The 288,358-nt window shown below is 39.4% G+C and overlaps 2 protein-coding genes, 1 long non-coding RNA gene and 1 pseudogene across 56 annotated transcripts; 3 read left to right on the forward strand and 1 right to left on the reverse strand.

Moving 5' to 3' along the window:
* Positions 1 to 55,279: 55,279 nt before the first annotated feature.
* On the forward strand, positions 55,280 to 118,305 carry ST3GAL6 (ST3 beta-galactoside alpha-2,3-sialyltransferase 6). 50 transcript variants are annotated; one of them, XM_078352206.1, is made up of 16 exons: positions 55,697 to 56,021; positions 57,207 to 57,291; positions 79,472 to 79,641; positions 81,998 to 82,207; positions 91,678 to 91,777; positions 92,903 to 93,119; positions 94,247 to 94,324; positions 94,490 to 94,559; positions 96,446 to 96,549; positions 97,872 to 97,935; positions 108,201 to 108,296; positions 111,184 to 111,370; positions 111,471 to 111,608; positions 114,994 to 115,146; positions 116,815 to 116,932; positions 117,173 to 118,305. In XM_078352206.1, the coding sequence occupies exons 9-15, from the start codon at positions 96,537 to 96,539 to the stop codon at positions 116,899 to 116,901; spliced, it is 738 nt and encodes a 245-aa protein (XP_078208332.1). In that variant the 5' UTR covers positions 55,697 to 56,021; positions 57,207 to 57,291; positions 79,472 to 79,641; positions 81,998 to 82,207; positions 91,678 to 91,777; positions 92,903 to 93,119; positions 94,247 to 94,324; positions 94,490 to 94,559; positions 96,446 to 96,536; the 3' UTR covers positions 116,902 to 116,932; positions 117,173 to 118,305. The 50 variants fall into 50 exon arrangements, with proteins under 50 accessions (XP_078208291.1, XP_078208326.1, XP_078208331.1 ...); XM_078352201.1 differs by lacking the exon at positions 57,207 to 57,291; XM_078352165.1 differs by lacking the exons at positions 55,697 to 56,021; positions 57,207 to 57,291; positions 92,903 to 93,119; positions 94,490 to 94,559 and adding exons at positions 55,280 to 55,544; positions 85,674 to 85,818.
* Positions 118,306 to 119,076: 771 nt separating this feature from the next.
* DCBLD2 (discoidin, CUB and LCCL domain containing 2) lies at positions 119,077 to 223,238 on the reverse strand. Of its 5 annotated transcripts, XM_035274192.3 has the most exons (17): positions 222,675 to 223,238; positions 222,152 to 222,267; positions 205,460 to 205,687; positions 174,193 to 174,330; positions 144,990 to 145,041; positions 142,079 to 142,151; positions 141,664 to 141,797; positions 139,983 to 140,023; positions 138,954 to 139,169; positions 137,540 to 137,664; positions 131,221 to 131,371; positions 130,364 to 130,450; positions 130,090 to 130,215; positions 126,974 to 127,067; positions 124,577 to 124,626; positions 123,563 to 123,700; positions 119,077 to 122,835 (listed from the first exon to the last, which is right to left on the reverse strand). In XM_035274192.3, exons 3-17 carry the CDS (start codon positions 205,572 to 205,574, stop codon positions 122,366 to 122,368), a joined length of 2,010 nt encoding a protein of 669 aa, XP_035130083.1. In that variant the 5' UTR covers positions 205,575 to 205,687; positions 222,152 to 222,267; positions 222,675 to 223,238; the 3' UTR covers positions 119,077 to 122,365. The 5 variants fall into 5 exon arrangements, with proteins under 5 accessions (XP_035130083.1, XP_002758915.3, XP_078208289.1 ...); XM_002758869.7 differs by lacking the exon at positions 222,152 to 222,267; XM_078352163.1 differs by lacking the exon at positions 174,193 to 174,330.
* LOC103788427 (uncharacterized) lies at positions 129,183 to 140,393 on the forward strand. Its single transcript, XR_001907484.5, has 3 exons — positions 129,183 to 129,389; positions 132,311 to 132,443; positions 138,979 to 140,393. It is a non-coding gene; the product is annotated as an uncharacterized LOC103788427 (long non-coding RNA).
* A 6,423-nt stretch (positions 223,239 to 229,661) lies between the features above and the next one.
* Positions 229,662 to 229,775, forward strand: LOC118148119 (U6 spliceosomal RNA; annotated as a pseudogene).
* The last annotated feature ends 58,583 nt before the right edge of the window (positions 229,776 to 288,358 follow it).

Genomic DNA, 288,358 nt, shown 5'->3' on the forward strand with positions numbered 1-288,358 from the left:
AGAATTAGAAGAAACTATTTTAAATATCATATGGAACCAAAAAAGAGCCCATATAGTTAAGACAATTCTAAGCAAAAAGCACAAAGCTGGAGGCATCACGCTACCTGATTTCAAAGTGTACTACAAGGCCACGGTAACAAAATAGCATGATACTAGTGTCAAAACAGCATGGTACTGGTACCAAAACAGAGATATAGACCAGTGGAACAGAACAGAGTAGTTGGGATTACAGTCATGCACCACCACACCCAGCTTTGTGTGTGTGTGTGTGTATGTTTTGTTTTGTTTGTTTGTTTGTATTTTTAGTAGAGATGGCATTTCACCATGTTGGCCAGGCTGGTCTCGAACTCCTGACCTCAGGTGATCCACCCACCTTGGCCTCCCAAATTGCTGGGATTACAGGCGTGAGCCACCATATTTCGTCTCAACTCTCATTTTAAATGGTGATATGTATTGCATACCAAAAAAAAAGAAAAAGAGAAAAAAGAAAGAAAAAGAATAAGAAGGGCCTGGTACAGTGGCTCATGCTCATAATCCCAGCCCTTTGGTTGGCGGAAGTTGGCAGATCACCTAAGGTCAGGAGTTCGAGACCAGCCTGACCAACATAGTGAAACCCTGCCTCTAATAAAAAACACAAAAATTAGCTGGGCATGGTGGCAGGTGCCTGTAATTTCAGCTACTCGGGAGGCTGAGGCAGAAGAATCACTTGAACCCAGAAGGTGGAGGTTACGGTAAGCCAAGATTGTGTCACTGCATTTCAGACTGGTGACAGAGTAAGACTCCATTTCAAAAAACAAAAAAGAAAGAAGGAAAAAACATACACATCCTATAACTGGACAGACCGCTGGCTCATGCCTGTAATCCAAGCATTTTGGAGGCCAAGACAGGAGGATCACTTAAGTCCAGGAGTTACCAGCTTGAGCAACATAGAGAGACCTGGTATCTACTAAAAATAAAAGTAGGCTAGCATGGTGATGCATGCCTGTAGTCCCAGCTTAGGCTGGGACTGGGAGACTGAGGCACGAGAGGATAGTTTGAGCCCAGGAGTTTGAGGTTTCAATGAGCTATGTTTACCCCATTGCACTCCAGCCTGGGCAGCAGAGCGAGACCTTGTCTTAAAAACCAAAAACTATAATTGACTGGACTTGTAATAAACAGCATTCCTTTCATTTATGGAATACCTGGGAATTAAGAAATACATGCAAAATATGTTACACAAACACCTCTAATCCTTAAAACAATCTTGCAAGGTAGCTATTACCATTTGGACTTTACAAATAAGAAAACTGAAACTCTGGAGCTTAAAAGTAATCTGATAGTATTGCTAGCAAGTTGCCGAACAGGGAATTTGAGCCCAGACGTATCTGATTCTCAAACCAGCAGTCATAATTATGTTTATTTAACAACGTCATGGGGGAAGGGTGGGGGTGGGACGGGAGCGGAAATCAAAGCCCAAAGGAATAGGCAAATTGATAATTCATAAACATAGAATTAGCTGTTTATTACTGAAAAAAGAAAAACCCAAATTCCTGAATTTTTGTAAGAAGCCAGCAAATGGCTACAAAGCTATGGTGGCTATTCAGATCTATGTATAACCTACAGTTCACCACTGCACTTTTAGGAGACAGTAATCAATTAATCAGTTTGCACCAGTAGCTTATGTTGAGCTTACTCTGACATCCTGTTTTCTGTAAGTGTCGATCAGGTGCACTGGCATTTTGTTCTTTATAATTCTTTGTCAGCACTTCCTACAGTTGTCCAGCACTATCTGGCACATACAATAGTCACATTTGTCAACATTCCTCAGTAAGGTTACATTAAGTTTAATTTCTCACGGTACCCATATAAAAAGCTCCTCATTTGACTCTCCTATAGCACAATAAATTTCACTAGCCAATAGAAAATTCTGTGAAATATGTGCAAATGCATATATATATATATATATATATATATATATATGAGTGTGGCACTTCTTGTGGTAGGTTTGGTCTGTATTCTCAAACAGGTGACAGTCAATTTTTTTGTTCTAAAGGAATCAAGATAGAGAGGGCAGGCATGGTGGTTCACACATGTAAACCTAGCACTTTGAGAGGCCAATGCAGGCGGATCACTTGAGGTGAAGAATTTGAGACTAGTCTGGTCAACGTGGCAAAAACCCATCTCTATAAAAATACAAAAATTAGCCAGCAATGGTGGTGCATGCCTATAGTCCCAGCTACGCTGGGGGCCAAGGCAGGAGATCACTTGAACCCAGGAGGTGGAGGTTGCAGTGAGCCGAGATCTCACTGCTGCACTCCAGCCTGGGTGACAGAGTAAGATTCTGTCTCCAGACAAAATAAACAGAAAAGAAGGCTATACAGCATCTATGGGTGTTAGCAGTTAAATGGAATACATGGATAACAAAGAAAAAATAAGAAGGAGGGAAGCAGTGAAAGAAGGAAGAAAGAACTATATATCATAGGGCAAGGGAAGGGGGCAGACAGTACTATCACTGCTGTCAATTCTGCTGTGACAGAATACATTCTAGAACAGACTGGGAAACAGCACAGGGCAAATGTTTCTGTCCCGCCAGCAGGACTACCAGAGACAAAGCAAAACTGCTGTCACTGATTGCATCACTATGATTTCTCTTCTTGGAGGACACTTTTTTCGTTCCTCTCCACCCAGGGACTTGGACACTTGATTACAAATTCTGAACAGTTTCAGGCACTTTAGATCCAGTCTCACTTATTTTCCTACCCACTTCCAGGACGTGCTCCAAAGGGCTTTCCCAATATACCCCTCATGTCAATGACCAGTCCCATCTCTTGCTTTCCCTTCTCCCCATGTCATTCCTGCCCATGGCGTGGGTGGTTCTGTGAGAAAGGTGACATAAACAGGTTCCTTCTGGATTCAACGCAGCAGAGCCAAATAGGAAATGATGTCGGCAGCTTTCCTTGTGAGTTTAGTCACTGAAAAGTGCTGACAGTCTAGCAGATCGGAAATCAGAGTTCCTCAGAGAGCAGGAAACACTGAGCTTCTCAGCCTTTTTTTTTTTTTTTTTTTGCCTTCTACTATAGCTATCTGAAGCTGTACTAGGGTCAGTGAACAGGAAAGTTCTCCCCAGTTTGTCTGGCCAAACCAAAGTAATGTTTTGGATTAAGCTTCATGATGTTTTTTTGTCCCATCCTGATACAACCCTCTGGAAGGGAGAGGGGAATTCCTAAATTTACTTTAGTTTGATTTTTGTGACTAACAGGAAAATGTGGTTTTACTCTTTTTAAATTCTAGATTGCTAATGTTCTCAATCTTAGCACCTTGTTAAGAATATATCAGATTTATTTACCCCATCTTCCTTTACTCATCATCTTTCTCCTGTCTTAAATAAACTGCACACTTGGAGCACATACATTTACCCAGTTTATTTGAAAGAACAGTCTTTGAAGAGCTGCAGATCTGGGTTTTATACTGGCTCCCACGTGTCTTAGCAGAGTGACATTGGACAAGCTGGTCAACTTCAAGAATCACTTAATTGTGTCATCACCAAAATGAAGGCAATGATGTTTACCTTAGAGGGTTTTTCAGATTTAAAGGAAAGAATGTCCATCAGATCAAAGGCATGGAGTGACTGAGTAGAAATCTCCATTCCCTTTCTCCTCTCTTTAACCTATCAGACTAAAAGAATATACAATTTCTTCTGTTTTTCAACAAGTTTTGAACACAGAAAATCTGAGACAGGTCTCAGGTTATTTAGAAAGTTTATTTTGCCAAGGTTGAGGACACACCCATGACACAACCTCAGGAAGTCCTAACGACATGTGCCAAGGCAGTCCGGGCACAGCTTGGTTTTTATATTTAGGGAGACATGAGACATCAATCACTATATGTAAGAAGTACATTGGTTCCATCTGGAAAGGCGGGGCAACTTGAAGAAAAAGGCAGGAAGACTGGAAGCAGGGAAGGAGCTTCCAGGTCACAGATGGGTGATACACAAATGGTTACATTCTGCTGAGTTTCTGATTAGTCTTTCCAAAGGAGATATGCATCTATCTCAGTGAGCAGAGGAGTCACTTTGAATAGAATGGGAGGCAGGTTTGCCCTAAGCAGTTCCAAGCTCAAGTTTTGCTTTGGGAACCCAAGATATTCTCCTTTCATATTTCCCCTTTCTTTTTTTATAATTTTTTTGGAGGAAGTATTTGACAAGAAAATGGTCTCCAGTCTCAGGTTTCATCTAATCTCTCATGGCTAGGAAGGTTTATTCCTAGAAAGGTAGGTCCCAAAATCTCACTTTTTAGCAAGTTGTGAAGTCTTTAGTCCTGTGAAGAGAAAATAGCAGGAAGGGAGTAAAAAACCACAACAAACAAAAGAACAATCCTGGAAAACTGGAAACGTAAATCCTGGAAATGTATAGGCCACATTACCCTCATGTCTGTACATTAGTTGGCAGGTATGCAAGTGGCTTAAATGTAAATAGATCGCTGTTATTTTCTTCTGAAGTTTAAATTGTCTGGCGTCAGTTCGCAGAGCTTTAGAAAAGCACAGCTTAGTTTTCAGTGACTCCAAATTAGGGAAATAGAAAAAAGATGGAAAAAAATTGAAAACATAATTATGAAGACTTGTAGCAAGGAAAAATTAGAATTTGGTCCAAACTGTAGAAAATGATAAAAATTGGAAAAAAAGTTAGCCAGACTTGAATCTCACAACAGGTCTGCTACAGTTTTGAAATATAATTATTCTCTCTAGTTTCCCATTTTTACTAAAGACAAGTCATGCTAGAACTAGTTAGCTTTATTATACGTGGGCTAATTATTTGTATACAGTGCAGCAAAAATAATTAGTTTTTACATGGGCTTTTAAATTGGCTTTGAAGGAACTTTGTTCCTCAGGAGGAATCTCAGATGTTTTAAAAGCCAAGCCCAGCCATGGATTTGTGCGATCAAATATCTATGAGTTGGGTGAAATTTCCTTTTTTCTTGAGGTTCCAAGATAAACCTGGGGCTTCTGCACCTGTCAGGAAGTGACATTCTTTACTTTCCACAGGTCAGCAACCCTATACAGGGACCATGCACACAAAATATGAAGCCAGTTTTTCAATGGCTTTATTGGCTGCATAAGTCATTTGAGTCCTTAAAGGAAAGCACACCATTCCAGTCAAAGCCCTCGTTAAGTAACCAGTTTCTCCAATTGTGCGCTGTTGTAAAAGAAAACAGATTCTGTTGCACTAATGCAAATAACTAAAGTCACATTTGATTGAGCATACTCATAGTTTCCAAACTCTGGTGTAGGTAGAGAGAAACAAATATGCTCCAAATTTTGTTCACAAGAGTGTACTTTATGCAATTTTTAAAAGCTGCAAATTGCTTAAAAGTTTTCTTAACTCTGAACAACAAAACAAAGTATTAGCAATCTTTTAAGCAAGAAGTCAAAAAGATTACTTCGGTTATCTATGGGTTCAGCTAATTCAGTTAACTCTTGTTTTGTTTGAGAGTCATGAACATTTCAACTCTGCATGAGAGTTCTGAAAGGTTTTCCCTTTATTTCAGTGTCACAATTTCCAAAGTCATCAGTAAACCTGCATTTAAGGGCACCTGTAAGAGTCCTATAGATGATTATAAACTCACCTTTTAAAGACGGTTTATACCGAAAAAAGACGGTTTAAAACAACACAACCGTCTGTTGATGGAAAAAAAGTTTTCAGTGGCCATAGTTAAAAGACACAATTGGCTGGAGCAGGGGCTCACGCCTGTAATCCCAGCGCTTTGGGAGGCCAAGACAGGTGGGTCACCTGAGGTCAGGAGTTTGAGATCAGCCTGGCCAACGTGGCAAAACATCATCTCTAATAAAAATACAAAAATTAGCCAGGCACAGTGGTGGGCACCTGTAATCCCAGCTACTAGGGAGGCTGAGGCAGGAGAACTGCTTGAATCCGGGAGGCAGAGGTTGCAGTGAGTCAAAATAGCACGACTGCACTCCAGCCTGGGCAATAGAGCAAGATTATCTCAAACACACACACACACACACACACACACACACACACACACACAATTTATAATTTGACTTTTAAAAGTTTGTCAAATATAAAAGTTTTAAAACGTTTGATGATATAAAATAGGATTACAGGTCATTGTAAAGTCATTTATTTAAGTGATAATTCAAGCATTTCCAAAAAAAGGCAAAAACCTTCATTCTTTGAATGAGGAGACTTAATTTTCTGAACAAGAAATCCTAATAAAAACAGCATGAAGCCAATTACATTTGTTTTTCAAAAATTTGTAAACAATGTATAAAATTTAATCTTGATTATAAAATATAACTTCCATAAGCCTTTTATAACGTTTGTAATCTTTATTAAGAGAAGTTGGTTAATACTTCAAGAAAAACTTGTTAATCTGATACGGGGGTCTACATACTGTTTTTACATCAGTGTGCCTTTGACGTTAATTTATAGAGAAACTAAACTTATTTTATCTTTCAAAATCAGCTCTTACAATGTTCCACGCTCACCTCTTTCTGTGCTCACCTCTTCTGTGATAGTCCCTGGGTCCTGAAAAGTTGAATGGCTTTAATTTCTTGCCCTGTGTCTCAGGAATGCAGTTTGTTTTGATTGGCATCTTTTTTGGGGCCTGAAGATGAAGCTTTAACTGTTGTCAGGGTTTAAGATTTAGCAGGAGTTGATATCCCTTTTAGACTCAGGAGTTAAAGCCCTCTAACTCAATGAATGTTACAAGGACTTTAAAAGCACATACAGGAAAATACATTGATGTAATAACCTTAATTTACAAAAAAATTATCTGTTTTTTTCCTAAACAAACCAAAACTTAATAATAACATGACAACTTGATTTTTTTTTTTTTTTGAGACAGAGTTTTGCTCTTGTTACCCAGGCTGGAGTGCAATGGTGCGATCTCGGCTCACCGCAACCTCTGCTTCCTGGGTTCAGGCAATTCTTCTGTCTCAGCCTCCTGAGTAGCTGGGATTACAGGCACGCGCCACCGTGCACAGCTAATTTTTTGTATTTTTTAGTAGAGACGGGGTTTCACCATGTTGACCAGGATGGTCTCAATCTCTTGACCTTGTGATCCACCCGCCTCGGCCTCCCGACGTGCTGGGATTACAGGCTTGAGCCACCGCCCCCGGTGACAACTTGATTATATAACATTTTTGCTTTGTTTTAATACATAAATCCTCTTATTGTGACTTACACTGACTGTTCATGAAATGGTCAGACTTTCTGAGTTCTTTTGAACATCACTCCTTTTTAAACAATAGTTATTTTTTTTCACAACTAAATTTACCATAAGAGATTCTTTTTTTTTTTTTTTATAAATTTTTTATTGCATTTTAGGTTTGGGGGTACATGTGCAGAACATGCAAGACAGTTGCATAGGTACATACATGGCAGTGTGTTTTGCTTCCTTTCTCCACTTCACCCACATTTGGCATTTCTCCCCAGGCTATCCCTCCCTGCCTCCCCCTCCCGCTGGCCCTCCCCTTTTCCCCCCAATAGACCCCAGTGTTTAATACTCCCCTCCCTGTGTCCATGTGTTCTCATTTTTCATCACCCGCCTATGAGTGAGAATATGCGGTGTTTCATTTTCTGTTCTTGTGTCAGTTTGCTGAGAATGATGTTCTCCAGATTCATCCATGTCCCTACAAACGACACAAACTCATCATTTCTGATCGCTGCATAATATTCCATGGTGTATATGTGCCACATTTTCCCAATCCAGTCTATCATCGATGGGCATTTAGGTTGATTCCAGGTCTTTGCTATTGTAAACAGTGCTGCAATGAACATTCGTGTGCATGTGTCCTTATAGTAGAACGATTTATAGTCCTTTGGATATATACCCAGTAATGGGATTGCTGGGTCAAATGGAATTTCTATTTCTAAGGCCTTGAGGAATCGCCACACTGTCTTCCACAATGGTTGAACTAATTTACACTCCCACCAACAGTGCAAAAGTGTTCCTTTTTCTCCACATCCTCTCCAGCATCTGTTGTCTCCAGATTTTTTAATGATCGCCATTCTAACTGGCGTGAGATGGTATCTCAATGTGGTTTTGATTTGCATCTCTCTGATGACCAGTGACGATGAGCATTTTTTCATATAATTGTTGGCCTCATATATGTCTTCTTTTGTAAAGTGTCTGTTCATATCCTTTGCCCAATTTTGAATGGGCTTGTTTGTTTTTTTCCTGTAAATCTGTTTCAGTTCTTTGTAAATTCTGGCTATCAGCCCTTTGTCAGATGGGTAAACTGCAAAAATTTTTTCGCATTCTGTTGGTTGCCGATTCACTCTAGTGACTGTTTCTTTTGCTGTGCAGAAGCTGTGGAGTTTGATTAGGTTCCATTTGTCTATTTTGGCCTTTGCTGCCATTGCTTTTGGTGTTTTGTTCATGAAGTCCTTGCCTACTCCTATGTCCTGGATGGTTTTGCCTAGATTTTCCTCTAGGGTTTTTATGGTGCCAGGTCTTATGTTTAAGTCTTTAATACATCTGGAGTTAATTTTAGTGTAAGGTGTCAGGAAGGGGTCCAGTTTCTGCTTTCTGCACATAGCTAGCCAGTTTTCCCAACACCATTTGTTAAACAGGGAATCCTTTCCCCATTGTTTGTTTGTTTTTGTCAGGTTTATCAAAGATTGTATGGTTGTAGATATGTTGTGTTGCCTCCGATGCCTCTGTTCTGTTCCATTGGTCTATATCTCTGTTGTGGTACCAGTACCATGCTGTTTTGATTACTGTAGCCTTGTAGTATAGTTTGAAATCCGGTGGTGTGATGCCCCCCGCTGTGTTCTTTTTGCTTAGAATTGACTTGGCTATGGGGGCTTTCTTTTGGTTCCATATGAAGTTCATGGTGGTTTTTTCCAGTTGTGTGAAGAAAGTCAATGGTAGATTGATGGGGATAGCGTTGATTCTGTAAATTACTTTGGGCAGTATAGCCATTTTCACGATATTAATTCTTCCTAACTATGAACATGGAATGTTTCTCCATCTGTTTGTGTCCTCTCTGATTTCATTGAGCAGTGGTTTGTAGTTTTCCTTGAAGAGGTCCCTTACGTTCCTTGTATTCCAAGGTATTTTATTCTTTTTGTAGCAATTGTGAATGGCAGTTCATTTTTGATTTGGCTTTCTTTAAGTCTGTTATTGGTGTAGAGGAAGGCTTGTGATTTTTGCACATTGATTTTATATCCTGAGACTTTGCTGAAGTTGCTTATCAGTTTCAGGAGTTTTTGGACTGAGGCTATGGGGTCTTCTAGGTATACTATCATGTCGTCTGCAAATAGAGACAATTTGGCTTCCACCTTTCCTATTTGAATACCCTTTATTTCTTTTTCTTGCCTGATTGCTCTGGCTAGAACTTCCAGTACTATATTGAATAGGAGTGGTGAAAGAGGGCATCCTTGTCTAGTGCCGGATTTCAAAGGGAATGCTGCCAGTTTTTGCCCATTCGGTATGATATTGGCTGTTGGTTTGTCATAAATAGCTTTTATTACTTTGAGATACGTTCCATCGATACCGAGTTTATTGAGGGTTTTTAGCATAAAGGGCTGTTGAATTTTGTCAAATGCCTTCTCTGCATCAATTGAGATAATCATGTGGTTTTTGTTTTTGGTTCTGTTTATGTGGTGAATTACGTTTATAGACTTGCGTATGTTGAACCAGCCTTGCATCCCCGGGATGAATCCTACTTGATCATGATGAATAAGTTTTTTGATTTGCTGTTGCAATCAGCTTGCCAATATTTTATTGAAGATTTTTGCATCTATGTTCATCATGGATATTGGCCTGAAGTTTTCTTTTCTCATTGGGTCTCTGCCGGGTTTTGGTATCAGGATGATATTGGTCTCATAAAATGATTTGGGAAGGATTCCTTCTTTTTGGATTATTTGGAATAGTTTCAGAAGGAATGGTACCAGCTCCTCTTTGTGTGTCTGGTAGAATTCAGCTGTGAACCCGTCTGGGCCTGGGCTTTTTTTGTGTGGTAGGCTCTTAATTGCTGCCTCGACTTCTGCCCTTGTTATTGGTCTATTCATAGTTTCAGCTTCCTCCTGGTTTAGGCTTGGGAGGACACAGGAGTCCAGGAATTTATCCATTTCTTCCAGGTTTACTAGTTTATGTGCATAGAGTTGTTTATAATATTCTCTGATGATGGTTTGAATTTCTGTGGAATCTGTGGTGATTTCCCCTTTATCATTTTTTATTGCATCTATTTGTTTGTTCTCTCTTTTATTTTTAATCAATCTGGCTAGTGGTCTGTCTATTTTGTTGATCTTTTCAAAAAACCAGCTCTTGGATTTATTGATTTTTAGAAGGGTTTTCGTGTCTCAATCTCCTTCAGTTCAGCTCTGATCTTAGTTATTTCTTGTCTTCTGCTGGGTTTTGAGTTTTTTGATCTTGCTCCTCTAGCTCTTTCAATTTTGATGATAGGGTGTCAATTTTGGATCTCTCCATTCTCCTCATATGGGCACTTATTGCTATATACTTTCCTCTAGAGACTGCTTTAAATGTGTCCCAGAGATTCTGGCATGTTGTGTCTTCGTTCTCATTGGTTTCGAAGAACTTCTTTATTTCTGCCTTCATTTCATTGTTTATCCAGTCAACATTCAAGAGCCAGTTGTTCCGTTTCCATGAAGCTGTGCGGTTCTGGGTTGGTTTCTGAATTCTGAGTTCTAACTTGATTGCACTATGGTCTGAGAGGCTGTTTGTTATGATTTCAGTTGTTTTGCATTTGCTGAGCAGTGCTTTACTTCCAATTATGTGGTCAATTTTAGAGTAGGTGTGATGTGGTACTGAGAAGAATGTATATTCTGTGGATTTGGGGTGGAGAGTTCTGTAAATGTCTATCAGGTTTGCTTGCTCCAGGTCTGAGTTCAAGCCCTGGATATCCTTGTTGATTTTCTGTCTGGTTGATCTGTCTAATATTGACAGTGGGGTGTTAAAGTCTCCCACTATTATTGTGTGGGAGTCTAAGTCTCTTTGTAAGTCATTAAGAACTTGCCTTATGTATCCGGGTGCTCCTGTACTGGGTCCATATATGTTTAGGATCGTTAGCTCTTCTTGTTGTATCGATCCTTTTACCATTATGTAATGGCCTTCTTTGTCTCTTTTGATCTTTGTTGCTTTAAAGTCTATTTTATCAGTGATGAGAATTGCAACTCCTGCTTTTTTTTTGCTCTCCATTAGCTTGGTAAATCTTCCTCCATCCCTTTATTTTGAGCCTTTGTGTATCCTTGCATGTGAGATGGGTTTCCTGGATACAGCACACTGATGGGTTTTGGATTTTTATCCAATTTGCCAGTCTGTGTCTTTTGATTGGTGCATTTAGTCCATTTACATTTAGGGTTAATATTGTTATGTGTGAATCTGATACTGCCATTTTGATGCTAGCTGGCTGTTTTGCCTGTTAGTTGTTGTAGATTCTTCATTATGTTGATGCTCTTTAGCATTTAGTGTGATTTTGGAATGGCTGGTATTGGTTGTTCCTTTCTATGTGTAGTGCCTCTTTCAGGAGCTCTTGTAAAGCAGGCCTGGTGGTGACAAAATCTCTGAGTACTTGCCTGTTCGCCAAGTATTTTATTTTTCCTTCACTTCTGAAGCTCAGTTTGGCTGGATATGAAATTCTGGGTTGAAAGTTCTTTTCTTTAAGGATGTTGAATATTGGCCCCCACTCTCTTCTGGCTTGTAGTGTTTCTGCTGAGAGATCTGCTGTGAGTCTGATGGGCTTTCCTTTGTGGGTGACCTGACCTTTCTCTCTGGCTGCCCTTAGTATTTTCTCCTTTATTTCAACCTTGTTGAATCTGATGATTATGTGCCTTGGGGTTGCTCTTCTTGTGGAATATCTTTGTGGTGTTCTCTGTATTTCCTGCAATTGAGTGTTGGCCTGTCTTGCTAGGTGGGGGAAATTTTCCTGGATAACGTCCTGAAGAGTATTTTCCAGCTTGGATTCATTCTCTTCGTTACATTCTGGTACACCTATCAAACGTAGGCTAGGTCTCTTCACATAGTCCCACATTTCTTGGAGACTTTGTTCATTCCTTTTTGCGCTTTTTTCTCTGATCTTGGTTTCTTGTTTTATTTCATTGAGTTGATCTTGGACTTCTGATATTCTTTCTTCTGCTTGGTCAATTCGGCTATTGAAACTTGTGCATGCTTCACAAAGTTCTCATATTGTGTTTTTTAGCTCCTTTAATTCATTCATATTCCTCTCTAAGTTATCCATTCTTGTTATCATTTCCTCGAATCTTTTTTCATATCTTTTTTTAAGGTTCTTAGTTTCTTTGCATTGATTTAAAACATGTTCTTTTAGCTCACAAAAGTTTCTCATTATCCACCTTCTGAAGTCTAATTCCATCATTTCATCACACTCATTCTCCATCCAGCTTTGTTCCCTTGCTGGTGAGGAGTTTTGGTCCTTTCTAGGAGGTGAGGTGTTCTGGTTTCGGGTGTTTTCCTCCTTTTTGTGCTGGTTTCTTCCCATCTTTGTGGATTTATCCACCTGTCGTCTGTGTAGTTGCTGACTTTTTGATTGGGTCTCTTAGTGGACACCCAGATTGTTGGTGATGAAGTATTTCTGTTACTTGGTTTTCCTTCTACCAGTCTAGCCCCTTCACTGTACGACTGCTGAGGTCCACTCCAGGCCCTGCTTGTCTGGGGTGCACCTATAGCAGCTGCGGAACAGTGAGGGATGCTACCAGTTTCTTTTTCTGCTATCTTTGTCCCAGAATGATGCCTGCCAAATGTCAATCTTTTGGATATAGAGGGGTCAGGGAGCTGCTTGAGGAGACAGTCTGTACTTTATAGGAGCTCAATTGCTGAGCTGTGAGCTCTGTTGTTCATTCAGGGCTGTTAGGTTGCTATGTTTAATTCTGCTGCAACATAACTCATAAAAAAACCCTTTTTTTCTTAGATGCTCTGTCTGGGGGGGTTGGGGCTTCCCTCGTGAGTGTCCGTTGCACTGTCCTTCCCAGCTAGGAGGCAGTCTAGTCACTATTTGCCTGCCGAGGCTCTGCCCTGCTGGTGTGAGGTTCATCCTGTTGCTGCAGGCTCTGACCTTCCGCTGCAGTCTCCGCCCTGCTGCCACGGGCTATGCCCTGTGGCGGAGTCTCTCTGTTGTAGCGGGTTGCCTCAGCAACAGCAGGCTGCGTCAGCAATGGGCGTGTACCTCAGTAGGGGCGGTTTGCCTCGGTAATGGCGTCCCCCCCCCCCACGGAGCTGCGGTCTCAGGGGACCTCTCCACTGGGAGTGTTTGGAATCACCATTTTGTTTGTCCCACTGCGCTACCCCAAACTGTGTCCCTGGAATCTTTTGGGCTGGCCCACTCTCCAAGTCCCGTCAGTCTCAAGTTCAGCCCTCTCAAGTCTCAGGTTGCTGGTTCAACAGGGCACCCAGACCAGTGCGCTTTGTGTGGAGCTGTAGCGCCACTACGGCACGGGCCGCCGCTGCACTGGCTGCCGGCTGCACCAGTCAAAACCTCTGCCTGGTGTCCCGCGTCTCTTTTATACCTAGGAATTTCCCTGTTCTGTGGGAAACAAAGATCCGTCTGGAAATGCTGACTCACCCTCTCCATGCATTAACCATGAGCTTCAATCCCGGGTTGTTCTCACAGCACCATCTTGAGTCCTCGGATCGAGATTCTTTTTTATATAAAATTATTTCTCTTTAAGCTTGTTCACCTAAAAAAATTAAGTGTCTTCATTTTTATAACTTTCTTTACATCTATTGCTAGTTCCTTTGCCTTGTTTTATATATAATCTTTAAATAAGCTTTGAATTAGACAAAACTGGTTCACCTTTTTTTTTCTTTTTAAAAGGGCACACTTCTTTTTATGATGATCATTTTTCATATGTTTGTTGGTTGCATAAATGTCTTCTTTTGAGAACTATCTGTTCATATCCTTTGCCCACTTTTTTATTTTTTTTGTAAATTTGTTTTAGTTCTTTGTAGATTCTGGATATTAGGCTTTTATCAGATGGGTAGATTGTAAAAAATATTTTCCCATTCTGTTGGTTGCTGGTTCACTCTAATGATAGTTTCTTTTGCTGTACAGAAGGTCTGGAGTTTAATTAGATCCCAATTATCCATTTTGTTTTTGTTGCCATTGCTTTTGGTGTTTTTAGTCATAAAGTCCTTGCCTATGCCTATATCCTGAATGGTATTGCCTAGGTTTTCTTCTAGGGTTTTTATGGTGTTAGGTCATATGTTTAAATCTTTAATTCATCTGGAGTTAATTTTGGTATAAGGTGTAAGGAATGGGTCCAGTTTCTGCTTTCTGTGCATGACTAACCAGTTTTCCCAACACCATTTATTAAAAAGGGAATCCTTTCCCCATTGCTTGTTTTTGTCAGGTTTGTCAAAGATCAGATGGTTGTGGATGTGTGGTGTTACTTTGGAGGCCTTTGTTCTGTTCCACTGGTCTATGTCTCTGTTTTGGTACCAGTACCATGCTGTTTTGATTACTGTAGCCTTGTAGTATAGTTTGAAGTCAGGAAGCATGATGCCTCCAGCTTTGTTGTTTATGCTTAGTATTGTCTTGGCTATGTGGGCTCTTTTTTTGGTTCCATATGAAGTTTAAGGTGGTTTTTTCTAGTTCTGTGAAGAAAGTCAATGGTAGCCTTATGGGGATTGCATTGAATCTATAAATTACTTTGGGCAGTATGGCCATTTTCACAATATTGATTCTTCCTAACCATGAGCATGGAATGATTTTCTATCTGTTTGTGTCCTTTCTTATTTCCTCGAGCAATGGTTTATAGTTCTCCTTGAAGATGTCCCTCATGTCCCTTGTTAGTTTGTATTCCTAGATATTTGATTATCTTTGTAGCAACTGTGAATGGGTGTTCGCTCTTGATTTGGCTCTCTGTTTGTCTATTATGGGTGTATAGGAATGCCTGTGATTTTTGCACATTGATTTTGTATCCTGTGACTTTGCTGAAGTTGCTTATCAGTTTAAAGAGATTCTGGGCTGAGACAATGGGTCTTCTAAATATATAACCATGTCATCTGCAAATAGACAAAATTTGACTTCCTCTTTTCCTAACTGAATACCCTTTATTTCTTTTTCTTGCCTGATTGCTCTGGCTAGAACTTCCAGTACTATATTGAATAGGAGTGGTGAGAGAGGACATCCTTGTCTAGTGCTAGTTTTCAAAGGGAATTCTTCCAGTTTTTGCCCATTCAGTATGATACTGGCTGTGGGTTTGTCATACATAGCTTTTAGTATTTTGAGACATGTTCCATCAATACCTAGTTTATTGAGAATTTTTAGCATAAAGGGCTGTTAAATTTTGTCAAAGGCCTTCTCTGCATCTATTGAGATAATCATGTGGTTTTTGTCTTTGGTTCTGTTTATGTGATGGATTATGTTTATAGATTTGCATATGTTGAACCAGCCTCGCATCCCCAGGATGAAGCCTATATGATCAGGATGTAGTTTAGTCATAGAAGGGTATAAGGCTGGGTGCGGTGGCTCACGCCTATAATCCTAGCACTTTGGGAGCCCGAGGTGGGTGGATCACGAGGTCAAGAGATCGAGACCATCCTGGTCAACAAGGTGAAACCCAGTCTCTACTAAAAATACAAAAATTAGCTGGGCATGGTGGTGTGTGCCTGTAGTCCCAGCTACTCAGGAGGCTGAGGCAGGAGAATTGCTTGAACCCAGAAGGAGGAGGTTGTGGTGAGCCAAGATCGTGCCATTGCACTCCAAAAAAAAAAAAAAAAAAAAGATGTGTGTTAATGTATAAGAATTTATCCATTTCTTCTAGATTTCTGGTTTATGTGCATAGAGATGTTTATAATAATCTCTGATGTCAGTTTGTATTTCTGTGGCATCTATGGTGATATCCCCTTTATCATTTTCTATTGCATCTATACACTCTTCTTTAAAAACCCAAGAGGAGGGACAGGTGCGGTGGCTCACACCTGTAATCCCAGCACTTTGGGAGGCCAAGGTAGGTGGATCAGGAAATCAGGAGTGGAGACCAGTCTGATCAACATGGTAAAACCCATTTTTACTAAAAATACAAAAATTAGCTAGGCATGGTGGCGTGCATCTGTAATCTCAGCTATTCATGAGGCTGAGGCAGGAGAATCTCTTGAACCAGGGAGGTGGAGGTTGCAGTCTGGGTGACAGAGCAAGACTCCATTTCAAACAAAACCTAACCAAAACATAAGCCCCATGAGTAGCCTCTGTTGCAATAACTATTTTAGTTAAAAAAAAAAAAAATTAGGCAAAAACAGAATTCAGTCAACTGAGAAGAAAAAAAAAAACTATGGCTCCGAAAAAAAACAAAAACAAAAACAAAAAAAAAACCGACAAGGTCTTAGGAGAGAAAAACAAATGAAACCCAAAACCATGAAGGCCTTTCAAACACAAACATGCACACATGCATATGTACCCACACGTCTTGGATATTAGCTTTTTAATTAAGCTGACTTTTAACCATTGAGCTTTTTATAAAAAAAATTGTTTAACTTTTATTACATTTCAGCTAGGATAATATGCTGCTAAACTTACAACGATAGCACAAATTACATGATTTCTGAGCATTCTAGGTGTGTGCAGAAATTAACACCAGTCGGTTGTTAAATGCTAAGGTTACTCATTTAAAAGAAATTTCCAAGACAGAATCCCAAACCAGTTTCTTATCTAGTGATGGGTCTCAGGCTGTAGACTGCTCTCTACCATCCTAAACGCAAGAAAGAAACTTGCTTTCCCTGTTGGAAGCAAGTTCAAACTCCATCAAGGAGTGACCTGCCTTCCATTATCATGGAAGCAGGAAAACTCGGGCTGGACGTGGTGGATCATGCCTATAATACCAGTGCTTTGGGAGGCCGAGGCTGGTGGATCATGAGGTCAGGAGATTGAGACCATCCTGGCTACTTAATTTAAAAAAAAATAAAAATAAAAATAAATAAATAAAAAATAAAAAGGAAAACTTGCCTTCCTGTTGGAAGCAAGTAAAACTCCAAGAAAAAGAGAAGTTGTAAAGCAAAATACACTTAAGATCTCAACCAAATTTTGGGACATCAGGGATTGTCTGGAGACAGTGCTCTCAGACCTCAGCAAATTGTCCTATTGGTTTGGGCCATAAAGTTAGCTCATGTTAGTACCAGTCACTGATAGGAGATTTGTCAAAGGTCAGGGGCATCTCCATACAGAATCCACTGTGGTTACCACAATGTGAACCCAGAAAATCTGAGACAGGTCTCAGGTTATTTAGAAAGTTTATTTTGCCAAGGTTGAGGACACACCCATGACACAGCCTCAGGAAGTCCTAACGACATGTGCCAAGGCAGTCCGGGCACAGCTTGGTTTTTATATTTAGGGAGACATGAGACAGCAATCACTATATGTAAGAAGTACATTGGTTCCATCTGGAAAGGCGGGGCAACTTGAGGAAAAAGGCAGCAGGAAGACTGGAAGCAGGGAAGGAGCTTCCAGGTCACAGATGGGTGATACACAAATGGTTACATTCTGCTGAGTTTCTGACTAGCCTTTCCAAAGGAGATAAGCATCTGTCTCAGTGAGCAGAGGAATCACTTTGTTTCTTTTCAATTTTGTTTTGTTTTTCTCTTTTTTTTTTTTTTTGAGACGGAGTTTCACTCTTGTTACCCAGCCTGGAGTGCAATGGCACGATCTCGGCTCACCGCAACCTCCACCTCCTGGGTTCAGGCAATTCTCCTGCCTCAGCCTCCTGAGTAGCTGGGATTACAGGTACTCACCACCATGCCCAGCTAATTTTTTGTATTTTTAGTAGAGACAGGGTTTCACCGTGTTGACCATGATGGTCTCGATCTCTTGACCTTGTAATCCATCTGCCTCAGCCTCCCAAAGTGCTGGGAATACAGGCTTGAGCCACTGCTCCCGGTGGGGATATAATGTTAAGTCACTCCAACAGTAAAAGAACAATTCAAGAGTGGTTATTAAGTAATCAGTTGTATAATGTGTGATTTAGATTAATTAAAATTAAATAAGGAAAGAAAAAAAAAGACTAGTTTTCTGTCAATTAGGCTTTCCTCTTCTACAATCTTTTAGGCATTATGTGAAGTAAGAAATAAGTCTAGGTTGAGGTTAATTAGATGAACATATTAATTTGTAGTTTTCCTTATTAAACATAGACTGACATATTTGGTGACAAAATCTCACAAATCCTTTAAGGACTAGCCCAAACAAACTCTCAAAAAAATACTCTAAAAATCCATGTTAGAGGCTGGGTGCTATGGCTTATGCCTGTAATCCAAGCACTTTGGGATGCCAAGGTGGGCAGATCACCTGAGGTCAGAAGTTCAAGACCAGCCTGGCCAACATGGCACAGGTCTGTACTTCTGTAATCTCAGCTACTCAGAAGGCCAAGGCAGGAGAATCACTTGAACCCGGGAGACAGAGGTTTCAGTGGGCCAAGATCTCGCCACTGTACTCCAGCCTGACAGATAAAACAAAAAACTCCTTTGCCCTCAGGAGATCTAAATTCTACAGTGTGTGTGTGTGGGGGGGGGAGGGAACAGAACATACCAGAGCTTTGAAACAGTTAATGAGAAATATTTGCATTTTTGAAAGAATTTTCATGAGTCATGTTCCTCTTTTGCCACGTAATACAAATTCAAGATATTTGTTATCTCTGTAAAAACTATTTTTCCATATATTTCTGGACAATTATTTTGCCACAACCTAAGTGGTTATGATGATTTTCCTCTCAAGAATCAAAGTACTAACTGCGGCAAAAAGACAAGTATCCTCTGCACAAAAACCAAATAAGCTGACTCAGAATTAAAGAAGAGAATAAAAGGACTGTCATGTACTTAGCTTACTATGCGCCAGGTACTGTTCAAAACGTCTCATAATTAACTCATTCAGTCCTCACAACTGTCCTAGGCATAGGGTAGATATAAATGGTCTCATTTTATAGATGAGAAAAATGGGGTGAGAGAGATGAAGTTATTTACCCAAGGTCACAGTGCATGAAAATGGCAGAACCAGGATTCTCACAGGCAGTAAGACTCAAAACCTAAATGAGTGTCACCAGACCAGAATTTCATAAGCACTGGTGAATTCTGAGCAAGCACAGGAGAATCCCTACTTAGTATATTAAAGAATGGCGTATTCTGTTAGGCCAGAGATTCCTTTCTATGATAATCTATTGCTGTAAACCTCTCTTTAAACTCATCTACTTCTTTTCCTTATAAAGTTCATATGTATGTTTACATACAAATTATATATAAACTGATACAACATGATGTGTATGTGTGCATGTATATGTATGTAGGTATGTAGGTATGTAGGTAGGTAGACAGGCAGACAGGTAGACAGACAGAAGAATTGGCTCACTGGAATTTGGAGGTTGGCAAATCCAAAATCTGCGGGTTGGGCCAGCAGGCTGGAGACCGGGAGAGTTAATGGTGCAGTTCACTACGAAGGCCATCTGCTGAAAAACGGCTCCCTTCTCTGGAGAAACTATTGTTTTGTTCTATTGATAATAGGATGAGGTCTACTCACATTATGGAGAGCAAGCTGCTGTACTCAAAGTCCACTAATTTAAATGCTAATTTCATTTATTACCCCCCAAAATACCCAGTATAATCTTCGATCACATAGCTGAACAGTGTGACCCAGCCAAGTTAACACGTAAAATTAACTATCATAGATATATGCACACACATGTATCATATATATAACTTCTCTATATATTAACTTTTTATAAAGGAAAGGTGATATTTTTGTAGTACCTTAGGAATTATTAATAGGAACATTTGAAATCACTGTTGAAGGGCTAAAGACCTAGAAACATTGGGTCAAATTCTGTATTGACCACAAGACATAACTAGGAATTTAGTTTCATGAATAACTTCTGACTGTTAGCTTTTATTGTGATCAATTTCATTCTCCTAAAGCTTGAGGGCAAACAAAACAAAAATCAGGTTAATCAAGATTTCCAAATAAAATGATACATTTCTGCATATGAATTATCTAATTTATCTATTTGTCTGTGTGTTCATCTATCTATTGAGCCTTAAAAGTAGATCTACGTTCAACCTCAGCCAGAACTTAAAATAGGGCAGACTGGATAATACATGCCGTCTTGTTTGCTTTCCAAAAAGAGAATGACCAGAGCTCTCATTACCACCCTTAAAAATTATGTAAAAACTGGGCCGGGCGCGGTGGCTCACGTCTGTAATTCCAGCACTTTGGGAGGCCAAGGCTGGTGGATCACGAGGTCAAGAAATCGAGACCATCCTGGTCAACATGGTGAAAGCCTGTCTCTACTAAAAATACAAAAAATTAGCTGGGCATGGTGGCGTGTGCCTGTAATCCCAGCTACTCAGGAGGCTGAGGCAGGAGAATTGTCTGAACCCAGGAGGCGGAGGTTGCAGTGAGCCAAGATCGCACCATTGCACTCCAGCCTGGGTAACAAGAGTGAAACGCCATCTCAAAAAAAATAAAATAAAAAATGTAAAAATGACTTAGTTAAAGTGATGCAGTTATACCCAAAGTGTTGTGGGTAGCCTTGGTGAAGAAATTATCTAAAGCGCTGGTGCAAACAATCTCTAGAGAGTATATCAGACAATAAATTTGGGTGGAAGTGGAATATACTGTATTAAGATATATACATTCTCTTTATATGTAGTTTTAGTTTAAAATATTTTAAGAAGTTATATTGACACCTCCCCTTATGATTGTCAGCCAACCACTTGTCATGTACAATGTGAAAAAGAGCCTAAGGGACAAGTAGAAGATACACAGTGACAATGGGTTGACAACAGCACCATTGCTCATTGGATTGCTACATATTGCAGACCACATGTGCCTGATTAAATGAATTTACATATTCCAGCTCTGATTTTAACCTAACCAGCCTCAAAAATGGGCAGGTGACTAAAAATATTCCAGCAAAGAGTTGAAGGTGCTAATAATGCATGTTTAAGGGAATAATTAGAAAACGGCAGAGCTGACACTTTTATTTCTGTCACAGCTCTTGTCAGACACACTACCAATTACCAAGAATATTATTTGAAATATCTATGTGCATTATCATTATGATAGATGGTTAATATACAAAATAATATCTATTTTTTGAGATGGAGTTTCATTTCGTTGTCCAGGCTGGAGTGCAGTGACGTGGTCTCAGCTCACTGCAACTTCCACCTCCTGGGTTCAAGTGATTCTCCTCCTCAGCCTCCTAAGTAGCTGGGATTACAGGCAACTGCCACCACACCTGGCTTATTTTTGTATTTTTAGTAGAGACAGGGGCTCACCATGTTGACTAGGCTGGTCTTGAACTCTTGACCTCATGATCCAGCCGCCTCAGCCTCCCAAAGTGCTAGGATTACAGACATGAGCCACCAGATCTGACTACAAAATCAATTTTAAAACTACTACTTTAAAATATTTCATGTTATTGTCCGGGCATGGTAGCTCATGCCTGTGATCCCAACACTTTGGGAGGTCGAGGCAGGTGGATCACTTGAGGTCAGGAGTTCAAGACTAGCCTGATCTACATGGTGAGACCCCTTCTCTACTAAAAATACAGAAATTAGCCACATGGTGCCTGGTGCCCATAATCCCAGCTACTTGGGAGGCTGAGGCAGGAGTATCAGTTGAACCCAGGAGGCAGAGTTTGCAGTGAACGGAGACCATGCCATTGCACTCCAGCCTCACTGTTGACCAGGCTGATCTCAAACTCTTGGACCCAAGAGGTCCAGTCTCCTTACAGGCATGAGATACCATGCCCCTGCCAAGATTTTTTATGTAGACAATAATCTAGAGAAAATAGCTTTTTCTCTCTCTCTCTTCCCATTACACTTGATAATGGATGAATCCAACGTAACAGCTGCAAATACAAGAGGAAGCAGAAGGAAAAGAAATGAAGCCCAAGTGCCCTTTTCTTCCACTATAAATTTGCTCATCTGAAGCAGACTGAGAAAGGGAAAAGGAGTAGTTACTTGGGTAAGAGTTTCAGTTTTGATATTACAACTGCAGGGAATAGAGGTAAATTTTATCAGACAAGACCAAACTTGTATTTTCTGAGAACAATTATAAAATCTCTGGCACAATGGGACATTACTCTCTTACATGTTTCAATCAATAAAAATAAATTAAGCTTTACAAAAAGAAGTATAACACATATTTAATGTTTCTTTGACATGGCAAGCAAACTGAGGTAGCCATAAAAGCCAAAATATCAAAGTAAAAGTGGGAAATCTAAGAGGTAACCAAAAAACAAAGCCAGCATTTGCCTGAGGACACATTCAAACCCCCTCCCACACCCAATCAATGACTTTGAATTTCTGCTTTCATGAATGCTCGATTCTGGTGACATAAAGCCCAGTTATGGTGACATAAAGGTTCCAGCAACATTGGAGGTCTAGTTGGAACACTCTTGCATAAAGCTGGCAGATAAATAATGACCTCCAAAAATGTCCATGTCTGCCAGGGGCAGTGGCGCATGCCTGTAATCCCAGCACTTTGGGAGGCCAAGGTGGGCGGATCACAAGGTCAAGAGATGGAGACCATCCTGGCCAACATGGTGAAACCCTGTCTCTACTAAAAATACAAAAATTAGCTGGGCGTGATGGCGCGCGCCTGTAGTCCTAGCTACTTGGGAGGCTGAGGCAGGAGAATTGCTTGAGCCTGGGAGGCGGAGGTTGCAGTAAACTGAGATTGTGCCACTGTACTCGAGCCTGGCGCCTGGTGATGGAGCGAGACTCTGTCTCAAAAAAAAAAAAAAAAGTCCATGTCTGAATTCCCAGAACCTACAATATTGTGGTTACATGACAAGGGAGAATTAAGTTTGCAGATAAAACTAAGGTTGCTAATCAGCTGACTTAGATGAACAGATTATCCTGGATTACCCAGTGGACTCAGTGTAAGCAGACAGGCTCTTTAAGTACGGAAAAGGGAAGTAGGAGGTCAAGAGTCAAAGAGATTTGAAGATGCTATGCTGAGAGATGCAAGATGGCCGACCACTAGCAGCTTAGGCTTGTAGCTCCCAGTGAAAGCACAGAGAATGAGAGGACACCACATTTTCAGATGAATTTTTGTTGCTCAAGAACCAGGAGATTCCCAGTGGAGGAGCCCCACGGGTTGCCAGTGTGACTCTTGCAGCCGGCACTGTGGTTTTGCCGGTGCCCCAGTGCAGCGGTTCTTGGTGCAGAGTAAACGGCACTGGTTCCCCTTTTGGCCAATGTTTGGAGCTGATTGAAGAAGGAATTCAGGAGGGAAGCCAGACGGGAGACTCCCAGACAGAAAAGCATGAAGAATCTTGACGTCCCATTCTTGACGCATGAAGAATTTTAGCCAGTGCAGTGGGTTGCTCACATTTCGGCCCTGGGAATTAACAAGTTGGACATCCACTAAGAGACCTAATTTGAAAGTTGGTAATTACAAAGATGACAGGTGGATAAATTTACAACAATGGGAAGAAACCAGCATAAAAAGGCTGAGAATACTCAAAATCAGAATGCCTCTCCCTCTACAGAGGATCACAGTTCCTCATCAACAGGGGAACAAGGCCTGATGGAGAATGAGTGCATTCCATTAACAGAATCAGACTTCAGAAGGTCAGAAGGTGGATAATAAGAAACTTCTGTGAGTTAAAAGAACATGTTCTAGCCCAATGTAAAGAAACTAAGAACTTTGAAAAAAGATTTGATGAAATCCTAACAAGAACAGACAATTTAGAGAGGAATATAAGTGAATTAATGGAACTAAAGAATACTATAGGAGAACTCCGAGAAGTATGCACAGGTTTTAACACTCGAATTGACAAGCAGAAGAAAGAATATCAGAGGTCGAAGACCAACTTAATGAAACGAGAAGACAAGATTAGAGAAGAAAAAGTAAAAAGGAATGAGCAAAGTCTCCAAGAAATATGTGACTATGTGAAAAGACCTAATTTACGTTTGATAGGTGTACCTGAATGTCATGAAGAGAATGAATCCAAGCTGGAAAATATTCTTCAGGATATTATTCAGGAAAACTTTCCTAACCTAGTAAGGTGGGACAATTCTCATCTCCAGGTAATACAGAGAACACCACAAAGATATTCCTCAAGTAGAGCAACCCCAAGACACATAATTGTTAGATTCACCAGGGTTGAAATAAAGAAAATTCTAAGGGCAGCTAGAGAGAAAGGTCAGGTTACCCATAAAGGGAAGCCTATCAGACTTATAGCAGATCTCTCAGCAGAAACCCTACAAGCTAGAAGAGAGTGGAGGTTAATATTCAATATCCTCAAAGAAAAGAATTTTCAACCCAGAATCTCATATCCAGCCAAACTAAGCTTTATAAATGAAGGAAAAATAAAATTTTTCACTAACAAGCAAGCACTCAGAGATTTCATCACCACCAGGCCTGCTTTACAAGAGCTTCTGAAAGAAGCACTACACACAGAAAGGAACAACCAGTATCAGTCATCCCAAAAACTTACCAAAAGATAAAGAGTATCTCCATAATGAAGAATTTATATCAACTAATGGGCAAAACAGCCAGCCAGCATTAAATGACAATATTAAACTCACAAATATCAATATAATCCTAAATTTAAATGGATTAAATGCCCCAATCAAAGACACAGACACGCAAACTGAATAAAAAGTCAAAACAATTGGCACTCTGTATCCAGATCCATCTCATAAGCAAGGACACACAAAGACTCAAAACAAAAGGTTGGAGGAAGACTCACCAATCAAATGGAGAGGAAAGAAAAACAAAACAAAAAAACAGGAGTTGTAACTTTCCTCTCTGACGAAATAGACTACAATAGTAACCAAGACTAAAAGAAACAAAGAAGGACATTACATAATGATAAAAAGATCAATGCAACAATAGGAGTCAATGATCAAAAATATATATGTACCCAATATAGGGGCACCCAGATATATAAGACAAGTTTTCAATGACTTATAAAGAGACTTGGACACCACATTGTTAATATTCGACAGATCAATGAGATAGAAAATTAACAGACACATTTATGATTTGAACTCAGACCTGGAACAAGTGAACTCAGACCTGGAACAAGTAAACTCAGTGAATATTTATAGAATTCTTCACCCCAGGTCCACAGAACATACATATTTTTTACTATCACATTACACGTATTTTGAAAGTGACCACATAAATGGAAGCAAATCACTCTTCTGCACTTGCACAGCATTTCACAGATTTAAACGAAATATTGGTTGGCTGTTTGTTTGTTATTTTCTTTCCTTATTCCTTCCTGTCTCCGCTGTTAAGCACAATCATCAGCATAAAAGAGGTTTTTAACACCTATTTCTAGATTGCATTACACCCTGGGCAATAGAGCAAGATTCCTGTTCTCTCTCCCCCTTTTCTTTCTCTTTATTCCTTTCTTTAAAAAAAAAAAAAAAAAGAAGATGCTATGCTGCTGACTTTGAAGTTGGAAGAAAAGACTGTGAGCCAAGGAATGCACGTGGCCTTTAGAAACTGGGCAAAGCGAGGAAACAGATTCCACAATGCAGCCTCCGGAAGCAATGCAGACTTGCGGACCCTGATTTCAGCTAGCTCAGACTTCTGACTTTTAGAACCATAAGATTATACATTTGCCTTGTTACTAGTCACTAAATTGGAAGTAATACAGAGCCCAAAGGGGTAATATATCTTTAATACAGAAATGTTGGAAGACATTATGGTTATAAAGAAAACAGAATAATCTATGTAATAAATGTTAAAATGAAACACACAAAAACATATCCAACCTACTCAGGAGTTCAAAACATTCTTACTAATTGAATCTGATTTAATGAAATTAAAACTGTCATTTGCCCGACTAGTGCAGTGGCTCACGCCTGTAATCCCAGAACTTTGGGAGGTTGAGGCGGGTGGATCACCTGAGGTCAGGCATTCAAGACCAGTCATAGTGAAACTCCGTCTCTACTAAAAATAGAAAAAATTAGCCAGCGTGGTAGTGGGTGCCTGTAATCCCAGCTACTTGGGAGGCTGAGGCAGGAGAATCAGGGAAACGGAGGTTGCAGTGAGAGGAGATCACGACATTGCCTTCCAGCCTGGTGACAGTGCGAAACTCCGTCTCAAAAAAAAAAAAAAAGTGTCATCTGCCTCTGAGAAAGGCAGGGCAAGATGATTAACAATTATATTTACTGGAAAAGGAAGAGCTGAGTCACTATGCCTGAGGCATGAAAATATCTTGTGTCATTTTGCAGAATGCAGGATCTTATAAATAGAAATAGATGTCCCTCCCAGCAATGAGTTCCTTCCTTTCTTTGAGAGTCTTCAATCATGCATCCCAAATGGAAGAAATGGGTTTAGTAAGTTAAGAAAATAATGTTAATTTTATGACATTGAAAATATGAATTATGACAGTTATCTGGGCAGCAGTCCACTGAACTTCACAGAGTGAAAGAACCCAGGACTCGTTCTGAGTCTTTTTTTTTAAGTGCTATCGCTTCCACATATAAGAAGTGTTACATCGGGCCGGGCGCGGTGGCTCACGCCTGTAATCCCAGCACTTTGGGAGGCCAAGGCAGATGGATCACGAGGTCAAGAGATCGAGACCATCCTGGCCAACATGGTGAAACCCCATCTCTCTAAAAAAAAAAAAAAAGTGTTCCATCTTCTTTTAAGTCCATGGACCTCTGATCTCACAGTAGCAACTATAGTTTAATATTTTTCTTTCTATGCCTTGTGTTTCAGAACACTTTTGCTAAAGAAAAGATTTTGTGGTGAGAGGTGTACTGACTTCAAAACACTGCAGAAAAAGTAAATTTAGTTGGCTACATGGTAGCTCTGTTTGAAATGGCTTGATGTTGAGTGAGGAAAAGAGCTGAAGATAACGGCGTTACCAAAGAACCGGAAAATCGGCTTAATCCGGGGCTGCGAAACAGAAAACTGTCTTCCCTTTTTAGTGCTCTTACTCTTTACCTCTGCCCCTTGCCAAAGTATCAGGAATGAGTACCGCCAGCTTTGTATCCTCCACAGCTACTCCAAGCGCTACCTTATCTGTGGATATCTTATTTTCCATCCTCACATCTCATCAAATCAACTGTTATGTTGTTCTAATTTCCATGCTGCCACTTCCAGCTATTCTTTTTTTTTCTTTTGAGGCAGAGTCTTTGTCGCCAGGTGCCAGGCTGGAGTGCAGTGGCACAATCGCGGCTCACTGCAACTTCCGCCTCCCGGGTTCAAGCAATTCTCCTGCTTCAGCCTCCCAAGTAGCTGGGACTACAGGCGCGTGCCACCACGCCCAGCTAATTTTTGTATTTTTAGTAGAGACAGGGTTTCACCATGTTAGCCAGGATGGTCTCCATCTCTTGACCTCGTGATCTGCCTGCCTCGGCCTCCCAAAGTGCTGGGATTACAGGCTTGAGCCACCGCGCCTGGCCCCAGATATTCTTATTAGGAAGAAGCTCATCATATATGTAATATTCTACAATTCTGGAATTTTTCTTCTCTCACAGAAGAAAAATTGCAAGGATGATGCAATCGATGACTTGGTTTTTCTCCTCAAAATGTCCATCTGTTGACCCAAGAGGGGTTTTCTCCTGTCCCTGCCAAATCAGTTTCATACATTCCTGTTAAATGTTAGCAATCCTGAGAGGTGGAGGAGAAAGGAAAGAAGTTAAGCTAATCTTTAAAATAAAGAGCTAAGAGAATTTTGGGAATTTAGGGCAAATGAAAGGTGCTAGAATAATGCAGAGGTAAGACAATTGGGGAAGAGGGAAAAAGGTAAAATAGTTGTTGTTAGGGGTTTGGTAAAGAATCAACTTTAATACATTTTCAAAAGCACAAAAATTAGAACATAATTCCATTGTTCTTACTAATAGATATTTGATCTGAGCCTCTATGGAGAGACTGTATGCATGGACCGGACCATATGTGTCAGAGGCTAAAAGAGCACACTAAGTTTAGGGGGACCAACTTGTATCAGTTTTCCTAGGATTTCCCCAATGTTAGCACTGACATTTTCACAGCCAGGGAACTAACGCCTTTGGTCTTTGTCAAACTGGGATGGTTGTTTACGCTAAGTTGTAGTGACTAATAATGGCTCCATGGGCTACATTTTCTGGGAGAAGTAAGCTCTTGGTTTTCCGAAGAAAGGTTTAGGGGATGAAGAAATGATTATGGCATTTGCCCTTCAGGATTGTCCATAGAAATATTATCTTTAGTTGAAATGCAAACACTTCTAGTATATTTTACATAACACAAGTGCTTCTTGGGATTCTAATTCTAGAATCTGCATTTCTCTTTCTCCTGCTTGCAAGAGAAGACAAATATAGTACTTAGAGAAAGAGACAATCTGGGGGGATATTTAATGAAAAAGAAGGAGGTGGAGGAAGAGAAAGAGGTGAAAGGAAAGAGAAAGAGGAAGAAGAATGAAATTAAGTCCATGTGTGTTTATAAGGGAGGAAACTCTTTTCTCTAAAAATGAAGTTCTCGGGCTGGAGATGATTCTGTCCTCCAGGGGATATTTAGCAATGTCTGGAGATATTTTTGGTTGTGACAATTGGAAGGAGGACACTGCTGGCATCTAGTGGGTCTAGCAGCTACAGGGCAAGAATGCTTCTAAACAACCTACAATGCCTTTCACAACAAGATCTAGCCCTAAGTGTCAATAGTGGCAAGATTGAGAAATCCTGCTCTAAAGAATGTATTATTAATAATGGACTAACATATACCAAGTAAAATAAGTGAAATGAGGGCCAGGTGTGGTGGCTCATGCCTGTAATCCAAGCACTTTGGAGCCAAAGCAGGTGGATCACCTGAGGTTGGGAGTTCAAGACCAGCCTAACCAACATGGTGAAACCCCAACTTAAATAAATAAATGAAATGAAAAAAAAAATAATGGACTAACATACATGAGAAAAATGTATAGGATGAGGAATGAGAACACAGCTGCCCTATCTGTCCTTAAATCACACCATCTATAGAGTGATGCTGAAAAAAATGATTTTCAAGTGTCAAAAATGGTAGTGTTAGCATAGAAACAGAATGCTAAAAGAACATGAACAAAAAGCAGAAAACAGGTATCAATGTTTTATTCAGCTGCCCATGTCTCAGATAAAGTACTTGATGTAGAAAATGATACTTTTCTCCAAGGTTTTCCAGTGTTAGGACAAAAAGAAGCATCTCAACTCACTCAGAATCTATAAAAGACACTGTCAAACTGGAAGTGAGTCAGCCATTAGGAGAGGTGAACTTTGCCTTATGAATGTTAGAATCAGCCAGTTTATTCACTCAACAAGCATGTTCTGTCATGCCAGAATTCTTGAGGAAACTGGGGATGCAGAGATGAACCTGATAGACTGAAGGTACAAAAAATATAATCCTTTGCTGAAGGTGAGCATTGTGTCATGGGAGCACAGCAAAGCAAAGACTCATTCTGCTTGAAGAAGGTGTCTCAGAAGAGATAAAATCTATCTGGCCCTTGAAAGATGAATCGTAAATAACTCACCAGCGAAAGGGCAAGATAAGGAAAATGCAGTCCAAGGCTGCAGTGAATGCAAATCCTGGGGGGGTCTCAAGAGGGGCAGACCTTGACATTTGAGCAACTCATCTTTGGAGCTAGTAGATTTCATGGAGAAAAGAAAGAAGTGATTATGTATCAGATGTCAAGAAAAAGACTACCAGAATGCCTATATGTCATCCTCTCAAGTCAAACAGCAGATATATTCCCTCCCATGCCCATCATTGTCCTCTCCCAACTCAGAGTCTTAGACCCATGTCCTCTTCTCTCTGCCTATTAAGGTCCCTGCAAATATCCCACAGACCAAAGAGATGCTTCTGTGCTTCTGCTAAGCATAGTTTATATCATTTAACATTCATCTGTAGCTCTGCTAGGGTGGCTGCATCTCCTGAGCATAAATTGTATCCTTACCCATCTATGTCATGAACTTCCTAAAAGATGGAACAGATATATATGGCTTGAAGCTCCCAAGGACATACTGCCACATCCCTGGCAATCATACATAGAGAATAAACGTTAGTGAGTTACTATTACAAGAACACTGTTGATGTCGACAAAATGGAAAAGGAAATGGTTTGTTTTGTCTGAAACAATTTGGTGCTCTGCTAGAGTGTTATTTCAGGAAGAAACATAAATCATTCTTCTAAAAGTGTGACTAGTAAAGCTTACGTATTTAGTACCTGGCACAAACTGGACACTCAATAAATATTTGTTCCATAAATAAAGTATCATATAAAATGTCCAAGTTGAGTTGATGTTAATGGTTAGATTGCTTACTCCACAGGTCACCTCACTCCAAATCAGCAATCTATTCCTTTGTTTCAGCTTTTGACCCATAAAGGCAATAATCAATTGCTCTGATACTCTCTTACATTCCCCAAAATGTACAATCATCTGAACCTATTGGCTAAGCCTCCAAACAGTTTTACCTCAGTACCAATAGAAAATAGATAACAGATAGTGTATTGAAAATACAAAAGTCCCTATCATAGCTTGTGACATATTGTAGGTATTTAGTGAAAGGTGGCTATTATAACTTATCTTGTTACTATGGAATCTGATGGTCATAATTCCCCCAAACTTTGTGTGTGTGTGTGTGTGTGTGTGTTTTACACACCTGCCCAGAAACGGCAATTATGCAGTCAGTGATCATCTGCTCAGTACAACATGTTCTTTAGAGAATCTTCTGACTGCAACTCCCCCCAGAATCATTTCCCTAATCAGAGCCACTGTTTAATATTGACATGATCCCTTATCCCTTATTTCGAAGATAGTCACAGTTTACTGAGGTAGTATTTTTCTCTTTGTCTGAGATTTCCCATTCAGACTTGATTGCTGATTTGTACTGCAGTTTTTCTGTACATGTATAACATAATCAACCTCAAAATATAAGTAATATCATGTCTCAGAACCAGCCATTAAACACTGGCTAAATAATAAAACTTACATTTTTCTTATCATTAAAAAAACATATGGGGCTAGACATGGTGGCTCATGCCTGTAATCTCAGCACTTTGGGAGGCTGAGGTGGAAGGATTCCTTGAGTCCAGAAGTTTGAGACCAGCCTGGGCAATGTAGTGAGACTCTCATCTCTAAAAAAAGAGAAAAACAGTATAAAAAAATTAAAAGTTAAGAAATTACTAAAGAAACAAAATATGGTAGCACATATTATAGATATCTATACCTATCATGCAAAAATGAATAGGTGGATGGGTTTCTTTGCTTTGAACTGAGAATACTATAATTAAAAAGCTTCACATGTTAATAAACCTTACTTGCTTTCATTATACAAAGTACTATCTTGGCCTTCAGTGGTGAGATAACCAGCCTATAACTGGTCACAGGCTATCAATCCTAAGGCCAAGGGAATGACAGCTTACTGTAGGCTACCAGATCAGACAAAAACAAACAAACAATGCTTAAGAGGGAGGGCAGGGTGCCGTGGCTCATGCCTGTAATCCCAGCACTTTGGGAGGCTGAGGTGGGAGGATCATGAGGTCAAGAGGTCGAGACCATCCTGGCCAACATAGTAAAACCCCATCTCTACTAAAATACAAAAATTAGCTAGGCGTGGTGGTGTGTGCCTGTAATCCCAACTACTAGCTAGGGAGGCTGAGGCAGGAGAATTGCTTGAACCCAGAAGGCGGAGGTTGCAGTGAGCCAAGATCGCACCACTGTATTCCAGCCTGGTGCCTGGCAACAGAACAAGACTCTGTCTCAAAAAAAAAAAAAAAAAAAAGAGGGAACTTACTGTGCTCTGGTAGCAAGTCCAGCAGGAACTTGGGTGTAGGCCTGGCTAACCCCAAAGCCCATGACCCTTCTCTTATTCTTGCCCCCCCACTGCTTCTGAAAGGCAGAATGCAGTGTGTGAATGACTCCTGACACCCACTCGTCTCACTCAATATTGGGAACCTAATTCATTATTCTATCACTATATGCAAGGAGGTAAAGCTTCAAATGATCAGTCCAAAAATAAATTTCTAATATCTCCTTTACATATGAAGATAATTGGAGACTAGAAGGTAGGCAGTTTCCTGCACATACACAAATAACATTGACCCTGGTCAACCATTTTTCCCATGTTGGCTTCTGGATAGTTTAAGATGAGATGGACAGTTTCACAGTAAAGGAGGTGGGGGAAGGGGTGAATATCACTGCCTTTCTCCCTTCTCAGGGCTTGTCAGACCAGGGGATGAGCTTGTCAGTTGCTGGAAGCAATTTTCAGGGTTGGAATCAATCCATTATTTCCTAGCCCTGACTCTTGTCTGCCAAATTTGACCCAACTAACTTTCTCACTTCCCTAGGGGGTTCCCTTTCTTTTTTTTTTTTTTAAGACGGGGTTTCACCATGTTGGTCAGGCTGGTCTTGAACTCCCGACCTCAGGTGATCCACCCGCCTTGGCCTCCAAAGTGCTTAGATTACAGGCGTGACCCACCACGCCCGGCCCTGGGGGTTCCCTTTCTTAAGGATATAACTCTCCTTTGATTTAGCCGAGGGCTAGGATTAGGTGTGGGAAAGGAAGTCTTTAAATAATTTGTACTTTAATTAAAGGAGGAAGTTAAAAAAAAGAAAAAGAAAAAGAAAAAAACAAGGAAGAGGAAAAGCCAGCTGTTTTCTGCAAACCTTTGATAGAACAGCTGTTCACTGCCTCCTGCCCCAGTAGAAACTGGCTTCCTCCCCAACCTTGAATGTTGCTTTTCTAGTCTCCCTAGCCTATCCCAATGGCTGTGACCTTGCCATTATCATTTCACCTATAAGTAAGATTCTGAGATATGTTAAGTGAGCTCAGAGACAGCTTGTTCACTTCCTTACTCAGCTATGATCAAAGCTGTGCTTTTCACATAATTGCCATAATGGATAACATTTTATAAATACCTTCTCGTTTAATCCTCAAAGTTACCCAATGACGAAGATTGTATTATTGTCTTCATTTCACAGGTGAGGAAAGTGAGAGGTAGGTCCTGTGTCTGAGTCACCTAACTTCAAAACCTATTCCATAAACAAACCAGAGGATCACAAAATGGCTTCATATTAGAAGGCTGCTTGATCAAAAACATAGATTTCCAGGCAGCCAGCTCAGAGAGTCTGAATGAATAAATGTGGAGCGAACCCCAGTAATCTGTTGTTTAACAAATGTCTCTGATGAAGCAAGAGTTTACATCTTTATAATGCTACTCTGTAATGTTGTATATTCTGCTTGGCACAGCCCTATCTCAGTTCTCAGTTCTAATTAATCACTCCTTCCACAGGGTTCCTGTTCTCATGTCTACCACAGCAGGAACTGCACTGTGTTAAAAATAAGCTGCTTTGTTTTTTTTTTTTTTTTTTTGAGACAGAGCCTCTCTGTCACCCAGGCTAGAGTGAAGTGGCAAGATCTTCGCTCACTGCAACATCTGCCCCCAACTACAAGTGATTCTCCTGCCATCCTGAGAAGCTGGGACTACAGGCACCTGCAACCACCCCTGGCTAATTTTTCTATTTTATTTATTTATTTTTGAGACAGAGTCTTACTCTGTTGTCCAGGCTGGAGTGCAGTGGCACCATCTCAGCTCACTGCAACCTCTGCCTTCCTGGTTCAAGTAATTCTTCTGCCTCAGCCTCCCAAGTAGCTGGGACTACAGGTGTGTGCCACCATGCCTGGCTAATTTTTTGTATTTTTAGTAGAGATGGGGTTTTACCGTGTTAGCCACTATGGCTTCGATCTCCTGACCTTGTGATCCACCCACCTTGGCTTCCCAAAGTGCTTGGATTACAGACGTGAGCCACCACGCCCAGCCTAATTTTTGTATTTTTAGTAGAGATGGGGTTTCACCATGTTGGTCAGGCTGGTTTTGAACTCCTGACCTCAAGCAATGTACCCACCTCAGCTTCCTAAAGTGCTAGGATTAAAGGTGTGAGCCATCTCGCCTGGCCAAAATGAGCTCTTTTTATGTCTGTTTCCCTGACTACATGGGGAACTACTTGATGTCCAAGATCCTGTTTCTTCTTTCTTTTTCCTGGGTTGCTCATTCCATTGATCTTTACGTAGCTGGGTTGTCCTCATCATTTAGGCCTCAACTTAAAAGTTCCCTCCTCAGAGAAGCCTTGTCATTCTCTGCCATATCCCATTTCCTCATCCAATGTAAAGCACAGCCCTTAGCACAGCAGACGCTCCACTGCAACTGGGTAATCCAAATGCAGATTTAATACATTCTTAGGACACCAGAAAAAGAGGCATCAAAGTATTTTTTTTAAAAGTTAACAAGTAGTGGCCGGGCACAGTGGCTCATGCCTGTAATACTAGCACTTTGGGAGGCTGAGGTGGGTGGATCACCTGAGGTCAGGAGTTCAAGACCAGCCTGGCCATCATGGTGAAACCCCATCTGTTTTTTTTTTTTGAGACGGAGTTTCGCTCTTGTTACCCAGGCTGGAGTGCAATAGCGCGATCTCGCCTCACCACAACCTTCACCTCCTGGGTTCAAGCAATTCTCCTGCCTCAGCCTCCTGAGTAGCTGGGATTACAGGCACGCACCACCATGCCCAGCTAATTTTTTGTATTTTTAGTAGAGACGGGGTTTCACCATGTTGACCAGGATGGTCTCAATCTCTTGACCTCGTGATCCACCCACCTCGCCCTCCCAAAGTGCTGGGATTACAGTCTTGAGCCACCGCACCCAGTGAAACCCCATCTTAAAAAAAAAAAAGAAAGAAAGAAAGAAAGAAAAAAAAAAAACCATGCCTGACTCAAGATTTTTTACCAGAAGGTCTTCTTCCCCTGGTTAAAGCAACTCATCATTCTATCAAAGAAAGAAATGATCTGGCGTTATTTCTGCTTCTCAGAGTCCCACTTCTTATTCTGCTGGAGCTTGAGCTTGTCTCATATGAGACTAGCCTTTGATTTCCTGCATTCTTTATAGTAAGTTTAGATGCCACCGGGCTCCGTATCCATAGCTGGCAGCATGGTCCAAGCCACCGTCATTTCTTGCCTCAGCTCCTGCAGACTCCAGACTGGCTTTTCTGCTTCTGCTCTTGCATCGTTATAATTCTTTCTCCATGTAGACCCCAGAGTGATTTTTCTAAAACTATGCCAGATTGAATTACTCCTTGCTTAAAATCTTTTAGTTACTTCCTTTTGCATTTAGAATCAAATCCAAACCCCTTACCCTTGCCTTCAAGGCCCTGGGTGACGCGCGAGCTAGCTCCCACCTCCTCTTTGGCCTCCTTGCCTGTTATGCTCCCCTCATATGATATGCTCCAGCCAGACTCATCTGCTGGTTTTTCCCTGCACGCGCCAGGCTCATTCGTACCGAGAGTGTGCACGAACCATTCCCTCTGCCTGAATTGCTCTCATAGCAGGTCCAGCAGTTTAATTGATGTTTTCAAATGTGCTCGGGATTTGCTTAAATCAGGTAGAGTATAACATGGAAACGACTGTCATGAAGAAAGAAGTTGTTACACTCACAGGTTCCTAGAAACAGGAGGTAAGCCACAAAGGAAAGCACCAGGGTCAGTCAGGAGACAGAGGGAGCAGAAGAAAAATGTGGCAAGAGCCTTTATTGTATTTTCCAAGGAAAGATAAGGTCGAGGTACGGCAATCAGCTTAGAATTGTCTAGTTTGAATAGTCAGTGGGTTCTGGGGGTATAGAGGCCATTCTGATTTGCCTGGTATCTGGCCCCAAGATGATTAGAGAGGAGAATATTGGGCTGGAGTGTAAGAGTCTTATAGAGGAGGTTGAGGGACTATGGGCTCCAGTTTGAATAGTCTGCATTTGAAAAGCATGCTTCCTCCATCTATAAGAATTAGCGATTCCTGAGAAGAGGTATCCCTCCCTAATTATCAAGGCCCCAGTGGCCAGCACATCAAAACCACACACAAAATAAGAAATATAGCCGGGCACGGTGGCTCACGCCTGTAATCCCAGCACTTTGGGAGGCTGAGGCGGGTGGATCACGAGGTCAAAAGATCGAGACCATCCTGGTCAACATGGTGAAACCCTGTCTCTACTAAAAATACAAAAAATTAGCTGTGCATGGTGGCGCGTGCCTGTAATCCCAGCTACTCAGGAGGCTGAGGCAGGAGAATTGCTTGAACCCAGGAGGCGGAGGTTGTGGTGAGCTGAGATCCTGTCATTGCACTCCAGCCTGGGTAACGAGCGAAACTCCGTCTCAAAAAAGAAAGAAAGAAAGAAAGAAATATAGCAAATACAGTTTGGTCCTATAAACTCCATATAGGTAATTGAAACATAGCTGCCATCACCTTTTAACTGGAAAAGGGCCTGGACAGGAATACCTCTCTTTTTCTGTTGTCTCAGACTTCAAAAAGTTTCACTTGATATTATTCCCTAGACTAGGGAATGACAGATGAAATGTTCTTGCTCTTCTTAGTTTTTATTTTTATTTATTTATTTAGCAACCGCGTCACTTGCCAATCTCCCCAGTTTTTAATAAATAAATCCTTGTAAATACGTTGTCCTTTACCAATATTCTCAAAAATTGTGGCAAGGATGTGACACCAAATGAAACTATTCTTTTCAGATGTAAATGTAGGAAGAGGTCCTGTAGATTCTTTAAAGAGAAGCAGTGTAAGAAGAGAAAAGTATGTCACCATTATCTCTGCATAGCTGTCCCGTTCTAGAATCTGAGCTAGGCCACCAAACTGTGTTAACTCATCTGAATTCAAAATAAGGGTGAGATGGAGGGGCTAGAAAAGAAAATGAAGGTGTGAGAGGCCCAAGAAAATCGTGAGGATATTTAGGGGAATATGGTTCAAAAGCGAGAACAGCTCTCTTTTCCATATAAGGGGAGAAAGTCTGTTAAATTAACTTTTGCTGCAGTCTCTGTTAATTTGTTGTTGCCTCTGACCCATTTTCCTATCACTTGGTTGCATTTTTGTAATAGCAAAAGAATCAGCTTATCCATATACATTGAGAGTTTTGTGTAATACTTGCAAATTTTGATCTCATAGAATCTTAGAGTTGTAGAAATGGTAGGAATTAGAGAATTACTCATTTACCTATTAATTCTGAAGGAGGGTTATATAGTTAATACAGCTGATGTATTCTATTGCTGAACACTTCACGGTATTAATTGTAATGGATTAAAACATAGCTCCTTAATGATAGTTTGATTCAAAGATAAAATTGAGAAAGATTGTCTTTCCTTTTTTTACTCGAGAAAAAAATGAATTCAAAATTTTGTCTAATAGGATCTTTCACCTAAAAATCACATCAGTAAATTTCATTCATAATTAGTTCTCAAAGCCAGTGTTTTGATAAGAGCGTAGTTTGTGGTTGATTTCTGACAAGAGGTTTGTCAGGATTCAGTGCTGCCAGTTATATATGCAAGATACTTTTGAGGCTGTAAGGATGGGAAACATATCAGTACTGACTTTAACATCGAATGTATTTGAATATACTACATGTAAACATACTAAGTGACATATTTTATTATTATTCTACTTTTGGATAATAGAGCAGCTCATTTACCTCATTGTGTAAACAGACCCCTTTGGTCTGCCTTCCTCAGATGCTGGCTTCATCCTCGGGTCCTTGGCTGTTGCACAATGGATGCCACATCTTCAGGTATCACATCCTCACCGACCAATATCTCACAACCGGAATAGAAGAGAATGCAGCCACATCCCTTATTTATTTATTTATTTATTTATTTATTTATTTATTTATTTATTTATTCTGAGGCCTCACTGTGTTGCCCAGGCTGGAATGCAGTGGTGCAATCTCAGCTCACTGCAGCCTTGACCTCCCAGGCTCAGGTGATCCTCCCATCACAGACTCTCAAGTAGCTGGGACTATAGGCACATGCCACCATGCCTGGCTAATTTTTGCATTTTTTGTAGAGATGGGGTTTTGCCATGTTGCCCAGGCTGGTCTCAGACTCCTGGGCTTAAGAGATCTGCCAGCCTTGGCCTCCCAAAATGCTGGGATTCCAGGTGTGAGCCACTGCATCCAGCCTCATTTATCTCTTTAAGAGACAAGAAAAACTTTTCCAAAGCCTTTCCTCTCCTATGTCATTGGCAAGAATTGCACCACACATCCATCCCTTACCTAGCCAATGACAAAGGCAATGGTTGTCATGATTGGCTCAAACCAATCCTGATTTGCACTCTCAGGACTGGAGAAAAGCCAAGCCTCCTTTAAAGTTTATGGTCCACTGATTGTGAAAATACTTGGGCTCCTATTAACAAAAGTGGGAGGAAAATGGATGTAAAGTAGATACCCCACAAAGAAGACAGTGAGTTTTGCTAGTGAGTGGTGTACAGAGAAGGGTTTACATTGTCCTCAAAAAATTAAGGAAATCCTTATTCATTACGATTTCTTACAAATATTGAGATAAAAGTTGTTTTTGTCATTTCTACTTGGGCTTCGGTATTTTTCTGGATAGAAGTAAAATAAGTCTAATTTCTTATTATTGTGTCAATATCCAAGCATTAGCTATATCTAAATCCAAGATATAGATATCTATATCTTTATCACACTATCCAAGCAATATCTATAGCTAAAGATATCGTTATAGATATATAGATTTTCTTTTTTTTTTAAAGATGGAGTTTCACCACGATGGCTAGGCTGGTCTTGAACTCCTGACCTCAAGTGATCCACCCACCTCGGCCTCCCAAAGTGCTAGGATTACAGGCGTGAGCCACCGCCAGATATATAGATATTTTGAGAAAGGGTCTTGTTGTGTTGCCCAGGCTGGAGTGCTGTGGTGGGATCTTGGCTCCCTGCAACCTCCACCTCCAGGGTTCAAGTGATTCTCATGCCTCAGCCTCCCAAATACCTGGGATGACAGGCATATGCCATCATGCCTGGTTAATTTATGTATTTTCTGTAGAGACGGGGTTTTGCCATGTTGGCCAGCCTGGTCTCGAACTCCTGGCCCCAAGAGATCAGCCAGCCTAAGCCTACCAAAGTGTTAGGATTACAGGCGTGAGTGAGCCACCATGCCTGGCTGAAGCACAATATTCAAATACTGCTCCTCCTTGATTCCTCGGCCTTTTCCTCCCAATCTCCTCAGCCCTTCCACAGTTTCCAGATTCATTGCTATGTCTGCTCCTGGCATATCCCTCATCTCTTCGACTCCCAACTGGAAACATAAAACTCAACTTTCGAGGCTTAGCTCTGAAAAGCCTTTCCAAAGTTCTGATGGCAGTAAGTCCTCCATGTTCTGTTTATAGTCCTCTCTAGTTCCTCCTCTGTGCCCACATTTCTCAACCTCTTCCTACCAGTGTGCCAAAAACTTTATCAATAGCCTTATTTAGTCTTCACTAGAACCCTATGGTACAGATATTAATTTTCTCAGCTTCATAAGTGACAAAATTGAGGCACATACAGATGAGTAATTTGCTTAGGTCATAAGGTTTATAAATGGTGGGGACAAGATTCAAAGCCAGACCATAGGACTCCAGAATCCCGGCTCATTGGCACCACACTTTACAGCTTCAGCATGTTCCCACCCACGTCCTCAGAGGATCTTTGCCCTAAGTCTGGCACTGTGCGTCACTATGTCTGGTGCATAGGGAACACTTCACAAATGTTTGTCAAGGGAATGAATGACTCATGGTTATTCTTTGTTCTCTTTCATATAACACCATTAATCAATTTCCTCCTGAAAATATGCACAGAAAACACTACCCCAAGAGTTTTGGGGTTTGTTTGTTTGTTTTCATTGGTTGGTTGGTTGGTTTTTTTTGAGACAGAGTCTCTGTTGCCCAGGCCAGAGTGCAGTAGCACAATCTCAGCTCGCTGCAATCTCTGCCACCCAGATTCAAGTGATTCTCCTACCTCAGCCTCCCAAGTAGCTGGGATTACAGGCGTGCCCCACCATGCCTCACTAATTTTTATATTTTTAGTAGAGATGGGGTTTTACCATGTTGGCCAAGCTGGTCATGAACTCCTGATCTCAAATGATCCACCTGCCTTGGCCTTCCAAAGTGCAAGGATTACAGGAATGAGTCACTGTGCCTGGCCCCCCAAGAGCTTTTTGATAGCACAAAATAAATAGCATATGTAGGAAATAATGCCTCTTTCCACCCACAAAGATGTCTACATCCTAATGCCTAGGAAGTGTGAATATGTCACCTTACACAGCAAAAGGAATTTTGCAGATGTGATTAAGTGAAGAATCTTGAGATGGAGAGGTGATCCTGGATGATCTTGACAGGCCCAGTATAATCACGAAATCCTGAGAAAAAGGAGGCAGGATGGGGAGTCAGTGAAGGAGATCTGATGAGGGAGGCAGGGCTGCAGTCACAGAACTCCTTCTCTAAAGACACTGCTGATGACCTTGAGGGTGGACAAAAGGGGCCAAGAGCCCAAGGCATGCAGGTACCTTTTAGAAGCTGAAAAACACAGAAAAAAAAATGCCCTTAGGGCCTCCAGAAGGGAACATAGCCTTTCTGACACCTTGATTTCAGACGTCTGACTTCCCGGGCTAAAAGAAAAATTAATTTGTGTTATTGTAAGCCAGAAAGTTTGAGATACTTTGTTACAGCAGCAGCAGAAAACTAATACAGTATAGATACTTTCTTTTTTGACCTGGTTATGATGTTTCTGTTTGTAACTTGGCCTATCAGTATAGTCCTCTTGATACTGAGTACACTGAATTTTCAGACCTCAAATAGATTAATCTGAAAATATAAATTCTTTCCATGTTCATGTTGTTATTCTCCTTTAAAGTCACTTAGTTGGCATCTGTCTCATGTTGCCAAACTCCTCTGGACTGTCACCACCAACATTGTCCCTGTTGTTTGCTGTCACTGATGCTGTCTTTTATTTATTTTTTTTGAGATTAGAGTTTCCTGTTTGTCAGGCTGTGGTGCAGTGGCACCATCTTGGCTCACTGCAAACTCCACCTCCCGGGTTCAAGGAATTGTCCTGCCTCAGCTTCCTGAGTAGTTGAGATTATAGGCATTTGCCACTACACCTGGCTAATTTCTTGTATTTTTTTTTTGAGACGGAGTTTCGCTCTTGTTACCCAGGCTGGAGTGCAATGGTGCGATCTCTGCTCACCGCAACCTCCGCCTCCTGGGTTCAGGCAATTCTCCTGCCTCAGCCTCCTGAGTAGCTGGGATTACAGGCACACGCCACCATGCCCAGCTATTTTTTTGTATTTTTAGTAGAGACAGGGTTTCACCATGTTGACCAGGATGGTCTTGATCTCTTGACCTCATGATCCACCCGCTTCGGCCTCCCAAAGTGCTGGGATTACAGGCTTTTTTTTTTTTTTTAAGACAGGGTTTCACCATGTTGGCCAGGCTAGTCTTGAACTCCTGACCTCAGGTGATCCACTGGCCTCGGCCTCCCAAAGTGCTGAAATTATAGATGTGAGCCACCACGCCCAGCCAGTGAAATATTTATTACTGTATTTAGTTTTGTCTACCTCCTTATAAATTTGCATTTTCTAAACAACCTAGGCTTGTTGTTCATCCTATGAAACAGAGATATTATCTATCTCACAGACTTCCAATAATGATTTTAACTTGTTAAGTTGGTATATTTAATCCTCTAAACTATGCTTTTTAAAGTGTGGCCCCCAGACTGGCAGCCTCAGCAACTCCTGGGAGACTGTTAACAGTACAAAGTCTCATATCACACCCTAATCCTACAGAATCAGAAACCCTGGGGAGGCATCAATGATCCATGCTATGGCTTGGAGCTGTGTTAGGTGACCTGAATCAGAGTGTCTGAGCACTAAAGATTTTTTGAAACTCACTTCACATCTCAGTGGCTGAGAATTTTCAGGTAAAATCTTTCTTCTGGCAAATCTTGAGTACATGCCTGCTTTATTTTAAGCAATGATAAAGCAATACTAGTAAATAAAAATCCTTAAGAAAAAAAGAAAGATTTATCTTTTGCATAAAGCAAATCACCAATGCCATCTTTCCTGATGAACCTAGGAAGTTGTTTCCTCGTTTCTATTAATTCTGTTTACATCTAATAGTTGCAATATGCTGATATCATATTGCAGACTATAGATCTGCTGTAGTCTACTTGGATCGTGAGTAGTCCCAGATACTCAGGAGGCTCTGAGGCAGGAAAATCACTTGAACCCAGGAGGCGGAGGTTGCCTTATCAAAGAGGCCCCAGTGAGCTGCTTGGCCCAGGTGAGGACAAAGAAGTTGCCATCTGTGAGAAAGCAGGCCCTCTCCAGACACAAAATCTGCTGGCTCCTTGATCTTGGACTTTCTGGCTTCCAGAACTGTGAGCAAGAAATGCATTTTATATATAAGCTACTTTTTGTTTATCGTATTTTGTTATAGCAGCTTGAAGGAACAATGTCCACAGGCATCGTCAAACAGGGAACCTGTCCACCACTGCATTTTCTGAACCTAGCTCAATGCAGGATATGTATGAATCTCAGTAAATATTTTTAGTCTCAATGCCTGTGTTCCACGTATAACCTCTCAAGGCAGAAACTCCATCTAAAACTCTGTATGTCCAATGCCTATGGCGCCGCTGTGGTGCTCATTAAGCATATAAAGCAATAAATTAATGAAAGTACGATACACACATCAAATATCATTCCAATATTCAGTTCACATTGTGATGTACTATAAAATTATGCTGGAAAAAAGTAGACATAGGTTGCTGCCAAAGGAATTTCTGTTACACTAAGACTGACTTTCATTGTAAAACTACTTAATGCTAGAGAATTTACCTTGTATAAGCTGCTTCTATAGAAATGAGAAAAGCCAGCAGGCAAAATGATAGAAAATTATTTCAGACGTTTATCTGAATTTGGATCAGAATCTATTTTATTATGTATGAACTAAAACATAAATACCTATATAATAAAATATTAGGAAATGCTGGCTCATGCCTGTAATCCCAGCACTTTGGGAGGCCGAGGTGGGTGGATCACTTGAAGTCAGGAGCTCAAGACCAGCTTGGCCAATATGGTGAAACCCCATCTCTACTAAAAATACAAAAATTAGCCAGGCGTGGTGGCATGCACCTGTAATCCCAGCTGCTCAGGAGGGTAAGGCAAAAGCATGTCTAGAACCTAGGAGGTAGAGATTCCAATGAGCCAAGATCATGCCACATGCCACTGCATTCCAGCCTGGGTGACAGAACAAGGCTCTGTCAAAAGAAAAAAAAAAAAAGGAAATGCTGATAGATATATGGTTTTGAAAAACAGTAATGATTGTATATTAGACCTGTCACTGCAAGTTTGCCATGCAATTTTCTTCTAAAAATATTTCTAGAGCTGGGTGCGGTGGCTCACACCTATAATCCCAGTACTTTGTAGGGCCAGCTCAGGAGGATTGCTTGAGACCAGATATTCAAGACCAGCTTGGGAAACATAGCAAGACTCCCTCTCTACCAAAATAATAATTTTATGCATATGCTGCGTGTGGTAGTGTTATCCCTTAGTCCTAGATAATCAGGAGGCTGAGATAGGAGGATTGTTTGAGCCCAGGAGTTGAGATTGCAGTGAATAACTGTGCCACTGACTCCAGGCCTGTCTCTAAAATAAATAAATAGATAGATAAATAAATTCCTAATGAAATAAAGTGACATTCATCTCCAACCCTTTATAATCACAGCTGATTTTATCAAAGGATCCCAGTCCTTGGTTCTCTAACTGGATATATACATATCCAAATCTACAGCAATTGTTTTTTTTGATTGTTGTTTTAACTTGCTTTGGGAGATACAGGAGGAGATGATGATAGAATACTGAATAAAAAATGTCTTTGACACAAAAACAAGCTTGTTCTGATCTGTTTAACATTCAGGCAGAGTTAAACACCTTCCCTTTCTGCCGGTTTTATCGGATTCTTTAATATGCTAATATTCACTGAGTATGGCCTGGAGGCTGGGGTGTGGGCAGCGAGGTTAGTTCTCAATCTTGTTTGCTAGATATCCTTTGTTCTTAGAACTCAGATTAGCACCTCCCAGCGCAACACAATTTGGAAAACGCTATTCTGTTCTGAAAGTAAGTACTGAATCTGAATCTTTTCCAGAAATAGCATTTACGAAGAAAGGAAACTGGCTGGCCCCGGGATACTGCATCAGGCAGTTTTTCACTTAACAGACCATTCCCAGATCTTTCTTTTCTTTTCTTTTCTTTTTTTTTTTTGAGACGGAGTTTCGCTCTTGTTACCCAGGCTGGAGTGCAATGAAAGGATCTCAGCTCACCGCAACCTCCGCCTTCTGGGTTCAAGCAATTCTCCTGCCTCAGCCTCCCAAGTAGCTGGGACTACAGGCGCGCGCCACCATGCCCAGCGAATTTTTGTATTTTTAGTAGAGACGGGGTTTCACCTTGTTGACCAGGATGATCTCGATCTCTTGACCTCGTGATCCACCGGCCTTGGCCTCCCAAAGTGCTGGGATTATAGGCATGAGCCACCATGCCCGGCCAGATCTTTCCTTTTAAGGATATTAAGAAAAGCACAATTTTTACTAGGGAAAAAAACGGAAATGTTAATATAATGAAAAACTTGAAATTTAGTCTTTTTTTTTGGCGATGGAGTCTAGCTCTTTTGCCCAGGCTGGAGTGCAGTGGCAGGATCTCGGCTCACTGCAACCTCCACCTCTCGGGATTCAAGTGATTCTCCTGCCTCAGCCTCTTGAGTAGCTGGGATTATAGGCATGTGCCACCACACCCAGCTATTTTTTTTGTATTTGTATTAGAGATGGGGTTTCACCATATTGGCCAGGCTGGTCTTGAACTCCTGACCTTGTGATCCTCCTGCCTTAGCCTCCCAAAGTGCTGGGATTACAGGCGTGAGACACCATACCTGGCTGAAGTTTAGTCTTAAAGTTAAAAAATAAGTAATGACATGAACTGGTTACTGATTATCAACATTTCATCAAACCTGAGAAAGCTGGGAATTAAGTTATATCTATTCTCCTCAGCTAAAGATTTTCTTTTTCTTTTGAGACAAAGTCTTACTGTTGCCCAGGCTGGAGTGCAGTAGTGCAACCTCAGCTCATTGCAACCTCCACCGCCTGGGTTCAAGAAATTCTCCTGGCTCAGCTTCCCTGAGTAGCTGGGACCACAGGTGTGCACCACCATGCCCAGCTGATTTTTTGTATTTTTAGTAGAGACGGGGTTTCACAGTGTTAGCCAGGATGGTCTCTCCTGACCTTGAGATCCACTTGCCTCCTCCTCCCAAAGTGCTGGGATTACAGGTGTGAGCCACTGTGCCAGGCCCTTAACTTTTTTTTTTTTTTTATGTCAGAGTCACCTGAGAGGGTTCCTGTGCGAGCATTGGATCCATCCCTTCTGTCAGGTGAGTCTGTGTGTCTTTGCTTTGGACCCAGGAGACCTAGGGTTGCCTCTGGTTCTGTCCTTGAGTGTTTCTGCTGTCTTCATATTACCTAAGTAATCTCTAACTACCAGATTTGTTGCTATTAGATATGATAATGAATGCAAAATCCCCCCCTTTTTTTCTTGAGACAGGGTCTTGCAGTGTCACCCAGGCTGGAGTGCGGTGGTGCCATCACAGCTCACTACAGCCTCGAATTCCTGGAGTGAAGTGATTTTCCTGCCTCAGCCTCCTGAGTAGCTGGGGTTACAGGCGTGCACCACCACATCTAGCTAATTTTTTAGAGGAGTCTCACTATGTTGCCAGGCTGGTCTAGTTCTTGGGCTTAAGTCATCCTCCTGCATCCCAAAGTGCTAGGATAACAGATGTAAACCATGTGCCTGGCCCAAAGCACCTCTTGAGTGCTCAACACACTTTTTTTTCTGCTTCACCTGACCTCTTGTCTGTTTAGGGTTTTCATGGCTGCCAGATTTTGCTTTGTGTTGCTAGAGGACTGTTAAATAGGAATTTGTCTTAAATCTCTTTATGTTCCCATATATATCCCCGCTGTAAATATTTATCACTCCTCCATCTCAAGTGCGACATGGTCAAAGCCCCATAAACTGCATACCTCGACCATGCCTTGGCTTTCTGTGGAAACTGCTCTCTGTGACCCTGATGTGACAGGCAAGCAGTCCAAACCCACGCCATCTTGGTCCTTGTGACTTGTAATAAGTGACTAATGTCTGTAATTTCCACCCTACCCAGACAATGTGTAAACTAACACTTATCTTGACTTCTGTGAACCACTTAAGAAACAATCGGAATGTGAAAACCCCTCACCCTCATTTCCAGGAGGTGATTTACCGAATATCCAAAGTCCACTGGCCCTGGAAATGTCTGAAGCCCCTCACCCCCACCCCTGCCCCTCACCCTCACCCTCGGGGTGGTTTACGGGTATAAAAGGTCTTGACACCCTCCTTTTGGGGCCATGGGTTGGAGAGACTCGAGTCCTCCGTGGCCGCTGGCAATAAACACCCTGCATTTTGGCATACTTTTGTTTTGGTGTTGACTTTCTATGCTCTCTCCAGTACAACATAAGAAGGTAATGGAGCTGTGGTGATCTGTTGGCTCAGCGACTTTTTGGTTACAGAATAAAAACTCAAAGTTACCAGATATCCCAAAGACAACTCATCTTGTGTTTCTTTTGTTTAAAAAATCTTAGGCTGATTCAGAGAAGCGAGTTGACTGTTGTGCTTTGTTTTTGGGGAATGACTGTGGTGAGTTGGAAGGGGCAGGTTATTCTAGGGAGAAAGAGAAGAAGCCTAAGCAGAGAGAATGCTTGGGAGATTAGCCCAAGACCAAGAAGTAGAACAGGGAGTTGTGGATCCCTGGGATAAAAGCCCACAGATCACAGCTGTAGGTGACGACGAGACCTCATACAGGGAATGAAAATGAACACTATGGGAGGGAAAGCACAAGTGAAAGAGAGGTGAAGGGATCAACAAGATGACCTCTGAAGACTCTTTCTTCACCATTAATTATTAGACTTTAAGTGGCCAGGCATGGTGGCTCATGCTTGTGATCCCATTACTTTGGGAGGCCAAGTGGGATGATCACTTGAAGCCAGGAGTTGGAGACCAGCGTGGGCTACATAGTGAGACTTTGTCTATGAAAAATAAATAACTGGTGTGGTGGTGGGCACCTGGAGTCCCAGCTACTCAGAAGGCTGAGGTGGAAGGATCACTTGAGCCCAGGAATTGGAGGCTGCGGTGAGCTATGATTCTGTTATTCATTATACTCCAGCCTGGGTGACAGAGCAAGACCCTGTCTCTAAAAATTAAAATAAAAAGTTTGTGCGTGCTGTCTTCCTCTCAAGCAAGGAAGTCTTTTTCTTTTCTTGCTGGTAAACTGTACTCCTGGCACCTAGAACTATAGTGCGTGGCAAATAGTAGGCACCAAGTAAATATGTATTTAATGACTGATTATGAAATGATCAGCGTTAATGACCTGAAAAAGGGAAGTTCAAGACGGGTAAAAGGAGAGGTCAGGATGACTGAGGTTTCCTAAGTGGGGAAGTGGGAGAAAACGCATTATCACCAATATAACTTAAATGGCTGGTTGAGCTGGAAGCCTCAAGGGTTTGGCTTTACGTTGGGAACTGATAAACACATACTGAATTCAATGTTCAGCAGGCAATTGGAGATACAAGACTAAGACTTAAGAAAGTAGTCAGAGGCTGGGTGCGGGGCCTCATGCCTATAATCCAGGCACTTTGGGAGGCCAAGGCGGGTGGATCACAAGGTCAAGAGATCGAGACTATCCTGGTCAACATGGTGAAACCCCGTCTCTACTAAAAATACAAAAATTAGCTGGGTGTGGTGGCGCGTGCCTTAGTCCCAGCTACTCAGGAGGCTGAGGCAGGAGAATTCCTTGAACCCAGGAGGCGGAGGTTGCAGTGAGCCGAGATCGTGTCATTGCAGTCCAGCCTGGGTAACAAGAGTGAAACTCCATCTCAAAAAAAAAAAAAGAAAGTAGTCAGAACTAGGAATAGAAGACTCACTAGTCCCTCAATGGAAGTTGGCAAATGAATCCTTGAGAGATCTCAGATACAGAATAAGTGTTGGAGGTGGGTGGTACTGAACTGTGAGGGACATGCACCTTTTCTGAAGTGATGTTCAAATGAACCTATGACTAATCCTGGGGTTAAGTAAAATTTAGAGACAACTTCCAAATCTTCAGTATTGGTGTGTTGTTTTCCAGCCTGTGGATTGGAGTTTTGTCTGAGACATTGTCAGTAAGAAGGACTCTTTACTATACAGGGTCCAGGAAGATTCAAAATATTCAACTTTGTAATCTATAACCTGTAAAATCTTTTATCAGTTATACAAAATATTGTAGGTCCAAAGTCTGGCACACATTTGATTTGGTTACAATGCATTAATTTATTCTGCAATAAGCACAGACATAGAATTAAATTGTTTACATCCTTCCCTTTCTCCAAAGAGCACAAATTATATGTGCTCTTTTTTAGTGCCTTAGACAAGAATTCATAAGATCCTTCATTTTGGGGGACAATAAAAAATGATAATGATGATGGAAGTTATCAGTATTTACTACTTTTGAAGCACTGCAGATAGCTGTTTGGATGGTCAGTATATCACCATACGGTTAACATACTTGTCACAAGTAATAGTCACTGTCATTAATGAACAGGATTTGGAAAACTTTTGCCAACATGGCACTTTTGAGTACAAAAAATAAAAGTTTTACAAGAAGATACAGTAAAAACAGAAACTGTAGTGAAACAGATTAGTAGTTTACATCACCGGGAAAAAAAGAGCCAATTTTAATCCTTCTTCTACTTCAGATGTTCACAAGTCTTAGTTTGGGTAGCTACAAAGAAGCACCATAGACTTTGGGTGGCTTGGAAACACTAGATATTTATTTCTCAGTTCTGGAGGCTGGAAGTCTGAGATCACGGTTGAACTCTGCTGAGGATCCTCTTTGAGGCGGCAGACTGTCACCTTCCTGTGGCATCCCCACATGATAGAAAGAGTGTGTAAAGAGATCTTTGGGTCCTCTTTATAAGGGCATCATTCTCATTCATGAGTGCTCCACCCTCATGGCCTAATTACCTCCCAAAGGGCACACTTCCTAATACCATCATGGGGACGAATGAAAGGTTAGGATTTTGGGGGGGAACACATTCAGTTCATTGCAAGATTTCCCTGTATGTATGGCTCTTTTTTTTTTTTTTTTGAGATGGAGTTTCATTCTTGTTGCCCAGGCTGGAGGGCAATGGTGGGATCTTGGCTCACCGCAATCTCCACCTCCTGGGTCCAAGCGATTCTCCTGCCTCAGCCTCCTGAGTAGCTGAGATTACAGGCATGTGCCACCATGCCCGGCTAATTTTGAATTTTTAGTAGAGACGGTTTCTCCAAGTTGGTCTCAAACTCCTGACCTCACTCAGGTGATCAGCCCATGTCGGCCTCCCAAAGTGCTGGGATTATAGGTGTGAGCCACCGTACCCAGGCTGTATGGCTCTTTAATTATTAATACTGGTTCCTTTGTATTAATAATGTTCTGTAGCGTAATAAACAGTTCCCCATTAGGAGCAGAAATGAAGAATTGTACTGGATTTGCTTGCTCCTAAAGAGCTGCTAACCATATTTTCCCTATGATGAGCCTGATGCCATTAGTTACTGCTTCTGCCACTACGGTTACCTTAAAAATTGGATCCATCCCTGAGAGTAAGTGAAAGACAGCATTGCCTTTGCTAGGAGGAATGATGCGTGTGGTCCTGAAGAAAGTTTTCCGTAATCTACACTCTACATATCTCTGAAGAAAACACTGTGGTTTTTGAGAACCAGGACTGAAACAATGGAACCTGGAAATGGCCGCAGTTCCATTTCAGTTGACAGCTTAAAACCCATTCATAAAAGGCTTCACATTACATTTATTATGGTTATAAATGTTTTCCTGGAATGCCACATTGAAGAATAGTAGGTATTAATTTTTCTCATTTCATTCACGTCTTGAACAGAAAGGCATTAAGTCTCAGTTTGGACACATACTCGCCCTGGATCCTTGAACAAATTATGAAACTTCTCTGATTCTTCAGTTCCTCATCTGGAATTTTTTCCTGTTCTCTTGATGCCACTCTGTTTACCTCCAGGTATAATGAATGAAAGCTGAGAGAGGGCCTCCAGTGTGCATGGGTGGCAATTCCTTGTGTATTCTCCAGCACAAAGTTTGTATCCTATTAGTATCTCTCAGCTTGATGAGCCACTTATGTGTCCTTATGATGATGAGAGAATTCCCTGCAAGTTTGAGGGTAGATGAGTTCTTTGAATTCTGAGGATGAGAATAATAAATAGCCGATGTACTGTAACTATCAAGATCCTAATAATTATGCACACACCGCTTTACATTATCAGCTGTTGTCACATCTTCTCAGAAAAATAATTGATCTCCTTTCCCGAACAAGTAAAAGTAAATTTGTTTTTTTTTTTCTTTTTTTTAAAGACGGGGTTTCACAATGTTGGTCAGGCTGGTCTTGAACTCCTGACCTCAGGTGATCCACCCGCCTTGGCCTCCAAAGTGCTTGGATTACAGGCATGAGCCACTGCACCCGGCTGTAAAAGTCAATGTGATGTCTCTAAGCAGTTGCATGCAAAACTCTCTAAGTGTAAATGTTTTGGAAAAAAAAAAAATTTCAGCTGCAAAGTCAGTAGGCACTTATTGTGAAAATCAAGCATTTGGAAATGTTTTTGCAAACATGCACATGAAGTTGCTTTAAGTTCAGCTCTGTAAACCCCCTAAAATGAGACAAAGCTGTAAGCTAAAAAGGTTAAGCGTAACTAATGAGTTAAGTGTATGCCTAAAGTAAAGCTATTTGTAATACTTTGACAGAATGATTAGTTATGAGACTCTGAAGCAGAAATGAGGAGAAAAGCTCCACAGACATGTGTGAAGGTGAGATACCTCTCTCCTCTCTTGAAAGGGGAGCATCAATTGCCACAGTAGTTCAGGCTTCTAGTCCTTCCCATAGTTGAATAAGAACTCTGAGCAAGTTGCCCCAAGATGCAATTGTTTTGTAGACTGCCCCATACAACTCCAGGAAGAGCTCCCCCCATCTCTGAGTCTCTGTAGGCAATGCTCAGCAATTAGAAGCTTCCCTCCTGTGTTGACCAAGGTAGCTAGGAGCCACTAAAAGAGTTCCTCTTTTCCATCCACTACTTTGCCACATTGCTTGTTGACTGGATGCCAAAACTTCTTCTAAGGAGAAAAGTTAAGGACCTTTAATTAGGGTTTTGAAATGCAAACCCTAAACAACCTCGTAAATTTGATAGCAATCACCAAATTGCCATCTAAAAAGGAACATTACAATTCCATAAACAGTTTTCTGACACCTTTTGACAAGAAATTGGATCTCATCTTTTTAGTTTCGACCAAGCTAATTTTTGATTATTTTTTACTTAAAAAAAATAGTGTTACTATAAAAGGACACAAATTTTTGCACATGCTTGTAAACTACTTGTTTTTCCTGAGTCAGAGTCTCACTCTGTCACCCAGACTGGAGTACAGTGGTACAATCTCCACTCACTGCCACCTCTGCCTCCCAACTTCGAGCAATTCTCCTGCCTCAGCCTCCTGAGTAGCTGGGATTACAGGCATCTGCCACCAGGCCTGACTAATTTCTGTATTTTTAGTAGAAACGGGATTTCGCCATGTTGATCAGGCTGGTCTCAAACTCCTGACCTCAGGGGATCCACCCGCCTCAGCCTCCCAAAATGCTGGGATTACAGGTGTGAGCCACCCCGCCTGACCCTTCTATTTCTTTCATGAATTGTTTGTTTATGGCTTGTGTTCTATTTCAGAATAGGTTTTGTTTGTGTACTGATCCATAGGAATTTTTTTCACAGATTCTGTATTTTCTCCCTTTTAAAAAGTAATATGTTGCACTTATTTCCTGTCAGTTGCCCTATTTATGGTTTCCACCATACAGATGTTGTACGTGTTCAGGAGTTTGGGATGAGCTTATTCCCAGTCTCACCATCCCATCTCCCCTCACCCCCAGCCTTCGGTAAAAGAGAATGAGCAACTAAAACCTCTGACATTTTGACAGAACTGGTAGACTATGAGGATACCATCATTTATGAAGTTGCAAATAAGCTTCCTGGTAGACTTGATTCCTTTTTTTTGTACAATCACAATAGTGGGAAAATCATCACAGTGGATATCTGCATATGCAAAAATGTAGCTGAGACTCTAGCCTGAAGCAGAGATTTTGGAGAAGTACGACTCTGCTTAAAGCAACTAAACTGCTTTTTGCTAATGTGATACATTTTCTACACTGTGGACAGTCATAGCTCTAAATTAGGATTTAGACTGCTTAGGCACTTATTCTTTCTGAGATGTACATATTCTTTAAATAACTGCTTATAGGAGATAAAACGCCAAGACAGCCAGAAGACTGCACTGGCAGGATTTTCTCCTCGAGTTGGAGGAAGGATTGTATGTATAAAGGATTAGCTTGGTGAAGCTCAGTCATGAAAGAGATAGTGTTTAAAACTGAACTCAATGTTCTCTGACCAATGGGTCAAATAAAAAAAAAAAATTGAACTTGACCTTGAAAATTGTTTTTAAAAAGAAACCTTTTGAACATGCACTGTAAAAAAGTTAACATTTTTTATAATTTAAAAATAATTTTATAAGAATATTTTCATTAAAAAATAAAAATTTTGTATTTAAAATATCATATATCATGTACTGTAAAAAATTTTAAAAGTTCAATTTTTTATAAAGGTTATTTTATGTGTTTTGAGACAGAGCCTTGCTCTGTTGCCAGGTGCCAGGCTGGAGTGCAGTGGCACAATCTCGGCTCACTGCAACCTCCACCTCCTAGGTTCAAGCAATTGTCCTGCCTCAGCCTCCTGAGTAGCTGGGACTACAGACGCACGTCACCACACCCAGCTAATTTTTGTATTTTTAGTAGAGATGGGGTTTCACCATGTTGGCCAGGATGGTCTCAATCTCTCGACCTCATGATTCACCCGCCTCAGCCTCCCAAAGGGCTGGGATTACAGGCATGAGCCACCTCACCCTGCTTTTAAAGATTATTTTATAAGAGGATTTTTATATTATAAAATGTAATTTTTATATTTTAAAAATTATTTTATAAGAGGATATTGTGGACTGCTGTCACTTTATAGGTAGCTCCAGTCCTGGGGTTCACCTACTATGATCTGATTTGATTGTCGTGCTGAGAGCACACCCTTATGAGTAGGTCTCTCCTACAAGGCGTAGACATTCTTGCCATCAATCATGTCAGAAAAGGCTGTACTTGGGAAAGAACATGAGAATTTAGAAGGCAGGTCTACAGTGGGGATGAGAAGGAAATACTTTCTTTGGTCTGTTCTAGAGTGCACATTTACAAGTGCTGAATGGCCTCCTGTGGTAATGTGGGGAACCTGGCCTCTACCTGTCAGCGGTACACATAGGCCACAGCCTATGAAACAACAGCATTTATTTCGAAGAGATTGCACCACCATAACCAAAAAACAAACCTAGCAAAACGGGGCCAGCCCTATATGTACACTGCCTGAAAATTATGATTTTAGAGGCTTTTGAAAGACCTTGCATGTCCCAAGAGTTCTCTCCACCTTTGTGGCTTTCCCCTCCCAGCTTATTAGAATAAATCTTCTATCAAAAGACTGAATTAAATATACATATATTGGGAGAGCATTTTTTTTTTTCAAAACAATGACCAGAAGCACTAACCCGGAGAGGACTAAAAACTTTTAATTCCATCACCCTACTTAAGTCTTTGTCGGTTTCCACAGGAATATAAAACATTTACATAATAGCAATCATGTGCCCATACAGTAATATATCCTGAATTTTTAAAAATGAATGTTACACAGATCAAAACCACCGCCCACCACAGAGAGTTACATAGTGGTGATATCTTGGAAAGAACAATGAATTTGTCCCTAGGTGCTTTCCTTTGAGTCACAGCTCCAATGCAGGCAGTATATCACTTAACCACGTAACTCTGTTCCTTCCTTTCTACCATGACTGGCTTGCAGGTTGAGTGAGAGAACCAATACAACGCATGGTGCATGGCTGACTCATGGTGGGCAATGACTGGTAGTTAATATTTTTAGTGTTATTTTTAAAGTCAACATTTGACTTCCTGAACTGATGCGTTTTGTGGCAAGCACTGTGCCGAGCTTCTTTACAACAGAGACTGTTTTTATCCTAATTACACTTCAAGAGAAGTTGTAGTATCTCACTTTACACCTGACAAAAAAGAAGCCCACTGTGATGAAGCCACTTGCCCAAAGTCACACAGCAGGTCAGTGGAAGAGACAGCTTTTGAACTAGGTTGGGGTGAACAGTAGTTACTGGCCACTACCAAATATGAAACACAAACGTCACCTCAGAACAGCAGAGAGCCTCTCTTCTTAGCACATTACTTTGCAGATTCAAAAAGTCCAGAAGGCCAGAGTCAATGAGGAGAAATACAGTTTTAGTTTTTAAGATCATGAACAAGATGTACATGAAGAACCCAGAAGAAATTAAAAGAGCAGAGTACACTTCAACACCAATTAGTTCAAATTGACAACTTCCCTCAAACTCTTTCACTATCCTGATGTCTCAAGAGCCACGTTTAAAATTACGAAATCTGTGTAGGTTATGTGAAAGGCAATCTGTAGAAAGGGCAAAGAATATGAATTATCTGAGCCCTTCAGCTTTTTTTTTGCTTAGTAAGATTGGGAAAATAACAAATGGTACCTCCCCGGGCTGTTGTTATAATTAAGACAAATACCAGAGCAGTTTGGCAGGTGGAGGCAGGCGGATCACTTGAGGTCAGGAGTTTGGATCCAGCCTGGCCAACATAGTGAAACCCTATCTCTACTAAAAATACAAAAATTAGCTGGGTGTGGTGGGGTGCGCCTGTAATCTCAGCTACTTGGGAGGCTGAGGCAGGAGAATCGCTTGAGCCGGGAAGGCAGAGGTTGCAGCCTGGAGTGCAAGATCCTGTCTCAAAAAAAAAAAAAAATCTGTATCTATAGATATAGATATGGAGAGAGAGAGAGAGACAGAGAGACAGAGAGAGAGAGAGAGAGAGAGAGAGAGAGAGAGAGAGAGAGAGACAGAGACACCCCGTGAGAAATACCAGAAAGCCCATCACAGATGAAGGACTTTGTTCCACTTCATGACATATTGCCAACTTTGAATTGCATCAAAATCCGTGGGTCTTCTCTCTGGGGTCATTTGATCCCACGTGATTACACTGCTTAGTGCCCAAAGGTTGCAGCTATGACTTGAATGTTTCTAGACAAGGAATTATTTGACAGACACGTTTTAAAAAGTATTCAGAGCCATCCAAGTAAGAGGACATTAATAACGTAGGCTTTTTTCTAGGGAGCCAAAAGGCAAAACACGTTCCACCTTCGTTCTCCCTAAAGTTATTGTCAGCTTCAAAAGATAAAAAGTACTCACACATTTGCTCTTGGAGGGCAGAGCCCCGGAATTCAGGAGCTCTCTGCACACTCCTCCCTTTCGGATGGGACCAAACCTTCGGCTGAGCTTTGTGTCACAGTCCGCGGCGCGACGAGCCTCCGTGTTTGCCTCTGCGCCCGCCAGCACGGCCGGGAAGGGGAGTGTCCCGCCGCCCCTCACTCCAGCTCCTGCAGCTTTCCAAACACACCAGGGCGGGATGGGAGTGTCTTCTTGGCTGTGGAAATCGATCCTCCTACCTTGTCCTGAAGCCACCCGCCGCCTTTCCCCGTCCCTCCCTCCGCGGTGATTTTCCGGCCCCGGCGCCCGGCAAGGGCGCGCGGTGGAGTCCGCCCCGCCCGAAAGGTAGGGACTGACTGGGCTGCGCTCCCGCGTCGCCGCCCTGGGAACAGCGAGGCCCGCAGCCTCCAGCCGCTTCGCACCTTGCTCGGCGAATCAGCGGCGGCCGCGATCACCGCGCAAGTGGAGTAGCTTCCCGCGGCTCCAGAGCGCTCGGCGCAGTCGCCCAGGACCGGGACTCCGGAGCCGCGGGCAGCGCGCGGGCCGGCGGGAGCCTGAGACTCCGCGCAGCACTGCGCCCTCCTCTGCTCCCCCGCCGGATCCGGGAGGAAGGAATCGTGCCCGCGCCACCTTCCTCTGGTTTCCGCCGGCCGCGGCTCCGGCGGCCCGATGCGGCAGGCGCCGCGGGAGAGGAGCAGCGGGCTGGATCGAGAGCGGCCCCCCACCCGATCACGGAGCCCCGCACGCCTTTGAGGTCGTAGCTGCTGGGCCTCGGAAGGGCACTCTCGCCGGCCGGCTTCGCTGTGGGTTCGCAGTGCCCGGGTGAGGGAGATTGGGGTGCGGGGAGCCCGCGTCCTGGGCCGGGACCGGGCGGCCTGGGGTGTGTGCCGCCCCGACCCTCCGGCGTTTCTGCCTCTGAGGTCAGGGTTGGGGGTGGGGACGCGGAGGGGTGCTTGCTCCTCCACACGCCCTGCCAGCCCCAGGGAGCGTGGCGTGTGGGGAGTAAGGGGGCCACGGGCGCTGGGACCCGCGAGCCAGCCGGGGTGCGCCGCAGCGCGGCCGGGAGGGCGCCCGGGGATCCTGGAGCCATGGAGGGCAGGAGGGGCGCGCAGCCTCGCGGGTAAGCCCGAGAGCCGCGGGGGCAGAGAAAATTTGCCCTGGGACCCTCTTTCATCGAATCGCCGGCTGCGAACCCGGGAGGAGTGTCCAGCGCCTCCTTCACTATTGTTTTCTTGGGAAAGGGTCTGTACGCGAGGAGGGCTGGGGTCTGGAAGGTTCTGGTCTCTTACCGTAGAAAGTTTTCCGAGAAACGCTTCTTCCCTCTGCAATAGAACTAGACCTAACAAAACAAGCACCGAGACAGTTTAGGAGAAAGGAAGACTGTGAGTAAATCGCGGTGTTTGGGCTGCTGTTAATTTTCAAGATAAGGGAGAAACAACTTGTCACGTTGCGGCCGCCGGCTCCGGAGCTCCCGGCAATCTCAAGCTTCTTTCTTAGGTGCTGTTATTTTGGCTTAAAAGAAAATATATAAAAAGCGACGTCCAGAAACCAAAAACAAACCCAAAACACCTTTTTTTTTTTTTTTTTTTTTTAAAGGATTTTCGGTAGAGGGGGTTGGCAGGGCGGTGGGGAGGAGCGGGCGGGGTAGGAGAGGCTGCTGTTGAAAGGTAATATTTAAAAACTGTGTGTGGCGGGGGGGCGGGATAGGGGTGGAAATAAAGTAGTGACTGCTAGTGTATCGGAAACCACAGCGATTCTAAACTCCAAGACCCATTTCCCTTACGAGGACCAGCTGGGTGCTATGAGGAGGTGGCTCGTTAAGGAGACTGCAGAGCTGCTGGAAGCTCTTCGGGCTCTGTGCTCTCGTGTCCACGCCGACCTTTGAGCCTAGTTAACTCCTTGGGTCTCCAGTGGCCGCCTCTATTACGCTGGCCCGAATGTTTGACTTTGCGGTCTTCAGTTTTCTCACCTAGCTGCAGACCATGAAACTTGTCTTTTTATTTACAGGGAGATGTTAAATATTTGGAAGATCTGCTCAGGCTGCCAGGTTATTTTCCGTCTGAAGGCATGCTGATTTGACATTCACAAGTTGGTTTGTTGCTTTCTTTTTATTTTGCTAAGAACTGCTCTTCATACCAAGATCCGCGAAAAAAAAAAATGCCCTTAGATTGTTATTTATTGTCTCTGAGTAAGGCCAAATTCATCAGAGGCTCTTTAGATAATGGCAGTTTTGCTTATAAGAAGATAATTTTTCTAAAACTGTTGCCTTGGTCTGGTTACCTAAGCTGTTCTCATGGTCGAGATCCTCATTCCTTGTCATGTCGCTTTCCTTGAATTGTATTTTTACTGTGGTTGCTCAGTGTATCAGTCCCACATTGAGCTGTATGTTGTTTAAATGGTGCGGTACAATGGGACTGCAATTCTGACTACATTTCAGTAGATTTGTTGCAGATAGTTTGTTCTTATGCCCTAAATCAATGAAAAAAAAAAAAAAACCAATAAACCGTTGAGGCTCAGAGAATAATAGTGTTGACAGAAGAATACCATTAAGAGACATACCATTTAAAAACATCAGCCTGTCTCCTGTTAAATTGTAAATCACGAGTTTTCTCATTCAGTGACAGAGGACTGGATTTCACAGCCATTTAATTCTGTTGGAGACATTTCTGTGTTCCACATCATGTGGAAGCTTATGGGAGAAGTGAGTAATGCCAGGTTTCCCACATTTCCCTGATAAGCATCATCTGCTAACTATGCAGACTGCCAGATGGCTTCCATGGAAATTGTGCTTCCATCCAGGATTGGGGACCAGGGATGTATTTAGCATGCATTTTAGGTGATGCTTATTGAGAAGGTGAGGGAAGCATGGAACTCCTTTTTGGCACCCACTCTGATTCGTGGTGTGTTTTTTGTATGCCATTTTATTTAATCTTCCTGACAAAACTCCTGCAACAAAGGAATTTTTAGCCCCATTTTATAGCTTAAAAAACCAAGATTGCCTTAGGTTGAGTTGCAGTGGCTCAAATAAAGGTCTGGCTCTACCTCTGTCCACACCATCCCAGGAATCCTCTTTAGTATACGTTCTGCACAAATTCTTCAATTCCCTATGTATATCTTTCTCTTTTGCCTGGCATATTCTCAATTTATACATACCTTGGTCTGAATATACCTTTCTAGTTATCCCCAGGCTCGGCTTCTTGATTAGGTGGTCTGCATACCTTGCCTTCATTTTGACAGCTTCAGACTTTCACCAGCTAGGTACCTTCTGTCTTCTGCACATCTCTGATGTGCCACTTAGGTGTGTGGAGTCTGGTGGAATCTAGGAGTTTATTATGTCGCCAAGATGGGAGGAAGCAGATTTTGTGAAGTCTTCATGGAGTTTGAATTGTATTCTAATTAGAATGGGATGCCAGGAGATTTTTGATGACAGCTCAATGCAGTCTTCACCTAGTGGTGATGGGCTTTCCTGTCTCTTCTCTTTCTTTTTTTTTGAGACAGAGTCTTGCTCTGTTGCCAGGCGCCACGCTGGAGTACAGTGGCGCGATCTCGGCTCACTGCAACCTCCGCCTCCCGGGTTCAAGCAATTCTCCTGCCTCAGCCTCCTGGGTAGCTGGGACTACAGGTGCATGCCACCATGCCCAGCTAATATTTTTCTATTTTTAGTAGAAAAGGGGTTTCACCATGTTGGCCAGGATAGTCTTGATCTCTTGACCTCATGATCCGCCCGCCTCAGCCTCCCAAAGTGCTGGGATTACAGGCTTGAGCCACTGCGCCCGGCCCTCTTTCTTTCTTTTTGAGATGGATTATTGCTCTGTCGCTCAGGCTGGAGTGCACTGGCGTGATGTCTGCTCACCGCAACCTTCACCTCCTGGGTTCAAGTGATTCTCCTGTCTCAGCCTCCCAAGTAGCTGGGATTACAGGCATGTGCCACCACATCTGGCTATTTTTGTATTTTTTAAATAGAGACAAAATTTTGCCATGTTGGCCAGGTTGGTCCTGAACTCCTGAACTCGGGTGATCTGCCCACCTCGGCCTCCCAAAGTGTTAGGATTACAGGCATGAGCCTCTCTACACCTGGCTCTTTCCTGTCTCGTCTGTCTCTCTTTCACACACACAAAACACACAAATTTCTATTCTTAGTTGCCTTTTCTCTCTTCCTATTAATTGGCCATAATTGATTTCCCCTCTCTTTTCCCTAGGGAAGAGCACAGGAATATCACAAAAACAGGCAGGGCTCAGAGAAACCTGTACAGTATTCCTTTTATCCTCTTGTCCTTTGATTTCAGAATGTCTCATCATCACCACTCTATTAGTATCTAGGGAGGCTTGGCACGATTTTTAGAGAAAAAATTATTTTTGAGATTCTTTGGCCCATTGTTAACTTACATACTTAGCTAACATACAAAGAAACTAATTTTTGGCTTTTCTGATTAATATAGTGGCATAAAACCTCAAGAGACCTAGCTCACATTCAGTGCCACCCAAAGGCTCAAAGTAAAAGCATGAAGAAAAATCTGCCAAGCAAAAGGAAAACAGAAAAAAGCAGGGGTTGCTATTCTGATTTTAGACAAAACATTTTATTTATTTATTTTTTGACAAAACAGATTTTAAACCAACAAAACCCAAAACCAGACATGGTGATAAGGTTTGGATTTGCGTCCCCACCCAGGTCCAGGTTCCGTTTGTAATCCTCAGTGTTGGAGATGGGGCCTGATGGGAGGGGACTGGATCATGGACACAGTTTCTAATGGTTTAACACCATCCTCCTGCATGCTGTTCTTGTGATACTCAGTGAGTTCTCGCAATATCTGGTTGTTTAGCAACCCCGCCCCCAGCTGCATTTCCTCCTACTCCAGTTATATAGGATGTGCCTGCTTCCCCTTCACCTTCTGCCTTGATTGTAAGTTTCCTGCGGCTTCTCAGCCATGCTTCCTGTACAGCCTGAAGAACTGTGAGCCAATTGAACCTCTCTTCTTTATTTATTACCCAGTTTCAGGTATCTCTCTCTCTCTTTTCTTTTCTTTTCCTTGTTTTTTTTGAGATAGGGTCTCTCTCTGTTGAACAAGCTGGAGTGCACTGGCATAATCATTGCTCGTAGCAGCCTCAACCTCATGGACACAAGCAATCTTACCACCTCAGCCCCCTAGGTAGCTGGGGCTACAGGTACATGCTGCCACACCTGGCTAATTTTTAAAAAATTATTTGTAGGGACAGGGTCTCACTGAGTTGCCCAAGCTAGTCTTGAACTTCTGGGCTCAAGTGAGCCCCTGCCTCAGCCTCCCAAAGTGTTGGGATCACAGGCGTGAGTCACTGTGCCCAAACTCAGATTTTTTTTTTTGAGACAGAGTTTTTCGCTCTTGTTACCCAGGCTGGAGTGCAATGGCGCGATCTCGGCTCACCGCAACCTCCGCCTCCTGGGTTCAGGCAATTCTCCTGCCTCAGCCTCCTGAGTAGCTGGGATTACAGGCACGCACCACCATGCCCAGCTAATTTTTTGTATTTTTAGTAGAGATGGGCTTTCACCATGTTGCCCAGGATGGTCTCGATCTCTTGATCTCATGATCCACCCGCCTTGGCCTCCCAAAGTGCTGGGATTACAGGCTTGAGCCACCGCGCCCGGCCTAACTCAGATATTTCTTTATAGCAGTGTGAGTGAACTAACACATATGGGCATTATATAATGGTAAAGAGTTGAATAGGAAAACCTAACTGTCCAAAATATATATGCAGCCAACACAGGAGCACCCAGATTCGTAATAAAAGGTAATACCTAAGAAGACATTTAGATTTCCACACAATAATAGTGGGAGACTTTAACAACCCATTGGCAGTATTAGACAGATAATAATGGCTGAAAATTAACAGATATTCAGGACCTGAACTGAACACTTGACAGAATATACCTAATAGACATATACAGAGCTCTCCACCACAAAACAATAGAATATACATTCTTCTCATCTGCACATGGTACATACTCTAAAATCAGCCACACAAATGGATATATTAAAACCAAAATCATATCAACCACACTCTCAGACCACAATACAATAAAAATAGAAATTAATACTAAGAAAATCACTCAAAACCATACAGTTATGTGAAAATGAAAGAACCTGCTCCTGAATGACCTTTTGGAAAACAGCGGAATTAAGACAGAAACCAAGAAGTTCTTTGAAATTAATGAGAACAAAGATACAGTATACCAGAATCTCTGGGACACAGCTAACACATTGCTAAGAGGGAAGCTTATAGTGCTAAATGCCTACATCAAAAATTCCAAAAGATCCCCAATTAACAACCTAACATCACATGTAGAAGAACTGGAGGGACAGGAGCAAACCAAGCCTAAAGCTCTCAGAAGACAGGAAATAACCAGTATCAGACCTGAGGTGAAGGAAATTGAGACCAAAAAACCTATACAAAATGCCACATAACCACAGGCGTCTTGTCTTTGAGCTGATTCTATGAAATCCCCTTTCCCATAACATTAGATTTTAGTCTTAAGAGGAATCAGCCTATTCCTTCTGACCTCTTAGTGGCATTTTCATCTTAGAAAATATTCTGTTGCAAATATTTAGGCAGGAACCCTAGAAGGAAGTCTCAAATGCTTTTATTAAAATCTTGTGCAACTTGTTAATATGTAGAAGTCCTTAATATATTAATGGCTGAAGGAAGCAGATCCTGGGAATGTGTGCATTTTCTATGGTTAGCGTAGGGTCCAAGAATAAAAGGAGAGCACAGATCTCGTATTTTTAATTCCCTCTTTTTTTTGTGGATAACTCATTGCATTGAAAAACTGCAGCAGGGGTTATGCCGTTGCATTTAGATGACAGCATCTAATAGATAATCCAGGCATTCAAGTAGGGTACAAATGGATTTTTCGACTACATTTTAGAACAGCACTTAATTTATAATCTTATGTAATTGATTGTCATAGTTAAAGGAGCTTTCTGTCGTGAATGATCTTGTGAGATAAAGGACATTGCTGTCAAAATATTTTTAATATTTAAAGCAAATATTTCAGGTAAACGTCAAAGTGATTAGCTAATTATTCTTGTTGTATCCCAGCTATGCTATAATTAAATGATAAATAATTGGATTTTTTGATAAATGGGATGTAAGGAGATATGTGTGCTTTGTGATCATGAAGTATCAATATTTGCAGGCGTGAATTTTTTGGAGGACAAATCTGGCTCACTTATTGCAAAAATCTTTTTTACAAATTGGATGTGTATGGCTCTTCTGCTTTAATCACAGAATAAAAAATCATAATCTTATAAGAATCTTATATTCAAGCTATCTAATTATGGCCATCAGTATTCTTGGACATAGACCTTTCATAATAACCTTCCTCAAGCATGATTTTCATTATGATTTTTTTTTTTCTGCTCAAAAATCCAGAGAATTTCTTCTGCTGATCTTTGAGGTTTTGTGCCATCTCGTTTTGCTGACTTCCTCTTTATTGTCCTGTTTGATGCCTTAGCCACGCAGGCCTCCTGGTGCTTTAGCTTGGGCTGTTCTTGACACCCAGTGCCATTCTCCTTCCCCTTCACACTCTCCCATCTAAGCCAGATTATAACCTGTGTTCAGTTTCCAACTTCATGGCTTATCATTGCATGACTCTGAACAAATTGCTCAACTTCTCTGAGCCTTACTTTCCTTATCTATAAATTTGAAATAATATCCACATCACAGTCATTGTGATAATGAAAAAGAAAACACATATAAGTATTTGAACATAGTTTCTGCCAAATAGCAAATACTTAATCAGTGTTATCTGCTGTTATTACTATCATAACTCTGTTTTTATAGCTATTATGACAGTTCTGTTCTTCCTCAACTAGTTAAAAATTGACTTTCTATCAGAAGCCTTTCAGATTGGTCTTACATATCTATTTTTTTCCTCTTAGTACCTGGCTTCCCTTTGGACTTTGTTAATCTACCTATGTTGTTATATTTCTTTCATCATTCTTCAGTAAATAGCAACAAATACTTGGGCAGCTGTCATATGCCAAGTACTCTGCTATTATTATTATTATTTTTTTTTTTTTTTGAGACGGAGTTTCGCTCTTGTTACCCAGGCTGGAGCGCAATGGCACGATCTCGGCTCACCGCAACCTCTGCCTCCTGGGTTCAGGCAATTCTCCTGCCTCAGCCTCCTGAGTAGCTGGGACTACAGGCACCCGCCACCATGCCCAGCTAATTTTTTTGTATTTTTAGTAGAGACGGGGTTTCACCATGTTGACCAGGATGGGTTCCATCTCTTGACCTCGTGATCCACCCGCCTCGGCCTCCCAAAGTGCTGGGATTACAGGCTTGAGCCACTGCGCCCGGCCTTTGCTATTATTAAGGGATCCATTGGCGTATAGCAGAGGGATGCACTCTGTGTGTGTGTGTGTGTGTATGTGTGTGTGTGTGAGCATGCATGTATGTACATATGCTTTTAAGTGGAGCTGGGGAAAGAAAACCTGTTGGTTGAATAGAGCTATGACTTTTTCAGAATAAACTAGGCTTTCAGAGCAAAAACCCTTCTCTCCAGATGTCCATGCAAAAACTTAACATCTTTTAATCTGAGGAATTTTTTTTATGGTTCAAAACGTAGGAGTATTGTAGTTATCTCTGTTCTTGACACAGCTCTACATGTGCTTTCTTGGACTCCTGTGTCATTATCCAAATGCAGGGTAGAGACAGAAAGGCAAGTCCTCCTTGAAGAACGGAATCCTAACATGATTCCAGTTTACATCAGGGAGCAGGAGTGCTGTGGGAGGGAAATTCGGGGGCAGGGTGAGAGGAGAGGGCGAACATTCTGGTCAGCAGAAATAGTGTGATTGAAGGTGCTGAGACATGAAACAGTGCCAAGTACGACTGAGAAGTGTACAGAGGTGTTACCAGAGCACAATGTCAAAAGTTGGGCATTTCAGGAGATGAGGCAGGAGAGGCCATAGGAGTCAGCTGGATCAGACTTAGACACCTACGGCTTATCTATTTATGTCTCTCTATAAGGCACTTAGGGAGGTAGGTCTATATAAGCAATTTATAACAGGTAAATTCTGCATGTTGCTTCTAAACTTGGACTTGGGGCTTACAATATGGCATGTAATACATTTCTTCCAATTGCTGTTTTCATAAGAATGTGATGAAAACATTAGTTAAGGTAATATGTAGTTGATATTTAGCACTCTCATTTTAAATAACTTGAAGTGTTTAAAGGATGGAAATGTGAAGTGCCATTTGTGATTTCTGAGACGGGGGATGCTGTGTGGAGGTTGATAGTAGAGATGGCTTTGACAGGATGGAGATATCCAATAACAAGAGTCAAGAGGGTCACTACGAATGTGTGGCCTTGAACCTTTCAGTACCTTCTTCATATATTTTACGCAGTAGAAAGCCAAGTGCTTTCTATCCACAGCTTCAGTTTCCACAGTTATGTATATCATAATGTACATATACATTTTCATCAGTATTTGATTTGCTTTTCTTTGTTGGCATTGCAATTAAGTTTTGGTTTTCTTCCTCCTCCACTCCTTTGATTTGATATATCAATGCGTTATTCATAGCTTATGTAATATGTGATGTTAATATTTAACTCTAAAAAATCTTATGTTTTTACTTCAAACATATGTTTTCTAAGTTTGAGTGTTGTCCAGTGGCTTTTAACTCTGTCTTTTTGAAGTGTTTCCTCTTCCTTGGAAATTAAGCATTAGGACCCCAAACACCCTAACCACAAGACCTTAAAATTCCCAGAGAAGAATTAGGTGTGAAAGAAAAACTCTGTGACTTACTTGAACTGCAATTAGCCTGAAAGTGGAATGTGGGGGAGAGGTCTGCCAGGAGGCTAGGAAAACAGAGCAAAGCAGAATATCAGCATATTTCCAGCACTGTGCAGGGGAGATCATACCCTTATTGTGGGCTCCATGCTTACTAAAGAACTTTTTAATTATCACTTGTGGATTTGCCTAAAGAAGTTGCCTGTCTACTGGTTCAAACATACAGACTTCTTGGCCCTTGTATTTTTCTTTTTCTTTCTTTCTTTTTTTTTTCTTTTTGAGATGGAGTTTCGCTCTTGTTACCCAGGCTGGAGTGCAATGGCATGATCTCGACTCACCGCAACCTCCGCCTCCTGGGTTCAGGCAATTCTCCTCCCTCTGCCTCCTGAGTAGCTGCGATTACAGGCATGCGCCACCATGCCCAGCTAATTTTTTTTATTTTTAGTAGAGACGGGGTTTCACCATGTTGACCAGGATGGTCTCGATCTCTTGACCTCGTGATCCACCCACCTCGGCCTCCCAAAGTGCTGGGATTACAGGCGTGAGCCACCATGCCCGGCCCCTTTCTTTCTTTTTTTGAGACAGGGTCTTGCTCTGTTATCCAGGTTAGACTGTAGTGGTACAGTCATGGCTCACTGCAACCTCTGCTTCCTGGCTCAAGCGAGCCTCCAGCCTCAGCCTCCCGAGTAGCTAGGAACACAGATGCAAGCCACTGTACCTGACTCTTTTTTTTTTTTTGCATTTTTTGTGGAAATGGGGTTTTATCATGTTGCCCAGGCTGGTCTCAAACTCCTGAGCTCAGAGCGATCCATCCATCTCAGTCTCCCAAAGTGGTAGGATTACAGGCATGAGCCGCCACCCCTGGCCTATTTTGTCTTAATTTAAATGAGTTGCTTCAGCATTTTCGGTTATATACCAGCCTCTTAGGAGTTGTGCTTCTCAGGTGAACAGACAACTCAAGTGTCTGACCCAGCAGGGCTGAGGCTGTGTAACTCCTCCCAAATAATGTCCCTCTCCGAGGTCCTATCTGGGCTGCCAAGACCCCTATTTCTTAGATATCGCCATCTTCTCTAATGTTTTTAAAAATTTTTATGGAAATATATCAGACATACAGAGGAGTACACAAAGCATGTAAGTACAGCTCAATAAATGTCCTTACAGTGAATGCACTCAGACAAGCTGCCTCCAGATGAAGAAACGGGACAATACTGGCCCTCCAGAAGGGCACCATGTGCTCCCACCCAGTCACTATTACTCCTCACATGTAACCTCTACTCTGACTTTTGCCACCATAGACTAATTCTTTCCTGTTTAATGTTAATGCGCACCCGGTATTCTGAATGACCTAAAACATTAGGATCCCTCTGGGTGAGGGTGAGCCCTGGACACCCCAAGGAGGGTGTTACTGGTTCATTTGTGCCCCATCTACAAGAGTTATTTAGAAGTCCTAATCCCCTAGTACCTCAGATTGTGACCTTATTTGGAAATAGGGTAATGGCAGATGTAATTAGTTAAGATGAGGTCACATGATCAATATGATTAATATCCAGGTGAAGACAGAAACATAGGGAGAATGCTATGTGAAGATGGAGAGTTGGAGTGATGCTTCCACAAGCCAAGGAATGCCCAAGATTAGTGGCAAAACCAAAGCTAGGAAGAGGCAAGGAAAGATTCCTCCCTCCAGTTTTCAAAGGGAGCATGGCTCTGCTGACACCTTGATTTCAGACTTCAAGCCTCCAGAACTGTGAGACGGTAAATACCTGTTGTTTTAAGCTACCAAGTATGTGGCACTTGGTTTCAGCAGTCCGAGGGTGCTAATACAGAGGTTCTGCCATGGGACTGGTGCTGTCATCCCTCTTCTCTGCATACCAAGTACACTTGGCTCTTGGTCCTGAGGATGGCCCAACTGAGTAGTGGCTACACCCTGTCCAAGCTGCGAGTCTCTAAACTGACTCACAATCTGCCTCTCTTGCGTCTGGTGACTCCTTGTCTGTGATGTGCCCCAGTAGCAGCAGAAGGTTCATTGTCATTATATCAGTTTTTCTTCATTTCTTCATTATCATTATATTATTTTCTTCATTTCTTTACTAGCACTTTGAGATTGAGCCAGTTTGCTTCCTGACATGCTCTGGGTTGAGTTTTGTAGACCTGCCCTTCTGCACCTCACCTGGGCCTCTGTGAAGTGTCCTTATTCATCCCCCCAGACCCAGATTGGGGCCACACCTCTGTCCAGTTTTTCCCAGTTCTTCTGGCTCCAAAAACATCTTTGATAGAAAAAAAAAAATTAGCTTACTTTGTTCCCCCCCCCGCCTCCGAGACAGAGTTTCACTCTTGTTACCCAGGCTGGAGTACAATGGCGTGATCTTGGCTCACTGCAACCTCCGCCTCCTGGGTTCAGGCAATTCTCCTGCCTCAGCCTCCTGAGTAGCTGGGATTACAGGCACACTCCACCGTGCCCAGCTAATTTTTTGTATTTTTAGTAGAGACGGGGTTTCACCATGTTGACCAGGATGGTCTCGATCTCTTGACCACGTGATCCACCCGCCTTGGCCTCCCAAAGTGCTGGGATTACAGGCTTGAGCCACCATACCTGGCCAACTCACTTTGTTTTTTAAAAGAAAGCCTGATTTTCCAAAGAGTGTGGCATGTTGTAAATAAAAGCTGCATTTTCCTGAACTTTGGCATATACAAGATTCCTTCTTATTTGAGAAAATGAGCCCTCAGATTAAAAAGCAGCCCAACAATTAGACTTTGGTTAGCAATAGGGAACTATGCAGAACATGCTAGACATGGGATGTACCTTCCTCAGCAAAGGATTGGCTTTAAACTGCCTTGCAACTTATTTATTATTTTATTTTTTTGAGATGGAGTCTTGCTCTGTCACTCAGGCTGGAGTGCAATGGTGCAGTCTTGGCTCACTGCAACCTCTGCCTCCAGGGTTCAAATGATTCTCCTGCCTCAGCCTCCTGAGTAGCTGGTATTACAGGCACTTGCCACCACGGCTGGCTAATTTTTTGTATATTTACTAGATAGGGTTTCACCATGTTGGTCATGTTGATTTGGAGTTCCTGACCTCAGGTGATCCACCCGCCTTGGCCTCCCAAAGCTGGGATTACAGGCGTGAGCCACTGTACCCGTCACCTTACCTGTTTGTTGTTTTCAGCTGAGTTTCTGGTGTTAGGGGAATCACAAGGATGGTACTGTTGTGAAGTCCCCAGAGTGACTCTCTAGGCTCAGGCCAGTTCCTGTGTTCTCTGTTCATGCCCTTTTGCTTTGGGACCTAGGGTGTCTGCTGCTGGCATTTCTTTTAAATGCTCTTAGCACAGACTGTCCTTTGGTCTTTAATGTCCGCAGCCTAGAGTGGATGTACATTCTTCAACTGTCCCTTTCTTTTCTGCTCAGAAGCAGCAGAATGTTACTAGCAACTGTGGGAAAGTCTTCAAGACATTTTACAAAATCACAAACATAGGGGACTTTCAGAAGGTTAGGTAATCCTGGTTTTGGTTTCTGGCCTGTTGGACCTTCTTAATTCTCTTGCTAAGCCTGTTTCAGCTTCCAGCTCCTGTTGTTTATACTGGGAAGTATTTTGCCCTTTGAGGAGGGAGTTTTAGGCTAATTATATATTCTATATAATGGACATTTTATATAATTGAAAAAATATAAAACAGTACACTTTGTAGTTTAGAGGTCAAGGGCAGGGCAAGGGGTTATGTATATGTTATGTTTTATTGTCTATGTTTAAATGTATGATCATGTGGGCTTGCCTTTAGTACGTCTGTACTTTTTTGGCTCAGACAGTCCTTATATCCTGAGATTTCGTGGCATATAATAGATGGATAATAATTATCTGTGATAGATGGATGGTTGGATGGATAGATGGATGAGATAGGATGGATGGGTAGATGGATGGATGGATGGATGGATTGGTGGATGGATGGGTGGATGGATGGATGGATTGGTGGATAGATGGGTGGATGGATGGATGGATGGATTGGTGGATGGATGGATGGGTGGATGGATGGATGGATTGGTGGATGGACGGGTGGGTGGATGGATGGATAGATTGGTGGATGGATGAATGAGATGGAATGGAACGGAATGGATGGATATATGGATATGTGGATAGATGAACAAATGATAGGGCTGCTCCATCTGCTTGGCCAGTTTTCTCACTAAACTATTACATCACTGATAGGAATTTCAGTTGATTTCAGGGCTGCCTCCTGAGGCCTGGAAGGGTTTTCCTAAGCCCAGGAGGATTTCTTAAGCCTGAACCAGAGATCTAGAACTGAGAACTCCTTAGCTTGCCTATGGACTGTACTAAAATATTGTAGTAGTTTGTGAAAGTGTGGCCAGGCTGGCTCCATTCTAACCCTCAGTGTGCTGTGAGTGACGTTTTTCACTGGGAGCCTAGATTTTTTTTTTTTTAATTTACCTTCTTGGAGATTGTGTACACTTCTGTAGAAGAGACTTTTCTTCTCCCCTCTCCCCCAGAAGAGAAACTTCCTTCAAATGTCCTTTTGTATTTTCTAGACTGGGTTGTTTTATAACGTGAAGAATGTAGTCATCGGTAAATAGTTACCCATCTTTCGAAAGGTCTGTCTTTTAATGTTTTCTCAGATTCTTCTTTATAGAAAATAATGTTAACAGTATAAGAATTCCACAGATGAGTCTTCACATTTTTTTCAGTGAAAACAAAATTATTTTATTTTTAAAAATTGTGCAATATTCATTTAATTTTTATTATTACATATTATACATACATATTTTTGGGACACATGTCATAATTTGATACATTCTTGTAATCACAGCAGGGTAATTAGGATTTTGGAGTCTTCACATGTCTATATACTAGGTTTCAGTTTACACTTGTTACAATGTCTTTGAGGTATCATTTGCCATTCACATAAATAGATCACACCATTTATAGGTCACGCCATTTTTACAGTCACATCATTTATCAGTCTAACCACTTCCAGGTTAAAGACCAGGCTCATTCATGCTCTGATTGTCGCCTTTATCAAGTATTGTCTCTGGTACATACATAGTAGGCGCTTCACAGTCCTTTGGTTCTAAAAACAATGTGGTAACCTTTCTGTAAGGTTGTGCCTTGGATTATCTTCTGGCCAGAACACAGAACAAAGCATTCCAGAGAAACCTTGATTTGTTTATCTGCTTTCTCAATGTGCTGATTTTTTCAGCCCCGTCAATGTGGTTATCAGGAAGAGAGAGTGGTTGTAAGAAGACTATTTTCTGCATCTATTTTCTTGTCAAGATGTTTTGTTTTCAACAGTGTTATTGTAGATTCACATAAACTAGAAATTATTTTCTGTTTTGTTTCTCTTTTCAGAGATTCATAGTGTTTTAAATATCTAGGTATCTTCAGAAGACTTGAACTACCAAAAGTTTATGTTTCAGAAAAAAAATTCTATTTAGCAATGAAATGACAATTCCAAAGTATTTCTAGCAATCTGTAGGATTCACTAACTTAGTAAACTGTTTTTACCAGATTGGCAAAAAGTGATTTGGCTCCAAAATGACATTTAGATAAGTCTCTGAAAACAACCTAAATGCCTCCTCCAAGGAATGCATATATTTGTGATATATTTGGTTGATAAAATACAGCATTTAAAAAGAATGATCCAGATCTTCAGGCACCATATGGATAGACCTAAAAATTAAAAGTACAGAGTGATAAACACAACTGTCAGAATATTATGTATTTACTATTCAGATGTCAACCACTTAATATCATATATCCCATATGTTTATGAATATGTGTGTGTGGGTATGTGTGTTTGTATGTGTGTAAATATAAAAAGGGGACTGTGTATCAGATTCATGATACTGGGAGGAGAGGAATGGGGGTAGGGAAGGAAACATAAATCTAGTTTAAAAATAGCTCTGAGAAGAGATGGTTATTTTTGTTAATGAGCTCATGGGCATTTATTTATTAAATTAACATTTGGACCTCTATTAATGTTTTTGTAATAAATATGCATACTATTTCCTAATGAAATAAATGAAGTGGAGGAGCCATACATTTATTGTGATTCTGGGAATGAGACTGAGGCTATTGTTTAGTATACCTAATATTTTGTGATGTCATTCTGTGAAAAATGAAAATTAACAGAACTTTGAACATGAGGCAAGCTTCAAGTTGACCTCACTCTTGGGAAGCTGTCGTAGCTGACGGGTTGGGAATGAGGACCCTGGCGGTAAACTGCTTAAGGCCAAACCAGCCTTGATACCTTTTAGCTGAAGACCTTGGGCAAGTCACTTAACTTCTCTAGGTCTCAGTTTCCTTTTCCATAAACTCAGAATAATCGTGCACATGTCCATCTCAGTGCTATGATGGGGATTATATGAGTTTGTGCCTGTGAAACCTGGAATGTAGTAAGTGTGCAAAAAAGATTAGCTGTATTTTCTTATTTATTTATTTAGAGACGGAGTCTTGCTCTGTTGCCCAGGCTGGAGTGCAGTGGTGTAATCTTGGCTCACTGCAACCTCTGCCTCTAGGTTCAAGCAATTCTCATGTCTCAGCCTCCCGTGTAGCTGGGATTATAGGCACCTGCCACCATGCCTGGCTAATTTTATACATACATATATATATATATATAATTTTTTTTTTTTTTTTTAAGACGGAGTTTCGCTCTTGTTACCCAGGCTGGAGTGCAATGGCGCGATCTCGGCTCACTGCAACCTCCACCTTCTGGGTTTAGGCAATTCTGCCTCAGCCTCCTGAGTAGCTGGGATTACAGGCAGGTGCCACCATGCCCAGCTAGTTTTTTTGTATTTTTAGTAGAGATGGGGTTTCACCATGTTGACCAGGATGGTCTTGATCTCTTGACCTTGTGATCCACCCGCCTTGGCCTCCCAAAGTGCTGGGATTACAGGCGTGAGCCACCGCGCCCGGCCCCAATTTCTGCCTTTCTTGATGAAAGTTTTTCTTCACTGCTGTGTCTCCAAAGTCTAAAACAGTGTCTGGCACAGAGTAGGCAGTGAACATTTTTGATTGAATAAATCAACAGAGTTACCTTAGAACAGGAAACACTCAGAGTTAAATTTAGCAAATGATTTTGAAATTCACTTTGCCTTAAGGATCAACCCACTGGTTTTAGGAAGTAAATCTAGGATTGTTTGATTTTATAAAAAAAAAAAATCTACCATATATATTGGTTTATTTGTAATAATAAATTTTAAGTTGTCCCAAATTAAGATTCACCTTATATTTGTAACGTGACTCTAGGAAGTCATCTGATTGATAGTGGTATATGCGTTGTCACATTTTCATTTGCTGTGAAAAGCGGGACAGTTGCAACATGGCAATTTTAAAGGTTTGGTATATGCTCATCTGATAAGCTAATTCCTTTCTTTCTTTTAAAAATAGCAGAAAAGGAGAAAAAAATCAGATTGGAGATGATACTTCCTAAGGGCCAGAATAATCCAGGCTTATTCAGAATAAATTGGCATAAAACAGAACTTTTAAATATCAGGTGAAATGTTATTTTTAACTTTTAAGCAAACTAACCAGTAAATTCTTTGGAAGGGGGCCTTTCAGGATCAGGAAAGACAGGAAACTGGTGGCTCCTTTGTGGCAGTTTTATTTACTCTGGGAGAGAAACCTAAGAATGCTTTCAAGTGTAAGGAAGAGCTGTGTATTCAGATATCAGCATGCTTCTCCAAGAAAGACATCAGAGAGTTTTGAACTGATTGAAAGCTCAAATCTATTAGATTAGTTGAGGAGCAGAGCAAAATATGACCAAGCAATAAACAAGGACTTTAAAATCTTTTAGGGAATTCTGTATAGGGGTCGGGAGGTGAAATTCCAGGGCTAGGAATATAATGTAAAGCCCTACCATGAAAAAGAAAACTGCAAATTGTGGCCTTAAGGAACTTTCTCTGCCCGCCTCAGAGACACATGATTTTATTTTTTTTAATAGAAATTTCTGGAAAAATTACTTCAGAGCCATGTTTTCTTGCAACCTACTGAATAGTACACTGAAGTACTGGTAGTATACTGAAATCACAAATTCATTCATCAGAGCACATTTACTTAGTTTTAAGTACTTTCCAACCTCACAATAAGATCACCATTCTTCTAGGGAAGTGAAACATCTCTTCTTTAGTATTGTACAGAATTAATTACTGGTTGGGGTATGACCTTGGGGTATAGGATGCAACATGTTTTCGGAAATTTGAATGTGCGGACTCATAAAACTCTGCTAATAACCACTTAATCTGTTTATTAATTATCTGCCTAAAAATCAGGGCTGGAGAAGACTTTTGAAATAATGTAGTTAGAAGACTGTACAATGACCATACCTTTGGTAACCTGGTTTAAGTAACATTTTAATGTTCTTGTTCACCCTACATTCTTGCTACTCAAGGCAGGGCTACAGACTAGCAGCACTGTTTTTTTTGTTTTTTTTTTTGACATCATTTGGGAGCTCAAGGCAGGGCTACAGACTAGCAGCACTGTTTTTTTTGTTTTTTTTTGACATCATTTGGGAGCTTGCTGGAAATGCAGATAACCAGGTCCTGCCCTAGACCTGCTGTATCAGAATCAGCACCGTAACAGGATGCTCAGCTGATGCCAGTGGCTATTAGAGTTTGTTAAGCACTGCTCTGCACATCCCTGCCAAATGGACTTTAGGACGTGCTAGTAATGAGTAACCCACTTTCCAAGAGTGCAACCTATATTAGGCATTCCAAATATTAGCAAAGTCCTCCTAGTACTGAGCTCAAACCTAACTCCTTCAATTTTGCATTCACTGGCCTTGGCATAACTGTTTAGTGGCCATCAGAACCAGCAAAATCCTCTTCTTCAGTAAGGACCTTCAAACTGTGACTGGGCGCTCTTGTTTCTTTCTTTGATTTAAGCTTCCCCAGGTGTAACTAAATCCTCCTCCCCCCGCCTCCCCCCCCAATCCCCACCCCTGCCCCTGCTGTTCCAGGTATGACAGTGCTTGAGGTTTCTGTACCATTTTATTCAGACTAAATAATAATCTTTTAATTTTTTTTTTTGAGACAGAGTCCTGTCACCCAATCTGAAGTGCAGTGATACAATCTTAGCTCACTGGAACCTCTGCCTCCCAAGCTGTGGGTATTACAGGTGCCCACCACTACACCTGGCTAAGTTTTGTATTTTTGGTAGAGATGGGGTTTTGCCATGTTGGTCAGGCTGGTCTACAACTCCTGACCTCAGGTGATCCTCCTGCCTTTGCCTTCCAAAGTGCTGGGATTACAGGCGTGAGCCACTGCACCCAGCCCAGACTAAATAATCTTAAAGGACCCTTCTAACTTTAAAATTGTGATGGAGTCCTTATACTAGTTAGTAATAAGTGACAGCGGATAGAAGATGATAGAAACTCGTAAACTGTTTAACCATTGTGGTAGACAGTGTGGCGATTCCTCAAGGACCTAGAAATAGAAATTCCATTTGACCCAGCAATCCCATTACTGGGTATATATCCAAAGGATTATAAATTGTTCTATTATAAAGACACATGCACACGAATGTTCATTGTAGCACTGTTTACAATAGCAAAGACCTGGAACCAACTCAAATGCCCATCAATGATAGACTGGACAGGGAAAATGTGGCACATATACACCATGGAATACTATGCAGCCATCAAAAACGATGAGTTTGTGTCCTTTGTAGGGACATGGATGAACCTGGAAATCATCATTCTCAGCAAACTGACACAAGAACAGAAAATAAAAAACCACATGTTCTTACTCATAGGTGGGTGTTGAATGAACAATGAGAACACGTGGACACAGGGAGGGGGAGCATCATACACTGAGGTCTGTCAGGGGGAACTAGGGGAGGGACACCGGGAGGTGGGGAGTTGGGGAGAGATAGCATGGGGAGAAATGCCAGATGTAGGTGAAGGGAGGAAGGCAGCAAATTATGCTGCCATGTGTGTACCTATGCAACCATCTTGCATGTTCTTCACATGTACCCCAAAACCTAAAATGCAATAAAAAAGCAAAAAGAAACAAAAAAGCTTAAAAAAAAAAAAAACTCAGGAACTATACTTTCTATACATTTAAGGAGAGAATAACCCTGAGGCACAAATACACCATGATCCATAATTTCTTTCTCTTTTTTTTTTTTTGAGACGGAGTTTTGCTCTTGTTACCCAGGCTGGAGTGCAATGGCGCGATCTCGGCTCACCGCAACCTCCACCTCCTGGGTTCAGGCAATTCTCCTGCCTCAGCCTCCTGAGTAGCTGGGATTACAGGCACGCGCCACCATGCCCAGCTAATTTTTTGTATTTTTAGTAGAGACGGGGTTTCACCATGTTGACCAGGATGGTCTCGATCTCTAGACCTCGTGATCCACCCGCCTTGGCCTCCCAAAGTGCTGGGATTACAGGCGTGAGCCACCACGCCAGGCCCGATCCATAATTTCTTTAGTTTCAAAGTTCTGTCACATGGTGAAGAATTCTCTAATAGTAGGTAATAAACAGTATTCCTTTGCTTTTCTGATTTCTAAATGGGTTCATTACTTAGCTCTTTGAAAGACAAATGTATTTAGTGTCATTAATAAGTTTTTGGAAGCTACAACCTTAAATAAAACATTTTTATTCAATGTCATTTTATTGTTGATGGAAAAATTGGTTTTGGTATACTTTGCTTTGCTTAAGGTCATAGTTTCCGAGAACTCATGAAGAATAGGTGAGGATTTACTGTAAAGTGTTACATACACATACATCCAACACAGAGAAATAATCTTCATGTAGTCAACTTTTAAAAAGTTTCTTTGGCAAAATCTGTTTTTTATGTTACTATATGATTTTCATAATAACCAAGCACAATTATTTCCTGTTGAAAGACATTAGAGTTCATAAATGGCCTCTGAAATAAAATATTCACTATTTCAAAGTATTTGTTTTCTAAGAATTTTTAAAAATAGATATTTTCTATTAACAGAGAGCATGGTGGCTGAAAACCCCACCTCCATCCTCTTAAGGTCCCAACTGGGCCCAAGAATTAAATTGACGTAAGATAGATTAACAGGAGAAAAGCATACAGATTTATTTTACAAGTTTTATGTGGCATGGGTGCCCTCATAAAGAAGATGCAAAGAAGAAGAGCTAGTAACAGGCATGACTCATTTTATAGCATTTCATAAATATTGTGCTTTTCACAGATTGAAGGTTTGTGGCCACCCTTTGTCCAACAAGCCTATTGGTACCATTTTTCCAACAATATGTGCTCACTTCTTGCCATTGTGTTACATCTTGGTAATCTTAACATTTCAGATTTTTTCATTATTATATCTGTTATGGTGATCTGTGATCACTGATCTTTGGTGTTATTATTGTAATGATTTTGGGACACCACAAACTACGCCCCTGTAAGACAGCCAACTTAATCTATACATGTTTATGTGTTCTTTTTTCTTGTCTTTCTTTCTCCCCTTGGGCTTCTGTATTCCCTGACACACAACAGTATGAAATTAGGCCAATTGATAATCCTCCAACAGCTCTAAGTGTTCACGTGAAAGGACGAGTTGCACATCTCTTAATTTAAATCAAAAGCTAGAAATGATTAAGCTTAGTAAGGAAAGCATGTTGAAAGCCATACAGACCAGAAACTCTGTCTCTTGAGATAGTTAACCAAGTTGTGAATAGATAGGAAAAGTTATTGAAGGAAATTACAAGTGCTACTCCTGTGAACGCAAAAATGATAAGAAAGTGAAAGCCTTATTGCTGATACAGAGAGAGTATTAGTGGTCTAAACAGAAGATCAAACAAGCCACAAAGTTTTCTTAAGCCAAAACCTAATCCCCGGCAAGGCTCTGACTCTTTTTCATGGAGACTAAGGGAAGATACAGAAGAAAAGTTGGAAGTCATGAGGTTTAAGGAAAGAAACTGTCTCCAGGGTGAAACTGCAAGTGTTGAAGAAGAGGCTACAGCAGGTTATCCAAATCTAGCAAAGATAATTGATGAAGGTGGCCACACTGAACGATAGATTTTCATTGCAGACAAAACAGTCTTCCAGTGGAAGAAGATGCCTTCTAGGACTTTTATAGCTAGAGAAGAGAAGTCAGTGCCTGGCTTCAAAGCTTCAAAGGGCTGTCCGACCCTCTAGTTAGGGGCTAATGCAGCTGGTGGCTTTTAAGTTGAAGCCAGTGCTCATTTACCATGCTGAAAATTTTACATCCCTTAAAAATTATGCTAAATTAGCCAAGTGCAGTGGCTCACACCTGTCATGACAGCACTTTGGGAGGCCAAGGCAGGAGGATCACTTGAGCACAGGAGTTCAAGACCAGCCTGGGCAACATAGGGAGATGCCATGTTTAAATAGTAATTATCCTAAATCTACTCTGCCTGTGTGCTATAAAAGAACGGCATGGTTTACTGAATACTTTAAGCCCATTATTGAGACCTGCTTAGAAAAAAAAGATTGTTTTCAGTTCTGCAGTGTGCCTAGTTACCCAAGAGCCCTGATGGTGTTGTATGAGGAGTTTAATGTTTTCATGCCCGCTAAAACATCTATTCTGCAGTCTATGAATCAAGGAATAATTTCACCATTCAAGTCTTATTAAGAAATATAGTTTGTAAAGCTATAGGTGCCATAGATTGTGACTCCTCTGATGGATGTGGGTAAAATAAATTCAAAACCTGGAAATAATTCACCATTGTATACAGTATTGAGAACATTGTGATTCATGGGAGGTCAAAATAATCCACTTTTAACAGCAGTTTGGAAAAAGTTGATTACAACTCTCATGGATGACTTTGAAGGGTTCCAGACTGTAGTGGATGAGGAAACTGTGGATGTGGTAGAAATAGCAAGAGAACTAGAATTAGCAGTGGAGCCTGAAGAAGTGACTGAATTGTTACAACCTCATGATAAAACTTTAATGAATGGGAATTGCTTCTTATGCAGGAGCAAAGAAAGTGATTCCTTGAGATTGAATTGACTCCTAGTGAGAATGCTGTGAATATTGTTGAAATGACAACAAAGGGTTAGGAATATTAGATAAACCTAGCTGATAGAACAGCTGATAGTGGCAGGGTTTGAGAGGATTGACTGTAATTTTGAAAGAGATTCTACCATGGGTAAAATGCTATCAAAGAGCATTGCCTGCTATAGAGAAATCTTTTGTGAAGGGAAGTGTCAGTTGATACAGCAAAGGTCTTATTTTATTTTAAGACACTGTCACAGCCACCGCAACCTTTAGCAACCACCAACCTGGTAAGTTAGCAGCCATAAGCAATGAGGCAAGATCATCCTAGCAAAAAGATTACAGCTCAGTAAAGGCTTATATGATTGATCATTAGCATTTTTAGCAGTAAAATATTTTAAAATGAAGATATGCACATTGTTTTTTAGACATAATGCTATTGCACACTTAATAGTGTTGTATAAACATGACTTTTATATGCATTGGAAAACTGAAAAGTCTGTGACTTGCATTATTGCCGTGGTCTGGAACTGAACACCCACTATCTCTTAGGTGTGTCTGAACTTAACATACTGGATTGAACAAAGCATAATAAACTGTGAAAATGCAACTAAATTGTGTCAGGAGGCTTAAAAGAGTTATTTTAACAAGGTCTGTCTTAACATCTTCTCTTTGAAGATAAGGATGTTGCCTTTCTTCCTAGTATAGGGAGGGTATCTTCCATCTGGGAATTTGATTTTCGGCTTTTAAGAAATAGCACGAGGGTTAATGAGATATTCGTATACCTGCTATTTTTCAAGTGCCTTTAACTTAAATACACAAAATACTAGAATACTAATAACATAATAATGGGCTTAAAAAGCTTAATAAACCATGCTGTTCTTTTACAGCACACAGGCAGAGTAGATTTAGCATAATTGTTTAACTTCAAGAGCACGCATTTGTGTGTGTGTGTGTGTGTTAGTCTTGTGTAAGAAAAGCTGTAGCAAGAGAGGTTTGGGTTTTTTTTCAATTTTTTTTTTTTTTTTTAGAAAGTAGCCCATGGCACATTTTAAAACTGGTTTGTTCTAATAATTTACCCACACTTCTTTTTCCCTCACTTTCTTCTAGATGTTTTTATTTTTCTTGACCTCCTCCTTTCTCATCTGTCCCTCTCTCCCTTCCTCTTCTAATGATTTTCAGAAAAATAGCTCCTTCTCTCACCTTACCTCTGCATTTCAAAATAAAGCTGTGTGGATGTGTGGAGAGAAGCTGGAAAATAAGACAGATGGTTCTTTCATTACCAGGTTACTTGGGATTAATTGAGCTGGATATGTTATTATTTTTAAGGAGGCTGAGCTGGGTCCTTTGGAAAGCCAGTTCTGAACGGCTGGCAGTAATGTAACACGGACTGTTGGATTTTTTGTTTTGTTGTTGTGTTTGGTAATTTCATCATCCTGTAAAGCATTTTTTAGGAGATCAGAAGTGAGTTTAGTAAGATAGTGTTTTCATTAAATTTTAAAAATGACTTTTTACATTTTTCTGGGTCAGTTGAGCCATTCTTACAAACATACTGTCTTTGTGTTTTATTTCAGCATTTGCAAGTGAGGAAGCGGCCCCACCCTGGGTCTTAGATAATTTCTAACAGAGAGGCCCCAGCAATTCAGCAGGCAGCGTCCTCAGTCTTTGGCAGCCTGGTTCCTCTTTAGCACATTCTCCACTTCTGCTAACAGAGTCTTTGGGAAACAGTTTCCTAAAAGTGCAGGTAAGCAAAGGCAATACCACCATTGTCTCATATCCTTAAATGTCAGCTTGAGCGGTTGTAATGTTCTGATACAATGTTTCTATCTTTGTGGGTGATGTTAAAATCCCCTCTTCTATGAATACCCGTCCCTGCTATTTTCTCTTACTAGTTTTGCAGGCCAGAGGCCTATAAAACTGCTAATAAACCCATGACCCTTCAGCATATCTCATGGTTGAGCTATGGGTGTCTTAAATATTATTTTTAGTCTCAATTAAATGGGCCTTCTTTGGGACTCTTCTTAGCCAATACGTAAGTGAGAAGAAGACTCTTAAATTAAAATTAGAACATTACATGCATCTCAAATATTGTAGAAATTCTGCTGTTAACCAGCTTTATCACCTTCGGTAAGAGGCTTTTCCTCTTTGGGCCTTGTTTTCTCAATAGAATTAGTTTCAGCTCTGTCTTTAAGTGAAACAATGAATGATAGTTTCATTAAAGTGTATTGTAATCTTTTAGGCTTATTGTTTTTTTACTATTTCAGAACCCCATGCACAAATTTCAGACATGAATATATAACTTTATTCTGAAAAAAGATGTAGGGCTCAAATGTCTGCCAGGAATGAGCTACATGTTTTCCCCCTGAATCTATGCAGGCACTCAGTGATTTATTAAGGTTCACCAGAGAATGATTATCCTACTAGAAAATTTGTGTGGAGATCTTTTTGGGAAAGACTTACTGACTGAGAACATTATGCTTTAGTAGTGCTGGCCAATATGGACACTCAGAATGGTCTTGTGATTTAGTGCTAGGGAATCTCTTCAGCTCTTGCTTGTTCCCACTGAGATTGCTCATGTGGGATTCGAAGCCTTTCCCCAGCATAGTCCTGAGCCACTAGACTTGCAGGCTCTTGAGGACTTGAATCAAGGCAGAAGGTAGGACTGGGTCCTCAGGTTTTATCGCCAGCAACATCTTAATTTAATAGAATCTGGACTGTAATCATCTTGGTTATGTATTTGTAAAGCTGTTTTTCCTGTCAGTCTTTACAGTTTCTGGCATCAAAAAGATGGAAGTAATTTGAGAGTCCTTATGATGCTCCTGGATTCTAGCGTGTGCCTGGGTTCAAATCCTACCTCTGTCACTTACTACTTGGGTATCCCGGGGGGAACTTACAACTTCTGTGTGCTTTACCTGTAAGATGGGAATGATGATAAAGCATTTCCTAAAGGGTGGTTTAGAAGATTGAAATAGGTCTGTGTCTAAAGCATTTAGAACAGTTCTGTCACGTAAGTGTTTAGTCAGTTTTAACTTTTTACTGCTACCCCTTGCACAATGTTTATTCTTCTGTTCTCATTCTCTGGGATAGGGCAACACAAATTCCGGTCTTTATCTTTACCTTGTTAGACATTTCTTGATTCATCATGGTATTTGCTTCTACACCTAGGGCACAATATCTGAATCCTTCTCAACATTATAATGGATCCAAATGAGAATGGAAGAGGAAACCTATTTGCCAACTCAGATTATTTGTAGAGTTCTTGATTTTATTTTGTTTTGCTTCAAAACAAATTTGAAATGCTGTTTACAAATCTGAGTTTTTGTTTGTTTTTATTAAATTTCAGAACAGTTTTATTATGAAAGGCATAAAAGAGATATGGTTTCTATAGCCAGAAATAGGGTCTAATTCTAAGATGAATTTTGCCAATGAATTACTATTAGTTTAAATGCCATTCACTTTATATTCAAAAGTAGACGAATAAAGCTTCCTGTCACAGATACGTTAAGATGTTAAAATGATTGTGTAGCAATAATAGCATAGTCATGAAAACTTAATTTTTTGAGGTTATTATTAGCTCAAAGTCATGAGTTCTTAGGATCTCTACCAGGACATTAGAAAGCTACTTGTTAGTGAGAGCTTGGTGTATGGGAAGCTAGTAGTTTACAAATTTTTTTTTTTTTTTGAGATGGAGTCTTGCTTCTTCTCACAGGCTGGAGTACAACGGTGCGATCTTAGCTCACTGCAACTTCCGCCTCCCAGGTTCAAGCTATTCTCCTGCCTCAGCCTCCCAAGTAGCTGGTACTACAGACGCGTGCCACCACACTCGGCTAATTTTTGTATTTTTGGTAGAAACGGGGTTCCACCCTGTTGGCCAGGCTGTTCTCGAACTCCTGACCTCAAGTGATCACCTGCTTCGGCCTCTCAAAGTGCTGGGATTACAGGTGTGAGTCACCATTCTTGGCCGTACTTCACTAATTTAAAAAGAACAATTAAAACAAGATTATGAGAGTCTTTACCATGGGCCAGATACTTACCTAAGTATTTTATATTTGATACTTGTAATAGCTCTATTAGGCAGTATTATTATTCTTATTTTACAGCCAAGGAACTTGAATTATAAGAAGATTAAGCAAATTCCCAGAGTGATACAGCTTATCAGAGGAAGAGCTTTAGAGACTCAAACTCAGAGGGTCTGATTACCAAGCGAACAATCTTAACACTCAATTATGCTACCACCTACAAAGAATAAATTGCCAATGAATTACTAAGACCAAGTCATGGAAGTCTAAAATACCAGGCAAAGTGACAAGGTGAGAGCTGCACTTTGAGGATTTTATGCCACGTACAGCATGTGGGCTGGTTTAAAAGGAGGAAAGATTAGAGATCATTGCCAGTAGCTAAGGTGAGAAGTGATGAGAACATGGGTTTAGGAAACAGGATGAGGATAACAGCTTGAGAACACCTGTATTTAGGTGGGCAGAGGAGAAAGACGAAATCTAGAAACACAGGCAGAGAAGTAGAGGGAGGCCTGGGTAGTGCCACCCAAGGGCAAATTCTGAAACTGAAAACTGTAGAGATCAGAGAGGATTGGAACAAAAACAGACAAATGGGTTTGGAGATAATAATTTATTTATTCCTTTATTGACTTATTTACTCATCAAATAAATAAATATTGTGCACCCATAGTAAGACAGGAGTTGTGCTGGAGGGGAACCCATGTAAAAGGTTCTCCTTTATTACCACCTCTGCTGCTTAGCAAGATAGCCTTTGACAGGTTGTTGTTTTTTTTAAACTTTTTGAGATCCTGGCTGGCTCTTCTGTAATATTGCAAGTCCTGACTGAGTCTAAGTGGCCCCAACTCTTGTGGTCTTCTCAGCTGTAAGATCTGTAATTCTTGGGTTCAAGTTGTGAATTGCAGTAACTGGAACTATTGTAAATGTATGGGCAGTGATTCAGTTGGCACTTAGGTGAATCAGAAGGAGATGCAAAATGAGGTGTGTGTCCTATAGGTATAATATGAATGGAGGAATCCTACATATTTTCTCTCAAAAATACCAGAAATATACTGACACTAATAATAGATGGAAGGATAAGACTGAAACTAATAGAGGAAGGACAGTGTCCAGGAAATTTACAAAAACAACAAAACAAAACAAAAACCACAAACATTCCCTAGAATGATGTGGGAAATTTTTCTCAAGGCTACTTATTTTCTTTTCTTTCTTTCTTTTTTTTTTTTTTTGAGACGGAGTTTTGCTCTTGTTACCCAGGCTGGAGTGCAATGGCGCGATCTTGGCTCACCACAACCTCCACCTCCTGGGTTCAAGCAATTCTCCTGCCTCAGCCTCCCAAGTTGCAGGGACTACAGGCACACACCACCATGCCCAGCTAATTTTTGTATTTTTAATAGAGATGGGGTTTCACCATGTTGACCAGGATGGTCTTGATCTCTTGACCTTGTGATCCACCCACCTTGACCTCCCAAAGCGCTGGGATTATAGGTGTGAGCCACCGCGCCTGGCCAAAGCTACTTATTTTCAAAGGGAATCTGACTAGTTTCTTCAGAGAAACTTCTGTTGATTGAAACTGTTAAAAGGTCACACTATAAAGACTTAAAAGATGTAGCATAAAACTTAGAGTGAGCTTCCAGTTCCCCTCAGATGCTGTTTTCCGTGAAGCCCTGATCTTCTTGGTTGGATACAATTCCTTTTTTCTCTGACCTTCTCCAGCAGTGCTTCTGAAACACGCAGATCACCTGGGGGTTTGCCAAAATCCACTTGAGTTAGTGGATCAAAGGTTGGAGCTGAGATTTTGCAGTTCTGCCGACTTCCCAGGTGATGCCAGTCCTGCTGGTCCATGGACCACACTTTGAATAGCAGAGGTGTAAAATAGTTTGCTTTACTTCTCGTAGCAGATAATGGAGATAATTTTGAAACAGCATAATAGCTCCTTCACTAGGCCGTGAGTTCTGTTCTCCATATCCTAAAGTTGAGTACGTACATGTTATGAAATGCTTGATATTAATAGATCAAGAGATTCTTCCATGCCGGTCAGTGATTCATACTATTCAATAGCATTAATAATTTGAATTGATATAGGTAGGGCTTTTTTAAAACTGAGATTGACACCAGCGTGCAATATAACTGAGATAGGTCCCAGAATGCAAGATAAACTTTTTACGTAAAGGTAAACATATTTATTACATTGCCCATGAAAACATATATCCACCCAAGAAGTTGTACTTGAATGTTTAATGCAGCTTTATTTACAATAACCAAAAATTGCAAAGAAACCAAATGTGTATTGCCAAGTAAACTGATAAATAAATTGTGGTATGACCATGTAATAGGTTACTATTTAGCAGTAAAAAAGGAATGAACTCCTGGTACAAGCAACAACTTGAGCATTTTTCAAAAAAAGTATGATGTTAATTGAAAGAAGTCAGCAATAAAATATATATGATTCCATTTATATGAAATTTTAGAAAAGCAAAACTACAGTGATAGCAGATCAAGTTGCTAGGGGCCAGGAAGTGGGAGGAAGGAAGTGCCTACAGACAGGAACAAAGGAACTTTTGGAGTTGATGACAGTGTTTCGAATCATGACTTCAGTGGTGGTTACTTTTTTTTTTTTGAGACAGAGTTTTGCTCTGTTGGCCAGGCTGGAGTGCAGTGGCACCATCTTGGCTCACTGCAACCTCTGTCTCCTGGGCTCCAGCAGTTCTCCTGCCTCAGCCTTTCGCTTAGCTGGGTTTACAGGCGTGTGCCACCATGCCCAGCTAATTTTTGTATTTTTTTTAAGTAGAAATGACGTTTCATCATGTTGGCCAGGCTGGTCTTGAACTCCTGACCTGAGGTCATCCACCCTCCTTGGCCTCCCAAAGTGCTGGAATTACCAGTGTGAGCCACTGCGCCAGGCCAGTTGTTATCTAACTTATCAAATCACACATTTAAAAGTGGTAAATTTTACTGCATAAAAATTTTATCCCCAGCTACTCAGGAGGCTGAGACGGGAGGATTTCTTGAGCCCAGAAGTTTCAGACCAGCCTAGACACTATATTGAGACCCTGTCTCAAAAAAATGAAGAAAAGAAATGAATAAAAGTCAATTTTAAAAATTAGCCACAGGCTGGGCACAGTGCCTCATGCTGTAATCCCAGCATTTTGGGAGGCCGAGGTAGATGGATCACTTGAGGTCAAGAGTTCGAGACCAGCCTGGCCACGATGGCAAAACCCTGTCTCTATTAAAATATGAAAAATTAGCTGGGCATGGTGGCATGTCCCTGTAATCCAGCTACTTGGTAGGTTGAGGCAGGAGAATTGCTTGAACCCAGGTGGTGGAGGTTGCAGTAAGCTGAGGTCACATCACTGCACTTAAGCCTGGGCAACAGAGCGAGACTCCTCCTAAAAAAAAAAAAATTAGCCACAGTCATCAATCTGTTAACAACATTTAATGGTTCTTGGAAGCTGATATCTTATTAGCAGGATGTTGATATGAAGACACAGGAACAATTTTTACTTTAAGAGAATAAATGGGCATGGAAAGAAAAGGTGAATAAACAGTAGGAACAAAAGAAGTTCCTTAAAAGCTTACTTGTGTATTTGCAATGGACCTGAGTCTGAAGAGAGAGATCTTGAAAACAGGAACTCCAATTCATTTATTTTTAGCATCCCATATAGTTGCTATGAGTTGAATGATTTTTAATGTGTCCTGCTGTGATATTAAAGAAGAAAATTCTGCTGAGAAGTCATTTCTCTCCTTTTCCTATTCTTTGCAGTGAGCACACCCCACTTTCAGGAGAGGATCTGGTCATCTGCTTTGGCAGTGGACTGATCTTTAATTAAGTGAAAGGATCTGTCTACATGTGCTAAGGATGATACTTGGTGAAAGCACTGGCTTTGTTGACAAGCTGAAGGAGAAGGGTGTGTGTATATACGCGTGTAGGAACCAGCTTCCTATCATTGTATTAGCAGAAGAATTGGGGGAGGAGAGGGAAAGTTAATTATAAATGTTCCCCTTCTGCAATGCAGAAAGAAAACAGTTATGTATTTGGAAATCAGTCAAAGTGTGTACATTTGATCTCATTTGTTGAAGTTACACAACTCAGTTTCTTTGGAGGGGGGCATAAATCAGATTTTCTATTAATTTACTCAGCAATGTCAGGGTTTTTCTTAATTTGTATTAAATAGCGGTAGTTTATAACTTCAGATTAAATTTAGCCTTTTCAGTGTAATATTGTATGCTTAAAAAATCTATATGTGCTGTTTTTTATTTCTTTAATTATGCCCTATTGAGAATTACTTCATCCTTCTAGCAGAAAATTCCATCAACCAGACTACTGATACTTTAAGATTTCTCTTTAATTATGAGATTAATAGTTTTTCATATTATAATGTTTTTAAAGAAGTGTGCTTGATAAATCCATACATTTAATGAGTATCATCCCCTTGTTTTATTTTTAAAAGATACTGTTAAATTACTGTTTAACAGTTCATACTGTTAAAAATATGATAATTATAGTTTTCTATAAGCCGCAATTTGAAAGTGTGGGCTTTGAAATCAGACAGATCTCAGTTTGAACTCTGGCCACTGCTCTGGGTATTAAACATCTCTAGCATGGAGATGAAAATACCCATGATTTCATCCTTTCATGTGCTGGCCATTTAGTAAGTGGTTAATAAACGGTGCTATTATTTACATGATCATCGCTGCTAGAGGTTGGAGATCCTTGGGATGTGAATGAAGCCGCCCTCACACGTTTGGATTTTCTAATTAGTAATAAGGACCAAACCTAAACGAGACGTAGTAAATGAGTTAGGGAGGACTGAGGCCTTTCCGTTCATCACTGTGGAGTCCTGTATGTCTCCATTAAGGCTTAGGTTATATGGAGATGGCTGGGTCTGTGGCGCTTAGGCTTAGGGGACCTATGAGTGGGGACCAAAAAAGTCTAGACGTTAATGCATGGCTAGAGCTGGAGGTTCTGTTACAGGTTTGCTCATGACTGCAGATAATAATCACAAACTGAGTAATAAATACAAAGAGGAAGGAAGGCAGGATGTGAAATCTCTTGGCCACGTTCCTTACAGTCTGGAGTGCATGTCAGTGTGAGCTGAGGACTGGCAGAGACCAGGATGGACAAGGGCCTGTCCAGGGGCTGAATGGACACAGTTGTCAACAGGGCCACCTGGTAAGGGTGGGGAGGTGAGCCGTGAACAAGGGCACCTGCTTAAGGGGAAGGTTGTGGCTGAAATCTAGACGCTGCTGAGATATTAGACATTAGGTGCCCACAGGCTGTGTGGATGTAGAAGGGAGATATGCTTCTCCTATTTGCACAAAGATAGGAGTTGTTGAGTATTATTATTGAACAATAGCACATTGGCTGTGAGAAGAGTCCTAGTAACAGAAAGAATAGGATGTCTGCCACTGAACAGAAGGGTACATCACCCCAGAGCACATGGGGACAAGGTTAGGATCCTAGTGACTAAAAACAAAAATTGGCCGCAGAGCTGCTGGGGTGACGAGGAAAGAGAAGAATGCAGACATTGGAAAATTATGATATAGTTTAAGTACCCAGCAGCAGGAACCCAGGTCCAGTGGATGAGATGACCAGGATACCACCAGATCCGCGGGAAACTCACCAAACTGTTGAGCTGCTAGTCAAGGGCTCCTCAGACTCTTTCCGTGAGCCAGAATCAGTCCCAGTGCCTGGGGTGGCTGGGCTTGCAGATGGGCATTAGGAAGCACCTGCTTCTAGATTGAGACGGAACTGGGAATGGAGGAGCCAGGCAGGTGAGGTTTCTGTGTGCTCAGCATCCGTAATAGAGAATGCCAAAGGCCTTTCTTCCTTGGTGTTGCATGATACTGACGGAGATACCCACAGGGTTTTTCTGTGAATTTGGTCTTAAATGACAAAAACCGCAGTTACTTTTGCACTAACCTAATACTTGTTAAGTAGAACAGTGTTTCCAGAAATATTGCTGAGCATGCTTTCTTTCTAGCTGTTTGGAAAAACAGGCTCCCTTTGGTTTAAGAAAGCATTAGGAGAGTCTAAAAAAAAAACCTGACATTTTTTCAAGTGTTTCTCCATAGAGTTTGTTTTGTTTTTATAAACAATGCTAGCATGGTTGGGAGGAGCAGGCTTTTATTTCAGCTGAGTTTGAATCGAAAGTTCTATAAGCTTTATCTCCATTTCATTAATTACTAGAATTAATAATGCTTACGGAGTAATGTTTAGTCTGATAGCAAAAGGAGGGGCCCGTGCTCATTTGTGAAAGCTCATTTGTGAAAGGAGGAGGTAATGTAACACATGAGCTGTGTCCTGAAAGAGACAGATTTGAGACCTCTTTCTGCTACTTTCAGCTCAATGAAGTCATTGTTTTTCTCCCAGAGTGTTGGTTTCCTCCTCTGTAAAATGGGAATTGTGAGTCTACTACTCCTTTTGCAAGGTGGTTGTCAGGATATCATGAGAAAATACACGAAAGCAATTATCACATGCCTTGGCACAGGCTAAGCACTCAAACATCTTAATGCTTCTAATTAGTTGTTATTCACTGAGCATTTACCGCGTGCTAAGCATTTAGGATAAAAAGAAAGAAAGAACACAAAGCATCTAGTTATGGGATCTGTATCTGTTACAGTCTCTGTATTTCAGTAAATCCTTCCATGGTTCTGTTGTGTGTCTTAGAGCAATGATTCTCAAAATTTACTGTGCATAAGAATCAAATTGGTGGATGCTGTTTAAATGCCCATTCCTGAGCCCCAGAGATTGAGATTAACTAGAGACTCAGGAGTGTGCATGTTAACAAGTCCCCACCTGGTGCAGGCTCTTGAGCCTGCCCTAGAGTCACCTCCTTTCTCCAATACCTGAATTTACCCTTCCAGACTTCAAGATACCAATGGAACACCATCAGGAAGTTTCAGATTGGAGTTATCTCTTTTAGATTTGCCTTGTGCTTTTTATCTTGAGAGACAGGATGACACCAGGCATAGAACTCTGAGAAAGAAAGGATTGACCTGTAGATCTATTTCTGTCTTCCTTGAACTGTGTGACCTCAGATAACTCAACCTTATCTTCCGTTTTCTTCATGCATCAAGAAGACAACACCTCCACACCCATCTCATAAGCTTATTTTGAGCCTTAAATGGGGGTATGGACATATAAAAGTTTTTCTATGAACTTTAATGCAATAAATATAAACACAAATAAAATATACTTTTACCATTAAAGCAAAGTGAAACTGTTGCCAAGATTGAGTTCAATCTGGTGTATATAGGTTACTTGTACATTGGTTTACACAGCTTAGTTGGAGAATATGTGAACATTTGTCCTCTGGCAGTGAGTCCTTTTTCTCCCTTGTTATCCTCCACCCACACTTTTGTAAAGGATGTTTTAGGGACCCTGATTTTAGGAGCATCTGCAGCCACAAAGCTGGCATTGGTCATGTTTAATGTCAAGATCTTGAAAACTGCTTGTCTTGATAATTAAAGCTATATTAAAGGGCCTCATGCCTTCTTAAAAGCAGATATCCTCTTAAATTCTAACAGGGTTTTCTTGGAATGCTTTGCTCAAAGCAGAATGGTCCTTCCATTTATAGAATATAATTAGAGAATTGGTTTATTTGTGGAAGTATTTTCCTGTGAGCAAGCAGAAGAATCATGTTTATAACAAGGATATCCTGGCTGGCCTTTGCAACTTGAATATTGAAGCTGTGAATTGTACATGAAATACGAGAGCGCCTAAACTTCCTAAATGTTTTTCAGGTGGTATATGCAGTAGTGGTCAAGAGTGGGTTCATTTTATTGTTTGAAAAATAACATTCTCTCACAGTTCTTTGTTTTCAGTTAGACTACATATTAGTGAATGAAAAACAACAAAACAATAACAAAAGTCTCGCTTACCCCTGCCTCCATGTTCTGTGAATAATACATAAATTGCCCAAAGAGTATGTTTTGGAGAATATATAGGAATTTTGAATTGTAAATACTGACTTCCTTCCCTAGACCTGCATATACTGTCTTATATATAAATATATATTTTAAAAATTGCTGCTACTGGTAAGTTTTATCTTTGTTGGGTCTTTGCATAAATGATGTTATTCTTAGTGGAGCCTGAAATGTTTAATTTGAGCATTTAAGAAGACGTTCATCACTACTTTGGCCCATGGTAAACTACCTTCCAGGACAGTCTAATAACCCAAAGAGGTAGATGATGTATTCTCACTTGTAAACATGTGAGGACTCTCAGGTCAAAATAGGTAGACTGGTTAGGCTCCCTACACCGGATGTGGAGTTAGGCTGTGAATCTTGTCTTCTGATTTCCAACCAGTGTTGACTCTTCACAGGGTTTATGTATACCTAATTAGAAATACCTAATTAAAAATAAACTAAAGTTTGCTCATTAACTTGCTTATTTATTTGCTTTCTCCTGACATAGTTTTCATTTCTAACTAATTTATAATCGTGGCACTTGGGGGTGGTGGTGACTGCATTAACAGCGGCGAGAAGCAACAGCTGACAGCAAGAAAGGAGTGAAAAGCAACAGCCAGATGATCATGCCGGTTTAGGACTGCTTAGCAGATAGCTCCACACACCCATCAGATGCAGAAGGCTTCAAGTGTAAGAAAGCCCAGAACAATGAAATTTGTTGAGCTGACCCCATATCATCAAGAAAAGTTTAATTTATGTTTAATATATTCTACTTAGGAAGGAAAGGGAGTAGTTCATTTTAAGATTTCCATTTGAATGTATTTACCATGAAAAGGAAGGCAATGCCAGATTACTTGGAAATTTATTCAAGCAGACTGCCAGGTTCTATACTACGTCACCATGATTAAGGTTAATAGACGTGGATAGGCGTGAAAGGGGTGGTACACGAAGTTGTTTAGATGAACTAGCAACTTGATGAGGGAGACAGGGAAGTAGTATACCTTTTTAAAATCACATGCATAGAAATAGGTCTGTTATGGAACCCTATATTGAATTTGTCTTTTACCTGTAATTACACAAGACAGTGGAAACTTTTTCTTTTTTCCTTTGAAGCAAAAGAAGAAACTAAACAAACATGTTTTATAGGTTTTTAAAATATATTCTAGAAAGGGTTTTTTTTTTTGCATTTACGTTTTAGAAAGGATTGTGTCAAGGTTTTTGTCTACAAATGTGTAATGAACAATATTGTCAATACAAAACAAGTAATTAGTTGAATATATCTGTACTATGATGTTGAAAAATCAAATAGGTGGATCTAAAAGTGTATAAAAATTATGGATGTGGGGAATGTTTTTCAGTAGCTGTTTTCCTCAGTTTTTAAAAATCAGGAAAAGAACTTTTAACAATTAAATGTGTAACATTTTAACGTCATTACAAGCATCGAAGACATGTTTGTTCACAGCTTAAGGCATCTCTTTACTTTCTACTGAGAGAAAACAGAAGTTTTTAATGTTTGTGAAAAAGGTTTTGGATATGGAATAGATGTGTAAAATTTTGTTCTGGAGGAATTTTGTTCTTTTTTACCTAACATAAGAAAGTAGTAGGGAAGCCCCACCCTTTGAGACCATGGAACGGTTTATTGGCCTAAACATACATCATGTTGTGCTGTAAGAGGAGAGGCAGAAAAAGCATTGTCTTTGTGCATATTAGTACTTCCAAAATTATAGGCCTACCTCATTTTTCCCCATAGTTCTCTTTCTGTATTTTTTCCAGTAATGCTTATATTTGAGCTATTGTGAAAATTCATTTGTATAACAACCCAGCCTTTGCTTTGGACTGCATTCTTTGTGTTTCAGGTGAGCCAGCCATGAGAGGGTATCTTGTGGCCATTTTCCTGAGTGCCGTCTTCCTCTATTACGTACTGCATTGTATATTATGGGGAACAAACGTCTATTGGTAAGTTTAATTTTGTTATTTAAAAATAACTCTCAGGGCCGGGCGTGGTGACTCACGCCTGTAATCCAAGCACTTTGGAGGCCAAGGCGGGAGGATCACCTGAGGTCAAAAGTTCAAGAACAGCCTGACCAACATGGTGAAACCCCGTCTTATTAAAAAAAATAAAAATAAAAATAACTCTCAACCTAGTCTTTCACACAAACCCACAAATTATAGTAGAGGGTCCTATTTAAAAAACTTGTACCCTTGTAACGTTTGGAATATTTTCTTGCTTTCCATTGTAAATTGGGGTTTTACCATTCCAGGATCTTACAGATTGTATCTCCAATAATGTCAGTTTTTGACAAGCAACACCTAGTTTCTCTTGACTTCCCAGTGAAGCTATGGTGTTAAGCATCTTTGGGACATAAAACATTTTTTATTTATGCAATAGATAATCTCCTTGAGTTAATGGAGTAATTACTCGGCTCAGTGGTACTTAATTTTTAGAACCTAAAATGCTTGTATAAGAGATTATTGATAAAATATAGATACTACAAATGGTTTCCTTTGTTTAAAAATATTTGGTGAATGATGATAATGTGCATCTTTTGAAACAGCTTTGACTTGAAATACCACATATAAAAAAGAGGCACAGATAGTTTTACTGAAGAGAAAGCCTCTGTAATAGGGTTTTTACCTTTCTCATTGTCAGTCCTTTGGCTAGGAAAAAAGTTTTGATGACCTTTAAATCCCAAACGGGTGGCATTACATAAGTCTGGTGAAATAAATCACATAACTTCCTGTGTTTGACAAAGACTCAGTATTTTTTCCCAGTGTTTCGTACTGTGTCTTAAATCATGTTTCTAACTTGGGCTTACACGATGAAAAAACGCTGATGCTTCCGCATTTGATTTCATTACTGCTGGATTGAAAAATAATTGTAATGGTTTTCGTGGAAGGACGTTAGGCAAATGACCACTGGAAAAAACCCAATGCCAGGAAGGTAGTTTTGGCCCTAACGTTTTAAGCTTTGGACCCAAATATCGGGCTAGAGAATTTTGAAGTCTGATTATTTACTAAATGAGGGCTACATCAAAGGGTTCTATCCTTTTACCTTTGCCACATTCTCTGTCCTGCCCTTAGTAGTGGAAGACAAAAATAGAAGAGAAAGCAAAAAGCTTGCTAGATTGCTACTTTCCTACACATCCTATTGTTGGTCGCAGAGAAAATGATAAAGAAGATATGAAAAGGATGTAAATCAGCACAGTCTTTTGTCATCCGGGATGAAGTGACCATGTCACTCCTAAGCTAACACATTACTACAGTCACAGCAAGTACCTTGGGATGTTAGCTCAGACAGGTGTTTGTGCAATGAACTTGCTTCTTTAAAAATGAAGACAGATAATTGTGTTTTACTTTTAAAATGTCACCCAAAGGTTGTCTTCACAATATCCTAAACCAGTTTGTTTTCTATATTTAATGAGAAACCAAATAATAGACTTCATTTTATCCTATAATTGAGATTTTATAGTCTTGTGTGCTGGTCCACCATATTTATGTACCTTCCTTATGTATAAATCAAGGAGTCCTTCCCATCGTGGTATTCACGAAAGGTGTTTTCCTGCATAAGGAGTTTACTAGCCTCATAGTTCAGAAACCTAGCAGTTCTAACTATGGGGATTTTGTACCCACAAAAATGGAAAATTGTGTCTGTCCATGAAGGGTTCAGGATATTTCCTTCATTTTGAATCCTGCTGCTGATAGGAGAAAATCGATTTTTTAAAAATACTAATTCTTCACATAATTGATGATCAGTAACAAGTTTTTGTATTAAGCTGTTTTCCTCTTTCCCGGCTGAGTCCGAATCCTGCCGTCCACCACCCCTTTCATTTATGTTCCTTGTTGTGCTCTGTCATGTTTCACAATACCCTTTTAAATTGTGGAGACAAGTACTCCATTCAGGAGCACACAAGGGCCTAATTTATGCCAAAAATAGAGGACAGTTAGAAATGACTCTCGAGAATGTGATTCGTAGAGTCCCCAGGATCCCAAGGCAAAGGTCTGTGGATCCTGCTCAGGTCAGGTGTTTTTGTGGTAGTCCCTGCTGGTGTGTGTCAGCAGATGTGGCAGGAGGAGGTAAATAGCCACGTGCCCTTGGGGTGAGTCTGGCTTCTGAGCCTGTTTGTGGCTTCTGCAGTGCAGTATCCTCCTGTTTCTCTGAAGGCCCTTTGAATCACTGCCCTTGGAATCACTTCTGGGTTGCTAATCACCTCAGCCTTTCCACCTTCCCTTCCCTATATCCATGAAGCTCAGGTGTGTGCGGGGCTTGGCGAAGGTACTGGCAAACCTCAAAGGGTGCAGGGAGGATTTTCGTTTGCTGCCATGGAACCTCTCAGTGGTGCCATGAATGAGTTCCCAGGGCATTTGCTTACCTTTGGGCGGGGTGCCCGGTTCTGGTTTCTGACTGACACTATTTTTGTCTCATAGGGTGGCACCTGTGGAAATGAAACGGAGAAATAAGTTCCAGCCTTGTTTATCAAAGCCAGCTTTTGCCTCTCTGCTGAGGTAAAAATCTACCCCAAAAAACCCGTGGCATACAAAGTATTCCAAATGTGCTTGTAATCATTGTCCACACTTGTATATTTTTTTAATGCAAATCTTAGCAGTATAAAGTGGATGCCCCATATTTAAGGAAGAGCTTGAATATCCTGTCTCTTTTTGTGCTTTTAGTCAGAGCTCTGCATATATTTTAAGAAAAGGCATTGAGGAATTCAATCAAACCAGTATTCTTTTCACACAGGTGAGGCTAGAGAGGTCTGTTTGTGTTTGATTACAAAAAAGTGAATTGTTCTTTAGGGTTTTATTTTCCCCCTTGTTCCCATGTTATTTTCCACCCTTATTATTTTGTGCCTTCTCCTTCCTTGCCTCTAGGTTAAACTTTTTGAGTAGAAATTTTCCCTTGTGTTAACTTGTACTGAACCACATAGAATGCAAATAATAATTAATCTACATAAAATGTAAATGATTATGTATTGTGGCTCTTCGGCTTTGTAAACAATGTGCTCTTCTCTTCACATATGTTCTTTTCCTCGTAACCTTGCCTTTGACAGATTGCTGGTCAAAATACTCCAGATAACAAGAAATAAAAGTCTGTTCTAGGCATGTTTAATTGTGCAAAAGAGGCACAATCTGTTCAGCATTTTTTCTATGAAGGATTAAGGATTTTTTTTTTCCTATTTTATTACTGTACCTTTTTATTACTGGTTTTTAACTCTTTGGGACTACAGGTCCCTTTGCAAGTCAGTCAACTCTCTGGAAAACTGCGCATACATAAGACTTTTTGTATATGGTTAAGTGTGCTGTGGCGGCTTGTAGTCTCTCCAGGGCTGTGTGTTCAGTGAGGACCGCCGCAAAACTGGAATTGTGTTTTAAAACTTTGTTCATCGTGACTCATAGGAAGAAATGCATTTTATTTGGGACCTAGTGCAAACACATATTTGTAATAAGAAAAAAGTAATTTTGACCTTTACTACTCCAGATACACTGTGTTCTGTTCCATTCACTTTTTTTTTTTTTTTGAGACAGAATCTCACTCTGGCCAGGCTGGAGTGCAGTAGTCCAATCTCGGCTCACTGCAACCTCTGCCTCCCGGGTTCAAGCGATTCTCCTGCCTCAGGCTCTGGAGTAGCTGCGATTACAGGCGGACGCTACCATGCCCAGCTAATTTTTGTATTTTTAGTAGAGTCGGGGTTTTACCATGTTGGCCAGGATAGTCTCGATCTCTTGACGTCATGATCCACCTGCCTTGGGCTCCCATACTGCTGGGGTTACAGGCTTGGGCCACCGCGCCCAGCCTCCATTCATGTTTTTAAAAGATGCTGATCATGACTCACAAAACTGATTTTATGAGGCACATATGGGTTGCAGAGTACAGATTAAAATGCTGCTCTAGAATTAAGGTACTCCAGAACTTTACTGAAAAAAAGATATCTTTTCCTTTCTGAGAAAACCCGAAAGGATTAAAGTATGTGTGCAAGATTACTTAGCAGGGTATATAAGTCTATAATGTAAGTAACAAGTAGATTGGTGTTTGTCATGTGGACAGTATTATCTGAGGGCAGTCCCCTAGAGTGTACTTGAGGCCACTTTCTCAGAAACAGAAAAGCCAGCAGCAATTTGGAGAAGCTTTTGGGAAACTTGCAGCTGTTATCTTCATCATTACAAAGAGAACACCTTTCCTTAGTATTAGGCTTGGGTGTGAATTTCAGCTTTGTAATTTATGGGTTAGTGACCTCAGACTTGTCACAGCTGATACAGCGTCACATATTTGGTGCTTTTAAATTTAGAAATAGAGTAGCATCAGTACTTTTATGATATTACTTTGTTTCTTCCTATATTGGCTATTATCACTTGGTGTTGGTTTGTTTTTAAGTTTTGTTTTTACTTCCTGAGTTGTAACATAATTTTCTTTTTAGTAGCTGTAAAGTGTTTCAGTTGCGTAGTTCCATTGCATACCCCATTCTATGCAATATTTCAGCACTGTTTAAACTTATTTAAAAAAATTATAGTTTCATACATGCGATATAACAATATGAATCACATGTATAGTTACTTTTAGTTTTGATTTTAAAAGCTTGCAAAGATAGTAGGTATTTGGCAAAATCATTCTTTATCCTTTCCTTCCAGGTTTCAACAGTTTCACCCTTTTCTGTGTGCAGCTGATTTTAGAAAGATTGCTTCCTTGTATGGTAGCGATAAGTTTGATTTGCCCTATGGGATGAGAACATCAGGTCAGTAGTAGTATTCTTACCTGGTTCTGTTAAATTTGAGTGGTGTTTGATCAGAATGGCATGTTAATATAATTTTAAGGGCTTTTATTCTTTCTGCTTCCTAATGATTTCCAAAGGATATGATTTGGGGATGGAATGAAATGAATTACATTTTAAAATATAAATTCCCACTCCTTTCGAGGCAGTAGAGAAGTAAAGGGTAAAAGGGGCAGATTTGTTGTTGTCGTTGAGAAACTACTTTTTACATTTGCTGTGCCACCAAGTAAGTAATCCATGTAAGTTCTGGTGCCTTGTTTCATTCTGATTTAGAATTAGCAGGAAAACCTGAGAGTTAACTTCCTTCCTAGCTTCCCATGGATTCTTTTTACTTGTTTCGTTTTACTTCATCGGCAATTCTTATCTGCTTAAGCAGCCTTTTAATTTAACCAGTGGATATTTTATTTATTTTGAGACAGAGTCTTGCTCCATTGCCAGGCGTCAGGCTGGAATGCAGTGGCAAGACCTCAGCTCACTGCAACCTCCGCCTCTCCGGTTCAAGCAATTCTCCTGCCTCAGCCTCCCAAGTGGCTGGGACTATAGGCGGGCGACACCACGCCCAGCTAATTCTTGTATTTTTAGTAGAGATGGAGTTTCACCATGTTGGCCAGGATGGTCTCGATCTCTCAACCTCGTGATCCGCCTGTCTCAGCCTCCCAAAGTGCTGGGATTACAGGCATGAGGCACCACGCCCGGCCTTTATTTTTGTTAAGTTGAGAGATAATTATTCCATCTTCTAAAGATAAAACACTTTCCCTTCTGCTTAATGATAACTGATTGGCCCTATATAGCATTAAGCTCTAGATTTTCAAGGGACCATAAAAGCCCAAGGTGACAAGCCTCCAACATTGTGAGTTAGATTTTGCTTATTCAACTGATCCTGTGAGGGTGGGGGTTGCATTTTTTGTTTTGTTTTTTATTTTAAAAATATTTTACATAGAATTTGAGAATTAGCTTAAACTTACTATTTATTTCTACTCTAATGTCAATTTCAGAATCATCTGCTATTACTTTAAAATTACTTTTTATGATTATTTTTCAGATTAAATGTGTTGTTTTGGGGGGAGGTTTTAGAAAATGTCTTTAGAGCATTTACCATTTTGAGTGGGCCTGCTGAGTAGTGCTGGCTAATTGTAGTTGTATTGTTAATTTGTCACAGAATATGTCAATGTGGCCATGCTGCTTGGAAATGGGTTTGTGGGAGAGGGAGTAAGGTGGTTTATAAGTACTAAGTACTAAAAAGACATGATCATCCTTTTATTCATAACACTGCATTTGTTTTCTAGCGGAATATTTTCGACTTGCTCTTTCAAAACTGCAGAGTTGTGATCTCTTTGACGAGTTTGACAAGTGAGTTTATTTTCTTGCTTCTAGTCTGGCTTTTAGCTTCAGCTAAGCTGGTTCAATATATACCCCAAGAGATGTAAGATGTATTTACTCAGGAAAATGTCATAGCATTTGTGCATAACCACAATTTCTAGTAGTAATTTCTTTGACACTTAAAAACCTACAAAATTAATTTAGATGCTGCATAACTGGTTGGCTCAAAGGTTTGCAGAGTCTTGATGATGATCAGCACTGCTCCCAAATCAGGACATTTTAAACCCACCTTCATCTTTTCTAAGTTGTTCCTATTTAAGGATTAGTGCACCCCCTGCTAATCAGCGCACACCCTCCCTTTACAAGCCGTTTCCCACACTTTGTCATGCATCCTCCAAACTACTGATGAAGATTCTTTCTGTTTCACTTGTTAAGGAGATTATTAGATTTTGGAAGCAGCTCTCTTCCTTTTTAATCAGAATTATATTTGAAGGACAAATATGCTTGCTTTGATGTTTTCTGACAATAGTTTTTAGACAATTTTGTCATTAAGTTAACCCCATATAAACTGAATTGCCAAAAATAGACTTCTTCGCAGTTGGGCTTATTTTGCGCAGGTAGGCTTATTTCACAAAGTTTCAAGCCTCCCTTTAGAATTTGGCCAGTGTGCCAGTATGATAATACGGGTAGTCTACAGATGTCAGGCCTCCATTAAAACGGAAAATGGCAGAAGTTACTCTATTGCCCAAGAGAACAGGAGTGCTATTTTTTGGGTCCAGAGAGTGGAGGTAGTGAATAGAGGTATGAAAGTGGAGGTAGAGTTTGCCATAAGAGCAGTGTTAGATTTTGTCCAGGTTTATCTCATTTTTCTCTGCTGGAGACCAAGATGCTTCAAGTGTGGATTTGTGTAATGTGTATTGGTTCATTTCAGTTTTTTATAATTTGAAACTCTGCCATAAACCTAATCAATTTTAGTTTTGATTGCATATCAACAGCAACCATAAAATTTTTCAACCCTCAAATTTATGTAGCTCTGATTTGGAGAATGTTGTTTTTTGTAGACCTTTCACATAAGTGCTTTATGTTGATTCTCTCTAATTTTGTAAGTTTCTGGAGAAACTGAGGTTAGGCACACAGTTTGTTATACTTGGTAAATGACAGATCTAGGATGTGAACCTAGATAGTTCTAACTCCAGTGCCTGGCTCTCTGAGTTAAGAGTAATAAAGGTGGCCAGGCACTGTGACTCACGCCTATAATTCCAGCACTTTGGAAGGCTGAGGAGGGTGAATCATGAGGTTAGGAGTTTGAGACCAGCCTGGCCAACATAGTGAAATCCCCTCTCTACCAAAAATACAAAAATTAGCCTGGCATGGTGGTGCATACCTGTAGTTCCAGTTATTTGGGAGGGTGAGGCAGGAGAATCACTTGAACCCAGGAGGGAGAGTTTGCAATGAGCCGAGATTCGCCACTGCACTCCATCCTGGGTGACAGAATGAGACTTCATCTCAAAAAAAAAGAGTGATAAAGTGAGTCCTTAAATGTTTGCAGCAAGAATCTGCAAATCTTTTTAAAGATGCTTGACTCTGTAAATGCGAGTTACTGTCAGGATTCTGGAAGATAGATGACTAGAAATTTCATTCTTGCCCAGTGTTTATCTAAGAACGAGACATGCTTTATTTAGCTGCTTTCATAACCCCTTTGCCCACAGGCGTTGATGTGTTTGTGTATGCCTCATCCATCAGGCTGATTTTTCTGCTCTTGCTGACTTGGTCTTGCTGTTTCCTGCCCCTGTCCTCCTGTCACCAGAATCTCCCCACTCCCCACATCAGGCTAAGTTCATTTTTTAGCATTACTTTTGTTGGGAGAAAAGTAGGGTATAGTTGGTGAGGAGGGACTGAAGATCATGCTGACTCTAGGAGTCCTTTAGTCTGAAGTTGCCAAGGCTCTGAAGTGACGTAAATGCGTAGTCAGAGACTCACTGGATAAGGAGTGAATGGCAAATCTCCCTGTAGGATCTCCACAGAGTGAGCATAGTGACACATTTTATAACATCACAGATGCTCAGTTATCACTGCTGAGCTGCATGTTTGACCTGTGTAAACCTTATTTCAAAAATAGATAATAATTTATTTATGACACTATTATCTTCTTTGCGTAGCACTTAACTTTTCAGAGGAGTTCATGTGTAACTTTAATTTTGCTTATATTTGAAGGGGAGTCATTTTACCTTGATCGTGTGCCCGGTGTACAACACATAGAAAAAAAACAAGCCAGGCTATGCCTGAGCAATACATTTTTTCTCAAATCCGAAAAGCCAGAATGGACTGAATTGCCTGAATGCTGCCTCTGAGTCAACTTAGTTTCCCAAGCGACTTTATGTAGTTCTCATTTCTCAGCCTGGGAATAAAGCTCTAGAAGAAAGATGTCTGAGAACAATCTTTCTTTCTCAGGCAGAGAAGTTAGACTGTCCTTGGCAGGAGAGTCCTCCCTGAGCCCCCGGCTCATGGATTTGTGAGCTGGGCGCACACATCCAAGGAGGAAGGTGTTGATAGAGGCTAGCTTGTCCTTCCTCATGGATCTGTAGGTCAGAGAGGAGGAACTGAGGTAGAGGGATTACTTTCAAGTTACTTTTCTCTTTTTTTCTGCTTTCTTTACTGATATTTATATAATTGCTGGCCTTGCTCTGTGCTTATTTTTTCTTGCCTGTGCTCTGGAAGGTGCCTGGCATATTTTGAGGTGTAACAGCTAAGCACAATTTTTTTTTTTCCTACCTTTTATTCTCCGTCCATCCTCTTTGTCCCTTCTAGAAAGGGTCAGATGATGATGTTTCAAATCTGAAACCTTTAAGAGTCTACCAGATAAAAATCGTAGTTTTGTCAGACATCTTGTATAGCATGTATGATGCCTCAGTTGGGATAGATTCCACTGTGAATGGGAAAACTCAAAATATCAGTGACTGTAAGAAGGATGTTTTCCTTTTGTCCAGTTTCCATGCAAATGAACTCTGCAGGTAAACTTCCCAGGGCTGGTTCCATGAGCATCAGGGACCAAGGCCGCTTCTCTATCTTGATGCCACCATTCCTTAATATACAACTTGTTCCTTCTGGTCCAGTATGATGGCTGGAGTTCCAATCACATCTACCTCCCTGCCAGCCAGGAGGAGGAAAGGGCAAAGGGCATACCCGACCCTTTAAGACATGCCTCGTTCTTTAAGACCATCTCCCAGAAATCACCTGCAACACTTCGTTATCTCCAGCGATGTGCTGGAACCAGTCAGTACCAACTTGTGAGAGCTGCATCTCTTCATATTGAGCTCCATATTTACTGCCATCAAGGTGAAAGCTTGACATAGAGTATTCGTACCATGGCAACTGGCAAACATTACAAATCAGGGCTTCTCCCATTCATACGCCTCCCCCTCCCCCAGAACTGACTGTTAAACATTTACTAGCAACCTGTTTGCACCCTATGGGATAGGACTCCATCACAAGGCCACCCCTAGCTGGAACATGGACCGGAAAATGCAGTCTGTATTCCAGGTGACTGTGTGCTCGTCTTTAAAAACAGACGTGATTTTAACAGATGAAGGAAACAAGATTATTGGGGGACAAAAAGCTGTCTTTATCGATATTCTGCATCATTTCTGTTGTCTCCATCTGTTTTTGTGCTTGGTCACCTTCGGGATTCTGAAGTCAAATATGTGACTAACATCAAGCTCAGTGCCTCTTTTTTATATGCTGCTGCTATTGATTTCTCATGGACGCAGTTCTCTTTATTCTCCAAAGCACAGCCAACACAAGGCGACCATGCTTAACAAACCTCACTAAAGATGGAGGATTTTGTAAGAGAATTGCATGACAGAAAAGGAATACTAAAAATGTGCCCATAGTCCAAGACCCTAGTCCTTCCTGGCTCTCCCTATGGCTCCTTAACACCAGGCTGCCCCGGTCCTAAGAATTAATCCTGTCCTAAGGATTATCGCTTTTTCTGTTTCCTCACACAGCCAGAAACAGCAGCAACCCTAAGTCATCAAATCTCAGCTCCCACTTAAAATGCACAGAAAAGCTCCCCATCCCCAACCACCAACACTGCCTTCTGAAAGCATGCCAAGTTTTATGAAGAATGCTTTAGTCCTGCAGCACAGGTGGTTATACAGTAACTACACATAAATACCTTACCTAACAAAAGCACCTGTGTCAAGTCAGTCGCCTGCTAAATGGACAAAATTTGTAAAAGCTGCCTGGTTGCTCTCTCAAGCAGAATCCATTATGTCAGCATCGGCAAAGCTGGGTTAGACTGGCTACCAGCCAGGCCAGAAGCATGCCCTTGGAAAACTTAAAAAAGAATTAGACATTAGTGGTGTATTTATTAAAAGAGCCCTAACTCTATAAGGAATGTGAACATCTGCATCCCTACTTTAGACATTCTGCTGTTTTGCAGTTTCTTTACATTGCAGGATTTTTAGCCAGGAGAGCTTGAGGGTAAGTTGTGATTCTGCACTAACAGAGTGAATATATGTATATATATTCACTGCTTTCTGGCATCTGCTGTGGTCGGGTGTTGGGTAAAGATACAGAAATCTTGGTACTTGTGCCAAAGGAAATGGCCACATCCATCAGAGAGTAACACGCAAGACCTAAGTGATTCCCTTGCTTCACAAAAGGCCAAACTGAGATTAAAGAGATCAGGTTGCTAGACCAAGGTCCTAAGAGGTGCTAAGTGGAGGAACCAGAACTAGCAACCTGGTCTCCAACTACAGTTCCTTGTGTCGTTTTAGGATCTTCTGGCTGGAAGTAATAGTCTTCACTAGGAGTGATTTAAACCAAGTGGGCGTTTATTATCTCCTGTATTGCATAGACACGTGGTTTCAGGTCTATGCAGATTTGTATGGTACTAGCTTGCAGTGTGGGCTGCTATGGCCGTACAGATTGTGGATTGCACTTCTCCAGGGAGTGCCGATTCATTCATAAGGTTATCTGAATGGTGCTCCCTGGCATTGGACTGTGTACAACTTGCACATATGTTTGGAGTGGCCCTAGTTGGGGGATCGGATTGGTGGCTCAGTGATGTCAAGGCTCCCAGGTAGTTTTTCTGTGGTTGTCTTTTTCTCTGATTTGTAGCTGCTCTAACTTTGTTATCACATGTCGGTGTCTAAGCAAAAAGGAAGAAGTAAGTAACAAAGTATCTTGTGCACATGATTCTTTTCCCAGGGGCAAAATCTCTTCTGAAAGCATTTAACACACTTCCCTAATATCTTATTGCCCAGGGATGGATCACATGGCTGTGTCTAGATGAAACATTGGCAGAGGCGATGAGCTCACCATTGTAGGTTTAGGAAAGCAGTGATCTGCTAGCAAGGCACGTGGGGTCATGGGTGTTGGGAATGTGCCCAGTATGGTCTGCCATAGATGGTCATGTGTTTTCATGTCCGTGATGCTACTGAAGGGAAAATGCATGTCAGAAAGCATTTGGAAAAGAAAACACATCATAGATCATTTGAAATGGGCAACTTAAGTTTGCTTCCTCTGTATTGATTGTGTTTGATGTTTCCCTCTGCATAAGGTAATGGCTCTTCTGGCTTTTGCCTGACTTTATGAGAAAGATGCCTTTCCCCTGGGGAAAGTGTAACCTCTTACTACCCCTGCTTTAGCAGCTTTCCAGATTTTCCATTAACAGGTTCAGGAACCCTGGACTTGTTTTGTTTTCTGGGTAAGCAGTTTAGAGCGTATGCATTTCCCTACCTGATTCCAGAGTGGTAGGAGGAGTAACAGGTGATTGGTTCTCCAGACACAAAGGAGGGAAATAACCTCCACATTCTTAACGTAAGGACCAAACTGAATTCTGAAATGTACAGCCTGTGAATCAGGAAGTGTTTTAGATGGGAGGATACAGAGATCTAAATGATACTATTCTTCCTTCTAGGGACTCACAGTTCACTACCGCTATTTCTACATGAAGGTTATGTTAATTAAATATGTGAAGTTTTACAGTTACCCAGAGGACACTGAAAGTCATTGTTCCACACGTAAAAAGGCAGAGGAAGCCAGGATCACAAGCCAAATGGATGAAGTCAAGGGAGAATGAATCATTCCTTTCAGAAGATAGGATACCTGCTAGGGGGAGAGGGAAGCAATGACTAACGAGGAGTGTTTCAGACAGCTTATCTGTACCCTTGCATATTTCCCAGAGCCATGGTGGGACTACGAATACCAGCTGTAGATACGATGTTCCTGCCAAAGAGCAGCCCTAAAGATGCCCTCGAAAGAGTTTCTACGTGGTTCTCAGAAAAACGCATAAATCCTCGCAGGGTCCTTTAGCAGGAGGAAAAGTAGACTTTCAATGATAAGGTTTCCTTTCAAAGGCACTGGCACAATTTCCTACAGTAAAGGTCCTTCTCCCTTTCTGCTTGTCCCCTACAAGCTGATGGAGGAAAACAAACACAACGTGAAACTCCTAAAAATACGGCGATGTTGAGCTCTAAAGAATCTCTGGAATGAGAGTTCTCCGAATGAGGCAGTGTCTATGTTCTTTCTTCCCCCCTTTTTTTTAAAGTTCTTGAACTGCTGGGACCATGAAGAGGAGACGCTGAGTATGAGGAATTACCCCGGAGAAAAGATCTGCCTGAAATGCTCGACTCCTCCTTTCTCGTGGCTTGTAGGGTATGTGGGAGGCGGTCCAAGACCTTGAGCCCGAGGGCAGACCAGCGATATGGCACACGCATGTGAGAGATGGTAGCTGCTCTTACCATGATGCTCTTTGGAACGTGCATTATCTGGGGCTTGATGACCATCTGTAACTCAGTGTGATAGAGCGACCCCTCCTGAGAACACTAAGACCGAAGCTATCAGTTCATTGTTGAGCAGTCTTATAGAACTGACTGCGTATAGGCTGAGCTGGGTAACCTTTCCGGGGTCAACTTAAGAGATTTGACTTGTGGGTCAGGAGTCTTTTGTGGAGGGTAAAAGCACTGGTAGCATGCTGGTGGCTTGTACTCCAGGCCTTTGCCCCTGTGTGTTCTGTGTAGTTGGAGTCAAATAGCCTGATGTCAGACTGGGAACTTCAGGCCAGGCCGGATGCAGGAGCCCCTGGGGTACCTGGGCTCACGGCAAGGCAGCCCCTTCTCTTGACAGAAGATTGGCTTACAGCCTTCATTGGAGGGAGAGGAGTAGACTAGATACCATCTGTAGAGAGTCCCCCTCTACTCCTGTGTAGGTTAACTCATGGGAATTGCTGTTATTTCACTCCTGTCTGTTCCTAGCCATGCCTTCCCTAGTGCCCAGACTTGCTTAGCATTCCTAGTGGAGATAGAGCCAGGTTTAGGAGGTGCAGCCTCTGATCTCAGTTAGACTGACCTGGAGGTTGTGGAAAGGGCAAGCAAGCTGTGAGTGTGAGAACCGCCACCTGCTTTCTGGTTCGGGGAGGATAATGGCAATACCCTGAGAGGAAAGGGTCTGGATATTCGGCACCTCCCATCTCAGCCATACTGTATGGCCCCACAGCAGAGACCTTTGACAAAAGTGGCTTCCTAGGATAAGGATTGAAGTCACACTTGCTTGTAAAAGCATCTAGAGGTATGTTACTTTCTTATTTAGAGCCCAACAGAGAGACCAAGACCATGAAGCTTCCGCCTGCTGGACAGCAAGGACTTCCTGCAGCCTCTCAGCTGTTTTCCAGGTCACTCTCAGAAGCAAGGCTGCTGTGGCTAATTGATGTATCAGAGATGTAATCACAGCCATTGATGGGGAAAACATCAGCAATCTAATGCACTTGGAAACACACACAAGAGATCAAAGGCTGCACAGAAAACATGACTGTCACAGAAGCCAGATCTGAATATAAAACCTAGTCTCTTTTGATGATGGCAGAAAGGAAGTGCCATCCATACAAGATGAAGTTACCCTCTGAACCCCAGGAGGTCCTGCACGCAGTATGTGCCTGCAATCCAAGCTCTTTACTGCCTCTCCTGCTTTCAGCACTGGCCCTGGGGTCATCCAAACCAGCACAGCAACCCTGCTGGCCTCTCTTCTTCTGAAAATGTATCCAACTTTAACAACGCCTTGAGATACCATATTGCTGGTATTTCAAAACTGCCGCCAGCAGGAAGGAGGCCAACGGCATGCCCATACGTGTTCAGCCTCCAAGCGGCCTCATCATCGACAAAGAATCTTAAGTTTACAAGATGCTTCGGGAGAAACAGCAGTTGAATGAACCCTTGAAACAGTCCACCTCTTGCCTGATTTTGCAGGAAGTCCTGGAGTATGAGATGAAAGGAGATCTCCACAACCGTCAGGATTCAGAAATGTTAAAACTCCCAACACCGAGTGGCTGCATCAGTTGGATGCTCAGAAGGTGCCCATGTGTGACAAACGCGGCCCTGGCAATGCAGGCATGTTTGTAAAGCTGCAGGGACCGTCATCCCCTCCCTGAATATTATGTGTGCAGTGACTGTGATGCTCACCCAAAAGAGAAGGGCCTGTTTTTTTTTTTTTGGTGGAGGATCTAACCTACTGTGAAGAGTATGTCCAGCGGGGTATGATGTGGTCACCGTGTTCCCCAGGTGACCCAGCAGATCCGCACTGACCACTGTTCTCCAGCCAGCCTCTGCTGTAGCTTGTTTTCTAAATGTCCTGGCCTTGTCTCTTGAAAGTTCTGCACTTACCTTGTTTTTTGTTGTTATTCTTGTTGCTGTTTCCCTTACCTTGGTTTCATCCCTGCTCATTGAATCTCGAGTCCCCTGTCTTGTTAACTCACTCACACTGACCGTGTGGCGCCCACCAGCTTTTACAGTGAATGGCAGACCGTTTCTGTGCAGTGTCCCCTTGCTGGCACCCCTTGTACTTTCCCTCAGTTCTCTGCTGCAAATGGACATCAGCCGCATTTGAACCAAATCAAATATAATATGTCTGACACTGATTTCATTTTTACTCAATCTATAGACTCCCAGAAAAAAGAAAAACAAAGAGAATTTAAATGAATAAACAGACCCTTCTGGAACCCATTGTGACTCGAGACGTGTCCACAATGTGAGATTTCAGGCACACATTGAAGGAAGATCTGCTGGACAGTCATCCCTGCCCCCAGGTCCTTACCAGCCTGTCACTGGTGCTTAGTTTTCTTGCCTTTAGGTAGACCCTGATTTAAGCAAGACTCTTTAATATTTGAGAGCTTAGAGCTTCCAATTAAAATATGTTAAAACTATTTTTTAAATGTTGCAATGTTACAAGTTATAAAGTAATCAGACAAGCTATACTACTCAAAAAAGGTAAATTTAATGAATGTACGAGTGTGTCCATCATCTCCTGTTTACCCGACAAAGCGAATGCTTGGCTTTTTTAAAAAGTTTCTGAATTCTTGCATTCTCCATGTTTCCGTGTTCTATAGTGTCTGTACAGTTTTGCTACTCATTGATTCCTTAAAAGCCTTAAGGACTTGAGTTCATCTGGTCTGCCAATTTCATGGGTCTTAGGGAAACAGCATTCTCTTTAGACTTTCCATGCCATGAGGGCGCTGGAAGGACAGCCTCAGCAATGTTCCTTCTGTTTTGCTCTCTAGAGGGCAAGGGTGTAGTCTGTTCTGTCATTTCTCCAGGCCTGGGTGGGTGGGGTAGGAGCTGGAGACAGATGGACCAGCAACGCGAAGTTCCCTTTGTGTTCTCCTTTAAAGCTCTTTGCCAGGAACACAGCATGAACGTTTAGTTTGTATTGGTTAAGCTCCAAGGACCAGTCCATGTTTGGGAAATTGAAGTGAGCATGGGCAGGGTACAGAAAACTACTTCTCTCACCAGATCCCAAGCTGTCCATCTCCACACCTACGCAGCAGAGAGCCAGAGGTAGGATCTTAGAGGAGTGGGTGATGCTGGCAGTAAAATGCAGACCTACATCCTGTGAAACACACATGCAGAGTTCTGCAATCTCAAGTTCTGGATCTACACGCCAGTTCCACTTCGAAGTATAACTTTGAAATGCTACAAAATAGATTTCTGAACCTCTTTCTTCATTTGTATAATGGGGATATCGGGCCTACTTACTTCAGCAGGTGGCTCTGAGAATCAAATGCGAGAACGGATATGGGTTAACAGTTGCTGACTTGGATATGCTCTTCCTATAGATTGTTACTCATTGAATCTTGTGTTTTTTTTAATGCAGCTCTAGACTTAGAAGTTGCAGTTGGTTCTTTCTCCACTTGTTGCACAGGTGGAATTTGGCCTTGGGTTTCTGACAGTTTGCACGGAGTCTTGGACTCACTCGGTTTTGTAAAAGATGCTCAATGTCTCACTTGTCTATCTGTCCAACAGCATACCCTGTAAAAAGTGCGTGGTGGTTGGTAATGGAGGAGTTCTGAAGAATAAGACCTTAGGAGAGAAGATCGACTCCTATGACGTAATCATAAGGTAAATATGTTTTCTGTGTGCTACCCTAGAATTGTTTCAACAGAGTATGATTTCTTACCTTGTTACAGCTGTGTTTTAAAAGGAAGGGGAGCTGTCTTCATTTGTTTGTGTGCTTCATTGCACAACCTTCTCTCTCGGTTGCTGGCTAGAGTTAGCCTCGTTTTCAGGTTACTCACGGAGCAAGTATTTGTCAAGTCTCCTTAGTGTGCCGGCTCGCTTGTAGCCACAGGGGAGATAGCAGTGGATAAGAACAATGTTTGTGTTCTCTGTGGAGGGAAGAAAACGAGTAATTAAATATATAAAAATAATAAATGTCAGACATAATTTGAAAGGATGTAATGGAGAATCTTTGAGTGGCTCCTTTGAATGACCACTTAGAGAAAGAGACATCTAAGTAGGGCCCAGGTGACCACACAGTGACAGCCGTATGAAGATGATGGCAGAGCAGTCTAGGCAGAAAGGATGTCTGCTGCGGGGTCTCAGGAGGAGGTGAGCCTGAATTTGAGAGGGGCAGCAAAAAACAAAACAAAAAAAAACCAGTGCGGCTGGGAGGTAGCAGGCGGAGGGAGAATGTGCAGTTGGAAGCCGAAGCGGTGAGCAAAGATCAGGCTGCAGGGGACTTGAAAGCTAGGATTAGAAACTTGGACTTTAAGTATAGCAGGAAGCTTTTTAAGGGTTTTAAGAACAATGCAGCCTGGTTATGTCTTTTTAATATGCCGGCTGTGGCATGGACAATGGAATGTGAGGGATGGGCGGAAATGAAGAGACAATTAGGTTGCGGTATTCAGGTATCACATGATGATGGCTTGGGACAGGATTGTCATGGGAGAGGAAGGGATATGTGGACCACTGCAGATGTGTTTTAGACATAGGGTTATCAGGATTTGTTGCTATATTAGATGTGAAGAGTAATGGAACTAAAGAAATCAAGGATGCCTCCTACTGTTTCCAGCCTAGGAGATTGGCTAGAGAGTGGTATCATTTATGGCATTGGGAAAGACTGGAATAGGAGCCAGTTTAAAGGAAAACTGAGATTTCTATACAAACATGTTAGATTTGAGATGCTTGTTAGATTTGCAGTAGGTATGTCCAGTAGGCAGTTGGCTAAATAGGTTAAGATCTTGATGGTGTGTGGCCGATTAGCTGTATTTAAATCATGGACTGGGTGAGATTTCCCAAGGAGAGACTGAGAGGGAGAAGAAGGTGAGGACTGAGCCTTGGAGCACTCAACATGTAGAGGTTGAGCAAAGAAAAGAGGATGCATACGAAAAAGGTAAGAAGAAAATCAGGAGAAAGTGATCACAGCAGCCAAGAGAGCAAAGCGTTTCAGGACAGAAGGAGCAACCAGCTGTGTCCCAATGCTGGTGAGAGGTCATGCAAGATAAGGACCGAGGGGTGACTGACTGGTGACCTGAAGCTCGTTGACATTCTTGATAAGAGCAGGCTTAGAGGCCTGATGTGGCAAGAAGCCCGGCTGGAGAAGGCTGAAGAGGGAATGCGGAGAGCGTACACCTGGATGTACTCAGGAGCATGCAGAGAAACCAGTGTAGTCCAAAACGTTTGCTTCAAGGAGGAGTTGAGAAATCAGACGGCAGTTAGAGATGGTTATGCAATCGGGAGTCGTTTTTGTTTGCTTTTCTTTTGAAAAGATGGGAGGTGCAACAGCATGTTGGTAAACTGGTGGAAATGAGAAAGAATGGTGTGGTAGAAGAGAGGGGAGGGGTCCAGAACACAAGTGTGGTTGATCTTTTGTACTGGAAAGAGAGCCAGGATTGTGGTCACAACCACCAAGAGTCCCTCTGATGTAGTGATGAGAAAATAAGGATCTTTCTATCTATATTTTTTTTAGAGAAAGGTCGAGATAAGGTCCTCATCTGGGATAAGTGTGTGCGTGTTTGGAGTGGCTGTGAATCGTCTAAAGACTGGCAAGGTTAGCATACTGAGGCAATGTGGCAGGACGGCTTGGCAGTGTTGAGGTTTCATGGGGCTATAAGCCACTGAGCGTTTCTGCATGAGGAGGCCACTTTATTTTCTGTTTGCTATTCATTTTGAGGAAGCTGTGATAATTTACCCACAAAACAATTTTGAAGCAATCACAGGTGTCTCTACCCGTAATTGTCTAAATCTGGTAATTTAGAACCACAGGAAGCCCTTACAGGAAAATGCCATTGGTACGACATTTTGAAAGTCATCTCAAGTGTTATTACATAGTCAGTGGCAAAGGGTAAAACAGTATTTATCCTCCTAGGGGACACTATTTTGCAAACAAAGCATTTCTTTTTCTTAGCATGCCTTCATAATGTGTGCATAAATAGTGCATGTCTAACCTTGGCTTTCAGCATACACAAACCCAACCGTAGATTCCTTGTGGTTCTTTAGTTCACTCTAGCAATAGACATTCATTTGGTTGTGCTTGAATATAATGTAGCAGTTTTATATTGTTAACTTTATTTCAGAGTACAATTTTGATGGGCCTTTAAGCCAACTTATGTGTGATTCTTCTTGCCTGTCAGTCACACACGTCCCTGTGCTACGTGACTGTGTGGCCTTGAGCAAGTCATTTTCTCTCCAGGCATTTGTCCTCCAAGGTCTCTTTCAGTTCTGGTATCCTGTGGCTCTGTGTTCCCATTTCTTTTATTTAGTCTTCAGGTCCCCTGGAGGTAAGACTGAATTATCATTGGCTCCACAGTTACTTTTCAAATACAGATGAACATTTCTGCCTTTGATGAAGCAACTATTTCATGAAAAGGTTGATCTATGGCTTTGTGGTTTTAGAGCACAGGATAAAAGGCTGATGTTTACCCAACTCTGAAACTTCTGCGAACTGTGATGGCAGTGGCACATCCTGCACTTGATCTACATACCTTGTGTGTTTTACTACCCACAGAATGAATAATGGTCCCGTTTTAGGACATGAAGAAGAAGTTGGGAGAAGGACGACCTTCCGACTTTTTTATCCAGAATCTGTTTTTTCAGATCCTATTCACAACGACCCTAATACGACAGCAATTCTCACAGCTTTTAAGCCACATGATTTGAGGTGGCTGTTGGACTTGTTGATGGGTAACAAAATAGTAAGTAGGCAAAATTGTTTTTCCTTTCGATTACCTTTAGTATTTTTTTTTCCTTTAAAAAAAAGCCACATTGTTCTACTTTCCATATTCTTTATTTCAGAACACTAATGGTTTTTGGAAGAAACCAGCCTTAAACCTGATCTATAAACCTTATCAAATCAGAATATTAGATCCTTTCATTATCAGAACAGCGGCTTATGAACTGCTTCATTTTCCAAAAGTGTTTCCCAAAAATCAGGTATGTATCTATCTCTGCGTGGTTTCAAACTACAGATCTGGCTGAGATAGGATACAGGGTCCTGGGAACTCTCAAAAACTGTGTCAGAACCACAGCTCAGGAGATGGTTTCTGAGGGCCATCTCTCAGTTAGTCAAAGTAGTTATCTGTGGATACCATCTTTATGATTTTCATTTACATTTCAAGGAAATATACTTTTAAATTGGGTTTTTTGGTCCTGCCCTTTAGGGCCTTCCTGGGGTCTCTTTGTGCATGCCGAAACAATTCATCTTTCATAACTGTCTTCAGTGTTCTGCGGTGAGGAGAGTCTGACTGGGTGGGCTGATGGGCAGGCTTGTGCTCAGAGTAGCTGGCCTGGCTTCAGAACGAGTGCATCGCTTTCCAGGCGAAAAAAGAACTGTCAGGGAAGTAGTCCAGAAACATTTCTGTGGTCAGAGGAAATGTTGGCACTAATTTCTCAAGAAATGGTAGTTACAACAATATTGAAAGAGTTCTTGAAACTCCAAAATGAAATCTCACTTTCACTCCTGTTTGCCTACTTTCCCTAGAAAAGAATATTCTAGACCCATATAGGGGCAGAGATATTTTCCACTGGAAGCTTGAGTAACTGTATAATATACCTTAGTTGAAATGAGCTTTCCCCCCTTTTTAGCGTAGAGAAAATTCCAAAGAAATAAATATACATCATGTATTTTACATGTATTTTCTCGATTATATGTAGCATGATAAAAACTGAATAAGAAATTCAAAAGTGTTATGTTCTAAAAATAAATTAGTGTTACACACTGAAAATCAAGTAACTTAAAAAGGAATATTAAAAAATTAGAAAGTTGCCATTCTTTTCTCTTCCCTCTATAATCCATGTCATCTCCCAAGCTTTTCTATCCTTTATGTGCTTCCAGACTGTTTGCTATGTTTTCAAACACATACACATACCCTTTTTGTTTGTTCAATATAATTATGATTATACTACAGACATTGTTCTACTCTTTTCTTTTTTTCCCTTTATTTAAGTCTTCTCCTATTTATAAACTCAACTGTATCCAGTATTTTCTTCTCTTTTTAAATAATGTAGCAGTACATGTGCTGATAGGAGTTTTCTGCTCATGTGTCGGATTTCTGTAGGATAGACTCCTGAAAATGGAAGCTCAAGTCAAAAAGCATCCATGCTTTAAATTTAAACCTGACTTCCTAGTAATTCTGAGGGTAAAGGACAGCTTCTGAATGTGTGTTTTGTGACTTTTCAGCTCCTATATTCCTAAGTGAAGTATGATCAGGTGTATCTTGGTTCTTCATTTTAGGTAATGTCTTTAATTCCAAAAGCAGAGGAAGACCCTGTGCATGCTTAGTGATGACATTAGAACTAACCGTAGCTACGTTAAAGTCCAGTAGGATATGGTGTCCCAGAAACCACATGAAAACATTGCTGTATTTCAAGGGAAGTCAGCCATGTCCAATGCTGTCCAGAGGCTGAACATGCATAGTGAACCCTGGTTTTAGAAATGTGGAGGTCATACTGGTAATATATATTGACAACAGGAAAGAAGGAAAACGCCTGCTTGAATTGGGTTGAAGAGAACCTGGAACTCGTATGAGCAAGCAGCAACAAATCTTTAGTGGACTTTTTGCTAGAACGAGGATCAGAGAAATGAAGCAATAGTTGGAAGATGATACAGGATCGGGGAAGTGTGTTTTGTTCATGTTTGGTCTGTATGTTGAAGGGAATGATTCAGCGGAAAGAAATATTTATGATGAGGGGAGAAAGTAGGTAAGTAAGTACAGAAGAAAAACCGTTGAGATATGGGATAACATATGCACTAGTGAAGGGTTGTTGAAGTTATATCTCATCCATTATAAGAGGAATAAACACTGTAAACATGAAGATACAGGTAAGACGGTAGATTTGGAGGTGGGAAGACGACGTCACTCTCTTTTGACTGCTTTTGTTTCTTTAAAAAAAAATCAAGATTAGGCAAATTAGGAAAGAGACTATGGCTGTTGGAGGATACAAAATTACAAATTCTCATCTTGGAATTTACTATTATTCCAAATTTAGTATTATTCAAAGTTATAAATTCTCCTCATGGAATTAGTAGGAATGGAAATTTACTAGTCAAATGTAACTGGATTGCTGGGCATACTTAATGCCTATTTGAGAGTTGGGTCATAAATTCAGCATTCACCCAGGTAAGCCTGTTTCCCTCTTGCCCTCTTCTGTCGCTGGGGAGTGGGGACAGGGTGACTGCAGTGCTTATCCCTCTTATAAGAGTTTGTCAGGTGATAATATAGGTTCTGTGGTGATGGGTACAGAAGAGCTTAAATAAAGGAATGGTTATGTAGACGGTTGAGGGACTCTAAATTGTGAAGAAAGTTAGAAGACATGAAAAGGGGTCAGGAGAAAGGAGAAGTAATGGAATCAATGATGCTGGATGACTCCTAGGTTACAGTGGTACCCAGCATAAAGAAAAGCTTATGCTGAAGGCAGTTAAGGCTTTCAGACAAGTTTGTGTCTTGGAATTGATTTGATTTGATTGTGCCTCTTTGATGATTTTCTTTTCCTCAAAATCCTAATAAGTCACATGTAATTTCAATGAGAACTATAAGAAACACTTAATTGAAAGTGCTATGTAAAAAGCTTAATAAATATCTTATTTTTCTCTTGGAAGGCCATTTCAGTGAGAATTAAAATTTCTGAAAGACCCTCTTGTCAAATATTCGTCACACTGGTTTTCAAGATATATGTCAGATGAGGAAAGAGTTTGCTTGGTTTTTCTAAAAAAAAATAGTGGTGCAGTTGAGATTGTGCTATTGCTATGTGTGTATTTGGAATATTTATTTTCTAGTCAGATACTTTACAGTTTGTCATTGAAGTGCTTGATTAGTCTTTCCCAGAATTAGTTTAAATGGAGAGTATCAAATACAGCTATTCTAAGGCGAATTTATATGAAGTCTTTTATCATGATTTCATCCGTTCACGAATTAAGCTGTTCTCACGTTTCATATGTGTTCAAAATTCCCAGGCTTTGCTTTTGGCATAAGGAGCCTGGCTCATCTGGTCTTTTAATTTTTTAAAACAGTGCAGCAACATTTTCTTAAGCCTCACAGTATTCTTTCATTTGACAGTTGTCCTCTGGGATAATACTGCAGCTATATTTTAATTTAAAGGCTTACGAGGATTTCAGTCACAGTTTATTATTTATTTATTTATTTTTAGAGTTAAGGTATCCATGTATACTCTTTGGAGGCTTCAGCCTTATAATGAGAGTTTATTTCTCTCATTATTAAACATTTAGAAATCCCTGTTTTGTATGATTCGGCCAACCAAATATGCTGTGGAAACAAGTAGCCCCTTTTACTGAAAATTTTTTTTCCATTCCCTCCCCCAGAAACCCAAACACCCAACAACAGGAATTATTGCCATCACACTGGCATTCTACATATGCCACGAAGTTCACCTAGCTGGTTTTAAATACAACTTTTCTGACCTCAAGAGTCCCTTGCACTACTATGGGAACGCCACCATGTCTTTGATGAATAAGGTAAGGTACTGTCCTTACGGTAATATGTATATGCTTGGGACTAATCTTCGGGGAATGGAAAGCCCTTCTTTTCCTCTTCTCACACTCATTTTACGGCGGGACCAGGTTCTGAGGGGTTGAGGGCTTGATGGGGTTTACAGACCTGCTGAGATCCAGGTTACAACTAGCTCAGGTCCAGGTTCATTTTACTACAGCATCAAATCCCAATTTGTGGGCCTCATGGTTATTGCCAAGTGTCATCAAACCCATGTAAGTACAGAATCTTATTTTAGATAGTCTATCGTATTTGCACAATTGAAATACAGCAACTGTTGTGTTTGAGAGATTACAGATTCACCTTGGATTGCTACGCTTAATTATTCTCATACATTTGTTTTTAAGTAGACAAGATGGACTAGAGTTTTTTAATCCTACAAGAGAATCTTCATGGTCAAAAGGTTAAAAACCTTCATACTGGATCATTCTTCTCTTGAATAGGGATTAATAGTGAGGGTTTTCATTCTTTTTAAAGAATTTTACTTAAAAAAAATTTTTTTTTTTGAGACAGTCTCACTCTGTCGCCCAGGCTGGAGTGCAGTGGTGTGATCTCAGCTCACTGCACCTTTTGCCCCTCCAGGTTCAAGCGATTCTCCTGCCTCAGCCTTCCGAGTAGCTGGGATTACAGGCGCCTGTCACCACGCCCAGCTAATATCTTTTATTTTTGTAGAGATGGGTTTTTGTCACGTTGGCCAGGCTGGTATCGAAGTCCTAGCCTCCTGTGATCTTCCCGCCTTAGCCTCCCAGAGTGCTGCGATTACAGGCATGAGCCACCGCACCGGTCTAAGGATTTGTCTATCACTTGACTAAGAGTTTCCTAGTTTTCTGATTTGAACTTAGATGAGTAAGTAGTGCGTCACAAGTGAGAGGATTAAAATGTTACCTGTATACTTTCAATATTGAAACACTACTCGATAGAAAGTATACTGATATATTTCATGAAATCAGTCCCCTTGAACCATCCTACTATATAAGCTGAAGAAGTGGTATATAAATCTGGTTAGATTTTAGTATTGTCTTTTGTCCCTCACCTCCACCCTCTGTCCCCACCATGTAGGACAAGCACTTAAGTATTTGAAGAAGTAGATGCCTCAACAGACTTTAGATGAGGCTCATTTCTCCTCAGCCCTGAACTTTCCTGTAGCACTTGTGGTATTTCAAGTGTCATCTAAAGAAAATATTAAAATAACTTCCTGAGGAAAAAAACTTGTATATTCATGTATAGAACAGTAATTTTTTTTAACGTATCTTAAACTGAACCAGGCATTGTATTAGTTTAGACTGATTTTTTTTTTTTTTAATTGAGTTCTAGGGGCTTCTTTCATTAAAGTGAACAACTCACAATTTTAGTGTCCAGATTTGTATTGTACCATGATTCGGTCTACCAGGGTTGATAAGAAGGAGCCTTACATATGTGAGAGTTTAAGTGGAAAGGGGGCGGGGGGCTGCAGAGAAAACTTTTGCACAAGAACCAGCAAGGAAAGAAATTTGAAAGGCAATCAAAGGTTAAAAGTACATGCAACTTGTTACTTAACATTCCAGTTCTTTATTCAGAACTTTTTAGATATAAAACGTTGCTGCTGCTAATACTTTGAGATTGGGAAAGACGGTAATTGTATTTTTCTTCCTTAGAATGCATATCACAATGTCACTGCAGAGCAGCTCTTTTTGAAGGACATTATAGAAAAAAACCTTGTAATCAACTTGACTCAAGATTGACTCTACAGACTCAGAAGATGAAGCTAACAGTGTTAGTTTTATTTTTGTACTGAAATTTTTAGTTTAAAATATGTTGGATGCACTCATCAAATAATTATGTATATTGTCTGTTGCTGCCTGGTGATTCATAACCACCAGCTTAATTTCTGTGAATACCATATATTTAACTTATGAAACCAAGAAATGTTTAGTGACGGTATCAGGAAAATGTTTTGATTGCATTGTTTTTAAAATAAGCTATTTTCTGACGTGTTTTTACGTCTTTTTATAGTGACTTCACCTTGGACTCTGAAGGGGCATGACTTCCTGCTGAGGGTTTAGTTTACCGCAGTTTTGACTATAATAAGACATTCTCAGAAGTGTATTTGGCTACTGTAAACATGGCTGGTGGGAAATCACATACGATTGGGGCTTGATGTGGCAAACTGAAGCCTCTTGGCTATGGAAATATAAGTTCATACTGGTTTAATTAAGCTCTCCCCGACAACCCCCGGAATTAAATGAGCTGTGATTGTGATGAGTAGTTTGGTACAATGAAGGTGGTAAGTTAAAGGAAATAGGCTAAGCATAAGTTCTGGTTAAGTATATAACTAGAGAATAGAATTATTACAGTCTGACGGCTTTGTATTATTTTAAAGACATACAGTTTAACTTTATACAATGAAGCTAAGCTAGACAAACTCAAGGAAAGAAAAATCTTGAACTTTTTTTTGGTCTGGTTTATTCATTAAATTTTGAAGGTTTTCCACTTGGAAGTAAATTAGGAAAGGTAAAGAAGACAAAAGAACAAGTAAACACTTACGAAAAGTCAAGCTGAGGCTGGGCGTAGTGGCTCCCACCTGAAATCCTAGCACTTTGGGGAGCCAAGGAAGATGGTCAGATTGACTGAACAGGAGATCAAGACCAGCCTGGCCCAACGTGGTGAAACCTGTTCTCTACTAAAATACAAAAAATTAGCTGCGCATGGTAGTGCATGCTGTAGTCCCAGCTACTCAGGAGGCTGAGGCATGACAATCGCTTGAGCCAGAGAGGCAGAGAGGTTGCAGTGAGCCGAGATTGCGCCACTGCACTCCAGCCTGTGTGACAGCAACTGTTGTCGTCAAAAAAAAAAAATCATGTTCCCATGATTAAAGCTAATCTTCAGATGGAAAGCATGCCTGGCTACCTAGGGTGCACCAGAGAATCTGATCCAACGCAAGCCAGTCAATCCTACAATTGTGGTAAGCTAATCTCCTTAAATTTTAATAAATACAACCAAAGGCCATTTGGAGGTGGGGGAATGAGAGGTGAAGGAACAGAACAGAGCTTGTAAGGATGAAACTAAAAGTTGTCTGAGGATGTTATGAGCTGAAGAATGAATTACTGTCTTTTGAACAATAAACATCACTGGGAAACACTGGAAAACCATGGTTTGATTACTGACAACCAATCTACCTCTCTACAGAGGGTGTATAAAGGGTGAAATCTATTAGATTGGGCTCAGAAACAGGAATGCAGTACATAGGATGAAGGGAAGAGGAGTCGCTGATTTAACCCAGATCAGACATTCATTATGAACTATGTTCGAGTAATAACCAGCATAGGTTTAGCATATGTTTGCAGAGTGCCAGAGTTTTGATTCTTCTTAGAACTTTGCAAAAGCCAGAACTGGAATCACATGTAATCAGTGTGACTTCCCCTTATACCACACACACATAGGCTGCAGTGTGGCTGCTGAAGTTCAGTTGATACAAGGAAAATCAGGCTTCAAAAAGGATGGTGCTGTGGGTACACAAGGACATAAAGATGGGAATAAAGACACTGAGGACCGGGGCAGGGGGAAGGTAGCGGGGAGGGCAAGGGCTGAAAAGCTATGTATTGGGTACTATGCTCACAACCTGGATGATGGGATCATTCATACCCCAAACCGCAGCATCACACAGTATACCCATGTAACAAACCTGCATACGTGCCTGTAGAATCTAAAATTTAAAAAGTTGAAATTAATTACTGGGGAAAAAAAAGAGTGCTGGACATAGAAAAAGTCAAAGTAAAAAACCAATAGTGGCATTTTCAAATGCTGCTGGAAGCACAGTATTGCTATAAATGAGATGTTAAAATTGAGGACTCTGGCATCTTTTACAGTATAGGGAAGAGCTACAAACCTCAAAGTTGTTTTATTTAAACCAAATAATCTGAGCAAGATATATATACAATTTATTAAAAACAAATGAACACATTAAAATTCCACTATTTTACAATCTAAATTCTAGCAACATATACAAATACTGAGTGACTACAGTACATGCCGAGGTAAGAAAATTACATTCTGGGAGAATATCACTGACGCTTAAACCATTTTTATGTCTAATATGTATTTCAACACGTTTGTTTCCACTTTTCCCAGTGCCACACACAAAAAAAGTGTCACAAGTTGGATTACATGAGAACTGGTGCCACAGGTGACTTCAAAAGCATTTTAATAACCATCCAACTCTTAGATTTTGCAGTTTAGGAACTTCAAGTTCAGAACCAAAAAGCAGAGAATCGTTTCATCTGCCATGATGTTTCTATAGCCTTCTTGCTCTCTAGGTGACAATGCGGAGCCAGGGCAAAGGTGTTTAAGCTTTGTCACTTTCCACAGCTTGGTGGCCACATTCATGTTTAGAATATGAGCTCAGATTCTGCTCCCCTCTCCCGGGAAGGGGAGAGGCAAGTGTGTATGTGTTGTCATAATTACTGCATTAATTCTTCACTCAAACCATTTACATCAGCGAATAAACCCATTGTTCAAGGCAAAGTGCAAATAGTGAAACATGAACTTAAATAAACTGGACTAGACCCAGCACATACAACAGGATCCGTTTAGACTTACAGCATTTAATAAAGTACAAATCAGAATTCACAATATCTTAAACTGTGCTGTTTCTGAAGATCAAGTAACAGCCAAGTCAGTGTAATTTTATGAAACCTGTAATGGCCACATTGGTTGTGTCTCTGTCTGACGTATTTCTATAATTGTGTTAACAAGAACAGATTTAATCCAATACACCAGTGACTGTGAGTCTTAGATGTTGGAAGCAAAAGTTAACAATTCAAGGGAAATTTTGTCAAATATGGTTATTTTCACATTTTCAGTTGTTACTTGATTGTCTCCAAAGCTGTATATATCAGACATATAAATGTGGTAAAAAACAAAAACAATTAGAAAACCTCTACTATAAAAACAAATGAATAAAGTACAAAGCAGAAAAACCATTTGAATCAGGCTCAGCTCTTCATCTGGAAAGTAAAGTTTATATAAAAGTTGTAAAAACTAGATGTTTTATAAAAATTATTGGTAGTCCAAAGCAGTATGAATCGAGTCTTAAAATATGCATCATTTCAGGAAATACTTGCTTCTCTTCAAAAATAAAAAATAAAAACACACTGAACAACAACAAAACTCCAGGAAAACAATCAGGTATACAGAATTACACAATAGCAAACTTCTTTGGGAAAAGGAAATAGTTATCAAAAACATCATCTCTCTCAAAGCTTCAAACAGGTATATTACTTGAGGAAAAGTATATTCTCTGTGTACTAAGCATGAATTAAAAAATAACTGGTCTGCTGTCTTCCCACCTGAAAGGGGATGACTGTATTAATACATGTGCTTTACCCATCCCATGTATGTTTTAATAAAAGCCTAACATCTATGTCTTTTGTTTCAAACATTTTGAAACAAATTATGTATTGATTTTTCAATGAATGAAATTGTGCCTCAAAGTTTGGAGAAGGAATAGCCAATGAAAATAAGGCCAACAAAACCATACCACAAAAGGGCAGGAAGTCTGCAGAAATAAACAGTTCTCTTTCTGAAGCAATGTTTTACAATACTGATATAATTCATGGAAGCAGGAAAACTAATACTGTTCATCTTTATTCAAATTGAGAGAATTCTGGCAACATCATAGTCTGGTGGCTCAGGCCAACAGAAGTGACAGGATCTTTATGGAAAAGTACTGTTCAACATTAAATCTACAAACGAAGGTTTAAGTAAGAGGGGATGTCAAATTTAAATATTTTTATCGTGGTAAGCTGCTCATGTCATCTTGCCCATCTAAAAGATGGTTTTGCATTGCTGGCTAATAAATTATAGATGATTTCTATTTTGCTGTGTCTAAAACTAGCTCTGGGCAGGTATGAACAAGTGGTGACATGGAAGCTGCCAGGAGGTATCAAACACAAGGCAATGAATATTCATTTGCTAGGAAGCTATAATGTCTGCTCCCTAGGTGACACAGGATTGCTCTCACCTCTTACCACACAAAGGGCATGATCATGCAGTCCTGAAAAACACAAGTTGGGTTTACATTTTGTGTAATAGTTCATGGAAAATTAAAAATTTTATCGACTAAAAATAATAAAATACCTTGAGACTCAAGAAAAATATATATGTTTGTGTGTGAACGTATAAAGCCAAAAAGGACAAATTCTAGTTACCTTTTAAAGAGGTAATTTATATTACTTCTGAGTGAATAATTTTGCCTTTCACTGTGATAAATATAAATGGGTCATGTTTACAGCACTCCCTTCGAAGCTCTCAATTTTTCGTAACTCTTCTAGGAAAAATCTCATTGCAAATAAAGTTGGGGGTGGGAGAACAACCTCCTTAAAAGCTTTCAAATTGTAAAGCTGTTCCTATTCCACATGGGGAGCGTACTTAAAGACATGAAAGAATCTGAATTCATGTGACTGATAAGGCAAGCATCACTCACAGAAACACTCAAACGTCTTATAAACACAAGAATGGGGCAAGCCACCAAGGGCCTCAAGTGGAATGCCCAAGGATGACAGCAGGTCATATACCGTGAAGCATTAAAGCTCTAGAGTGTCACTAAGTGAAAAAGCAATGCCTCTGGCTCCTTACAAGTCAGAGTGTCCCAGCTGCAGATCTTAAGATGAGTAAGTGGATATGGCTGCAATCAAAACAATGCTTATATCACTATTTAAAAAAACATATCCCAGAAAGGAATATAGGACTAGAAGAGGAAATCATGGTAGTACCCATCTTTCACAAACAGTCTAGAATTTCAAGCCATTAGATATTTCAAGAACAGTACCGTGCGTTATTGCCAGTCAGGCTGAGAGAGCCGTCTCGAGTTCATTAATGTACCTGCAGCATTGGTAATAAATACTCTCAGTGATTTTTAATTTCTTTGAAGTGCATTATAGGGAGCTTTTTCTGTATTAAAAATAGTGTTCTACAGTAGTATCAAACAGGATGTTTGAAATTTAACAGGCAAGCAGTAACCGTGCCACCATAACACCTTTAAAGCAAGATGGCAAGATTAGTAGTTTCCTGTACCTCAGTCACCACATTTTCCCCAACCACTTCAGTGGCAGATATGTAATACATTCTATATATTACTACCACTAATAATTAAAAAAAAAAAAAGGCCATGTGCTTTAAAACGATGCTTTGTAAAAAGCAGCATCACCTTCAAAGGATTTCTTTTGAAACATTGCATTCTCCATTCCTTCCTGCTCCTGATACTTCCTGTACGCTCTGTGGCACCTGGTACACCAATTCATCTGGGGCAGCTGGACCTGGCTTCCCACCTTTCGGGGTATCATACTGGGCCTGGGCTGAGGAGCAGCTGTCGGTCCTGGAGAGAGGCGTATTGTAAGTTCCCACTAGTGGGGGAGGCTGGTTCCCCGTAGCTTTGAAAGTGGATGTGGAGGGCAGACCAGCTGAAGCTGTGGGGTGCCCGCACATGTCCATGATGATTGGGGTTGCATACTCAGGCCCCGTGACTGGGAGTGGTTCCGCATAGGCATGATAAACTTCCTGCACTGGTGAATTGTAAGGATCTAGGTCTGCATAGCCTGCTTCTTTTCCTTCTTCTGGTTTAAAGGTAGATCTCTGATGAAGTGTACCAACAATTCCTCCTACGAGTGGCTGAGCATACTCTGGGTATCACAAAACGACAGAAAAGTCATTTTACTAATAAAGGGACTCCATAATTAAGGGCGGCAGTTACAGTATCAAAAGCAAACATTCTTTAGGGTACTTTTGCCATCAACACCCAATCTGCAAGAACTTCAGAAATCAAAATTAAACTGTCTAGTATCTCACAGTAATAATATACCAGAAAGTCTCATTTATGTAATGTTGCATAAAGAGTTTTTACATGCTGTTTAGATTTACAGACAGAATATTTCTTTACTGAATATTTTCTTTCTGAACGATTTTCAGAATATCGTATTGGAAAAGAAACAATTACTGGAATAAGTATTAATCTTGAAAAATAATTTCAGAGATTTTTTTTCAAATATCAGGAAATATTTAAAATAAATATGTACTAGGTTAACAGGATAAATACTGCAAAGCTTCCTCTGTCTTTGCCATTCTCTTAACATCTCAGGTCTTCCCACAAACCAAACAAGCAGAGCCTCAGTTGACGTATGTAATGCCCAGAGACTTTAGAAATGAATGCCCCAACTTTACAGACAGAACGTCCAAGATATAGAAGTGACTCTCTGAAGGTCACCTTTTAAAAAAAAGTGGTTCTGCCTTTAGGAAACAATTCATTTCTTACACATGACAGGAGTCAGATACTGTAAATCCCAAAGCACTTTACAGCAAGCCTAAGCGTGTCTCCCTCTACCTGGCACCAGAAGGCGGCAACATAGTTACCTGCAGAGTCTGCTTGCAGCACTGTGGTGACTTCTCTTGGACTCAGGTGATTCACTTCACTACTGCTATAGCGAACTGGGGTTTCCTCATGGTCCACTGCTTTCGCAGGAAGAAACTGCTTCATTCCTTTCCACCACCCTTCATTGTGACAGTAAGCCAAAGAAACCGTTAAATAAAAACCAGGATCTCAAATGGTACTATCAAGAGAGAAATCCTGTTGCATTTAAGCCATTTCTGTAACAAGTATCTCTACAAACTTGCCTGTATAGTCAAACTTTTTTGCTGAGAGAGACTATCCAGCACCAAGCAGTGCATGGTAGAAATCTCTACCAAAAACATGCAGGCAAACCACTGTTAGTACAGTGCAGCCAGATACAGTATCTATTTTAGGGGTGATTTTAATTAAGTTTGCCCCCAAAAAAACACTCTCCAAGATCTGCCCCGAGGCACTAGCAGCCCCTTGCTACCCTAGCCATAGCAGTGAACTCTCCTGGCTCCTCAGAGCTGATCCAGTAGTGAGATTGGAAAGTGAGAGACTGGTAGAGGGGCCTTTGGTATGACTTGCAGCAATTCAGAAGATGACAACTCATCATGGGAGACCTCCCAATTCCTAACTGCTGGACTCCACTTGGTGAATAACCAGGGCAGAGGACAAACACACACTGTGTCCTTGAGACCACAGTCCTTTGTTTCTGACTCAGTGTTCACATGGCCACACAGAAAGCTGGTCTCCTCAAGGGAAACAGATTCATAGGACAAACTACACAAGTTTTCCAGAAGAAAATGAAGAGAGGTTGTTATGAGAAATTTGTACTTTTCATCTCACTGCTTATGAACTAGAAGAGATTTTGTAGAAGGGTAAAAATGATAAGAACTGAAGAGTAATGCCATCATTGTTCTAACAGTGTCGGGGAGTTCCCGTGAGCCTCAGAATGACTCCCTTTTTTCACTACTGTCCCCTGTAGGGGAGGGACTTCCCTCCGATGGAAATGAGACGCAGACCACGTGAGTTACCTGCCCGTTCCCAGTAAGGTAAGTCATAGGTGCCTTCGGTTTTTTTCTTTCTGGAAAAATACAGAAAAGAAGGTAGGAAATAGAGTAAATTCACTGGTAAGAAATTTATCAAACTGCAGAATAAACACCAACGTTAATAATTAGTCTAGAGTACACGCCTCTATTTGCTGATCTACTTAAGGGAGTCTATTTCATTTGACTTTCAAAGGTGCTACTGCTGAGGTTTATCAATCCTGGACTCTCAGTAAACACCTATCTTTTGCCATAGCTACCTTGTTACCTACCTATTATCCACTCAAAAGGCATAAAAGAAATTTTAAAATGCCATGTCTATAGATGAAAAGACTGAATCAAATCAAAGAATCTGCTCTGCTATGTGGGTTATTATAGGTAAATTATGTTAAGTCTCTTTTGGTTTCAAATATAGATATCACAAATCAACTGAGTCACAAAATTCACAGATCTAAAAAACCCATCTTCTTCTGGTTTTCTATTCTGCTTTTTTTTCTCCAACTTTTTGCTTTTCTTCTATAGTCTTTTTCCTCAGCGAAGTTTAAAGGGTCCCATACCCTTAATTGCATAGATCTGATTCCTCCAACCATTCCATGATAAGTGGAAGGGACGAGACCATGACTTTCCAAGTCTGGGAGGCACTGAAATTCTCTGGGGGAGGCGAGAGCCACGTGTGCAACAAAGAAGATTCTCAACAGTCCACCTCTCAGAAGTGTAACCTGTCCTCCCCAGGAAAACTCTCTCTCCCCTCCATTAAGAACTACTATTTACCAAGTGGCTTTTAGAAAGAAACACCAAGCAAATGTAATCACATTTTCTGATTCAAGGGTATAAATCTAATTCTATTCAAATTAGTGCTTTGCAAGCTAAGGGGAAAGCAGATACTATTCTAGTCTACAGATGAGGACAAGACAGCTATGTGATCTGTTCAAGATCACAAATGTGGTTTTTCATAAAAAGCCCAAGTCATGTGCTTTTTTTTAAACAGAAAACATTCTCCAGTATAAGACTATATTTCTGATATTAAATACATCCTCATTTTAAAGCATGGCTATACTTATTTCATTATTTCAAAGTACAGAATAATATAAATTTCGTGTCACTTCTTCCTTAGTAGATACCAATCGTGCATCCTGTCAATGCCACTGGGAAACATCTTCCCTCCATCTCTCCTCCCATTCCTAAAATCAGTGTGTCATGTGCCCAACTGACCTCACCGGTTTCCTAACTCATCTTGCGAAGTCTTTCAGCCTCTCTCCTCTTCAGTCCACCCTTCAAAACTGCCACCATCCTTGTACAATCATCTGACAATATCACTTCTTTGCTTAACACTCAATGAGTTTCCATCTATAGAACAAAATCTAAATTTCTTTCTTCCAGAAAAGCCTTTCCTGATCCAGGCCCCCACTGCATCTCTGGGGTTGCTTCTCAGGACCCTCCCATGCCAGGCCCACAGGAGATGACTCACTATTTTGCCTACATTCCATTATCACTGTGGCTTCACTCAAACAATTCCTTCAGGTTGGGCCATTCTCTACTGCTATGGTCTGAATATATGCATCACTCCAAAATCTGTATGTTGAAATCCTAATCCCCAAAGTGATGGTATTAGGAAGTGGGGCTTTTGGTAAGTGATTAGGTCCGGAAGGCAGAGTCCTCATGAATGGGATAGTGCCCTTATAGGAGAGGCCTGAGAGAGCTTGTTTACCCCCTCCACCATGTGAGGACTGGGCAAGAAGGCACTGCTGGTGAATGAGACAAAGGCAGGCCCTCACTAGTCACTGCATCTGCAGTGTTTTGATCTTGGACTTCTCCTCAGCCTCCAGAACTGTGAGAAATCAATTCTATTATTTGTAAGTTACTCAGGTTATGGTATTTTCTTACAGCAGCCCAAACAAAGACATCTACCTTCCTCTACCTAGCCAACTACAATCCTGTTAAGACAAGGCAAGCCCAACTTGGAATTTCCCCAAGAAACAGTACAGTTAATCCTCATGGTTCTCCTCGGTATAACATAAATAACTCATCAAACCACATGATGTAGTTCCTTATTTTGTTAGTCAACCCTGCTAAACACTTTGGAGAAAGGAACTGTGTCTCATTCTTTTAAGTAAATATAACTATCCTGCATCAGAAATTGTTCATATTAATGCACATATTCCAGCGTATAATCAGAACTTGATACAGAAAAGGTACTTGGTAACTGATTGTGGAACTGAACTTATTTTTAATGGGAATAAAGGAGAAGCATGAAATTTTTATTCTAATAACTACCTTAATGCTCACGCTCAAACAGATAAACACTGGGTGTAGTTCATCTTCTGTATTTAGCTTCTGCTTCACATTGGGCAGTTTTGGACTCAGGTGAACTAGTGATGTACTCACCTGTTTCTCCAGTGCCAAGCACACACTAATACGAGAATGAGAGTCGTGAGGACCATGACCAGCACAGGGACAAGGACTGCAGCCAGGGCTACATCTGAAGTGACAAAGACAAAAACTGTATCAACAACAATGGCAGAAATCATTAGGGAAAATGAACCACATCATCTTTCTACATTTTTCTACCGCACAAAAATACCATAAACATTGTTTGTCAAGACTGGGCATGCAGTGGTTAACTGCAGAGGCTTCTGCAGATAGTGTGTTATGTGCCTGCCTGACCTCAATGGTTTCCTAACACAGGAGCTTGTTACACTATTCATTCCATCTGTGTATACATGTGAAATTTTCCTAAGTTTTTAAATCACTAAAATAAAATGAAATTGAAACACAAATGAAAAACTGGAAAAATACATTTTCTGCATATGTGAAGAGTTACTGTAAATAATTATTTTATTGTAGGGTATTACAAGTCAAATCCAAACATTTAAGAGAAAAATCAGTAGAGATTAACTAGCAATACATTAACAAATACAAGTAACCATTAAACATGTTAGCCTCACTAGTAATCAAAGAAATATAAGTTAAACAACCAACAAAAAAACGTTAAAACAAGATCAACATATTGCTTTTGCTAATCAAAGTGTCAAATATTTAAAACAACAATTAATTGATGAAGAGGCTACCAGGAAACATATATCTTTAATGGAAATATAAACTGACACTATCTTACTGATTAGCATTTTTGGGCAATATGTACAAATATCTATTGGTAATTCCATGCCTAGAATTTATTCTCAGAAACTGAACAGACATTTAAAGAGGCCTCCTTAAAGATGTTCTCCTTTTCTGTTATAAGAGTGAAAAATTGGAAATAATCCAAATGCACCAAAATGAGAGGGAATAAATCATGGTATCCTCTTTACAAGAGAATATAATCCAGCGCTTGAAGTGATGTTCCATCATAATGGCAAAGCGTTTACATGTATGGGAGAGTAACCACGTGGTGTTAAGAAGGTCAGTTGGAAATGTGTGAATGAACAGGTCAGAAGCCAACAGAATGCTGGAACTGGGAGAGATTTAGGGATCATTTAATCCCCTAATCTCACTCCAGAGATAAGGAATTCTGAGCTCAGATAGAGAAAATGATCTGCCTAAGGTCATCTGGGATATTAGTTCCTTCCTTTATCCCTCAACCCCCTACTTGCCAGGAAGATGACAATAGCAGCACCTGCTGATATTTACTGGAGCTGAGAGCTGGATACTGCGATGAGTCTAACCTGCAGCATCTTTTTTATTCCTTACAACAACTGTATCCAAAAGAGAGAAAGAGGCTGAAGATACAGGAGTGGGAGAGGATAATTAGTAATATTGGGTACCTGAGAGGTGGATGATGGGGAACGAGGGCACAGGTGATGTGATCAGCCTTTGGCAACATAAAAAAGCCTCCTTTTCACTGCAGCGAACAGAGGATACAGATAGGTTTGTAGGCTCTACTTTCTCTGTTAAGTTTGAGAGGTAACTGACAGTGGGTGAAGATATCTAGGTGAAGGGTTTGAAAATATGGGGAATATTTAAAATAGCTACAGTTGAGAACAGACAGAACAGCTCACCATGGCCTTTCACAAGGACTGCCAGCTGGTGCCACAGGCCCCCCTGAGGGAGGACCTGGAAACTACAGAGGCACAAATCTGACCATGACATAATCTTTTCCATGAAATCACTCTCAGCCTGGCTGTAAAAATGGAGAAATGCGTAAACAGAAATAATGACTTAGGCTAGAAAACACTCAGAATTCGGAATGGTAAATGTGTGTTTTCCGTAAGATTGGTGAGACTAGAGAGGATAATCAAGTTTAGATGGATGTTGTGTGATTTAATCAGAAGCTTTATAAAATATCTTAGGTTCAAAAAATAAGTTTATACACAACTATCCCAAGGAAAAAGAGACAGGAGTTCTTTGAGAAGACCAGCTCATTCTTTGTTATTTTATTTTTTTTTGTGGGGGGCATACAGGGATCTTAATTCTGGAAGAAAATTATTTAAGGACTCAGTCTTGAGCTTCTGTAATCAGATTTTAGGACGAGCAACACTTTTCAGTAACTGATCTCCAACCAGGCATGTGGGCTGGGATTCTGCCTAAGTACATGCCCTCTGACTACTCGTGAGCAGCTGTGTAAGATGCTAAGATCTCCTGCCTCTGAGAACTCTTCATTCTGTCTAGCTGTATCTGCAGCATGAGAAAGAAATTCGTCTTTCTGAAAATGCCTCAGAAGATGGAAGAGAAACCGACATGGGGAAGATGAGAGAAAGTTATCTGAATTCAGGCAAACCTTGAAAACTGAGAATGACTGATGATCTATGTGGCACAAATTACTCTGGATGAATTGCTTTCTCTTTCTGCACTTTCCTGAAAACAAGTAAGCTTTTTATCTAACAACCCTGATACTCAGTCTACTCTGACACTGACACTTTTTAAAATTCAACTGAAAATTTGTTTTTCAACTTATAACTACCTTTCGTGTATTTTAACTATGTTTTATATATTTTGAGACCTTGTTTATCACTGATAACTAAAGTTGAAAGTAAATTCTAATAAATTTGTATTTATAATCTTTAAAAATATAACTGCAAACATTTAAAAAGAGAGACCAAATTTTTTTTTAATGAACATGTTAAGAGTATTTTTAAAAAAGTCTTCGTTTCCACTAAAAGTTGTTTTTGTTTTCCCCCTTTTGCCATCAAGTTCCCTACCCATCAAATTAATATATTACCAGAGGAAACAAGTTTGTTTCCTGCTATGACTTCAGTTATTTCTAGAAAATATTGTATTTCTAAGCCTGAGAGTCAACATGGTCAGCCGTAAGGAAAAATAAATCACAAGAGGAGGCCTGCAACACAGTGGCCTTCTCTAAATATTTAAAGAGCAATTCTACATGGCAGCAGAAACTAGAACTTAGATCAATGCAGTCTTTTCCTAAGAAATAAAATCAATTTTTTTTTTGCTATACTTAAAAACTATAGTTGGAAGAAACTGAGGGTGTAAGTTAAAAATGCCCATGAAAACTTTAAAAACAAAACCATACTATGTACTAGGTGTTCATTTTCCTGTCTGCATACCTTTGGTTACATTTGGAGTTACCGTAGTATTTCTGATATCAGGAGTGGCAGTCGTTTGTTCTGTCTGTGCAGGAAATTCATTGCTACTGCGAGGTTGTAGCGGTTGAGTAAATTTTGGGGCACGACCTTTAAAAAAGTTTTAAAAGCTCTTTACTTTTTAATCCATACCACTTGATTTACATAAACTTATTTGATAATGCTTTCAAATATATTTTTGGAAAGCTGCATCATAAATCCAAGGAATAGCAAATTCTCACATTAAAAGCAGGCATACCTTTGGCTATTTTTGGAGAGGTCGTAGTGTTTTTGAGGTCATTGTTATTCCAAGGAGGTGGAGGTTGAGTAAGTTTTGGAGGACGACCTTGAAAAATGGTTTAGTAAACTTAGTTTAAATATTTTGTTTTAAAAAACCATTGTTAAAAATAGCAATGTTAAATGTCTTCAATATTTCCTAAAATATTTAATTCTCCAGCATACTTTTAAATCACAGAGAGAAATATATTGGAAGGATAAATATTATACTCCGCAATAAATATACAAATGTCAGGATTTCTCAGTTTTTAAATAATTAAATCATCTGAAAATACTCTGAGGAAGGAGAATAATGGGGTGGAAAGTGATGTGGAATGCTAAAGCAGTAAAGGAGTCATCACATTTTGGTACAGTACTTATTCAATTCATTTAATAATTATGTATGGAGGGCCAGTGATGTGTCAGGCACCGTGGTAGTCTTTGGGGATACAACAATAAATAGTATATTAAAATGTGTAATATTGAGATAAATTATTCTCAGTTTAAATGTATGGTTACACTCTTCCATGCTTATGTTAAACAAACATTACAGTACATGAGACCTGATTTAAAATTATTAGAATTGAGACTGAATTTGGAAAGTGATCTCATTTACATTATCTCATGAATGATGCTCTTTCTTCTTCCACTTATAATTTTGGAGACCATTCTGATAAGTAACTTAATATGGTAATCATTTATTTTTTTAAAATCCCTTTAAGAAAATATTGTAATTAGAATTTAGTCAGAAAAACATCCTCATTATTACTTTCTCTGCGAACAGCAAAATCATTGTAAATTAGGAGCCAAGTGAATATATCTTAAACACAATTTCTTTACCTTTAGGAATAAACTGGCATCCGAGCAGCTCCATTTTCATGGCAATTTTCTGCTGCCATTGGGTAGGATTCACTCTAATAAAACGTGCAATAATTGGTGGCAAAAAGTTATTACGCACATCCTGGTGATAATCTTTGTTTCCTTGAAATATCTTTAAAAGAACAAAAATTGGTACTTTAAATCAACAGAGGGAAGGGCTAAATTTCTCCCCTTAAATGTTTTTGCGCTTTGCTCTATGCATTAAATGACCACTATAAAGCATGACAATAAGGATTAATTTTTTTTTTTTTTTTTTTTTTTGAGACGGAGTTTCGCTCTTGTCACCTGGGCTGGAGTGCAATGGTGCAATCTCGGCTCACCGCAACCTCCGCCTCCTGGGTTCAAGCAATTCTCCTGCCTCAGCCTCCTGAGTAGCTGGGATTACAGGCACACGCCACCATGTCCAGCTAATTTTTTGTATTTTTAGTAGAGACGGGGTTTCACCATGTTGACCAGGATGGTCTCAATCTCTTGACCTCGTGATCCACCCGCCTCAGCCTCCCAAAGTGCTGGGATTACAGGCTTGAGCCACGGCGCCCGGCCTAAGGATTAATTTTTAAGAAAATAAATCATAATATGGAAAACTATCAAGATGCACTTTTTATCAAAAGTTTATAAAGGAAAAATATTTAATATGGAAATGATTTTAAGATGATTTAAGAACTTAGTAAGAGGATTAACTTGGCATTTGGGTAAAAGGTTTCAAATCCAGTGAGACAATTTATCCTATTAATAAATTAGTAACTCTAGTCCTGTGGAATTACCAACTTTTAAAATACATTAATTTTTGTTTTTAAAGTAAAACAAAATTGATCATGCTAGGTGTTAGAGGAAATATTTTGCTTGTGTACTTTGCATAATTTTCTCTCGAGAGACTGAAGGTGAACATGTACTATCGAACACTGTTAACAGATATATACCTCCACCTACTGGATAAACTGCATAAAGACAGTTCTCATAATATAATCCCAGTTTTTGTTCCTTGCTGCTATTTAAACCAGAAGTGACTTTGAAATGCTATTTTATGCTTAAATTATTAATTTTTTTTTAGAGACACTGTCATCCAGGGATTGTATTGGTGGGATCAAAGCACACCACAACCTCAAACTCCTGGGCTGAAATGATCCTCCCGCCTCAGCCTCCTGAGTAGCTACGACTATAGAGGCGCCATGCCAATGTGTATGGTATGTATGTATATATGCATGTATGCATTCATTTAGAGAAAGGGTCTCACTTTGTCACCCAGGCTGGAGTGCAGTTGTGTGATCTTGGCTCACTGCAACCCCCTCCTCCCAGGTTCAAGTGATTCTCCTACCTCAGCCTCCTGAGTAGCTGGGACTACAGGTGCGCATCAACATGCCCAGCTAATTTTTGTATATTTAGTAGACACAGGGTTTCACCATGTTGACCTCAAAGGATCTGCCTGCCTCAGCCTCCCAAAATGCTGGGATTACAGGAGTGAGCCACCCTACCCTGTGACTTTTCATTTTTGTAGAAAGAGGTCTTCCTGTGTTGCTGAGGCAGGTCTTGAACTCCATTCCTCAAGCAACCCTCACGCCTGGACCTCCCGCAAACCCCTGGAATTACAGATGTGAGCCACGACTCCTGGCCTAATACTAATTTAGTGATTGTAACTAAATAGCAAGAACTGCATTATAAAAATAATCCTTAGGTAAAATTATGCATTTAGGTGAGTCTCACTCCCTTAACTACTTCAAGCAAATACTGATAGTATTTTACATTGCACCAGCACTTACTTATAAAACATTTTAATGTAACTAACTCAGACAACCCTATGAAATAGGCAGGGCACAGGAATCTGCAAGTGGATTGCGCAGCTGGCTAGTCAGTGACGGGACAGCAACTTGACTCTGGGTCTTCTGACTTAAGTATAGCCTCCAATAAGCTAAAAAAAGCCTTGGTTGTTCTCTAGGTCAGATCAACTAGGTAGTTTCTAAAGACCATTAATAAGCATATATTGCCTAAAATCAAAGTGATTTTTTTTTTAATTAGCTGAGGTGAGATTAAGTAAATGATTAACTTCTTTTTTTTTTTTTTCGAGATGGAGTTTCGCTCTTGTTACCCAGGCTGGAGTGCAATGGCGCGATCTCGGCTCACCGCAACCTCCGCCTCCTGGGTTCAGGCAATTCTCCTGCCTCAGCCTCCTGAGTAGCTGGGATTACAGGCACGCGCCACCATGCCCAGTTGATTTTTTGGTAATTTTTAGTAGAGACGGGGTTTCACCATGTTGACCAGGATGGTCTTGATCTCTTAACCTTGTGATCCACCCGCCTCGGCCTCCCAAAGTGCTGGGATTACAGGCGATTAACTTCTTAAGTTAGTTCCGAGTATTGTGGCTCTATTTCTTCTTGGCTAATTAGACTATAAACTTTGAAGTATGTGTTAATATCCTTTACTTCCTAAAAAGTTTGTTTTGCAATTATGATAATTTCCATACTAGTGAGCTCCCGTGATTTCCTAAGATATTACTCTGAAATAAAATGAAAGGCAATTATTTTCATTCTTTCTATATTAGTGGAACAGGGATGATAACAAATCATTAAACATAAAAACTATCTTTAAGATCTTCCTCTATACTGTTGTCTTGATTTTATAAAAACTGAGTAAAAAAGACTTGCTATAGTCAGTCTATGACATCCTCCATGTACAGAGAAGTATGTGAGGTGTTATGAAGAGAAAATGGATATGGATGCTACAGTTTCCACTCTCAAGAAACTTAAATTTTATTGGATATTACCACACATAAATATGGTATATAATGTTAGAAAGTGATATATTATAAAAACAAGTTGCATATATATTAAACTCATTTTTTGAAAACAAAATCAAATGCAGTCTGTGTGTGCGCACACACATGCAGGCTTAGAAAAGGGGTAAAATGAGAACACCAATTACCTTTGAGTTTGAGGTGATAAGGGAGCACACGGACTTATGTGAGTGGGAAAAGACTGTTAATTCATACAACTCAATGTGAGGACTTGCATTTTGGACCATGACAGTAATGGACTAGACATCCTGTTCAATCCTATACATACATGAGAAACTGGATAATATATATGAAATAATGGTTCTCAGACTCTGGACGACAGGCCGCCTCGGGCAATAATTACCAAGAGAAGGGAAGCAAATAAGGTGAGCCCTGTTACTTACTGTCCCAGTACTGTCTGTAGAGGGTTTCTAGGCCACAGTGCAGGGAGATGGATCCTTAACAAAGCCTGCTGGTCTCACTGAGTTGTAGAGACAGAGCTGACAGTGGAAGGCCAACAAAGTAGCTAGAATTTGTAGGGCAAGAGTTTAGGGGAGAAAAGAGCTATAAAGATAGAGAGCGAGACAGAGACACTTCTAGGATATATAAGGAGTTTTCCCTTAACTCTTCAGCTGCATGTAAAGAAATGACCTATGGCCAGTAAAAGAAACACTGGAAGTCAGCAAGACAAGTCTCAGAACTCCATAGGTCTGGGAATTCCTTACACTACCAACAAGTAGAACAGAGAAACCTCATAATACATGGGATGCTGCAGTGAGTACTTAGAATGGTATTGTCTCTTTGGTGCAGAAAAATGAAAAAAACTCATGGCTGTCCATGTCTTGCCTAATAAGTTTAAAAGCAAGCCTTGAAAATATCACAGTTTCCAGTAGCTTCATTGCATCCCAGAATAAAGCTCAAATATTTAAGGGAATAACAATAACAAAAAACCCCAGCACCAATGTAACACAATGTCTGGCATCCAAAAAAAAAAAGTCAGGCAGGTAAAATATGATTTCTAATATCAATCAATATAAAAAGACCCATATATGACATAGGATAACATTAGCAGATAATGGTATTAAAAGAGCTATAATACATGTTCCATGTTCCAGAAATAAAGTATGAGCATGTAAAGAAGACACATAAGAGACATTTAAAAACCCCCAAACTGAACATCTAGAGGTAAAAAATACAATATCAGAGATACAAATACATTGGATGGGAATTATCAGATTAGACATTGCAGAAGAAAAGATTATGAACTTGAAGACAAAACAACAGAAAATTTCCAAACTAAAATACAAAAAGACTAAAAAAAAAAAAAAAAAAAAAAGAATGGAGAATTAGTGAATGGTGAGATACCTTCAAAGGTCATAATATTCATGAAATTAGAATTGGGAAGGGAAATATTTGAAGAAAAATGAACTACAATTTTCTAAATCTGATGCAAATCATGACCTACAGAGCCAAAAAACTCAAAGAACCATTCCTACACACACACACACACACAAAGTATACAAAGCCACATCAATCAACTGCTTAAAACAAATGATAAAAAGAAAACCTTAAAAGAAGCCACAGAAAAAAGACCTATCATCACATTTTGAGGAACAGAGATAACAACAGCAAAATTCCTGTCAAAAACAATGCAAGTCAGAAAACAGTAGACAATGTATTTAAATTATTGAAAGGAAAAAAAAAAAAAAAAAACCACTGGTCAACCGAGAATTCTACACTTAGGGAAGTTACCTTTCAAAAATGAATGAAAAAACAATCTTTTTCAGAAATATCATTTAATGATGTTGGAAGCTTTTATAAGTATGAACAATTCTTAAAAATTCAAAAATTTAGCAATATTTCACAAGTGTAACAAATGTGATGCAAATAGGAATGAATGTAGTAGGAATGAAGAGCAGTCCGGTTTAGGGGCATGAAGTGGAAGATGTGGAGATGGTATTGTTATTTCTTTAACAGGGAAAGGCTCACCAAAGATGAAGTTCATGTGACGCCATGGAGAAGAAAAAAAAGAGGTCTTGAATAAAAGCAGAGTTAAAATGCATATGAAAGATAATAAGCCCCTGAAGATTTTTGAATAGACAGATGAGAGAAGTAGTAATTGTAGACTTTTTAGTAAATCATACATGATAAAAATATATAGTCAAAGCCAAACTCAGGAAAGTTTGAAAAAATGTCATCATCGTTTCAGTTTTTTTTTTGAAAGAGAGTCTCCCTCTGTGGCCCAGGCTGGACTGCAATCAAATGATCTCACAGCTTATTACAGCTTCAACCTCCTGAGTTCAGGTGATTCTCCCACCTCAGCCCCACAAGAAGCTGGGACTACAGGCATGCACCACCATGCCTGGCTAATTTTCTGTAGTTTTAGTGGAGACAGGGCAGTGCCATATTGCCCAGGCTGGTCTCAAACTCCTGAGCTCAAGCAATCTCAAAGTACTGGGATTACAGGAGTGAGCCACCATGCCCGGCCCATAGTTTCGATACTGATGGGAGGCATCTATCTTCCTTAGGGACAAGGACTCCTCCATTTAAAGATCAAAGGGATGCACATCTGAATGAGATCCATCTCTGCCTGCTTCCAACCCCTTATCATTTCCTTTGGCTCATTTCAGCATCTTCGTAATTTGTTGCTAACTAAAACAGATTCCATAATTATAATTAGATGCTAGAGCAATTCTTCACATAAGAGAAAAAAAACAGAAGTTTTCCAAGATGAAAGTTGGTAAGATGATCTTCAGATTAATTTTTGAGTCTACAATATCCTATAATTTAATGCATGTTGGTTTTCAGCTCTTTTCTATCTGTTGCCTACAGAGTAGAAATCTGGGAACAAAGAGTCTCCAGCATCCAGTGAACTGAAAATAAAAGCTTCATACAGATAAGAAATTATGAGGTCCCTTTTATACTGTCTTAATAAAGTATCTAAACAATTCAATTAAAAATGTAGTGACAAAAATCAGAAAGGTACTACTCACCGTTACAATCACCAAAAGGAACCTAGAACCACTGAGAATTTTCTAAAGTCAGAAGAGTAAGGCCAATAACTAACACTACCTAAAATAACCAGGAGAGGGTAGTGTAAGACATTCTTAACTTCTGCATCTCTTTTATACAGAAGAGCTCTGTGTGTGAACTTCGGCAACCACCCATTTAAAAAATGTTTTTAGGCCGGGCGTGGTGGCTCACGCCTGTAATCCCAGCACTTTGGGAGGCCGAGGCGGGTGGATCACGAGGTCAAGAGATCGAGACCATCCTGGTCAACATGGTGAAACCCCGTCTCTACTAAAAATACAAAAAATTAGCTGGGCATGGTGGCGCGTGCCTGTAATCCCAGCTACTCAGGAGGCTGAGGCAGGAGAATTGCCTGAACCCAGGAGGTGGAGGTCGAGGTGAGGTGAGATAGTGCCATTGCACTCCAGCCTGGGTAACAAGAGCGAAACTCCATCTCAAAAAAAAAAAAAAAGTTTTTAAAAAATACCTTGGTAATCATTTTACCTTATCTTGCTCCACACCAGGCTCTCTGTACACAGTCCATTTCTGCCCATCATCACTGTACAGGACTCTGTAGGCAGACACATAGTAATTGTGCTCCACCATGGTGGATCCAGTAGTTATAATGCCTGGGAAATTAAGAGTTGCTTTCATTAATGCACATGGTCTGATTCCTTAAGTTTGTTCAGCATTAAAGCATAAACACTTGAGATGCACAACTCAAACATTTCTGATTACGGCTCACTTCCATATCCAAGTGTATGTTCATCATAACAACTACTAAATCCTTGGCTTTATTCCCGTGGATAGGAAGAATAATGGGTGTGCATAAAGAACTATTCTATTTTGGTGTCTTGTGTTTATATAATCATAAAATAGATTCTGACTACTGAGTAAGATGACTTCCTGGGAATGAACAGATAAAAGATAATTATTGGTATTACTTACAGTACCCAAACAAAATAAATATTTTAACAAAATTATCTAAACCAATCCCAACCAATTATTCTGACCATTTGTTAGGTGGCCCTAAATTAAATTTATACTCTGCACATGTGGAAAACTGGTTATCTTATCCCTTAAAATGGACTCCTTTAACATAAATTTCTCTTAATGACTATAAGAGACTGCTATTTTAGATGTCTCAGGACCACTTTACTGAAACACCTCCTTAAAATAAAAGTCTCATTACAATGGAGACAAAAAGCTATTATGAGTTAAATACTGTGATGGTTAAGACATAGTGTCAACTTGATTGGATTGAAGGATGAAAAGTACCCTTGCCGGGTATGTCTGTGAGGGTGTTGCTAAGGAAATTATTAACATTAGAGTCAGTGGCCTGGGAAAGGCAGGTCTACCCTCAATCTGGGTGGGCACCATCTAATCAGCCACCAACACGGCCAGAATAAGAGCAGGCAGAAGAACGTGGAAAGACTAAACTGGCTTAAGTCTCCCGGCCTGCATCTTTCTCCCATGCTGTATGCTTCCTGCCCGGGTACATCAGACCAAGTTCTTAGCTTTGGGACTCTTGGACCTTCGACTGTAGACTGAAGGCTGCACTGTCAGCTCCCCTACTTTTGAGGTTTTGGCACTCGGACTGGCTTCCTTGCTCCTCGGCTTGCAGATGGCCTATTGTGGGCTTCCCTTTGTGATCCTGTGAGTCAAGACTCTTATCTTTATTAAGATAAACTCCCCTTTATATATACATCTATCCTATTAGCACTGTCCCTTTAGAGAACCCTGACCAACACAAATAACACAAATAACTTTTCTCTGCCATGTTTCATGAAATGTGTCTCCAATAATATTAACATCAGTGAAGAAAACATAAAACCATATAATTAAAATTTTAGTGCCTTAACAGTTTTCCAAATAAATTCAGCATTATAAATTACTCTAGAAAATTGTATCTCTTAACCTGTTATTTTCTTTTCCTTATTCAGATCTATTTGTAACCACTGGTATTCATCAGTGACAAAAGCAGCCCAAGGCGGTCCAGGTTTTTTCAGCCTGGCTTTTTCGGGTTTCCAACTGTTCTCTTGTCCTGTGTGGTCAGTCCACTCCAGCACAGATGATGCTGTTATTTGAGGATCTGCAATCACACCAGACTCCATCCCCAGGGTTCCATAACAACCTGAAACAAAAGACTAAATGTGGTTTTCAGGTGTAATTTCAAAATGCATATTAGACCTACTCACTGCAAACTTTCTATTCCAACTTTAATTAACATATACTATGCAATAATACACTGTAACAGAGAAACTTCAAAACTAGGCAAGTGTTTCTTGGGCATATGTTTTGTGTATCATTAGGAAACCTACAAGCATGCACAGTTACAAGCATGCCTGTGAGTTTAATGGTGATACATTATCTTCTCCCTGGGACACTCTTCCCAAATAACTGAGTAACTCACTCCTTTACCTCCTTCAAGTTGTTGGCTTATGTCACATTCTCCCTGATGCCTTCCCTGACCCAACTTCAAACCCGTCCTCCTTTTTTATGTTCCTACATCTTTTAGCGTATTATAAACAGTACATTATAAAAATGATTTATTCTTTGCTTATCATTAATCTTTCACTACTAAAAGGTAAGCTCTAGGAAGGCAGGACTTTGTTCACTTTAACTCTGCTTTATCACTCAAACCAGAGCAATGCCTGGCACATAAAGAAGGCACTCAGTAAATATTTTCTGTTGAATGAATTGATTACTTCTTCAGACAAGTTCAAAAGTAATCTTTCTTAAGGAACCTGCCTTGCTTACATGACCATTTCTCTATAAATATAAAGCTTCTGATTTGTTCTATTCATCATATTATCAGGTAACTATCTTACCTCATAGTGTTATTATGACAACTGAGAAAGTACAATAAATCAGCATTTGACACAGTGCCTGACATACAGCGTTCAAACAATATTAATTATATAAATAAAAAAGTATAAAGGCTTACCACTTGTCTTAAACGTAAAAAGACTTGCAGATAAGTGTCCCCTGAAAAAAAGAATTTTTTTTTAGGTGATACTCACATAACACATGACTGCCCATATTTAGTGAAATGTTTTCTTTTGATTTGGTTCCCCCCACCCATCAAAAGAATCAAGAAGACTATATGGCTAAAAATTAGACAACTAATATTGTTCCTAAGGGAAAAAAGTCTCATTTCTAAGCAGGACAACTTCTGAAATCAGCATAAACAACTTTCTCTACCAGTATCTAGCACCTAGATATGTGATTGTACAAATGTCTCTATGTAGCCTTTAACATGTACTTACTTCCATTTCTTTTTCATAACATATTTACTCATTGTTTACTGTAAATCTCTCACTACTTTATTTCATGAAATAAATGGATTCTTAACACTTTTCTGTGGCAAATGCTTTTGATGAAAATACACTAAAAGGTCTAATTCTCAGAGAATGAGGCTCAAGTTTTTTGGGGTAAACAGAAGAAAAGTTGAGTACTAACAGGGATTTCTTTCTTTTTTTTTTTTTTTAGAAGAAATTAACATGTCATGGAACAAGTTTCAGTGTATACTCCTGCCTTTAGTCCAACATTCAAACCATTACAAGAGGATGGAACTTATCCCTGTTTTCTTTATTAAAGTATGAAAAAGAATTCACACACACTAAATCTTTCTAAAGGTATAACATAGTAAAGGAATGAAAGGGTATGCATAAAATAATCTAGGAAAAAAACAAAAGAAGAAAACGTAGTTGAGTCTATACCAGGAATGGGCAAATGACTGCCCATGCATGGCCTGTTTTGTAGGACCAGCGAGCTAAGAATAAGGAGCTATAAATAAAACAAACAAGCAAACAAAAATAAGCTGCAGAGATATATGGCCTGTAAAGCCTAAAATGTTTATTAGCTGGATCTTTACAGAACAAGTTTGCTGAATCCTGCTGTATACCAATCTGGTTATGAATCACGCTCGTGTCTTCTCAATGAAAACGGGCCTAGGACCACTGACGAAAAGCGGGCTTCAGTTAGGCTTAGTGTTGTCTGAAAGACTGAGCATATCTAAGAGACAAGATTTACAAAAACAGATTGCTAACACTGCATTTCTATTTAATGTTTCAACTTCTCCTGCTTTTGACGCCTACTTTATGTTTTGTAAAACAGTAGTACGTTGTAGATACCATGAAAATATATCCTTAAAATATTCTCTTAGAATGAGAGGAAGATTCACAATAATGCTTATGATGTAATACTTTATGTCAAATTTAAATTTATATTTAAAGTATTTCAGTTATCCTGAAACTGAATTTTCCATGTGTTATAAGGAACACAGTAGTTAAGCCTTTTGATCTGTAAAATAAATAAGGATTTGGCAACAAACTTCTAGACTATTACAGAGACTTTTTTTTAACACTTAGAAAAGACAGAAGAAACACATCCCTCTTCCAAATGACATTTTTGGAGAACAATAAGCTAAGGTAGTACCACACTGCCTATACTCTTCAAAATGTGCAGACACTGAGTACACAAATGTGAGTGCTTTTTGCCTAAATGTTCTTTCAGGAACACCATTAACAGTGATACTGCTAAGATCTAGCTAGTTCTTAGCCCACTGCTACTCAGAATGCTTACTATATAGAGAGTATATTTTTTTAAATTGCATATATACTTACACCACAGATGTGACGTTGTTAGCCAAAGAACTTTCATAATATGGGATACCTTTACTAATTACAACACTGATTTGGCCACCCAACGTGTTTGACACTACTCCTGCATGCACACCAGCCATGCACAAGGGCGAGGACTTAAGGAAGGGAAAAAGAAAAGATTTGTTTTTAATTTTATCTTAATAATTCATAACAAGACACTCTACTTCCTCGAGAAATCAGTTAATCTAGGCAGTTTCTTCATAAACATAGTTAACACAACAGAGTTTTAGCAGACAAAAAAGAATAAAACATGTATTACTAAAAAATGTCTTAAAAAAGCAAAAGGTAAGGATATAAAATTAACACACCTCTACTCTGAAGTTCTAAAAAAAAATAGTTATATCGCAACTTTCGAATAAGCTTATATCTGGCTTACATCTCTATATCCATGAGGAATTGTTCCAGATATCTCAGCAAAAGGAAGCAGACAACCAGCTGGGCAGTACTTACTGAGAAATGAAAACAAACAAAAGGTTACCTAATGCTCTATTTTACAGGGAAGAACTATCTCCCACAAATATCACATACATATTTTTCAGTTCAAGGTGAATACCATGATCTCACTAACCTGAAAGATCACCAGTTCTTTATTTTTTTTTTTTTTATGACGTGGAGTTTCACTCTTGTTGCCCAGGCTGGAGTGCAATGGCACCTTCTTGGCTCACTGCAACCTCTGCCTCCTGGGTTTCAGAGATTTTCCTGCCTTGGCCTCCCGAGTTGCTGGGATTGCAGGTGCATGCCACCACGCCTGGCTTATTTTTGTATTTTCAGCTGAGATGGGGTTTCACCATGTTGGCTGGGTTAGTCTCGAACTCCTGACCTCAGGTGATCCACCCGCCTTGGCCTCCCAAAGTGCTATAATTTCAGGTGTGAACTGACATTACCTGGCCAGGACCACCAGTTCTAAAATGCCCCTTCAGACTTTCTTCCATCCATATGTATATAATATGTCTTTACTCACACATTTATAATTTCCTTATTACATACTGCCTTATTTTTTCATAAGAATGGTAGACATGTTTCTACTGTAAGACCTATTCATCAAATTTAAGAGCTACATGATATTCTATTCTGTGGATAAATTTTACCAACCCTCTATTGATCCAATTTAAGCTGTATTAAAAGAGATGCATTCATTCATGCAGCTGCCCATCCACCCAACACATTTATTTGAATGTCTATTATGCTGTCTGTTAAGTGTAGGGTGGTACTAGGTATTGGATTTACAAAAGTCGGACAAATACTGCCCCTGTTCTGAGTTTACATTCCAGTGGTAGAAGACATTAAACTAATACTTACGCAAACAATTGATTTTGATTCTGCTATGAAGAAAAGGCAAATTGAAACAACCAGAAGAAATCTAACTTAATACAAGTAACACAGTAATTCAGTACACTTAATGAATTGCCAGGTAGCACGCTACACGCTTCAGGTAATCCACATAAGAACTCTACGGAGGAGACGTATTGTTGTCCTCATTTTAGGAAATAGGGAAATTAAGAAACTGCACATTCACACAGCTAGCAGGTGGCAAATGGGCTCTGGAATCTGTGCTCTTATGCAGGACTCTGTATTGGCCCCAGTCAAGGAATGGGGGTGGCAGGGTGGGGCTCCTGGGAGTGAAGCCTCAGCAGTGAGCTAAGGGACGTCACTAGAACAAGTGGTCAGAAATGCACAACAGTCAGACGGAAGAGCACGGCATGAGGCAGGATGGCCTGGTGTGTGTCTGGAAGTGAGGAGGGCAGTGAAAGTAGGTGGCAGAGAGCAAAGTTAAGGTTAGTTAGAAAACAGACTGTACAGATGGGCAGGTAATGCAGAAGCTTGTAGACTATGGTGAGGAGTCTGGAATATATTCTAAGTAAAAACAGGAAGCCAGTAAAGGATTTTGACAGCTTACATACATAATCTGATTAGTATTTTTAAAAAAGATTATTCTAGCTCCCAGGATGAAGATAGCAAGGAATCATGAGCGGAAGCTGGGACGCCATTAGGTGATAGTACAGCATCCCTGGAAAGGAATTATGGGAGCTTGAATTTGTGGGAGATCATGGAGCTGGAGAGCGGAGGGAGCACAGTTGACTTTGGCTGGGCAGTCTACCATACACTGATGCCAGGGTTATCCCAGCTAACCAGGGTCCCCTTACAATGCTGAAGAGGGCACCCTTCCCACACAGAATCATTCTTGAAGACAAAATTACGGTTCTTGGGGAGTGGTAGTATGTTTGGAGGAAGTTAGCAAGATGGGTTTTTTTTTGTTTTTGTTTTTGCTGAGACAGAGTCTCTCTCTGTCATCCAGGCTGGAGTGCAGTGGTGCGATCTCAGCTCACTGCAACCTCCACCTCCCAGGTTCAAGCGATTCTCCTGCCTCAGCCTCCTGAGTAGCGGGGATTACAGACACGTGCTGCCACGTCTGGCTATTTTTTGTATTTTTGTCAAGATGGGGTTTTGCCAAGCTGGTCTCAATTCCTGACCTGATGATCTGCCTGCCCCAGCCTCCCAAAGTGCTGAGATTACAGGCATGAGCCAACATGTCCAGCCACAAGATGGGTTTTCAAAGATAGGAATGATCTGCCAAACAGAGAGAAGGCAAGTGATTCACGGTAAAAGCTCTGTGAACTCAGAGCAGTGTAAATAACTGAGTCATTTCAATATGGAGAACATAAAAGGAGACCGAGAAAATGGCCTGAGGACTGCTTGTGAAGGACCTAGAAGACCAGGTTAAGGAAACCAGACAACTGTTTTTTATAATTACAAGGAGTTTCTCAAGGTTTTTAAGAATGATCAGATATGTATTTTGAAAACAACTTGGTAGCAGTGCAAACGGCAGAATAAAGCCAGCAAACAGAAATAGGAAATCAATAAGAAGTTATCTAGGCAAGAGACAAAGGCATAAAGCAAAGAAACATTAGTAGAAATGGTACTTGAGTAACAACACTGGATAATTCTGTAACAGTCAAAACCATGCTCTTGCCATTTTCTGAAGAGAGATAAATACCTTTTCAACTTTTATTAGCAGTTTTGCCAGATTTTCAAGAGCACCTAGTTCTACTTTCAAAGCATATTATTAAACTGATACTTTCATTTTCATAGATCTAAACGCTATGATTAAAGCAAAATATAAACATGCAACAAAGTGGCTTTAAATAAGCTCTAATTTATTGAAGTCTCAGAACAATGACATGTATCACACAATATGCATTAACCCTAAGCGTATACAGAATGAAAATGAAGAAGTGAATGAAGAGTAACATTTAAGAAAAAAAAAAAAATCACAAATATAGTCATACCTGAACTCAGGTTCCAAAAAATTGGATGCAGTGTCCAAACAAGTAATTAGATCTAGAAAAACAAAAATAAAAAGCCGATTCCATTAATATACAAGATTACTCTTGCTGAAACCCAAATGTCTCAGAATTCCAAACTGTATGTACTGCTCTAATTTTCAAAAATCTTAATGGCACTGTCAAAATGGTACTAAAAACTTAACCAGTTTTTGTTAATCACAATTTCTTTCTGATATTAAGTTTCTTGATTTTTGGAGCAATGTCTCCTCAATACTATTTACTACCGTATCACCTCAGGAAGTCATATACCATATATATGTATATGTGTATTTATATATACATACATATATTTAAACATGCATAGATAAGTAAAATTTATAGCCTTAAAGTGGCTTCTGTAAAATATAGCTCCACAAACATACACACACATTCTCTCTCTCTCTCTCTCTTCCTAGTTTTTATATAACTAAAAATGATCCTTTGCTGCTTGCACACAAGGAAAACAATGATAAAAAGAAAAAAAGTGAGTTAGTTTTATGGCTCTATTAATAACTGCTACTTAAAATCTGGTCCAGAGACAAAACTGGCAGCATCAGCATCTTCTGGGAACTTAGTAGAAATTTAAATTCTTGAACTCCATCCAGACTTAACAGAATCTATGGAGGTGGGGCCCAAAAATCTGTTCTAACAAGTCCTCTTGGTAATTTCTTAAGCACACTGAAGCTGGAGTAGCATTGCTCTAAATAAACAAAACTTCTAAAATTTAACATTTTCTGCCTAGAAACCAATGTATCAGAACAAGAGCTAATCTGCCTCTAATTAAGATCAAGTTCCTAGCCTATGTAAAAAGTGACTTTGGTTAAAAACACATTTCAGTGGCTTCCTTCTGCTCTTATGAAAGAGGGCAAAGCCTTCAACACAGCCTACAGTCTTGCAGTGCTGGCCCTGTCTTACTCTGCAGTCTTGTGTGTACCTGTCTTGGCTTCTCACTGCCCCAGCCTTGTTTTGGTCCCCCTGGCACAAGCTGCTCTCTTGACTTGGAAGGCTCTCCCACTACTCCTTAGCCGAGCTGATTCCTCTTTAAGAGCTCAGCTTCACTGTCACTTGCTCACAGAAGCTGCCCCTTACCTTCACAAGCCAAATTCCTTTAGTACATAGTATGCACTTAAGTTTTAATAAATGGATGACTATTCTGTGTTCTCACAGGTTAACATGTGTTATGTTAATATGTAAGCCTGACTATCTGATGTAATTATGGTGTTATAAGCAAAATCACTCTATGAAGCCTAGTCCTGGGACACAGCCTGAGGCCGTTTGTCCTCACCTTTGTATTTCCAGCAACAATAACTGCGTATGGTATACAGGAGGCTTTCAATGAACATTTATTGAATCAGTGGATGAATAAAAGTTTCTGATCATTAGCATGTTTGGCTAAGTCCAGTCATTTACTAACCCGCAGAGAGGAAAACCTGGAAGAAGACCCAAAGGCAATCACAAAAGTAAGTGATTTTACATGGAAATGCTTGGCTAAAGAACTGTGTCAAGGGTAGCCAATATGCAGATGGAGACAGCTCCTAATATGCTGAAGATTATGTAAATATTTGTTAAATTAACAGCCACCACAGCAAGCACAGGATAATGATCATTTTATTATACGATTCTGAAGAACTTTTGTGTTTACTACTCAACTAAAATGTGTCTTGAACAAGAACTTAACAACCTGTGTTGTACCAGTAGAAAAGTGGTATTTTCAAGGCAACTGTATAAATTAATATTTATAAACCACAGGCATTTGAATGATAGTTAAGCTAAATCAAACTGCGTTTTAGGAATTTAAGAAGATGGATGCCTAAATAGGGGTTCACTACTACCTAGTTAACCAACCAGAAGAGCAGACAAATTCAATTACCGGTACTCTAGTTATTCCTGTCAATCTCTGCACAGCATCAACAAGAATCAATTTTCCACTTTGTGCTCCACTAAAAAAATTTCCAACTTCTAAGATTAGAAGTTAAATTTCTAAGATTAATAGCCTGGGACAAAAGGTACTGTGTGGTCCAATATGGCACTTAAACCACAAGAAGACTGCCAGCTGGCCCCATTACCTTCCAGCCACATGCCAGAAAGCTGGTCAACTACGGATAATTTGATCAGAACAGGCCTTTGGTTATAAGTCCACGCAGTGCTGAGACTCCAGACTATGCCATGCAAATGGGCAACTTACTAAACTTGCTCTCAAATTCCACGGGAGCTCAAAAGAGCTCTCAAGGAGAAAAGTAAGAATTCAAAATGGACAGCTACAAGGAGAGCCAAGAAGACCGAAGACAAAAAAAAGTAAGCCCTAAGTACACACTTAAATATTTACAACTCTACAAAAGCAAAGAAAACAACATCAAAGAAAGCAGGCAATTAAGGTTTAAAATGTCTCTCTTGAAATCTTTTCTAAAGTAAACAGCCTTCTAGAAACCTGTCATTACTACAATGCGCCCAGTTAATAATACAGCCTAGTTCCAAAATAACCATCTGCCCCAGAGATTTCTGATAGCAATGTATAAGTTACCATAATCAAAGGAACAGAAATGAAAGTCTAAAAATAAACCCACAAATTTATAGTTAACTGAGTTTCCACAAGGGTGCCAAGATAATTCAATGGGGGGGGAGAATAATGTTTTAGACAAATGATGCTGAGGCAACTGTATATCCTCCATGCAAAGGAATTGGACCTGGATCTAAACTCAAGAGTTGAAACTATAAACTTTTAGAAAAAAATATAATATCACAACTCTGGATTAAGCAGTGATTTCTTAGATAAAACACCAAAAGCACAAGCAAACAAATAAAAATAAATTAAAGTTCACCAAAATTATAAATGTTTGTACTTCAAAGGCCACCATTAACAAAGACAGCATACAGAATGGGAGAAAACATTTGCAAATAGTATGTCAATGGAAATAGATGTATCTAGTATTCAGAATATATAAAGATTATCTTGTGGCATTAAAAAGACAAAGGAGGCCGGGCGTGGTGGCATATGCCTGTAATCCCAGCACTTTAGGAGGCTGAGGCAGGTGGATCATAAGGTCAAAAGATCGAGACCATCCTGACCAACATGGTGAAACCCCACCTCTACTAAAAATACAAAAATTTGCTGGGTGTGGTGGCACGCGTCTGTAGTCCCAGCTACTTGGGAGGCTGAGGCAGGAGAATCCCTTGAATCCAGGAGGTGGAGGATGCACTGAGCTGAGATTATGCTACTGCACTTTAGCCTGGTGACAGAGCAAGACTCCGCCTCAAAAAAAAAAAAAAAAGGACAAAAGAACCAATTTAAAAACAGACAATGGATATGAACAGACATTTCTCAAAGAAGATATACAAATGGCCAACGTACATAAAAAGATGCACAACATCACTACCCATCAGGGAAACCACAGCGAGATACCACCATACACCCATTAGGATGGTGAAAATAAAGACATAATAAGCACTGGCAAAAATGTGGAGAAACTGGAGTCTTCATACAGCACAAGTGAAATTGTAAAATGGTACAGCTGTTTTGGAATATGGTTTGCCAGTTCCTTAAAATATTAAACAAAGAATTAGCATATGACCCAGTAATCCCACTACTAGGTATATGCCCAAGAGAATTAAAAACACCAACGTTTGTATACAAATGTTCATCAATTGATGAATAAACAAAATGGGGTGTATATACACATACAATGGAATATTATTTGCCCACAAAAAGAAATCAAGTACTGATACATGCTACAACATGGAACTTTGAAAACATGCTAAGTGAAATAAGCCAGTAACAAACGACCACATATTATATGATACATTTACATAAAATGTCTTGAACAGGCAAATCTATAGCAATACAGAGTAGGTTTGTGGTTTTCTAGGACTGGAGGGGGTTAAGAGGTAAGAAATGGGGAGTAACTGCTACTAACTATGGAAATTCCTTTGGAGTGATAAATATATTCTAAAATTGACTACGGTGATGACTGCACAACTCTGAGTCCACTGAAAAAATTAATGAATTGTATATACAGATATTTTAACTTCAACTTTTATTTTAGATACAGGGGTACACGCGCAGGTTTGTTACATAGGTATACTGCATAATGCTGAGGTTTGGGGTACAGAACCCATCCCCAAGAAAGTGAGAATAGTACCCAATAGGTAGTTTTCCTTTTAACTTTATTTTAGGTTCAGGGGTATATGCACAGGATTGTGATATAGGTAAACTTGTATCATGGAGGTTTGCTTTACAGATTATTTTGTCATCTCGGTACCAAGACTAGTTAGCACCCCACAGTTATTGTTTCTGTTCCTCTCCCTCCTCCCACCCTCAAACAGGCCCCAGTATCAACTCTTCCTCTCTAGGTGCCCATGTGTTACATTTAGCTGTCACTTATAAGCAAGAACACATGGTATTTGGCTTTCTCTTCCTGAGTTAGTTTGCTAAAGATAATGGCCTCCAGCTGCATCCATGTCCCTGCAAAGGACAGAATCTCATTCTTCTTTTAACTGCATAGTATTCCATAGTGTACATGTACCACATTTTCTTTATCCAGTCTACCATTGATGGACATTTAGGTTGACTCCATGTCTTTGCTATTGTAAGTACTGCTGCAATGAACATAATGTGTACATGTCTCTTTATGGTAGAGCAATTTATTTTCCCTTGGGTGTATGTCCAGTAATGGGATTGCTAGGTCGAATGGCAGCTCTGCTTTTAGCTCTCCGAGAAATTACCAATGGTTTCCACAATGGATGAATTAACTTACATTCCCAACAGCAAGTCTATCAGTCTTCCCTTTTCTCTACATCTGTACTAGCATGTTATTTTTTGACTTTTTCATAAAAGCCATTTCTGACTGGTATGAGATGGTGTCTCCTTGTGGCTCTGATTTGTATTTCTCTAAGGACCACTGATATTGAGCCTTTTTCTTATGCTTATTGGTCGCATGTGTGTCTACTTTGGAAAAGTGTCTGTTCACATTCTTTGCCTGTTTTTTTTTTTTTTTTTTTTTCCAAATATGCTTTTTATTGTACTTTAGTATCTGGGGTATATGTGCAGATCATGCAGGATTGTTGCATAGGTACACACATGGCAATGTGGTTTGCCACCTCCATCCCCCGTCACCTATCTCCAGCATTTCTCCCCACGTTATCCCTCCCCAACTTCCCTGCCCTCCACTGTCTCTCACCTAGTCCCCCCAAACAGACCCCAGTGTGTGATGCTCCCCTCCCTGTGTCTATGTGTGTTCTCACTGCTCAACACCCGCCTATGCAGTGTTTCGTTTTCTGTTCTTGTGTCAGTTTGCTGAGAATGATGCTTTCCAGATTCATCCATGTCCCTACAAAGGACACGAACTCATCGTTTTTTTTTTTATGGCTGCATAGTATTCCATGGTGTATTTGTGCCACACTTTCCTTGTCCAGTCGATAATCAATGGGCATCTGGGTTGGTTCCAGGTCTTTGCTATCATAAACAGTGCCACAATGAACATACATGCTCATGTGTCTTTATAATAGAATGATTTATAATCCTTCGGGTATATACCCAGTAATGGAATTGCCAGGTCAAATGTAATTTCTATTTCTAGGACCTTGAGAAATTCCTACACTGTCTTCCACAATGGTTGAACTAATTTACACTCCCGACAACAGTGTAAAAGTGTTCCTATTTCTCCACATCCTCTCCAGCATCTGTTGCCTCCCAATTTTTTAATGATTGCCATTCTAACTGGTGTGAGATGGTATCTCAATGTGGTTTTGATTTGCATTTCTCTAATGACCAGTGATCACGTGCATTTTTTTCATGTCTGTTGCCCTCATATAAGTCTTGTTTTGCAAAGTGTCTGTTTATGTCCTTCACCCACTTTTGAATGGGTTTGTTTTTTTCTTGTAAATCTGGTTTAGTTCTTTGTAGATTCTGGATATTAGCCCTTTGTCAGATGGGTAGATTGCAAAAATTTTTTCCCATTCTGTTGGTTGCTGATTCATTTTAATGACTGTTTCTTTTGCTGCGCAGAAGCTCTGAAATTTAAATAGATCCCATTTGACTATTTTGGCTTTTGTTGCCAATGCTTTTGGTGTTTTAGTCATGAAGTTCTTGCCTGTGCCTATGTCCTGAATGGTTTTGCCTAGGTTTTCTTCTAGAGGTTTTTTTTTTTTTTTGAGATGGAGTTTCGCTGTTGTTACCCAGACTGGAGTGCAATGGCACGATCTCGGCTTACCGCAACCTCTGCCTCCTGGGTTCAAGCAATTCTCCTGCCTCAGCCTCCCGAGTAGCTGGGACTACAGGTAAGCACCACCATGCCCGGCTAATTTTTGTATTTTTAGTAGAGACCAGGTTTCACCTTGTTGATCAGGATGGTCTCGATCTCTTGACCTCATGATCCACCTGCCTCAGCCTCCCAAAGTGCTGGGATTATAGGCATGAGCCACCGCACCTGGCCTCTTCTAGGGTTTTTATGGTGGTAGGTCTTATGTTTAAGTCTTTAATCTAACCAGAGTTAATTTTAGTGTAAGATGTCAGGAAGGGATCCAGTTTCTGCTTTCTGCACATTGCTAGCCAGTTTTCTCAACACCATTTATTAAACATGTAATTCTCTTCCCATTGCTTGTTTTTGTCAGGTTTGTCAAAGATCAGATGGTTGCAGATGTGTGGCATTGCCTCTGAGGCCTCTGTTCTGTTCCATTGGTCTATGTCTCTGTTTTGGTACCAGTACCATGCTGTTTTGATTACTGTAGCCTTGTAGTATAGTTTGAAGTTAGGTAGCATGATGCCTCCAGCATTGTTCTTTTTGCTTAGGATTGCCTTGGCTATGTGGGCGCTCTTTTGGTTCCATATGAAGTTTAAGGTGTTTTCCAGTTCTGTGATGAGGGTCATAGGTAACCGGAAAGAGATACTGCTGAATCTACAAATTACTTTGGGCAGTATGGATATTTTTCACAATATTGATTCTTCCTAACCATAAACATGGAATGCTTGTGACCTCTCTTATTTCCTTAAGCAATGGTTTGTAGTTCTCCTTGAAGAAATCCTTTACATCCTTTGTTAATTGTATTTCTAGGTATTTCATTCTCTTTGTAGCAATTGTGAATGGGAGTTCACTCTTGATTTGGCTCTCTGTTTTTGGTGTAGAGGAATGCTTGTGATTTTTGCAAATTGATTTTGTATCCTGAGACTTTGCTGAAGTTGCTTATCAGTTTAAGCAGATTTTGGGCTGAGATGATGGGGTCCTCTAAATATACAATTATGTTGCCTGCAAATAGAGACAATGACTTCCTCCTTTCCTAATTGAATATCCTTTATTTCTTTTTCTTGCCTGATTGCTCTGGCTAGAACTTCCGATACTATACTGAATAGGAGTGGTGAGAAACAGCAATCCTTGTTTAGTGCCAGATTTCAAAGGGAATGCTTCGTTTTTGCCCATTCAGTATGATATTGGCCGTGGGTTTGTCATAAATAGCTTCTATTATTTTGAGATATGTTCCATCAATACCTAGTTGATTAAGAGTTTTTAGCATAAAGGGTTGAATTTTGTCAAAGGCCTTCTCTGTATCTATTGAGATAATCATGTTGTTTTGGTCTTTGGTTCTGTTTATGTGGTGGATTACATTTATTGACTTGCCTATGTTGAACCAGCCTTGCAACCCTGGGTGAAGCCTACTTGATTGTGAGAGGTACACTTTCTGATTTGCTGTTGCAATCGGTTTGCCAGTATTTTATTGAAGATTTTTGCATCTATGTTCATCATGGATATTGGCCTGAAGTTTTACTTTTTTTGTTGAGTCTCTGGCGGGTTTGGTATCAGCATGATGTTGGTCTCATAAGATGATTTGGGAAGGATTCCCTCTTTTTGGATTGTTTGGAATAGTTTCAGAAGGAGTGGTACTAGTTCCTCTTTGTATGTCTGGTAGAATTCGGCTGTGAGTTCATCTGAACCTGGACTTTTTTTTATTGGTAGGCTATTAATTGCTGCCTCAACTTCAGCCCTTGTTATTGGTCTATTCATGGTTTCAACTTCTTCCTGGTTTAGGCTTGGGAGGGTGCAAGTGTCCAGGAATTTATCCATTACTTCCAGGTTTACTGGTTTATGTGCATAGAGTTGTTCATAGTAATTTCTGATGGTAGTTTGTATTTCTGTGGAATCAGTAGTGACATCCCCTTTATCATTTTTTCTGGCATCTATTTGATTATTTTCTCTTTTCTTTTTTATTAATCTGGCTAGTGGTCTATTTTATTGACCGACACCCTATCATTAAAATTCAAAGAACTAGAGGAGCAAGATCAAAAAAACTCAAAAGCTAGCAGAAGACAAGAGATAACTAAGATCAGAGCAAAACTAAAGGAGATAGACACACAAAAAACCCTTCAAAAAAATCAATAAATCCAGAAGCTGGTTTTTTGAAAAGATCAACAAAATAGACTGCTAGCCAGATTAAGAAAAAAGAAAAGGGAGAAGAATCAAATAGATGCAATAAAAAATGATAAAGGGGATATCACCACTGATCCCACAGAAATACAAACTACCATCAGACATTACTACAAACAGCTCTACTCACATAAACCAGAAAACCAGGAAGAAATGGATATATTCCTAGACACTTGTACTCTACCAAAACTAAATCAGGAGGAAGCTGAAACCCTGAATAGACCAATAACAAGGGCTGAACTAGAGGCAGCGATCAATAGCCTACCAACCAAAAAAAGTCCAGGTCCAGACAGGTTCACAGCCGAATTCTACCAGACATAAAAGAGGAGCTGGTTCCATTTCTTCTAAAACTGTATATCAAACAATACAAAAGGAGGGAATCCTCCCTAACTCACTTTTTGAGACCAACATCATCCTGATACCAAAACCAGGCAGAGACTCAACTAAAAAAGAAAACTTCAGGCCAATAACCATGATGAACATTGACGCAAAAATCTTCAATAAAATACTATTAAACAGATTGCAACAGTACACCAAGAAGCTTATCCATCACGACCAAGTAGGCTTCATCCTGGGGATGCAAGGCTGGTTCAACATAGGCAAATCCATAAATGTAATTCATCACATAAACAGAACCAAAGACAAAAATCACATCATTATCTCAATAGATGCAGAGAAGGCCTTTGATAAAATTCAATGGCCCTTCATGCTAAAAACTCTCAATAAACTAGGTATTGATGGAACGTATCATAAAATGATAAAAGTTATGTATGACAACCCTACAGCCAATATCATACTGAACAGGCAAAAGCTGGAAAAATTCCCTTTGAAATCAGGCACTAGACAAGGATGCCGTCTCTCACCACTCCTATTCAACATAGTATTGGAAGTTCTAGCCAGAGCAATCAGGCAAGAAAAAGAAATAAAGCGTATTCAATTGGGAAAGGAGGAAGTCAAACTATCTCTATTTGCAGATGACATGATTGTATCTCTAGAAGAGCCCATCTTCTCAGCCCAAAATCTTCTCAAACTGATAAGCAACTTTGGCAAAGTCTCAGGATACAAAATCAATGTGCAAAAATCACAAACATTCCTATATACCAATAATAGACAAACAGAGAGCCAAATCAAGAGCGAACTCCCATTCACAATTGCTACAAAGAGAATAAAATACCTAGGAATACAACTAACAAAGGATGTAAAGGACCTCTTCAATGAGAACTACAAACCACTGCTCAACAAAATAAGAGAGGACACAAACAGATGGAGAAACATTCCATGCACATGTTTAGGAAAAATCAGTATCGTGAAAATGGCCATACTGCCCAAAGTAATCTATAGATTCAATGCTATCCCCATCAAGCTACCAATGACCTTCACAGAACTGGAAAAACCCTCTTTAAACTTCATATGGAATCACAAGAGACCCTGCATAGCCAAGATAATCCTAAGCAAAAAGAACAAAGCTGGAGGCATCACACTGCCAGACTTCAAACTATACTACAAGGCTACAGTAATCAAAACAGCATTGTGCTGGTACCAAAACAGACATAGACCAATGGAACAGAACAGAGACCCCAGAAGAAACACCACTCATCTACAACCATCTGATCTTTGACAAACCGAGCAAAAACAAGCAATGAGGAAAGGACTGCATGTTCAATATACGGTGTTGGGAAAACTGGCTAGCCATGTGCAGAAAGAAGAAACTGGACCCCTACCTGTCACCTTACACTGAAATTAACTCCACATGGATCAAAGATTTAAACATAAAACCTAACACCATAAAAACACTAGAAGAAAACATAGGCAAAACCATCCAGGACACAGGCATAGGCAAGGACTTCATGACTAAAATACCAAAAGCAATGGCAATAAAAGCCAGGATAGACAAATGGGATCTAATTAAACTCTGGAGCTTCTGTACAGCAAAAGAAACCATCATTACAGTTAATCAGCAACCAAAAGAATGAGAAAAAATTTTTTGCAATCTACCCATCTGACAAAGGGCTAATATCCAGAATCTACAAAGAACTAAAACAGATTTACAAGAAAAAAACAAACAACCCCATTCAAAAGTGGGCGAATGATATGAACAGACACTTTTCAAAAGAGGACATATGTGAGGCCAACAAACATATGAAAAAATGCTCATCATCACTGGTCATTAGAGAAATGCAAATCAAAACCACACTGAGATATCATCTCATGCCAGTCAGAATGGCGATCATTAAAAAATCGGGAGACAACAGATGCTGGAAAGGATGTGGACAAATAGGACCACTTTTACACAGTTGGTGGGAGTGTAAATTAGTTCAACCATTGTGGAAGACAGTGTGGCGATTTCTCAAGGATATAGAAATAGAAATTCCGTTTGACCCAGCAATCCCATTATTGGGTATATACCCAAAGAAGTATAAATCGTTCTACTATAAAGGCACATGCACACGTATGTTCACTGCAGTCCTGTGTAAAATAGCAAAGAAGTGGAACCAACCCAAATGCCCATCAATGATAGACTGGACAAAGAAAATGTGGTACATATACACCATGGAATACTATGCAGCCATAAAAAACGATCAGTTCGTGTCCTTTGTAGGGACTTGGATGAATCTGGAAACCATCATTCTCAGCAAACAGACCCCAAAACAGAAAGCCAAGCACTGTATGTTCTCACTCATAGGTGGGTGTTGAACAAAGAGATCATGTGGACTCAGGGAGATGAGCATCACACACGGGACAGTTGGGGAGGGTAGGGGAGAGATAATGGGGGTGGGGAGGGATGGAAGGGTGCGGAGGGATAACATGGGGAGAAATGCCAGATATAGTATGCACCTAAAGTAAATAAATTTAAAAAAAAACCTCCTGGATTTATGGATTTTTTTGAAGGGTATTTTGTGTCTCATCTCCTTCAGTTCTGGTCTGATTTTAGTTATTTCTTGTCTTCTGTTGGCCTTTGAGTTTTTTTTTTTTGATCTTGCTCCCTAGTTCTTTCAAGTTTGATGACAGGGTCTCGAGTTTAGATCTTTCCTTGCTTCTCATGTGGGCATTTATTGCTATAAATTTTCCTCTAGACACTGCTTTAAATGTGTCCCAGAATTCTGGTATGTTGTGTCTTGATTCTTGTTGGTTTTGAAAAACATCTTTATTTCTACCTTCATTTCATTTTTTTATCCAGTCAACATTCAAGAGCCAGTTGTTCAGTTTCCATGAACTTGAGCAGTTCTGAGTTAGTTTCTTAATCCTGAGTTCTAATTTTATTGCACTGTGGTCTGAGAGACTCTGTTATAATTTCCATCTTCTGCATTTGCTGAGGAGTGATTTACTTCCAATTATGTGGTCAATTTTAGAGTAGGTGTGATGTGGTGCTGAGAAGAATGTATATTCTGTGGATTTGGGGCGTAGAGTTCTGTAGATACCTTATTAGTTTTGCTTGGTCCAGATCTGAGTTCAAGTCCTGGATATGCTTGTTAATTTTCTGTCTCGTTGATCTAAAAGTGACAGTGGAGTGTTAAAGTCTCCCACTATTAATGTGTGGGAGTCTAAGTCTCTTTGTGAGTCATTAAGATCTTGCTTTATGTATCTGGTTGCTCCTGTCTTAGGTGCATATATATTTAGAATCGTTAGCTCTTCTTGTTGCATTGATCCTTTTACCATTATGTAATGCCCTTCTTTGTCTCTTTTGATCTTTGTTAGTTTAGCTTCTTTTATCAAGAGACTAGGATTGCAACTGCTGCTTTTTTCTGCTCTCCATTGGCTTGGTAAATCTTCTTCCATGCCTTTGTTTTGAGCCTATGTGTGTCCTTGCATGTGAGATGGGTTTCCTGAATACAGTGCACTGATGGGTTTTGACTTTTTATCCAATTTTCCAGTCTGTGTCCTTTGATTGTGGCATTTAGCCCATTTACATTTAAGTTTAATATTGTTATGTGTGAATTTGATCCTGCCATTTTCACACTAGCTGGTTGTTGTGCCCATTAGCTGACACAGTTTCTTCATTGTGTCAATCATCTTTACCATTTGGTACAGTTTTGGAGTGGATGGTACTGGTTGTTCCTCTCTCTGTTTAGTGCTTCTTTCAGGAGCTCTTTAAGGCAGGTCTGGTCGTGACGAAATCTCTCAGCAATTGCTTGTCCATAAAAGATTTTATTTCTCCTTTGCTTATGAAGCATAATTTGGCTGGATATGAAATTCTAGGTTGAAAGTTCTTTTTTTTAATGGATGTTGAATACTGGCCCCCACTCTCTTCTGGCTAGTAGGGGTTCTGCTGAGAGATCCGCTCTGAGTCTGATGGACTTCCCTTTGTGGGTAACCTGACCTTTCTCTCTGGCTTCCCTTAGCATTTTTTTCTTCATTTCTACACTGGTGCATTTGACAATTATGTGCCTTGGGGTTGCTCTTCTTGAGGAATATCTTTGTGGTATTATCTGTATTTCCTGGACTTGAATGTTGGTCTGCCTTGCTAGGTTGGGGAAGTTCTCCTGGAAGAATGTTTTCCAGCTTGGATTCATTCTCTCTGTCACATTCAGGTACACCTATCAAAAGTAAATTAGGTCTCTTCACATAATCCCGTATTTCTTGGAGGCTTTGTTCATTTCTTTTCATCCTTTTTTTCTCTAATCTTTCCTCTTGTTTTATTTCATTGAGTCAATCTCCAATCTCCGATATCTTTCCTTCTGCTTGGTCGATATGTATGCTTTGTAAAGTTCTTGTGTTGTTTTTCAGTTCCATGAAGTCATTTATATTCCGCTCTAAGCTGTTTATTCTCATTAGCATTTTGTCACAACTTTTTTCAAGGTTCTTAGTTTCTGTGCATGCAGTTAGAACAGGTTCTTTTAGCTCAGAGAAGTTTGTTGTTACTCACCTTCTGAAGCGTGTTTCTGTCAATTCATCAGACTCATTCTCCCTCCAGCTTTGTTCCCTTGCTGGTGAGCTGTGATCTCCTGGAGGAGAGGCGTTCTGGTTTATGGTGTTTTCATCCTTTTCACACTGGATTCTTCCCATCTTTATGGATTTATCTACCGGTGGTCTTTGTAATTGTTGACTTTCGGATGGGGTCTCTGAGTGGATATCCTTTTTGCTGATGTTGAACTTCTTTCTGTTTTATCGTTTTCCTTCTAAAAGTCAGGCCTCTCTGCTGTAGGACTGCTGGACGTCAACTCCAGACCCTGATTTCCTGGGGATCACCTTCAGCAGCTGCAGAATAGTAAGGGTTGCAGCCAGTTTCTTCTTCTGCTATCTTCATTCCAGAAGGGTACCCACCAGATGTCAGCCTGAGTCTCCTTTATGAGGTATCTCTTTGGATATATGGGGGTTGGGGAGCTGCTTGAGGAGACAGTCTGTCCCTTACAGGAGCTCACATGCTAAGCTTGGAACTCCCTTGTTCATTTCAGAGCTGCTGGGCAGGTATGTTTATCTTTGCTGCAGTGGAACTCATAACCACCTTTTTTCCCAGGTGCTCTGTCTTGGGAAGGTGGGGCTTTAAGTTCCTGATATTCTGCTGCCTTTTTCAGAGATGCCCTGCTCAACAAGGAGGTATTCTAGTCACAGTCTGCCAGCAGAGGCATTGCTGAAGTGCCACGGACTCTGCCCAGCAGCTCTGAAATGTAAACTTCCTTATGGTTTTGTTTACAGAGGTACAGTTTGAACTGCTTTGGTAATGGCATTCTGCCTCTGTAATGGCAGACTGCCTCGGTAAGGACAGATTGCTTCAGTAATGGCGGACTGCCTCGGTAATGGCTGACTCCCTTCCCCACACCGAGCTGGACCATTCTGGGTCCAGCTGTGCTTGCTGTGAAACTCTCTGTCCAGAGCATTTCAGACTGCCAGTCTTCGTGGGGCTGGAACCCACTGAGCCAGATCACCTGGATCCATTTCAGCCCCTGTGTTTTCAGTTGAATGGGCAGCTCTGTATCCCAGGCGTTCCAGGCGTCAGTTGAAATGGCCGCCCAGATTTGTGTGAGTTTTTGTGTGGAGACCTGCGGTGCCGGCTGAAACAGCTATGCTGGGAATTTGTGGTGCTTTTCAGCCCAGGAATCTCGTGGTCTGTGGGCTGTAAAAACCTGTTTGAAAATGTGGTGATCACTCACCCTCTGGGTTGTTCTTGCTGGGAAATGCACTCCAGACCTGTTCCTGTTTGGCCACCTTCGATCTCCGCTGCCTGCTCTTAATTTTAATTAGGTCCCATCTGTCAACGTTTGCTTTTGCTGTGGTTGCTTTCAGTGTCTTCATCATGAAATCGTTGACAGTTCCTATGTCTAGGATGCTACTGCCTAGATTGTCTTAAAGGGTTTTTACAGTTTTGTGATTTACATTTAAGTGTTTAATCTGTCTTGAGTTGATTTTTGTATATGGTATAAGGAAGGGGTCCAGGTTCAATCTTCTGCATATGGCTAGCCAGTTATCCCAGCACTATTTATTAAATAGGGAGTCCTTCCTCCATTGTTTATTTTTGTCAGCTTTGTTGATAATCAGATGATTATAGAGAGATGGCCTTATTTCTGGGCTCTCTATTCCTTTCCATTTGTCTATGTACCTATTTTTGTACCAGTACCATGCTGTTTTTGTTACTGTAGCCCTGCAGTACAGTTTGAAGTCAGGTAATGTGATGGCTCCAGCTTTGTTCTTTTTGCTTAGGATTGCCTTGACAATTTGGGCTTTTGTTTCCATATGAATTTTAAAGTAGTTCTTTTTACTTCTGTTAAGAACATCAGATTCTTATCAATTGATAAGAACTGCACTAAATCTGTAAATTGCTCAGGGTGATATGGCCATTTTTATGATAATGATTCCTCCAATTCATGAGCATGGCATGTTTTCTATTTGTTTCTGTCATCTCCAATTTATTTGAGCAGTATTTTGTAATTCTTGTTGTAGAGATCATTCACTTCCCTGGTTAGCTGCATTCCTAAGTATTTGTGTGTGTGTGTGCGTGTGCGCGCGCACGTGTGGCAATTGTGAATGGGATTGTGTTCTTCATTTGGCTCTCAGCTTGACTGTTTTTAGTGTATAGAAATGCTAGTTTTTTTTTGTTTCTTTTTTTGAGATGGAAGTCTCACTCTGTTGCCCAGGCTGGAGTGCAGTGGCTTGATCTCAGCTCACTGCAACCTCTGCCTCCCAGGTAGTTGGGATTAGAGGCACATGTCACCATGCCCAGCTAATTTTTTTTTTTTTTTTTTGAGAGGGTGTTTCACCATGTTGGTCAGGCTGGTCTTGAACTCCTGTCCTCAGGTGATCCGCCTTTCTCGGCCTCCCAGAGTGCTGGGATTACAGGCATGATCCACTGCACCCGGCCTAATTTTTTGTATTTTTAGTAGAAACAGAGTTTCACCATTTTGGCCAGGCTCATCATGAACTCTTGACCTCAAGTGATCTGCTGCGTTGGCCTCCCAAGGTGCTGAGATTACAGGCATGAGCCACCATGCCGGGCCCTTCTCTCTTCTTTATTAATCTAGCTAGTGGCCTATCATTAATTTTTTCAAAAAACCAACTCACTGATTCGTTGATCTTTTGAATGCTTTTCTGTGTCTCTCTCCTTCAGGTTGAGCTCTGATTTTGCGTTCTGGTAGTTTTGGGGTTGATTTGCTCTTATTTCTCTAATCCTTTTAGTTGTGATGTTATGTTAATTTGAGATATTTCTAACTTTTTGATGTGGGCATTTAGTGCTGTAAATATCCCTCATAACAATGTCTTAGCTGTGTCCCAGAGATTCTGGAATGTTGTATCTTTGTTCTCATTAGTTTCAAAGAACTTCTTGATTTTTGCCTTAATTTCATCATTTACTGCAAAGTCATTCCAAAGCAGGTTAATTTCCATGTAATTGCATGGTTTTGAGCAATTTTTTTTTTTTTAGTTTTTATTTCTATTTTTACTGCAATGGTCTGAGAGTGTGTCTGGTATGATTTTGGTTCTTTTTTATCTGCTGATTGTTTTACTTCTGATTATGTGGTCATTTTTTAAAGTATGTGTCATGTGGCAATCGGAAGAATGTATATTCATTTGTTTTCAGGTGGAGAGTTCTGTAAAGGTCTGTCAGATCCATTTGGTCCAATGTTGAGTTTGGGTCATAAATATCTTTGTTAATTTTCTGCCTAGATGATCTAATACTATCAGTGAAGTGTTAAAGTCTCCCATTATTACTATGTGGGAGCCTAAGTCTCTTTTTAGGTTTCTAAGAACTTGTTTTAAGTATCTGGCTGCTCCTGTGTTGGCTGCATACATATTTAGAATAGTTAGGTCTTCTTGTTGAATTGAACCCTTTATACTATATAATGCTTTTGTCTTTTTTAAGCTTTGTTGGTTTAAAGTCTGTTTTGTCTGAAATAGGGTTGCAATCCGTGTATTTTTCTGATTTCCATTTGCTTGACAGATTTTCCTCCATCCCTTTATTCTGAGCCTCTGGGTGTCACTGCATGTGAGGTAGGTCTTTTGAAGACGATGTAACATTGGGTCTTGCTTTGTTATTCAGTATGCCACTCTGTGCCTTTTAAAATGGGGCATTTAAGCTATTTACATTCAAGGTTAGTATTGCTATGTGTGCATTTGATCCTGTCATTGTGTCGTTAGCTGGTTATTATGCTGGCTTGTTTGTGTGGTTGCTATATAGTATCACTGGTGTGTATACTTGAGTGTTGTCCTAGTGGCATTTTAATGGTTTTTTTCTTTCCATGTTTAGTGCTAGTTTCAAGATCTCATGGAAAGCGGGTCTGGTGGTAATTAACATGCTCAGCATTTGCTTATTTGAAAAGGATCTTATATCTCCTTCACTAAGGAAGCTTAGTTTGGCTGGTTATAAAATTCTCAGTTCAAGATTTTTTTAAGAATGTCAAATGTAGGCCCCCAATCTCTTCCAATTTGTAGGGTTTTAACTGAGAGGTCTGCTCTTAGCCCGAAGGGCTTCCCTTTGTTGGTGACCTGCCCTTTGTCTTTAGCTGCCTTTAACATTCTTTTATTTTGACTTTGGAAAATCTGAAGGTTATGTTTCTTGGGGATGATTTTGTGTAGAATCTTGCAGGGGTTCTTTGTATTTCCTGAATTTGACTGTTGGCCGTTCTAGTGAGGCTGGGCAAATTTTCAAGGACAATATCCTGAAATATGTTTTCCAAGTTGTTTGCTTTCTCCCCATCCAATTCAGGGATGTCAATGATTTGCAGATTTGGCCTCTTTATATAATCCTGTATTTCTTGGGAGATTTTATTCATTCCTTTTCATTTTTTTCTTCATTTTTGTCTGTCTTTTTCAGACAGCCAGTCTTCAAGTTCCAAGATTCTTTTCTCAGCTTGGTCTACTCTGCTGTTAATACTTGCAATTGGGTTGTGAAATTCTTGTAGTATGTTTTTCAGCTCTATCAGGTCAGTTAGATTCTTTACTACAATGGCTATTTTGTCTGTCAGCTCCTGTATTGTTTTATTAATTCTTACTTTCCTTGGATTGGGTTTTGCCACTCTCCTGAATCTCGATGTTCTTCATTCTTATGCATATTCTGAATTCTATTTCTGTCATTTCAGCCAACTCAACCTGGTTAAGAACCATTGTTGGTGAATTAGTGCAATTGTTAGGAGGTCATAAGACACTCTGGCCACTTGAATTGCTGGAGTTCTTGTGTTTGTTCTTTCTCATCTGTGTGTGTGGGTGTTCCTTTAACTGCTAGGCTGCCTCTGATTGAAGTGGTCAAGTGAGGGCACAGTAGTAGTGCTGGAGTTCCAGGTTAGGTGACCCTGTCCAGTGAGAAGTGAGGACTGAGATCTACACGGAGAACTGGTCTGACCACTTTTCTGTGAGATGACCACTTTTTTGTGAGACAGGTGCTGTTCTGGGGATTCAGACCAGCCTTTGATCCCAACAACTCTCCAGAGCCTGGAAAGAGCAAAGGTGAGGGCTGCAAGACAGAAAAGATAGAAACCCACCCTCCCACTGGGAGCTCTGTCTCAGGGAGTTGCAGAGTTGCTACTGGCTCCAAACTTTAGTGAGGAGAGGCTGGAAAATCAGGCCTGCAGGACTTACCCAGTGAGGAGATAAGAGGGTGGGGCCCCATGTAAGAAACAGTCTGGTCACTTTTCTGTATGACTGCTGCAGCATGCTAGGAACCTGCTCTGGTCCCCAGTCACCTCGGATTTTCCAGCACCACTTCCCTGGGTATGGGAGGCTCCTCTGGCCCTGTGTCATTCCTGAGTGGGTGGTTGTGCTGCTTTGCTTCTTTCCATTCTGTGTGAGTAGAGCTGTTTTCTTGATGAATCCCAGTGTGTGCACCTGGGTGGTCCAATTGAAGGTGCTGTATTTACTTGCCCTTTCTATTTCTTTCCATGAAGGCAGCACACACTGTTTCTAGGTGGTCATTTGGTCAGCACCCCTGAACTGTATATTTTAAATAGGACAATTGTATGGTGTGTGAATTATAACTTAATAAGACATAAAATTTTTAAAAATAAAAAGCTATCATAGAATAACAATGTCCTTTCATATATCCGTATTGATGGGTGAAATAAAGCCTAGTAAAAGAGCCAGGGTGGGGAGTTTGCTCATTTATTCATTCTGCATATATTTAATAAGCGTGTATTATGACTGGGTGTCATTCTAGGCACCAGAGAAAAAAACAAAGAACCAACAGATTAACAATTCCTTGATATAGGGCGTATACCTCTGGGTGGGGTAGGGAGAGGTACAAGAAAACAGACAATGTGAATAAGAAAAATGCATACTTTGTTAGAATGTGTATTGTACTTTAGAAAAATAATGAGAGCAAGAAGTTTTAAAAAGTTAGGGAATTACAATTTTAAGTACAGGTCAGGTTAGGCATCACTGTGAAGATGAAATTTAAATAAAACTCTTAAAACAGGTGAGGCATGAAGTATGAGGTGTTTGAATCTAAGAAAAGGTGGTGGGAATCAAAGTCTTGTGTGGAAATGCGCCCGGCAGCTTTGAGGCCACAGTAGACAAGCAAGAGATGAATTCAGATGAGTAATGGGAAGCTGAATGCTAGAGTATCTTGAAGACAAGGATAGTTGGTAGAGTGAGATGAAACTTTCACATTAGTAAGATCACAATGACCACTGAATTCAGAGTAGATTGAAGGGGAGAAAGGGAAAAACAAAAGCCAGTAAGAAATTTATTGCCATAATTGAGGTAAAAGAACTTGAAATAGAGTGGTAGCAGTGGAGCTGTTAAGATACAGTCAGATTCTAGTCTATGTAGATATATATTCCAAGAATTGGCAGGGGAATATGAAGTTTGAGAGAAAAAGAGGAGTCAAAGATACACTAAAGTTTCTGGACTGAGCAACTTAAAACATGCACTTTTTACATGTGATGTGCTTAGATTATAATAATAAATACTGAGAAAGCACTCAATTATCTTGCTGGATCCATGTTAAACACATGTCCTATAATACTAGAAAATCAGTGATCCACAGGGCAGTATATAATTTACTGCATTTTTTTTCTCGCTCTGTCACCTAGGCTAGAGTGCAGTGGCATTATCAGAGCTCACTGCAGCCTCAAGTTCCTGGTCTCAAGCAATCCTTCCACCTCTGCCTTCCAAGTAGCTAAAACTACAGGCATGTGCCACCACGCCCAACTGATTTTTTAAACTGTTGGTAAATATAGGGATCTCACTATGTTGCCCAGCTCATCTGGAAATCCAAGCCTCAAGCAACCCTCCCACCTCCACCTCCCAAAGTGATGCGATGACATGTAAGAGCCACCATGCTTGGTATTTACGTTTTAAACTGACAGCCTCTGGATAGAATTTTATTCTGGTAATTTAAATCAAACACTTAATACATACAAATGACTATAACATGTTACTACACAAAATACCACATATATGGTACACTTCGTTTGGGTTCTGTGGATAACAGCAATAGCAGTAGTAAGCAGAATGTCCTCAGGGATTCTGCTGAAGCAAACTGGCACTCCCTCTTTTATGTATAACCCCAAAAGAGCATCTTCAGTGTTGAATATACACTAGTCTTCACAGTAGAGTTTAACCCAAAGGAAGTATAATCATTGTATCTATGAAAAGAGTTTCTGTCCTTCCTCATTACCTGCCTTCCCTAATCCTAGAGGGCTGTCCAGAGGTGGCAGATCTCAGATGGGGCTTTGAAGGCAGGATAATGTGATTGTGAGAAAGAGCAGGAGAGAATACAAACGTGAAGGCAAGCCAATAATCAAGAACAGTCTAAGGAACGTCAGGTGTTTTTAAATGAAGACACTAATATCAGATTTTCTAAGACAGCTGCAAATTTAGTTAGCTATGTTATCTGCCATAACTTACATACTTTGTAAAAAAATTCAGTACAACTACAAACATTTCCAACACATAATAACTGCAAAGGCTAGAGAATTTTGTAACTGTTCCATGAAATATTTATTTAAACTTGAAATCTTAGGTTGACCCATATATAATAGCATGAAAATATTATTTTATATTAACAAATGAATAAAAAAATATCAGCACATTGGTTACTATCATAGAACTATTTTTGACTGACAGTGTTGGCTATTTCTGAGACCGTAGGATTGCAAAATATATTTATTCAGATTTTCCTTCAATTAATACTGTTTTGTGTTCTTGACTGAATTGGAAAAAGACTCTCAGTAGTGTCAGTAGCCATCACTGACCACAATATAGCTGGTATAAAGCCAACTATATTAGCTGTAGGGTAAAAATTTTTGCATAGTTGAAGCCATTTACTTTTTTTTTTTTTTTGGTAAAGCCATTTATTTCTAAAGACTCAAGCACCCATATTTATTCTAACTCAAGAAGGCATAAAGTAGTATTCCTAAGTTACTGCATTTACTAGACATAATATAGGCAGAAGCAAGAATATGTACACCTACACATTCTTCTCTCTTATGTGCTCTAAAATTCTTTAACCGATTTTCCAGAGCCTTAAAGAATATGTAGTCTTGCTTTCATAGTTCACATCTTGTCAACAGATGTATGAATAGCTACAACTATTGCCTTGTAGATACATGAGTAGCTACTCTGTTCAAGTGCTAAAGGATGTAGAATAAGACTGGTCGTGCTGCTAAATTCTCCTGACAATATTATTGCGTGGTCTTAAGACATTCCTTGTTTCTGTGATAGGAATCTGGCATTGATTTGTAGCATATGCAATTCTGTTAAGATAAATTTACATATATAGTATGGTACAACATAATTTATTGTGATTCAGAGCCAATTAACACTTACTAAGTACCAGGTACTATACTAAGTATTTTTCTTCTCCTCTCTTTTTATCTACTGTGAGTGGAGACTAAACCTTATGAATCTCTTAGGAATGTAATAATGCCATCTATGAAAGCAGAGTCCACAGCAGAAGCTCAGAAAAAATTTTCTCAGACGAAAATAATTAATGCTTTCTTATGGATGATATAAAGCATGGCTCAGTTGCCTAAGCAATAAACTATGTAGTCAAACAGGCTATAAGCTACATATGGTTAACTGGATCAAATCAAACTCTGTAAGTTACATTTGGTTAACTGGATCAACTCAAACTCCATATCTAAATCCTCATACACTAAAAAATGAATATAGAACATTAAAATATAGCATAATTCTTTTGTGACCTACACAGTATCTAGGAAATTAATAAACACATTAATATTTATCAACAGTGAAGGATACAGCCACTGTTTAGCCCAAGATAGCACAAACACGTATGTAGTCTCTTTGCAGCACTCCTAATGTGTTAAAAAAAATTAAATACATAAAAAAACATAAAATCATTAAGATGCTCTTCAGGTTAATCGATCAGCTTGGAATAAACTCTATCCTGTATGTGAATTGCCTCTTCAGGTTAACACCATCTTAACAGATTGAGTGTTTACATTCTCTTTCTCTGAAAAATTGCTAACACTTTGTTCATCAGCACCTTTGTTCTACAAATATTCTTCTGTATGTTAATTACATTACATATACGAACATTATATAATACTCATTTTTGTGTAAATGAAAGCATATCTAAAGATAGGAATGTAAACTGAAACTTCATTAATAAAATTTTACTAAGTTTAATAGCATCAGAGTTTTAAAATGTTTGACAGATACAGTAACCAAAATTTGGAACGCAATATAAAAACAACAAACAGAAACCTAGCTAAGTGTAGTACTGGAAAAAAAATAGATTCTATAAAATTACTGTACAGTTAAGAAGCCAAACAATCTAAGGAATTCACATTCTATTTTCAAAGCCAAAAACATTCCATGCAGGAAAGAAATAACCAGTTACAGAAATGTGGACTCTGCTAGGAATTACCTAGTCGGCCCTGTTTCATTTGCAAACTGATACAATCTGATATAAGAATGAAGAAATGAAAACTATTTGCAAAAATGATGCAGTTAAAGAATGCAGCAATCAAATATTTTTTAAAAAGTAATCCATCATATAGCAATAATAATCTTGTTAATTGGGAATATTTTCCAGGCTCAGCTGTTCACAAGTCTTAAGTGCACTGTCATCAGATTCTACGGGGTGGCAAACAATGAATGAACATGTGTTTAAAAGTTCCAATTAGAAAGTATGTTAATATCTACACTGGATCATCTTATTTCACATGAAAATTTAAACTATTTACTATTTCTCCCTTCCAAAGTAAGGGCAAACTTTAGACTGACCACTACAAAATTCTGAGTTGGTGAAATCTAATGTAGTAAGATTTAATATCATGTTTTAAGTGACAATTTCATGTTCTCCAAAAAGAATACCAGGGTCACCATTTCCAATCAGGCATGTACATACCGCCCCCACCCCCAATTATGGTACATATGAATAAATACTACCTTGAAGGACTTGAAGCTTTCAATGCAAATGTATTTATTTCCTGAGTTTACTAAAACGACTTAAATAATCACCCAGAACCATCCTAAAAATGTCCATTTCTTCCTAGAAATTGGTCATTGTTGAACAGATTCAAAAACAGAAATTTAGATAATCTATAAAGTTCATTTTGTTTTTCAATTCCAATGACAAATGCTGTTTTTAAATCTACTTTTCAGAATGAAATGTGAGTAGCATTTATTATTATTATTATTATTATTAGTTTGAGACAGAGTTCCCCTCTTGTTGCCCAGGCTAGAGTGCAGTGACACGATCTCAGCTCACTGCAACCTCTGCCTCCCAGGTACAAATGATTCTCCTGCCTTAGTCCCCTGTATAACCATGCCTGGCTAATTTTTTGTATTTTTAGTAGAGACAGGGTTTCATCATGTTGGCTAGGCTGGTCTCAAACTCCTGACCTAAGGTGATCCATATGTGTCCACCTCCCAAAGTGCAGGGATTTCAGGCATGAGCCAACCACACCCAGCTACCTTTACTATTCTACTAAATTAAAAGATCTGAGTTACCAGAGTCTGGACCTTAGTGTGGTAGGATATGCCTCACTTGGTAACACCACCAGTAACTCAGGAGTTAACTTTTAAACAGGGGTTGCTAATATGAATGTCCAAGAGACCACAAAGGCCCACATATATCTGCAAATTTTCAGAAAGTCTAGTTGAAATTTGTTGAGATTATGCTACTTTAGAGTAGAAATACTAGTCCTCTCATAATTGTTGGAAGTTTCAATTCATATTTCTCTGTATCAAATTGCTTGCTACCCAATGAAGAAATGGGACCTTTTCCTTCCATTATCTTTCAAATACGAGGTTTATAGGTGAAAATGAAAAGAGATAACTGGTAATGAAAAAAGCTGAAAACTACTGCTCAAAGATCACTACAAATAGCAGAGAGGGGGGAAAAACCCAAAGTTTTATTAAAAATTTAGTGAAAACTAGAAACAAAAGTGGAAGAGGACTCCGGGTAGAGTGCCAAGATACAACCCGTACGTTACTAGAGTTCAGAGCTTCATCCAGCAGAGCTTCCTAATGCTCAAAGACTCCTCCTAGAACTTACATTCCAGCAGGATAAACTTTAACTCATTGAAACGTTCCCTGCAGAAGATATGTCTGACTCTACAGTCTTTACAAACTGGCATAATTCTAGTTATATTATAACAAGACCTCTTAATTCAATCATCTCTGCTTTGGCTCCTTTAACAGCCTTTTAATGGGCCTCCTAAATTTATTCAACCCACTATTCACTGAGCAGGGAAGACTGCAAAAACAAAAACATAAATCCAGTCACACCACTACTCTGTTCTTAACAGCTTCCAAGCACTCTTAGGGAAAAGCTCCAACCCTTACATTTTCTATAAGGTTAAGAATAATGAGACCAAACTCATCCCCTACTCAATCTACTCCAGCTATTCTGGCTTTTTTTCTTTTCTTTTTTTTTGTTTTTTAAGACAGAGTCTCACTCTGTCGCCAGGCTGGAGGGCAGTGGCGCGATCTCAGCTCACTGCAATCTCCGACTCCTAGGTTCAAGGGATTCTCTTGGCTCAGCCTCCTGAGTAGCTGGGATTAAAGGCACACACCACCACACCCTGCTAATTTTTCTATTTTAGTAGAGACGGGGTTTCACCCTGTTGGCCATGATGGTCTCGCTCTCCTGACCTCATGATCCGCACCTCAGCCTCCCAAAGTGCTGGGAATACAGGCATGGGCCACTGTGCCCAGCCTACTCTGGCTTTCGCTTTTTTTTTTTTGACGTTAAGTTCTGGGGTACATGTGCAGATCGTGCAGCTCTGTTACATAGGTATACATGTGCCATGGTGGTGATTTGCTGTATCCATCGCCCCGTCATCTACATTAGGTATGTCTCCTAATGCTATTCCTCCCTCCCCAATCCCTCCACCCCTGCTATTACTCCCCTAGCCCCCCACCCCCAGGCTCCAGTGTGTGATGTTCCCCTCCCTGTGTCCATGCATTCCCACTGTTCAACATCCACTTTTCCAGTTCGCCCAAAGCTCTTCTCTACCATCAGGTTTTTGTACTTGTTGTTCCCTTCTCTACAATGTTTTTCATTCCTTGTTTGCCTGGAAACTCCAATCCTTCACTTCTCAGGTTAAAAATGACTTCCGCGGTGGCTCACGTCTGTAATCCCAGCACTCAGAGGCTGAGGCGGGTGGATTACGAGGTCAAGAGATCGAGACCATCCTGGCCAACATGGTGAAACCCTGTCTCTATTAAAAATACAAAATAAATAGCCAGGCATGGTGGCACGTGCCTGTGGTCTCAGCTACTCGGGAGGCTGAGGCAGAAGAATCGCTTGAACCCAGGAGGCGGAGGTTGCAATGAGCCGAGATTGCGCCACTGCACTCCAGGTGGCAACAGAGCAAGACTCTGTCTCCAAAAAAAAAAAAAGTGACTTCCTCGAGAAAGCTCTGCTTTTCAGCAGTCTTTCACTCCCCACACACTTCTGGCCCCTATCATCTGCTGACTCCTTCACCATACTTTATTTCATAATTTCAACTAAGTAACTATTCATTTAATGTCTTTTTCCGGCCCTCACTCCAAGTCCCATGAAGGTGCGAATGTGTCTAATTTACTGCTGTTTGCTAGCTGGCAATAAGGAATCAAAACGAACAGAGTTTTACAATGAACTCTTGCACAAGGTAATGAGAATTAGTCTATCTCACACAAAATCATGACTCTTATAAAGAACACATACAGTAACACAAGTCATCCTTAGAGTCTAACAAATGAAGTAGTTGTTGAAGCAAGATTTTTCACAATCTTTTCATTCCCCAATACTCTAAATCTTCAACTAGACTTCTAGGCTAGGGATGTGTAGTTAGGTTCCTTGAAAATATTCATGGAATTTATTGTGGCAGTTAAGTTTCCCCCGGATAAAAATACACCAAGGACCTCAACCAAAGCCAAGCAACCTTCAAATGAATGAGTCATTACAAGAAACTGTGATCAAAAAGCCACCCAAGAAGAAGTAGTAAGAAATTCAAGCAGTGTTCTCTTGAATATGGTTCAGCCAATTCATTTAGTTCAGATAAAATGAATGCTTGATGGATGGGATAAAGACATGCAAAAAAACAACAGGATTTCAGGAGACAGTGGTTAAATAAGGATTTCCTAAAGATGATTATGACTTTAGAAAGTGTTAGTATCAAGAAGTTTCTGATTTCTTTTGTGGTTGTTTCAAAAATCTTTAGAAGTTAAGGTTTTTCTAAAATAAAATATAGCCATTTGAAATTTGGCAGAGAGGTTTGTAAGTCTACACAACATACTGATTCTTTTATCTGAGCTCACAGCCAATTCTTAAGTAAATTTAATGCAGGACATTCAGATTTCTGCAGGTCAAAAAGCCTCATCATGTAAATATCTAATGTAAGAACCTTTTTTTTTAAAAAAAAGAGGATACTTATTTTCCAGAAACCTCCAAGTTGATAAGTAACAGAGAAAATGGAAAATATGAATCAAAATAAATAATTTAACCTGATATTAAGATCAAAAAACTTAAAATAAGAAACAAATTAATTTTATTTTCTATCTTCTCACCTATCAAGTCTTTCAATAAATAAAACTTAAAGGACAGTAATCCATTATTATCTCACCTGTGTTCTCTATATTAGTCTTTAAGTGGCAGGGGTGGGGAAAATGTGTATGCATATGTACAGTGGTAGAAGGGGGGAAACTAACATTGTATACGTCTGCTATGTCATGAGCCTATAAACACTACACATTTTATTAGATTCAATCCTCACAACACATCCATTCAAAGATACAACCCACAGTGGTGAAATGACTGGCCAGAGGTTAGCCGGCTAGCTCGTGGCAAAGGCAGGCTTTGATTCCAGCGATACCTAATGTCCTTTCCACAACATCACACTGCCTAAGTTTCCTGGTTCTGTCAAAAATATGAACTGTTCATTCAGCATGTTTCTAGTTTTTTCTTTTATTTTATCCAAATTAATTTTCCTTCTCATTCCCTATACAGATTTTATTAGCCTTCACATCTTGCTCTATTGCTATAAACTAAGGGAAGGTGGGTTCCTCCACACAGAACAGCTCCCTCCTCTATTACCTTCTAAATGAAATGTTATTAATAAGACATATCGTGTTTGGCTCAAATCCCCATAGCTGAGGAGGAATCACTTGCTTTCCCCTATAATTCCTAGTGCCCAGCATTCCACGACTAGGAAGTTCTCGATAATTTCTTCATTTATACAATATGAAGTAAAAGCCAATTTGAACTTTTAAATGGTAAACTTAATTCAATGCTGAATATCAAAATAATCAACTTTTAAAAATTTAAATGATTGTTGTGATATATTCTGTACTAGCAACACTTCTTACACTTTCTCAGTATAGTACCCCTACATAGCAGGGGGAAATGAACACATCTCACAGTAGCTAAAACACATGAGATTTCATGCAGGTCTTGCATTTTATCTTAGAGATTCAGGTACATTTTGGGTTCCACTCTATTTAATAACTTTTTTTTTTTTTTTAACTTTTAAGTTCAGGGGTCCATGTGCAGGTTTGTTACATAAGTAAACTCATAGCATGGGGGCTTGTCTTATAGATTATTTCATCATCCAGGTATTAGGCCTGGTATCCATTAGTTATTTTTCCTGATCCTCTTCCATCTCCCATCTTCCAATGAGTATTGTTCCCCTCTATGTGTCCATGTGTTTTCATAATTTAGCTTCCTCTGTTCCTACATTAGTTTGCTAAAGATAATGGCTTCCAACCCCTTCCATGTCCCTGGAAAGAACATCTCATTCTTTTTCATGGAGGCATAGTATTCCATGGTGTATATGTGCCACATTTTCTTTATCCAGTCTATCACTGATGGGCATTTAAGTTGATTCCAAGTCTTTGCTATTGTGAATACCGCTGCAATGAACATACACATGCATATGTCTTTATGACAGAATGATATATTCCTTTGGGTATATGGGTTTGCTGGGTTGAATGGTATTTCTATCTTTAGGTCTTTGAGGAACTGCCACATTATATTCTACAATAGCTAATTTACACTCCCACAAACAATGTATACTGTTCCTTTTTCTCCACAGCCTCACCGGCATCTGAATAATCTTGTTTTTAATTTTCCCCCTTTACAGCACATGTTCCTCCTAAATATCAGCAATTTAGAAATACCTCATGTTTACGTCATACTGTCTCAGCAATCACCAGGTACTCCTGGGGACGTGAGATCTTATTCTTCAAAAACAGTGGTAATAGGGTCTTTCACACAGTTCTACAAAATGGTAAACTGTGAATAATAATGGTTTAAATTGATATAAAACATTTCAATAATTTATAAATTTACAAAATGTTGTTATAGGCTGGGCATGGTGGCTCACACCTGTAATCTCAGCACTTTGGGAAGCCAACATGGGGGTGGATCGCCCGAGGTTGGGAGTTTGAGACCAGCTTGACCAACATGGAGAAACCCCGTCTATACTAAAAATACAAAATGAGCTGGGCGTGGTGGCACGTGCCTGTAATCCCAGCTACTCAGAGGGCTAAGGCAGAGAATTGCCTGAACCCAGGAGGTGGAGGTTATAGTGAGTCGAGATTAGGCCATTGCACTCTAGTCTGGGCAACAAGAGCGAAATTCTGTCTCAAAAAAAAAAAAAAGTTATTATAGTTTGTGTTCCAATATTATAAAAATAAAAAAATTGTACATCATCTGCATTTCCTCTACTAAGGAAAGGGAAGTAACATTCACGTACTTTTATTTTTGGAATTCCGAAACTTATCTCACCTTATTTGCCAGATTTATGCATGTGCTATTAACTGTTCAGTCTTTCTAATCTATTCCAACTGCAGATAACAGGTACTTTAAAAAAGCGTTTCATTTTTGTTGTTAGAAATTGCGAAATGTAGGAGCCATTGCATAAGGTGAAAATTACCTTGTTTATCTATAACAGAATATGAGGCCAAAAATCCGCGTCCAGAAACATGGATTCCACTCATGAACAGCAATGTGATTTCATTGCTTTTTGATTCGATTGAATGGTTCATTTGCAACCCCAGACCACAGTATTTGCCTAGGAGTGAGAGAAAAGCAGATATTTGTTGCGATTCTCATAAAGTCAATAATATTTGCAATGTAGATAACAGAATCAGAATAATATACCAAACTGGCTATTAAATTAGTATAAAATAATGACTAACATGTTTAATGATTACAAATCGTATTACTCTGGAGGAAAAAAATGCCAAGTAATAACTATTCAAAAGGAAAAACAGTACATGTATTACTGACCTTATAAAGATCTATTTCCTGTGAAAGACATGCAGACTCTTTAAAAACAATAATGAGGGACTAAAAAAATTAATAAAATATTTCATGCAGACAGGTGGCTCACAAGTGAATTGATGGTTAATTAGTAGTGTTCTTAATGTGCTTCCCTTAGATTCTGGCCTCAGGTCATGCCTCAAGTCTTTTATTGGACCTACTCTATTTTACTTCCGAGGGTTGTTGGATTTCTAAATCTCTTTAGATGATCACATCTGATCCCATGGCTTTAACTACAATCTGACAACTCACAAGCTTAACCTTCCATCCACAGCTTTTTCCTTGAATGTCAGATGCATACATATAACTGCATGCCTAACTTCCATTCTTCAATGTCTATCACAGGGGTGTTTAATCTTTTGGCTTCCCTGGGCCACACTGGAAAAAGAATTATCTTGGGCCACACATAAAATACATTAACACTAACAACAGCTGATGGGCCCAACAATCAATCAACCAATTAGCAAGCAAACATAAATAAATCACAAAAAAAAGCTCATAATGTTTTAAGGAAGTTTACAAATTTGTGTGTTTATATTCAAAGCTGTCCTGGGCTGCATGCAGCCTGCAGGCCACAGGTTGGACAAGCTTGGTCTACCAAATATATAAAAAATAACATATTCTCAGTATAGAGGTACGATATTAAGATTAAAAAAAGAACAAGAAAAATTAAAGCAAGACATCTACTAATAAATAAAAAAAATGGATTTTCTTATGTGCTTGGTAACTTGTGTAAGAAATTCTGAATAAGGAGTTCCAAAAATGTTTTGGGCTATGATACCATCACTTGAATAAGAGTAATGTGGACTTCCAAGGATATCATTTTCAATGATGATACTTGATCTTATGAAGAGAGAATTCTAATGAATTGAAAAGAAAACAAAACCTCACTAGAACTAGCATGTAAACTTAGCTAAGTCACAGGATCGATATACAAAAATCAACTACATTTCTATATATGCTAGTGACAATATGAAATGAAAATTTTAAAACTCCATCCACTGTAGCGTCACAAAAGTTAAAATACTTAGGGATAAAACTGTTTTAAACAGTACACTGAAAAATATAAAATACTGCTGAGAGAAATTAAAGAACCAAACAAATGAGAAGATACATTAAATTCATGAACTGATTCAATACTGTTGTCAGTTCTCCCTATACTGAAATATTGATTTAATGCAATCCCAGTCCTAATGAACTTTTTTCTTTTAAAAAAAAAAAATTAACAAGCTGGGTCTAAAATGTATATGTAAGTGCAAAAGGATATAGAACAGCCAACATAATTTTAGTAAAGGAAGAAAAGCGAAGGGCTTAAATTACTGTATTTTTAAACTTAGGATAAAACTAATCAAAACTGTGATATTGTTGAAGGACAAACTTATATACATAATATATATAGTTGTATTTTGGTATGAAGGATAGGTTCAAACCTTATATACAAAACTTATAGGTTCAAAACTTATATAGGTTCAAACTTACATACATAATATATATAGTTGTATTTTGGTATGAAGGATAGGTTCAAAACTTATAGGTTCAAACTTATAGACATAATATATATAGTTGTATTTTGGTATGAAGGATAGGTGCAAAAACTTCTCTTGGATACCAAAGTCCCTGATATAAAATGGCTTAGTATTTGCATGTAACCTATGCACACTCTTCTGTTGCTTTAAATCACCTCTAAATTACTTAGAATATGTAACACAACATAAATACTATGTAAATAGTTGTTATTCTATATGTAGGGAATAAGGACCAAAAAATCTGCATGTGTTCAATACATTTTTTTCCCTGAAAAAAATTTTTTTTTTTTTTGGGAGATGGAGTGTCACTCTTGTTGCACATGCTGGAGTGCAGTGGCGCAATCTCCACTCACTGAAACCTCTGCCTCTCGGGTTCAAACGATTCTCCTGCCTCAGCCTCCCAAGGGATTATAGGTGTGTGCCACCACTCCCGGCTAATTTTGTATTTTTAGTAGAGACGGGAGTTTCTCCATGTTGGTCAAGCTGGTCTTGAACTCCTGACCCCCGGTGATCCACCCGCCTGGGCCTCCCAAAGTGCTGGGATTATTGGCATGAACCACCGCTCCCAGGCTTTTCCTGAATATTTTTATTTGAAGTTAGTTTAATCCACAATTGCCGGATCATGGATAAGGAGAGCTGACTGTATACTGTACATAAAACAAGCATATATATACACAATTGTGCATCAATAATAATGGGAATGTGCTCTGAGAAATTCACCGTTAGGCATTCCACCACCGTGCAAACATCATAGAGTGTACTTACACAAACCTAGTTAGTATTAGCCTACTACACACTAGGCGACACTAGGCTAGGGGCCATATGGTATAGCCTATTGCTCCAGAGCTACAACAGCACGTTACTATACTGAATACCATAGGCAACTGTAACACAATGGCAAGTATTTGTTTATCTAAACACTGAAAATATACAGTAAAAATATGGTATAAAAAATTTTAAAATTGACAACTACATAGGGCAGCTCCATTATCATCTTATGGGACAACTGTCATATTGACCAAAATGTTACATGTCAAATGACCGTATTTAATTCACATATATAGATAGATATAGGTATCTCAATGGAGCAGAAGAGAGTTCACATATATGGTCAACCAATTTCTGACAAAGGAGTCAAGATAACTCAACAGGTTGAAGTTGAGTTGAAGGATAGTGCCTTTCAAGAAATGTATTAAACCAGTTGGATAAAAATATGTAAAACCAAAATGAATTTAAAACTTTACTTCACAACATATAAAAATTAAGTCAAAATGGATTACAGGTCTAAATGTAAGAAAAACATAAAACTCTTACAAGGAAACATAGGAGAAATCTTTGTGACTTCACAGTTAAGCAGAGATTTCTGAGATTGAACACCAATTCATTAAAGAAAAAATGAATAATTTGGATTTTATTCAAATCTAAAATGTCTGCTCTTCAAAAGACACTTTTAAGAAGATGGAAAGACAAGACTAGGAGAAAATATTTGCAAAACATTTATCTGATAAAGGACTCATATCTAGAATGTATAAGGAACTCTTACAATTCAATAATAAGCCAATCATCCATTTTTTTCCTTGGTTAAAGATTTGAATAAGACTCTTCAACAAAGAAGGCATACTATATGACGAGTAAGCACATAAAAAGATGCTCAACAGCATTTGTCATTAGGGAATGACTATTAAAGCTACAACAGGATTCAACTACATACTCGAAACAATGTCAATAATCAAAAAGACCGACACTGTATCAAGTATTGGTAAGGATATGCAGAAAATGGGACCTTCATATGCTAATGGTAGGAATATAAAATGGCAGCAATTTTTGAAATACAATTTAGCAGTTTCTTAAAAAGTTACAACATAAACACATACTTATACAGCCCAGTAATCCACTTTTACTTATCTACCCAAGAGGAAAGAAAATATGCCCACAGAAAAACTATGTAAAATGGTCACAACAGTATTTCTCATCTCTGCCTCAAACTGAAATTTTCATCAACTAATGAATAAACAAAATGTGGTATGTGTATATATATATATATATATATATATATATATATATATATTCATACAGAGGAGAATTACTCAATAATGAAAAGGAACAAACTACTGATACATGCAACAAAATGAATGAACCTCAAAAACATTTTCCACTCAGCCAACGTTTCCAAAAGATTATACAAAAATAGAACTTTGAAACTTATGCAGAATTTAAAAAATAAATTATTCTCTAAAGCTAAGGGTTTTCCCCTACCCACTGAAAAAGTACTATATTTTAAATAATTTTATATTTTATGTAAATATATCTAAAGCCAGTCAATTGCTCTTTTTTACAGAAAATGAGAACAATCTAACCCTAAGTCTAAATTGGCAGTTGTCAGTTAAAGCAAAGCAACAAAGTCAAACAAATAAACACCCAATTTTTAAATGTCCAACACTGTCCCAAAGATTTCAATATGAAGCTTTTCTTTCAAGATGTAACTATCCAAAGCATTACAAATTCTCGATTATTAATAATCAACCTTATGCATTAATAACATTATTTTCAGAAATTTTAAGATGAGCAGAGAAACCAGTTTGCTCTATCTGAGAATAATTTCTAGCCTATGTAGCAACAGAACAACAAAGACAGAAGTTATATTCTATTCTACATATCATTATGTTTCAGACATTTTCTTCTCAGCTTAGTAAGCTAAATTCAATTTTTCTGGTTTGCATTCAGACCGATCTGACATAAGCAGACAAAAGCCCCTCAAGTAAATGTTCTCCTTTTATAGGCACAGAAAATAGGCTGTATGTCTTGTACTTAAGCAGCAGGAAGTCAAAGAGGTCACAGGGGATAAAGTGGCTAAAGACTCCATGTAAGCACCAAAGGCCATGAAGTAAAGGGTCTCAGGAAAATGTGGTAAAGGATAGAATTCCTAATCTCTTAAAATAAATCCAACCAAGGAGATAAACTACAGTTTATGCTATTATTTCCTTTAGTATGGAAATTTATGATTTCAACTTTCCTGTATTTTGATAATGATGCAATAGATTTGTTCATATGTACAGCTTTTTCCAAATGAAGTTCAAGTCACACTGCTTTCCAAAACAGTTACACTAATTTCTATTACTTCCATCAACATAGTGAGCCTGTGTTTCAAAGCAGAACATTCTTCCCTGTTCACAAGTGCTTTAGAAATCTATAGACTTTACGAAAGTTTAGAAGAATAGGAAGAGAAAAAAGTAATCACCTGTACATAATTCTATTACACAGATATAACCACGAATAACACTTAGGCAGGTACTCCCTAGGCCTCAGCTCTTTCTATCTGATAAATGAAAATAATAATAGTATTTATCTCACAGTGTTATGATCATCATTAAATGAATATAAATGTATATGTATGTATGCACACAATAATGGTATCATTCATGTGTCTATTCATCCATGCATGTGTACTCTCTCTAACTTTAACATACACTACTACTAAACTTTTCAAAAAGACTGCACCAATTTATTTCCTCTCTCCCAAGCAGTAGTGGAGATAAAGACACTGGTAACTTGTTATTTTCTTGATTACCTTTTCCAATGTGTGTTTACATGTAAAATTTCCTCTAGTATGTGATCTTTTTATGCTTCTAGGGTATTTTTTTTTTGAAATGGAGTCTCTCACTCTGAAGTCCAGGCTGCAGTGCAGTGGCACGATCTTGGCTCACTGCAACCTCTGTCTCCCAGGTTCAAGCAATTCTTCTGTTGCAGCCTCCAAGTAGCTGGGATCACAGACACACACCACCACACCTGGCTAATTTTTTATTTTTAGTACAGACTGGGTTTCACCATATTGGTCAGGCTGGTATTGAACCCCTGACCTCAGGTGATCCTCCTGCCTTGACCTCCCAATGTGCTGGGATTACAGGCATGAGCCACCGTGCCTGGCCTTCTAGGGTATTTCTTACAGAGGACTCCCTGTCACTTTTATTTCTTATATGTTACATATATGGCAAAAGGGAGATTTTTCTGGGTAAGCCTGAACTAATCAGGTAGGCCCATTAAAGGCACATTGTTGTCTCAGGTTGCAGAACTGGAAATAAGAGAGACATATGCCAGGTGGTCTGGAAGAAACATCTATGTTCTGACCTGTATATCAGGGCCATTGCAAATGGCCTCTAGAATCTAAGAGCAGTCCCTGGCCAATAGTTACCAGGAAAATGGGGACCTCATTTTTACAACTGCAAGGAAGTGAATTTTACCAACCACTAGTATACTTGGAAGAGAACCATGAGCCCCTGATGAGAAATGTATTCTCAGCTAACACCTTAATTTCAGCTTGGTGAGACCCTGAGCAGAGAATTCAGTCATCTTCAGATCCATCAAAACTGAGATGATAAAACTGTGCTGTTTTAAGCTTCTAAGTTTGTGGTAATTTGTTATGAAGCAAAATAAAACAGAATCCAGCCAGTAATTTAGTGTATAGTAAGAATACTGTGCTTTTGGATGACTGAATCTGATAGAGGTATGAATGATGGCTCAGCACCCAAATCAGCCCACAGGTCTCTTTGTCTGTACAGTTTTGGGCTATATTCTCCTTTAAAAATGTGTCAGTTAGGTGTTAAGGGTTTCAAAATCTGGAAACTTCATATCAATTCTAAATTTCCAACTTCTCTTGAAAAATCAGAAGGAAAAAAGGAAATCTAAGCCAGTTTTCTAAGTGGTTGTCCTTAAGTAGTGTCTATCCCATTTGAAAAAGTCACACTCCAGTCTGCCACAGCCCTACTACTCCACAATGCCCCCATTCCTGAAGCTCAGCTATCGTTTATCATCATGGCTATGCTGTTATTCCTCGTACACCTAGTCCATTTTGCTTCTTTATTTCATCTGTCTAGACTCTGTTGGCAATGAGTTTGTATCCACTTGTACAGAGTGTAGAGACCCTACTTACCATCATCATGCCTCTTCTGATGTCCACATCAACCACAGTAGATGATCAACAAACAAATTAAGTTCTTAAAGATGTTAAATGGAAACATTCTGTATTCAAAAGACAGGGGAGAGAATACATCTGCTTCTGATAAACTAGAACTACAGTTAATACTGTTATGAAACTTAAGAAATCTTATTTATGTTGTCAATTAAACGGAAGCTCATTCAACTTGCTGAGGTGTGCCATAGAACAACACTCTTGTTAGGAACCTGCAACTTCGAAGGATGAACCGGAGGGCAGAGGTACTTGCCAGAACAAAAGTACGTCAGCTCTGTCCACTTCCAGTTGATGAAAATGACACCTGCTTAAAGAGCATCAGTCCTAATTTACAAACTTATTTAGGAACAGGTTTTGCTGTTGTTGTCGTTGGTTTGTATTTTAGTAACTAATACAGGAGTACCTCCAGTCTCAAAAACAAAACTTAGAATTCTCAAAGGAACTCATTTACTGAATATATAGTATTGAAACCCTGAATATCTAGGCACTAAGTCAGGCAGGTCCTGGGTTAGTTGGTGATGGAATGATGCCTTCAGAAAGCTTAGTGTAGTGGGACAAAGCAAATTTATGGGTGAAACTTCTAAAGTACCACTATAGTCCCTGGACAATGTTTACCATAGATGCTATCATTAAATGACTTCCATCAGTAAAGTTTCTTTAAAAAGTCTGGCTTCGAGGACCACTGCCTTGTGCTTGGTGGGCCAGAATGAGGTGGAGATGTACAAAGGAAACCCCTGACTTGGAGTGGTTGAATGTTCTTTTGAATGACTAAAATGTCTTCCCATAATCATTTCCCTCATAGTGTGAATAAACTGTTCTTTCTGGCTGTATTTAGCCTTAGTTTTAGCTGCCTCAGCAAAGACTTGCCTGTAGAAGATAATGATGGGATAGTATAGTTCTAATTTCTTCCTAAACAATTAGACTATTGGGTATATATTTAAAATGGGACATAATAAGATATTTACTAGGCTTAAAAGGGATTTAGCAATATTACTAAAAATAAATTTGCCTCTTCTAAAAAACAGTGGTTTATAAAAGTATTTTAAACTATGTTTTTCTACATCATAGTTATTATACATCTTGATTTTAGAAAAGTGGCTACTTCGGTGTTATTTTTCTTAAGCAGCAGATCTGATATTTGCACATTTTAAAGTGAATAAAGGCCACATGGGAAAAATGTACCTTGGCACTATGACTCCTACCTCACCCAACACAGATAAAAATCAATTCTGAACGGACTAAGGATAACATATGCAGAAAGAAATACAATAAGGCTTTAAGAGGAGAAACCTTGAGAAAAGCTTCACAACCTAGGAATGGGCAAAAATTTATTAAACAAAATACAAAAAGTACTAATTATAAAATAATGGAAGCAAACGACATAAAATTAATATTTATAATAAGATACCAATAAAGGAGTAAAATGGCAGCCCAAAGCAATGGACAAGATATGTGTGCTACATCTAAAAAGAACCCATTACCAGAATATATACAGAGCTCCCACAAATGAATAAGAAAAATATCTCCCAATAGAAAATATGAAAACATAGACAGATTCTTTATAAAAGAAGACATTTAAATGGATAATAAATGTAGGAAAAAAGCAAAATATCATCAGCTATCAAGGAAATGCAAAGCAAACTATGTATAATGTGCCATTGGTACATACACCAGAAGAGTTAACAAGGAGAAAAGCAGAGAACGGTAACTGGAACTCTTACACACTGGTAGTGGGTATAAAACAGAACAGCCACAAAAACATTTGGCAATAACTGCTAAAGCTGAACATACGCAAGCCAGTGACCCAGCAATTCCTCTTCCAGATAACAGAAATGTATACTTACGCACATCTTCAACATAAAAAAGTATCAGTTTCACCTAAAGTGTCAGTTTTCACATCGACATAACATTAAAATTTTTATTTTTTTTATGAATCCAAAAGTCAGGGAGAAAATGTACTTCATTTTAAAACTCTGCATTTCTTTTATTATAAGCATAGTTATCTCCTCCAAAACCCTCTTTCAGAACTGCACCTCAGACAAAACAGCACATAGGTTTTTACCACTATCTGCCATGGTAACCAAACAGTCTTGATAGAAAAATTTACAGCATTCAGATGGGCTAAAATATTCGTAAGGTAATATCAAAATTCCCCATCAAAATTTTCCAAGTGGGCTTTCCTTCTCTATGAAACTCCTACTTTAATAAAGGGCTTTAAGAGTTATCTTTTGTTAATTCCAAGTTCTCTTAAAAAAATTATCTTTTGGAAAATAAGCCAACTTCTGAAAGAAGAGAGCTTCACATTCTATTTCTTAATAAAACCTCTTGAAAAGGTAGTGATTCAAAATCTTAGCTCTTACTAAGTTGACAGGTTCTTTCAGTATAGCTGGTAGTTTCTCATGCCAAGTATGCTAATACAAAAAGCAATGACTCATAATAAAGTGTAGACTTCAGCAAAACCAGATGTGGTGCCAAGCATCACAGATGAGACATACACAGAATACCAAAAATTTCTTTAAAGCTTTTTTCACTCTTCACTACTTAGGAGATGTCAAAACCTTTTAATATTCATTTAAAAGGCTCACCAATAGGAATTCTTGGATGGGGCCAGCATCTCATAATGGAGTAAGTTCTCTCCAGTTAAACGCTGTTGAGAAACGGACAGTTGTCAGTTCCTCAATAATCTGCCTTAAAACCTTAGAGGAAACATTTAGGATACTGAAAGAACAAAATAAAACAACAAAAATATATGCAATCTCTCCCCAACTAGTCTCCTCTCTCAGAAGAAAAAAAAAAACTACATTAGCAGAGAGGCCTAACATGAGTTAAAAAGCTTATAAACCACTGCAAACTGCCAGCCCCTAGTCACACAAATAGAGAGGTACAATCTTAATCTACTTAAAAATACACACTATAAAAAGAAAACAAAAAATAGGAGTCCCTAAAATTTAGTTTATGAAAACCCTCTTCTCCTATAAAAACAGTGATGGAAACCACAGCACAACATTCCAAACTTAACTGAATGTCCTCAAACATTTGGGATACGATAAAATATCTTGAAGCATAAATTCAGAAACTAGGAGCAGAAATGAACAAAACAACAGAAAGAGAGTTGGTTGACCTCAGGAAAGAAACATGAGAAAAAGACAAAGTATACCAAAAATGAAGAATTAAGACCACATTATAAAGTGCACAAGGAATTACAGATTCTAATGAAAACATAAAGAATGTTGACAAGAAGAAAAAAACAGACTAAAAAGAAAATTTAAAAAGTAAAAAGTACCAGTGAGAATGTGGCTGAAATGAAAGCAGATATGATGGCAAAGATGATTCAATTGATGTACAAGTATTTAAAATAAACACACTAACCAATGGAACAAATATTAATATTAAAAAATAGGGGATTGCTGGCAAGATGGCCAAATAGGAACAGCTCTGGTGTGGAGCTCCCAGTGAGATCAACGCAGAAGGTGGGTGATTTTCACATTTTTTTTTTTTTTGAGACGGAGTCTTGCTCTGTCGCCAGGCTGGAGTGCAGTGGCGCAATCTCAGCTCACTGCAACCTCCGCCTCCTGTGTTCAAGTGATTCTTCTGCCTCAGCCTCCCCAGTAGCTAGGACCACAGGTGTGTGCCACCACGCCCAGCTAATTTTTGTATTTTTAGTAGGGACGGGGTTTCACCATGTTGGCCAGGAGGATGGTCTCGATCTCTTGACCTCATGATCTGCCTGCCTCGGCCTCCCAAAGTGATCTCCACATTTTAAACTGAGGTACCTGGTTCATCTCATTGGGACTGGTTTAACAGTGGGTGCTGCCCAAGGACAGCAAGCTGAAGCAGGGTGGGGCGCCGCCTCACTGGGAAGCACAAGGGGTCAGGGAACTCCCTCTCCTAGATTTTAACCTGCACCCTGACCCAGATAGTTCACTTTGCCCATGGTCCTCACAACCTGCAGACAAGGAGATTTCCTCTGGTGCCTACACCACCAGGTCACTGGGTTTCCAGCACAAAACTGGGCAGTCACTTGGAATGAAACCAAGCTAGCCACAGCAGTTTCCTTTTCATACCCCAGTGGCGCCTGGAACACCAGGGAGACAGAACCATTCATTCCCTGGGAAAGGGAGCTAAAGCCAGGGTGTCAAGTGATATCTGGCTTGGTGGGTCCAAACCCCATGAAGATCAACAAGCTAAGACCCACTGGCTTGAAATTCTCGTAGCCAACACAGCAGTCTGAGCTTGACCAGGGATGTTCAAGCACAGTATGGGGAGGGGCATACACCACTGCTGAGGCTCAAGTACATGGTTTTAACATCACAGTGCAAACAAAGCCTCCGGGAAGTTAGAATTGGGCAGAGCCCACAACAGCTCAGCAAGGCCTCTCCAGGCAGACTGTGTCACTAGATTCCCTACTCACTGGGCAGGGCATCTCTAAAAAAAAAAAGGCAGCAGCCCATCAGGAACTTATAAATGAAGCCCCCACCTTCCTGGGACAGAGAACCTGGGAAAAGGGGCAGTTGTGAATACAGCTTCAGAGGACTTAAACATCCCTGCCTGGCAGCTCTGAAGAGAGCAGTGGATCTCCCAGCACAGTGTCCGAGCTTTGATAAGTGACAGAATGCCTCCTCAAGTGTCTCCCTGAACTTGTGTATCCTGACTGTGAGACATCTCCCAGTATGGGTTGATTTCATACAGGAGAGCTCTGGTTGGCATCTGGTGGGTGCCCTTCTGGGATGAAGCTATCAGAGGAAGGTACAGACAACAATCTTTGCTGTTCTGCAGCCCCCACTGGTGATTCTTAGGCAAACAGGATCTGGAGTGGACATCAAGCAAACTAGGGGAGAACTGCAGCAGAGAGGCCTGGCTATTAGAAGGAAAACTAACAAACAGAAAGAAATAGTCTCAACATCAAATAGTCTCAGTAACAAAAAGGATGTCCCCTCAGAGACCCATCCAAAGGTCACCGACTTCAAAGACCAAAGGTAGATAAATCCACAAGATGGGAAAAAAGCACAAAAAAGCTGAAAATTCCAAAAACCAGAATGCTGCTTCTCCTCCAAGGGATCACAACTCCTCACCAGCCGGGGAACAAAACTGGATGGAAAATGAGTTTGATGAATTGACAGAAGTTGACTTCAAGGTGGGTAATAACAAACACCTCCAAGCTAAAGGAACATGTTGTAACCCAATGCAAGGAAGCTAAGAACCCTGAAAAAAGGTTAGACAAAATACTAAATAGAATAACCAGTTTAGAGAAAAACATAAATGACCTGATGGAGTTGAAAAACACAGCAAGAGAACTTCGTGAAGCATACACAAGTAACAATAGTCAAATTGATCGAGCAGAAGAAAGGGTATCAGAGATTGAAGATCAACTCAACGAAATAAAGTGAGAAGATAAGATTAGAGAAAAAAGAGTGAAAAGAAATGAACCAAGCCTCAAGAAAAATGGGATTTCATGAAAAGACCAAATCTACGTTTGATCATTGTACCTGAGAGTGACGGGGAGAATAAAACCAAGTTGGAAAACACTCTTCAGGATATTATCCAGGAGAACATCCTCAAGCTAGCAACACAGGCCAACATTCAAATTCAGGAAATACAGAAAACACTACAAAGATACTCCTCAAGAAGAGCAACCCCAAGACACATAATCGTCAGATTCACCAGGGTTGAAATGAAGAAAAAAATGCTAAGGGCAGCCAAAGAGAAAAGTCAGGTTACCCACAAAGGGAAACCCATCAGATTAATAGCAGATCTCTTGGCAGAAATCCTAAAAGCCAGAAGAGAGTAGGGGCCAATATTCAACATTCTTAAAGAATTTTCAACCAAGAATTTCATATCCAGCAAAACTAAACTTTATAAGCCAAGGAGAAATGAAATCCTTTACAGACAAGCAATTGCTGAGAGTTTTGTCACCGCCAGACTTGCCTTACAAGAGCTCCTAATGGAAGCACTAAATGTGGAAAAGAACAGCCAGTACCAGCCACCACAAAAACGTAAGACAATTGACACCACGAAGAAACTAGAGAAGCAAAAGCAAACCAATTCAAAAGTGAGCAGAAGACAAGAAATAATTAAGATCAGAGCAGGACTGAAGAAGATAAAGGCACAAAAAACCCTTCAAAAAGAAAAAAATCAATGAATCCTGAAGCTAGTTTTTTAAAAGATCAACAAAATACAGAGACTGCTGGTCAGACTAAAAAGAATAAAAGAGAGAAGTATCAAATATATGCAATAAAAAGCAATAAAGGGGACATCACCACTGATCACACAGAAATACAAACTACCATCAGAGAATAAACACTTTTATGCAAACAAACCAGAAAATCTAGAAGAAATGTATATATTCCTGGACATTTATATCCTCCTAAGACTAAACTAGGAAGAAGTCGAATCCCTGAATAGACCAATAACAAGGTCTGAAATTAAGGCAGCCATTAATAGCCTACCAACCAAAAAAAAGTCCATGACTAGACAGTTTCACAGCCAAATTCTACCAGAGATACAAAGAAGAACTGGTACTATTCCTTCTGAAACTATTGCAAATAGAAAAAGAGTGAATCCTCTCTAACCCATTTTATGAGGCCGATGTCATCCTGATACCAAAACCTGGCAGAGAGACAACTAAAAAAGAAAATTTTAGGCCAATATCCCTGATGTATATCCATGTAAAAAATCTTCAATAAAATTTTGGCAAACCAAATGCAACAGCACATCACAAAGCTTATCCATCACAATCAAATGGGCTTTATCCCTGGGATACAAGGCTGGTTCAACATACCCACATCAATGAATGTAATCCATCACATAAACAGAACCAGTGACAGAAATCACATTATTATCTCAATAGATCCAGAAATGACCTTCAATAAAATTCAACACCTCTTTATGCTAAAAATGCTCAATAAACTAGGTATTGATGGAATGTATTTCAAAATAATAAGAGCTATTTATGACAAACTGACAGCCAATATCAGACTGAATGGGCAAAAACTGGAAGCATGCCCTTTGAAAACTGGCACAAGACAAGGATGCCATCTCTCTCCATTCCTATTCAACATAGTATCGGAAGTTCTGGCCAGGACAATCAGGCAAGAAAAGGAAATAAAGAGTATTCAATTAAAAAAAGAAGAACTCAAATTGTCGCTATTTGCAGATGACATGATTGTATATTCAGAAGACCTCATTATTTCAGCCCAAAGTCTCCTTAAGCTGAAAAGCAACTTCAGCAAAATCTCAGGACATAAAATCTACGGGCAAAAATCACAAGCATTCTTATACACCAAAAACAGACAGAGTCAAATCATGAGTGAACTCCTATTCACAATTGCTACAAAGAGAATAAAATACCAAAGAATACAATTAACAAGAGATGTGAAGGACCTCTTCAAGAAGAACCACAAACCACTGCTCAAGGGAATAAGAGAGGACACAAACAGAAGGAAAAACATTTCATGCTCATGGTTAGGAAAATCAATATTGTGAAAATGGCCAGACTGCCCAAAGTCACTTATAGATTCAACGCTGTCCCCATCAAGCTACCATTGATTTTCTTCACAAAATTGGAAAAAAAAAATAAAACCTTAAATTTCATATGGAACCAAAGAAGAGCCCACATAGCCAAGACAATCCTAAGCAAAAAAAGAAAAAAAACCAAAACTATAGGCATCAAGATACCTGATTTCAAACTATACTACAAAGCTCTGGTACCAAAACAGAGATGCAGACCAATGGAACAGAACAGAGGCCTCAGAAATAATGCCACACATCTACAACCATCTGATTTTGACACACCTGACAAAAACAAGCAATGGGTAAAGGATTCCCTATTTAATAAATGGTGCTGGGAAAACTGGCTAGCCATATGCAGAAAGCTGAAACTGGATGCCTTCCTTAACACCTTACAGAAAAATTACCTCAAGATGGATTAAAGATTTAAACCTAAGACCTAAAACCATAAAAACCCTAGAAGAAAACCTAGGCAGTACCATTCAGGACCATGGTTATGGACAAGGACTTCCTGACTAAACACTAAAGAAATGGCAGAAAAAGCCAAAATAGACAAATGGGATCTAATTAAACTGAAGAGTTGTTGCACAGCAAAAGAAACTATCATCAGAGTGAACAGGCAACCTACCGAATGGGAAAAAATTTTTGCAATCTACCCATCTGACAAAGGACTAATATCCAGAACTACAAAAAAACTAAACAAATTTATAAGAAAAAAACAAAGAACCCCATCAAAAAGTGGGCAAAGGATATGAACAGACACTTATGCAGCCAAGAAACATGAAAAAAAGCTCACCATCAATGGTCATTAGATAAATGCAAATCAAAAACCAAACTGAGATACCATCTTATGCCAGTCAGAATGGTCATCATCAAAAAGTCAGGAAACAACAGATGCTGAAGAGGATGTGGAGAAATAGGAATGCTTTTACACTGTTAGTGGGAGTGTCAATTAGTTCAACCATTGTTAGAGACTGTGGCGATTCCTCAAGGATCTAGAACTAGAAATATCATTTGACCCAGCAATCTCATCACTAGGTATATACCCAAAGCATTATAAAACATTCTGTTACAAAGACATATGCACAGGTGGTTTATTGTGGCACTGTTCACAATAGCAAAGACTTGGAAACAACCCAAATGCCCATCAATGATAGACTAAAGAAAATGTGGCACATGTCCACCATGGAATACTATGCAGCCATAAAACAGGATGAGTTCATGTCCTTTGCAGGGACATGGATGAAGCTGGAAATCATCATTCTCAGCAAACTAACACAGGAACAGAAAACCAAACTCTGCATGTTCTAACTTATAAGTGGTAGTTGAACAATGAGAACACATGGACACAGGGAGGGGAACATCACACAATGGGACTTGTTAGGGGGTGGGGTGCTAGGGAAGGGATAGCATTAGGAAAAATACCTAATGTAGATGATGGGTGATGGGTGCAGCACACCACCATGGCACATGTATAACTATATAACAAACCTGCATGTTCTGCACATGTACCCCAGAACTTTAAGTATGATAAAAGAAAAAAAGTAGACCTATAGGATTACCTAAAACGAAAACGCTTCTGCACAGCAAAGAAAACAATCAACAGAGTGAAGAGACAAAAAAAGAGAAAATACCTGCAAACCATGTATCTGGTAGGGGGTTAATACCAAAAACATATGCGGAGTTCAAACAACTCAAAAGCAAGAAAACCAGTAACTTAAAAATGGAGAAAGACCTAAGTAGGTATTTTTCTAAAAAATTTTAATAATCACCTCTCCTATTATACAAATGGCTATCAGATATATGAAAAAATGTTCTGTACCACTAAACCCCAAGGAAATGAAAATAAAACCACAATGAGATTATCACCTCACACTTGCTAGAATGGCTATTATCAAGAAGACAAAAGATAACAAGTGTTAGCAAGAATGTGGAGAAACTGGTACCCTTCTACACACACTATTGGTGGGAATCTAAATTAGCATAGCTATTATGAAAACCAGTATGGAAGTTCCTCAAAAAGTTAAAAATAGAACTACCATATGATCTAGTAATTCCACCTCTGGGTATACATATCCAAAGAAAATGGAATCAGTATGTTGAAAAGATACCTGCACTCCCACGTTCACTGCAGCATTATTCACAATAGCCAAGATATGGAATCAATCTAAATGTCCATCAATGGATGAATGGATAAAGGAAATGTGGTATAAGAACACATGGAATACTATTCAGCCTATATTAAAAAAAAAAAGAAACCCTGCCATTTGCAACAACATGCATGGAACTAGAGGACATGATGTTAACTTAAATAAGCCAGGCATAGAAAGAGATATACTACATGATCTCACTTAAATGTAGAATTTAAAAAAGACAAACTTAGGGAAGCAGAGAGTAGAATGATGGCTACCAGGGGTTGAAGTGGGAGTTGGAAAGGTGAGTTAGAGAGATGTTGGTCAAGGGACACAACAATTTCAGTTAAACAGAAGCAATGAGTTAAAAAGAACCACTGTGTAACAGTGTATTGTATACTTAAAAATTGCCAACAGATTTTTAAGTGTTGTCACCACAAAAACTAAGTATGTGAGGTAATGCATTTGTTAAATAGCCTGATTAAGCCATTCTACAATGTATCCACACATCAAAACATAATGTACATCATAAATATATACAATTTTCATGTCATCTAAATTATTAAATAGGAGTATTAAAACTATAATCCAAGAAAATTTTCTAGAAATAAAGGAAGACCTGAATTTACATACTGAGAGAGGCCACTGGATACCAGAGAAAACCTGTAATGATCAACTTCAACACATATCCTTAGAAAACTAATACACTTTAAAGGCAAAGAAAAAAATCCTCATGATCATCGTACAAAAACCAAATACCTTATAACGGCAAGAGAGTTCAGTTGTTATCAGAAGTAAGGCAATTATGGAATGGCATTTTTTTTAACTCAAAGAAATAACATTTGAATCCAAGATTTAGATATTATCAAGCAACCCACTCAAGTCTCAAGGCCATAAAAAATTTGCAAGTAAGCGCTTTTAAACATTAAAAATCTGCACCATAAACCCTTAAGGAATCAACCTATTCAAAGATGAACTCCATCCAAACAACAGACTAGTGGGAAGACTTGAGGAAAAAGACAGTGACCATTTATTATATTTAATTACAGATCTAGGAAAGTTAGAGATGTGGTTGAAGAATAAGGAAGTATGATATACACTATGTGTTATGAATACATATTCTGAGAGTGCTATGATTTGGATGTAGTTTGTCCCCATCATGTCTCATGTTAAAATCTATTTATTTGTATTATTTTTAAAAATTTCAATAGCTTTAGGGGTACAAGTGGTTTTGGTTACACGGATAAATTTTAGAGTGGTGAAATCTGTGCTTTCATTTTGCCCATCAACCAAGCAGTGTACACTGTACCCAATAGGTGATTTTTTAATACCTTACCCCTCTCCCCCTTTCTGAGTCTCCAATATCCATTACAGCACTCTATATGCTGTTACATATCCACAGTTAGTTCCCCTTTACACATGAGAACACACGGTACTTGGTTTTCTGTTCCTGAGTTACTTTACTTAGGATAATGACCCCCAGTTCTATCCAAGGTTCTGCAAAGACATTTCATTCTTTTTAAAGGCTGAGTAGTATTCCCACTGTGTGTGTGTGTGTGTGTGTGTACACACCCCCCTCACATTTTCTTTAACCACTCACTGGTTTGATGGGACTCTTAGGTTGATTCTGTATCTTTGCAATTGTGAATTCTACTATGATAAACATACTAGTGCAGGTATCTTTTTGACATGACATATTTTCCTTTGGGCACATATCAGTAGTGAGACTGCTGAACCAAATGGTAGATGTCACTTATAGTTCTTTGCTAAATCTCCATACTGTTTTTCATAGAGGTTGAACTAATTTACACTCTCATCAGCAATGTATAAGTGTTCCCCATCTGCACCAACATCTATTGTTTTTTAAATTCTTAATGGCCATTCTGATTAAGGCAAAGAGGTATCCTGTTGTGGTTTTAGTTTGCATTTCTGTGATGACTAGTGATACTGAGGATTTTTCATACATTTGTTAGTCTTTCATGTATCTTCTTTTGAGAAATGTCTGTTCATGTGTTTGTCTACTTTTTAATGGGATTATTTATTTTCTTGCTAATTTAAGTTCCTTGTAGATTCTGGATATTAGTCCTTTGTCAGATGTATAGTGTACAAATATTTTCTCCCCTTCTGTAGGCTGTCTATTTACTCTGATTATTTATTTTGCTGTGCAAAAGTTTTTCAGTTTAACTATGTCCCATTTTATTTACCCAGAATTTTTCCTAGGGTTTCTTCCAAAATTGTTATGATTTCAGGTCTTACATTTGACCCTTTTCCTGTTTTTTTTTTAAAAAGGCGCGGCTTGCTGCCAGCACTCATTTAATTTTACATAAACACACTCTTTGAGGCTGAAGCAAATCTGACTGACATTCAATGTGAAAATAAAATATAAAAACTGTTTCTGGAGTTATTTCTAAACAGAATTAACATCAGAATAATTGTCAGAGTCATCTATTTCAGAAAAACTGAATTCATCAAATGAAGCTTCGACCAACAACTGTTCAAGAACAATGTTAATATCACGTGTAGGAATGCTATGTTTTCTAGGATTTGACATTTTCGGTGATTCAGATTATATTTTGTAATTGGAAATACCACTACTTAAAATGGAGTGCTATAAATAGGATGACGTCTTTTGTTTCCAAAGTTGATATACTAGAGCAATGCAAAAATAATACTAATAGTGTGCTATTTGGTGGCAAAGTTACCCTGGGGTAAATACTGCAGTCGCAAGCACTACTGGCAAGTATTCTCAGAGCAAATGGGAAAAGGGTTAAGTCTTTAATACACCTTGGGTAAATTTTTGTAGCTGGTGAGAGATAGGGATCCAGTTTCATTCTTCTGTGTATGGCTGTCCAGTTTTGCCAGCATCACTGAATAAATAGGGTATCCTTTCCCCCATTGTATGTTTCAGTCTGCTTTGTCAAAGATTGGTTGGTCATAGGTATTTGGCTTTATATTTGGGTTCTCTATTCTGTTCCATTGGTCTATGTGTCTATTTTTATACCAGTTATCATGCTGTGTTGATTACTGTAGCCTTGCAGTATAATTTAAAGATAGGTAATGTGATGCCTCCAGATTTCTTCTGTTTTCTTAGGACTGCTTTGGCTATTCAGGCTTTTTGGTTTCATTTGAATTTAGAATTTTCTTTTCTACTTCTGTGAAAAATGGTGTTTTTGGCAGGGTATGATGGCACACCCTTGAAGTCCCAGCTACTTGGGAGGCTAAGGCAGGAGGCTGAAGCAGGACTAGAGTAGTCATCATGAGAGTGGGTTGTTATAAAGCAAGTCAGCCTTCTCGGTCCCCTCTCTCTTTGCACGAGCCCCTTCCCCTTCCAGTTTCCTCCATGAGTTGAAGCAGCACAAAACTTTTTTCAGAGGAGCTGTCTACTCTTGCATTTTTCAGTCATCAGAATTACGAGCCAAATAAACATCTTTTCTTTATAAAACATCCAGTTTCAGTTATTCTGTTGTAGTCATACTAAACAGAATAAAACAGGAAACAGGGTACTGAAGGAAGAGGAAAGAAATCTAGTTCATTGAATGTTATATAGGCAATAGGTAGAAAATAAGGACTACCATTAAAAATGGACAAATCAGATAGTAAATGATTAAGACAATACGGACTACAGGCATTTAAAAAAGTATAAATAGAAAATTGAAAAGCAGCACCTAGAACAAAACTATAAACCTTACCAAACACCAAAAGACACTTAAAAAAAAGAAAGAAAACAATGTAAAAAAAAAACATGACAAATATAATACACATAACTTTAAAAGTTATGAAAGAGTTAAAATGCATCAGTTATAAATAAATGCAAGGGAATTTAATTTAGACATTAAAAAAGAATTTCGATTTGGTTCATAAAGACCCAAAAATATGCAATATACAAGAAACACACCCAAAACAAAGTGATTCAGAAAAGCTAAAAATAAAATGATGGGCACAGACAGACAGAGCAGGATAATGAAAACAATAAGGAATAAACAGGAAGGTATGTGTGTGATACTGGTGTCAAACAAAGGAGAATTCAAACTAAAAAGCACTATATGATGAATAGGAAACTTTTAATGCGAGAAGTCATAATTTAAAATGAAGATATTAGAATTACTAATAGGTAGTCAATGGCACAGCAACTTTATATTAGTAAAACTTACAGGAGATAGCAAAGAAAAAGAACAACACTAAATAGGAGATCAAGTAGATAAAATAAGAATATGGAAGATCTAAACAGCAAAATACAGACAGATATTGTAAATGCATATCAAACTTTTTACAGTAGAGAGTAAACCTTCTCAAGTATATATAGAATAGTCACAAAAAAACTGATCATATATTAGCTTATAAAGAAGTCATCAGAAAGTTCCATAAAGTAGAAAGTTTACAATGTTCTCGGACTATAATGTAATAAAATTCTAAATTATTAGTACTAACAAAGTAAGTTCCCGTCAACTAGAAATAAACCTGTTGAACAATTATTGGGTAAAAGAAAAACATAGACTAAAATTACACAATTCTTAAAAAATGACATAATCGCCCCATGTTAATCAGTGATATCATGCTTAAGGATGTGATCAAAGTAAAATTCACAGGCTCAGCTATTTTTATCAATAAAAATGAAAGAATAAGTGAATCAAATTCCTAACTAAAATCTAGTTAACGAAGTCAAAAGAAAACAAAAAATTTAAAAACAGGAAAATAGAGATTAATTATGTAGATAACAGAAAAATAATAGATCTAATAAATCAAAATTCATTTTTTTTGGAAAAATTAACACAATAAGTATGCCCCTAGCTAATTTAATGAAAAAAGAGGGTGGGAAGCATAAATATGTAAATTAAGAAATGAGAGGAAGGAAATAACTATTAGAAAAACACTGAAATAGCCATTATAGATTCTGTTTTATGGACATCACAGCAAATATATTAGATTACCTAGGTAAATGGGTAATCTACCAAGCAATTACAGTTTACTACAATTGGACCCATTAGAGGTAGAAAGTTCCAACACACCAATTGCCTTAGAAGAAATAGAGAAAGTCATCTTGGATCTATCTCTCTCGAGAGATCCAATCAAGAGAGATCCAAGATGGCTGATCACTAACAGCTCGGGATTGTAGCTCCCAGTGAAAGCTCAGAGAACGAGAGGACGCCACACTTTCAGAAGAATTTTCGTCGCTCACGGACCGGCAGATTTCTAGTGGAGGAGCCCCACATGTCGCTAGCGCGACTCTTGTGGCCGGCACAGCAGTTTTGCCAGCGCCTTGGCGCAGCAGCTCTTCATGCAGAGTAAACGGGACTGGTTCCCTTACTGACAGGTGTTTGTAGCTCCGGGAAGGCAGAGCCACTTGTTGCGGACTCAGAGATTCCCGGGCAGAAGAGCACCATCAGTCTTATCGCTGCTGTTTTGGCCGGCGCAGTGGGTTGCTTGAATCCCAGCACTGGGAATCAATAAATTGGACGTCAACTCAGAAACCTAATTAGAAAGGCGGTAATTGTAAAGATGACAGATGGATAAATTTATAATAAAGGGAAAAAACCAGCCTAAGTAGGCCGAGCATACCCAAAATCAGAACCCCTCTCCCTCTACAGGGGATTGCAGTTCCTCATCAGCAACGGAACAAGCCCTGATGGAAAAGGACTGTGTTCCATTATCTGAAGTAGGCTTCAGAAGGTGGATGATAAGAAACTTCTGGGAATTAAAAGAACTTGTTCTAACCCAATGCAAAGAAACTAAGAACTTTGAAAAAAGCTTTGAGGAAATGCTGAAAAGAACAGACAATATAGAGAGGAATATAAATGAACTAAAGGAGTTGAAAAATACAACACGAGAACTTAGTGAAATATGCGCAAGTTTAAATAGCAGAATGGATCAAGCAGAAGAAAAGATATCAGAGGTCGAAGACCAACTTAATGAAATAAAACGACAAGACAAGAATAGAGAAAAAAGGATGAAAGGAATGAGCAAAGTCTCCAAGAAATATGGGATTATGTAAAAAGACCCAATCTACGTTTGATTGGTGTACCTGAATGTGATGGAGAGAATGAATCCAAGCTGGAAAATACTTTTCAGGATATAATTCAGGAAAATTTTCCCAATCTAGCAAAGCAGGACACTATTCAACTCCAGGTAATACAGAGAACACCACAAAGATATTCCTCAAGAAGAGCAACCCCAAGGCACATAATCATTAGATTCACCAGGATCGAAACGAAGGAGAAAATACTAAGGGCAGCCAGAGAGAAAGGCCAGGTTACCCATAAAGGGAAGCCTATTAGACTTACAGCAGATCTCTCAGCAGAAACCCTACAAGCCAGAAAAGAGTGAGGGCCAATATTCAACATACTTAAAGAACAGAACTTTCAGCCTAGAATCTCATATCCTGCCAAACTAAGCTTCACAATTGAAGGAAAAATAAAATCTTTTATGAACAAGCAAGTACTCAGAGATTTTATTACCACCAGGCCTGCTTTACAAGAACTTCTGAAAAAAGCATTATACATAGAAAGGTACAAGCAGTATGAGCCTTTCTAAAAATATACCAAAAAGTAAAGAACATCAACATAAAGAAGAATTTACATCAACGAATGGATAAAATAGCCAGTTAACATCAAATGGCAGTAACCCTAAATTTAAATCGACTAAATCCCCCAATCAAAAGATACAGCCAAAACCTAACGGTATATCCAAAGATACACAAAGACTCAAAACAAAGGTTCGGAGAAAAATTTACCAACCAAATGGAGAGCAAAAATAAATAAATAAACAAAAAGCAGGAGCTGCAATTCTCACATTTGATAAAATAGATTTCAAAGCAACAAAGATACACTGGTAAAAGGATCAATGCAACGATAAGAGATCTTAATACCCAGATACATAAAACCCATAACGAGATTTAGACTCAACGAGACAGAAAATTAATAAGGATATCCAGGACTTCAACTCAGATCCGGAACAAGTAAACTCAATAAATATTTATAGAGTTCTCCATTTTAAATACACAAAATATTGATTGGCCATTATTAATACCCATTTTTAGAATGAAGCAATATTCCTGTTCTCTCTCCCTCTTTTTCTTCGTCTTTCTTCCTCTCCTTCTCTCCTTTTTTTACTTTTCAACATCCTAGTTCCTCACCTCTACTCAATACATTCCTCTGAACACCTGATTCCTTGTGATTCTCCCGTCCCACTGAAACCTCCAATCCATTAAAAAAAAAAAAAAAAAAAAAGTCATGTAGTAAACAATTAGTCATATGGGAACACTTCTAGGAAGTACCAAGTTAAAAAAAAAAAAAAAAAAGAACTAGAGAAAGTCATTAAGGAAGCATCCTACCAAAAAGGCACCAGGCTCGGATAGTTTCACAGTGTGAAACCTTCAAAAACTAGTGTTCAAATTCTCTGTAAATGTTTTCCAGAGAACTAAAAAGAAAGGGAAACTTCAAATTTCTATTTATATGTATAATATCAATAACTAAACCTGATAAAGACAATGCAAAGTAAATTACAAACTAATATCACTTATCAATATTTATGCGAAAATACTAATACAAAATATTAGGAAACATAAACCAATGCCACATTAAAAGAATGTCATACCATAACCTAGAGATATTTATTCCAACAATGCAAACTTGGTTCAATATTAGGGAACCCATTAATATAATACACCATACCAATAGATTTAGACAGAAAAACTGTTACCATTAACTCCACAGATGGTAAAAAAGCTTTTCAACAAAATTCAATATTCTTTCTTGATAACAACACTTAACAGAAATCAGCGGATACTTTCTTTTAAGGACCACATATTGGTACACCCCCAAAATTCATTGCCGTTGAATTCTCAACTCATAATATGACTATAGTTGGAGGTAGGCTCTTTAGGGAGGTAATTAAAATTAAATGGTTTTAATTTTCCTAAGGTAGGGCACGGATCCAACAAGATTAGTGTCCTTACAAGAAGAGACATGAGAGAACCTGCTGTTTCTCTCTTCTTATCCCTCCAATCTCATCATGTGAGAATATAGGAAGAAGGTGGCCATCTACAAGCCAGGAAGAGAACCCTCGCCAGGAACTGAATTGCCTGGTAACTTGATGTGGGACTTCTAGCTTCCAGAACTGTGAGAAAGTAAATTGCTGTTTTTTAAGTCACTCAGTCTATGAATTTTGTTATGGCAACCTGAGCTCAAACACGTTAAATTTCCACTATGATAAGGAAGCTGGAAAGGATACTCACTATCTCCACTACCGTTTAACATAGTCCTGGACTGGAGGTATTAGCCAATACAATTAGGTAAGAGAATCAACCATAGGCATAAGAATTGGAAAAAAAGAAGTAACAGTATCTCTATCTGCAGCTATGATCGTGTATCTGAGAATCCCTAGAAAGTGAATGATAAAACAAGTAATTTTTAAAACTCAGTAAAGTAGCATGATATAAAAATCAACATACAGAAATCTAGTCTTGACATAATTAGGAACTCATTAGTGGATATAATGGCAAAAAACAAAAATAAAAACACCTCCACCTCCGTCGCAACAAAGAAGACAAGAGGTTTAGGATTAAGTTTAACAAAAAATGTGTAAACCCTACATAAGAAAAAGTTTAAAACACCCCTGTAGACAACAAAAGTAGATGCGAAGAAAAAAAAAAAAAAAAAAAAGGAGCTCGTGGTCTTGAACACAATAACGTAACATCATTAATTTATAAACAGCACAATCTCAATAAAAACATCAATGAGCTTTTTTATGGAGTTAGATAAGCTGATACTAAACTTCACATGGATAAACAGGCAAGAAGAGCCAGGAAAACACTAAAAATGAACATTTCTGAAAGGAGACTAGCCCTGTCAGGTATTAACACACACTACAAAGCCTCCGAAAGGCTTTACAAAACAGTCACGTTCTGGTGTGTAGATAGATAAATTTGTGGAGTGCAACACAAATTCCAGAAATAGACACAAGTACATTGAGGACTGCAGTATATGATAAAGGCAGCATTTCACACCACTGAGACAAAGATAAACTTTTAAATGCAAGGTGATGGAACAAGTGGTTAGTCATCTGGAAAACACAATCAGATCTACATTTCATGTCATACTAAAGAAAAAAAAAAACCCTGATGTACCAGGGATCTAAATATAAAAAATGAAATCATATAATTCCACTACGAAAAAAACAGGTAAATTCATCTTTAATTGGGATGTAGGAAGACACTTTCTAAATATGATTTAGAATCTCCGTGCAATTTAAAAAAAGAATGATGAATGTAACTATTAATACATTTTGAAAAGTTTGCATGGTTAAAATAAAGCACCATAAACGAAGTCAAAAGACAACTGGCAAATCAGGAGAAATTTGCAGCATATATCACTAATATGTTTATAGATTAATATTCCTAAAAGACAATGAGAACTCCTAAAACCCAAGAGAAGCAAAGACCAAAAACACTTGACAGATGGGCAAATGGTGAGTGCCTGTGGTACCAGCTACTCAGGAGGCTGAGGTGAGAGGATCACTTGAGCCCAGTGGTTTGAGGCCAGCTTGGGCAATATAGCAAGACCTGTCTTTAAAAATTAAAAAAAAACTTGACAGAAAAATGGGCAAAAAACAGGAAGAGAGAGAAAAAGTAAAAAAAAAAAAAAAAAAAATGGGCCAGGTGCGGTGGCTCACACCTATAATCCCAACACTTTGGGAGGCTGAGGCGGGTGGATCACGAGGTCAAGAGATTGAGACCAGCCTGGTCAACATGGTGAAACCCCATCTCTACTAAAAATACAAAAATTAGCTGGGCATGGTGGCACAACCTGTAATCCCAGCTACTCAGGAGGCTGAAGCAGAAGAATTGCTTGAACCCAGGAGGCGCAGGTTGCGGTGAGCCGAGATCGCGCCACTGCACTCCAGCCTGGGTAACAAGAGCGAAACTCTGTCTCAAAAAAATAAAAATAATTGACCTTCTACATATGTGAAAAAACAGTCCAACTTCACTCATAGTAAGAGAAATGCAAATTACAATTACACTGAGATACCATTTATCATTATCAACTGGCAAAACTTAAAGACATGACAAGCCACTTTGTTGGGATGGCTGTGGAAAACAAGCATTTTTATGCTATGGAAATGCAAATTGGTATAACTTCCATAGAGGGGAATTTGGCAATGTCTAACAAAGCAAAGAATTTACCTTTTGACTTAGCAACTGCACTTCAGGAATCTACGTTAAAGACACCTCCAACAATACAAAAATAGTTTGTAACTGTTAAATACTGAAAGCAACCAACATAACCATTCATAAAAGAGTGATCAAATAAACTACAATACATCCACACTATGGTGTTCTATATTGCTGTAAAAAGAATGAGGATTATCTCTATGAAATGATGTACAGTGACTTCCAGAATACATTGATAGGTGAGGGTGGGGGGAAGCAAAGTACAAAAGAATACTCAAAGAATGTTAAATTTTGTATAAGAAAGGACAAAACAGAAAATGTAAATACATCATTTGTATAACAAAGTGCAGAAAAAATAAAACAAAGACTAATGCAATTGGTTAGCGACACGGAGTGGGTGGAGATGGGAGTTAAAAGGATAGAAGGAGAGGAATGTCACTTCTTTGAGTATATCTTTTTGTAGCGTTATCTTTGAGAATCATGTTAATGTTTTACATATTCAACAAAAGAGAAGGAAAACCAACAAGGATGAAGAAAAAAAACTATAATGGAAGATGAACAGAAACGAATGAACCAAACTGTATTTCGGATGAGTAACATAACCACATTGAAGGGCAGTTCATGGTGGAATAATAACCGGCCCAAGGAATTTTTGAATATAGTATTTAGACTCTAAGTTCCCAGGTATGAATTCTAGGTAGCAGGCTTCTTTCAGTTCGACTCATGGGTTAGCAATTTTAAAAGTATTTTCTGGTTACAGCACTGAACAATAAGCAAATACATTCTAAGTAATGGGAGTTAGATTTCTCACTGTCAGAGAAATGAGTTAGAAAGAAAAATAGGAAAAGGACAGAATGAACCCTGTAATGTTGGATTAGTATTAAATGTATCAGCATAAACTCATGCTGTTTAATAAATATAGGCAGATAAATATAAAAATATATAACACAGGTACATGTATATACATATGTATATACGAATGTCTATTTACTAAATCTGTCTGTTGATAGGGCATATGGTAGTTCACTGGGCTAAACCTAGTAACCACACATTGATTTCTAATACCATTCTCCGCTAAAAAGAACCAGGGTTCCTTGAAGAAATGGCTGATTCCAGGGCTGGGGCAAGGCAAGCACAAGATAAATCTAGAATATTCTGTGCCAGAACATAAAGAAGTACTCAAAGAATGATGAGGATATCACGAAAGGACATGGGAGCTGGCTTGAAATGGCTCCCACTGGAAATTTGGGACAATCTGAGCACCAAAGTAATGACAGTAAAGGGTGATAAGTGATAGCCTAACACAGGAATCCACTGAATTCCCACTGATGTAAACAAACAAATGGGAGAGAAGAGAAAGATCCTGTTTTTAGTAGGAAAAAAACCTAGTAGATATAGAAGGAATAATGAAATTAGAAAATCATCATTGACTCATAAAAGATGATGCCAAATCTAGTAGGTGTTAAGTTTAATGAGTAACAGAATATTTCCATCATTTAAAACGGTCTCCCCATCAGACATGTATTGATTATAAAAAGCGGCATAGTTACAGTGTAGAAACCTGGGAGACATCACCTTAGCCAAAAATATCAATATTCACAGCACCAGTAATGCGACAAATCAATCTCATGTTCCATGATATGATACACTGAGAACATCACTTCTATGACATTCTTGCCAAAAGTCTGTCACTGGAATCTAATCATGAGGAAGCATCTGACAAACATCCCAGGAAATAATCAGCCCATACACTTTAAACATGTGAACATCAGAAACACAGAGAGACCAATGAACTCTCTTCTCTTTTAATGCCTGTTTTCTAAAGGGGCATTGAAAAAAGATGATATAGGAGGAAAAAAAAGATTTGGTACCATTATCGCTGAAATCTTGATGCCCACAATGTATTTGTTTCTGTTCTCTACTTCTCTGTAGACCTATCTTAACTGAAATGTTAAATGGCTATTCTTGAATTATCTTTATCTCTCTGCAATATGTTAAGAAACTTTTCTACCACTAACCATAGGCTGCTACCAAATGGAGGACCAGTGGGTAAATGGTAGGTGTGATGGGGGAAGAGTGGGTACAACCTGAAGCCCAGGTGGAACCATCAACACTCAGGCTCCTTGACCTTTCTGTAGCTTTCCATTCGCCCATGAGAAGAGAGAATAGGAAAAAGTAATGGGAATGAGGGAAAGCTGAGATTTATTAAAACCCTATTACACCAAACACTGCAACATATTACTTCAATTAACCTTCAGACAGTAGAGAAACTGAGTATGAAGTCTGAGCAGGTTCAACAGTTTGTAGAAAAAGGACTCTCAGCAAGTAATTCCTAGAGCTTTTGACCAGAACCCAGTGAGTGATTAAAAACCTGTGCTCAAAATATTCCCCATGCCACTCTTTCTCTCTAGCAACAGTGCCACTGGGAATTGTCTAAATATATAATTCTCTTCCCTTATTTTAAAAAGACCACTTTTCTTTATTGGAATTTTCAAAATTACACAGAAGTAGAAAGAAGAGGGTGTAACAATTCCCATCTGCCCATTACTCAACTCTACCAATATGCCCTTGTTTCTCCTATCCTTGTTCCTATTTCTGGAATATTTAAAAATAAATCCTAGACAATTGAACTTCACAATGTCTCTAACAAATAAGAACTTAAAAATAATTTTAACATTACTACATCTAAAACATTCTTTACTATCACTGAATGCCCAATGCTTCACATTTCTCTGATAATCTTAAAAATACTTTTAGAGGTTAGCTTAAATCAAGATCCAAGCAAAGTCTACATATTACTTTAGGAAGATGTGTCGCAATGTAGACCAGTTCCCTTCCCCCTTCTCCTATTTTTTTTTTTAATGCTATTTATATGTTGAAGAAACTACGTCATTTGTTCTATGGAATTTCTTATATCCTGAATTTAGTCTTCATAGTCAATAGAATGTATTTCTCTATCTCTCTTACTTCCTGTAAAGGGTTAGAGGCATGACCAAACTGTGGTTTGCCTTTTCTCACTGTTGTTTAAAGAATGCTCAGGTGGTACTGTCTGCTCTCTATTGCATCTGCAGGAGACATTTACTATCCAGTTGTCTTCTATTAGGATTAATATTACAATAGTTTTTCTACATCCTCAGGCAATTTGTGTTCTTAAAACCTGTTCAACACCGTATATTCATGTAACATGCACATGATGCAAGCCACCACATTTACCGAGAGGTGACTGAGAAACACCAAAGTTTATCATTCGGCAGCCTGGGAAATAGGGCAGGAATTTTTACTCTGGTAGATAAGAGGCCAAAAAGTAAAGAAGAGATGAAGGATTTGGCTAGAGAAGAAGAGGGGAGGCCAGAGGTTGAACACAGCATAGTTTTAAAATGTTTCAAATAAACTTACAGAGAATTCTTAATTTTTTAATGTTAGTTCACCTAAAAAGCCTTACAAATTTTTTCATCTTTCTTGCTTAAGAAAAGTACTGACACCTAAATCAAAGGTTTTTAACCTTTACTGCAAAAGAGATTTTCCCAGGAAGCTTTTAAGATACTGAGGCCTGGGTTCCACCTAACCAATTCTGATTCAACTGGTCTAGGATGGTAACTGGGTTTATGGTATTGCTTACTGCTTGGGTGGCTCTAATATGCAGCTATAATTGAGAACCACTGCTCTTAATCAAGAACAACAACAACGGCAACTAACGCTTACTAAGCAGATATTATGTGTTAAGTAGTATTCACTGTTCTAAGCACATTACCCGTACTTGTTCATTCCCTGTTTTTTTTTTTAAAAAAGGGAAAAAACTGAGAGGTCAGGTAATCCGGCCAAAATCACACATCAAGCTGATGAGAGTTATGCTTTAATCCCAGGAAGTTTGGATCCAAAACACATGCTTTAAATCACCATGCTAGGCCGGGCGCAGTGGCTCACGCCTGTAGTCCCAGCACTTTGGGAGACCAAGGCAGGTGGATCATGAGGTCAAGAGATTGAGACCATCCTGGTCAACATGGTGAAATCCCGTCTCTACTAAAAATACAAAAAATTAGCTGGGGATGGTGGCGCATACCTGTAATCCCAGCTACTCAGGAGGCTGAGGCAGGAGAATTGCCTGAACCCAGGAGGCGGAGACTGTGGTGAGCCGAGATAGCACCATTGCACTCCAGCCTGGGTAACAAGAGCGAAACTCCATCTCAAAAAAATAAAAATAAAAAATAATAAAAATTAAAAAAAAATCACAATGCTATACTGTTTCCTAAGTGTGAATTACATTCTTATTCTTCAACTGCAAATAAAACTATGAAAGAAAAACATTAAAAATAAAAAAAAAAAAAAAAAAAGATAATTTCCTCCTTCTTAGTAGTACAGTGGCATCTTGGGAAACGGTACCAACATGTGTTTATTAGGAAAGTAAATAAAGTAAACAGACAAGGGTCTCTCTTCCCAAAAGATTCCAATTCAAAATTTTCACATATATTCAATAATTTCCCACACAGCACCTTACGTGGCACGGTTATTTAATGTTAATATAAAAAATACATAATTGAGGCAATGATGTATTTACATGTACGTTTACCAAAAAAAAGTCCTACCGATTTCAGTTCTGCTGACTCCAATTCCGTTATAAATTCTCAAGTAATTAAAGTGACAAGAATCAGAATCTTCAATGTCAAAGTCACCAAATTTGATGCGAACTCTCTCTCCCATCTTTACACGGATCTCCCATTCACAAACAGTGCTGTTGGGATAGGTTTGTGGGTAGTTTATGGATGTAAGGGTTCCACTCTCAGGGCCTAGTACAGTGTGTCCACATCCATCACCTTCAAAAAAAAGTCAAAAGAATGATAAATTATTCTCACATCTTTAACTTACACTATAATAATTTTTTGTGAAGATTTAAAAATACGTATGCCACCAAATATTTTATCTCACCAATACTGTTCTATTTTAGTTTTTTAAATGGACAAATAATTGTACATACTCATGGGGTTCACAGTGATGCTCTGATAAATATAATGTATAGTGATCAGATCAGGGCAATTAGCAAATGAATAATCTCAAACATTTATCATTTGTTTGTGTTACCTGAAACTACATAATATTGTTAACTAAAGCCACCCTGCAGTGGTAGATTCCTTCTATCTAGCTGTAACTTCGTATCCTTTAACAAATCACAAGAACTGACATTGTTCTTAGTATATCTAACACAGGAGCCAAGAGAAGTCAAGTTAGGTCAAAATAATCAGCAGTTACCTATATAAGTTCAAGGAGATTTCAACTCTGAACAAATAAAAGTAAATATGAATTAGTAGTCATTAAATACACATATAAATGTTATGAAAAATCCAGTCTTCAGAAGAACAGTAACTTAGAGTAATTGTTCAAAAAGTGAATGTAAAACATAAAAATATGTGATCAGCTTCATCAATTTATAAATCATGAACTAAAATATCTGTGAGAAGCTGATTATTTCTAAAATATACCAAATATGTACTAACAATTATGCAGATTACTGACCGTATTACAGACTACAGGGCACTCCTTCTTGAAGTCATTAAAGCAATATTTAATGAAGTTCAATTATATATTTACTGCAATTTGACTTTTTACTAGTCCCTCCTGCATACCTTTTTTTTCCCTATAGAATAAGGGAGAAGTAACAGTTTCATGACTTATTAAAGATGAGAAAAAAATGACCTTCACATCCTGGCAGCAGCATTATTTGCTCCAGAAATTTATTCAGCAGCTAGATACAGAAACTTAAATAACAACGTATTGGTAAAAACGAAATATTTCTATCAGAACATTTGTATTTTGTTTTTACTGAGCACCCAGAAGGAAAAATTAATGTTCATTTAGAAGTTTCAGTAGCTGCTCCAATTGAATTGTTCAGCATTCCACAACAATGAGATTCAAAGAGATCTCTTTTTAGTAGGATGATGAATATATCCTTTTAAAATAATAGCATTTTGTCCTTCAAAAGAGTTACCTGTAAATCACCTTTTGGAACAGTATAGCACTTACACTAAAACTCTATTAGAAGTAACAGTGCTGAGTTTCAAACTCAATATGATCAGAGGGCTCTAACAGAACCTTCTACTATCTTATTTTTAAGAATAATGTAGTGCTAATATTTGCTACAAAAGATTAAAGCTTTTCTAGTAACGTCTATGACTTTGCAGCGGCAGATTGTCACACTTAAGGTATTCCCTACAGGCTATTACTCAACTTGAGGTTGTTATTTAAAATTGAATTTTACAAAGAGTACAAGTAGAATGTTAGGAGTAATTTTTAGATGTCTTATGCTCATATTTGATTCTAAATAAATACACAAAACATTTATTGCCCTTTCCAACACAAAGGATAATTTCTACAAAAGTTAACAAAAGAAATATTAACTGATAAAAAGAGGAGTTTCGCATGAATGCTGATGAAGAAAATAATAACAGAGTTGTATTTTTTCACAACCTTGTGTAGGGGGAGGGCAGGAACAGTCCACAAGTAACGTGCCAAGAATGTTCTAAAATATGTGATGGAGTTTGGAGCTTCTTCCTCTTGCAAGCAAGATGATATGCACCAGAAACTAAAGTTAACAGGTCTCCAATCTACAGCAATGAACAATTTTGAATGTTTTGTATCTCAAAAAATATTTGACAAGTTAAACCTGACTGTGTAAATAGCTTAACTAAGTACCTACTGCTATGAAGTATATGTTTAGAAGATTCCAGTTCAAAACGGAAGGCTAGGCATATATATATCCATACGTTTTTCTCTTATTCCAAAAGAAATACCTTGTACCTTGTGACCCTATACACCCTGCATGCATGCTCAGGACCCACTGAAGTATTTCATGACCCCCTAATAGGTCCCCAGCTGCAATCTGAAAAACACTGGTAGGCAGGCAAAGGTCTTAACACTGAATCTGCAAATCAAGGAACGACCTTGTTCTCGTTTTCACCCCTAAATTACTAATGTGTTTCCAGTTTATTTTTACGTAAGATACACCAAGATACTTAAAATACAACAAAATATTTAAAAGTAGAATAAAATTGGGAAAACATTCTTGATCAACCAATTATCTAATACACTTAAGAGTAGTGATTCTCAAAAGGGGGGTTACAGGACAGAGGGGAAGAGAACCCCACAGAAGCAATTTTACCTCCCATTTGGCAGTGTCTTGAGACATTTTTCGTTGTCACAACTGGAGGGGGAGGAGTGTTACTGTCATCTAGTAGGTAGAGACCAGAAAAGCTGCTAAACATCTTATGCACAGGACAGTCCCCCAGAACAAAGAATGATCAACCTTAACAGTGAATAGTGCTGAGGTTAAGTACTGACTTAGAGTCAAAGCTAGAATATCTCAGAAAACAAGATCTGGTTTAATTCTTGGCTAGGTTCCATTTGGCCCAAAGGGTAATGCTGTTCTATTCACTAAGGGAACGGTTTTCCCCCAAAGATCAGCAGTTATACTAAAGAGCTTTATGTTCCCACTTCCCAATTTTTAAAAAAGTAAATGGAATGCTTTATTTTTATTTACATTAAAGAAGAAAGATTATTTTTGCTAGTCTACAGACTTCAAATGATATTTTTTTCTGGGTCAGGAGATCTTAACATTAGGAGGGAAAGTGAACTAACAGTAATCATTCCTGACTGCTATGAATTCTGAGTAGCTCTGTACACAGGGAAGAATAATGACCTGTGACCAGTCTACATCACCTACTATTACTCATTCTCACAAGGCAGAATTGACAAAAAGCATAACTACTACTGGAAAAACAACGTTCACAGGACCAATCCATACATTCTCACCAAAAACTCCAACTTTACCAACTTTGGCTCCTCCAGCTTCTTTCACCTCCTCCTTCCCTACATGGTCTCCACCAGACTATGACTGATCACAAAAGGCAGAAGCCTGTTAACATAATTTTTGAATTTTAATTTTATTTCAATGAAGACAAAACACTGGAATTTGATCTTATTGCTTCTTTGTTTGGCTGCACATTTATCTAGGGAATTACTCATAGAACATGTGTTCACTTCCTCTGAAGAGTGTAAGGTCAGATGTGTTCAGCCAGATACAAATTTTGTTATTATTCCAGGAAAATAACTTTTTTTTTCTTAACTACTTATCCCTAGAGAAAATAGAAATTTTAAATGACAACGACTTAATATAACAAAGAATGCATGCTTTTTTAGGCCACTCTAATTAAGCTCCAAATCAAGTGTGCTTTTTGTGTTAAGTACGTGCTTGTGATGCTGACTCCATATGACATTCCAGCCACCCCCCAGATTTTAGCCATATTACTAGTTAAGTTGTATTAATTATATTCTTATAGATATATTACTGAATTTTAGTAATATGAACATAGTGATTTCCAAAATTATTTGCTTTAACAGCAAATACAAATGCAGGATATGCTTGTGTAAATATACCAAAAATGTAGAGCAAAGATTTAAAAGAGTTAAACTTTTCCAATGGGTTTCAAGGTTTTTTTGTTTTTTTTTTTTGGTGAACTGGTGAGTCAGTATACTTGCTCTAAGTGTCACTTCAGTCACATAATACATCTGTGAGATCTTAAAATGAGAAAGCATGGAGCTCTTAGGGAACAGAAAAGTGCTCAGAAGAGTAAGCTGCAACTATTAACCAATACATCTGATTTCATTTGGTTACAACCAAGTTTTAAATATATTATTTTAGACCAGAAGTACTATATCAACCTTATAACTGTGAAGTTTATTAAGCTGCATCACTACAAATCTCAAATAATTCAAGGTACTACTTTAATTTCACTTAATTTTTTAATGCCTTTTTAATGCTGGTAATTTTCCTTTTCTGAAGTTTTGTCTGAAATTAATACAGCAACTCCAGTTTTCTTTCGTGTTCACAAAGTGTATCTCTTTCTGTATCCCTAGTTTTAAAATTGTGGTAAAAAATATATAACATAAATTTAGTATTTTAAACATATTTCACTTTTTAAAGCAGTTTTAAGTTCATCATAAAACTGAGTAGAAAGAACAGATATTTGTCATATATCCCTTGCCCCTACACTTGCATAGCCTCCTTCATTATTAACATTCCGGACTAAACTGATAGCTTTGTTAACACTGATGAACCTATCCTGACATCATTATCACTCTGAGTCCACAGTTCATAATAGGGTTCACCGCTGGTGTACATTCTATCGGTTTGGACAAATACATGACATGTATCCACCGCTACGGTATCATACAGAGTAGTTTCACTACTCTAAAAATCCCAAGTTCCGCTTCCTCATCTTTCCCTCCCCCCCAAACCCTGGCAACCACTGATCTTTTTAGGGTCTCTCTAGTTTTGCCTTTTCCAGAGCATCATATAGTTGGAATTACACAGTCTGTAGCCTTTTTGGATTGGCTTCTTTCACTTAGCAGAATGTATTTGAGTTTCCTCCATGGTTTTTTATGGCTTGATAGCTCACTTATTTAATTTTTAAAATGCTGCATAAGATGCACATGCATTCAGAGACCAAAGAGGGTCAGTGTGACAATTTGTTAAAAAAGACAATGCCCCAGCTTCATTCTTTTTTAAGCTCCAACTCATCTCTGCATGTATGGTAATCTACAAAACTGAGTAGTAACATGAAGGAATGTGAGCTATATATAAATCCTCTTCAGCTCCACCATGCACATACTCCACCTAGAATGCAATGGTTAAACAAACTGGAGTCATAAAATTAATTTAAATGTCCTAACACTATGACCTTGAAAAGGTTACTTATTGCTGCTAAATTTGTTCTGCCAAGGGTAAAATGGGAATATTAACAATTCAAGCTATCAAGGGTAAGATTTAAACGACATACCACATGAAAACTGGTGTCAAGGTCCTAAGCCATAGCAATGTGCTCAATAAATATCTGTGACTACTATTATTGTCATAAAAGACCAGGACAGCTTTTGCCCATTATTTATTGACCCAGTACAGTTGGCTGCAATCTGGCTGAAGTTAAGAGAACAATCGCACATTATTTTAGGAAATTTCAATTTATAGCAGCTTTAAAGCTTCTAGTGTCTTGCAGAAAGTATAAATTTATGAGAAAATAATGACCACTCATCTCCGCAATGACCTCTACTGCAGTTCAGTAACTCACTCTCAGGACCACAACCTGGTTTTTATTTTTGCCATTACTGGAAACTCCTCCCAATTCTGAAATCTTAAAAACTTTGACATCTCACACTTCTGGTTACAGTCTCCTGACCTCTCTTACACCCACTGCATACTTTCTGTAAACTGGATTTCTCTCTTTTCTCTCCATCTATTAAGGTGATCCTAGTCTCATTTGTTTCTCTACCTAGTCTGGGCCTCATGTCCAATATATTAACTACACTCTTTCTGGTACCTTTGCTTTCTAGCCACTGTATTCTTCTTAAGCATCTATCTGCCTGGCAAAAGCTCCACCCTAGATCATTAAATAATCTCTCTTTGTCAAAGAGTTGAGCACTACAGAAAGAGAAAAAACTCACAAAACCCAGAAGATGAGTGTCATTAGAAGCAATATGTTCCACCCTCAGATGGCACTCAAAGCCACTCAGTATTCTCTTATTTGGTGGTACTCAAAGTCAAGTCGAGGTTAGAATCACTACAGGCTAATCAAAGGTTCTCAGGCTCCTATTTCCACCTCTGTGGATCCTAACATGTATGTCAGAAAAATGACCTGAAACATGGAAACAGGATTAAAAAAAAAAAAGAAGTATGCAGCACATCCTTTAAATGTCAGAAAAAGCAAAAGCCACTCAAAGTTATAGAGCAAAATAATTACCACTTGCTATCTAAGGCTGACTAAAGCTTGCAGTCTTGGTTACGTGTTAACTTACAGACTTCTGTTTGGTGAAGATGTAGAGAATTTCTGCATAGTTGAAAAAATAACCTCAAGGTAACAGTTTAAGGCCCTGCTGGCCATTAATCAGTTTTGGCCATCTAATGTAGCAATCATAACCTAACATTGCCTATAAACACCTAGCTTCTCAAATACTCTATGGATAGTTTTACCATTTTGCTGATTCCCTCATTAATGAATGAGCTGACAAAGTAATTGGTGTGTTCATCTTATATTTGCATGACAATCATGATTTTGTCTTTTTTGCAAATTATAACCTGTAAGGTAGCTCTTCAGTGGGGCCTTGGATCTGCACTTTTACAAACTTGAAAACACTAAGGGCAGCAACTAAAAACACAAAAAACCTCTTTCCACCTGGTGTCCCCTCACCACTCCACATCTACCATCTTTTTTCTCACTTTTTCCTTCTTATACATAGAGATTTCTTTAGTTGCCTATGCTTGATGTCTTACTTCTTTGTCTCCTGTTCTAATGTCAATGCACTGCCAATTCACCTTCAAGACTGTTGCGGGTTGAATTGCGTCCCTCAGAAAGATATGTTCAAGTCCTAATTTTTGGTATCTACAAATGTGACCTTATCTGGAAAATGGGCTTTGCAAATGTAATCAAGTTAAAATGAGGTCATTCTGGATTTAGGCTAGGCCCTAATCCAACAAGTGGTGTTTTCTAAGTGGAGCAAAGTTTAGACACAGATGCAGGGAGAACCACATGTGACCACAGAGGCAGAGATTGGAGTGATGCATTACAAACCAAGGAATGCTAAGGGTTGCAATCACCAAAAGCTAGAAAGAGGTAAGATCCTACTCTAGAGTCTTAGGAAAGAACATGGCCCTCTGCACATCCTAATGTCAGAATTCTAGCCTCCATAACTGTGAGACAATAAATTTAAGTCATTTAAGTTTGTGGTACTTTGTTAAACAGCCCTAGGAAACAAATACACAGATCTACATATCCAGTGAAACTTTTCACTAAAGCAGCCATTTTCTGAGCTGGCAAAAGCCAATGAAGAATTTTCCATCCTTATCTTTCATGACCTTCTGCAGCATCTGGCATTGCTGGCACTTCTTTCTCTCGCTTCCTTTTCTCTTCCTTTACATCTCTTCTCCCTCCTTCTTAAAACTCTCTTCCCATGTGTTAGTTCCTTTACCCCTCCTACTGCATCTCGCAGACACCTGAACTGTATGTAACCCCGGTACTGCTGATTGTTGATGCTGCTGTTCTCAGAGTTCCTTCCCCACTCTGCATTCTATGTGGGCAAACTCACCTACTCCTTGACTTCAGTTACCACCAAATGGAGAAAGCTCCAAAGTCTTCAATCGTATCTATATACATATTAAGAACTTTTGCAGAAGTTCTACAGCATTTGAAACTTCACATGTCTACGCATTCAATGAAAAACCTCCACATGCCTGGCAGTGTGCTACTAGGTCCTAGGAAGAACAGTAAGAATGTCAAGCAAGGCCCCTGTCCTTACAGAGTTTACAATCTAGGGAGTAAGAGTCATTTCAGGGATGATGAGTACTAAAGAGAAGAAATGAGTGTTTGAGAGAGAGAGAGATAGTGCGCGCGAGTGAGCGAGAGAGCACGCGCACGAGCACAGTTAGCTAGGCAGAAATCCTGGTGAATGAGAGAAGTGGAAAGCAGGACAAGGAAGCAGATTCTGCAGAATGAAAAATCTCAACATTATAAACTGACTTTTGGCTGTCTCAAATTTAACTGGTCATGATATTTTATACTTTTTTTTTTTTTTGAGACAGAGTCTTACTCTGTCACCAGGCACCAGCTGCATGCAGTGCAGTGGTGCAACCTTGGCTCACTGCAACCTCCGCCTCCTGGGTTCAAGCAACTCTCCTACCTCAGCATCCCAAGTAGCTGGGACTACAGGCGTGCGCCACCACACCCAGCTAATTTTTTTGTATTTTCAGTAGAGACGGGGTTTCACCATGTTGGCCAGGATGGTCTTGATCTCTTGACCTCATGATCTGCCCGCCTCAGCCTCTCAAAGTGCTAGGATTACAGGTGTGAGCCACCACCTGGCCTGTATTTTATATTTTCTATCTCCTTAGCAGCTTTAAATGTAATCTTTCTGAACAAGTGCATGCCCTTGAAAAGTTCTCTAACAGGTTTCCCCACTCTCTCTGTTTCCTTCCTCTAATCCACTGTCTACACTCCAGCCAGAGTTTCTTAAATACTAACTGGGTCATGGAGGTCCCTTATTTAGAAATCCTTTAACTGTTTTCCACTGATGATACAACAAAGTTCAAACTCTTCGGCCAGGATACAAAGTCTATCATAATCTGGCCCCTGATTCCCTTTCTGGTCTCATCTCCTCACTTTTCCCACAACCTTTGTTCCACAGTCCTGAACTATAGGTGACTCCCCACCTGCTCCATGCTCTCACCTCTGCCACTGCACTTGACATTCCACTCTGCCAAGAATAATGTCCCTCCTCCTCCTTTTATGCACCATTTCAATGGTATCCACCATTGAAAATACCTACTCAATGTTATTTCAAAGCTCATGGTCTTTCTCCCTATTTCTGTAATAATAATCTCTTTCTGTACTTAATATGCTTAATTATGCATATTTATGTCAGTTTACCATACCAAGCTGTAAAATTCTGCTAGGAAAGCAAAGCATTCTATTCACCTTCATCAGCATACACACAGAAACAAACTATACAAGGCTCCTAACACATGCTGTTGAATGAGAAACCCAAACTAATGTTATGATAGACAACTAATACATTAGAAAGTACATAGGCTTTGGAGTCCGATAGACTTAGATTCAAATTCCAGGCATGCCAGTTTTCGAGATCCTGAGCACTTAACCTCCACAAGCCTACATACCCTAACCAGTACGAGGATGCAACAACCTTGTGGATGAGGATACCATCACCCATCTCCCAAGATAAATGTAAAGGTTCAATGAGAATTTCCTTAAAATACAGTGCACTCCTTATAAATGTAACACTCTTTCTCCTAGAAGAGGATGCCTCTGTTTAGCTACTACCCCGCCTTACTGTTCTCTGAGACGCACACTGCAGTTTCCCAACAGCTTTATATGACCTCATGCCCCTGGGTTATTTGGTCCAAGAGTGGGTACTGACTCACACCGGGCCAACATTAGGCCAGCTCACCCTTTCCTCCTTACTGGATCCTCCACCTTACTGGATCCGGTACAACCGGGAAAATCCAGAATCTCTCTGTGTTAAAACTGCAAGTCTTGGGGATTGCCAACAGCCATGATTCCTTCCTCAGAGAAAAAGTCAGACTGTAGCAAGAGAGAAGAACTAAGCTGAGTCCTTGGTTTGTGAAGTCTAGCTGCATTCCTGCTTTCTCCTTGACTTAGGCTGGTTTGGCTTTAACAAAAATTCCACCAGTTACCTCACAATCCTCCCAATACTTTCTCCTTCTACCTTAAGCAGTTATGGATTTCCATTCTCTATAACCTCAAAAGTCCTAACTGAAACTCTTCCTCCATGCAGGCAACAGAATGTCTACCTCACATCCAGACCTATAAAGTTGGCTTTGAGGATGCCAAGAGTAGCCAGGAACAAAGGCATATCAGGAGAGAAGAGATAAACCAAAAGCCTGAAAATGATCTGAGATAGTGGGGATCAAAAACATTGAAATATATCAGTAGGTAGAAGGTTGGAGAGGTGGAGCAACAGTAAAAAGGACAGCACAAAACTCATGTTAAGGTTCTGGTGAGCTGGAGGCCCTTAATAAACAAATTATTGTGAACAATCATGCCTTTCTGTCACATTCCTCTAGTGCATGCACCGACTCCTCTCACTGAGCTCGGGGTAGAACAGTAACTGGGGAAAAGGGAAAGAGGGATGGAAAAGTGAGTCTTAGTGGAAAGGAAACATTTTAAAATGGAAAGTTTAACTGCAGAGTAAAGTGAAACAAAATTTTCTTTCACATATCTATTCACTTATTGAACAAGAATTTACTTGCTAACCAGATTCTATCTCAGCCTTATTACATTCTAAAAAGAAAGATGAGTTACATATTTTAAAACATTTAGAGTGGTAAGTGGATGTCAAAATTCAACAAAGCTATTATTTAAATCCAGATATGTCTGAGTCCAAAGGCTCCAGATTTTCAAAGACCACCGTGGCCAAAAAGCAAAACAAAACAAAACACAAAACAAAAAAAATCCCACAACTAATAATAATGAAGATAGACAAAGCTGCTTTGTTTTTCAAACTCAACAAAAACCAAAACAAAAATCTGACAGTTTATATGGCAGTTTCAGTAAAGCAGAAGCGAAACCGTTGCTTTTTTATTGCAATAAAAATAACTTAAACAATAAATAATTATTAAACAATAATTAAAAAATATTTTAACAAATATCTTCTGTGTGCCAGCCACTAAGAAAATACACAGCACAGATGCAGACTATCGTTTAGAAAGTTTGTCACTGAAAAAAAAACAGAATACAAGGCACCTGGAAAACAACTGAAAAGAGAGATGTGCAAAAGCCAGTGGCATTTTGAGCACGTTTCCAGATATAAAGTACAAGCACCACAGAAGTATAAAGCATACCAAAACAAAATTAACATTCCCCAATGAAGCAGCGCTCTGATAAAGAGGAAGAGGGCAAGGTGTTTGGCAGGAGGGAGTCACACTGTACAATTAGGAGGGCAGGAGTTTGCCTGTACAAATCAGCTCTACAAAGTGATAGTCGGCTGAGTGGTAATCCCCACTGGCAATTTGATTAGCCAGTCCTCAGTTGTGACAGATGTAATCATGACGACCACATGATTTAATCTTTTAACTATGAGCTGTACAGAACCAGAGAAGGCAGACAGTGGGGATTATCATGTGGGCCCAAGTTTGGGAACTGTCCAAGACCCAGGAAAGAGGATGGTTGAGACAATAGACCTAAGGTGCCTGAGCTGGGAAGAGATAATCAAAACTAGCAAAAGACAAATGAACCTAGTAAAAGAGGAAGCACCTGAGGCTAACGTCAAGCCTAAAATCGCAGCTATAAACTTGTCAATCTGCCCCTCAATGGAAAGTCCTCCACTATACTGTCTCCACCAATCTTTCCAGCCTCCATTTCTCATTACTTTTCTATTACACCAGATTACTGAAGCTACCTGAATGTTCCCCAGGACTATACCACGGCAAGAAAAAGGAGACAGGCAACTAACTACTAGAACAAAAACCAGGGGGATTTTATAATACTGACGATGTCTACTGAAGTCAGAAGCTGAAAGAGCATGCAAAAGAGAAAGTCTGCCCAAATTGCTGGCACTGATTTAAACTGTCACTGTTCTTTTTCTGTTTGTTTGTTTTGTTTTAAGATGGGGTTTCACCGTGATGGTCAGGCTGGTCTTGAACCCTTGACCTCAGGTGATCCACCCACCTCGGCCTCCCAAAGTTCTAGGATTACAGGCATGAGCCACCACACCCAGCCTTGCTGCCACTATTCTTAAGGATGACCAATCTGAGAGGAGAAGAGCTTTCTAAGCAGCAGCCATGTCTATTTTCAGTTTCAGCTTGAAGGACTCCTCTCATAGCCAAAGGGGTGCATCAATATATAACCTTCTTATAACCTTCCTTAGTTATTACAGTAGGTGTCTCCTGCTTCTCCAGGAGTCGTGAGTTCTCTCTGCCTTACATAATCTTCTGATATCCTTCCCTCATTATTATTATATATATTCCAGCTTGAAGATAATTACTTTCTCAGACTGTAGGTTCTCTGAAGATCATAACAATGTTTTACTATTCTCTGAATGTCTCAGGACTGTACTGAGGATGTGCACACTCTCTTGAGAATTTCCAGTTGGTACCCCTTCATCCTGATAGTTCCTAATGAGAGAATGATAAAGAGTACCAGTATCTTCTCTTTGATAGCAGGCAATTTAGTTTGAAGGCAAGGTTGCACACACTCTACTCAAAGACAGTCTTGCAGGGAATTCTGGGCCACATTCCTTAAAAAGCAGTTGAGGGAACTTGCAACTTGGGGTTCTCCCATAATTCAAGTAGTGAATCCAAGTTTTTGTTTCAACTATACACCCATCAGGGTGCAGGCTGAGCTGGTAAGTGATGTTTTAGTAACCCTTGGGAATCACCCAGTATCTCAAAAGCTTCAGTGGGCACTACACTGGCACTCATTAGATACTAGTTTATTTGAATATCTGTATTTTCTGTCCTTATAGGATATACTAATTTAACAGAAATAATGAACTGAAATTGTATCATGATATTTGTTTCTAAACTAACACTTTTAACTGAAATACTTTCTCAAAGATTTTTTTTCCAGAAGAATTCAATTAATACAGCAGCTCTGAACAGTATAGTAATTACTTCATAAATACTGAATGTCTTATAATTTTGCATTTTGAAGTTTTTGTCTTGCTGTATTTTGTACATATGCTTATGTGTGTTAAATTACTCTACAAATTAATTTTACATGAACACACTATTAAAATTACGTAAGATTATAAAGCTATGTGAATATGCAATAGAAAGGGAAATTTAAAATTATAATTTGATGGATTAGAAGACAGAACTGTGGATAATTATCTAGGTTTTTAGTTTTGAATAATAATCATTGTTATCTATAAAATATTTTAAAATAAATACAAAGTGCTATGGCCATAAAGTTGTTATAAAGAAAACTGAATCCAGGAGCCACATCAGAAAAATTGCTAACTTGTCGCACTTTATATTTCAACAATCACATTTAGCAAATAGCACTATCTTTATGAAGCTTTTCCTAATCCTTCTACTGTTATGTCATCATCATTCCATATCCTTGCAACTAATCAAGAAGTAGAAGTAGAAACTGTCTACTGGTGTGCATTCAGTTAATGTCCAACATTACCACCTGAGCTTCACTTCCCAGTGGTCGCTTTGCTAAGTGTAGTCGTAAATTTAAAATCTACTTCGATGTGAATCTAGCCCTTTCTCACATACATGATCTGATTATTAACTTTTGGAAATTAATTCATTTGTCATTTTAATTCTAGTACTGGTACTTTTACTTATACCGATTCCACCATTTTAAGATTTCTTTTTCATGTTTGTCTTTTAAAATGAAGCTCAGATGTTCAAAAGGAATTAACTATCCGCAGAGAAAATCATGTGTTCTTTTTGTTTCTAACACTGAGAAATCTACCTATAATTTACCTACAATCTTATAATTAATTTTTCATTTACAAGTTTCAAAAATATGGCGTTTAAATCTGATCATTCACATGTGTGGGATGCATGCTGTTTCTAATTTTCATTTTTTTAAATTAGAAATACAGCAGAAAAGATGCTTTTTTTTTTTTTTGCTTCTGAACAAAATTGCATAAGAGTCCTAATGTTTCATCAAAGAAAAGACAATGGAAATTTCTAAATTAACCTCATGTCAACCTAAGAAATAATTACAAATGTTTATTTGCAGACAGAAGTTTTTATTATCTGAAAACTTACAACTGTTGTTCAAAAATATTTTCCTGCATCACAAGCAAACAAAGGCATAAATACAAACTTTTTCACATATTGGTTCCAAATATGACCAAATAACCGAATCATCCTCTTTAAGAATGAACCTGACACACCAGGTTTAATTTGTATTTCACAGATTAGATTAGCAAAGAAAAACTAGTATCTTCACAATATGTTATATATTAATAGGCCTAAAGAAATCAGGCTTAACAGATTTTAAAAATTAATTCCCTGGTATTTTACCATGTTAAAATTACATCCTAACAGAGAAAGTAGGCAAGCCTTCCAGGATATAAATGAGGAAGCTGAGTTCCTGAGATGAAGTAACCCAAATTCCCACAGTCATAATGGAAACCAGTGACATAAATTCAATCACATAGTAGACCATCAACTTTCTGTAAATTTAATACGGTAGCAAATATGCTACCAGCATAAGTTTCACCAATTTAAATATTTGAGATGTACATTTTACAGAAAAAAACATTTCAATAAAAAAGATTTCAAAGACGAACTTCTTGATATCCTACTTAGAACTCTACACAAATACAAGCCATATCTGAAACATCAACATAATAGAGGCAAACACGCAATACATTTGTACACTTATGAATCAAACAGGACTGGTTAAAATACATCTGTTGTGAAAATTCGATGTTTTCAAACTAATCATACATTTTATTATGAGCCAAATTAAAAAAAGGTCATTGTGAACAGAAAAGTCTATTTAGGAATAGCTATATATGACATTAATTGGAATGAAGGTAATATATTCTATTTTCAAATGGTGTCAGAAAGAAAAAAGACACTGAAGCACATTTCTACCTTCATTTGTCAAATGAAGAACAAATCTAACAAAAAAACTTTTTTGCGGTTTAATTTTTATTCTGACTATATGCAATTTGCAGAAAATTTAGAAAAGTATAAAGAAATGTCCCACAATTTTACCGCCAAAAGACAACTGTCAACAGTTTATTATTTCCTTCCAGTCTTCTTCTTAAGACTTCCTACAGAATAAAAACTAGCTTGTAACTGAACATTACAACACGTGGAAATCTCCATTATTAAAAATTCTAAAGGTGTTTTGAAACACTTCTCCTTTTGAAATCAGACTTCTTTTCAGGTTATGTGAGGGAATGTCAACAGACCTTAAAGAATATCTGTTAAGTTGGGAAGACTGGCTTAAAGGGAATTCCACCACAGCCTGCATTAGGGTCCTTTGGGCAAAAAACGTATTTTTTAAAATTTAGGGAATTCAAATCTCAAATAATTCTTGAGTTTTCAAATGATGTATACATTCGCTCTTAATTTATCAACTCAGTAAGATCAACGATAATCATTTACAGCTATTTTAAGCTTTTCCCTTTGCCAAATTCCTGCATACTATCATTTCATTTATATTAAGCTATGATAGGTATACATTCTCACACTAATGATGGAGAAAACTGAGGTACAAAGCGATTAAATATTAAATAATGTAACAAAATTTACCCAAGCAATTTAGAAGAACAGAGCCAAAAAGAAAGCATTTTAATTACCAGAATCATTTCTATTTAACGTTGACGTTTATGTAAGCTGACACTGTGAAAGAGAAATGTATTTGTTAAAATGCTCTGGTAAAAAAATTATATCAAACCTTTAAAAAATGAAGTAATGTTGCATGTCTGATTAGACCAGTCTTTTCTAAAAACAAGGCAATCCCTCCTTTGGAAGGGAGACATGTAACTGATCCTATACTATTTCAAGATTTTTTTTTAATAACACGATACAAACACTACCAGATCTAGAAACAAGCAAAACAGAGTACTCAGCCTATGGAGTAATATGCCTTCCTGCATCAATGCACCTTATATTCTTTGAGTCTCAATTTCCTTACCTTTGAACTGGGATAACAGTAACTTTCTCAGCTGATTGCAGTGAAGATTCAAGGAGGTAATAAACACAAACCACCTAGTCTAGTCGTGCCCGCCACAAAGTAAGCCCTAAGTGCTAGCGACACATATAAGCCTGTTTTTCCCACTACCAGGAGTGAAATACAGACGTAAGTTCTGAAACTACAATGAAGATAAAGATTTCACACTTTAATATATTAAATGCTGATGATGTTCAACAATTAGACGATCTAACTAAAACCTAAATGCTAAGCACCTACATTTTCAGTTACGCTATAGAGAAATGTGGCTAGATCTAAGGGGTCAGTGTGCCAAATACGTTTTTTCCTTATAACGAGAGATTATATTTCCACATGTCTGTCAAAGTTCAGCTTCTTAATGACAGGCCATGATTCCACGCTTTACTGAAAACCATGACAGCACCATACAGCTGGGCTTGGTCGGGCGCGGTGGCTCACACCTGTAATCCCAGCACTTTGGGAGGCCGAGGCGGGTGGATCACGAGGTCAAGAGATCGAGACTATCTTGGTCAACGTGGTGAAACCCCGTCTCTACTAAAAGTACAAAAAATTAGCTGGGCATGGTGGCGCGTGCCTGTAATCCCAGCTACTCAGGAGGCTGAGGCAGGAGAATTGCCTGAACCCAGGAGGCGGAGGTTGCGGTGAGCAGAGATCGCGCCATTGCGCTCCAGCCTGGGTAACAAGAGCGAAACTCCGGCTCAAAATAAACAAACAAACAAACAAACAAAAAACCCAAACCAACAAAAAACTGGGTTTAAAGGTAGAAAACAATTTTCTGTTTTAAAAATCCCTCTTTAGAGCAATATGTAATAACCCAATCCTTATCCCCCCCACTACAATAAAATAGAAAATGCAATGGAAAAGTCTGTTCAACGACTGATTCAAAAATTGTGGCACATTACCGGAAAATAGTAGTAAAGGGGGAAAGAAATCAGCCCCGCATTCTCTTTTCATAATAATTATTTAATAAACAGTTTTGCTTGTTCTGGAATAGGTTTTTCAAAAATTGTAGGTGGAAAAAAAGTTTTCTCACTTTCTAGAAAGGGTTACCTTTTTAAGGTGGAACGCTTCATTTGGGCAAATCAGCGCACAGTTAGGTGAGATCCAGTGTTTGACCCAGGCAGTCCAGACCACCAGCCTCAATAACGGATTGTAAAAAACACGTTCTGAATAAGAGATAAGGAGAAACTATTCGCTTCAGAACCCGAGCTCTTTCACAAAGGGTGATACTTACCACCACTTGCCTTTAATTGGTTTAAGATGCTATTTAATTAACCTGCCTTCCTACAGCATCCATCCATCCGTACAGCTTAATTTTAGGGGTTACTCTATCACAGCAGGGTCTCACGTCCCTCTTCTCGGAGAAATAAATGGCCTTGCCAAAAAGTAAAGCCGCGCCAACTTGGGGACGGACGACCAAGAGCAGACCCTTGCAACTCAACCATGCGAGTACCCAGCCAGGTCTGGCCTCGCACGAAAGAGCACCGCGCCTCCCTGCAGCGTCTGCAGATTCCTCCAGTGGCCGAGACCAGGCGCCCCGAGGGAGGCTCCCCGCGCCCGGGGGACCACTCACCTTGCTGGGCTCCAGCGTCCTCGAGCAGCAGGAGCAGGACGAGTAAGAGCAGCAGGAACAGAGGCATGGAGGAGGAGGAGGTGGAGGAGGGAGGGAGGGAGCGGGAGAGCGGGAGCGCGGCCCAGGCGGGGGCGGCGGCCGCGGCCCGGACTGGGGGACACCGCGGGCAGCGCCCGGCTCTCACCACCGCCCCGCTCGCCATCGCGGCGGCCGGCAGTCCGCCTGCATAGTGCGGGCGCCCCGGAAGCCCCGCGCGCCTCCGGCCGCGGCACCCGACCAGGAGACCACGCAGCGGCGGGAGAGCAAGAGGCAGTGCGCGCCGCGCCCCGCGCCGGGACCCTTCCGCCCCTCACCCCGCTTCACCCCCGCCTCCTTCGTCCCTTCCCCCTGCTCCCCGCGCCGAGACCCCGGGCCGGAGCGCAGGGGAGGGGAGAGAAGGAAGCGGAGTGCTCGAGCGGCGGAGGGCGGCCGCGGCGGAGCTGAGGGACGCGCCTCCCGCGCTGCGCTCCTAGCCGGGTCCCCGCTCGCCGCGCTCGCCCGCGGCTCTGGCTTCTGTGGCAGGCTGGCCGCCCGCTCCCTCGCGCTCCCTCCCGTGCACTCCGGCCACGCCCCCTCGGCGCCTCTGCCAACCCGCGGCCAACTCTGGTCCGTCTCCTTCGCGAAACCCAATCAGCATGCTCACTCCTGGGTCGACCCGACAGCTCCCCTGCCCACTCCTCGAGCGCCACCGCCCCTTATCTGCCTCTACCAATCCCCTTTGGCCTTTGGAGGCGTCCTTCCCGCCTCCTCCAATTCGGGTCCCGCCCCCAAGCCCCGGAGCCCGCGGCCCCCGCCTGGCCCCGGCGCCTTTTATTGTTGGAACTGCAGCGCAAGCTGATCCCGCAGAGGCGGCCGCGAGCTCGTCAATGACTTCCGGGACTTTCCCCATCCTGCGCACCGTGCTCCTCAGGCCCACCGCGCTTCTTGCTCCTCAGCCGCACATCGGCCACTGGAAGGGGTGGGAAACCTGGATCCTGGATGGGTTTAACTGGGAGCTGACTCTAAGGGACTTTTTTTTTTTTGTAATGGCAGAGCGTGGTTTGTTTTGTTAAAACTGCTGCCAGTTGTTGCAACAACTCCGAGTTACAATAATAGATGCAGTGTTCAATTTTTAATATATGCGTTCTCTGTTTTCTCTTTTTATGGCCGGGAAGGGGGGGAACAAAAAAGTGTAAAACAAGATCGGTGCCCCAAAGGCAAGTAAACCTAACATCCTAATCTTCATTCAGCCATTCTACAAGGAGTTGTTGAGCACCTGCTATCTATCTGCAAACATTACTACAGAAATCTTGAAATGTGGAACAGAGATGGAAACATAGCATGCAAGTTGGAATGAAGTAAGTGCTAATTAGAGTCACAAGCAATTTGATGGCGACTGTAAGCCTATGGAACGACGAAAAGAATTTTGGGAAAGAGAAATGCAGAGGTCTACGTAGTGATTTATTTTAGAAAGAAAAGAGTAGCTATCTAGGTTGTTTTTAACAGCAGCCCCTAAAAGGACAATGGTGTCATTAACAAATACAAAAAACTGGAAAGGTGGAACAATTTGTAGGAAAGTAAGTTAATTTTGGACATACTGAATTTCAGATGGCAACTTAATAAGTGAAACTATGTAACAGGCAGATGCCTATTTTAGTCTAAAGCTCAGATTGAATGCTTTGAAATTATGGCTCTGGAAGTCATACATAGATGTAATAATCAAAAACATGGAAGGGACTGATATCCTCAAATGAAAATCTAAGTTAGAAAGGACTTTGGAGTTCATATTTTTCAACTCCCCTGCATATTTCTCATACAATAATCTCTGACCAAGTTTATTCAATAAGCATTTATTAAATACCCAAGAAACCCTACTATGGTCGAAGCCATTGTGGGCGTTGGGCATAAAAAGTTTAATGAGAAGAGCTTACATTCTGGAGGAGGAGGTGACATGTAAACCAACCTATTGTTATTAGTGCTGTGTTAGAGGTGTGGACTGGTGCCACAATACCACAGTGAGAGGAGTTCAGAAAAAACCCATCACAGTTTGAAACTCCAGTGTCTTGAAAAAGAAACTGAAGTGAAAAAGGTGATCTCAGGCCAGAGGCAAAATAGTCTGGGTCACAGGCTCAAGCGGGAATGGTGTTGATGGAGCAGGATTGACTATTGCTGACATAATGGAAGGAACTGGAGACTAGTCCAGAAAAGTTAGGAGGGACAAGATCTAAGGCAGGGTAAGAGTCAAGATTTAATTTTGTATCACTGAAAAATAACTAAAGGGTTCTAAGAAAGAATGACATTATCCAATTTTTTTTTTTTTTTTTTTAATGGAGCTTCACTCTTGTTGCCCAGGCTGGAGTGCAATGGTGCAATATCGGCTCACGGCAAGCTCCACCTCCCAGGTTCCAACAATTCTCCTGCCTCAGCCTCCCAAATAGCTGGGATTACAGCCATGTACCACCATGTCCAGCTAATTTTATATTTTTAGTAGAGATGGGTTTTCTCCATGTTGGTTAGGCTGGTGTCGAACTCTTGACCTCAGGTGATCGGCCCACCTGGTCCTCCCAAAGTGCTGAGATTACAGGCCTGAGCCACCACACTAGGCCATTATCAGGTTTTTATTGTAAAAATCCCAATCAGACAGTAGGGTAAGGAATGCACTGGGGTAAGAGCAAGACTGGACGCCGGGGAGAGCCAGTCTGCAGTTAAAGGGAGTGATGGTGAGTTTTTACTGCATTAGCAGTAAGCTTGCAAAGGGGGGACCAACTAGTGGAATATTTTTAAACTTAGTGACTGATTACATGTGGGGTATAAGGAGTTGAGGAAGTCTTCAGGTTTCTGGTAGAAGGTAGTATCTTTCCCATAGTAAGGAGTACATGAAGGAGAATTGGATAAAGAAGTAGAAGACACACTGAACCTATCAAACATGATTTGCTAATATGGCAAGCAGTCGGTTGTGAAATAAGACTTCTAGTAATAGACAGTGTCTGAGACAACCTATTTTGTGTTGAATCACTCTTTTATTTTTTTGAGATGGAGTTTTGCTTTTGTTGCCCAGGCTGGAGTGCAATGGCACAATCTCAGCTCACTTCAACCTCCGCCTCTCAGGTTCAAGTGATTCTCCTGCCTCAGCCTTCTGAGTAGCTGGGATTACAGGCATGCAGCACCATGCCTAGCTAATTTTTTGTATTTTTAGTAAAGACAGGGTTTCTCCATTTTGGTCAGGCTGGTTTTGGACTCCCAACCTCAGGAGATCCACCCAACTCGGCCTCCCAAAGTGCTAGGATTACAGGTATGAGCCACTGTGGACGGCCTGAATCATTCCTTTCATAAGACCGTTGAGAAAGAAGCTTGAGGTCACAGGGGTGGTGACATAGAACTGCAGCAGAGGCAAACAATTCACTTAAGACCTAGCATAGTTATCGATACTTTCTGGAAGAGACAAAATTTGGTCTCTAGCAACCCCTACCCTTTAATACAGCATGAAAAGACCAAAATTTTCTCCTGGGACCTGACACCAAAGGAATATAACAGGCTTTCATTTCTAACACAATGCCTGCGTAAAGTGGAATTCTAGTTTATATTCCACCAGAAGTGGTTATATATACCTTTCTTACTCTCTGCATACTGCTCTAGACAATTTGTCATGATCCTTGCTTCCGGGGACTTAGTTTATTTGGAGATTGACATCTTATGAGGCAATGGGAGCAATACTTGTCCAAGACCATTTTACCCACGCAACCCAGATGCATAACCCAGGGAAGAACTGGGGATTCTAATGAAGTCTCAAAATGGATAGGTTTGGAGAGGACCATCATTGTAGTAGATAAAGAGTCCCAGAAGCTAAAATTCCTCCACAAGGAAAGCCCAGGTTCCTGCTTCTTTCTACAGGGTTTCAAACTGAAAGGAGCTTTAGAGGATCCCTTCGGTATAGAACCAACAGAGCAAACCCAAACTGCGCAGTGTCTTCATAGCACGAGTTCATTGACATAGACCAGATCTTTTAGCAGTCATGATCCATTCTTTGTCTGGCAAATGAATGAATTCTTTGGATGTAGGATTGAAGGAAGACTTGCATTTCAGGAAAGGATCACATGGAATACTTAGATGTGAAATTCCAGGAAGTAAAGTGTATATCCTTTTAATGTATTTATGGTTGTTTACTCTACATTAAAATATTGAAAAATAAAAATAGATTCTCGGCCAGCTGTGGTGGCTCACGCCTGCAATCCCAGCCCTTTGGGAGGCTGAGGCAGGTAGATCACAAGGTCAAGAGGTCGAGACCATCCTGGCCAACATGCTGAAACCCTATCTCTACTAAAATTACAAAAATTAGCTGGGCATGGTGGTGTGCATCTGTAGTCCCAGCTACTCAGGAGGCTGAGGCAGGAGAATTGCTTGAACCCAGGAGGCGGAGGTTGCGGTGAGCTGAGATTGTGCCACTACACTCCAGCCTAGCAACGGAGTGAGAATCCATCTCAAAAAATAAAAAGTAAAAAATAGATCCTCAACCTAAATTTTAATTCCAGACCTTTCTTCTCTTTTTATCTTTTCTTTTCTTATTCTTTCTTTATTTTATGTTTCTTAATCATTAAAGAATAGAAGAATAAAGAAAATTTAATTAATTTATAGAAAAAAGGGGAAATATAAAAAGCATAGTTACACTCTACTATTCCTACTTTCAAATGAATCCCAGCGCAGCCAACTGCTAAGGAAATGAAAATGGAAGAAAAGAACCCGGGGGCTGGTGCCTTTGTTTCTGCCTGTACAGAGACATCTAGGTTTTAGTAGAATGATAGTAAGAATCATTTGGTACCATCATGGCTATTAAATGTCTGTTAGCATGAATGAAACAAAAGAGGCTCATTTAAAATGGCATTTATACTGGAAATCTTAGGGTGATGATATGTAATGAATCACTGGTGAGCTTTATCAGTGAGTGTGTACTTTTGGCAGGATAACAGAAACAGGGAATGAACAAGAATGTACTTTTGTGATCCTTCAGTGGGGTAGGAGAGAAAGAAGATTGTGGCACTTCTGGGGAAATACTTCAAACTTCAAAGACCAGAGCCCTAAGATCTGGTTACTGTTCTCACAGGAGCATTTTCTTTGTCCTGTTGACTATTTGGGAAAATGTTTACAGCCAACTTTACTGCTAAATGTCTGAGTTCTATTGAAGATACTTTCTTCCTTTCTGCGAACAGAAGTGGTTTGGATACTTTTTCTCTATCTTGTATGCTTTTTTTCAGTTACTTATTTCTGTCAACTCTCTTAGGTTTATTACTCATGTTTTCTTAACATTTATAAACTTTTAAAAAGGTATCTGTTATAGCAAATTTAAGGCAAAATGCCAGAAATCTAATTTATTATTATAGAAGGTATTTAATTTCTGCCAATGGACAATAATGTTAAATACTTATAAGATTAATGTTTGTATATGTAAATAACATAACTAACTTTTATCATTTTCCATTTGCATCGTCATCTACTGCAACCATCTTGCTCTCTTCCTCTCCATCGCCTGCCCCAGTCTCTCTCTCACTCTTTTTTTTTTCTAGGAACATTAGGAAATTAACCAATTCATTTTTGTATGGCTCATGACAAGAAAGCTTGAGTCTAGTATTTTATCTCTGATGGAGATTTCAAAGGACTATAGTAAAAGCATGTGAAAACTGCCTTCCATAACATTATTATTGTGCCTGGAAATTAGGAAATTAATTCTGCATGAATGGTTAACATAGCCTTAAAATGTGAATAGTGACCATGCTAGCATGTCTGAGATAATATGATTTAGGTATCCTGCAGACCTCCCCTGCTGGGAAATAGAATTTCCCAGTTATTTGAATGCTTGTTTCCTTTCCTGTAGGACTTTTGATGGCAACATAGTTGAGAATTAAATGTAGAGTTGAAATGCTCTTTGGCTTCTGAGAAAGTGAGTTTTGTGAGATCGTGAAAACAGCCATAGATCAGACTCCTGTATACAATTTCTGCTTGAAAGTGCGGTATAACCTCCAGCAAGGCTCCTAATCTCTCTAGGCCTCAGTTTCCTTGTCCAAAACAGAAAATGGTTGGATCCTATTCTAAATCTGAAGTTTGATAATACTTCCAAATTTTTATTATTTACATCTCCCTTTCATCTCATGCCAAATTCTAAGTCTTTAGTTCCCAGATTTCTACCCAACAAAGAGGGAGAAGAACCAAAAGCTGATAACTACAGAATCGGTCTCTGGGAAATAATTGTCTTTGCTGAACACCAATGCACCTTAAAGGGTGTGTTTGATTTAGAAAGTAACCCTTAGGTCCCCCAGCTGCATCCCAGCAATGCCTTTATGAATGGTGAATAGCTCCAGTTTTATTCTGTAAAGAAGTGAGCAGAACCTTGGAACAGGCATCAGAGAGGATGTGGGGCAAGGTCAGAGGAAATAAAGCTAGTTGGCAACTTGGGAGGAAGCGGGAGCTTCAGAGAAGTAAGAAATAGAATTTCCCAGTTATTTGAATGCAAAAATGCTTTAAAAAGTAGGGACATCTAATAAATAATTTCAAGCTGTTTGCTGTATATGCTGCACTGTAATTTTCCCCTTGCCTTCCTCCCAAACTCTCTGTTAAGTTTACTACAATCACAGCCTTAACTGGGGAAACCTTGGGCACTATGAGTGAGGGACATGCCTATTTCCACATAAACAAGGGCAGCATTGGCAGGTGGTGAAATTAAAGCATGGATCAAGGATTCAGAGGAAGCAGAAGACTACTAGAACTACAGGTTTTGAGAAACTTAAATCTTCACACCATTCCCCACTCTCTTGACAAAAACTAGGTTTCTATCCCTATGTCTGAACGGATGACCATCGCAAGCTAGAGGATATGGAATCATCCAGTCAAGTGATATCTTTCACACTAGGATAAGCAAATAATAATATAATGATTTAAATTGTTATTTTCTAAGAACAAAGAGACTAGAATTGAAATTGAGTGCTCACTTTGCCAGCACAGATACTAAAATTGGAACAATACAGAGATGATTAATCAGCATGGCTGGCCCTGCACAAGGATGACACACAAATTCATGAAGCTTTTCATATTTTTCAAGTCTGCAAAATAACCAGCTAGCATCATGATGACAAGATCAAAACCACACATAAAAATACTGACCATAAATGTAAGTGGGCTAAATGCCCTGATTAAAAGATACAGAATGGCAAGCTGCATAAAGAGCCAGGACCCATCAGTATGTTGTCTATAAGAGATCCATCTCACGTGCAAAGACACACATAGGCTCAAAATGAGGGATGGAGGAAAATTTACTAAGCAAATGGAAAACAGAAAAAAGGCAGTGGTTGCAATCCCAGTTTCTGACAAAATAGACTCTAAACCAACAAAGATTTTCAAAAAGACAAAGAAGGACATTACATATGGTGAAGTGTTCAACAAGAAGAGCTAACTATCCTGAGTATATATGCACCCAATACAGGAGCATCCTAATTCATAAAGCAAGTTCTTAGAGATCTTCAAAGAGACTTAGACTCCCACACAATAATAGTGGGAGACCTTAACACCCCACTGTCAATATTAGACAGATCATCCAGACAGAAAATTAGCAAAGATATTCAGGACCTGAACTCAGTTCTGGGTCAAGTGGACCTGATATCTATAGCACTCTCCACCTAAAAACAACAGAATATGTATTATTCTCATTGTCACATGACACTTACTCTATAGTTGATGACATAACAGAAGTAAAACACCCCTCAGCAAATACAAAAACCCTGAAATCTTAACAGTCTCTCAGACCACCATGTAATCAAATTGGAACTCAAGATTAAGAAATTCACTCAAAACCACACAACTACTTGGAAATTAAACAACCTGCTCCTGAATGATTTTTGGGTAAACAATGAAATTAAGGTAGAAAACAAGAAGTTCTTTGAAACTAATGAGAACAAAGAGACAATGAATCAGAATCTCTGGGATATAGTGAAATGCCCACATCAAAAAGCTGGAAAGATGTCAAGTTAACAACCTAATGTAACAACTAAAGGAACTGAGAACCAAGAGCAAACCCCAAAACTAGCAGAAGACAAGAAATAACCAGGATCAGAACTGAACCAAAGGAGCTAGAGACACAAAAAAAACATCAAAGAAATCAACAAATCCAAGAGCTGATTTTGTGAAAAAATTAATAAAATAGATAGACCACTAGCAAGACTAATGAGAAAAAGAAAGAAGATTCAAATAAACATGATCAAAAGTGATAAGGGGCTATCACCAATGGCCCCACAGAAATACAACCGTCAGATAATACTATCACTTTTATGCACATAAACTAGAAACTCTAGAAGAAACTGATGAACTTCTGAACACATACTCACCCCCTATAACTGAACCAGGAAGAAATTGAACTCCTGGATAGAGCAATAATGAGTCCTGAAATTGAGGCAGTAATAAATAGCCTACTAACCAAAAAAAGTCCAGGAACAGATGGATTCACAGCAAATTCACCCAGAAGTACAAAGAACTGGTACCATTTGAACTGTGAAACTAGTTCAAAGAATTGACAAGAAGGAACTCCTTTCTAACCCATTCTATGACACCAGCAGCATTCTGATACCAAAACCTGGCAGAGATACAACAAAAAAGAAATCTTCAGGCCAATGTTCTTGATAAACATCAACGCAAAAAGCCTCAATAAAATACTGGTAAACTGAATCCAGCAGCACATCAAAAAGCTTATCCATCATGATCAAGTCAGTTTCATCCATCCCAGGGATTCAAGGTTGGTTCAACATACACAAATCAGTAAATGCGATTTATCACATAACAGAACTAAAGACAAAAACTACATGATCATCTCAAGAGATGCATAAAATAGCTTCAATAAAATTCAACATCCCTTGATGTTAAAAAAACTCAATAAATTAGGTATTGAAGGAGCGTATCTCAAAATAACAAGAGCCATTAATGACAAACCCACCACCAATATCTTACTGAATAGGCAAAAGTTGGAAGCATTCCCCTTGAAAACCAGTGCAAAACAACGATGCCCTCTTTTACCACATCTGTTTAACATAGTATTGGAAGTTCTGGCCAGGGCAGTCAGGCAAGAGAAAGAAATAAAGAGTATTCGATTGAAAGAGAGGAAGTCACACTATCGCTGTTTGCAGGTAACATGATCCTACATCTAGAAAACCCCATTGTCTCAGCCCAAAAGCTTCTTAAGCTGATAAGCAACTTCATCAAAGTCTCAGGATACAAAATCAGTGTGCAAAAATCACAAGCATTCTTATGCACCAGCACGCAAGCAAAGAGCCAAATCATGAATGAACTTCCATTCACAATTGCCACAAAAAGAATAAAATACTTAGGAATACAGCTAACAATGGATGTGAAGAACCTCTTCAAGGAGAATTACAAACCACTGCTCAAAGAAATCAGAGATGACACAAACAAATGGAAAAACATTCCATGCTTATGGATAGGAAGAATCAATATGAAAATGGCCACACTGTCAAAAGCAATTTATAGATTCAATGCTATTCCCATTAAACTATCATCGAGATTCTTCACAGAATTAGAAAAAAAAACTATTTTAAAGTTCATATGGAACCCAAAAAGAGACCAAAGAGCCAAGACAATCCTAAACCAAAAGAACAAAGCTGGAGGCATCATGCTACCTGGCAAATCTGTAGGACTACAGTAACAAAATAGCATGGTACTGGTACAAGAACAGACACATAGACAGATGGAACAGAATAGAGAACCCAGCTGCACACCTACAACCAGCTGATCTTGAATACACTTGACAAAAGTAATAGGGAAAGGATTTCCTATTTAACAAATGGTGCTAAAAGAATTAACTGACTAACCACATTGAGAAAATTGAAACTGGACCCCTTTCTTATACCATATACGAAAATCGGCTCAAGATGGATTAAAGACGTAACTGTAAAACCAAAAATGATAAAAATCCTAGAAGAAAATTTAGGCAATACCATTTAGGACATAGGCATGGGCAAAGATTTAATAAAGAAAACACCAAAAGCAATTGAAAGGAAAGCAAAGATTGACAAATGGGATCTAATTAAACTGAAGAGCTTCTGCACAGCAAAAGAAGCTATCATCAGAGTGAACAGACAACCCAGTGAATGGGAGAAAATTTTTGCAGACTACCCATCTGACAAAGGTTAACATCCAGCATCGACAAAGTACTTACATAAATTTACAAGGAAAAAAAAGGCTCATTAAAATGTGGGCAAAGGACATGAACAGACCCTCTCAAAAGACAGGCATGTGCCCAGCAAACATATGTAAAAAAGCTCAACATCACTGATCATTAGAGAAATGCAAATCAAAACCATAATGAGATCCCATCTTATGCCTGCCAGAATGATTATCATTAAGAAGTCAAGAAACAACAAATGCTGGTGAGATTGTGGAGAAAAAACACTATTACACTGTTGGTGGGAGTGTAAATTAGTTCAACTGTTGTGGGAGACAGTGCAGTGATTCCTCAAAGACCTAGAGGCAAAATATCACTTCACCCGGCAATCTAATTATAGTATAGGCAGTATATCCATTACAACAGAATGATTTATATTCCTTTGAGATATAAATCATTCTGTAATAAAGATACATGTGCGTATATGTTCATTGCAGCTTGATTCATAATAGCAACGACATGTAATCAACCCAAATGCCCATCAATGATAGACTGGATAAAGAAAATATGGTACATATATACCATGGAATACTGTGCAGCCATAAGAAGGAATGAGATCATGATCTTTTCAGGGACTTGGATGGAGCTGGAAGCCATTATCCTCAGCAAACTAATGCAGGCAAAGAAAACCAAATACTACATGTTCTCACTTATAAGTGGGAGCTGAATGATTGGACACACAGTGGGGAGCAAAACTCACTGGGGCCTGTCGGAGTGTGGGAGATGGGAAGAGGGAGCACATCAGGAAGAATGGATGCTGGGCTTAATACCTAGGTGATGGGACTATCTGTGCAGCAAACCACCATGGCACACATTTACCGGTGTAACAAACCTGCACATATACCCCTGAACTCAAAATAAAAGTTGGGAAAAATACATTTAAAAGGAATGTTTTCAATATTAAAAAAAATAGAAATTGGGATTTTTTAAATGCATAGATCTCTTCTTTTAATGTTCTTTTTGAATCCTTTAAACTTTAAATTATTTGTTTAATAAGTCAATGGAATAGTAAGCAATATTTTAAATGATAGCAAGCCTTTGGAAATTCACTGTTTAGCAGGAATACTTAAGGTTTTTAAAACAAAGAAATGTATCATCTTCTTTGTATCACATTCACAGACTAGCCATATTAGCCTGCCTAACACAATAAGATATAAATGAGATGCAGAATATATTACACATTTTCATTTAAACAGAGCTTTTTATTTGTCATTCTATTAGGCATGGTTTGTGAAATGATAGATTGTGGACTAAGGAAAATAATATATTATTCAGATTAATCTGGCTTTCCATGAGCTTCTGAATTAATAATCAGGTTTTAATATAAGTATTACATTTGACTGACATACACTATCATTTTATTCGTAGTTAACATACTGCACAAAAGTGAAGAAGTGAGAGATTTTTTTGAAGGATTGCTTGCAGATAAAAATAACTCCTAGCAGAGAAACAAAGGAGAATAGAAATTCCTAACTTAGCTATTTTTTCTTTTAATTGTAAAGAACTGTACATGCCTAGTGCTTATACAATTCTGAATTTAAAATAACTATTTCTTAAACCTCATATCTGGCATTATTTATTGGTAATCTCTATAAATCAATGCTTGGTTCCAATTTGTAGATATGAAGATATGTAGTTTTATTTTGTGAATATAATCAGCATATTTGATGCACATTGCTTATCCTACTGAGTTGACCTAAATAGAGGGTAAGAGCATGGTCGTCATAAAAATCACAAATTACTGAGTCACAAAAAGGCATGCGGTAACAAAATTCATGGATTTCCTATTTACTTGGGGCTAATTTGGAAGGACAAATAATTTGGACAATTATTAACAGTCCCATCTAATGACAAAATCTATTTGTTTAGCGGTTTGATTGAAAATATTAAGCCTTTTTTTCCCCTAAGATCAATTTCCAGACAAAACTTAATACAGGAGTCACTTTAGTTTTTTTGTCATTCACTATTAGTCTCATATTAATAAATAACTAATATTTAAAAAGTACATCATTATCATGACATCAATATATTCACCCATAAACATATTCACTCTAGATACTGTTAATCATATATGCATACAATTAATTAAATCGCCTATGAAATAGTATGCTCACCAGAAGAGTATGCTGAATTAGCCTACAGATTTAATTTTAATAATAACTACAACACTGTCTATAATTGAAATTCTCTCCAGGTAAACAAACTCACACAACCATTCATGCATGCTTATGACAGCCATCAATTTAGAAAACTCATAGTTATACATGGCCCAGAATAAAGGGCTTAACACCGTCTGTGCCCTAATGAAAAAAAAAATGAAATAAACAACGTTAAAATATTACACTCAAATCCCATCTGTGATCAAATTTTCTAAAGGTTATTTCTCAACTTTTATATATTATGCATGTAAACAGTGTAAGCTCTTCTTTATCTATCAAGATTTTTTTCTTGGTCTTAGCATTATTTTCATAATTGTGGGTTTCATTCTATTCTATTATGTAAAATAAACCTCACCTTTATTTTTCCAACACCAATGAATAACAGAGGTAGCTAATATTAATGACAGGTAGAGTGAGTAGCTGCTAAATATCTTCTTTTAAAAATTGCCTTTATGGACTTGATGTAGTTAATAAGAAAGTGTATTTTGGAGTATATAATACCAGTTGCCACTATGGATATATGAGAATGTAAAATGTCTTTGAAAAAAAAAAGCAGCTGAAAATTCTACATCCTGAATAATGAATGTTAATTTTATAAGTCAGGTTTCCAGATTGATTAAAAATAAGTTGCATTAAAATTATTACACTAACCATTGTGGAAGACAGTGTGGCGATTCCTCAAGGACCCAGAAATAGAAATTCCATTTGACCCAGCAATGCCATTACTGAGTATATAGCCAAAGGATTATAAATCGTTCTACTATAAGGACACTTGCACACGAATGTTCATTGCAGCATAGTTTACAATAGCAAACACCTGGAACCAACCTAAATGCCCATCAATGATAGACTGGACAGGGAAAATGTGGCACATATACACGATGGAATACTATGCAGCCATCAAAAACGATGAGTTCATGTCCTTTGTAGGGACATGGATGAACCTGGAAACCATCATTCTCAGCAAAATGACACAACAAAAAATCAAACATCGCATATTCTCACTCATAGGTGGGTGTTGACATAGGGAGGAAAGCATCACACACTGGGGTCTGTCGGGTGGCAAATAAGGGAGGGACAGTGGGTGTGGGGAGTTGGGGAGACACAGCATGAGGAGAAATGCCAGATACAGGTGATGGGGAGGAAGGCAGCAAACCACACTGCCATGTGTGTACCTATGCAACGATTTTGCATGCTCTTCACATGTGCCCCAAAACCTAAAATGCAATTAAAAAAAAGGAGAAAAAAAATTATGACGCTAAAGTTTTTGGCCTGTGGAGTAAAGTGAGCTGCTTTACTGAGATGGTAAGTACCAACAGAATCACCTGATCAGGATTTTATAAGTCCTGATGGCCCCTAATAGAAACCTGTGACCTCCTTGAGTAGTGGTGGGAAAAATATTGAGAACCAATTGGTTGGAAGATTTAATTATGGCAACCAAGTTGAGTAAATTCATCAGGGACTTTGGCTTTGTCAGATTTACATTTAAAAATTCTGTATGTCTGTTTCTACCAACTAAGCTCTTGTCCATCCCAGGCTCCCTAATGTCCATATTCCTTCTCCTTTGCTGTAGGAACCTAATGATCCGTTAATGGAATGTAGCTGACCCAGTACCCTCTCTGTCACAGTGTTGATTCACAGCCACAGGGAGCAATGGGGAGCAAGCCGGGCTGCAGATAGTGTCTAAACCCCGGCAACAGGTCAAACGTGATGCTTGCTTGATTGGGCTCCTTTGTCTTGAGCAAGCAAGTCGCCTGTCACAGTGGGTATGGGATGCTTATCGTAGAAATTAGTCACACACAGTTTTCTCAGGATTCCTCAGAAAGCTGTTGGTAACCCAGATAAGGTGCTATGAAGAATCATCTACTCTAATACTGGGTCATCCCCTTGCTCAGCAACCCTGGCCTGAAGAGGTGAATGGGATTCAAAATTAGTGAGCATTAACCTCTGGTGGGCATTTCCTCAACATGTATTATTGATGGCTCATGACACTTCAGTGAGGCGAGCACAATTATTCACAACTATGGGCACACTGGATCAGTGAGTAGGCTAGGTCTCAACTGAGTTGAGACTCCAGGCCTGTCTTATGTGAGCACATTGACTTTCTTCCGCTTGACCACACTGCCCCCCTGTTGTGTTCGGATTTTTTTGCTTGCATCAATCAAGGTTCTTTCCAAAGCTTGCTACCAACAGGCCACAAGGTAAATACCTAATAAAAGTGCATTTCTTGATCATAAAATTGTCATTTGGTACAAATGGCTGTTTTGAAAACGATATTAGTGAATACTCATTTTATCTCTTATCTTTTCTAACATTTCATTTAAAAATTCAAGTCTTGAATATTTTGAAAGACATACAAGCCCAGGTCGTGGAGTTTATGTGGGGTTGAATTTTGTATTTAGAGAATTTGTCTGCATTCCTCAACTTCACCTAATGTAGTCTCCCAAGCCTTGAAGAATCTGAGACATTAATTTCTAGATAAATATGGGGATTAACCACAAATGTTTATTTCCTCGTCCTGCCCTAAAAATGATGTTAAAGTGACATCAGAAGAATTAAAAAGGTATGTGTCAATAAGGACAAGGGCTACAGTTTTATAAGTTGAGGGAATATCAGGCAGAAGGGCTAGAATTTGAGCATCAGAGCTGAAAGTGAGGCTGGGAGACAAATTAATAAATGTCTATATATTAAACTGTAAGACCATTTTTCCATCCTTCTTTCATGATTTCAAAGACCAGGCCACAGTGTGTACTTAAAAAATAGGTTGTTCTGAAATTTCACTGAGATTCCAGAACATTCTGCATACCAGTACTATTCACACTGCTTAATTTTTGTCTTGAGCTTGCCACGAGTCCTGGTGTGCCAGGCTTCCATCCTGTATCCCTGCAGTCTGAAGACCCCATTTGCATTTTAAAAAGAAAGCTAATTTCTATTTGAAATCTTTGTACTTTTTAAGTGTAGGCATTTATTGCTGTTAACTTCCTTCTTAGCATTGCTTTTGCTGTATTCCATAAGTTTTTATGTGTTGTATTTATATTTTCATTTTTTCAACAAATTTTTTATTTCCTTTTTAAAAATTTACCAGCAGGTATAATCTGTGTTTGTATGTGGAAGTTTTAATAAAGTGTAACTTATTACAATATTTCACGTATATTTTCTGGTGGTAAATGATAACGTAGACTAGTATCTACATATATTTTATGTGCTCATTATATCCCTAACCTTTTATCATTTACCACCATAAAACACATACAATTGTATTATAATGAGTTATACTTTATTAAAACTTCCACATATAAACACTTACAGGGCCAGATGTGATGGCTTACACCTGTAATTCCAGCATTTGGGAGGTTGAGACGGGTGAATCACTTGAGATCAGGAGTTTGACACCAGCCTGGCTAACACAGCAAAGTCCCTAACCCATACTGCCCCCGTCTCTACAAAAAATACAAAATTAGCCAATATGGAGGCACATACCTGTAATCCCAGCTAAGTGGGTGGCTGAGGTACGAGAATTGCTTAAACCCAGGAGGCAGAGGTTCCAGTGAGCCGAGATTGTGCCACTGTACTCCAATCTGGGCAACAGAGTGAAACCCTGTCTCAAAAATAATGATAATAAACTAATAAAAATAAAAAATAAAAACACTAGCAGATCACACCCGGTGCCATTCACAGTTGAGAAAACTGTAAACAAAATAAAACATAACACTGTAGAATAAAATTTTAACTGCATAAAATTAATTGTAGAGGGTGAGGTGGGCGGATCACTTGAGGTCAGCAGTTCAAGACCAGCCTGGCCAGCATGGCCAAACCCTATATCTCCAAAAAATACAAAAATTAGCCCAGTGTGGTAGCGTATGCCTGTAATTCAAGCTACCCAGGAGGCTGAGACATGAGAATTGCTTGAACCCGGGAGGCAGAGGTTGCAGTGAGATGAGGTAGGTAGTGCCATGGTACTTTTTAGCCTTGGCAACAGAACAAGACTCTGTCTCAAAAAAAAAAAAAATTAACTGTAGTACATGCTGCGCTAATGCAGTGCTTTTATATCCACCTCCTCTTGCTCTTATGGTGAGCTGTGGCGCTGTGAGTACCCACTACAAATGCTTTGTGATGCAGATCATCTCACTGTGAGCAGTTTATTTCTCCAGTAAATTACATATTACAATCAAAAAGTGATGTCTTGCAGTTCTTAATTTTTTTAAAAATTGTGCTTAGCACAATATCTTAACCTTGAATAACATCATGGAATCCATATAAAGTGACACTAGTAATGCTGGAAGTACCGCTAAGAAGGAGAGAAAAGTCATGACATCATTGTAAGAAAAAGTTGAATTGCTTGATATTACTATAGACTGAAGTTTGTAGCCACTGTTGCCTACCCTTTGAGACAGATAATTTCTCTTATAAACAGATGACTTAAACTTATGGTATCAATAATTACAACAATGTAAATATCTTTTCTCTTATAATTTTCTTAACATTTCTAGCTTACATTATCATAATAATATAGTATATAATACATATAACTTAGAGAATATGTGTTAATCAACTACTTATGTTATTGGCAAGGCTTCTTGTCAACATTTGACTATTTTGGGGAGTCAACAGTTATATGTGGATTTTTAACTGCACTGGGGTTTGGTGTCCCTTACCCCTGCATTGTTCAAGGGTTAACAGTATTTGTTCACTTTTTAGTGTCCTATATGTCATGTAGGATTTCTTCATTCTTTTTAACCTTTTTTTAAAAAAATATTTGACTGGATTATTTCAAATGACCTCTTCTAAGATTTCTGTTTGGTTCTTTTAAATGATGTTCATCTCCTTGATAAATTTCTCATTCAGATCATGAGCTGTTCTTCTGATTTTATTAAATGGTCCATTTGTTTTGCCTCTGGTGCCTCTGTTTTGTTCCATTGGTCTATATCTCTGTTTTGGTACCAGTACCATGCTGTTTTGATTACTGTAGCCTTGTAGTATAGTTTGAAATCCGGTAGTGTGATGCCCCCCGCTGTGTTCTTTCTCCTTAGAATTGACTTGGCTATGCGGGCTCTCTTTTGGTTCCATATGAAGTTCATGGTGGTTTTTTCCAGTTCTGTGAAGAAAGTCGATGGTAGCTTGATGGGGATTGCATTGATTCTGTAAATTACTTTGGGCAGTATAGCCATTTTCACGATATTAATTCTTCCTAACCATGAACATGGAATGTTTCTCCATCTGTTTGTGTCCTCTCTGATTTCGTTGAGCAGTGGTTTGTAGTTCTCCTTGAAGAGGTCTCTTACGTTCCTTGTGAGTTGTATTCCAAGGTATTTTATTCTTTTTGTAGCAATTGCGAATGGCAGTTCGCTCTTGATTTGGCTTTCTTTAAGTCTGTTATTGGTGTAGACGAATGCTTGTGATTTTTGCACATTGATTTTATATCCTGAGACTTTGCTGAAGTTGCTTATCAGTTTCAGGAGTTTTTGAGCTGAGGCAATGGGGTCTTCTAGGTATACTATCATGTCGTCTGCAAATAGAGACAATTTGGCTTCCACCTTTCCTATTTGAATACCCTTTATTTCTTTTTCTTGCCTGATTGCTCTGGCTAGAACTTCCAGTACTATAATGAATAGGAGTGGTGAAAGAGGGCATCCTTGTCTAGTGCCAGATTTCAAAGGGAATGCTTCCAGTTTTTGCCCATTCAGTATGATATTGGCTGTTGGTTTGTCATAAATAGCTTTTATTACTTTGAGATACGTGCCATCGATACCGAGTTTATTGAGGGTTTTTAGCATAAAGGCTGTTGAATTTTGTCAAATGCCTTCTCTGTGTCAATTGAGATAATCATGTGGTTTTTGTTTTTGGTTCTGTTTATGTGGTGAATTACGTTGATAGACTTGCGTATGTTGAACCAGCCTTGCATCCCCAGGATGAATCCTACTTGATCATGATGAATAAGTTTTTTGATTTGCTGTTGCAATCGGCTTGCCAATATTTTATTGAAGATTTTTGCATCTATGTTCATCATGGATATTGGCCTGAAGTTTTCTTTTCTTGTTGGGTCTCTGCCAGGTTTTGGTATCAGAATGATGTTGGTCTCATAAAATGATTTGGGAAGGATTCCCTCTTTTTGGATTGTTTGAAATAGTTTTAGAAGAAATGGTACCAGCTCTTCCTTGTGTGTCTGGTAGAATTCGGCTGTGAACCCGTCTGGACCTGGGCTTTTTTTGTGTGGTAGGCTCTTAATTGCTGCCTCAACTTCAGACCTTGTTATTGGTCTATTCATAGTTTCAGCTTCCTCCTGGTTTAGGCTTGGGAGGACACAGGAATCCAGGAATTTATCCATTTCTTCCAGGTTTACTAGCTTATGCGCATAGAGTTGTTTGTAATATTCTCTGATGATGGTTTGAATTTCTGTGGAATCTGTGGTGATTTCCCCTTTATCATTTTTTATTGCATCTATTTGGTTGTTCTCTCTTTTCTTTTTAATCAATCTGGCTAGTGGTCTGTCTATTTTGTTGATCTTTTCAAAAAACCAGCTCTTGGATTTATTGATTTTTTGAAGGGTTTTTCGTGTCTCAATCTCCTTCAGCTCAGCTCTGATCTTAGTTATTTCTTGTCTTCTGCTGGGTTTTGAGTTTTTTTGATCTTGCTCCTCTAGCTCTTTCAATTTTGACAATAGGGTATCAATTTTGGATCTCTCCATTCTCCTCATATGGGCACTTATTGCTATATACTTTCCTCTAGAGACTGCTTTAAATGTGTCCCAGAGGTTCTGGCACGTTGTGTCTTCATTCTCATTGGTTTCGAAGAACTTCTTTATTTCTGCCTTCATTTCGTTGTTTACCCAGTCAACATTCAAGAGCCAGTTGTTCAGTTTCCATGAAGCTGTGCGGTTCTGGGTCGGTTTCTGAATTCTGAGTTCTAACTTGATTGCACTATGGTCTCAGAGGCTGTTTGTTATGATTTCAGTTGTTTTGCATTTGTTGAGCAGTGCTTTACTTCCCATTATGTGGTCAATTTTAGAGTAGGTGTGATGTGGTGCTGAGAAGAATGTGTATTCTGTGGATTTGGGGTGGAGAGTTCTGTAAATGTCTATCAGGTTTGCTTGCTCCAGGTCTGAGTTCAAGCCCTGGATATCCTTGTTGATTTTCTGTCTGGTTGATCTGTCTAGTATTGACAGTGGAGTGTTAAAGTCTCCCACTATTATTGTGTGGGAGTCTAAGTCCTTTTGTAAGTCCTTAAGAACTTGCCTTATGTATCTGGGTGCTCCTGCATTGGGTCCATATATGTTTAGGATCGTTAGCTCTTCTTGTTGTATCGATCCTTTTACCATTATGTAATGGCCTTCTTTGTCTCTTTTGATCTTTGTTGCTTTAAAGTCTATTTTATCGGAGATGAGAATTGCAACTCCTGCTTTTTTTTGCTTTCCATTTGCTTGGTAAATCTTCCTCCAGCCCTTTATTTTGAGCCTTTGTGTATCCTTGCATGTGAGGTGGGTTTCCTGGATACAGCACACTGATGGGTTTTGGATTTTTATCCAATTTGCCAGTCTGTGTCTTTTGATTGGTGCATTTAATCCATTTACATTTAGGGGTAATATTGTTATGTGTGAATTTGATACTGCCATTTTGATGCTAAGTGGCTGTTTTGCCTGTTATTTGTTGTAGATTCTTCATTATGTTGATGCTCTTTAGCATTCAGTGTGATTTTGGAATGGCTGGTACTGGTTGATCCTTTCTATGTGTAGTGCCTCTTTTAGGAGCTCTTGTAAAGCAGGCCTGGTGGTGACAAAATCTCTGAGTACTTGCTTGTTCGCAAAGGATTTTATTTTTCCTTCACTTCTGAAGCTCAGTTTGGCTGGATATGAAATTCTGGGTTGAAAGTTCTTTTCTTTAAGAATGTTGAATATTGGCCCCCACTCTCTTCTGGCTGTAGTGTTTCTGCCGAGAGATCTGCTGTGAGTCTGATGGGCTTCCCTTTGTGGGTGACCCGACCTTTCTCTCTGGCTGCCCTTAGTATTCTCTCCTTTATTTCAACCCTATTGAATCTGATGATTATGTGCCTTGGGATTGCTCTTCTTGCGGAATATCTTTGTGGTGTTCTCTGAATTTCCTGCAATTGAGTGTTGGCCTGTCTTGCTAGGTGGGGGAAATTTTCCTGGATGATGTCCTGAAGAGTATTTTCCAGCTTGGATTCATTCTCTTCGTCCCCTTCTGGTACACCTATCAAACGTAGGTTAGGTCTTTTCACATAGTCCCACATTTCTTGGAGACTTTGTTCATTCCTTTTTGCGCTTTTTTCTCTAATCTTGGTTTCTCATTTTATTTCATTGAGTTGGTCTTCGACTTCAGATATTCTTTCTTCTGCTTGGTCAATTCGGCTATTGAAACTTGTGCATGCTTCGCAAAGTTCTCGTATTGTGTTTTTCAGCTCCTTTAATTCATTCATATTCCTCTCTAAGTTATCCATTCTCTTATCATTTCCTCGAATCTTTTTTCAAATCTTTTTTCAAGGTTCTTAGTTTCTTTGCATTGATTTAATACATGATCTTTTAGCTCACAAAAGTTTCTCAGTATCCATCTTCTGAAGTCTAATTCCGTCATTTCGTCGCAGTCATTCTCCATCCATCTTTGTTCCCTTGCTGGTGAGGAGTTTTGGTCCTTTCTAGGAGGCGAGGTGTTCTGGTTTCGGGTGTTTTCCTCCTTTTTGCGCTGGTTTCTTCCCATCTTTGTGGATTTGTCCGCTGGTCGTCTGCGTAGTTGCTGACTTTTCGATTGGGTCTCTGAGTGGACACCCTGAATGTTGATGATGAAGTATTTCTGTTGCTTGGTTTTCCTTCTACCAGTCTAGCCCCTTCGCTGTACGACTGCTGAGGTCCGCTCCAGACCCTGCTTGTCTGGGGTGCACCTCTAGCAGCTGTGGCACAGCGAGGGATGCTACCAGTTTCTTTTTCTGCTATCTTTGTCCCAGGATGGTGCCTGCCTAATGTCAGTCTTTTGGATATAGAGGGGTCAGGGAGCTGCTTCAGGAGACAGTTTGTACTTTATAAGGGCTTAATTGCTGAGCTGTGAGCTCTGTTGTTCATTCAGGGCTGTTAGGCTGCTATGTTTGATTCTGCTGCAACAGAGCTCATTAAAAAATCCTTTTTTTTCTCAAATGCTCTGTGTTGAGGGGTTTGGGCTTTATTTTTGGATGTCCGTTGAGGTCCTGCCCAGCTAGGATGCAGACTAGCCACTGTTTGCCTGCCGAGGCTCCGCCCTGCTGTTGTGAGGCTCGCCCTGGCTCTGTTGTTCTGCTGTTCTCCGCCACGCCCTGCGGCGGAGTCTCTCTGTTGTAGCGGGTTGCCTCGGCAGCGGCAGGCTGCGTCAGCAATGGGCGTGTATCTCAGTTGGGGCGGGTTGCCTCGGTAATGGTGGCCGCCCCTCCCCCTCAGAGCGTCTCAGGCCGTCTGCACGGGGCTTGTTTGAAATCGCGGTTTTGTTCGTCCCACTGGGCCAACCCTAACACTCTGTTCCTGCAATCCCCTGGGCTGGCCCACTGTCCAAGTCTAGCTCAGTCTCAAGTCCAGCCCTCTCACGTCTCCAGTTGCCAGTTCAACGGGGCACCTGGACAAGTGCGCCCTGTGGGGAGCGCTGGGTAGGGCCGGCCGCCACCACCCCGGCTGCCGGCTTCGCCAGGCGGAATATCTGCCTGGTGTCCCGTGTCTCCTCTTCACTAGGGAATTTCCCCGTTCCGTGGCCAACAAATATCAGTCTGGAAATGCAGCTCAGACTCACCTCTCCGCAGACACAACGAGAACTCCAATCCTGGGTTGTTCTCAAAGCGCCATCTTGAGTCCTCCCCCCATCTTAAGCAATTTCTAAAATGTCTAACATATTGTCTTCAGTACTATAATAGGAATGAACATGAATAAGTAATGGCTCTTCCCTGAAGAAATTTATTAGAGATGATTATATATGTACCCAAGTACATATAATACAAAGTAGAGTCCAGTGCATACCATGAAATAGGTGTAGATGTAATGGATGAAGACATTCCATTTTATTGGAAGGACCCGGGAAACTTCATAGAGGAGGCCATGAAGAATGGACAGGATTTCAGTAAGTTGCAAGGTTTGGACACTATCAAAGAAGCAAATGACAGGGACAGAGGCATGAAGGTAGACACACGCAAAGTGTTATCTTAGGTGTTACTAGTTACCATGAAAACTATGCTAATTTGTTCAGCTCCTATCAACTGTCAAAATATGATTTAGGTCACTTTGATTCCTCATTTCCATTTTAATTCAACCACCTCTGACCTTTCTGTCAGAGAAACATTTTATTTATCCATTTAGTTCCATCAAGGAAGGTAAAAGTTGAAGACACTGAAATTTGGAAATATAATGTAAATGGATTGTTTTATTTGTACCTACTGTCTGTGAAAGAGTTTGGAATATACTAGCACATCTTTATTTTCCATGGTGACTTAAAAGATGTCTGTTTTAATGATATCAGGATTATAATAATTGCAATCTCTTTGATTATCCTTGCCCTCTATATAACATGTAATAGTCCTTAATTGCCCTACCTGTCAAGCAAAAAAGTATTATACAAGGGAATGATAGAACCTGTGACCTGGTAAATGTGGGAACTTTGTGAATTGTTCCACAGTGTGGAAGCATCCTTCATGAATCTTTGCTCACCACTTTATCTTCCTTATTTTTGTTTATTATATATATGTGTGTATATATATATATATGTAATTGCATTTTAGGTTCTGGGGTACATGTAAAGAACATGCAGGATTGTTGCATAGGTACACACATGGCAATGTGGTTTGCTATTTTTAAAATGCAGTCTATGACATACTTTTTTTTAGAGTATGGGATGAAGCGATTACTCTTTTTCAAAGTTACCAAGTAATTAATACCATGGAATTGTTTGCACATAACTCCCAATAACAATCCTGGACCTATCATCTGGATTGTTGTACAGATGGGTTTCAGAAAAGAAATTTAATTAATGGAAAATGTATATAAAAATTAAGTCAACATGTAGGCACATGGAAGCTGAGACAATGCTACTCTTGAGACTGCCACGTATGCTAATGTACGGTTAAATTTTAGGGAATGGCATTCACGTCATAGTCTATGGAAGGAATGAAATTTCTGTTGCTGGGCAGTGCACAACCTCCATGGCCTTGTGAGGCAACCCTGTTCATTCTTTGGGTTGTCTTCTGTTTTGCTTATTGTGACTGAAGAATCTCTTTGCCAGGTTTCCCTGCGTTTGTCTTCTGTCTTTCCTCTGGCTCTTACTTTTCCTGGAGCGTGGCAATGGAATTCATTGGCAGATCTTTATCTTGGGCTGTCTTCAGCTGTGTCCTTGACCCCCTAGATTATGCTGAACACTAACATTCACATACCCACAGTCATTGTTAGGGGATAAGTAGGGAAATTTTCTGTGTTGCCATTTTTTTTCTTTTGGATGCCAAGGTCTTCCCCTGTCTATGAGTTTCTCTTCAGGGAGAATCATATTTTATCTTTGTGTTTTTGTATTAGGGTGACTATATAATATATTTCAAATCAGGAACATTTTGAGATATATGGTCATCTTAATATAATGGCACAAAAAGCAAACATGAGTCTCTAAAAAGGAGCTCTTGCTAATGCCCTGGAATACCAGGTATAAACTAGAACTTTTCTGCAGACTTCGGGGCATCTAATCTCTGACCTTTTTTCTTACAGCTGATATACGGTAGGTAAAACTTGAAGAAATTGCAATTTGGAAGCATAATTATATGCAGAAGGTAAACTACAATTATAGTAAGGGCAGATACTATAGTTTTGTAATATTTCCATTCAGTAAGTAGTCATTGTCCTGTTTTCCCTGAGTGTGCCCTCAACATTGTGGCTGTTCTACAGATCTCCTTACTGTCTAGCATCTAATCTGGTGAACTCCAGCATTGCTGGAGGCTTCTAGGCCCCTGCACATGGGATGAGGTTGGCATCTGATAAGGACCTGTGACATATCAGTTATTAAATAGTCTTGACATTACCCCAGCCATTTTCTTTTTATTTATTTATTTATTTGCATTTTAGGTTTTGGGGTACATGTGAAGAACATGCAAGATAGTTGCATAGGTACACACGTGGCAGTGCAATCTGCCCCCTTCCTCACCCTCACCTATATATGGCATTTTTTCCCATGCTATCTCTGCCCAACTCCCTACCCCCTGCTGTCCCTCCCTCATTCCCGTCAACAGACCCCAGTGTGTAGTGCTCCCCTCGCTGTGTCCATGTGTTCTTATTGTTCAACACCTGCCTATGAGTGAGACATGCGGTATTTCATTTTATGTTCTTGTGTCAGTTTGCTGAGAATGATGTTCTCCAGGTTCATCCACGTCCCTACAAAGGACACAAACTCATCGTTTTTAATTGCTGCATAATATTTCATGGTGTATATGTGCCACATTTTCCCTGTTTAGTCTATCATCAATGGGCATTTGGGTTGTTTCCAGGTCTTTGCTATTGTAAACAGTGCTCCAATGAACATTCGTGTGCATGTGTCCTTCTAGCAGAACGATTTATAATCCTTTGGATATATACCCAGTAATGGGATTGCTGGGTCAAATGGAATTTCTATTTCTAGGTCCTTGAGGAATCGCCACACTGTCTTCCACAATGGTTGAACTAATTTACATTCCCACCAGCAGTGTAAAAGTGTTCCTCCACATCCTCTCCAGCATCTGTTGTCTCCAGATTTTTAATGATAGCCATTCTAATTGGCATGAGATGGTATCTCAAAGTGGTTTTGATGTGCATTTCTTTAATGACCAGTGATGATGAGCATTTTTTCATATGTTTGTTGGCCTCATGTATGTCTTCTTTTGTAAAGTGTCTGTTCATATCCTTTGCCCACTTTTGAATGGGCTTGTTTGTTTTTTTCTTGTAAATCTGTTTGAGTTCTTTGTAAATTCTGGATATCAGCCCTTTGTCAGATGGGTAAACTGCAAAAATGTTTTCCCATTCTGTTGGTTGCCGATTCATTCACTGTAATGACTGTTTCTTTTGCTGTGCAGAAGCTGTGGAGTTTGATTAGGTCCCATTTGTCTATTTTGGCTTTTGTTGCCAATGCTTTTGGTGGAGTCCTTGCCTACTCCTATGTCCTGAATGGTTTTGCCTAGATTTTCTTCTAGGGTTTTTATGATGTTAGGTTTATGTTTAAGTCTTTAATCCATCTGGAGTTAATTTTAGAGTAAGGTGTCAGGAAGGGGTCCAGTTTCTGCTTTCTGCACATGGCTAGCCAGTTTTCCCAACACCATTTATTAAATGGAATCATTTCCCCATTGCTTGTTTTTGTCAGGTTTATCAAAGATTGTATGGTTGTAGATATGTTGTGTTGCCTCCGATGCCTCTTTTCTGTTCCATTGGTCTATATCACTGTTTTGGTTCCAGTACCATGCTGTTTAGATTACTGTAGCCTTGTAGTATAGTTTGAAGTCTGGTAGTGTGATGTCTCCCGCTGTGTTCTTTTTGCTTAGAATTGACTTGGCTATGCGGGCTCTCTTTTGATTCCATATGAAGCTTAAGGTGGTTTTTTCCAGTTCTGTGAAGATGGTCACTGGTAGTTTGATGAGGATAGCATTGAATCTGTAAATTACTTCAGGCAGTATGGCCATTTTCATGATACTGATTCTTCCTAACCATGAACATGGAATGTTTCTCCATCTGTTTGTGTCCTCCCTTATTTCATTGAGCAGTGGTTTGTAGTTCTCCTTGAAGAGGTCCTTTACATTCCTTGTTAGTTGTATTCCTAGGTATTTTATTCTCTTTGTAGCAATTGTGAATGGCAGTTCATTCTTGATTTGGCTCTCTTTAAGTCTGTTATTGGTGTATAGGAATGCTTGTGATTTGTGCACATTGATTTTGTGTCCTGAAACTTTGCTGAAGTTGCTTATCTGTTTCAGGAGATTTTGGGCTGAGATGATGGGGTCTTCTAGATATACTATCATGTCATTTGCAAATAGAGACAATTTGGCTTTTTCCTTTTCTATTTGAATACCCTCTATTTCTTTTTCTTGCCTGATTGCTCTGGCTAGAACTGCCAGTACTATATTGAATAGGAGTGGTGAGAGAGGGCATCCTTGTCTAGTGCCCGATTTCAAAGGGAATGCTTCCAGTTTTTCCCCATTCAGTATGACATTGGCTGTTGGTTTGTTGTAAATAGCTGTTATTATTTTGAGATTCATTCCATCAATACTGAGTTTATTGAGGGTTTTTAGCATAAAGGGCTGTTGAATTTTGTCAAAGGCCTTCTCTGCATTAATTGAGATCATCATGTGGTTTTTGTTTTTGGTTCTGTTTATGTGGTGAATTACGTTTATAGACTCATGTATGTTAAACCAGCCTTGCAACCCCAAGATGAATTCTACTTGATCATTGTGGATAAGCTTTTTGATGTGCTATTGCAATCAGCTTGCCAGTATGTTATTGAAGATTTTTGCATCTATGTTTATGATGGATATTGGCCTGAAGTTTTCTTTTCTTGTTCAGTCTCTGCCGGGTTTTGGTATCAGGATGATGTTGGTCTCACAAAATGATTTGGGAAGGATTCCCTGTTTTTGGATTATTTGGAATAGTTTCAGGAGGAATGGTAACAGTTCCTCTTTGTGTGTCTGGTAGACTGTGAACCCATCTGGACCTGAGCTTTTTTTGGGTGGTAGGCTCTTAATTGCTGCCTCAACTTCAGATCTTGTTATTGGTCTATTCAGGGTTTCGACTTCTTCCTGGTTTAGGCTTGGGAGGATGCAAGTGTCCAGGAATTTATCCATTTCTTCCAGGTTTACTAGCTTATGTGCATAGAGTTGTTTGTAATATTCTCTGATGATGGTTTGAATTTCTGTGGAATCTGTGGTGATTTCCCCTTTATCATTTTTTATTGCATCTATTTGATTATTCTCTCTTTTCTTTTTTATTAAACTGGCTAGTGGTCTGTCTATCTTGTTGATCTTTTTGAAAAACCAGCTCCTGGATTTATTGAGTTTTTTGAAGGGTATTTTGTATCTCTGTCTCCTTCAGTTCTGCTCTGATCTTAGTTATTTCTTGTCTTCTGCTAGGTTTTGAGGGTTTTTTTTTTTTATCTTGCTCCTCTAACTCTTTCAATTTTGATGATACAATGTCAATTTTGGATCTCTCCTTGCTTTTCATGTGGGCATTTATTGCTATATATTTGCCCCTAGAGACTGCTTTAAATGTGTCCCAGAGATTCTGGTATGTTGTGTCTACATTCTCGTTGGTTTCAAAGAACATCTTTATTTCTGCCTTCATTTCATAGTTTATTCAGTCAACTTTCAAGAGCCAGTTATTTAGTTTCCATGAAGCAGTGCAGTTCTGAGTTAGTTTTTGAATTCTGAGTTCTAACTTGATTGCACTGTGGTCTGACAGACTGTTATGATTTCCGTTCTTTTGCATTTGCTGAGGAGTGATTTACTTCCAATTATGTGGTCAGTTTTAGAGTACGTGTGATGTGGTGCTGGGAAGAATGTATATTCTGTGGATTTGGGGTGGAGATTTCTGTAAATGCCTATCAGGTTTGCTTGTTCCTGGTCTGAGTTCAAGTTCTGGACATCCTTGTTAATTTTCTGTCTCATTGATCTGTCTAATGTTGACAGTGGAGTGTTAAATTCTCTCACTATTATTGTGTGGAAGTCTAAGTCTCTTTGTAAGTCATTAGAACTTGCCTTATGTATCTGGGTGCTCCAGTATTGGGTCTATATATTGTTACAATTCTTAGCGCTTCTTGTTGTATCGATCCTTTTACCATTATGTAATGTCCTTTTTGTCTCTTTTGATGTTTGTTGCTTTAAAGTTTATTTTATCAGAGACGAGAATTGCAATTCCTGCTTTTTTTTCCCTGCTCTCTGTTTGCTTGGTAATTCTTCCTCCATCCCTTTATTTTGAGCCTTTATGTATCCTTGCATGTGAGATGGGTTTCCTAAATACAGCACACCGACTGGTTTTGGCTTTTTATCCAATTTGCTAGTCTGTGTCTTTTGATTGATGCATTTAGCCCATTTACATTTAGGGTTAATATTGTTATGCGTGAATTTCATACTGCCATTTTGTGCTAGCTGGCTGTTTTGCCCATTAGTTGATGCAAATTCTTAATTTTGTTGATGTTCTTTACCATTTGGTATGTTTTTGGAGTGGCTGGTACTGGTTGTTCCTTTCCTTTTTTTTTTTTTTTTGAGATGGAGTTTCGCTCATTACCCAGGCTGGAGTGCAATGGCGCAATCTCAGCTCACCCCAACCTCTGCCTCCTGGGTTCAGGCAATTCTCCTGCCTCAGCCTCCTGAGTAACTGGGATTACAGGCATGCACCACCATGGCCAGCTAATTTTTTGTATTTTTAGTAGAGATGGGGTTTCACCATGTTGACCAGGATGGTCTCGATCTCTCAACCTCGTGATCCACTCATCTCGATCTCCCAAAGTGCTGGAATTACAGGCTTTAGCCACCACGCCTGGCCACTGGTTGTTCTTTTCTATGTGTAGGGCCTCTTTCAGGAGCTCTTGTAAAGCAGACCTGGTGATGACAAAATCTCTGAGTACTTGCTTGTTCGCAAAGGATTTTATTTTTCCTTCACTTATGAACCTTAGTTTGGCTGGATATGAAATTCTTGGTTGAAAGTTCTTTTCTTTAAGGATGTTGAGTATTGGCTTCCACTCTCTTCTGGCTTTTAGGGTTTCTGCCAAGAGATCTTCTGTGAGTCTGATGGGCTTCCCTTTGTGGGTAGCCCAACCTTTCTCTCTGGCTGCCTTTAGCATTTTCTCCTTCATTTCAACCCTGGTGAATCTGATGATTATGTGCCTTGCGGTTGCTCTTCTGGAGGAATATCTTTGCGGTGTTCTCTGTATTTCCTTGACTTGAATATTGGCCTGCCTTGCTAGGTTGGGGAAGTTTACCTGGATAGTATCCTAAAGAGTATTTTCCAGCTTGGATTCATCCTCTTTGTCACATTCAGATACACCTATCAAATGTAGATTAGGTCTCTTCACATAGTCCCACATTTCTTGGAGACTTTGTTCATTCCTTTTTGTGCTCTTTTCTCTAATCTTGCCTTCTTGTTTTATTTCATTGAGTTGATCTTAGACCTCTGATATCCTTTCTTCTGCTTGGTCAATTTGGCTGTTGAAACTTGTGCATGCTTCACGAAGTTCTCGTGTTGTGTTTCTCAGCTCCATCAATTCACTCATATTCCTCTCTAAGTTGTCCATTCTTGTTATCATTTCATCAAATCTTTTTTCAAGGTTTTTAGTTTCTTTGCATTGAGTTAGAACATGTTCTTTTAGCTCACGGAAGTTTCTCATTACTCACCTTCTGACGTCTGTTTCTGTCATTTCATCACACTCATTCTTCATCCAGCTTTGTTCCCTTGCTGGTAAGGAGTTGTGATCCCTTGTAGGAGGCGAGGTGTTCTGGTTTTGGGTGTTTTTCTACTTTTTGCACTGGTTTCTTCCCATCTTTGTGGATTTATCCCCCTGTCGTCTGTGTAGTTGCTGATTTTCAGATTGGGTCTTTGAGTGGACGTCCAGATTATTGATGATGAAGTTATTTCTGTTTCTTAGTTTTCTTTCTAACAGTCTGGCCCCTCTGCTGTAGGACTGCTGAGGTCCACTCTAGGCCCTGCTTGCCTGGGGATCACCTGCAGCAGCTGAAGAACTGTAAGGGCTGCTACCAGTTTCTTCTTCTGCTATCTTTGTCCCAGAATGATACCTGCCAAATGTCAGTCTGATTAGTCCTTTGTGAGGTGACTCTTTGGATATATGGGGGTCAGGGAGCTGCTTGAGGAGACAGTCTCTTCTTTATAGGAGCTCAAGTGTTCAGCTGTGAGCTCCGTTGTTCATTCAGAGCTGCTGGGCAGGTACATTTAAGTCTGCTGCAGCAGAACTCATAAACCCCCTTTTTGTCCTCAGGTGCTCTGTCCCGGGGAGTTAGGGCTTTATTCATGAGTATCTGTTGTGCTCCTGCCTTTTTTTTTCAGGGCTGCCCTGCCCAGCAAGGAGGCAGCTTAGTCACTGTCTGCCTGCAGAGGCTTTGCTGAGCTGCTGTGTGCTCCATCCTGCTGCCGTGTGAACTTCCCTGCAGTCCTGTTTATATGGGTGTGGTTAGAACTGCCTCAGCAATGGTGGCCCGCCTCCGTAATGCTGGACTCTCTCTGTTAATGGCGGGTTGCCTCAGCAACAGCAGGCTGCCTCAGCAATGGTGGACTACCTCCGTAGGGGTGGAGTGCCTCGATAATGGCCGACGCCCCTCCCCCACAGAGCTGGACCGTCCCGGGTTCAGCTGTGCTTGCCGTAAAACTCTCAACCCCGAGCATTTCCAATTGCTGTTTTTTTTTTTATGGGTGTGGGACCTGCCGAGCCTGATCACCTGGCTCTCTGCCTCAGAGCCTTTTTTTTTTTAAGTTGAACAGTTGACTCTCTCCCAGGTGTTCCAGTTGCCTGCTGAAAGGGTGCCAGGATCTGTGTGATTTCCAATGTGGCAACCCTGTGCCACACTGAAACAATGCTGGCTGAAACAACGGCGCTGCCCGGGAATCTCCTGGCCCGGCTCCATTTCAGACCCCTGTTTAATCAGATGAATGGGTGAATCTGCCTTCTTGGAGCTTCAATTGCCAGCTTAAAAGGGCTACCAGACCAGTGTATTTTGTAGGGAGAGCCTCCACACCAGCCAGAACAGCCACCCTGGCCAAAACAGCCATGCTAGCCAAAACTTGTGGGGCTCCTCCACCTGGGAATCTCCTGGTCTGTGGGCAATAAAGATTCGTCTGGAAATGCGGCATCCACTCACCCTCTGCACTTTCACTGGGAGCTGCAATCCTGAGCTGCTCCTAAAGGGCCATCTTGGATCTTCTACCCCAGCCATTTTCTATCTATCTACAAAGCCCCACTTTGCTCTGTAACTTTGTCATATTATTAAGGTATAGTTCCAGGACTGTGAAGACAGTAAAGTTTCAGTTTGCTATTTCATTCCTACATACACGTATGCCATATCCAATTTTTCTAGGTGGTATTTGCATACATGTAATAAATAGCAAGCTATTTTTCTGATACAAAGAGAAGGCATTTGATTTTGGTATTAACATCACAGAACTACACTATGATTAAATTTACTTTAAGCCAACAGCTTTGAAAAAAGAGCTCTGTCTCTCATTACTATCACAGCATTGTGAAGATTGTTTCTGTCTGTGATTCCACTCCCCTGACTGGAATGTGGAGAAGATGACTAGTTATCTAAATAAGATTAGAAAAACTAGAGGAGTGTTTGAAAGAAACAATAAAACAGACAGTGTTTAGATAACTACAGACAATGTAGAAAACTATTGTGTCTTTTGCTTAAAAATTATATACCAAAATATTTTCAGTTATTGGGTCAAATTAAGATATTCCCAGGTGCAATAGAGGAAAATCTATTTTTTTCTCTATAGAAAAAAAAATAGATGAAACGAAAATCTCCCTTTTTTAGAAGCATTAATTAAAAAACAATGATGAAATACTTCCTTCCCCTAGAGCAATTGTGAATTGCTGTATCAAAAGTTGATATTTCCATGGCATTATATAAATGTGAGATCTGAAATTTTTTAAATGGTAAGAGGTAATTGACAAAAACTTCTTTGGGAAGTTGGTATCTTTTTTGTAATGTACAGAACTAAATAAAAGGAACATAGTCTAGGCATGTGGAGAAGCTGTGGAAAGAGCGTTATCTAGAATTAGGCAGGTCTAGGTTAAAATCTCAATTCTACCTTTTGGTCACTAACATCTGTGTAGAGTGACTTCCTTATCTTAAAACAAGGTAAATGTCACTTTCTCTGTGAAGTTGTTGTCAAGATTTAGCAATTTAATGCAGGCGAAATATCTACTGGAAGCCTACTCTGTAGTAAACACTGAATAAATCTGCACTTTAGAATCTGGAATGTTTTGATACCTGAAAACTGATTGGTCTGTGTATGTCAAGGTCTGTGAAGAGTGTGGAGAGCTGAAAGAAGAGCGCACAATACAGGAAGCAGAAAGAATGAAGCTGGGGCTTGCTGAGGAGATGTCAGCAGCTGATTACATGTTATCAGCTTAAGATCCCAGAACAACCTGGCCTATATGTGATGGCCTTGCTTCTCTGAGACTCAGAAGGAGACCTGTGGCAATTTCTGGAGCTATAGTAAAAAGAAAGGCATACTGTTAGAATTATCGTGCCCATGGGTCAGTTTATAGCCTTGCTGGGTTTATAGCCTTGAAATTCATAGATTCCTGTGGGAGCTGTAAGTGTGCTTTAGGAGGCTTTTTGAATCTCCTGAAATTGAGTACTAAATTTGGTACATATTTGTATTTTCTGGTAACAGATTCCATTGCTTTGTTTCAGATTCAAGCCGAGATTGCACCACTGCACTCCAGCTTGGACAACAGAGTGAGACTCTCTGAAAAACAAAACAAAATCTGATTCTTCTGGTTCTGGTAGTTAACTCCCCAGTACTCATTTCATGGTTCTCGCACAGTATGGCAGCAACATATTTTTGGAAATTAATGTTAGTTTTGGGGGAGTATACTTGATCTAAGGGTAACCCCATGCTTTTCAAATTTAGAAAGAATAGAAGAATAAACATGATGTACCCATCACCCAGTTTTCCCCCTCACCCTTGAGAGAGAAAAGCTGCCCTTCCTCCAAACACACGTCTGAGGAAGCATGTGGCCCAGCCTGAAAACCAGCCCACAATCATGGGATGAGAAATTTGACACTGTGGATGGAAGAGCAAAGAGAGGAAAAGAGCTAGAATCTTCTAGTTCTCTTGTTGAAGCCTGGACTATGTCTGGACTTCCTTTCCTGTGAACTGATAAATGTTCTTATTTAAATAAACTTGAATAAGGTTTTTTGTTACCTGCAACCAAGAAAATCCAAATAGCCCCCAAAGTTTGAAAGGCAGCAGTTTACATGGCATTAAAAAAAAGAGACATCTTAGTGAATGCTTAAATGAGCTGCTTTGTGTTTCAAAAACATTTTAACATAACTGGATATCATGATGTATTCGAGTACTTTACCTCATCTACAGTGCTGAAATAACTAGCTGTTCTCTCTGAGCTAATTGTACAAATGCCCCAAACCCTTTCATAGTGGTAAGAGAATAAAAGAGCTACCATATAAAAAGAAGGAGGGAAGGGAAAGCTAGAGTGTGTATGTGTAAGGCTTTTAGTCACGCACTGTATACATTTTATGGAATCACAACAGCTCGGAAAAGCTGAGGCATACAAAAAATGTAATTGGGAGGGTCTGTAAACAGAACTGCCTCAAGACATCACTGGGGAGAGAGAGGACTGCTTTTAGGTCTTGATCTCTGCTGCCACTGGCTAGCCTTTTGATCTAGAAGTGATTCTTCTGTTTTGGTGTTTGCCATTGGTGATTACAGTGCTCCTGCTGCACGGACAATGGCATGGTGTGTTGACGGCAACCCAACTCATGCTCCACCCCTGCCTCTACAACCTGCAAAGACTCAAGTAAATCCAAATCTAGACTTCAGTGGTGTGCTCTCTACCCTGGGTCTTACTGACATGCACTCCTTGTCCAGATTGCACAGCCCTAATTAGGCATGTCATCTTGCTTTCTCTCCAGAGCACTCTCCCAAAAGCCTACTCAGAACCCACAGGTACTTTCAAATGCGCTCTATACTACTTTAGGTTATGGACAACTTGGGAGGATGAGGAGGATAATCTGCATCCCTCTCATGGCTACATCTGTTGTGCTGCTGTCTCTATAGACCCCGCCATGACTGTGTGAAGGTGCTTCTTCCAACATTTCAGACAGAAAGCTAGGAAAATGTCTACTCTACTCTTGGAACTCAAACTTAAAGGGAAATCTGAGAGAAATTCTGTTTACCTTTTTATCAATGACTTGGGTTACTGCGTGGAGAGCATAGTATCCTAGTGTGGAGGAAATATATTGATGGGGAAAATAGCCCATAAAATAATAGTTGGAAACATTTGTCTAGTGCTCTCTATATCCACTCTTCTATGTGATTTACATAAGTTAGTTCATTTGATTCTTATTTCATAGATGAGGAATGGTGCATAGAGACATCAAGTCACTTACCCAAGGCCACATAGCAAGGAAATGGTAGAGTTCTGAACCTGAGTAGACTGGATCTGAAGTACATGCTCTTAACCATCATTCTTCCTTTTTAGAAGTGGCTTACTTATCTGCTGTTAAAATCCAGATGACCAACTAAAAAGGCTTGCTCTTTTTTATATAGACCATTAGATAGCCCCTTCCTGCTCTGTTGTTTTCTGTCCCTTGTTTTAGCAAATCTAAAGAATCTATTCTATTAGACCATGCTTTTTTCAGACTTCTGACAAAAAAAAAAAACATGGTTCAGGAGACAGAAAGTGAATATTTTATCATACTTTAAATACTTTGACCCATAGGACTTGCTGGAATACGATATCTAAGGCTGGTCTCAGAGTTCATGAAGAATTTAGTCAGGCTCAGGATGTCTAGGACATTTGCCAACAGTTTTTCCAGTCCACTGACCACTTCTCATGAGGTAAGACAAAAGCTTGGGAAAGAGGGCATGTAATGCAGGCCTTCAGATATTCCAAGAATCATCACAAGGAAGAGACCTGGATTGTGAGATTACAGAGTTAATATCTTAAGACCAGAAAGAATCATCTAAATATTTGAAGTCTTAAAAATGTTCAAAGACAATAGCCGGGGTACCTCATTAAGTAGTGAGCTCTAAGGCAATAGAAGTTTTGAGTATTTAAAATTAAAATTAAAATAATAATAATAAATAAATAAATTTAAAAAATAAAAGAAAAAACAACAAAAGAAAGAAGTTTCGAGTATTTGAATTGCCATTTGTTGAACATCCTATTTGTTGGAAAATCCTATCAATTACAATACCATTCCAACAAAATTGTTTTAAGAATCTGGCTTCACAAGATAGGCTAGCCCCCCAGAAATGTCTCTCACACAGTTGTTAACTAGAAAATACAAAATTAGTATAGGCTTCTCAAGATTAACACCTACTGATAGGCAATATTACCAACAAAATTTGAAAGAATAATACTTCTGATGAAACATATAAACTGCTTAATATGTGCTTTGTAAAAATATTGGAAACTCAATTTTAAACGAATGTTTTCCTACCACTTTAGTATTTTTGAGTGCTCTGTCTTTGGGAAAATATTGCAAGAAATAAAAGTGGGAAAGTTGAGTGGCTGAGTACCCTGTCAAGATGCCCTGTACAGCAAGTGCACCCGTGACAAGGGCAGAAGCAGGGAAAAGGTTAATGTAATCAGAGAAATGCATTCTGGGTCACCCTAAATAACATGTCTTGTGAGTCATCTGTGTTCACATTTCTTTGAACTTTGTCTATCCTAACGGAGATGAAGCAATTACATAGACATAATGTCTTACCCTTTTAGTACAATGCATTCCGCATTCCTCAATCCATTCATCATCATCAGCGGTATTTGTGTTCAATGCTGTCATGCAGAGCTAGTTGCCAGCAATTATTAAGAAGAAAGCCATAAGGTCATACATTTAGGAGACAAAGCAAAACCAATTATTACAATGTGTACTGTGAAGACATCAATCCATTACGGGGAAAAATCATTAAGCTCCTCAAAGATACTTTTACATCAAGGATTATCTTGTCTTCAGAGACCTAAAGTAAATGAAGTGGTTATCTGTCACTCACAGTTTCTCCTCCCTGAAATGAAATCCACAACTGCTGTGATATTGCTGCATAGCCGCTTGCCTGTCTCTTTTTGCTCACCATTTTACTTATATTCTCACAGGTTGATTTCCCTGGACTTTCCTTATTACCTGTTTTTATTCTTCAAAGGCAAACAATAAAAATATTCTCATAGGCCATGTGTGGCTCATGCCTGTAATGGCACTTTGGGAGGCCAAGGTAAGAGGATGACTTGAGTTGAAGAGTCTGATAGTGGCCTGGGAAACATGGTGAAACCCTGTCTCTACAAAAAATACAAAAATTAGCTGGGCATGATGGTGTGTGCCTGTGGACCCAGCTACAAAGGAGGCTGAGGTGGGAGGATCACCCAAGTCCAGGAGTCAGAGGCTGCAGTGAGCTGAGATCACACCACTGCACTCCAACCTGGATGACAGAGCAAGACCCTGACTCAAAAAAAACAAAACAAAAAAGAAACTTTAAGAGTTCAGTACTAGAAACATTTAATGTAGCAAATGTCCTGTCTGCCACAGTGCTAGTATTATTCCTCTCAGCTGCTTAGACAAAGAAAGAGGCTGTTTTAAACATATATTTTTTTCTCTTCTCGTTCTACTCTTTTACATCTCCTTTCTCCTCCTTTTTCCTCCTCGCCTTCTCCTCATGCCCCTCTCCTCTTCCTCTTTCTTTTCTCTCCTCCTCCTCCTCTCCTCCTTCTCTTCCTTATCCACCTTCTCTTTACTCTCCCCATTCTATGATTACCTTCAAAATGAAAATTTTGATTCTAATCAGTTTTCCAATGCCACTAATAAAATAACATGTACACAGTGTTTGCTATTTGCAGGACAGTGTTCTAAGCACATTACATATATTGACTCATTTAACCTTCTCAACAACCCTAGGAGATGGGCAGTATTGGTCAAATCTTTCATAGGAAGAAAACTTAAATATCATGAAGTTACATAATTTGCCATTGGTCCCATGCTAATGAGGTCTGATGTGGTCTGGCTCTGTGTCCCTACCCAAATCTCACCTTGAACTGTAATAATCCCCATTTTAAGGGTGGAATCAGGTAGAAATAATTGAATCATGGGCGAGTTTCCCCTAGGCTGTTCTCAGGATACTGAGTGAGTTCTCCCAAGATCTGATGGTTTTATAAGGGGCTTCTCCCTTCACTAGGCTCTCATTGTCTTTCTTGCTGCCCTGTGAAGAAGTGCCTTCTGCCGTGGTTGTAAGTTTCCTGAGTCCTCCTCAGCCATGAGGAACTGTGAGTCAACTCAACCTCTTTCCTTTATAAATTACCCAGTCTCAAGTATTTCTTCATAGCAGCACGAGAACGGACTAATACAAGGTCTGAACATCGCACTGTGATTAAATGTCCATGCCTGAATGAGTAATATGCAGCATTCCTCTAACTCTTGGGTCTTCCAGAGCAGCAATTTTCTTAGAGGCTAAAGAAGAAGGAAATTAACATACACTGATCTCCTAATTTGTGCCAGGCCCTCCCATGCATTATATAGTTAGCTCTCTGCAACAATACTACAAGTTAGGCATTATTATCTCTGCTTTACATACAAAGTTAAAAACATTGTCAAATGTCTCACTGTGAACCATGAAAACAGATTTTCATGTAGCTGATTTTGTGTTACCGTCTTTTAGAACTTATGAGAGTATTGCCTGTAAGTAGAGGTGCAGCAAGTGGCCTTTACCTGAGGCCTCAACTTTGTCATTGTCTTCATGGTCATTCTGATATTTGTGTCTAAATAACCTCTTGCACACTCTGGAAAACATGAACTAGCTAGTCAAGGTTGTATCTGCCTCCTTTAACTTGGCCTTAAAAATTTATTGGCCAGGTGCTGTGGTTCACATCTGTAATTCCAGTACTTTGGGAGACCAAGGCGGGTGGATCACCTGAGGTCAGGAGTTTGAGACCAGCCTGGCCAAGAACCAGACTGGGAAATCCCATCTCTACTAAAAAACAAAAATTAGCTGGGCGAGTGGTGCATGCCTGTAATCTCAGCTACTTGAGAGGCTGCAGCAGGGGAATCATTTGAACCTGGGGAGGTAGAGGTTACAGTGAGCCGAGATCACACCACTGCACTCCCACTTGAATGATTTAGTGGAACTCTATCTCAGAAAAATAAATAAATAAAAGAATTTATTTATTATTGTACTTTAAGTTCTGGGGTACAGGTGAAGAACATGCAGGATTGTTGCATAGGTACATACGTGGCAATGTGGTTTGCTGCCTCCATCCTCATCACCTATATCTGGCATTTCTCCCCATGTTATCCCTCCCCAACTCCCTACCCCTCACTGTCCCTCCCCTATTCTGTCCCAACAGACCTCAGTATGTGATGCTCCCCTCCTTGTGTTAATGTGTTCTCACTGTTCAACACCTGCCTATGAGTGAGAACATATGGTGTTTAATTTTCCGTTCTGGTGTCAATTTGCTGAGAATGATGGTTTCCAGGTTCATCCATGTACCTACAAAGGACACAAACTCATCGTTTTTGATGGTGCATAGTATTCCATGGTATATATGTGCCACATTTTTCCTGTTCAGTCTATCATCGATGGGCATTTGGGTTGGTTCTAGGTCTATGCTATTGTAAACAGTGCTGCAAGGAACATATGTGTGCATGTGTCTTTATAACAGAACAATTTATAGTCCTTTGGATATATACCCAGTAATGGGATTGCTGGGTCAAATGGAATTTCTATTTCTAGGTCCTTGAGGAGTCACCACACTGTCTTCTAGTTGAACTAGTTTACACTCCCACCAAATGTGTAAAAGTGTAAAAGTGTTCCTATTTCTCCACATCCTCTCCAGCATCTATTGTCTTCAGAATTTTTAATGATTGCTATTCTAACTGGTGTGAGATGGTATCTCAATGTAGTTTTGATTTGTATTTCTCTAATGACCAGTGATGATGGATATTTTTTTCATATGTTTGTTGGTCTCATATATATCTTCTTTTGAAAAATGTCTGTTCATATCCTTCACCCACTTTTGAATGGGTTCGTTTTTTTCTTGTAAATCCTTTTTAGTTCTTTCTAGATTCTCGATATAAGTTCTTTGTCAGATGGGTAGATCGCAAAATTGTTTTCCCATTCTATTGGTTGCCGATTCACTCTAATGACTGTTTCTTTTGCCCTGCAGAAGCTGTGGAATTTAATTAGATCCAATTTGTCTATTTTGGCTTTTGGTGCCAATGCTTTTGGTGTTTTGGTCATGAAGTCCTTGCCTATGCCTATGTCCTGAATGGTTTTGCCTAGATTTTCTTCTAGGGTTTTTATGGTGTTAGGTCTTATGTTTAAGTCTTTAATCCATCTGGAGTTAATTTTAGTGTGAGGTGTCAGGAAGGGGTCCAGTTTCTGCTTTCTGCACATAGCTAATCCGTCTTCCCAACACCATTTATTGAAAGAGAATCCTTTTCCCATTGGTTGTTTTGTTAGGTTTGTCAAAGATGAGATGGTTGTAGATGTGTGGTGCTGCCTCTGAGGCCTCTGTTTTGTTCCATTGGTCTATATCTCTGTTTTGGTACCAGTACCGTGCTGTTTCGATTACTGTAGCCATAGGTAGCATGATGCCTCCCACTTTGTTCTTTTTGCTTAGAATTGACTAGGCTATGCGGGCTCTCTTTTGGTTCCATATGAAGTTTAGGTGTTTTTTTTCCAGTTCTGTGAAAAGGTTCATAGGTACCTTGATGGGGATACTGTTGAATCTATAAATAACTTTGGGCACTGTGGGATTTTCATGATATTGATTTTTTCTAACCATGAGCATGGAATGTTTTTCCATCTGTTTGTGTCCTCTCTTATTTCTTGGAGCAGTGGTTTGTAGCTCTCCTTGAAGAGATCCTTTACATCCTTTGTTAGGTGTGTTCTACATTTTTGTTTTTTTTTTGAGACAGAGTTTTGCTTGTTACCCAGGCTGGAGTGCAATGGTGCAATCTCGGCTCACCGCAACCTCCACCTCCTGGGTTCAGGCAATTCTCCTGCCTCAGCCTCCTGAGTAACTGGGATTACAGGCACGTGCCACCATGCCCAGCTAATTTTTTGTATTTTTATTAGAGACAGGGTTTCACCATGTTGACAAGGATGGTCTCGATCTCTTGACCTCATGATTCACCCGCCTCGGCCTCCCAAAGTGCTGGGATTACAGGCATGGGCCACTGCGTCCGGCCAGGTATTTTATTCTCTTTGTAGCAATTGTGAATGGAAGTTCTTTCTTAATTTGGCTCTAAGTCTGTTATTCGTGTATAGGAATGCTTGTGATTTTTTTTTTTGAGATGGAGTTTCATTTGTTACCCAGGCTGGAGTGCAATGGCGCGATCTCGGCTCACCGCAACCTCCATCTCCTGGGTTCAGGCAATTCTTCTGCCTCAGCCTCCTGAGTAGCTGGGATTACAGGCATGTGCCACCATGCCCAGCTAATTTTTTTATTTTTAGTAGAGACGGGGTTTCACCATATTGACCAGGATGGTCTCTATCTCTTGACCTTGTGATTCACCCGCCTCGGCCTCCCAAAGTGCTGGGATTACAGGCTTGAGCCACTGTACCCGGCCCTCTTGTGATTTTTGCACATTGATTTTATATCCTGAGGCTTTGCTGAAATTGCTTATCAGTTTCAGGAGATTTTGGGCTGAGACAATGGGGTCTTCTAAATATACAATCATGTTGTCTGCAAATACAGATAATTTGACTTCCTCCTTTCCTAATTCAATATCCTTTATTTCTTTTTTTCTTGCCCAATTGCTCTGGCTAGAACTGCCAATACTATATTGAATAGGAGTGGTGAGAGAGGGCATCCTTGTCTACTGCCAGATTTCAAAGGGAATACTTCCAGTTTTTGCCCATTCAGTATGACATTGGCTGTGCGATTGTCATAAATAGCTTTTATTATTTTGAGATACTTTCTGTCAATACCTAGTTTATTGAGGGTTTTTAGCATAAAGGGATGTTGAATTTTGTAAAAGACCTTCTCTGCATTTATTGAGATAATCATGTGGTTTTTGTCTTTGGTTCTGTTTATGTGGTGCATTATGTTTATAGACTTGTGTATGTTGAACCAGTCTTGCATACCCAGGATGAAGCCTGCTTGATAGTGATGGATAAGCTTTTTGATGTGCTGTTGCAATCGGATTGCCAGTATTTTATTGAAGATTTTTATGTCTATGTTCATCATGGATATTGGCCTGAAGTTTTCTTTTCTTGTTGAGTCTCTTCTGGGTTTTGGTATCAGGATGATGTTTGTCTCATAAAATGATTTGTAAATGATTCCCTCTTTTTGGATTTTTTGGAATAGTTTCCAAAGGAATGGTACCAGCTCCTCTTTGTATGTCTGTAGAATTTGGCTGTGAACCCATCTGGACCTGGGCTTTTTTTGGTTGGTAGGCTCTTAATTGCTGCTGCAACTTCAGCCCTTGTTACTGATCTATTCAGGGTTTCGACTTCTTCTTGGGTTTAGGCTTAGGAGGGTTCAAGTGTCCAGTAATTTATCCATTTCATCCAGGTTTACTGGTTTCTGCACATAGAGCTGTTTGTAGTAATCTCTGATGGTGGTTTGTATTTCTGTGGAATCTGTGGTGATATCCCTTTTATTGTTTTTTATTGCATCTCTTTGATTCTTCTCTCTTTTCTTTCTTATTAATCTGTCTAATGGTCTGTCTATTTTGTTGGTCTTTCCAAAAAAACAGCTCCTAGATTTACTGATTTTTGAAAGGGCTTTTTGTGTATCTCTATCTCCTTCACTTCTACTCTAATCTCAGTTATTTCCTGTCTTCTGCTAGCTTTTGAGTTTTTTTGGTCTTGCACCTCTAGTTCTTTGAATTTTGTTGGCAGGGTGTCGATTTTGGATCTTTCCTTGCTTCTCATGTGGGCATTTGTTGCTATAAATTTTCCTCTATGCACTGCTTTAAATGTGTCCCAGAGATTCTGGTACATGTCTTCATTCTCACTAGTTTCGAAGAACATCTTTATTTCTGCCTTCATTTCATTGTTTATCCAGTCAACATTCAAGAGCCAGTTGTTCAGTTTCCATGAAGCTGTGTGGCTCTGAGTTAGTTTCTGAATCCTGAGTTTGAATTTGATTGCACCGTGGTCTGAGAGATTCTTTGTTATGATTTCTGTTCCTTTGCATTTGCTGAGGAGTGATTTATTTCCAATTATGTGGTCAATTTTAGAGTAGGTGTGATGTGGTGCTCAGAAGAATGTATATTCTGTCGATTTGGGGTGGAGATTTCTGTAGAGGTCTATTAGGCTTGCTTGGTCCAGATCGGAGTTTAAGTCCTGGATATCTTTGTTAATTTTCTGTCTTGTTGATCTGTCTAATATTGACAGTGGAGTGTTAAAGTCTCCCACTATTATTGTGTGGGAGCCTAAGTCTCTTTGTAAGTCATTAAGAACTTGCTTTATGTATCTGGGTGCTCCTGTATTGGGTGTGTATATAGTTAGGATCATTAGCTCTTCTTGTTGCATTGATCATTTTACCATTATGTAATGCCCTGCTTTGTCTCTTTTGATCTTTGTTGGTTTAAAGTCTATTGTATCAGAGACTAGGATTGCAACTCCTGCTTTTTTTTTCCTCTCCATTTGCTTGGTAAATCTTCCTCCATCCCTTTATTTTGAGCCTATGTGTATCCTTGCATGTGAGATGGGTTTCCTGAATACAGCACACCGATGGGTTTTGATTTTTTATCCAATTTGCCAGTCTGTGTCTTTTGACCAGGGCATTTAGCCAATTTACATTTAAGGTTAATATTGTTATGTGTGAATTTGATCCTGCCATTTAGATGCTAGCTGGTTGTTTTGTGCATTAGTTGACACAGTTTCTTCATTGTGTCAATGGTCTTTACCATTTGGTATATTTTTGGAGTAGCTGGTACTGGCTGTCCCTCTACATGTTTAGTGCTTCTTTCAGGAGCTCTTGTAAAGCAGGCCTGATGGTGACGAAATCTCTTAGCAATTGCTTGTTCATAAAGGATTTTATTTCTCCTTCAGTTATGAAGCTTAGTTTGGCTGGATATGAAATTCTGGGTTGAAAGTTCTTTTCTTTAAGGATGTTGAATATTGGCCCCCACTCTCTTCTGGCTTATAGGGTTTCTGCCAAGAGAACCACTGTGAGTTTGATGGGCTTCCCTTTGTTGGTAACCCGATCTTTCTTTCTGGCTTCCCTTAGCATTTTCTCCTTCATTTCAACCTTGGTGAATCTAACTATTATGTGCCTTGTCGTTGCTCTTCTTGAGGAATATCCTTGTGGTGTTCTTTGTATTTCCTAAAGTTGAATATTGGCCTGCCTTGCTAGGTTGGGGATGTCTTCCTGCATAATATCTTGAAAAGTATTTTCCAGCTTGGATTCATTCTCTCCATCACATTCAGGTACATCTATCAAATGTAGATTAGGTCTTTTCACATAATCCCACATTTCTTGGAGGCTTTGTTCATTTCTTTTTACTCTTTTTTCTCTAATCTAGCTTTCTCATTTTATTTCATTGAGTTGATCTTCAATCTCTGATATCCTTTCTTCTGCATGGTCAAGTCAGCTACTGAAACTTGTGTATGCTTCACAAAGTTCTCATGTTGTGTTTTTCAGCTCTATCAATTCATTTATATTCCTCTCTAAGCTGTTCTTGTTAGCATTTTGTCAAACCATTTTTCAAGGTTCATAGTTTCTTTGCATTGGGTTAGAACATGTTCTTTTAGCTCAGATAAATTTGTTATTACCCACCTTCTAAAACCTGTTTCTGTCAATTAAACAGACTCATTTTTCATCCAGCCTTGTTCCCTTGCTGGTGAGGAGTTGTAATCCCTTGGAGGAGCAGTGGCATTCTGGTTTTGGGTGTTTTTATCCTTTTTGCACTGGTTTCTTCCCACATTTGTGTATTTATCTATCTGTGGTCTTTGTAATTGGTGACTCTCAGATGGGGTCTCTGAGTGGACATCCTTTTTGTTGATGATGACATTATTTATTTCTGTTTCTTAGTTTTCCTTCTAACAGTCAGGCCTGTCTGTGTAGGAGTGCTGGAGGTCCACTCCAGAACCTGCTTGCCTGAGGATCACCTGCAGCAGCTGCAGAATAGTTAAGGGTGGCTGCTGGTTTCTTCTTCAGTTATCTTTGTTCCAGAGGAATACTTGTCAGATGTCAGCCTGAGCCCTCCTTTATGAGGTGTCTCTTTGGACATACAGGGTTCAGAGAGCTGCTTGAGGAGACAGCCTGTCCCTTATAGGAACTCAAGTGCTGAGTTGTGAGCTACATTGTTCCATTCAGAGCTGCTGGGAAGGTATGTTTAAGTATCCTATAGCAGAACTCATAACCGCCTTTTTTTCCCCAGGTACCGTGTCCTGGGAAGGTGGGGCTCTATTTAAGTTCCTGACAAACTGCTGCCTTTTTTCAGAGATGCCCTGTCCAGTGAGGAGGTAGCCTAGTGACAGTGTGCCTGCAGAGGTGTTGCTGAGCTGCAATAAGCTCTGCCCAGCTGCTGTGTGAACTTCCTTGAAGTTTTGTTTATAGAGGTATAGAACTGCCTCAGTAATGGCAGTCTGCCTCAGTAATGGCAGACTGTCTCTGTAATGGTGGACTGCCTTGTTAATGGCTTATTGCCTCAGTAATGGAAGACTGCCTTGGTAGCGGTAGATTGCCTCTGTAACAGTGGGCACCCTTACCTCCACAGAGCTGGACCATCCTGGGTCCAGCTGTGCTTGCTGTGAAACTCTCAATCCACAGCATATCAGATTGCTGGTTTTTGTGGGGGTGGGACTGGCTGAGCCAGATCACCTGGCTCCCTGTTTCAACTCCCTTTTTTTTCAGTTGAATGGGCGACTGTCTCCCAGATGTTTCAGTCACCAGTTGAAAGGGCACCCGGATTTGTGTGAGTTTTTGTGCGGAGACCCACTGCACTGGCTGAAACAGCCATGCTGGTGACTCATGGCACTTTTCTGCCCGGGAATCTCCTGGTCTGTGGGCAGCAAAAATTTGTTTGGAAAAGCGAAGATCACTCAACCTCTTTGTTTTCACTGGGAACTGCAATCCAGAGCTGTTCCTACTTGGCCATCTTGGACCGTCCCTAACAATTTATTTTTTATTTTATTTTTATTGTTGTATTTTTGAATCAGGGTCGAACCAAAAAATATAAAAACTCTAAAAGAAAATCTAGGCAATACCATTCAGGACATAGGCACAGGCAAAGATTTCATGATGAAGATGCCAAAAGCAATTGCAACAAAAGCAAAGATTGACAAATGGGATCTAATTAAACTAAAGAGCTGAAAAGCAAAATAAACTATGATCAGAGTAGACAATCTACAGAATGGGAGAACATTTTTGCAATCTACCCATTTGACGAAAGTCTAACATCCAGAGTCTACAAGAAACTTAAACAAATTTACAATTTAAAAAAACATTAAAAAGTGGGCAAAGAACTTGAAGAGACACTTCTCAAAAGAAGACGTTAATTTGCCCAACAAACATATGTAAAAAAGCTCAACATCGTTGATCATTAGAGAAATGCAAATCAAAACCACAGTGAGATAGCATCTCACACCAGTCAGAATGGCTATTACTAAAACATCATAAAAAGAACAGAAGCTGGCAAGGTTGCAGAGCAAAAGGAATGCTTTACACTGCTGGTTGGAGTGTAAATTAGTTCAGCCAGTGTGGCGATTTCTCAAAGACCTAAAGGCAGAAATACCATTTTACCCAGCAATCCCATTAATGGGTATATATTCAAAGGATTAAAAATTGTTTTATTATAAAGATACATGCATGTGTATGTACACGAACACATGGGGTGGGGGGAACAACACACACTGGGGCTTGCTAGAGGGTGGGGGGAACAACACACACTGGGGCTTGCTAGAGGGTGGGGGATGGGAGGAGGGAGAGCATCAGGAAGAATCCTTAATGGATGCTGGGCTTAATATCTAGGTCATGGGATAATCTGTGTAGCAAGTCATCATGACTCATGTTTACCTGTGTAACAAACCTGCACATCCTGTGCATGTTGCCCTGAACTTAAAATAAAAGGTGGAAAAAAATTAAAGGATGCAGATTGGAAATGCAGCAATAAAACTCACCCTATTTATAGATGACATGGTTACCTACATAGAAAATCTCAAGGAAACTATATGTGAAAACATGCTCCTAGGAAAATGAGTGAATTTAGCAAGATTACAAGTTACAAAAGCAAGATACAAATTCCATTTTTATTTCTAAATACTAGCAGTGAATGATCAGAAACCAACATTAGAAAGCAATACCATATTAACAGTTCTACAAAAATAAACTGCTTAGGCATAAATCTAACAAGATATGTAGAAGCTTTATGCTGAAAACTACAAATGTTGACAAAAGAACTTTAAAAATATCTAAATAAATGAAGAGACACACTGTGTTTATAGATTAGAAGACTCAATATAATTGAGCTGTAGAAGTAATATAATTCCAATTAAAATTCTGGCAGGATATTTGTAGGTTTAGACAAGCTGATTTTAAAACTTACATAGAAAGGCAAAAGAACTGGAATATTTCAAATGATTTAGACAAAGTGGAACACTCACACTAAGTTACAGTAATCAAGAGACTGTTATATTAACAAATAAATAAACACATAAATCAATGGAAAAGAATAGAGAGTCCAGAAATTTACCTACACAAATGTGGCTGATTGACTTTTTACAAAGTTGTAAAGGCAACCTCAATGGAGTAAGCATAATCCTTTTAACATTTGGTATTAAAACCATTGGACAACTATAGGCAAATAATTGATCCTTGGCCTAAATCTCATACCTTATTAAAAATTTAACTCAAAATAGATCATATATATATGAGTATAAAACAAAAAACTACAAAACTTTTAAAAAAACACAGGAAGAAAATCTTTATGGCCTTTGGTTAGCCTAAGAATTAAGTGTGATACCAAAAGCATGATTTTGGCCACCCAGCACATGATTCTGTGTTCATTGCTAGTTTCCTGTGCTCTGAAAAACTCCAGGATGCTTTGCCAGCCCTGTAGCCTATAGGTACTGGGAGATCCACAGGGAAGATGTTCAGACACCCTGAGAAATGGTGCTTACACACTAAGAATTTAAGATTAGGGGACAAGATGGCCCACTAGACACAGCCAAGAAGAACTCCCACTGAGACAGACCAGAACATTGAATAGACCAGCATACTCTGAACAGATCATCTGAGAGAGTGTACTGAAAGTTGATAGACAACCCAGATGTCAGAACTAAAGTGAGTAAAAGCTAGGAACCCTGCACCAGGTTTTCAAGTGCTGGAATGTGTTCCAGGTCCTGAAAGGGTTCCTAAGGAAGGACTGAATGAAATAAATGCAGCACTGCCCACCTTCTCCATGGACCTCTGGGATCATAAATGCAGGAAACCTCACAACCCAATATGGACATTTGAGTGGGCAAGGGGAACTGTCTGGTGAGTAGACAGAGGCAGAACTTGAATCTATGCAGAACCAGTTGGTCTGGTCCAGGAATGGCTGCAGTGGAAAAAGGCCACAGAGCACATCCTCCAAGTTTCTTCATATTCCTCTAGGTAGCTCTGACCTGTTCAATCAGCCAGAACTAAAAAGAGCAAGGCTGTCTTTCTCACAGAACCACAGCAAGTCTGATCTTCTTGCATCCATCCCTCAGCCTCTCCCAGTCTTTGCCTGGCTGTGTCAGCACACAGAGCAGCCTCAGCTACCCTGCTTGAATGCTCTTGCCAGCAGCCACTGCCATACTGCTTTCTCTGGAGGCTCCTGCCACTCTGTTGGAGGACTTTCTGCCTTCAGCTTTCCCACCTTCCCTGCAGGAGCACTTCCCACATGTACCCCCCACCCTGCACTGCACCTGATGGGGCACTGTTGCCAGTGGTGTGAGAACAGCCTGATCCCTTCAGCCCAGCAAGGCTTTGACCTCAAGGGACCAGAGGACAAAGCCATGGGCCTGGTCCCAGCCACTCAAAGTTAAGGCACACAAACCAGGAGTGTGGAACTGAGCCTAGGCCCTCAGAAAGCATACAGAAATGAGGCCATTTAACTGTACCCAACTTGCACCACGCAGTCAAACTCTCCAGGGCAATAAGGAACATAAAAACAGAAAGGTCCATTTAAAGGACAGCAACTTTAAAGGATAAAGAAACATTAGCCCTCAAAGATGAGAAAGAACCAGCACAGGAAGTTTGTTAAGTCAAAAAGGTAGAGTTTTTTTTTTTTTTTTTTTTTGCCACCAAGCAATCACACTAGCTCCTGCTCCCCAGCAGTGGTTCTTAACCTCCCCATTGGTGGTTCTTAACCAGACTGATGTGACCGTAATGTCAGACATAGAATTCAGAATCTGGAGGCAAGGAAGTTCATCAAGATACAGGAGAAAGTTGAAACCCTGTCCAAGGAAGACAGTAAAATGCTCCAAGAGTTGAAAGATGTTACAACCATCTTGAGAAAAAAAAAAAAAAAAACACACCAAACTGAACTTCTGAAAATGAAAAATTTACTATAGGAATTTCAAAATACAATTTGAAGTATTAACAACAGAATAGACCAAGCTGAAGAAAGAATTTTAGCATGTGAAGATTGCTTCTTTGAAGCAACACAGGCAGACAGAAATAGATTTCAAAAAGAATAAAAAAAGAGAAAAAAATCTCTGAGGAATATGGGGTTATATAAAGAAATCAAACTTGACCCACTGGCATTCCTGAAACAGGAGACAGAGCAAGCAATATGGGAAACATATTTGAGGATATGCAAATTTTTTAATGAAAAAATTTTCAAATCTCACTGGAGATATTGGCATAAAAAGTTAAGAAATTTAGAAACCCTGTGAGATACTATAGAAGACAGCCATCTCCAAGACACATAGTCATCAGATTCTCCAAGGACACCATGAAATAAAAAAATCTTAAAGGCAGCTATGGAGAAGGGGCAGGTCACTTACAAAGGGAACCCCCATCTGGCTAATGGTGGACCTTAGAAATTCCAACCAAGGATTTTATACCTGGCCAAATTAAGCTTCATAAATAAAGGTGAAATGAAATCCTTTTCAGACAAGCAAATGCTAAGGGAATTTATTACCACTAGTCCTGCCTGATAAGAAGTTCTAAAGGGAGTGCCAAACAAAAATTAAAGAACAATACCTGCCACCACAAAACACCCTTAAGTACATAGCCCATTGATACTACAAAGCAATTAGGCAATCAAGTAACAGCATGATGACAGAATCAAATCCTCACATATCAATGTTGCCCTTGACTGTAAATTGGCTAAATACTACATTTAAAAGGGATACACTGGCAAGTTGGATAAAGAAGCAAGACCCAACTGTCTGCTGCATTCAACAGGCTCATCTCACAAGTAACAACACCCATAGGCTCAAAGTAAAGGGGTGGAGAAAGATCTCCACCAAAATAGAGCAAGGATTGCTATTCTTATATCAGATAAAACAGACTTTAAGCCAACGACGATAAAAAAGGACAGAGGGGAATATTGCAAAAATATAAAGGGTTCAATACAACAAGAAGACGTTACTAGCCTAAATCTATACATACCCAATATTAGAGCCATCAGATTTATAAAACAAGTTCTTAGAGATCTACAAAGGGATTTAGACAAACACATAATAATAGTGGGGAATTGCCATACCCTACTAACAGCGTCAGACAGATCGTTGAGGAAGAAAACTAACAGATATTTCAAACTTAAACTCAACATTGATCAACTGGACATTTACAGAACACTTTACCTAGCAACAACAGAATATACATTCTTATCATCTGAACATGGCACATAATTTAATATTGAGCATATGCTAAGCCATAAAGTAAGTGTCAACAAATTAAAAAATTTGAAATTATACCAACAACAGTCTTGGGTCACAGCTGAATAAAAATAGAAATAAATACTAAGAAAATCTATTAAAATCATATAGTTATTTGGAAATTAAACAACCCGTTCCTAAATGACTTTTGGGTAAAGAACAAAATTAAGGAAAAAATAAAACCATTTTTGGAAACTAATGAAATAGACACAACATATTAGAATCGTTCCGACTTAGATAACACAGCATTAAGAAGAAAGTTTATAGCCCTAAACATCTACATTAAGAAGTTAGTTACAAAGATCTCAAACTAACAACCTAGTATTGTAGCTACCAATTTTAGGAACTAGAAAAACAAGAATAAACCAACTCCAAAGTGAGCAGAAGAAATAACATAAATCAGAGCTGAACTGAATAAAATTGAAATGCAAAAATCTATATAAAAGATCAATGAAACCAAAAGTTATTCTAAACATTAAACATGATAGATAGATGGCTAGTTAGATTAATAAAGACAAAGAGAGAGAAAAGGCCAGGTGCATTGGCTCACGCCTGTAATCCCAGCACTTTGGGAAGCCAAGATAGGTGGATCACAAGGACAAGAGATAGAGAAGACCATCCTAGCCAAATGGTGAAACCTTGTCTCTACTAAAAATACAAAAATTAGCTGGGCATGGTGGCCATTGCCTGTAGTCTCAGCTACTCAGGAGGCCGAGACAGGAGAATTGCTTGAATCTAGGAGATGGAGGTTGTAGTGAGCCAAGATTGTGCCACTGAACTCCAGCCTGATGACAGAGTAAGATTTTCTCTCAACAGAAAATAAAAAAGAGAGAGATGATTCAAATAAACATACTCAGAAAAGACAAAAGTGACGACCTTGCAGAAACACAAAAAAGCCCTCAGAAACTATTGTGAAAACCTCTATGCATAGAAACTATAAAACCCAGAAGAAATAAGCTATTGAAAACATACAACCTCCCAAGATTGGACCAAAAAGAAGTTATAAGGCTGAACAGACTGATAACAAGTTCCAAAATTGAATCAGTTATAAAAAGCTCACCAACCAAAAAAAACAAAACAAAAAATTCTGGACCAGATGGATTCACAGCTGAATTTTACCTGATATACAAAAGGAGAAGTGTTACCAATTCTACTGAAACTATTCCAAAAATTGAGGAGGAGTAGGGACTTCTGCCTAACTCACTCTATGATGCTAGAATCATTCTGCTACCAAAATCTAGCAAAGACACAATGAAAAAAGAAAACTTCAGGCCAATATCCCTAATGAGCATAGAAGCAAAAATCATAAGCAAAATACTAGCAAACTCAATCCAGAAGCACAGCAAAAAGTTAATTCAGCACAATTAAGTAGCCTTTAGAAATCAATAAATGTGATTCACCACATAAACAGAACTAAAAACAAAAACTACATGATCATCTCACCAGATGCAGAAAAAGCATTTGATAAAATTCAACATTTCTTCCTGTTAATAACTCAACAATTTGGGCATTGAAGTAATATACCTCAATGAGATAAGAGCAATGTATGACAAACTCACAGCCAACATCATACTGAATGAACAAAACCTGGAAGCATTTTCCTTTGAGAACTGGAACAAAACAAGGATGCCCACTCTCACCACTCCTATTCAACACAGTACTGAAAGCTCTAGCAAGAGCAATCAGGCAAGAGGAAGTAATAAAAGGCATCCAAATAGGAAGTGAGGAAGTTAAGCTATCTTCACTGATGATATGATTCTGTGCCAAAAACTCTATAGACACAAATTCAATATAAAAAATCAGTAGCACTTCTGTATACCAATAACATCCATGTTGAAATCCTAATCAAGAATGCAATTCCATTTACAATAGCCACAAAAAGGACAAAATACCTTGGAATACATCTAACCAAGGAGGTGAAAATCTCTAACAAGAATCACAAAATGATGCTGACAGAAATCAGGAAATACACAAATAGAAAAACATTTCATGCTTTAAAACATTTCATTTTAACAGAAAAATCAGTACTGTTAAAATGACCACATGGTCCAAAGCAGTTTATAGATTCAATACTATTCCCATCAAACTACCAAAATTATTTTAACAGAATTAGAAAAAACTAAAATTCATATGGAACCAAAAAAGAGCTTGAATCACCAAAGTAATCCTAAGCAGAAAGAACAAAGCCAAAGGCATTACATTATCCAACTTTAAAGTATATTACAGGGCTACAGTAACCAAAGTAGTATGGCAGTAGTGCAGTAACACATAGACCAATCAAACAGGATAGAAAACTCAGAAATATTAATAAAGCCACAGACCAAAAACCACACGATCTCTGACAAAGTTAACAACAAATAATGGGGGAAAGACTCCCTATTTAATAAATAGTGCTGAGATAATTAGGTTAACCATATGCATAAGATTGAAACCGGACCTCTTCCTTCACTATTTACAAAAAGGAACTCAAGATGGATTAAATATGGAAATGTAAGACTAAAACAATAAAAACTCTAAAAGAAAATCTAGGAAATATCATTGCAGACATCAGCCTTTGCAAAGAACTTATGATTAAGTCCCCAAAAGCAATTGCAACAAAAACAAAAATTGACAGGTGGGGCCTAATTAAACTAAAGAGCATCTGCACAGCAAAAAACTATCAACAGAGTAAATGACCAACAAAATGGGAGAAAATATTCACAAACTATGCATCCAACAAATGTCTAATATCTAATATAAGGTACTTAAGCAATTCAAGACACAAAAACCAAATAACTCTATTAAAAATGGGCAAAGAGGGGAATGATCCAAGATGGCCGATCAATAACAGCTCGGGATTGCAGCTCTCAGTCAAAGCGTAGAGAACTAGAGTACGCCACACTTTCAGACAAATTCTGGTTGCTCATGGAGCAGAAGATCCCCAGTGGAGGAACACAGGGGTCGCCAGTGCTACTCTTGTGGCCAGCGCAGCGGCTTTGCCGGCACCTTGGTGTGGCAGCTCTTGGAGCAGAGTAAACAGGGCCGGCTCCCCTTCTGACCGAGGTTTGGAGGACCCATACGGGTCCCCAGCATGACTCCTGAGACTGGCGCAGCAGCTGTGACAGTACCTCAGCGCGGCAGCTCTCGGCGCAGAGTAAACGAGACTGGTTCCCCTTCTGACCGAGGTTTGGAGCTCAGGGAAGGTAGAGTCACCCATTACGGACACAAGAAGGAAGCCAGACAGGAGAATCCTGGGCAGAAAAGCACCATCAGTCTTAACGCCACCGTTCTGGCCCTGGGAACTAACAACTTGGATGTCCAATCAAGAGACCGAATCTGAAAGTTGATAATTTCAAAGACGACAGGAGGATAAATTTTACATGATGGGAAGAAACCAGTGTAAAAAGGCTGAGAATACTCAAAATCAGAACACCTCTCCCTCTAAAGATGATCACAGTTCCACATCAACAATGGAACAAGGCTTGATGGAGAACAAGTGCATCCCAATAACAGAATCACTCTTCAGGGAATGGATAATAAGAAACTTCAGTGAGTTAAAAGAACATTTTGTAGCCCAACGTAAAGAAACTAGGAACTTTGAAAAAAGGTTTGACGAAATCCTATTGAGAATAGACAACTTAGAGAGGAATATAAGTGAATTAATGGAACTGAAGAATACAATACAGGAACTCCGAGAAGTATGCACAGGTTTAAACACTCAAATTGTTCAAGCAGAAGAAAGGATAACAGAAGTTAAAGTCCAACTTAATGAAAGAAAACAAGAAGACAAGATTAGAGATAAAAGGTTAAAAAGGAATGAGCAAAGTCTCCAAGAAATGTGGGACTATGTGAAAAGACCAAATTTACGTTTGATAGGTGTACCTGAATGCGACGGAGAGAATAAATCCAAGCTGGAAAATATTCTTCAGGATATTATTCAGGAAAAATTTCCTAAACTAGCAAAGCAGGACAATATTCAACCCCAGGTAATATAGAGAACACCACAAAGATATTCCTCAAGAAGAGCAACCCCAAGGCACATAATCGTTAGATTCACCGGGGTTGAAACGAAGGAGAAAATACTAAGGGCAGCCAGAGAGAAAGGGCAGGTTACCCACAAAGGCAAGCCTATCAGACTTACAGCAGATCTCTCAGCAGAAACTCTACAAGCCAGAAGAGAGTGGGGGCCGATATTCAACATCCTCAAAGAACAGAACCTTCAGCCCAGAATTTCATATCCAGCCAAACTAAGCTTCACAACTGAAGGAAAAATAAAATCTTTTATGAACAAGCAAGTACTCAGAGATTTTATTACCACCAGGCCTGCTTTACAAGAGCTTCTGAAAGAGGCATTACACACAGAAAGAAACAACCAGTATTAGCCTTACTAAAAATATACCAAAAAGTAAAGAGCACCAACATAAAGAAGAATTTTTATCAACGAATGGATAAAACAGCCAGTTGACATCAAATGGCAATAACCCTAAATTTAAATCGACTAAATCCCCCAATCAAAAGACACAGCCAAAACCCAACAGCATGTTACATCCAGACCTGTTTCACATGCAAGGGTACACAAAGACTCAAAACAAAGGAATGGAGAAAGATTTACCAACCAAATGGAGAGCAAAAATAAATAAATAAAAAGCAGGAGTTGCAATTCTCATAGCGGATAAAATAGATTTTAAAGCAACAAAGATATAGTGGTAAAAGGATCAATACAACAACAAGAGCTAACGATCCTAACACCCAGATACATAGAGACTTAGATTCAATGAGACAGAAAATTAATAAGGATATCAAGGACTCGAACTCAGATCCGGAACAAGTAAACTTAATAAATATTTACAGAGCTCTCCACTTCAAATACATAAAATATACATTCTTGTCAATACCACATCACACCTACTCATAGGTTTAAATGAAACATTGATTGGCCATTATTAATACCCATTTTTTTTTCAGAATAAAGCAATATTTCCATTCACCCGCCCTCTCTCTCTTCCTCTTTCTTTCTCTCCTTTACTCATTTTTTTTCTTTCCTTCTCTCAAAAAAGGAAATCAACTTGTAAACCTCTAGATCCAGGTCGGCAATGTCTCTCTCATTGCTTGAATTCCTTTCTTCCCTTCCCTCCCTCCCTCCCCCCTTCCTCCCTTCCTTCCTTCCTTCTTCCCTTCTTTCCTCCCTCCCTTCCTCCTTCCCTCCCTTCTTGCCTTCCTCCCTTCCTCCTTCCCTCCACCCCCCCCAAAAATGGGCAAAGAACATGAATATACACTACTCAAAAGACATGCATGTAGCCGATAAATATATGAAAAATGCTCATCATCACTAATCATTAGAGGAATGTAAATCAAAATCACAATGAGACACCATCTTATGCCAGTTAGAACAGTTATTATCAAAAATTCAAACAACAACAGATGCTGACCAGGTTGCAGAAAAATGGGAACACTGCTGGTGAGAATACAAATTAGCTCAGCCTCTGTGGAAATCACTTTGGCAGTTTCCCAAAGAACTGAAAACAGAATTACAGTTTGACCCAGCCATCCCACTACTGGCTATATACTCAGAGGAAAATAAATCATTCTACCAAAAAGATCTATGCACTCATATGTTCATCAGAGCACTATTCATAATAGCAAAGACATGGAATCAACTAAGATGCCCATCAATCATAGACTGGATAAAGAAAATGTGGTACATATACACCATGAAATACTACACAGCCATAAAAATGAACAAAATCATGTCCTTTGTAGCAACACTTATGCGGCTGGAGGCCATTATGCTACGCAAACTAACGCAGGAAAGGAAAACCAAACACTACATGTTTTCACTTACAAGTAAAACATTTAATACATGTTAATACAAAGATGTGAATAATAGACACTAGGGACTGCTTGAGAGGGGAAGGTAGGATGAGAGCACAGGTTGGAAGGCTACCTGTCGAGTACTATGCTCACTACTTGGGTAAGCTCACTCACTACTTGGTGTTTTTAAAAAAAACAATGGACAGCTGCAAGTGCTGACAAGGATGCAGAACAACTAGAACTTTCATACCTGTTAATAAGAATGTAGAATGGCACAGCCACTTTGAAAGAGAGTTTTGCAGTTTCCTAAAAAGTTAAGTATGTGTTTACCATATGACCTATGAATCTCACTCCTAGAGATGTGAGAAATGGAAACTTATGTTTATGCAAACATATATAAAAATGAAAGCTTACATTTGTACAAAAAACCTGTGTATCAGTGTTGATAGCAGTTGTATTCGCAATCACTCTCAATTGGAAAATAACCCAGATGCCTTTAAATGGGTGAATCGATTTAACTGAGATACATGAATACAATGGAATGCTACTCAACATATTGCTATAACAACATGATGAATCCAAAAGCCATGCTGAGTAAAAAGGCCAGTCATAAAATTAAAGACATTTATGAGTTTAGACATGTGACATTCTAGAAAAAGCAAACTATAGGGATATAAACACATCAGTGATTGCCAGAGTCTATGCAATAGTATATGGTTGGACTATGAAAGAGAAAGCCCAGAGGTTTTTGGTGTGATGGAACTGTTCTGTATCCTGATTGTGGTCCTGGTGGGGGTCACAAATCTATATATGTGTTAAAACCTATATAACTCTACCTAAAAAGATCAAGTTTTCTGTATCTAAATTTTAAAATAATTTTTAAATCCTTAAAAAATCACTGCAAGTGTAAAATTATCACATAAATATATGGAAGATCTAGTATAAGTTTCTGAAGAAATATAGATGAAGTTCAAGTTGGTTTCTGTAATTTAGAGATTCTTTACTATAGTCAGTTTTCTTATCCATAAATTATTCAAATATAATTCAGAGGTCCTAGAGCTAATGCAAATTACCTTGACTTTGGGAAATTTATTAATTATATTCAGATTCCGCATCTTCATTTTTAAAATAAGCCGTTGTCCAGGTTTACTATTAAATTACTTTTAGCTCTAATACTATATGACTTCTAAAGATTTTCATAGGATCTCATAAGTAGAAGCTTATTTTACCCAATTCCATGCAAAATACATAAATCCTTATACATATTCCTAATAAGATGCTGTCCAGATATAATTGGCCAGATGTGTTTGAGTGAGCATGGTCACATCTAAACAAATGGCTACTCTTGGGTTAATGATTACAGATAATAAATATATATTTAATAGAAATAATTAAACTAATATTTAACTTTTGTCATTTTATAGAAATGTATATTCCCACCACCAGTAGTAAGAACAAAACCTGTGGTCTTAAAATCACTATGGTATGCATCCATGTTCGTAGCAGCCTTATTCACAATAGCCAAAGATTGGAAGCAACTGAAGTGTCCATTAGCTCATTGTTAAATAGATAAACAAAATGAGTTATATACTTACAATGGAATATTACCCAGCCTTAAAAAGGAAGAAAATTCTAATACATGCTACAACAGGGATAAGCCCTGAGACATTATCCCAAGTGAAATAAGCCAGACAAAAGGAAAAATATTGTATGATTTTACTTATATGTGTATCTACAGTAGTCAAATTCATAGAGACACAACACAGAATAGTGGTTGCCAGAAAGAAGAGGGAGGGTAAATGGAGAGTTGGTGTTTAAGGGTATAGAATTTTAGTTTTAAAAAATGAGAAGAGTTCTGGAGATCAGTTGCACAACAATATGAATGTACTTAACACTACTGTACACTTATAAAATTTATTATCTTAATAATTTGTGTGCATTTTACCATAACCAAAAAATTACTATGGTAATTTTTCAGTAATATGTATCTGTGATATGTATTTTATGTGTCAACTTGACTGGGCCAAAGAGTCCTCAGATACTTGGTTAAATCTTATTCTGAGTCTGTCTGTAAGGCTATCTCTGGATGAGGTTAACATTTGACTCTGTAGACTGAATAAAGGAGATCAGCCTGGTTTGTCCCTTCACCACTTCCAGATTCCTTGCCCACAAAAAAAAAAAAAAAAAGATGGTTCTCCCCAATGTGGGTGGGTCTTATTCAGTCCATTGAAGTCCTGAAAGGGCACGGTGGCTCAAGCCTGTAATCCCAGCACTTTGGGAGACGGATGGATGACGAGGTCGAGAGATTGAGACCATCCTGGTCAACATGGTGAAACCCCGTCTCTACTAAAAATACAAAAAATTAGCTGGGCATGGTGGCGCGTGCCTGTAATCCCAGCTACTCAGGAGGCTGAGGCAGGAGAATTGCCTGAACCAGGAGGCAGAGGTTGTGGTGAGCCGAGATCATGCCATTGCACTCCAGCCTGGGTAACAAGAGTGAAACTCAGTCTCAAAAAAAAAAAAAAAGAAAGAATTAATTCTATCCTTCACCCTGTCTTTGTGCTGGGACATCATACTGGAATTTACATTATGGACTCTCTGGGTTCTGAGGCCTTTGAATTGCAGATCTTGAGACTTTTCAGTTTCTATAACTGCATGAGCCAATTATTTATAATCATTATTAAATAATGAATAAGTATCTTCTATTGGTTCTGTTTCTCTGGAGAACCTTGACTAATAGTATATCTATTTGTTTTCTTTTTTTTAAAGGATAACTTCCTTAAAGTGTTGGGGTTATGTTTTGAAGTGTTTGATGCATATTGTCAAGTGTCCGTAGAAACACTATAGCAATTTACATGCCTAGCGCAATGTTAAAAAAGAAAGTGCCTATTTTCCCACACTTTGGCCAGGACTAGGTATTGCCATCTGTGGCAGAATTTCAGTAGTGATTACCCTCTCTTCTTTCCTTAGCTGGACACGAGGTTGCCTGCAATAAAGATTTCGTCTTTGCATCTCCTGTAGTTAGATACAACCAAGCTTTAGCAATGAGATCTACAAAGAACTGATCAGTGCAATTTCTACAATGTTTTCTCTAAGTGAACGACATGTCCTCTTTCCCCCAAATATGGGGGAAAGGGTCTCTGCTACGCAAAATGTAGACGTAGCTGATGACCCAGCAGCCATTTTGGACGATGGTTTCCACAAAGAGAGAAAGGGCCTATGTCGATGACACCTGAACCTGTACTATGAACTTTGAACTCTCTGCCTCCAGAATATTAATGAGAGAGAAATAAATTTCTAACTTGTTTAACCTACTTGCAGCTAAAAATTTATTCTTACTGATACATCATTCTTTTTAGTCTTTATGGTATAGATGAAAAATAAAATTTTATTTTTGTCAAACATAGCTCTCTTGTCATCTGTCTGGAAGTTATAATTTTTGGAGAGTTACTTCTACTTTTAGCTAAGCAAAGAAGAGAACACATGAAGAGATTTTCCTTCTTTTTATGTCTGTAGTGGCATCTTGCTAGGGTTCTTCTAAATACGAAAGAGTAAATTTGTTAATATCACATTTCTCTTTATTTCAGAGATTGAAAGATAGGGTTGCTTAGATCAACAGATATTTATTGAGATATTCTATTCAATTCCATTGATACTTGAATGTTTAGATTTTAATAGTAACAAATTTCAGTTAGATGATTTCAATAATGATAAAAATTCAAGGTGTGTCACATCTTGCTGATTCCTTCAATAAAATAAAAGCAACTGAAATTAGAAATGGGATATAATGTCTCTGTTAATTTAGACCTTTTACTTTTTCAGGTGGGGGTAGGGAAGAAGCATAGCAAAAAAAATCCTAGTTTATAGACATGATATACCATATGAGTTGGACATCTTAAATATTCTGTGAAAAACATAAGGACAGGCCGGGCACAGTGGCTCATGCCTGTAATCCCAGTACTTTGGGAGGCCAAGGTGGGTGGATCACGTGGTCAAGAGATCAAGACCAACCTGGCCAACATAGTGAAACCCTGTCTCTATTAAAAATAGAGGGTGGCTCATGCCTGTCATCCCAGCTACTTGGGAGGCTGAGACAGGAGAATCGCTTGAACCCAGGAGGCAGAGGTTGCCAAGAATGCGCCATTGCACTGCAGCCTGGGCAACAAGAGCGAAACTCTGTCTCAAAAAGAAAAAAAAAAGATAAGGACATAAATTAGAAGGGAGTTTAAAAATTATTTGATGTAGCCATTTTGTTCTACAGAATTTTTAAAAATCTGAGATTCAGAGAGGTTAAATGGCCTGCTCAGGGTCACACAACTGAGCTAGAGACTGAGCCAGGAATGGAGCTTTGTAAAGTCAGTATTAAATAAAATGAACTGAATTCTAGAATTTCCAAGGGTCTACAGATTATTACAATTCCTTTAGGCCTATTTGATGTGAGTTTTAAAAAATTATAATTCAGACATATTTTGGAAAGAAAAATATTACACTGCAGAAATTAGGTACTTCCAAACACTTCATTAAAATGTTTGACTTAAACCAAGAAAAACTGATTATTACTAATGTATTCCCTCTGATTTATGAGGAGTTATAAGTAAGTGCTACAGGGTGAAGGGATGGTGTTGAAGAGAAGACACAGGCTGGGATAAGTGGCCCACCTGGAATATAGATGAATCTGATGGTCTATGTGAATATGTTTGGAAAAAGCTTTTTCGTTAATAACTTTCTCAACATTCAACATTCTCAATGTTTTAATGTATGCTTTTGTTGTTCAGACTGTTATTTTTCTTCATTCCATATTGTTTCCACTGGGGTCTTAAGACAGGATAAATTCTAGAGTGATGATAATAATATATTTTCATGACAAATTAGTGTTATTTCAATTGAATATAATTAATGGTAATGAACGCATTTTTTTTTTTCAGATGTATTCTTACTCTGTTGCCCAGGCTGGATTACAGTGGTGCAGTCTCCACTCACTGTAACTTTAGCCTCCCGGTTTCAATTGATTTTCCTGCCTTAACCTCCTGAGCAGCTGGGACTACAGGCTCAAGTGATTCTCCTGCCTCAGCTTCCTGAATAGCTGGGACTATAGGAGTGTGCCACCACCATGCCCAACTAATTTTTGTATTTTTAGTAGAGATGGGATTTTACCATGCTTGCCAGGCTGGTCTCGAACTGCTGATCTCGTGATCCACCCACTTTGGCTTCCCAAAATGCTGGGATTACAGGCATGAGCCACCACGCCTAACCATGAATGCATTTTAAAAAACATTTAAAAGATTGATTCTTATTTTTTGAATTGAGTTATACAGAATACTGAAGTTGATAAACATTGGCTACAAATTTGGCTTTAAATTGCTAGTTTTTATCTTGACAAGTTTGGGGTTATTCTAATATGTGGTTGAATGAACTCAGGGCAAAAACAACTAGTCAGTTAGGCCAAATTTATTAGACTTATTTGGCCAACATGCTAGTTTAGTTAGATAAAAGCACAATCAAATCAGATGGCAAGAATGAGAAATATTGGTGTTTGATCTACTCAAAATTTTATTTGTAAGTTTGAATGCAACACTGAGAGGGAAACCTCCAAAAGAATGCCAGAAAACCATCTTTTCTGCTCTAATCTTACCTTTTGGCTTGGCTCCATCTGTCTCTGTACTTTGGAACCATGTGGGTGAGGAAAACTCACTTCCTTCCCTGTCTGTGAATAAGGGAAGAATCAAGCTCATTATCTTTAGTCTGCTCCAAAATAGTGAATCAGATTAGACTATGAAAAATAGCAATAACAGCTATGCCTGTTCCAGAAAAAGAATTATATTAAAGCTCATATGTTGTCTCTTTGTTTGATTCTTTGCCTAGAGAGAAATGATTAAAAGCTAAAGACCTAACATGTGTTTTATGTTTACTATATGTAAGTGCTGATTAATACTACCTAATAGTATATTTCACTTATTATTAATATTTCCATTTTACAGATGAAGTAATAAACATAGAGTGAGGTTAATTTACTCGCTTAAGAATTAAGCAGCTTGTAACTGTGCAGAGCTGGATTTAAATGCAAATCTTCATCATTCTGCTCTTCTTCCTCTTAATTAGAGCTCAGTTTAGAAATATTCAAAAAGAAAGCAATCTGTGTGAATTAAAACAAACTACTTGCGGCAACTAAAAGCCCATGCAAAATGAGAAATTTAACAGATGACTTGAAATATTAATCCATCTGGCTGTTTGGAAACAAGAATTATAATTATAACTTCCATACACAAGCATCCCAGGCTGAGAAATAAATAGACAGAAACATTTTATGAGATAACCTAGTACATTGTTTGTCTTCAACCCATGTGATACCAGAACGACGATCTTGAAAATCATTTGAATTACTGGGATTTTTTTTCAAAACCTATTTCTTTGTTAATATTATAAACAGTTTAAGTAATTTTAAAATACAATTCTTGTCTTTATTAAATATCCTGTTAGGAAAACTAAAATTCCCATTGTATATTAGATAAATGTGAATAATCACATAATTATATTTTGTTAATTACTGCAATGAATAATATAGGAAGCAAACCTTTGCAATCTCCACACTTTTCTAGGTGTATTTAGGAATAGAACAACATGGAACAGGCATGAGAAGTTCCATGAAGGAGGTGAGCTTGAGCTAGGACTAAAATGCTGGGTAAAATTTAAGAGGGTGGCAAAGTCAGCATACTAAGTGGGAGGTGGGATCAGATTGATATGTTCTCAGAGACAATGAAAAGATACTTGTGGCTAGAACGAGGGAGTTGAAAAAAATAGTTGAGTGGGTAAGGTTAGGTCACAGGCTTAGGAGTTTGTACTACATTTTATAGCAATACGGAATTATGAGAAGCTTTAACGAAATGTTGATATGGTTTGAGTATATGTCCCCAGCAAATGCCATGTCAAATTCTAATCCCCAATGTTGGAGATAGGGCCTGGTGGGAGGCAATTGGATCATGGGGGTGGGTTTCTCATGAATGGTTTAGCACCATCCCACTTGGTACTGTTCTTATAATAGTGAGTGAGTTCTCATTAGCTTTTTTCATTTAAAAGTGTGTAGCACCTCTCCACTCTCTCTCTTGCTTCTGCTCCTGCTATGTAAGACACCTGCTACCTCTTTGCCTTCCACCATGATTGGAAACTTCCTGAGGCCTCCCCAAAAGCAGAAGCTGCTATGGTTCCTGTACAGCCTGAAGAACATTAAGCCAATTAAACTTCTTTTCTTTATAAATTACCCAGTCTCAGGTATTTCTTCATAGCAATATGAGAACAGATTAATACAGATGTTGAAGAGTTTCAGGATGGCAGTAGCAAAGAGATGTAGAAGGAATTGGAAAAGGACAACCTCAATGTAGGAGAATGCTTAAGAATCTGGTGTATAAACTCTAGTATGGAGCAGGAGGTATAAAATAGGATGGATTCTTCTGCCTCCTGACAGGGAGTCAGTTAAGCTAACTAATGTCAGTGCTTTTCCCTGGGGTGGCTGGAATGAGATGCAGCCAGAACAAATGCATCTGAAGAGATAAGAGTTCCAGAGCTCAAAATCAAAAAGTCAAATCCATGAAGGGGGCTAAGAAGTAGAGATAAAGCTAAAGGAATCCAAATAAAGGCAAGATTTGACCAAGGGGTTAGACGCTAGTATGGGAATGAAGTGAGAAGGACCACAGTTTTCCTATAGGAAGGGCTAAATTGCCTAAAGGTCTTTCTAAGAGATGTCAGTCCCGTGGTCTATGAGTCGTTCTGTGCAGAGGATGCTTCTGGATTCAGTTAGCTAATATTCTGTTGGAGATTTTTGAATCTATGTTAATCTGTAGTTTTCCTTTTTTGTCATGTCCCTTCCTGGTTTTGGTACTAGGGTGATACTGGCTTCATAGAATGAATTAGCAAGGATTGTCTCTTTCTGTATCTTATAGAATAGTTTTAGTAAAATTTATACCAATTCTTTGAATGTCTGATATAATTCAGCTGTGAATCCATCTGGTCCTGGGCACTTTTTTGTTGTTGGCAACTTTTTAATTACTGTTTCAATCTCACTACTTGTTAGTGGTCTGTGAGAGATTCTATTTTTCCTGATTTAATCTAGGAGGGTAGTCTATTTGCAGAAATTAATCCAACTCCTGTAGATTTTCAAGTTTGTATGTGTGAAGGTGTTCATAGAAGCCTTGAATGATCTTTTGTATTTCTGTGGTATCAGTTGTAGTATCTCCAATTTTATTTCTAATTGAACTTATTTGAATCCTCTCATCTTTTCTTGTTAATCTTTCTAATGGTCTATCAATTTTGTTTACCTTTTCAAAGAATGAGCTTTGGTTTCATTTATCTTTTGTATTTTTTGTTTGTTTCAATTTTATTTAGTTCTGTTCTGACATTTTGTTTTTCTTCAGCTGGGGCTGAGTTTGGTTTGTTCTTATTCCTCTAGTTCCTTTAGGTGTCTTATTGTGTTCTTTTCCTTAGATTGTCTATTTGTGGTTTTTTTAAACTCTTCGATGTAGGTATTTAATGCTGTGAACTTTCCTCTTAGTCCTCCCCTTGCTGTATCTCAGAGGGTTTGAAAAGTTGTGTCACTATTAAAGTTCAGTTAAAGGAATTTTTAAATTTCCATCTTGATTTCATTGTTGACCTGATGATCATTCAGGAGCATGTTATTTAATTTTCATGTATTTGCATGATTTTGAGGTTTGGAGTTGATTTCCAATTTTATTCCACTGTGGTCTGAGCGAGTACTTCATAACATTTCAATTTTCTTAAATTTATTGAGACTCATTTTGGGGTCTATTACATAGTCTATCTTGGAGAATGTTCCACGTGTTAATGAACAGAAAGTATAATCTGCTATTGTTGCGTAGAATATCTGTTAAGTTCTGTAAATATCTGTTAAGTCCATTTGTTCTAGGGTATAGTTTAAGTCCATTGTTTCTTTGTTGACTTTCTGTCGTGATGATCTGTCTGGCGCTGTCAGTGGGGTATTGAAGTTCCCTACGATTACTGTGTTGCTGTCATCTCATTTCTTAGGTTTAATAGTAATTATTTTATAGATTTAGAAGTTCTAGTGTTAGGGGCATATATATTTAGGACTGTGATATTTTCCCTATGGACAAGTCCTTATATAATGTCCCTCTTTGTCTTTTCTCTCTCTCTCTTTTTTTTAACTGCCGTTACTTTATTTATTTATTATTTATTTATTTTTTGAGACAGAGTTTTGCTCTTGTTGCCCAGGCTGGAGTATAATGGTACAATGGAGGTTGCTCACTGCAACTTCCGCCTCCTGGTTTCAAGTGATTCTCCTGCCATCAGTCTCCCAAGTAGCTGGGATTACATGCCTGTGCCACCATGCCTGGCTAATTTTGTATTTTTGTAAGCCCCACAGAGATGGGGTTTTACTATGTTGGTCACATTGGTCTCGAACTCCTGACCTCAGGTGATCCACCTGCCTAAGCCTCTCAAACTGCTGGGATTACAGGTGTGAGCCACTGTGACCAGCCACTGCTGTTACTTTAAAGGCTGTTTTGTCTGATATAGGAATAGCTACTTCTGCTTGCTTTGGTTTCCATTTGCACAGACTATCTTTTTTCACCCCTTTACCTTAAGTTTATGTGAGTCCTGAAGTGTTAAGCGAGTCTCTTGAAGATAGTAGATACTTGGTTCGTGATTTTTACCGATTTTGCCATTCTGTATCTTTTTTTTTTTTTTTTGAGATGGAGTCTCATTTTGTCACCCAAGCTGGAGTGCAGTGGTGCAATTTCGGCTCACTGCAACCTTTACCTCCCAGGTTCTAGCAATTCTCCTGCCTCAGCCTGCTGAATAGCTTGGGATTACAAGTGTGCACCACCATGCCTGGCTAATTTTGTATTTTTAGTGGAAATGGGTTTTTATCCTGTTGGTCAAGCTGGTATCAAACTCCTGACCTTGTGATCAGCCTGTCTTGGCCTCCCAAAGTGCTGGGATTACAGGTGTGAGCCATTGCACCCGGCACCCTGCC

The sequence above is a fragment of the Callithrix jacchus genome, chromosome 15 (genome assembly GCF_049354715.1).
Source record: "Callithrix jacchus isolate 240 chromosome 15, calJac240_pri, whole genome shotgun sequence".
Taxonomy (NCBI): domain Eukaryota; kingdom Metazoa; phylum Chordata; class Mammalia; order Primates; family Cebidae; genus Callithrix; species Callithrix jacchus.

Coding starts and splice junctions, on each gene's coding strand:
- ST3GAL6 (XM_054246082.2), top strand. CDS start 85,770: ATGATACTTGGTGAAAGCACTGGCTTTGTTGACAAGCTGAAGGAGAAG. Junction 96,550..97,871: donor CTATGGGATGAGAACATCAG/GTCAGTAGTAGT, acceptor TTTGTTTTCTAG/CGGAATATTTTCGACTTGCT. Junction 108,297..111,183: donor TCCTATGACGTAATCATAAG/GTAAATATGTTT, acceptor TACTACCCACAG/AATGAATAATGGTCCCGTTT.
- DCBLD2 (XM_002758869.7), bottom strand. CDS start 222,876: ATGGCGAGCGGGGCGGTGGTGAGAGCCGGGCGCTGCCCGCGGTGTCCC. Junction 205,688..222,674: donor GGACGCTGGAGCCCAGCAAG/GTGAGTGGTCCC, acceptor TTTTTTTTGAAG/GTGATGGATGTGGACACACT. Junction 145,042..174,192: donor TTCTGTTATAGATAAACAAG/GTAATTTTCACC, acceptor TTGTTTTTCTAG/ATCTAATTACTTGTTTGGAC.